The sequence below is a fragment of the Lepisosteus oculatus genome, chromosome 14, assembly GCF_040954835.1.
Source record: "Lepisosteus oculatus isolate fLepOcu1 chromosome 14, fLepOcu1.hap2, whole genome shotgun sequence".
NCBI lineage: Eukaryota > Metazoa > Chordata > Actinopteri > Semionotiformes > Lepisosteidae > Lepisosteus > Lepisosteus oculatus.
The window spans coordinates 6,944,651-7,233,008 of record NC_090709.1 but is presented as its reverse complement, the minus strand read 5'-3'; the positions used below and the strand labels follow the sequence as shown (position 1 = coordinate 7,233,008).

The following is a 288,358-nucleotide window of genomic DNA, read 5'->3' as shown; positions in this document are numbered from 1 at the left end:
TCTTAAGTATACTAGTTTGTCACTCTTCTCATCCCCTCTTTGCTAAATGGCTTTTGAATAGAGTCACATGAAGAGAGAGGTGAAACAGCCCTACACAGCCCTGTCACAGTACACGAATATAATTATATCTTATTAATTTCTTTAGATACGCGATTCTTTTAATACAGTCTTTGCTGTGCTCTAGAGGATTCTTGTGATATTTCGAGCTCTGGTTGAATGATAAGTGTTGTAGTTTAAATAATTTTCGTAGTTAGAAATTATGGAACGCTCTGTTAAAAGGGAGTTTTTATGTCCGTTGCAGTTTTTTTGCAACATGAATATAATTATATCGTTATTAATTTCTTTAGATACGCGATTCCATATTATATTCCCTTTTAATCAAATTCTAAAAGTATGCTTGTTGACTCTGGTATTACGTTAGTTAAAGACTTCGATGCTTCAAATGTTTAGGGAGAAATGGAATACAGGTGTGTTTTCTTTAAAGTACCGAGACCAGCCATATACTGTATGTTTAAGTTCCAAAATGTATATCATTTATGGCCTTCACACGCGTTACAGTATGGTCCTATTCTTTTTATGCTCAGGTACTAAGATTTCCCTTCAGTGGTAAAATCGTAAAGCGCACCGGAAAATAATGCGGTATCGCCCGCGCATTTTGAATGGCTGCATCTGTAGTGTCTGTTTTTGTGTCTGTGAATGTGTGTGAGTGTATATTTGTGAGTGTGTGAGTGTCTGATTTTGTGTATAAATTTGTGTGAGTCTGTAGGTGTATATCTGTCAGTGTGTGTGAATGTGTGTGATGGTGGGCTTGTGCTCCACTGGTGTCTTGATCATAAACCCCTCCTCTCAAGGGTGCTCCAGCCCTTTCTTGTTCTGCCTTATTCCCAGCATCTGTTCATTATTTCAGCCCCTTTTCAGTTCCCTCTTTATAAGCCAGATGCTGACTTCAATCGAGGCTCTGCCTTGGTTTCTATATCATGCGAGCCTGGGACCTGGTTGCGCCTGGCTACGTTATGCTTTTAAGTTTCTAAGCCTGTTCCTGTTCCCCTTGCCGGTTCCGACCCGGTTCTTGTTTTTAATCCAGCGTTTTGGATGGATCTCTTGGCCATGGACTTTTGCCCGTTTCCTGGATTCGCCTACAAATTTTTTTCTTTGGATTGTTTGCATCAGCCACACCTTCCCTGTACACCAGTGCACCAAGGACATGCCCCCGTCTCCTGCATTACTTTTTCCCCATGTTTTCTCACTTTTACCCGGATTGTGTCGTCCACATAGGGTCCGGAAAGAACTGTTGTGACAACAGGTGTGTCTGACAGATGTGACCCATCAACAGGTGTTGAGTTCCAGAGCCACTTGCAAATAGAAACACTTTTTAGAGTCCAGACCAACATCCAGAGAGCTGTGAGTCCTCTGTTTTTATCACAATTAGTAGTAATGACATTAGTAATTCCCACCCGAATGATTATTAACATCAGAAAATATTGCCTTTGCAATGATGTCACTTCTCTTCTTCACGAATTTTCTTTAATGACAAGACATTTCTGTGTCTGAGTCCCTGCTACGAATAGTGCGACAAGCCATTTCTCTCCAATATTTTCTGGTGTGGTTATTTATCGCAATATTATATTATTAATAAATATTATTCTCATTAAGAATATTTTACCTGCAAAGTCACAGTAAAACTGCTACAGCAAATGAACGTTTTATGTGTGGAAAACTTTCAGAAGATTTACTGGTTACAGGGGAGGCTTGAACACACAAAATCAGTATAACACCACTGTGTATAGCTGTGTGTATACCACACACTAACCAATTGCACCACTGAACATCTGTATGGTAGGCTCCTACACAGATAGTAAAACTGGCACAAACGTAGGATGAAACTGGATTTTGGCTGTGGATACATCTCCACATGGGGGAAAGGGACAGTAAAATAGTAAGGAAAATAAAAGAATAGAAACTGAAATATATGTGCTCACTGTAATGTAGGACGAGGTGGTCAGACGAGTAAAACAGCTTTGCGGATAATTGAAACAACATTGTTTTGAGTCAATCAGCTCACGGATTTCGCTTCATGTGCGTTAAGCTGTGGAATTTGTATGGTTGTTGAATAAGATTGGTTTCTTCACAAGCCCGGTCAATTGCCAGTGGAGAGCTAGCCGATGCACTCCTTCATGAAGACTTTCTTTAAGATGATTACACCTTTCATTGTCAAGTCCCCTCCTTTGCGTACAATAGTAGCGCCAGCACCAAGAGAAAGGATGAGAAATGGCTTTTATCAAGCGATTGCAGTGTTTGACTGAGGATCCTGTGCTGAACTGGCTCCTGGAAAAGTGCACAGCAGTAAGACAGAAGATTTATGTCACTCAAGACTGTAATAGAACAAAGCAATACAATTATAATGCTTTTATGAGAGTAAATATTACTGGTGCATCACAGTGCTTATAATAGTGAAAACAAGAGCACTTTCTCTACATTTTTGACTTAAGTATTTAAAAGGTGAGAAATACTATCACTGTGCAATCTAATGCAATTGAGATCCTACAAATTTAGTAGTCTGATGAAATGATATATAGAATAAGGTGACAATATCAGAAGATGAACACAACATTCAAATGCACGAGATCCATTTTCAACAACAAAAATGTAAAGAAAGAAACCTTACGTTCACATAAAACTACATTCACCCTCTACGTTAGCAGAGAACAGTAGGACAGATAGTTAGTGTCACTGGACACTGCGTCACAGAGGCCAATCTCTTCTCCCTCATTATGCAGGCTTACCCACTCATGATGAACTGTCCTCCAGCTATAGTCAGCTGCCATCAATGACTCAGACATGACGTCCATGTACATATTATGCCTTAATTGTACCTTGCACTGCATTACAATAATTTGATCAAAACAACTGTCTTTCCTTCTTTTAGTAGATAAAGTCTTTGTCCAAAAAAGAAGCATTTATTCCTTTCCTCTCCTACCAGCCTTTATAAGTCACTCAGTTTTCTCTGAGCCAGTGTGAGGTATGAGGCAGTCAAGGCTAATGCAGCCGAGCACTCTAAAGAGCTGGATTAGAGCTCCAGTCTCTTTGAGGATTTGTGTTGGAATCCCACTGCTGCCAAATATCTCCAACTACCTCTGTGTTAAGAAGCACTTGTTTTTTTGTTGGTATTTCCCTGCGGTTCAAACCAAATTCAGTCCAATTAATTAAACCACACTGTTCTTACAGCACGGCATTGTCTGGCAAAAAAATAACTTGACAGCTGTCAGGAAAGCGTTCTTTCCGGACCCTATACAGATGACATGATCCAGGGTAGAGTGAAGAATACAAGGGGAAAAAGGCATGCGGGAGATGGGAATGAAGACAGCAGGGCGTGTCCATGGTGCGCTGGCATTCGGGGGAGGTGTGGCTGAGGCACACAATCCAGAAGTGTCCAAACAGGAAATCCCAAACTGGCAATGTCCAAAGCCAGGCGGTCCACCTGAGACAAGACAGGATAAAAACTGGAACCGGGTCAGAACCGGCGGGGAACAGGAACAGAAATAAAACTTTAACAGGGCCAGGCGCTTCCAGGTCCTGGGCTCGCCTGGTACGGGAACCAGTGCAGAGCCAGAATTACCACCAGCGCCTGGCTTTTAAGGGGGAACTGAAAGGGGGAACAAGGAACAGGTGCGGGAAATGAGGCAAACAAGGAAGGGCTGGAGCATCCTTAAGGAGAGGGGTTTGCGATCGTGACACACCTCCTTTAAAACACACATTTTCTGCAGAGGGAACAGGAGAACTCGTGCCATTCAACTTTATAGCATGATGTCATTTTCTCATGCTCATTTTTAGATGCTTGTGATCAAATCATTGATCCTTATGATTGCGCTCACCCTCCATAAAGGTAGCACAGATATTACGTGCCACGTTTTCAGAGAATCGCATTAATACAGGTCAGAACAAGGCAACAAAATGTCCACTAGGCAGTTCAGCGATGTCAACAGTGTTCTCTGTTGTTTAGGTGTAGAGTGCCAGCCATTACAACCAGGAACCACACAGTTTCAGGCCTCTGTAGTGGCAATGCTTGTTAATAAGAATTAAGTGATGCTGTGCTTTCCCAAATGAGGCCCCATCTCTCTTCATCTCTGTGGTGCAGCCACAGAGAAGCTATTCATGCAGGCTGATTTAAAGATGTTTTCTTTTGATAAGGGACAGCTCCCAAAAGGGGATGCACTTAGCTAAGCCTGGCTATCATGATCAATGGTCATCCATTGGCGCCTATCTGTCTATGGAGTGAGAGATGGACATCTGGACTGCATTCCTGAGTGTCAGAAGTAAGTGACTCATATCTCACCTTGATCAACCAATCAGGGACTGGTAGGGCCGAGTAACCCACGTGGGACTCGTGGAACTTTCAACAACACGTGGAACTTTCAGCCAATGAACAAGCTGAAGTTCCTCCAGGTAAAAACAGGCAACACAGAGAGCCTGTAGTGGACTTTTCGGACTATTCCAGTAGGAGAATTCTAAGGAGAATTCCAGGGAGGCGAGACAATTCCAGGGCAGGACGGCCCAGGACCAGAAGGCTCCCAAGGGCAGGACATTCTCGCAGCGCGCCTCCTGACCATCCTGAGGCTCAGCCCAGACAACCACGGAACGGCCAGTGTGGCCGAGTGCCAGAACTTTCCTCTGTTCTAAGAGTCGAGAGCGGAGGTTGCCACGAGTAACCAGAGGTTAGCATCAGCAGCAGGCCTCGGGAACAGGTCAGAACTGTGGACAGCTGAATCACTATTCAGATCTAGCGCTTCATCAGGAACGAACCGGTCCTCTTCCGGACCTGCTGGGATCCACAGTCATCTTTTCTCCTGTGCACAAACTTTGCTAGTTAAAGCCAACACTAACTAGCCGGCCAGTGAGCATCAGCAGCGCACCTTCACAAGCAGCACAGCACAGCCTGGCACGGAGCACTTCAATGCATTACAGCTCGAGAATTCAATTGTTATCCCAACCAGTTGATATCAATTTAATTCCTAAGAGTTATGTACTTGTTTTGAGTATCTAATGTAGAAGTTATAACCAAGTTAATTTACGAAACGGTCTAAATGAATGATATACTGAACGTATGTCCTCTTGATATATGTAAATCTTTGTAACAGATTGAATATATACCTTTTGTATTCTGATAACCCTCTCGATAAGATCTGTTAGGTTTATATGCATATTATATGTATTAATAAATGTATCCTCATGTATTACTACCTGTATGTGTGCGCTGTTTGAGTAATATCACATGGTTGGATTCTTAACCCATTAAAAGAATCAATTTTGTGATTTACTGCTACAATTAATAATTGTCCCAGTAAATGCCCAAACCTTACAGAACTGGTGCCTTCAGAGAGCACACTACTCCTCAAAATGACTTCCCCAAAACCCTGATCCTCTCCTTACTCCGATGATGGCATTCAGTCATTTCCTGCAACAAAGCCAGGATATGGTCTTTAACAACACGAGTGAAAAGCTTGTTCCCTACCCTTACAATCCGTCTAAAAGAAGGACTGTGTATATTCAGTGTTAAATGCACTGTTCATTATTAATAATAATGATAAACTTTACTTAATATAGCACCTTTAAAGGTGGCTTCTCAAAGTGCTTTACAGAATGACAGAATTACAACAATAAAAAAATACACAAAATAAGCTGGATGAGAATACACAGTTAGAGGAGACAGTAGATGGTGGTACTAAATACAGTAGGAGCAAAGGGGTAAAGAATAGTTCATTAAAGGCTCTTCTAAAGAAGGAGGTTCTGAGTCTGGATTTGAAGGAGTTCAGAGAAAGTGACTCTTTGATATCCTTAGGGATAGAGATCCAGAGCTTGGGGGAATAACCGGAGAAGGCCCTGTCACCCATAGAGTGTAGACAGGCTTGGGGGACAGATAGCAGACCAGAATTAGAAGAGCCAAGGTTGCGAGGTGATGAGTAGGGCAATAATAGCTCAGACAGGTACTGAGGTGCCAAGCCATGGAGAGCCTTATAGGTGAGCATGAAGATTTTGAAGTCGACACAAAACTTGACAGGACGCCAGTGCAGGGACTCCAGGATATGAGTAATGTGATCACTGACCAGGTCCAGTGCTTATTTCTCCCTAGTGGCCGCTGGTTCATTTTCGACTGTCGACTCAGAAGAAGTCCTCTACTTGACTTGATCAACACCAATCCCTAGAGGATTTTGAAAGGCTGAATCAAAATGACATGTGACTCTGGTGGGACTTGACCCCACAACCTTTGAATGATTTTATTCAATCAACACCTAGCCATTGCACCACAGAGCCAATTGATATGATAAAACATAAAACACCTGCAGAAAGCTGTAACACATGTGTATATTTTCATCCTTAAATTGAGCTCCATAAATATTGGCAGTGAATGGCGTGGTGTCTATGAATAGATACCGCTGGGATTCACACCCAGTGAGGCACATTAACCAGCTAAGCCATGGTGCCTACCCTGTGAAATGTTATCCACAACTTCAAACACCTGTGAGAAACAGGCAACTTTGCAGTGTTAGGCCTGCTGGCTCAAAAGTTAACATTTTCAAAGATGGAGATCGGGAAAGGATTTCTTTGTCAATTCAATCAAACGTTTCAGAAATGCTGAAAGATTGGTGTAATTCATGCGCAGCACGCAGAATGAATTTCTTACTCCAATCTACTCAACTACAATTTTTGCTGATCATTTTGTTTAATTGCTTCCTACTGTATACTGCGCTGATTCCTGCACTGTTCAATTTCCCGGTTGATTTTCATTTCTTGTTTTGTAAGACAGGGAGACCGGCTGTTCAAAGCGTTACCTCACACTGGAGCCGCTCTTTTCTTTCCAAAGGCACAGAGAGAGATACTACAACAGGTAACACCCCGTGAGAAACATCATGAGCACCTGTAAACCTTTCTACCTGCCCGCACTCCACATCGAGGTGTGTGAGGAGGGTTTTAAAGGGACATTTTAAAGTGCAGAAACATTTTATCATTTTCTGTGCAGTTTTTCCCCTTCAATAACATCAGAGGTAGTTTTTAAGAACAAAGGCACACTGCACATCTGCAGAAGATCACATCCGAGTTTAGTTACAGCAACATCAGATTTGAAGGCATGTAGTTTCAGATCACTTTTTATTAAAGTTTCAAACAATCCTGAATACCTTTTCAAGAAAAAATTCAGAATCCCAGCCAAATCCAGAACGATTGCTGTACTGATCTACAGTATACAATTAGAATACTGTTTGTGATTTATGTAAAATACACTCCCCAGAGCACTTCTAAAACAGGAATTACACCCTTTATAAATAAAATAAAAGGTCTGAAGCCTGCTCCAAAGAAGAACTGTATTCAGAGCTGCCAAAGAAGTCGAGATTTCACCAAGTGACAGGATGCATTTCAGAAAGCGAAGGTACAGTCGTTTCCACGTGTTGGGTAAGAAGACCTGAAGCCACCCGGCGTTCTCCAAGCAAGTAATGTGAGGAAGGAAGGCATTGCCAAAGGTAGAGTCATCGAGCGGTCGTAGACGCTGGATTTATGCCTCAGACCTGGGTTCGAGCCAATGCAGTGAGGCATGAACTAGGTTGGAAGCAGCCAAAGCACAAGCCCTAGAACCCGAATCTGTTACAATAACAAAAGGACAGACAATGAAATATGGTTATTTTGAAGTCGCAAATGTGAGATATAAAGTCAGAATGCTGAGTTATAAGTCAGAATTCTGAGATCCCATAGCGTGTTTTTTTTACTCCCTGGTGGAAACGGGCTTCCACAGTTACATGTGCTCTTGTGTAGACTATCTATGTGGAGAACAGCGACAAGAACACCTTGAATTTTTCCCATATGTGAAGGAAAATGCAAAGAGCCTGAAAACCTTGAACATTTAAGTTCGCATGTTTTATATTCTTGATATACTTCATATTCCTTACAGGAGAGTTAACAAATCGTTACAACAAACAACAGCTAATGTCCACCAGTGGAATTAACATTAATATACTGTAAGGTGCTGTTACTTGTAGATTAATTGTGTTAACCTACAATTAAAACAAACACATGGCATTTATAACTCTAAAGAGGTTAACATAGATGTCTGTAACAGATCTTTTCAGTTCATTGCTGTTCCTCTGACTTGGTGAGCCTTTGGAATTTTAAAACAGCGTTTTGCTTGCCTCTCATGCGGTCTGTGTACCAGTCCATTAAGAGCCGCACCAGCACTGTGGCTTGTGTGGCCCTACACAACTACAGAGCTATCTACGTCTTCTGTCAATCGCAGTTGAGAACGAATTTATGGAGCTGCAGAGAACTTTCTGCGGCAAATATTGCTGCAGAACTTGCCCGTGCACAACACCGAAGATAAAAAGAAATACTACAGGGTTGCCTATAAGAGGGAAAAAATGAAATAAATTGTTCAAACAATTACAAAACTCCTCTTATAGTAGTCTCATGTTATTTTTCTCGCCATAAGAATAGTGGGAATTTTCAACTGTATCGTTCTCCAACTGGTTAAATAATAATAATAATAATAATAGTAATAGAATAATAATAATAATAATAATAACAGTAATGGTGGTAGCTGATCATTCTTGACCGTGGTCTAGTGTTTCTAGGTCTTCAAATAATTCACAATGTAGAAGTACAGTACAGCTGGTCTTCATCAAGAGCTGAGACAACAGAAACAGACTTCAAACTCAAATGAAATACTTCTTGAGTGTATATGACTGTCTTTAAAAAGATGAGAGCAGGTGAGGAAAAGAGGAAGTGGCCGCTGACAGTGAACAGAGCTCAAGCTCAGCTGCAGACAAGCGCTACTCATTAGTATAGTGCTGAGTACCCCCACTTGTTGCGCTGGAGACCGGTGTATGTTTCTGTGACAGGGCGCTGGTTTATTTTTTTTAAATTGTTGAATCATATTAAAATGTTAAACAACTGAAAAGTGTGTTGCTGTAGACCAGGATGGCCGAGTGGTTAAGGCATTGAATCTAAGATCTAATGGCCAAATATCCATGTGGGTTCAAACCCCACTCCTGGTAAACTCCTGTAATTTTTTTGAAGTGACAGATCACTTTGAAGATTTACACTCTATTAAAATGTCAATTTACTAAATTTCAGTTTTTAAATTTCTTTTCACTCCCTTTTCTTTTTTCCAGTGGATTGAACAGGGAGAGGCATTTCATGATGTACTTTTCACTGATGAAACAACAGTGGCTCTGGAACAGTTTTCAACCATGTCGTTTTATAAAAAGGAGAGATATGTACACGTTACTGAAGCTAAAAGTTTAGCCTTTGTCACTAATGTAACCACTAAATAAAGACATATAGAAATCCCTACGTTACAGACTATATGGCTGGTATTGGTAGTTTAAAGAAAAAATACACACCAGTATTCCACTTTCTCCCTAAACATTTTAAGCATCAGAGTCTTACATGAGGTTATTTTGGAAACGTTTGTACGTGCTCCTTCTGACCATGTTACTGTTTACTGTTACTGACCATATTAAGTTGGCAGCTGTGTGATGCAGTGGTGGCCGGGCACGGTGAGGTGCGCTGGCAGCTGTGTGGTGTGACGCAGTGGTGGCCTGGCACGGTGAAGTGCGCTGGAAGCTGTGTGGTGTGACACAGTGGTGGCCTGGTACGGTGAGGTGCGCTGGCAGCTGTGTGGTGTGACGCAGTGGTGGCCTGGCACGGTGAGGTGCGCTGGCAGCTGTGTGATGTGGTGGTCGGGTATGTAGAGGTGCACTGGCAGCTGTGTGTTGTGACGCAGTGGTGGCCTGGCACGGTGAGGTGCGCTGGCATATAATGAATATATTCATGTGCATCCAACACACAGTTCAACGCTAGCAACTACACAAAATCTAAAATATGAGCTCTACTTGCCACTTACAATACCAACAGTACCAGCTAACTTTAGTAGTGACATTTTCATGGATCTTTTTAACAATAAAATTTACAACATCAGACTTCAGACACAATTAAACAGGCCTCAAAAAAGTCTGGTACAAACATTTTCAGCATGGTGAAACATGGTGAACATTTCCACCACTGCGTCACACCACACAGCTGCCAGCGCACCTCACCATGCCAGGCCACCACTGCATCACACAGCTGCCAGCGCACCTCACCGTGCCAGGCCACCACTGCATCACACAGCTGTCAGTGCACCTCATCGTGCCAGGCCACCACTGCATCACACAGCTGCCAGCGCACCTCACCGTGCCAGGCCACCACTGCGTCACAACACACAGCTGCCAGTGCACCTCTACATACCCGACCACCACTGCATCACACAGCTGCCAGCGCACCTCACCGTGCCAGGCCACCACTGCATCATACAGCTTCCAGGGCACCTCACCGTGTCAGGCCACCACTGCGTCACACATATTTCAGCGCCATATATTTCATGGATATTATGGAATATAATGGATGGATATCTTAGTTATCTTTCTAGATCACAGGTTTGCATGCATAATTTAATTTTGAAAGCCACTGAGACATCAGGTACTACTGTTGTATTTATGAAAAAGAAACAAAACAAAAAACATACTAACAACTGTGCCATCCTACTCCTAAGTTAATACATTTTATTATTCATTAACAGTTAACATTGTTAGCAAAATATTTTGAATTATATTTAACCCTATTTTTTCTTTAGTTTTGTATTTAACTTATTATATGATAGTCAGACTTAATGTATATTTGAACAATGAAAATATATTTTTACAAGATTTTACATTAAGCACTTAAAATTAATATGGTTAATAATAGTAAACTGTAACATGCTGTAACAAGATCGGTTAAACTGCGAAGAAAATGCTTTCAGAGAAAATGTTTCAGGTGTGAAGAACATAGATCTCCAATGCAATTTCAACCAAACCTGTTCCCACACACCCTGCCCCCACTACCATTAGAATATACACAAACATTTTAGCGTTTCATTCTGAGCAGAAGACCCTCACACCTGAAGAGTGCTGGCTGTGACGAATTAAACCAGTTTTACAGGTTTCAATCACAGACCATGTGACATGGGAGTCAGGAAACTACAGTAACACACAACCAAAATCCGCAATATGGAAACAGAACCTGTGTAATTGTTGATAGATGATGTACTCGTGACATTTTTTCAAGACGAACTACAACATTTGCATACGGTGATATATTTATGTTACGCGATTAAAAAATAAATAAATAAAAATGAAAAGTCCAGCACCAGCTGGATTCAAACACACAACCTGCCAGTTGGTAGTCACGCACCTAGACCAGTAGGTTACAAGACAGTTCACATGAACAGGCAGCCGAAACAGCCCTACACAGCCCTGTCGCAGCACACGGATGTAATCACACCGTTATTAAATTCTTGAGATACGCGATTCCATATTATATTCCCTTTTAATCAAATTCTAAAAGTATGCTTGTTGACTCCGGTATCACATTAGTTAAAGACTTCGAAGCTTACAATGTTTAGGGAGAAATGGAATACTGGTGTGTATTTTTTTCTATAAAGTGCCGATTCCTGGAACACCCCTCTGAAGTGGTTCCATAAAATCTGGTATACGGAAAAGAAAGCGTTGATAAATACAAGTGTCTTTTAATATACTCTTTGCTGTGCTCTTGAGGATCCTTGTGACATTTTAAGCTCTAGTTGAATGATAGGTGTCGCATTTTAAATCATTTTCGTAGTTAGAAATTATGAAACGCCCTGTTAAAAGCAAGGAAGTTTTTATGCCCGTTGAAGTAAAACAAAATGCCTGACAAACTATGGCTTGGACAGATTCCAAGTGCTTGTACAAATGTGCTAAAGAAATTATACTTTGAGTATACAGCTTGTCCAAAGTCATCCATTGTTAATACTATTAGTAATATCTTCAGTAAAGGCTTTGATGCATAAATATTTCTGATAAAGGTAGGTTGTGTACTTTTGTCCAACTGAGCAATCTTGCTTTCATAAAATATACCAACATTTTAATGACTGATGATTAACATGCTGTAATACACAGTTCAAAATTAAAGGCTCAAATGCTGTACATGAGAGGTTAAGCTCCCCCTGGCGGTTTTACAAGGCGACGCTGGATAGTTAGTCACGTGACACACGTGAACTGCGTGATACCCCGGTGGGCGTGTCGCGGTATGCCGCGAAATACCTCACCCATTTTCAATGGCTGCATCTGTATGAAAAAAAAGCATTAGCTTTATCAGTTTTTACGTTAATCGATTTTGAATCAAAAATCACTTTTTTGATAGGTTCAATGTATATTTACATTGAAATATAGCGCGCATACCTAATCCACCAACGGGCAGAGCAATATTTACGTTGCCTTCCAGAAATTCCAGCGTGTGGTGGATTAGTATGGGTGTTTGTATGATACTACTACAGCAGTCACAGTATGAAGGATAGGGAAAAATTATGATTTCTTGGAAGAAAACTGTTTTTATTTGTATTCAAAATTAAGTGGCATTTTAGCGCAACACACAAACCCTTTGTCTTTTTTAAAGATATTATATTTTTAAACAGACAAAAATGTAGAAAACGTGATTTTTTTTTACTTCGAAATTTTTGACTGGGGGTGATGTATTACTAGTAGTAACGCTCAGTTCACTATGGTGCAATGGAGTCATAAAGCCAAGGCCAGTGGCGTAATGGATAACACATTTTCATCAGGAGATTGTAGGTTCAACTCCTGCTTCATTGATATACAGTATCTCACTTGTGCTCCATAGGAGAGAAGTGGTTCTTCCTGCTTCTCGTACAACCATATCAGAACAGAAGTGTCACCCAGCTCTGATTCAAGAGCGACTCGCATCTTCAGTCTTTTTGCTCGTGATAATTATTTTCTTTAGTTACAGTATGATCAATATTGAACTTTTTTAAAAACTAAAACGACAATAATCAAACGCAGGCAGATTTTCGAAAAGTATTAGGAGTTGACAGAGCGCTCCTTCGGAATAGTCGTCAGAAAATGTGAGAAAAGGAAAGTTACGTAAGCTCTCACACACGGCATTAGAGATTGGAATCTGATTGTAAAAAAAACTACTTGTGTCCCCAGTTTTTATCGGTGCTGTTGTTTTTACTTTATATATTGTTAGCATTTTAATGTTTTTTTTAAAGATTGATATACAAATCGCTAAATAAGAAAACGTAAAAACCCTAACTGTAAGCAATTGACCATTCATATTTCTGAATTTTAAATCCCTGGGTTTATCTTTGTCCAAGTGCCTGGTGCAGCTATTTTGAAAGCAGAGTCTATGATTTATTGCAAAAGCGTATTGTTGCCACCAAGGGAAAAAAATCCTGCGTTCTCGTAATTAAGAAATACCAAATTATATCCTAATTACAAGTTAGCAACGATATCATATGTGTGTATAAACAACCTGTTACATTTGCAATGTTCCTACAGGCTATCGATAGGTTTCTGTCACTGTGGGTTTTGTGTTCCTGACAATGTGTACGCTGAGAAATGCGCACAGACTGGCTTTCTTCTCGGAATGGAAATGTTACCGTTTGTACCTCATGTAAACACAGTTTTAACCATTAGCACACTCATACAGTATATATCCTGAATCAAGAACGAATGTGCCCTGGAATCCATTGTACCACTTCAATATGAAAGTAAGATATTTAGAGTCTCAAAACTACATAACCCAGGATTTTATTTTATTTTTCCTTGATAGCAGCATTGACTTCCGTAATTTAGATACTCAAACACGGAAAGACATGTGCTTTTAGATAATGTTCAGACGGACCTGGATTATCGAGTTGTGGTAGGTACCATTACATTGTAAAATAGTCAAGGATGAAGGGGGACTTTCTTTAACTCAGAAAATACACCTTGCCCAAGGTGAAGCTCCAACCCAGGACCCTGAGATGAAGAATTTCATCCTTTACAGCCTGAACAATTTCATAATCTACAGACTGAGCTAGTCGGATGCCGGTGGTGGGTTAGAAGGTTGAAAATTATGCCGGAAGTTAAGTTGATTAAGATTGACATCCATACATTTTTGTTTTCTCTTTTTTTACAAAATGAGTGAAATCAAATGGCTTTTGAAATAAAGTTGCATGAGAAAATGTATATCTAGCTTTGATAAATAAAACTGGGACATGTGTCTGTCTTAATTAGATCACAATTTGCAGGGACACTCACATTTGACTATTATTGTTACTCAAATTAATTGTTTTGAAATTGGTTGAAATCACAAGGAAATCACAAGGAAGCAACAACACAAAGTGATTCTTAAGGAGATATCAGGCAGCAGTGGGATTCCCCCCCACTAAAAGTGTGTTACAGATGTCAGAAGGAGTGATAAAGACCCTATGTGTAGCGGCGAGACGGGGGCTAGCCCGGGCTCAGCTGGTCAGGAAATGTATAGAAATCTATGCCCTCAGGTAGCGGACGTGGGGCAACATGTGGGGTGACAAAGTGATCAACATTTAGTGTATGACGCCTTTGTGATGATGTCACTCCTCTACTTCATGAATTTCCTTAATTAAAAAAAGGCCATTTCATTCCGATATTTGTCCGGTGTGATTGTTGATCGTGTACGAAAAAGTAGTATGGGGAAAGGTTTCGTAATAAGCCTTCTTTTAGAAAACAAGTATCGAGATTATTATATCTTTGCGCATAGCTTTCCATCAGAAATACTTTATCCATGTTCAAAAGAGATCAGGGGATTTACTTCATGCTTTCACAAAGCATACCTTACACAAAAGATTTAAATGGAGAATTGATTGTGCTTCTTGATATTGTTCCTGTGGTTGCCTTGGTTACAAAGGTGAATGTTCTTTGACGTTCTGCTAGAGTATCCTCTGGGTGAGCTTTATCACTTGGCTCGGATAGGTCATCAATGCTCCATCTTGGGAAAATAATCAGCACTGTCGTTTTTTCCTATTCGTATGGTTGTTTTTTAAAGCATATAAAATCTTGAGTTCACAGATTTCTCCAAATAACAACGATAAATTTTAACCACGCGGTAAGCATTCCTTCAATCCAATAGTTTTACACCAGGGTAAAAAGCAGCGCAATATATAGAGAGGCGAAATTAAAAGATTTCAACGTTCTTATTGGATCGTCTGTATGCAGATATCGCTTAGAATTACTAATATGATTTTGAACTCAGTTTTGCTCTACTACTTTCAGAGTCTTTTATAGACCTTGTTGAGGCAGAGAAGTGACATAATCACAAATGCAACCAGTTGTGCTGCTGTTCTGGTTAATAATGATTATTGCAAGGAAAACAAAAACATCTCCTTGCATTAAGAGCAAGAGCAACCAACGCGCTTGCTGGTTGAGTTGGGTATTTTCCGTGGTGCTCTTCCTCAGCTGTAAAGTTATTTGGTGAGCAAGGACCTCTGAGAAGGAGTCTGAATCCTTCAACAACAGAGGAATTCTCATATCACACTGCCGTCTTGTGTAAAGAGATCTGCTTCTTCCTTATTGAGTGTTTTGGTTTTTAAAACCATGCTTTCTAACTGGAATGCAAGTTCAAAAGATGTTTTACCGGACCACAGATTATCTTGAAAAGTTTTAGAGAGGCACTGTCCAGGATTCAAATCCGACTAAATTATTTGGAAGTCGCTTGTACCACCAACGTGCTTCTAAGAAGCACCCGCACATTTTCATAATCCTCTCTCTCGCCTACAAAGTTATCCTAGTCTCACCTACACAGGCTCAACTCTTTTGTTGTGATGTCATTTTAATTAATGTTAGCTGTAATAAGGAGTCGTTTCTGTCCCTTAAAGTTTAAGACTCTGTTTAATCTGCTCTGTCGGGGATGTAGCTCAGTGGTAGAGTATGTATGAGTCCCCGGCATCTCCAGGTGCTTTACTGTGCTCACATCGCAATCTTCTGTTGAGTGAAAGCTAAACTCAGGCACACTCGAAGAGCTACAGTGTTGCTCTGCTGTTTTAAATGTACCTCCAAAGCATTTAGTTCTGTTAACTACCAAATGATTTGAACTAATTTAATGTCATATTCAGGAAATCCAGAGAAGGTCATCAAACTTTTGTGGCTGTCAAGATTCAAACACCTGTTGAATCTCACCCAGGATTCTTGAGAGATCAGTCAGCAAGCAAGTCCTCCCTGTGGACTCCAAACATTTTGGGTTAAACTGTTATTCACATACTCTAACGAAGAGAAACGTTAGTGTCTTCCGGTGTGAGCCCATTTCTCAAAAAATAAAAAAATAAAAGTTATATAAATTGAATTGTTCTACTTTTTAGGCTTGCATAGTCTAATTAATATTTCAGTTAAATCTTTTCTTCTGTAGTAATTTCAGTTGATATTAATATTAGTCCTGATTTACAATTTTGGACATGGTTGATCTTAAATAATTTTGTAATTAGTTTCAGTTTTGAAAAATCGCGCAAAGAAGCTACCAAAACTGGTAATGTTCGCATAATGTGTAATGCAAAAGCAGCAGTTGGGTTGGAAAACAAAAAGTATTTCATGGTATGAATCCCAACACTTCATAAGCGGCGTTCGAGGACTTCTCGCTTCAGATAAAGCTGTCAATACATCATAGATTTTTACTCAATCAATATCAGCAGTGTTATCGCTACCGAACGCTAAATATAGATCCTGGCAATAATTCATGAGATCTTCGTAAGAAAATCCAAAATACTACGGAAGGAATCAAATTTATACGTTTCTTTGAATCGAGAAGAGGATCATTATGAGACTCAAAACATGCCTGTCTTTTCTTTTTTCGAGAACAAATGGATTATTGAGGTGTAAAGTTGGGTTCAAAACCAAAATCACCTGCTATCACTGCTGTTTCTTTGATAGTTTCTTCAAATCCTTCAAATGATCATCGACATAGAGAAATAATATTATACAAATTGTGCTTTTCTGTTAATTGCCCATTTTATTGCAATTACATCTTCGTTTACAGATGTCTTGCATGTATCACAAGGTATAATAGTCGCCGTGTGTCCTCAACTAAAATGTTTTAAAAAGTACGACAAATGTACAATATGCTTAACAACATTTATGGTTACATCTATATCAAAATGAAGATAGATATACCAAGATATTAAAATACACTTTTACAGTCCTAACCTAATAATGCTTGTGACGTTTTCCAATTAATCCGAACTGTAATTTTGTAATATTATAGCTGAGAATGCAAAGAGAGTACAAAGATTTAACTCAATGAGTGAAAATGCACCCGTAGTACACTAAACTGAGTTTCTTCCCTGAAATGATTTGCTTGCGAAACACCAAGCAGCCTTGAACGGATCGCGGAAATCAAATATACAGACGGATTCAGAGCGTGCTTTCCAACTTTTGGGTAACATTTTCCTTTGATAGGGCGCAGTTGTCTTCACAAGCTGGATTAAATTAAAAGGAGTGAAGTCAGTGTAAAACAGCTTTCCTTCTTGATGCACCATGGTTGTTTTCCTTCTTTCTCCTTCTGGTTTCAAGATAGCAATTTAGTGTGAAACATAAAAGCCAGCTGGATAAATCAGTTACACGTCATTTACAATGGTCTTTCAACTAATAAGCCGTGCAGGGATCAAACCCCAGCTGTTGTTACGAGTTGCGTAAGGCTCTGCAACATGCAGATGAGAAACTAACCTCTGCTTCTTCACTATATACACAGCTAGCAATATTTGAGAGCCTACTGCCCCCTACCGGCAGTAGGGGGCAGACCGGCCGTGGAGAAATGAAGTGAGGAGGGTGTGTTCATTAAAAGGCTCATAGCGTCCCTGGGAGGGCTCAAATCACCACCCTTTTGGTTAACAACCGAGCCACAAAGACTCATGTACAGCTTAACACTCCTCAGTCTCAGTGAAAGTGATACACTCCATAAAAGTTCCAGGGATTCATTTGTTTTTAAAGGAAAATCACCAACAGCGGCCGAGATCTATTGGAGTTTTTTTTTCATTCTATACTGAGATTTCTGAAGGGTACCCTGTGAAAATACGAGTTTTGACGAGAAGGGATGGACATATATGGTCAGCAGGCTTGGGGATTTGGACCTTATGGTGAAGGCTGCGGGCTCAGCAGCAGCAGAACCTGATCAGTATCGGTTGACTCCGATATACTTTGAAAACTTAACTTCTGGATTTAGAGACATTTACCGGTATCGGTATACTAAGATGTTTTGGTAACGAGGAAGGAGGGACAAAGCAAATTGGCAGAATGTGTGCTATTTTGTTGACTATAAATCCTCACATGCCATGTTCAGAGGGTCATTATTAAAAAAAACGTATCAGTAAAATCTCTTGTACGTCACGATTATGAGTTCCTGTTACATTGTGTCTCATACCTCAGTGTCAGAATTGTGAGACGATTTTATAATCAGGAGGGAGGGCCATAGCAATTCAGCAGAAATTGGATTCACCTTTTCCCAATGTATTCGCACATGTCATTTTCTCACATGCCATGTTCAGAGGGTCATATTTTTAAAATGGTACAGTAAAATGTCCTGAAGTTCAGGATTTTGATAGTCTTTTCCATTGTCTCTCACACATCTGTGTCAGAATTTTTAGACATTTTTATAACCAGGAGGTAGGTTCACAGCAATAAGCAGAAAGTGGGATCACCCTCTGCTCATCCTAAGTTAACCATATATTCTCAGGAACAAGTAATAGGTTTATTCCATGCTGAAAAAAAAGAAGAAAGAGAACACAACGTTTCGGCCGTGGAGCCTTCTTCAGGTGTGAGAGAGACAGGGCAGTAGGCAAAGGTAAAGCAGCGGGAGAACAAAGGTTGGGAAGGAGGAGGAGTGAGAGGCGGGAGCAGGGGACAGAAAGAGAGGCCAATCAAGAGGTGTGAAGTCAGAATGGGTGCAGAGAGGTGTGAAATGAAACTTCCAATGAATGGAGAAAATTTAAAAGAACAGTAATCTGTCGTTAAGGGAAGGGAGAATGTGTGATCCTAGCTGCAGAATAATTTTAGTTTCGGTGGTCTTTCTGATGTATGAGTTCGGAAAACCGTCTTTGAGAACACAGACGGAGAGATTAGAGTGGTTGTGGCCGTCAGAGGTGAAATGAGAAACAATGGGCTTGGAGAGATCTTTAATCTTCACAGCCCTGACATGTTCTCTGAAGCGGTCTCCGAGTCTCCTTCCTGTTTCTCCAATGTAGATGGCTGGGCATTTACTGCAAGAGATACAGTAAATAAGGTTGCTGGAGGTACAAGATGCTGTCTGGGCGATCCGGAATTGTCCTGAGGGGCCTTGAATGAGTGTGGTGGTGGTGTGTACTTGCAGGTGATACAGCGAGCTCTGTTGCAAAGGAAAGTGCCTGGTGTGGATGGTTGTTGAGGCCGGTCAAGGGAGCTGTGAACAAGGAGGTTACGCAGATTAGGTGGTCGGTGATATGAGATGATAGGGCGATCAGAAAAGAGGGCCCCAATGGAGGGATCATCCTGTAGGATGGAAAAGTTCTGGTTAATGGTCCTGGGGATAGGAAGTGTGTTAGGGTGGTAAGGAAGCACCAAAGGAATGCAGTTGTTACGGCAGGAGTTCCTGATCGGGTTGATGGTCCAGGGGGTGTTTTTGGCTCGGGCAAGGGCCCTGTCAATCACACTGCTGGGGTATCCTCTGTTGATGAAAAATGAGTACATTTCGAGGGCTTGGTTATCGAAGTCGATGTCGTCGCTGCATAATCGTCGTAACCTAAGGAACTGTGAAAAAGGAAGAGAGTTTTTAGTGTGGTTGGGGTGAAATGAGCTGTACAGGAGGTAGCTGTGTGAATCCGTGGGTTTGTAATAAACTGAAGTGGACAGTCAGGGGTAGTTGATAGACAAGTGGATGTCTAGAAACGGAAGAGTGGTGGAAGATATGTTAACCGTATATTTGAGGGATGGGTGGAAGTTGGTGAAATGGTGCAGGAAGAACTCAAGTTGATCGCTGGAGCATGTGGCGGCACCGACGCAGTCATCAATATATCGTTTGTAGAGGTCAGGGACATAGCCAGTGTAGAAAGCGAAGAAGCGTTCTTCTACCCAACCGACAAAAATGTTGGGTCCCATATATTCTCATATGCCATGTTCTAGATGTCCCTTTTAAAACTGCTATATTAAAATTTCTTGCAAAATGCAGGAGTTTGAGACTTTTTATGATCAGAAGGCAAGGTCGTGGAAAATATGCAGAAAGTGCCAGTGAACTTATGCTTTGCCTTTGTCTTATTTACTCGTTGTATAACATGCCAGTTTGTTTTATTGAGAGTTGTGTTTCTGAAATGTGTTTAATACAGAAATGCAATTTGGACAGTCTCTACTTACATATTCCCCTTTACTGAGGATATGTACAGTAATATATCTGGATACGTATTTTTAAAAATGACTGTAGAGAGCCATCTAAAGGCAAAAGGCGGCATAACATCACAGCAGCAGCATTTAAGATGGAACGAAAAACACGAAGAAGCTGGCGAATAAAAAGCCAATTTCAGCCTTGTTAATGCAATAGCATTAGGTGAGACGAGGTGGAAAAATATTTCTTGCTCTGAATCTATAACATTATAGGAGGTGTTCTAGGACTGCTTGCCTCAGAAAACAAACTGCCAATACATCACTTATTTCTAGTCCATCAATAGCAGCAGTGTTATCAGTACTGAGCCCTAAATGTAGGTCCTGTCATCATATAAAAAGGCGAAAGTATCGACTGCATTCAACTGATAAAATTTATCTTCTATGAGAGTTATAACTTTATTCAAAATACATGGGAAAAAATTTGCACGTTTTTTTCGGATCCTGAAGACTGAGACTCAAAACATGTTTTTTTTTCTTCTTTCCAGGAGGAAGGATTATTCAGATGCAAACATTATCCCAAAATCAATGTACTTTCCTATTGCTGTTGCTTCTCCAAATCCTTCATCTGAACATTGATATTGAATTATGATATCGTACAAATTGTGGTTTTCTTTTTAAAGCAAATTTTATGCTTTAAATTAAATACATTTTATTTATTATGAATGTGCCTGAAATTTTTCAGTACTTTAGGGGGTTCTGCCATTTTAGATGTTATGCTGTTCCTGTCTGATTTATCAAATGTGTCATTTAAATCTCCCGTCATTTCTATATCAGTCTGAAGGCCTTGCAGTAAAGATTGCAATTCATCCCAAAATACCAAGTTTTCCACTGGTGATACATACAAGGAAATTGATGTACATTTTCCCCCAAAATCAACACATTTAAAATCAAATACCTCCCTCTTCATCTGCAGGTGGAGAAAATAATATCAGAATACAGGTTTAAAAGTCAGGAGCATTGATAGTCCTATTTTAAAATGACACTTAAATGCTCACAACATATTAAAAAAGCTCTGTAAAATGCAAAAATAAAAAATATATTAAAACAAGGTAAAAAGAAATAATACACAGTTATAAAGCTCAGGAATTACCTATGGGAAGTTACAATGGGTTGATTGTGTTCCATATGATCTAAAAATAAAATGTTTGAAAAAAAATCCACTTACAATATGCTAAAAATATCAATAATACTTAAAAAAGAAAAGTACCTGAACGTCACTGGTTTATATTGAGTTATGTGCATTGGGAATGGAAGGGAGACTCACATTGATTTTATTAGGTTTTAGGAATCAGAAAATTTATTTTTTACACGTTGTTGCCTAAGAGCAGAAATAACTTCCTACTTTCATCGCTTTTTTGTTTCTGCTTGTAACCTCGAACAGAAAAACTCAATACTAATTTACAGAAACGCCACAGAGTTTCTGTATTTCTGGGATTTAAGAGGGATGTATGAAGACAGTAAAGGGGAGTTTTGTTCCCGCTGTGGAGTCTGGAGGGAGGAGAAGCGCATTCCACACAGGGAGAGCAGAGCAATGAGTTTCACCTGCAGCTCGCCGAGTCCTGTCCTATATAACCGCTGAGCCCGGACACACGTAGTCTCCAGCCAGTGTTGGAGACGCATAATTTCATTTTTTTTTTAAGCAGAAGCCGGGATTCTTTCGTTATTATTATTGTTATTATTATTGGAGTTGGTGATTACTGTGCTAGACAGTCGCGAATAGCGCTTTTATTTCTTCCTTCTATCCAAACACTCTGCTGGGCAAAGCTTCAATTAAAACTCTTTTTCTTAAACATTTGAGTGTGAGGGGTAACAGCTGGAGGTTAAAGCCCAAATAAAGTGATGTGATGTATCAAGATTACACATAACTATGGAAACTCATTCTCGCCAGGGAGTGAAACAAACCGCGCTATGGTATCTCATATTTACGACTTCGAAATTACCCCCGTTTAATTGTCTGTCATTTCGTTATTGTAATGGTTTGGGTTCTAGGGCTTGTGCCCTTGCCACTCCCACCCTAGTTCGTGCCTCACTGTATAGCCTCAAACCCAGGTCTTGCCAGCTGAGCTAAAGGTCTTCAAGTAAAAAAGGAATTGTACCAAAATTTGTTTTAGATAGATTTGTGAAATGTTAGTTAAATATGTAACTCATCAGAGCTGTTTTTTTAGGGCACTGCTGGAGTTAATAGACTGTGACGCAAATACAGGAATAACAAAGAGAGGAGGGACTAGTTCAGGAGCACAACTGGCCCTCCCCTGCCCAATCAACACTAGCATCTGTTTTACCCAAGTGTGAAATTCAGTATATTGCAGTTAAGCTGAGCTGTTCATCTTTTGATCACTCAGCTGAGAGACAAGCCCTGAGAGTATAGGGCAAATACAGGAGACATACCAGACTTGAGGGAGAGCATGCCACTGTTTGTTCATGGACAAAGTTATGCTGAGATTTCCTTAGATACGCGATTAAAAAATAAATAAATAAAAATTTGAATCTCCTGCGGAACACATCCATAAGAATCAGCGGTTTTACAGTATATATCGCCTTTAAAGGTGGCTTCTCAAAACACTTTACAGGATAAAAACAACCAGAACAGCAGCAACAACAATATTGTATTTCATTGCACTTTGAAAACCAAGTAATAACTTAACTATACAGTACGTGCAAAATACTGAGATTTCCTTAGATACGCGATTAAAAAATAAAACGTTTCATATGTTGCTGTTGTGAATGCCTGTGGAGTGTATCTTATTAAGCTCTAAATTGCATTTTGAGCCCGGACAGCACATACAAGGGTTAATGAACTGCGCCAAGAAATTTAAAATAGTGTTCTTTAGGTGTGAGGGTAGGAGTGGACCGCAGCAGGCATAATCAGCAAACCAGGAAAACAAAGAACAGGACAGGTGAGATGTGTATCCAGAAAGCGAGTGATCAGAAAAAGGAAATGGTGTTACGCCCAGGTTTTCGACCCAATTGTTTTAACTTGCTAATGCGTCAGACACATTTCCTGGCGTATTGTGTTTTAAATAAAATAGGAGTTTCTTTTCCTGGCATTAGCTCATCGGTATGGTGCATGTTTTATCAGTACCATACCATACAGTATATAGGTACAGAATTCAAGCTGCACCACTGTATCGCTTTGGTAAGGGGACGGACAATGACCAAAATCACGAAGACTCACATCAAATAATGAAGATGAAAAGAAATGGGAAGTCAACACGGGACATTGTACAGCAGTTGGTTTCAATGGACATCATCGTTTCTGAAAGCACAGTGAGAGGGCATTATAAAGGGGAGAGGAGGCAAAGAGAATCTAAACCGAGGACGATTCAAAGGTAAATAAATTTCTAAAAATACCTTTCTTGCATGTAAATACAACTATGTACATTATTTTTAAAACTAACTACTGATCTCTTTTTTTTCAAGTCCTATTGTGCGAGCTATTGACAAACTGACAGATGAAAATGATGAGCTACCGGCGATGCAAGTCCAAAGACGGCTATGGGCTGACCTCGGTGCGAATATTAGCCCGACATCGATAAGAAGAGTACGCAGGAGGCTTGGATGGAGATACAGAAAAACCAACACATGCCCCATGATAAGGCTAAAAAACAAAGAGGAAAGACTCAAGCAAGCGCTCCAATGGATTGAACAGGGGGAGGCATTTCAGGATGTTCTTTTTACTGACGAAACAACAGTGGCTCTGGAACAGTTTTCAACAATGGCATTTTGCAAGAAGGGGAGACGTGGACAAGCCAAAGCCCAAACATCCACTGAAGGTTCACGTCTGGGGGGGTATATCTTGAAGAGACCCGGGACCACTTCTTATTTTCGAAGGAATTATGGACCGTGTATTCTTCGAGGAAGTCGTGGTCACACAGCATGCTGCCCCATATATCAGGGAGCAGTTTGGAACTGATCGATGCGATCTATAAATTCTGGGAGGAAAAACTGACCAAACAAAATTGTAACAATTTTATTAACAGGCTGTTTCGTGTTCTTCCTAGGATTGTTGACCGGGGCGGGGGACATTCGGGAATGTAAGTCTGAGAAAGACAGTCTCGTGTTTGTGGACAGTCTGTCCACAAACAAAACATGTAAAAAAAAAAGTTAAAAAAAAACAATTACTTTTTGTCAATGAAAACGGGTGTGTGTGTCTCTCTCTGCTGGATGTCCCTCTCACTCTCTGCTGAATGAATAAAATAATTTTATTGAAAACGCATTTGCGATTGTCTGGTATTAAATTTGGTCCCTTTTAACTGTTTTTCGATCTACTGTATTGCTTTGAGATGCCACTTTTAAAGGCGATATGTAAAATAAAGTTTTTTATTATTGTTATAGAGAAACATGATCAGATTTTCAGAAACGTATCATCACGTATTTGACAAATAAAAATGATTACAATCTAATCCTTCCACGTTTGATCCCAAAATCTCAAGAAATATAAATCTTGACGGGTAGAAAGCTATGCTGAAAGTTTATTAAGATACTTAGAAGACAAAGATAATGTATCAATGTATGTTGCATTAGCCTGATTATGATTAAAAAACACATATAATTAAACATGCGTTTGCGATTTAAATCAGAACACGATTTAAATCAATATAAATGTTTATATTGTAACGCATACTGTCCAGCCTCCATTTCTCTATAAAAATTTACTCTGTTGCACACACACACACACAATAGAAGCAGAAAGCAGAAGCAGGGACCATTGTCAGAAGGGAAGAAGGTGACTATTCATTGTAATCAAAAATGACTTAGAATCAATCATGTTGCGATATTTTGAAATATAAAAATCAATTGATTGTCCATAATATCGCTATTCAATTTTTTTGAAGAAATGTTTGTTAAAAGAAAAGTCCAGCACCAGCTGGATTCAAACACACAACTTACCAGTTGTTAGTCAGGCACATAGACCAGTAGGCTACAAGACAACACACATGAACAGGGAGGCAAAACAGCCCTACACAGCCCTGTCGCAGTACACAAATATAATCATACCCTTATTAAATTCTTTAGATACGCGATTCCATATTATATTGGCAGAAAAGCATAAAACTACCACTTTTTCACACGCTATTTCACATGCTAGTTAAATACTTCGATGCTTAAAATCGTTAGGGAGAAATGGAATACTGGTGTGTATTTTTCCTTTAAAGTACCGATTCCTGGAACCTGACTGGCTGACACCCTTCTGAAGTGGTTCCATAAAATTTGGTATACGGAAAAGAAAGCGTTGATAAATACAAGTGTCTTTTAATACACTCTTTGCTGTGCTCTTGAGGATCCTTGTGATATTTTGAGCTGTAGTTGAATGATAAGTGTCGCATTTTAAATCATTTTCATAGTTAGAAATTATGAAACGCCCTGTTAAAAGCAAGGAAGTTTTTATGCCCGTTGAAGTAAAACAAAATGCCTGACAAAGTATGGCTTGGACAGATTCCAAGTGCTTGTACAAGTGTGCTCAAGAAATTATACTTTGAGTATACAGCTTGTCCAAAGTCATCCATTATTAATACTATTAGTAATATCTTCAGTAAAGGCTTTGATGCATAAATATTTCTATAAAGGTAGGTTGTGTACTTTTGTCCAACTGAGCAATCTTGCTTTCATAAAATATACCAACATTTTAATGACTGATGATTAACATGCTGTAATACACAGTTCAAAATTAAAGGCTCAAATGCTGTACATGAGAGGTTAAGCTCCCCCTGGCGGTTTTACAAGGTGACGCCGGATAGTTTCCGGCAGAGCGTCAAATGACGCGCGATTAACCACGTGACACTGCGTGATACCGCGTGATACCGCTACACGCCCACCGGGGTATGCCGCGAAATACCTTGCCCATTTTGAATGGCTGCATCTGTAGTTGCAATTATAGGAATGTTATATATCAGGTGAGTAGCTGTGTCAGCATGCGTAGGCTGCAAAGGAAAAAGAAAAGGATTATTCCATGCTGAAAAGAGAAGAAAGGAAACATAACGTGTTGGCCGTGGAGCCTTCTTCAGGTGTGAGAAAGACAGGGCAGTAAGCAAAGATAATTTTCTTTATCTTTGCTTGCTGCAGTTTATCTTTGATGACAACATCAAAGACGTTAGGAAGTTTTACGGCTAACAGCTCCACATCAACTTCCTTTTATAACTAACCTCATCAGATCCCTCAACTCCCAACTCTTCCAATTTCTCACTTCAAAGAAGGATAAAAAACTCAATCATCCTCTACAGAGAAAAACCATCAATACCCCTACCACCTCCACCAATCCTATCCTCGTTTTTACTATACCTTTCCCTTTCACCCCTTTGCATCCTCAGCTAATGTATTTTAAAATTACAATAGACTGTGTAGTATTTATGTTTAAAATTAAGGTAAATATGTCAAAATATCAAAATCCAACTGCACTGCACAATGCCATCGATACAATGCTTGTCAAGTTCTCAAACAAACCTGCATTGTATTTTTAAAATATTTCAGCAGAGGATTCAACTGGAGTATAAATGAAGATTCGACGATAATATTTTTGGGATGAATATGGTTTTCTGGGGAGTTGCAATGTTGGGCATTATTGGACATTTCCTGGTGACCCTGACACATGTTAAACACTCGTATTTCCTGCAAATATTAAAATGGTTATGGTTTGCTGAGAAATCCAATCGACTGAAGACAACGTTTACATCGCAAAAGAACCCCGTCCCTGTGTGAACTCGAACCACCAACCTTTCGGTTAACAGCCGGACGCGCTAACCGATTGCGCCACAGTGACTGACTAGTAGGGTCTTTTCTTGAATCACAAGTTTTCGGTTAAAAAAAAAATCTCTTACCGTTTATTTTGCCAGACGGTAATATTTCTTCTGCACTGATAACCAAGAATTGAATTTCATTTTTCGCAAGCTGTGTGAATTTAATCAAAAAAAAGTTTTCCAGAAAGGAAATGAACAGATGTATTTAACGAAATCAAGCCCTTTGTGATTGCCCAAAATGGTACATTCTGTACTCCAAGATAGGAAGAAAGACACGGCTGGGATTTGAATCTCGGTTCTTTTGTTTGATCGAGAAGCGCTTTAACCAACTAAGCGAAAAACCCATATATGACCATAGGAAGCAGAACAGCGCAGTCTCCAATTACCCAGACTGTAAGCACAGGAATAAAGCTATGTTTGATTTCTGAAACCCTTCAATTACGCCCTGTTTTCATTCAGGTAAGGGTCAACTATATTGACAATACTACTGACAGCAGGAAGATTAAAATATTCTTTACTCAGCAGCTTATTAAAAACAGCTCCCATGATGTTCAAACCGATTTTTTACACAGAACACTGACACAGCTTTGCGTTCTGAATCTCTTTTTCTCGTGCTTTTATTTAATATGGCACAATGCACTGGGATAGGGGTATTCTGTTCACAAACCAAAAGCATTTTAAATCACAGCACCCACAATGCTGCAAGTGTTTTGCACACTAAACAGGTCCTCTGACTTTTCCCAGCCTTGTTTTAGGTTGTGGAACCTTTATTTTTTTATGATTTTTTGAAGATAACACTACAGGTAATACACCAGGATAGGTGGGTCGTCTTCATGAATCAAAAGCATTTCAAATACAACAGCCACACTGCAGAAACCAAGTGTTTTACACACCAGATAGGCCCCCGAACCTCATCCAACCTTGCTGTGGCTGTGGCCCCTTTCTTTATTTTGTAATGATTTTCTGAAGATAACACTACAGGTAACACACTGGGATAGGTGGGTCATCTTCATGGCTCAATAGCATTTCAAATACAACAGCCACACTGCTAAAACCAAGTGTTTTACACACCAGACAGGCCCCCTAACTTTATATAACCTTGCTGTGGCTGTTGCCCCTTTCTTTATTTTTTTATGATTTTCTGATAATAACACTACAGGTAATATACTGGGACAGGTGGGTCATCTTCATGGCTCAATAGCATTTCAAATACAACAGCCACACTGCTGAAACCAAGTGTTTTACACACCAGACAGTGTTATCTTCAAAAAATCATAAAAAATAAAGGTTCCACAACCCAAAACAAAGCTGGGAAAAGTCAGAGGACCTGCGTAGTGTGCAAAACACTAACCTGCAGAATTGTGGGTGCTGTGGTTTAAACGCTATTGGTTTGTGAACAGAATACCCCCATCCCAGTGCATTGCGCCACATGAAATAAAAGCACGAGAAAAAGAGATTCAGAACATAAAGCTGTGTCAGTGTTCTGTGTAAAAAGTCGGTATGAACATCATGGAAGCTGTTTTTAATAAGCTTCTGAGTAAAGAATATTTTAATCTTCCTGCTGTCAGTAGTATTGTGAATATAGTTGACCCTTACCTGAATGAAAACAGGACGTAAAGGAAGGGTTTCAGAAATCAAACAAAGCTTTATTCCCGTGCTTACAGTCTGGGTAATTGGAGACTACGCTGTTCTGCTTCTTATGGTCATATACAGGTTTTTCGCACGAAGCCGTATTGAACAGTATTTCTCGCGTTGTGAACGTGTGAACACAGCGGTCCCCCGGGTTCGTGGTCTTTAAAATGCATTTGGTTTAAAGGCATTCTGTGCTTCCATTGCGGAGATATGAACAAAAGAATATTCGTGGTTGGTCAAAAAAATGTCATAAAAACGAGAAAGTAAAGGCTGAGAAAGCATTCACAATGTATTTTATACACAAAGCAAGTGTTTTTGTAACTCTAAGAGATTTTGTGAAAGCTCTACAGGCGTGCCAAAATCATTTTCGAACTTCAAGCTAACTTTACCCTGGTCCTTCAGCAATAGGATTTATACTCTCCAAGATGATATTTGCACTTTCTGGAGAGACGATTTTCTCCACTTCAGTAGCCCGATTTCGTCAATTGCGTGGAGAGGGCTGTAGAATGGGGCGCCGCCTTTCCTGCTCCGTCCATGACAGGCGTGCTGGTCTCTGGTGCACTCCAATAAAGGCACTGGAAGCAGCTGAATCGCATTGGCGAAGCTCAGCACTGGGCCGCTGGGCACATCTTACCACCGTTTCCGTAGTGTAGTGGTTATCACGTTCACCTCACACGCGAAGGGTCCCTGGTTCAAAACCGGGTGGAAACAGTCTTCTTTTGTCGCCACGCACAAAAGGGGATTGGGGATTCGCCTAGCGCTGTGATCGAACAGACCCACTCACCTCTTAGTGTGGCGGGATCTGCACAGTGCATGTCGCAGCGCATCCTGCTTTCACTTCAATGCGCGTCCTGATGTACCCCGGTCTCCCGCGTGACAGGTGGGGACAGGTGACAGGTCCTATACTAACGAGGAAGACATCGCTCTCTCCGACCCCCGGCATCGTGTCCCGACCCACTGTGCTGGAAGCCGACGCTTGCTGTGATTCCTTTACGGAGCAGAAATGACAACCGAGGAGCCGAGAGATCATTTCAGCATTTCGCGTCTGAACGGAAAACACAGACGACCAACTCGGAATGACTTGCCTTTGGCGCTTATCAAAGCGTTCTTTGTGCATCGAACAGACCCACTCACCTCTTAGTGTGGCGGGATCTGCACAGTGCATGTCGCAGCGCTTCCTGCTTTCACTTCAATGTGCTTCCTGATGTCGAGTCGTGTGCCGTGCGGAGGCTCTGAAAGCGAGAGCAATGAAAAGGTGCACGACGCTGTGAAAGAAAACAGAGAAGTGTAAGGCAGTCCTTTCTCTAAGGAGGTGAAAGAAAAGCTACTCCCCGTCGGGGAATCGAACCCTGGTCTCCCGCATGACAGGCGGGGATACTTGCCACTATACTAAGGAGGAAGACATTATACACTCCGACCCCCAGCATCGTGTCCCGACCCACCGTGCTGGAAGCCGACGCGTGCTCTGATTCCTTTACGGAGCAGAAATGACAACCGAGGAGCCGAGAGATCATTTCAGCATTTCGCGTCTGAACGGAAAACACAAACGACCAACTCGGAATGACTTGCCTTTGACGCTTTTCAAAGCGTTCTTTGTGCACGACGACTGCGCCGCCTAGCAGATACAAATGGGTTGTACAACTTTGAACTAGCAAATGGAAGAGGGCTGAAGTAAGAGACAAGATGTAAAAAGGGTTAACTTAAGTCAGTTTTGCCTGAAAACTAGACTTCTAAGCAACAGGGGTTTATGGCAGGAAAGGGGGTTAACTGATAAGGATTCCAGATGCGAGGGGGCATAATCTTAAACTGACCATTTGGCCAGGGTCTCTTAACTGTATATACCATGACCCTCCCCCTTACCATAACACCGAATGACGTCTGAAGTAGCAGACGTCTGGACAGGCACCTAAAAGTTTGTACCGGCACATCAAACAATACTTCGGTTTTGTTGTTTCTTGCGGGAAACAAGACTTCGGCTTTATTGTTCCTTGCATGCAATAAACTCATCTGTTTTACTTCATCTCGGGATCAAGAACCTTATTCCTTCTGTTACAACAAATTTGGCGTAGTCGGCGGATGCTCCAGAAGGCACAGAACTTCCCATCGGCAGGAGAGACGGTCAGCGCACACATTACTAAGAGGTTAGGACTCCTCTTTATTTGAAAGTCCCGACTCTCTCTGACCGATTGGGAAGTCTCTGCTCCCTGCTAGAATCGCCCGAGATGACGGAGTAAACGTGAGTTCCTGAATTCCTCTGGCCTGGGGAAGACACCGGTGTATGTAATGGGTTGTTTGCTGTAAGCCCAAAATTTGGTCTGGCAGGCGGCCCGCGGTATTGTGTACAGGCGTTCGAAGCTGGTGTATGCCTTAATTGCGTGTGGAGTTTTTGAACGGGTTTTGGACCTTTACCGTGAAGTTCAGGACTGGTGTGGGCCTTAATTGCGCCCGGAGTTCTGAAGTTCAGGACTGGTTTGGGCCTTAATTGCGCCCAGAGTTCTGAGGCTCAGGATCGGTGTGGGCCTTAATTGCGCCCGGGGTTCTGGAGCTGAGTGGTGCATTAAATGCACGTAATTCAGGACTGGTGTGGGCCTTAATTGCGCCCGGAGTTCTGAGGCTCAGGATCGGTGTGGGCCTTAATTGCGCCCGGGGTTCTGGAGCTGAGTGGTGCATTAAATGCACGTATAATCCAGGATTGGTGTGGGCCTTAATTGCACCCGGGGTCCTGAGAGCTACCCCTTGATCGTGCACGGATTGGCGTGGCGTGGTTTTTTGTTTTAAAGGAAAACAGAAGTAGAAGAGATATATATGTATGTATATTTTTGGTGTTTTCCTTGTTTGTGAAATACATATACACACGCACGACACTAACATAAACACACCTCATAATAAAAGAGCAAAGCATTAAGTAGCAGGATTTAAAGGACGTTGAGACCCGAGAATCACCCTGCTTGAGCTCAGTGTGTAAGTCCACCCCGGGGCAAAAGCATTGATGCTGGCGTTCTGGGGATGGTGAATTACTGATCAAGAAAGGGGGTTTTCGAGGTCTCGTTCCTTACCTGTGAACAGTGCGGTGTAAGTCCTCTCTATAAGTCTCTGAGAGGCATTTAGATCTGGAGGTAACAGACGCCCTTAGCTGAACGAGTGCAGTAATGCACAGGTTTTTCCAAGTGAAAACATCCCCCTACTGAATGAGCTGTTACCTCACACACGACAAAAGTAAATCTTAAAGAAACCAAACGTGTGCTAATCGGGTGTTTGAGAAAGTGGTAGAAGTATCTGATTACATATCGGAAAAGTGTAAGTTAACTGAAAGGGAAGAAAAATATAGGAAGAAGCTGAGTCTGTCAGAAGGAGTTTGGGGCGAAGATGCCTGTAAAAAAGCGTATGAACATTGGAGCAAAAACAAAGATTTAGCTGCAGCCCTGGTGATCGGCCGACACCTGAGGTGGCAGATTAGCATAAAGGAGAAATCAGAATGGGATAAAATAGAGAAGGAGTTCACAGAAAAAATAAAAGTGTTAAATGAGAGGAAAGATAATTTATTCACGGCAAAAGAGGAACTAGAAAAAAAGCTAAAGAGGCAGTACAGGAGAATGAGAAACTAAAGAAGGAATTAGTTCCTGGTCACGCTGCATGGTTAATGTGTTATAGCCGGCGACTAAGTTATATCCTGTTCTCCCACAGGGGAACAAACAGGCAGGAAACGAAAATAACTGGGATCAATTCCCACAGTGGCCATATGGAGATGGGGGGTCTGATTGGGATAACACTTGGTATGAGTGTGATAAAGACGGATCAGGGTCTCCCCTGTTAGAGGGAGGGCGCCCTCAGATCTGTACTCTCACTCGAAGTGGGAAAGGAGTTGATGTAGCAGGGGCTGGCGCCGTTGATGACATGGCCACTCTAACTCCGTCTCGCACCCCGCCGAGGGGGTCCGTTCTCGCACCTACCTTCCCTGAACCCCCAATACGATCAAATCCAAAACCGGAGGATATTGACCGGTGGGCTAGAGAAGTACCGCACCCAAAATTAGGGATGCAGCGAACCTGGAGTGCGCTTCAGGAATTAAAAGATACTTGTGGTATCTCCCCCCTGACTGCCGCTATGATCCTCAGAAGGACAGGGGAAAAGCGTGTCGGAGAACTTAAACAATTGTGTGAGGATAACGGCAGGGGAGGGCGATGGGAATGGGTTTGGCGACAAAATTATCCACCAAAGACAGATTGGAAAAAGATATCTGCGTTTCAGCAAAAAGAAAACGAGGATGTGGCTGACTTCACTGACCGCTTCATCACACTCTGGCTGGAATGCTCAGGACTAAGTGACGAAGATGATGTGAATAGCGACGCCTCTGCTGTGATTAAACAAATTTATTTGAGCGGTCTTAAGCCTGATATAGCCAAAGCCCTTCAGTTAAAAGAGCCCGAAATAGGGCAAGATACTGTTGTAACAGAAGGAATAAGGTTCTTGATCCCGAGATGAAGTAAAACAGATGAGTTTATTGCATGCAAGGAACAATAAAGCCGAAGTCTTGTTTCCCGCAAGAAACAACAAAACCGAAGTATTGTTCGATGTGCCGGTACAAACTTTTAGGTGCCTGTCCAGACGTCTGCTACTTCAGACGTCATTCGGTGTTATGGTAAGGGGGAGGGTCATGGTATTTGGCCAGTTAAGAGACCCTGGCCAAATGGTCAGTTTAAGATTATGCCCCCAGTGGGTTCCATGCTCTGGAATCCTTATCAGTTAACCCCCTTTCCTGCCATAAACCCCTGTTGCTTAGAAGTCTAATTTTCAGGCAGAACTGACTTAAGTTATTAACTCTTTTAACATCTTGTCTCTTACTTCAACATTTAGAGTAGATAGTATTTAGGTCAAAGCTAATTCGAAGTGTGTGTCGCAGGATGTGGGCCATTGAGGCAGTAACAGGCCGGGATTGATTGGGTTATGTTGATTAGTGTTGCAGGATGTGGGCCACGGAAGCAGAAACAGGCTGTGATTGATTAGGTTATGTTGATTTCCGGGATGGTGTCAATGTTGCCTCTCACACAAGGGGGGCGACTGCAGTTGTCCCAATGAATACTGTCTAGCAGGAACAGTCAGTAAAAAAATTCACACCCAAGCAATTAGGTATCAAGACTTGGAGGTGTGAGGAGTCGATGAGCCAGTTTTAGCCAGACCAAGGGGTGAACTGATAAGGTCCCATGACACCTAGCTTGGCACTCCCACACCCCTCAAACAACACAAGCTTCCTCCTGGAAAAATACTAAGCAAACCCGATTCTGACAGGGACAGCAGAAAACTCCCTGAAAGGGATTGGATAGGAGTGGGATAAAAAGACCTGAGACAGAACAGAGGGGGCTCCTGATTCCCACTGGACCCTGGACACGACACAGGCAGCACAAGGGAAACTGCATGGAGGTACTGTGCAGAGACTTCTAATACCGGAAGGCAAGGAACAAGGAAACTGACACAGCTAGCTGATTCAAACTGAGGGGAATGTAATACAGTCTGCAGAGAATTTCTACTGATACCTGAACGGAGACTAGGGGAAATAGGACTGGGTGATACCCCTCTCTTCCAAGTGGGCCATCAGAGACTACAGGTACTAAGTAGAAACATTCGAGTGGCCTCTGTTCAGTATTTTACAGAAAAGACTGCTGCCCCTCTGTGTTCATTATGACCCTGGGAAGGACCTTTTGCTGCTGCTGCTGTTTTCGTTGTGCTTTTGGTTGATAGTGAATGTGAATGTAGTTGGAAAATAAAAAGGGCACTTATACAATACAAATGCTTGTCACTGGTCTTTGTGTGCATTGGTGATTCTGGGAGATAAACAGAACCTGTGGTAATGTAGAGGGGCCCTAACACCCCGTTTGTATTGCTAGGTGGCGTAGTCGTACACGAGGCAGGAACATTACTCGCCCATAGGGTTCACCTTACTGTGAATAAACATTAAAATAAGCCCCTGTAGGACCAGCAGTAGTGAGATACAACATCAAAATAATACATCAATTAAATAAACTGAGGGGATCTCTTTAATTCAAGACTGCAGCCCAGCCTACACTCAGGGAGCAATCCTAGGGGTGTCAACTTCACTCCTGTCTTCCCTTGGGAATGATGAAGGACCGGTTCCCCTCGGACAGGAGCTGGGCGCCCTGCATGTGTGGTTCTGCAGGCTGGACGGCTGTTAGGAAACATGGAGAGACACCACAGCCAGTCTCGTTTCCCCTGGACTCTGCCTTCTTCTGAAGCGCAAGTCTGCAGGACGCTGCTGTGGCCAGTCCGCCGAGCTCCAAGCAGCAGGACTGGGAGTCTGGAAAAGAAAACCACGCCCACTCTCTTCATGGAGATCAAAACCACCGAGATCTCAGGGAAAGCGTGTTTGGCCCCTGTGGGCCAGGGTTCGAACAGTTAGCGGGCTCTGAGGCCCAGGTATTCCAGGGGAACTGTAACGCTGTAGAGCTTACGACAAGTTAACTCAATACCGAGCAATGGAAAGCAGGTTAGAATGGTAGAAATAACCCAGCGTGCTGCACGGTAGAGCAATTGAAGGTGTGTTAACTCGTGCGGTGGTGCTTATTAATAATAACCCGCTGCTGGCGCTGATTAGCTCGCTTAAGAGTTAATCTCTGCTGGTTGGCGGTTGTGACAGAACCCCCCCCTCACGGGCGGCTCTCGACGGCCGAGACGGTGAAAGTCTCTGATTAGTGTAGTGTCCAAAATATCCTTCTCCGGAACCTAAGATCTCTCATCGGGGCCAAAACCCTCCCAGTCGGTACTGAAGGGTACCGAGGTTCCATCTGGAGTCGATGATCTTGTGGACCATATAAGTCGGGCGCCCCTTTATGCGACGAGGAGCTGGCAAAAGGGTTTCAGGAGGGAGACACGGAATGAGGGGTTGATTCTGAGGGTAGGGGGAGAGCAAGGCGGAAGGTAACCGGGATGATCCGGGAGAGAATCAGGAAGGGGCTGATATACCTAGGCCCAAGCTTCTTGGAAAGCTGATGTAGAGGTAGATTCCGTGTAGATAACCAAACAAACTGTCCTCTCCGAAAATGAGGGGCTTGTCTGCGGTGTCGGTTGGCGAATTTGGCGTGGCGCTGGGCCGACTTGGTGAGAGCTGTCCTCACTATTCTCCAGGTCCTTCGCAGCTTGGAAATATATTGTTGCACTGATGGCACTGCTGTGTCCGGAGGTGTGACAGGGATGACAGTGGGCTGATAACCTAATGAGCAGAGGAAGGGAGAGAGACCTGTGGAGGAGAAGGTAAGAGAATTGTGGGCATATTCTGCCCAGGGAAGCAGCGATGACCAATCATCCTGTGAGTTGGAGGTGAAGGTTCTCAAAAAGGTCAGGAGGCTTTGGTTTGTCCTTTCCACCTGACCATTTGCCTCAGGATGATAACCTGAAGTCAAAGATACATGTGTCCCTAGAGCTTGACAGAAAGCCTTCCAAAAGGCCGAGACAAATTGAGGTCCCCTGTCCGAGACCACATCGTCAGGCAAACCATGTAACCTAAAGACTTGTTGCACAAACATTGACACCATTTCCTGGGCTGTTGGCAATGCTGGGAGGGGGACAAAATGGGCTGCTTTGGAAAAACGATCGGAGACCACCATGATTACCGTATGACCTTGACTGTTAGGAAGGTCCGTAATGAAGTCAACAGCTATGTGGGACCAAGGGCGGTGTGGGATCGGTAAGGGGTGAAAAAGACCAGCCTGCCTAGCGCACAGAGTCTTGCTCCTTGCACAGACCGGGCAAGCCCGGACGTACTCTGCTGCATCAGATCGCATGGAAGGCCAACAGAAGTCCCTTGTGAGGAGGTCCAGAGTGCGTCTGCATCCAGGATGGCCCAGAAAGTGAATCTTAGAAGCATGAAAAACGCATTTCTCGAGATTGGCGTAGAGCTGGTTGTCGATGAGTCTGGACAAGAACTCCTGGATGTAATGGACATGTTCCTGAGGGTCGTCGGAAGAAATGAGGATGTCGTCCAAGTATACCAAAACAAACTTTCCAATAATGTCCCTAAAGGTCATTCATGAAGGACTGGAAGACTGCCGGGGCATTAGTGAGTCCAAAAGGCATAACCGGATATTCATAGTGGCTGTGCGTGGTCATTAAGGCCGTCTTCCACTCATCCCCTTCACGGATCCTGATTAAATTATAAGCCCCTTGTAGATCTAGTTTTGAGAAGATGGACGCTCCACGTTCGGACTCCAGAGCGGCCGGGATTAAAGGCAAGGGGTAGCGATCTTTGACTGTAATGGAGTTCAGCCCTCTGTAGTCAATACAGTCAATACAGGGCCTCAAGAAGCCGTCCTTCTTCCCTATGAAGAAAAACCCTGCACAGGCTGGGGACGAGGAGGGATGAATAAAACCCGAATCCAGGGTCTCCTTGATATAATCTTGCAGGGCTTCATTCTCTGCCTGTGAGGGGGTAGATCCGTCCTTTGGGTGGGAGGGTTCCTGGAAGCAAATCTATTGCACAGTCGCAGATGCAGTGAGGGGGGAGCGATAGAGATTTCTGTTTGTCAAAGGCTTGCTTCAAATGTGCATATTGGGGGGGGGGTAATAGACTGCTCTTCCAAGGGGTTTACTGCAGCAGCAACCTTGAGTGGAGGACGACAACAGTTGTCACGACAGGCATGGCTCTGGGCGATGATCTCATTCTTGGCCCAGGAGATGTGGGGATCATGCTTCTTGAGCCAGGGAAGGCCCAGGATCACAGGGTAAGCAGGGGAATCCAGGAGAAGAAGTGAAATGTTCTCCACGTGAGTGGCACCAACAGTAAGGGATAGAAAAAATAGCCTGCCAGGTAATTTGTCCAGGAGCAATCGGTGACCCATCCAAAGTTTGAATGCAGACAGGGGGTGAAACCGGAGCAAGAGGAATATCCCACTTCTTAGCAAAAGAGGCATCCACAAAGTTCCACACTGCCCCTGAATCCACCAAAACCGAAAGGGGAAGGGGCGTGTCCATCCATGAAATCTCAGCTGGGAATAAAGGCCCCAAAGAGGATTGTGAAAAAACAGCACTACTGACTCTAAGAGTAGGCAGTGGGAGAGCTCGAGATGGATGTGGGAGTCTCGAAGGACAAGTAGGCGAGCAGGTGACCCGACGCAGAGCAGTACAGACACAGCCCCTCCTGACGGCGCCTTTCCTTTTCCTCCAAGGACAGGGGTGCATGTGGCAGGGTGGGTGCCAAAAGGGGAGGATCCATGGGGTGCACAGGTCTGCTTCCTGGGTGTCTCTCTGCTCTCCGAAGCTGGTTGCGGGTGTCCAATTCAACCACCTGAGCGATAGGTGGGTAGAGGCCTGAGCATCAGGTGGTCCTTTAAATCCGAGAGACCCTTAGAGAAGAGGCAAACCAAAGTTTCAGGGTTCCAGGCAGACTCTGTGGCGAGGGCTTGGAATTCAGCTACATAATCTTGCAGTGGTCAGTCGCCCTGGCGAAGAGAGGAAAGCCGAAGGCAAGTCAAATCCGGGTTGCTTTGAGAAAAACGTGCCTGGAGATGGTCAGCAAAAAGCTGAAAGTCAGAGAACAGCTGATCTCCCCTAGCAAGCAATACTGCTGCCCAATCCAATGCTTTGCCTGTGAGCAAGGAAAGGGCGAATCCGATCTGCTCCCGAGGAGTAGCAAAACGCTCATGCTGCAGCTGAAAAGCCAGGGAGCACTGAGCAATAAAGCCCATGCAGCCTGCAAGTTTGCCATCATACTTCTCCGGGAGGACTAATGGTAAGGTTGAGGGAGTGGTGGGCGGGGCCGCGGGGGTTGGAGCAGGTGCTTGTGCAAAATGCGTTACAGGAATTAGTGCAGGAGCCGGCGAAACAGGGGAAGAAAAAAGCCAGGTGACCTGGTTAGTGCGCTGTTGGAGTGAAGATTGAAGCTGGGTGATAGTTTGGGAATGCTGCGGGAGAAGGGAACGAAGTGTCTGTGCGTCTGCGTGATCCATAATAAGGCTCGGTATTCTATAATGCTGCTCTGAAGAGGTGAAATGGATCCAATGCAGATGCCGGAGTCGTAGGGAGGTAAGTAAGCGAACAAACCGAAACTAGGAGCTGAATCGTAGTCAGAAGGTGTAAGGTAGGTCGAAATCCGGTAAAGACACTGGTGGCAAACAATCCAAAACGTGAGACAGAATCGAAGTCGAAAAGAGAGCAGTAGTAAATCCGGTATAGACACTGATAGCAAACAATCCGAGGGGCAAGGCGAGATCCGTAGTCTGAAGGCAAAAAGGTGTAGTCCAAAATTCCAGGAAGGCAAAAAGGTAGAGAAATGCTAGGTAGAGTTTACAAGAAGTTAACTCAATACTGAGCAACAGGAAGCGGGTTAGAATGGTATGTATAACCCGGCGTGCCGCACGGTAGAGCAATTGCAGGTGTGTTAACTCGTGAGGCGGCGCTTGTTAATAATAACCCGATGCTGGTGCTGATTAGCTTGCTTACAAGTTGATCTCTGCTGGCTGGCGGTCGTGACAGGAACGAATCTTCTCAACTCAGGACCGAGGAACAGCAGCTGTGCGGATCTGAAGGGACAGATTCTGAACTGCTGACTATGACCTTGTGCGGTCAAGTCCTGCCAGAGAACTGTTCTTTTTCTTCCCAATCACATTTTTCCTGAGAGTAACACGTTGATGAGTAAAGAGACTCAGTCACAAGGCTTGTGTCCCTGTCGAGCAGGACTCTCAGCCTGAGGGTAAGGAGTTCAAGTCCTGGCTGTGTCCTCATGTTAACTTTCAATTTAGTTCCTAGTGACAGTAACACGGTGATTAGTACAGAGATTGGCTTGTCAGGAGCTCTAATGTAGAGGTGAAGTATGGAGTCATGGCTCTCAGTGGGAAGGAGAGCAGAGTGATCAAGCCAATTCATAGATGGGGATTATTAGGAGGCCATGGTAAGGGCCAATGGGAAACTTGTCCAGGACACTGGGGTAACACCCCTACTCTTTTCCAGAAATGCCCTGGGATTTTTAATGACCACAGAGTCAGGACCTTGGTTTTACGTCTCATCTGAAGAACAGCGCTTGTTTATAGTATAGTGTCCCCCATCACTATACTGGGGCATTAGGACCCACATAGACCACAGGGTGAGCACCCTCTGCTTGCCCCACTAACACCTCTTCCAGCAGCAACCTTAGTTTATCCCAGGAGGTCTCTCATCCAGGTACCGACCAGGCTCACACCTGCTGAGCTTCAGTGGGGCTGCCAGCTGGGAGTTATACGGCTGTTGCCCAAAATAAGGAAAACTACTAGGGCACCTGATACTCGTATTTCATGCGACGAACAGCATGCCATGTTCTTTTAATATGTGTGATCTACTGAATTATTAATGTGATGGCTGCTTATTTCCGTAAACAGACTGGACCCCGATCCCCATCCCCAAATCCAGTCAAACCCCCCATGAATCACTCCAGACGAAAGAGAACCAGCCTCTTTCCTCCTCCTGTGTTTTACACGCAGCTGGGGGGGGGGGAGAGTCATGGTCATGCCCTGAGCATCGGGATGGTGGGGTGTCTAATTAGCAGACAGAGGTCTGAATTAAAGCCGATCGTAAGAATTAACTTCATGGTTTCTACCGCTACTGTGCAAGCAGGAAAACACTGTGAGATTTAGAAATGTAGAAAACATCTAAGGTGACACACCTGGGCCAATTTTCCTAGATGCCAATGAACCCACTAGCATGTCTCTGGACTGTGGGAGGAAACCCACATGGACACAGAGAGAACATACATATTCTACACAGATAGAGCACTCCAGGAGTCAGAACTGGGGCCGCAGCGCTGTAAGGCACTATGCTGTTCTATATATCTGAAGTACAACCAGCAGGAAGAAAGCAGACCTAGAGTCCTCAGCTTCCTGTCTTGAAGCAGTCACCTAACCAATGGTCTGCTTCCAAATCAGTCAGGTGAAGGAGGATGGCACAGGTCAACCCCCCACCCCCCCACCCCACCCCCCAATGCATTCTGGGAAATGTAGTTTCAGACACGAGCTGCCATCTTTGTCAGACCTTTGTCCCTTCTTGCACCACACGATTGAGACAGCAGAGGACCCGCTGATGGGCAGGGGATTGAAAGCAGGGGCCCCTCGAGGCCCATCTGCCTTCACCATACAGAGGTTCGACGAAAGGCACATCATTCCTCGCCCCCCCAGAAATAAGGGGTCAAGCCTCTGGTACAGACAATCACTGCAAAAAAAGCCACTATGCAAGAGGTGCTGATCGACTTTTTATTGCGTGTGAAGAGCATCGCCGGAGCCCCAAGAACCCCACGATGGGGGCGAAGGGAGAAGTCGACCCCCTTCAGAGCAGTCGATATCCTAGCAGCCTCCCCAACTTGAAGCACCGCCCTACTTCGGCCCCTCAACAGCCTTCCCAGCATCTTGGTCCGGCAGCTCCCGGAGGGTGGGGGGGTTCAGCTTGTCCAGCTGCGCCACCACGCTGTCGTACTCATGCTGCCACTGCTCCCGGCTCAGGGCCGAGGGGCTGACCTCCAGGAACCTGTAGGCCTCCTTGGGCTGCAGGATGAACATCCCGCGGACGTGCATGCAGACGTTGCAGAAGCTCTTCCAGATCTGCGGGGAAGGGGAGGAGAAGCACAGACGTGAGGCTGAGCCGAGTGGTGCGGGGAAAAGTGAGATCTCACTGCCGCGGGGCAGAGAAGAAACGCTCCTGCTGCTGGCGATCCTTCTGCTGTGGGAAAAGGGGGCGCTGATGTCTGAACCACGTGACTCCATTTCCACAATCAGACCCACGCGGTCGGGATAAATAGCAGCAGATCTTATAATAAAAATTAATAATTGCTTACACTTATATAACACTTTTCTGGACACCGCACTCAAAGTGCTTTACAGGTAATGGGGAATCCCACTACCACCACCAATGTGCAGCCTTCACCTGGATGACGCGACGGCAGCCATAGTGCGCCAGAACGCTCACCACACATCAGCTCTCAGTGGGGAGGAGAACAGAGTGATGAAGCCAGTTCAGAGATGGGGATTATTAGGAGGCCATGATTGGTAAGGGCCAATGGGAAATTTGGCCAGGACACCGGGGTTACACCCTTACTCTTTTCGAGAAACATCCTGGGACTGTTAATGAGCACAGAGAGTCAGGAACTCCGTTTTATGTCTCATCAGAAGGACGGCACCTGTTTACAGTACAGTGTCCCCGTCACTATACTGGGGCATTAGGACCCACACAAACTGCAGGGTGAGTGCCCCCTGGTGGCCCCACTACCACTTCTTCCAGCAGCAGCCTTAGTTTTTCCCAGAAGTCTCCCCTCCAGGTACTGACCAGGCTCACACATGCATAGCTTCAGTGGGTTGCCAGTTGCCATCTTGGGTGCGAGAGGGGTTTTGAGTCCGTTCAGTGAAGCGCAGTTGAGAGCAACAGGATTTATCCCTGCCACACCGAGGCCTGGAGATAACGTGGACCAATCGGAATCAAAACGCACCCATCAGCCCGCCAGGAATCATCTGCTCGCTCGGGGGGGGGGGGGGCTATCCCAGAAGGCATTGGGGGGTGGTCCACATGTCTCGCAAACCCTTGAAGCGATAATCCACCCGCAGGATTATCCCTGACCCATGAAGGATCTGACCGAATTCTACCCCAGAAGGCAATGGGAGCCGTCTGGATGTTTAGCAAATGACTACTCTCTGATCCACAGCTACAGCTCATGATCACCTGCGTCCCCTGCTAAACCTCCCACCTTGCTCTTCAATCTCGTAGCCTTTGGTCTCCATCGCCTTAGGCTACACTTTTGCCTCCCCACGACACCACCCGTGCCTATACTGGACAAGCACGGCACCCATCAGAAGCCACAGTAACCACTGCATCAGCAGCTCAGGGGCTGCCTGTAGGATTGTTGGTGCTGCAGCACAATGTCTGGACAAGTCAGAGTGTCTGGGGAGTGCAGGACAAAGATCTGGGCCAACAGGTACCAGATCAGAGAAGCTCAACCCGACAGAGAGAGACGCTAGGCAGGACAGCTCTGTCCACCCCCGCTCTGAGATTGATCTACCAGAATCGCTCTGGGAAAAAAAACAACACTGATCGGCTCGGCCTTATCCAGGCTGGACAGGAAGTCCATCTCGCAGTCCTCCAGGAAGTCCAGCATGTCCTCTCCGGTGAAGGTCCTCTGCTTGAGGTTGTCCAGCGCCATGCCGGTCGTCTCCCAGAACTTCTTCATCTGCAGCAGGATCTCCTGGATCTTGGTCAGGCACTTCTGGACCTCCGCCAGCATCTTGGGATCGCCAATGGATCCTGGGAGGCAGAGAAGGAAAACAGGAATTGCTGGAGGGGCTGGATCAAGAGGCAGATGTCATTTTTAGATGGAAAAAAACGGCAGATTTCGAGAATGAAGCTGTTTAACTCTGGTGACACTTCAGGTCTGTTATAAGCAACTCATTAACATGTTATCACAGTATTAATTACACATTATTACAAACATTACTGCATTTCTCCAAGTCTCTGGTTAGCTACAGATGCAGCCATTCAAAGTGTGCGGTACAGACACGTACCGGAGGTAATTGGCTACGGCGTCGTGCATCGTGACGCAAGATGACGCAGGGTACCACGGTACGTGATTGGTTGACCGACAGGGGCACTCGTGGTCCGTTGGTCTGTCCGAGAAAGACTTACTGTAAACATCTTTACAGTGCCCGTTGTAGATATTGAATTTTACCACTGAAGGGAAATCTTAGTAGCTGAGCATAAAAAGAATAGGAGCATACTGTAACGCGTGTGAAGGCCATAAACGATATTAATTTTGGAACATAAACATACAGTATATAGCTGGTCTTGGTACTTTAAAGAATAAAATACACACCAGTATTCCATTTCTCCCTAAACATTGTAAGCTTCAAAGTCTTTAACTAACGTGATACTGGAGTCAACAAGCATACTTTTAGAATTTGATTAAAAGGGAATATAATATGGAATCGCATATCTAAAGAATTTAATAACGGTATGATTATATCCGTGTACTGCGACAGGGCTGTGTAGGGCTGTTTCGCCTGCCTGTTCATGCGAGCTGTCTTGTAGCCGACTGGTCTAGGTGCGTGACTACCAACTAGCAGGTTGTGTGTTCGAATCCAGGTGGTGCTGGACTTTTCTTTTAACAAACATTTCTTCGAAAAAATAGAATAGCGATATTATGGACAATCAATTGACTTTTATATTTCAAAATATCGCAACATGATCGATATTTGCGATATTTTGAACATATCTTCCCTTCTGACAGCGGTTCCTGCTTCTAGTGTGTGTGTGCAACAGAGTAAATTTTTATAGAGAAATGGAGGCTGGACAGTATGCGTTACAATATAAACATTTATATTGATTTAAATCGTGTTCTGATTTAAATCGCAAACGCGTGTTTAATTATGTGTTTTTTAATCATAATCAGGCTAATGCATTTCTACCTTTTTCTGTATGAACCAGCTTAGAGGTTCATACAGAAAGACAGCTTGTGTTTAAATTGAGTGTAAGGTAATTTATGCTTCTAAAGTCATGGTCAGCATTTATTATTGTACTGTGCTGTAAACTTTTTCTGTGCCTAGTCACATTATTTTATAGCGTTTTAATTGCGTTATTAAATCCAGTGGTGCTGTGTGTTAGTTTCCTGACTCCCATGTCACATGGTCTGTGATTGAATCCCATGGAACTATGACTTTATTTTTTAACAAACATTTCTTTGAAAAAATGAAACGTTTCCCTTGGTCAGAGATTAAATAAAACCTCACTCGCACCAAACAAATTTATATTTCTAAATATCACAAAATGCGTTCATTGTCTTCCAATCGAGTCGAGTTGACATTGGAAGCCTGCCACACCCGGACTGTTAAACCAACGCATTAGCACGTCAAAGCCCATTGAGGGTATTGAGCCAGTATTGGCTTTAGTATTCCCCCCCTCTCCCCTCAATTCAATTCAATTCAAGGTGTTTTATTTGCATGACAGATGGGTACAAGCAGTGTTGGGTATGTATATTGTAACGCTTACGGCAGACAGGCACTGTGTAAGAGCCGGCGCACCAGAGCAGCGCACCGAGGGAGCGTCTGCATTTTTAACTTAGTTTTTAAAATTAGTCAAGCAATATGAAGCATCTCCTTTTAATTTTAAGTCCCTTAAATACATTGAGCACAGCTTTCTCACCACTTAAGATTGCTTTTGATACCATCCTTACACAAAGCAGAAGGGAGATCTTAGTGCCTGTGCATAAAAAGAATAGGAGCATACTGCAACGCGTGTGAAGTCCATAAATGATATTAATTTTGGAACTTAAACATACAGTATATGGCTGGTCTCGGTACTTTAAAGAAAACATACACACCAGTATTCCATTTCTCCCTAAACATTTTAAGCATCGAAGTCTTTAACTAACGAGATACCGGAGTCAACAAGCATACTTTTAGAATTTGATTAAAAGGGAATATAATATGGAATCGCGTATCTCAAGAAATTAATAACGATATAATTATATTCATGTTGCAAAAGAACTGCAACGGACATAAAAACTCCCTTGCTTTTAACAGAGCGTTCCATAATTTCTAACTACGAAAATCGCAGGTGAAAGGATTTGTAAACATATTTTGTTAAAGCAAGTCAGTTTTTTCCGCAACACATAAAAGACATTTTCCCAAGAAAGTTTAGCCTTTGTCACTAATGAAACCACTAAATAAAGACATAAATATAGAAATCTTAAGATTTGTTTTATTTAATGTTGGTAGCAGGATGAACTGTCAGAGTGTATATTTTGTGGCAGAGTTGCTGCAAGATGTTAACAGTGAAAAAGGTATTTAGAAATGAGTTATTTCAAGATGAAAATTTTCAGAATAATTGCAAATCTAGCAGGATAGAGAATGCACAGAAAACTGGCAGTTAGATTGATCAGATTAGTATGAAAAGTCATTTAGCAAAGGGAATGAGAAGAGTGGCAAACTAGTATACTTTAGATCTTTTTTTCTGAACCAGGGAAAATCTGATCATGTTTCCCTATACCAATAATAAAAAAACTTTTTTTGATATATCACCATTAAAGGTGGCATCTCAAAGCAATACAGTAGATGTAAAAACAGATAAAAGGACCACAGATTACAAAGTAAATGCATATAAGAAAGACAAGCAGTTAGAGGTGCTACCAAAATTAGAAAATGAAGCAGATACAGACACAAAGTCTTCTGAAAAGAAAGGTTCTGAGGTTAGATTTAAACTGGCCCTGGTGTGTGTGTGTTTGTGTCTGTCTGTCCTGTGATGGACTGGCGCTATGTCCAGGGTGTATTCTGCCTTGTGTCCGTTGCTTACTGGGATAGGCTCCAAATCCTCTGTACTGGATAAAGAGATTAGAAATGGATGGAAGTAAAGGCACTGTGTGGATGGAACTATACACAGTGGTAGAAACCCATTATGAAATGGCAGCATCTCACTGAGAATAAAACATTTTATAGTGCTGGCTTAAGGAAACAGCCTTTCCACCTCTCTTGCACATCAGTATCCATACCTAGTTATTTAAACAAATTGCCTCTAATTATAAACATCTTAATATGCTGGCTCTGTGGATCCGCATCAGCTATGTTTGCCCATTCCTTCAATTCATTTGCATCCAACACACAGTTCAACGCTAGCAACTACACAAAATCTAAAATATGAGCTCTACTTGCCACTTACAATACCAACAGAACCAGCTAACTTTAGTAGTGACATTTTCATGGATCTTTTTAACAATAAAATTTACAACATCAGACTTCAGACACAATTAAACAGGCCTCAAAAAAGTCTGGAACAAACATTTTCAGCATGGAATAAACCGTTACTTTAATGGTATAAACCTTAAATGGATTCATATTCTCAATAAGATTTGGTGCTCAGTAACATGACTTAGAAAATGACAGAAGACATACGTATCATGCTTATCCTTCTATTTTTCATAATCGTAAACTCCTTAAGGCAGTTACATTTTCTCTGTTCTGACCTGGAGTTACAGAGAAATTTAAATTCTAATAAGAGATTTGTAATGAGGAAAGTCATACCAATATCTCATACAGTACCAGGATTTGCAATTACAATACAAATACTTTCTTTCTGTATGTGTTTATTTTGCAGTTTGAGTCTATGGCATTCCTTTGGGGGTCTATACTCCAAGGCATGACCTTTTTATGGGAACATGACATTTTTTTAAAGTCTTTTAATGCAAGCTTCATATAAACCCTTAGCAGTGGTTACTGTCTGGAGCAGGTACTTGAATGGCACAGATTTATTGAAATGATTCAATTTCTTTTGAAAATATTTGGGATAATACATATTCCAGAAATCACAGCCGTTGAATTATCCAGAAATTAATTTCTCTCAGGGTGTATTTAACCCCTCATGGATGGCATTGTATGAAATGAGTTTGTAGTTCCCCATTTGCCTCTATTATGAGATGCTGTGGACACTATTTTATACATTTTAGGAGTGTCCATAGGAAGGTATGTTCTAGAAAGAGTGAACTTCTGTTTTGCCATTATTTTTAATAGGGACGTTACATGTTTACACTTGGTGCTCCTACTAGAGGAGAGGATATGATTAATCTAGGCTTATCACAGAAACTGAAACACATCTGGTTGGTGAGTCTACTGTGGGTAAAATGTTACTGGTACCGCATGTTGTAAAGCTCGGTATTTTCTCTCTTGGCCTGACTTTTTTAATGTCTGAGTGTTAGAATCCATGTTGTTGCTGGTAAGGGAATGGTAGGTGCTGTGATTGACACAGTCAAAGCCTTGTACAGAGATACCATTGTAGCTGTTTGACAGTATTTTAGATGCCCTTAGTTAAAAGCATGGGAGGAAGTACTGCCAAGGTGAGGGGGGGGGGGAGCAAGGATTTTTTCTTTGAGTTTGTGAGGTTATTTTTTGTTATATTGTGTTTCAGAAAGCAAGAAAATAAAATGTACTGTATGATAAAAAGAGAAAGAGCTGGAGTAGATCCTCAGATCAGTTTGCTTCCAGCAATCAAACAAAAAAAATGGAAGAATTGTCTCCTCCTGATTGAAACCTTTCTTACTGTCTTATAATTTATCAGGCTACCTTTTAAATTCCACTGAGAGAAGGAAGTCACTTGTCATGCAGCTATTTTATTCTTCATTGCACAATATGCTCTAAGCTAACAAATGAAACATGAACACTTATTGAAATAAATCAAGAATATGATTAACATGAATGTATAAACATCCAAACTATACTTTATCACATTTAATTATTGGGTTAGCTTTTTATTGAGCCAAAATGTTATAAATGTGTGAACGTCTGTAAAATGGAAATATTTATATTTTTCTCTTCTCTGTTACCTGCCTGACAGCATTTTGTATCCCATTCTGTATATTACTGGAAAATATTAGACCCAACCTAAAGAATTCACGGGGGTAGTGGGACACAGTACTGCAAAGAGTCTCCTAAAGGGACAGAGCTATTAGTACTTATGTGTTTGAGTCTGGAGAATATAGTAAACTCTAAACATTAAGGGAATGCATGGAATCGGAAAATATAAATTGCATAGTACACAAGACTTAACTGGTTTTATTCTAGGAAAGCAGACAAGACTGAGTCATGGGACTCAGAGGATCCAAGGCTAGACTGAGTATAATAGGCTTCGGGCTTCTATTGTGACATCTACTGTAAATTATAGAAATGTTAAAAGTAAACAAAATAAAGTAACTAAAATGTGGTCTGAAATCACCCCTTTAGACACCCCTTTTACTTCACTGGTGTCAGATATGAAAGGCAATAGTCTCCCGTTCTGTCTGCTGTGTGTTGCAGCAGAGGGACTCCCTGCAGCTGAAAGGGGCAGAGTAACTTGCATGCCCTCTAGTACAGTTTACACATGCACGACTTTAAAAGCTAGCAAGACAGGTTTCGATTCACATTAGCTGGCGAGCATTGTTAAAAAAACGAATGATAATGTAACATGCCACTGTTCATGAACAAAGTTATACTGAGATTTCCTAAGATACGCGATTAAAAAATAAATAAATAAAAATTTGAATCTCCTGCGGAACACATTCCATAAGAATCAGCGGTTTTACAGTATATATCGCCTTTAAAGGTGGCTTCTCAAAACGCTTTACGGGATAAAAACAACCAGAACAGCAGCAACAACAATATTGTATTTCGTTGCACTTTGAAAACCAAGTAATAACTTAACTATACAGTACGTGCAAACGTTTCGTATGTTGCTGTCGTGAATGCCTGCGTACCCATAAGTATCTTATTTGCCTTGAGTCTGTCTACAGTATATCTGTCCCACTACCCCCCTCTCTCCCTCAATTCAATTCAATTCAAGGTGTTTTATTTGCATGACTAATAAAATTATTATTATTAAATTATTAAACACGATTTAAATCAATATAAATGTTTATATTGTAACGCATACTGTCCAGCCTCCATTTCTCTATAAAAATTTACTCTGTTGCACACATACACACAATAGAAGCAGGAACCGCTGTCAGAAGGGAAGATATGTTCAAAATATCTTCAAAATATTAAATTCTTTAGATACGCCATTCCATATTATATTAGCAGAAAAGCTTAAAACTACCACTTTTTCACACGCTATTTCACATGCTAGTTAAATACTTCGATGCTTAAAATCGTTAAAGAGAAATGGAATACCGGTGTGTATTTTTCCTTTAAAGTGCCGATTCCTGGAATCTGACTGGCTGACACCACTCTGAAGTGGTTCCATAAAATCTGGTATACGGAAAAGAAAGCGTTGATAAATACAAGTGTCTTTTAATACACTCTTTGCTGTGCTCTTGAGGATCCTTGTGATATTTTAAGCTCTAGTTGAATGATAGGTGTCGCATTTTAAATCATTTTCATTATGAAACGCCCTGTTAAAAGCAAGGAAGTTTTTATGCCCGTTGAAGTAAAACAAAATGCCTGACAAAGTATGGCTTGGACAGATTCCAAGTGCTTGTACAAATGTGCTAAAGAAATTATACTTTGAGTATACAGATTGTCCAAAGTCCTCACCCATTTTGAATGGCTGCATCTGTACAACTTGCAAATGGAAGAGGGCTAAGCCCCCTCTCTTTTAGCCCAAGTTCGATCTGTCTCCCAGGATCACCAGGGCGCACGCACACACACACACCCGTGCCGTTGAATTGCTCTGCTTCATTTCAACAACAGCTCAGGTCTCTGCACAGGAGCTAAGCTGCCCCCATCTCCTCTGCTCTGCGGCTCCTGCGGAGTGGAGTCCTGCCTGGAGCCATGTTTGCAGGCGGCAGCTCCCCGCACCCTGTCTGTGCGTCGTGTCCAAGAGCTCCTGGGAGGAAGAGAGAGCCCTCCCACTCGGGGGCTTTCCCACGGTCTGTGTGAGGAGGGGCGGGTGTGTCCAGTAGCTTATCGAGCGGAAGCCTGGGGCGGCGGAGAGCTGTAATCGTGCAGACCTTGAGTCTGCTTTCCCGCCCCCCCTCTGCCTAAGCTCTGCTCCAAAGTAGCCCGGCAACCCCTCACACCTGCACGTGTCACAACCTAAGGTGTGATCATGAGACACCCATGGGGTGTCGTTCTGTTCTTGCTAATTGTTTCCTGCCCGTCGCAGGCAGGAGTCCATGCGAGGAAGATGCGCTGGACAGAGCTCAGAGGGCGCAGCTGGGTGGCTTTCCTTCTGAGTGACGTTCCTGCAACACTCTCCCGGGCTTTTAGCCCAGATTCGATCTGTCTCCCAGAATTACCTGGGCACACACACACACTGTCTTGTTTCTCCTACACGTATAGTGTATAAATTAAGAACCCAGGACGAAGATGTGACACTCGAACAAACTCTTTATTATTTAACCTGTAACTCCGAACCAGTTAGCTCCTAAATTCACTATGACCTGTGACCCTGAGCAACCGTTATTCCCCGCTCAGCCCTCCATCAATCAACATGCAGTTTCACTGCTGACGCACACAAATATTACACCTTCTCCAGCTGTTATGAATCGCCTCTCAAAGCCCGGTGTGTTTTTTTTTTGGAGATGTTATACAGATGCAGCCATTCAAAGTGCCGGAGGTAATTGATGCAAAACACCGCGGTACGTGATTGGTTGACCGACAGGGGCACTCGTGGTCCGTTGGTCGGTCGTAGAAAGATTTACAGTAAATGTCTTTACTGTGCCCATTTTAGCATTGAATATTTATATGGAATTTTACCACTACCACTAGGTGACTATTCATTGTTATTAAAATGAATTAAATTCGATCATATTGTGATATTTTGAAATATTTATATTTAGAAATATAAATTTGTTTGGTGCGAGTGAGGTTTTATTTAATCTCTGACCCAGGGAAACGTTTCATTTTTTCAAAGAAATGTTTGTTATAAGGGGAGAGTCATGGCTTCAGTGGGATTTGATCACAGACTTTGTGATAAGGAAGTCAGGAGCCTAACCCACAGCGCCACCAGCAAGGTCACATGGAGATTGCTGAAAAAGCACTACAGAAACATTATCAACAGACAATGTACAGCGTGTACTATTCTTGTGTTGCGGTACATGAATATAATTATATCGTTATTAATTTCTTTAGATACGCGATTCCATATTATATTCCCTTTTAATCAAATTTTAAAAGTATGCTTGTTGACTCCGGTATCACGTTAGTTAAAGACTTCGATGCTTAAAATGTTTAGGGAGAAATGGAATACTGGTGTGTATGTTTTCTTTAAAGTACAGAGACCAGCCATATACTGTATGTTTAAGTTCCAAAATTAATATCGTTTATGGCCTTCACACGTGTTACAGTATGCTCCTATTCTTTTTATGCTCAGGTACTAAGATTTCCCTTCAGTGGTAAAATTCCATATAAATATTCAATACTTAAACGGGCACAGTTAAGACATTAAATATACATATACATACTGTATACAGTACAGTTTGCATACAGTAATATGTTATGTTCCTAAATCAATCTCTTTTATGAGCATGTGAAAGGTATGGTGAATCGATTCTCAAAAATAACTGTACTTTGCATGATTGGAAACAAATGTGTGATTGCGAAATGCTGTGGTGTTACTTTTACAAAAACGGTCAATGAAAAAAAGAATGTGGACCAGGGCAATACTTTGAGTTTACAGCTTGTCCAAGGTCATTCATTATTAATACTATTAGTAATATCTTCGTTAAAGACTTTGATGGCGACAGCTCAAACATGAGAGGTTGAGCTTCATTAGCTCCACCTTGCGGAAATTCCGGATACTATTATTTTTTTGCGGTATTATAGGAGAATTTACGGTAACTCGCGGTGGACTGTGTAAAGCCCACCGCAAAATAATGTGGTACCGCCCACTTGTTTTGAATGGCTGCATCTGCATATGTCAGAAAGAGCACTGTGACGTCAGAGACACCAGCCAGAGCGCCGGGATCAGCGAGCGAGACCGCGGGAGGTGCGCTGAACGCACTGCGAAGAGTTATTGATCACTTATCTATCGACAACCAATTAATTCAACTGAAGAACCGTAGAATAAACGATTAACTTAATCGAATGGTGAGTACTGATTCTTTTCCCGTTCTTGACCCTGTTTTAAATATCTAGAAAACGGTCAATACCGCCTGTATCGATCAATTACAGTACCATAGTGCGTTTAGTGTTAATAATGTTCAATCCGAAATTAAAGAATGGTTATTCAAATTATTATTTAGGAATTTAATCCTAGAACTAGAGAATTATATTCCAAGTTGATAAATTTGTTTAAGTAACAGTTAAAATGCATTTTCTATTTGTTTACAAATCATAAGTATGGTAACCACGGCGACACGCGCCGAGTCACTGTGCCCGGCTAGGTGTCTCGCCTTCGTCACAAACAGCGGTGTGACGTCACGGACAGCTACTAATACTAATACTAGTGTATTCATGTTAATATTAGTGAGAGTACAACTGGTAGTTTTAATGTTAATGCTAGTATTCATGTTAATATTAGTGCTTATTATGGATATACTGTTAGACTATTTACACTAGTAGTCATGTTAGTTTTAGTGATATTATTACTGTTATGGAACAAGTAATAGGTTTTATTCCATGCTGAAAAAAAGAAGAAAGAGAACACAACGTTTCGGCCATGGAGCCTTATTCAGGTATCACACTCTCTCTTTCTCTCTTTCTTCTTTTTTTCAGCATGGAATAAAACCTATTACTTGTTCCTTTGCAGCCTACGCATGCTGACGCAGCTACCCACCTGAATTATTACTGTTATTATTAGTATTAGTAGTGTAGTAGTAACTTTGTGTTATAGTTAGTAATAATAATAGTGTTAGTCATAGTGATAGTGTTACTGTTGTAATATTAGTGGTATTTTTGTTAGTGTTTGTTATAGTGTAACTGTAGGTAAGAGTGTATGTGATGTCCATCAGTGTGTGAGTTTGTGTCTGTGAGTATGTGTACTGTCTATGTGTGCATATCAGTGTGTGGGTGTGTATCTCTGAGTGTAGTGTCTACAGTATGTGTGTGTCTGTGAATGTGTGCTAGTTTGTATTTGTGCATGTATGTGTCTGATTGTGTGTATAAATGTGTATGGTGTTAGTCAGTATGTGTAGTGTCTGTGTGTGTGAATGTGTGTGAGTGTGTAGGTGTATACTGTATCTCTCAGTGTGTGTGAATGTGTTTGTAAGTCGGCTTGGGCTCAAATGTTGTGTCTGATAGAAGTGACCCATCAACAGGTGTTGAGGTCCAGAGCTGCTTGCAAATGGAATCACTTTCTAGAGTCCAGACCAATGTCTACAGAGCTGTGAGTGCTCTGTTTTTATCACTATTAGTAGTAATGACAGCAGTAATAGTAGCAGGAGTATTAGTATCAGAATTAGTATTAGAATCTGAAGTCATGGTCGTAGTAGTAATGGTAGTAGTGTTATTAGCAGTTGTGTCAGTGACAGCAGTATTAGTAGCAGTAACAGTACTACTAGTAGCTTTAGTAACATTAGTAGTAGCAGTAGGAGTAGCTGTAAAATTTTATTAGTTGCAGTTGTGTCAGTGGCAGCAGCAGTAGTAGCTGTAGTAGCAGTATTACACTAGAACCATGTGTTACGATCCCTGCCTCTCGGCAACGAAAGAGGCAGAAGAAGGCGTAGTCTTAGATCATTAGTCTACCTATCAGTGTACCACCCTTTCACCACCACACCTCCGTCTCATCTTGTATTTAAGCACCTTAAGCATCTTGTATTTCTTTCCCTACCTCCTCGCTCAGTATTGGTTTTCCTTTCGAGCTACTTAGTTGCGCTACGCCTTCTACCTCTTCGTACTGTTCTGGTTCTGACTTTGGTTTCTCCACTTTTACTACATTTTTTGGATTACGGCTCGGCTTTTCAGTTTGGAACTGCTCTTTCTCAGTTTGGATCTCTGGCTTCCCCTGGACTCTCGGCTCTCTCCTTCGTCTCATCTATCCGCCAGGGCCGCAGGTCTGCCCAGGATTATGCCATAAACTTTCGAGTAGCAGCAGCAGAGACTCACTGGGAGGATGAGGTCCTAATTTTTCTTTTTCCGCAAGGGTTATGTGAAGAAATAAAGGATCACCTGGTAACTATACCACAGTTGGGCAGAACTTTGGAGGAAGTAATTTCCCAGGTGTTGGAATTAGAGTTTAGAATTTGTCAGAGGAATAGAGAAAGATCTCAGACACAGATACTAGAGGTTCCTTGGCCACCACCTACCAACACTCTAAACTCGGAATAATCTATGGAAATTGCCCGCACCCGGTTAACTCCAGAAGAAAGAGAGAGACGCAGACGAGAGGGCCGCTGTATGTTCTGTGGAAAATTAGGACACTTTAAAGCTGACTGCCCTGCTTTGCATTCGTCTTTGAGGCGCCTCCCTACTACTCAAGATCCTGTGGTGAGTGAGTTAACTCAATCCTCTAAGTTTTCCTCAGGATTTTCTATTATGTCTACACTGTTTTGGGGTAATAAACAGACACCACTTCTTGCTTTTATTGACTCGGGGGCAGCAGGGAACTTCATCGACGCCTCCTTAGCTCAAGCTTGGAAATTACCCCTGACCCAGGTGACTCCTCCTCTTCATGGACAATCTATTGATGGTTCCCCAGTGTCTCCAGGACTTATAAGATGGCAAACTGAATTAATAAGATTGCAAATTGGCGCCACACATGTGGAAGATATCTGGTTTTATCTCCTCGAGACCCCATCACATCCCCTTGTACAACGCTTTCCCTGGCTCCAACAGAATGACCCTAACATTTCATGGTCCCGTAGAGAAATTTTAACCTGGGGACCCCAATATATTGGTAGTTGCCGTCGTCTGCAAGGTTGTAAGAGTTGCACTCATGGAAATGCCCCCTTCTGGTGTTCCTACGATACCCCCCCCAATATTCTGATCTACAGGAAGCCTTCAATGAGCAAGAGGCCTTGGCTCTCCCACCCCACCGACATTATGACTGTGCAATCGACCTTTTGCCAGGAACTATTCCTCCTAAAGGTCGTATATTCCACTCTCCAATATGGAATCCGAGGCCCTGAAAATATATATACAAGATTCTCTGAAGGCTGGAATTATACGCCCATCCACTTCTCCTGCTTGTGCCAGTTTTTTTTTTGTGGAAAAGAAGGATGGTGGGCTCCATCCCTGTATTGATTATAGTGGCCTTAAGAACCGGTACCCTTTGCCCCTAATTCCTACAGCGCTTGAGTCCGTGCATGGGGCCAAGATCTTCATCAAACTGGATCTACGAGGGGCTTATAATTTAATTCGTATTTGGGAAGGGGACGAGTGGAGGACGGCATTCATGACAACCCATGGACATTATGAATATTTGGTCATGCCTTTTGGTTTGGTAAATGCCCCGGCAGTGTTTCAAACCTTTATTAATGATATTTTTTGTGATCTGCTACAAAGGTTTGTCTTGGTATACCTTGATGACATTCTAATTTTCTCTAATACCTTCCAGGATCATGTTCTCCATGTCAGAGAAGTACTCTCCCGGCTCTTAAAGAATAAACTTTATGTCAAACTGGAGAAGTGCACTTTTAATGCTTCTAGGATTCACTTTTTAGGTTACATCATCTCTCCAGAATTGGTGGAAATGGACTCAAGTAAAGTCTCCGCAATTACTGATTGGCCCACACCCAGGAACCTTAAACACATACATCGGTGTTTCTTGGTTTTGCCAACTTCTATAGGAGGTTTATTTGAAACTTCAGCTCGGTGGTTGCTCCCATAACCTGTTTAACTCGCAAAGGACCCAGACAAGGTAAATGGACCCCTCAAGCAGAAGAGGCATTTCAGCACCTGAAACACCTTTTCACTACTGCCCTCATCCTGAAACACCCTGATCCTTCTTTGCCTTTTGTTGTTGAGGTGGACGCTTCTGGCCATGGTGTGGGCGCTGTTCTCTCTCAACGTCATGGAGAAAAACAGATTCTTCACCCTTGCGCCTTCCTTTCTAAGAAGTTATCTCCTGCACAGATGAACTATGATGTTGGTTACCGTGAGCTTCTGGCTATTAAGTTAGCATTGGAGGAATGGAAGCACTGGCTGGAGGGAGCTCATCATCTATCCTTGATATACACAGATCACAAAAACTTGGAGTATTTACTATCGGCCAAACTTCTATGTCCTCGCCAGGCCAGATGGTCCCTCTTTTTCTCCAGATTTAATTTCCTTATCACCTACACTACAGGCTCTAAGAACATCAAAGCTGATGCTCTCTCACGGATCCACGACCCCCCTGAGGCTGAACTGCTTCCTGAACCCATCATCCCTTCTGGTAGATTCCTGGCAGCTGTCAGATGGGACATAGAAGTCATAGTTAGACGCGCCTTGGCTGGACAAACTGTACCTCCTCAGTGCCCTCAGGACAAGTTATTTGTCTCAACCCCAGTCAGATCTTCTGTCTTACAATGGGGATATGATTCCCGCTTCGCCGGACACCCTGGATTCCGACGTACCTTGGATTTAATCTCTAGAGATTTCTGGTGGCCAACCATGGTTAAGGATGTCAAGGAGTATGTCCAAGCCTGCTCTATATGTTCCCGAATTAAGTGTTCTCGGATGAGGGCGGCAGGCCCTCTTCAACCCTTACCTATCCCCGACTGTCCTTGGACCCACCTCTCAGTTGATTTCATTACTGACCTTCCACCAAGCCAAGGATACATGACAGTCATGGTAGTAGTAGATCGTTTCTCTAAATCCGCCCATTTTATTCCCCTACCTTCCTTGCCTTCAGCTAGGGAACTAGCAGACCTGTTCATACTGCATATCTTCCGTCTTCATGGCATCCCTAAAGACATTGTTTCCGATAGGGGCCCCCAGTATATTTCACGATTTTGGAAGGCCTTCTGTAAGTCACTGGGAGCCTCAGTTTCGCTTACTTCAGCTTACCACCCGCAGGTCAATGGTCAAACTGAGCGTATGAATCAAGAACTGCTAACCTACTTAAGGGCATATATCTCATCGACCCAAGATAACTGGGTGTCTTTGCTTCCATGGGCAAAATATGCTCATAATTCTTTGTATACTTCTTCGACCGCCATGTCACCATTCAAGCGTGCCTTAGGTTATCAGCCTCCTCTTTTCCCGGACTCCCCGCCGGACACAGAAGTTCCTTCTGTTCAGGAGTATATCACTAACCTGCAGGACTTCTGGAAGAAGGCTAAAGCCGCCCTTCTTCACACTGCAGCTTGGCAGAAGACCGTGGCGGATCGGCACCGTCGAACCATACCCAGATTTCGACGTGGACAATTTGTCTGGTTGTCTACCCACAACCTTCCTCTAAAGCAACCTTCTGGCAAGCTTACTCCCAGGTTCATCGGTCCTTTTCGTGTCCTCACCCAGGTTACCCCTGTAACTTATCGGCTGGCCTTGCCTCCTATCCTCAGGATTCACCCTACATTCCATGTTTCCCTCCTTAAGCCCTTTCGCAGATCCACTCTGTCTAAACCGCAACAAAAACCCCCACCACCTCGAGTAATTGACGGACTTCCTGCCTACACCGTAAATAAGATCTTAGATTCCCGATGGTCTCGTGGATCCCTGCAATACCTAGTGGATTGGGAAGGCTACGGTCCAGAGGAGCGGACGTGGGTAGCGGAAAGAGATATACTGGATTCAAACCTGATCCGGGATTTCCATCAGAGTTTCCCTAATCGTCCAGCTAGGGCGTCGGGAGCCGCTCATAGAGAGGGGGGTAATGTTACGATCCCTGCCTCTTAGCAACGAAAGAGGCAGAAGAATGCGTAGCCTTAGTTCATAAGTCCACCTATCAGTGTGCGCTTTCACCACCACACCTCCGTCTCATCTGGTATTTAAGCATTAGTCTTTCCCTACCCCCTCGCTCAGTATTGTTTCCCTTTCGAGGTACTTAGTTGCGCTACGCCTTCTACCTCCTCGTACTGTTCTGGTTCCGACTTTGGTTTATCCCCTTTTACTATGTCTTTTGGATTACGGCTCGGCTTCGGTTGCTTTCTCCTAGTTTGGTTCTCTGGCTTCCCCTGGACTCTCGACTCTCTCCTTCGGCTACGGTATTTGGATCACAACTTGTCTCTGTCGGCTCCCGCAAGTGGGTTCACTACTTAGTTTCGGTTTCACTGGCCGAATCCGTAACATTACAAGGAGGACAAACTGGAGTTTTCAAATCAAGACCGAGAATAAATTTGTTTATACAGATCTATCGGTCACAAATTGTAAATGTATTTGTAGATTTACAGCCTTATGATCAAACACTGTCCTTTGGCCTCTTTATTGGTCAATTGTAAAACCTAACAGGAATCATACAGGTGGGGTTGGGGGTTTCAGACAGTTTTCAATATGTTTTCTACACACTGCAGGAAATACAATTCAGAAGGAGAAAAGACACACAGTGACAGGGAGGAGTGATGTCACAGCTCTCAGCAGGACAGGAGCAGCAGCAATGGGAGGATGGAGAAATGACGAAGGATTGGTGCAGGAGTTTTAATTCTCCTCAGTGCTGGAGACTGGAGACTGAAAAATTCAATTTGTTCAACTCAGATCCATTGGTGACATAGTTATATTACCTTATATATCAATGTATATTATACATAACTGGAAGGTCGAGTGTAAACCTGACAGACAGCAGCCAGGAGGGGTTTGTCCTGCAGTTGCTCTCAGACAGTGTCTCCTGTCTGTGTTTCTACATCTGGTCTCCACACAGTTAGAAAGACATAGTGACAGTGAGGAGTGTTGACGGGGCTCTCGATCAATGGAGGAGTTTCAATTCTCCTCAGTGCTGGAGACTGGAGAGAGTCTGTTTCTCTTACCTGAACACCTCACTCCAGCATCATAGACATGAGGAATGCTATACTGTTTCACTACAGTTTTACCACAGTCCCTCAGCGCAGACTCTGACCCGCTGCAGGAAACAGCACCCAACAGGACTGATCCAGACCCTGGTCCAAATTGAGCTCATCCTGGTGCTGAAACAGCAGATCCACAGCCCAGCTGTCTGCACACCACTGCAGCATCATCCAGATCCCAGCCAGAGTGACGTACTGTCCCCCACTCTCCACCATGATACACCTCCACTGTCCCCTCACAGGGACTGGCTCCATTCACCAGCCTCACATCAGAACTGCCTGGAGAGAGATAAATACACATGACTATGACTACAGAGGACTGAGACTTTTTCTTCCTGGGTATTGGGAGCTATAGTCCCTATAGTGGACAGGGGACATAAAAACCGTAGTGACTATGGCTCTCAGAACACAGACATTAACCACTGTGCTCTGAGAGCTGTGATCAGTACATTGGACAGGGATGTGTGATGCCAGAGTTCTAGGACTTTTGTTCCTGGGTTTCTAGAAGCTGTGGTCACTGCAGTGGACAGTGACTGTGGAGTCAGAAGCCTACATCACTGACACATGGTCTGTTGTATCTGTGTCTCAGGTCCTATATGTAAAAACTGTATGATACCACTGGCTGCTGCCTGTTTGTCCATATAAGGTAAGAGATTTAAAGTGAGATTTAATGATGTGTCTCTTTACTCAATGTGTTGTATTTGAAAGTGAGACCTTAGAAAACACAAAATAGAAACAGTACAAAAATGTTCACAAACAGATAAGTGCTTTATAGATTGTGCTTAAATATACCATTAATGAACCATTATCTAGTTAAAATATAACTAGATATTTTTTAGATTAAACATTCATTCACTTTCAGTTTGCAGTATGTACTGTAATGTTGTACCCTTATATAGTACAAATCATTTTTAATACTGATTTTTTACATTCTGATTTTTTTCCACTTAACAAAGTCTTTTCAGCTTATAAATGTCAAGATCTATGTTAATATATGACTCACAGAATGAATTCCATTTAAAACACAGCATATTCCAAATGTATAAGATAAGTTTATTGTATGTTTAAAATATGTTTACCAACCATGTTCTTGTGTTTTTGTCCTGAGACATTCTGGTCCTGATTCTCAACTGATGGTGACAGGCAAATTAAATATTTCACTTGTATAATATTAATTAAATATTCAATTTTCATTATCCGGCTTAAAAACTCGCAATATAATAAAAAATAATACCCAGCATAAAATAACCTCAAAACACAAAATTATTTAGCTATCAGTGAATCATCAGTCAGATACTGTATAAACATTAGTTTCTACATAGTATCCTTTACCTTTACTACAGTACAGCCTCTACGTGTTAAATTATTGTTGTAACACCTCAGTGACTAATAAGACTCCACTTTCTAAAAATAATTGATATTCTGCTTTTTCTGAAGGAGTAAAGAATGCCACCTTTACTATAGTACAGCCTGTCCCTTTTAATGTCTAAACACAGCAAACCTGGTGTACATGGTGTACATCAGACGTTGCGTTTCTTTTCTTTAAACCACATGAGACAAAACCACACAAAACAATTTTCCTGTGAGTCTGGTGTTGAGAGGAAATGGGGCTCCTCTGTGTAAGCTCCTCAGGGCTATAAACCGGCAACCATTAACACATTTCAGAAGAGACAGACGACCCCAGTGATGGAGCTGCAGGAAGAGGCTGTCCTGACGTCTGCTGTCTCTAACATACTAGAGATGAGGAGGTCAGAGCCCCCAGATACACCAGGAGGCTGCTGCAGTGGTGGGGGTGTTAGTGTGAGGAACTGGGACTTTCTGAACTTTCTGACTTTCCGGTCCCCCTGTCTCTCTTAATCAGCTACTGTCTTAAAGTGTTAATGTTCAAAATAAGCTGCTCTCTACACTGTAAAAAAACTGTACTGTATCTCTTTCATAACCCTCGATCACAAACAATTGTCTTCCTATGTAATATAGCTTCCTCTAAAAAAATACTACAGGTTGAACAAATCCCATAATCCCAAAGGAAATACCTGCAATTAAATCTCACACAGACACAAGACAGGAACCCCAGACTGTCTGAACACACAAAGAGGAATAATGGCAGCAAAATAAATGGTTCTGAAAAACAAGAAGCTGTAAGACCAAACTAGGGGCTCCTGTTTCAGAAATTACTGTATATAACTTAAACTACAATGGTGCTGACTGTGTTTCACTGACAAGACTTTCACTAACAATCTACTTTTCTAGGAGAGTCAGTGCTGTGTAGCAGGACTTGCGTTCTGTACTGGACAGTATTATCACTCTGCCCTGGTGGTATCTGTGTCCAGTAACACCCCATAATACAGACAGGCTTCCTCAGTAATTAATTTGACAAGTTTCTGTGATAAAACTATCCCAGTCTCTAGAAATGCTGCAACAATTATCTAAATATGTCAAATAACCCCTGGCACAAACACACTACTTAATAAAAAAGGTAATTAATAGTCTTCTTATTAACACGGTATGCACAGAAAAGTTCCTACAATTAAATTACTCCACTCTACAAAATGACATAACTACTGTATTATCCAACCTTAAAATGTCCTTGGCTCAAAATACTCCAGTCTTTTACAACACATTTACCTCCAGTAATGTCCCAGTCTCTGATAATTCTCTATTTAACAAACATGATATCAATGATACTACACCTGTCTGACATAATTATTCAGGCTAAAGATCTCACCTTAAGTAGAAATACTTTTCTCTTTCATAAGAGTTCTATCTCTAATTAAGCCACAGTCTGTAATAATAAAATGGAATCTCAATAATACCTCAGTCTTTAACACACTTAGCTCTTTACATACTGTACATCTGACAGTAATAATAAAATGGCTGAGTCCCACTTACTGGCTGAGCTGTGCAGCACCAGGACAGCGAGAGAGAAGATGGACAGGCAGCTCTCCATTGTCATCAGGACAGAGCGCAGCTGAGACCCCTGTCTTCACCCCTGAGCCCACAGGGCAACTGAGCTGCTGCTCCGCACCCCAGACCCCCAGTAACAACACAGCCCCCCGCCCCGCCAATCACACACAGCACTGCCTTTTCAGACTGACAGCAGGAACTTCTCACACAGCCGGGACGGCCAATCAGACAGGGTCCTTTCAGTCTTCTCCATATATATCAGAGACACATCACTGTTTCCTCTCCCTGAAGACACTCCCAGCAGTGATCCCTGAAGATCAAATATCCATACATGCAAATATGTTGAAAAACACACCTTTTCATGGGGTATACTTACTTTTTCTACAGCACTGTAAATCGGGTTTCCCTTAGTCTACTGCATGTGAAAATTGATCTGACAGAATTTACAACCTCTAGCCTTATTCTCAATATATTCTCTTCCGAGATCCCTTTCTTCTTCAAAAGTTTATTTAGCTATGCTATCTCTGGCAAGTAAGTATAACACTGAGTAGATAGAAGAAACAAAATGAGCAAAGACTTTTATTGCCCTAATTAAATTTTGTACATCACTATGTAGCGGAGAGCTTCCTCTGCGTTGTGTCAAATGAACACCCAGGGACACCAGGTAGAGGTCTGCGATTTTATTTCCTTATAGAACATAAAACACGTGGATGTTCCACACGTTAAATGTCTCTCTTTCTCTCCGCATCGACGTCCACAATGCATCAGAGATTCTCATTATAATTTTATTACATAAAATATCTAAATAATAATAGATTATATATATAAAAATGTAATTAATACCATATATCATATCAATGTCAAATAAATTACAATGATTATAATAAATGCATAAATCGCCCCTTTCTTTTTCCATGTTTAATCTATCATCACAGTATACGTACTCTCCAAGATATAAACCAATATCCCGTTACCTTACTCTACAATGCAACTTTTTGTACGTTAACATTTGGTTGATAAAATCGCACACCTAAGATATCAAAGTAAAAAAGAAGAGAGAAAAAAGTTATAACAAAATGGACGAAATACCTTATAGAACATAAACCATGTGGGTGTTACACACGCTAAATGTCTCTTAATCTCCTGCTTAGCAAAATATAACACGTGGTTAAATACCGTATACTGCATTACACATTCCACTTATACAATACCACTATTAATTTAACACACAACTGTAACATTCTCAGAAATAATATCACCACATGAATATGTAATAAAGAAAATAAAATAACGCTGGCATACTAACCTGAATGACCACGTGTCGCTAGCACCACACTACACCCCGTTATGGTACGTTAGCATGGCGCAACAGGCCCTCCAGATCAGACATCCTAACTTTTTAATCAAATAAAACATTACTTGCAACCTAACAATGCGGCACATTCTTCATCACGTGGTCACCAATATATTACGCACTACCAGTTATAATTTAAAACAGAAAATCCATTGATTAAAAAAAAGTTGTGGCATCCACAATGCGTCTGAGAAATCACCAGAAAAACGTCACACCTATGACGCCCAGGGTGCATCTTAATTGACGCCCCTCCAACAACAAATCCCAAAGTATGTTGTAAAGCCTATACATAAAACTGGAACTAATTTTGGGGAAGTTCACAAAAACAAAATAAAAAACAACATAAATGATTACATTATATAACCATGGCTCAACACACCTGGCTACAACTGTAATGATGGAGACAGTCATCTACATAACGATAAACATTCTTATGTAAGATTGAATTGTGCTTGCCTTTGCCAAAAGAACATTAAGGTGTTTTTCTTAAATAAAATCCCCAATCACCTGTGTACCATGTTTATACCACATCTTAAAGATTCCCAAGGTTAGTTAATATATGTTCTTTCTTTAATATGAGAATGAAATGAAACCCACAATGACCCACAGTGACTGAGAGGGACAAGCCCAGTTGTAAAAGACCACCGCTCTCTACAGGCAGCTGGAAGGATTTCAGCTTTATCACTGATCAAATACACCTGGCAAGTGCCCATCAGTGATAACCCTCCTGGTCAGGCATACGGAGAGCAATGCAGAGGGTATAAAAGACTCAATAATAATAATAAACTTTATTTTATTTAGTGCCTTCAAAGGTGGATTCTCAAAGTGCTTTACAAAATGACAACAACATAACAAATACACAAGACACACACAATGAAAACACACAATGAGAGGAGATGGGGACACTGAAGGTACAGCAGGACTTTCAGCTGAACTGAACTGATTTGGCCCAGAAGGGAAAGAGGGAGAATATGCAAGAGTTCCAAGTCTATTTGGACATTTAGAATTATTGCTGCAATGTTTAGTTTCCACAATTCTCTAAGATTCAGTGAGACATTTAGCCCATGGTAAACGGAATTTAGACCGTTTAACTGGGACATTTGGAAGGGACCCCGTATAATTGAAGCCACCTAGAGAAATGGCCTTAGATTTATGGTAATTCATTTTAACATCTGAAATGGAGCTAAACTCATTCATGACCACTAGGACAGCTTAGACAGGTAAAGACAGAAACAAGAAAACACTGTCCACACAAAGGGAGAAGTTATGTGTCATGTCACCAAGTTTTAAACTTTTTATATCCTCAAGTATTCTAATAGTTTCTGCTGCTAGCTTGGCTGATGTTTCTGGGCAAAATGTAATGGTATTTGTCCATGAGTGCTTGTAATTTAAATTACAATTAAATACCAATTACCATGTAATTTAAATTAAATAAATAGAAATGAATCTTCTTACATAAATGGATATAAATTTTCCAAAAATCTTTATTTTTTAACAGGTTTCAGTGCTGTAAAAAAAAAGGTTAGATTTAGAAAATACTGGAGTCATTAGCGTGAGCAATACTTTGTGTATCATTTACAAAGATATATATACATATATAAGATATATAAAGATATATATATATACAAAAATATATTGCTTTGATGATGCAGGTTTAACTTGGGAGTTTTCTGAATCTGAAATGCTGTTCAGAACCTGTACAGATTCAGGTGCCAGGGAGTTCTGCTAAGGGGTTAAAGACCTTCATGATCAAGTCATGCCACAATAGACTAAAAATAAATCATCATTCAACTCTAAACTTCTGTGTATTGTACTATCCAGTGTTACTCTCCTGTGTGAATAAGCTGGTGTCTTTTTAAATGGCTTGGCTGACTAAAACTCTTCCCACAGTGACTGCACTTAAAACGTCTCCCTCCTGTGTGAATAAGCTGGTGGGTTTTTAAGTTGTCTACTGTACTAAAACTCTTCCCACACTGACTACAGCTGAGCAGTTTCTCTCCTGTGTGAATTAGTTGGTGTTTTTTTAAGCTGCTTGCCACACTAAAACTCTTCCCACACTCACTACAGGTGAATGGTTTCCCTCCCGTGTGAACAAGCTGGTGGGTTTTTAAATTTCCTGCCTGAATAAAGCTCTTCCCACACTGACTACAGGTGAAAGGTTTTTCTCCTGTGTGAACAAGCTGGTGGGTTTTTAAATTGCCTGCCTGAATAAAGCTTTTCCCACACTGACTGCAGGTGAAACATTTCTCTCCTTTGTGAATAAGCTGGTGGGTTTTTAAATTGCCTGCCTGAATAAAACTCTTCCCACACTGACTGCAGGTGAAACATTTCTCTCCTTTGTGAACAAGCTGGTGGGTTTTTAAATTGCCTGCCTGAATAAAACTCTTCCCACACTGACTGCAGGTGAAAGGTTTCTCTCCTTTGTGAATAAGCTGGTGTGTTTTTAAATTGGCTGCCTGAATAAAACCCTTCCCACACTGGCTGCAGAAGAAAGGTTTCTCTCGTGTGTGAACAAGCTGGTGGGTTTTTAAATTGCCTGCCTGAATAAAGCTCTTCCCACACTGACTGCAGGTGAATGGCTTCTCTCCTGTGTGAATTAGTTGGTGTTTTTTTACACTGCCTGCCTCTGTAAAGCTCTTCCCACAGTGATGGCAGGTGAATGGTTTCTCTCCTGTGTGAATTCGTAAGTGGGTTTTTAAATGACTTGCCTGATTAAATCTTTTCCCACACTGTTTGCAGGTGAATGGTTTCTCACCAGTATGGGTGCGCTGGTGACATTTTAATTTACTTGATTGTCGAAAACATTGCTGCTGTCTGGGCTGTACTGACATTTTCTCTACATTATCCAAACAAGGTGCTGGATGAGTCTTCCTAATCCTCTGGCCTGCAGTGAGCTGGTGATTTTTAACGTTGCTTGAATGATTAATCCACTGCTGCACTGACAGTCTCTGCATGTTTGCAGAAGAAGAACTCATTCCTATCAAGTCCTGTAGGCCTCCCTGTTGTTCCTCTCTTTCCTCTCTGTACTGACTCTCCTCTGAGTACAGTAATTCAGTACTGTTCTCTTTGCCAGGTACATGCGTCTGCTGCTCTGAAGGCTGAATCAACTGGGAACTGAAAACTTTCAATTCTTTTTCTTCCTCTTCCTTTCTTCCTTGAACAGAGACCAACTCCAGTTCATTCACATGCTTTGCTATACTCTTAGTGTCCAAATTATTATACATCTCTGTAAAGTTCTTAGATACTAAAGAATGATTCATTTGTTTAAAACACTTCTGCAATGACAGTCTCTCCACTCTAACAGAACAAGGCCTTATTATCATCAAGCCCTGTAGGACCTGTTGTTGTTCCTCCCTGTCCTCACTCTTCACTGTGTGCTGTAATTTAGTACTGTTCTCTTCACCAGGTACATCAGTCTGCTGCTCTGCAGGGTCAATCAACTGAGGATCCACATCCTGCTTTTTAAGATTAAATGCATACAGTTGTTTTTTGTGATTTTGTACAGAGTCACAGTCCAGTTCGTTACAACCTTGTCTAATATTGTTAGTATCTAGATTATTAATCTTCTTTGTAAAGTCCTCAGATACTAAGAGCCCAGGTGTCTCACTCTCAGACTCCATTTTCATCATGGGCACAGAGTCCAGAACCTCAACAATCTGTCTGCTCTCTGTGTGCTGCTCACTGAGTTTCTCTTTCCCTTCTGCAGCAGTGAGCTCTGTCTGCATCAGACAGGAGCCCCACTCCTCACTGTGCTGCTGTTCAAGAGGAGCCCTTTCCCCAGCGTCAGGGAGACCACTGGCCTCTGAGCCTGAAAACACAGGAGAAGAGAATAAAACCTTTAACGTGATCTTAGAGGAGAATTCAAAAGGAAATAATATTCATGCATAAGAGGCAAAAAATAATAATTTTTAGATAGCAAGGAAATATCATCAATAACCTTATCTAAATGAAATTGTCAAAGCTCATTTTCAAACTAGATATACACCAAATAGTCAAACACACTCGAGTTGCCTGAACACAGATAACGTGAAAAGGAACTGAAAATAATAAAATCATGACACTCAAAAGAAATAAATTTAATCCTAGTCTCTGTCCAAGTGAGGTTCTGAATCCAACTATAACAAAAGGAAATGTTCAGCCACAGAGATCAGAAAAGCATGAACTGCAGATGCAGAACAAGACTTGTTCTCCTAAAAATGAAAGGGATTTTATAGCATCTATATAGACCAGCACAGAGCACTTGTCACACCAATATTCACAAACTGACTGGATGCTACAGTTCACTGACACTGCACTGAGACACAGACACACTGACTGCACACTACAGTACATTAACACTATAATCAGAGAGAGGGGTTAACACAGACAGACTGACTGGACACTCCAATACATTAACAGTGCACTGAGAGAGAGAGGGATTAATACAGACACACTGACTGAACACTCCAGTACATTAACACTGCACTGAGAGAGAGGGGGGTTAATACAGACACACTGACTGAACACTCCAGTACATTGACATTGCGCAGAAAGAGGAGAATATAGACACAGTGATCCTGAAAATGTTAATATGGCCACTTACATTTATATTATTATATATGTTCAAGAAGTTAGCTGCATCAGCATGTGCAGGTTGCAAAGCAACAAGTAAAGGTTTATTCGTTGATGAAAAGAGAAGAAAAGAAACACAATAGAAACATTTTCTTCTGTTTCTTCTCTTTCTTCTCTTTTCACCATGTAATAAACCTTTACTTGTTCTTATAATTATATATTACATATATAAATAATACATGAGATGTGTGTATTTATATGTACAGACATATAATACAAATACAATAATTTTGGTAATGACGCTTAATTATAGAAAGTGATTCAGTTATACAATTATTGTGTCTTTACTTACTTTAACCTTCAGATTTACAGCAGACCAAAGAACTAAAAATATTGCTTTACATTATATTTTCACTAAATTTACAAATACAAACTAACTGTGTCTAAATGACGTGATTGTAGCCCTGTTACTATATCAAGGATGTTTTAAGCACCATAACCAAACAACAACAATTCAGTTTGCAGTAAAGAATCTCGTTGCTACTGTACATCACACAGTATTTTCCACTTCACTCTGCATCTCTCCACTATACTCTCACCAGTGAGGAAGTTAAAGACACTGTTTTTAAACACACAGACACTGACTTCATACAAGTCATCACACTGACCTGACAGCTCCAGTTTCGTGTCCATTTCTTCTTTTATTTCTGCAGGGACTTCACAGGGAAGCGTGTGTCCAACACGATCTGTCTGTCCCTGATCTCCTCCTCCTCCCGACTCCTTCTCCCACAGCTGCAGTCTCCACTTCAGGCTCTCGTTTTCCTTCTTCAGCTGCGCCATTTCACTCCCGAAACTCTCTTCCACAAACTGTGTGATTTTAACCATCCTGTTTCGAAAAACTTCAGAAACTTCGTCCACGATCGATTTAAGCGAAACCTCCATGAAGGAGTGAAGCTCTGTCTCCAGTGTGAAGAACACATTAGCCATCTTTCTAAAGATTCGATCCGAAACAGAGGCAGAAGTTATACGTTCGGGGTCTCTACAAATCTACAGATAAACAGGGTCGTTTCTTCAGGAGATGAAAAGTTATTTTTAAATAAAATAACCGTCTTTATTATTCATCCAAACTAACCGATTAAATTACTGCCACGTGGGTTAAATATCTGCACAGCCGCGATTCGTGATGACGTCATACACTAGCGCTGCAGCGGCTTCAAAACAGCCGAGGAGCGGAGAAAGGAGATTCGGCAATTTGATATAAACTTCACTGCAGCTGCTACCACCAGCTACTCGGGAGGTCTGAATCGCCATCGAGCTGCACTCTTCGTGTTGAACCGTGCGATTGCAAATTTATTTCAGCTTTATACAGTACCTTCAAGGACATATGTACAATATTTTCACTGTAGCTGTTTAATGTAGGTAAGTAATATGTTTATTTTGAATATGCCTTTTTTCTGCAAGCTTTTGTTCAAAACATGTTTAATACGTTTAAAATATTTTTAAATCGAAGTATCGAAGAGTATATGTAAGAGTTTCAGATATACGCATCAGCTAATCCTTTTTGTTTTGTGTTACACAATCAACACAGAAATGCAAATATTAATGTAGCCCGGGAAAGCACGCACTGTACTACAATAAACTTAAATGGGGATTCTTTTTATTCTGGATCTGCATGAAATCATAAAAATGATTGGTTGTATTATTTTCTGTTACAGAATTTAGATTGGATGCAGTATAACCTTTAACCCGAAAAATTCACATAGATATACATGGAGATATACACACACCAGGATGCACAAAGTGCTACTAAAATAACAAAGACAAAAAAAAAATACGGTAGTGGCAATTTCCCTAAGGAAAGAAATACTCCACATTAGTCTGAATGCCACATTCTTCATTGGTCCCATTACATCACAGAGATATAAAAACAAAACTACTCACTCTAATCTCGTCTAATCCAAGACACACAGAATATCACAGTCTTCTTTTAACACGCTCTCTGCATTCACATCACACGGAGCCACACACCAAGCTCAGCTTTACTATGTTTATTTTTAAAGATTTTTTTATTAAATGTATAAAAAGTTTACAAATACAATCAGAGGATCAAATTATGTACAAGATAACAAACACAAACAGAAAAATAAGCAGTTAACCGCCAGAGGTAATAAGTAAGTTATATGATTAAATTGTATTTTTAACATATATCATATGTTTTCCGTGCTTTATTATTTCTCACATTTTTAGTAGAATTTAAATAGAACTTTACGATGTTCACTTCCACAATTACTGGCGCACTGACGTCACTCATACGTGCGTGTCTTGAAGCAACAGCTACCAATTTCAGTGTCAGATTTCAAATATCCACTCCGTAACCACCCGGTTACATTAAAAATAATTGTCTCCTGAAGAAATAGAACAACTATTTATAAAATAGCAAGAACATTAAGTACAAAATTAAAAGTATACTTTTCAGATATGCTATTATAAATTTGGTTAGTGGCACCATTGCTAAACAAAGAGGGTAGGTTGTTGAATTGCCCTGAGTTCTTGGACAGATTCCAGATTCCAGTTACCCCTTGGGAATATGCCATAGTCCCTGATGTTATCCATGAGAAAGTGACTCTGTCAGTACTGCCTTTCCTGATTTTACTGTAAATCTGGTCATGGATGGTATGGAAATAAAAGACAGAAAATGCAATAACAACCACATCTGTCTACCTTCTGCTTCATTCCTTCCTGTATATCCTTCTGGAGTTCAGTATGTGAAAATATTCATTTCAGATAGTTTTATACCAACCTTGATAGATATTGCCTAAGAAACAAGATTAAAGAAATAACTTTTTAATACTGTGGGTCCTGTCCTTCACTTTGTTTCCACTGAAGAGGTTGGTCTGGTCTCCAGGTTACCAATAATAAGCTCATGCAGTGCTCCTCAGTAAAGCAGTGTTTGTTTGTATCGCTTATGTGGGGCAGCACGCCAGTTTGATGACACACACTTGGCTTTTTTTCTTCATTTAAGCAAATATCAAAATCTCCAGTCTAGTGTTGCTGTAAGCCATGTTCATTGCAGGGTTGTTGCAATCAAAACATAAATTTACTAACCATATACCTGTATGATCATGGCAAGATGCTGAGACATACATGTGGCTTGGCATACCTGCATGGACATGTCTGTGATCTCAACGTGTGCCAGGGATCTGAAAAGTCCTGATGTTGTACATCAAGTAAGTCACAGTAAATAGACTCTGCAGTGCTCTGGGTGCCAGCTAGCTCTCTAACAAGCAAACAATAAAGACTATGCTTACTTTATGTAGAGTGTGGCTATACTCCCTTAGGGTCTAGTGATTAGCAATCAGATGTTTTTATCCAAGTAGCCCGGGTTCAATTCCCAATATGGGAATGTGGCTATATAAACTTTTTGTTTACAAAATATGAGCTCAATACAGAAACAAGGTTCATAAAATAAGAATGGCAAACATGTGATTAAATATTTTTCTAATTATTTTATTACGAAGTAGTGCAGTCCTGCAATAGAATATTAATAAAGGGTTTGATGCATTATGACAAATTATTCTGAATGGCGAGATTTGCTCCCATATGGCCTAGTGATTAGCAAACTGTAGTGTACCATGGAACTGAACATTATCTGTACCTCCCCATTTCCAGGGGATATGTGTTTGGGGGGGGGGGTTACGTTATGTGGCTCCTAGGAAAGTAGTTTAAGTTAGTTCAGTTAGATGTTCATTGGAAGCTACACTATGCTGTTCAATAATGCTAGCGTTCAACATAATCCTTGAGTGGCTCTGCGTTTTGAGGTAGATATAATAATTGTGATGATATATCAATCTAATAGAATTTAATAAATGTATAACAATTATTATACCAATAAAACAATCTAGTAACTTCTGCCATAGGTTGTCAGATAAGTATTTTATTTTCTATTTATATTTAATTGACTGAGTTCATATAGTTATATATTAAAAAAGCATAATGCGTCATACCATGAATCCGCTCACTATAACACCAACTAAGCAAACCAACTTTTGCAATCCTCTTTCTCACCATCAACCGTTACACCTCTCTGTAGAGGGAAAAGTCCACTGAAAATGCAATTCAGTCACTCAGAGCTACTAATTCCAACCTCTCATTTTAATTAACATTGAAAGAAATATCAAGCAGATGATTTTGGGAAAAGAGAAGGAGATCTTCGGGCCCATACAGGGAACAGACCCATACATTGGTGTTACCAACTGAGCTAACCAGCCACATGGAAGAAGTTCTCTTTTTGCGGCCTAAAATTTAATTTAGAGAAGTTTCTTTTTTCTAACTTGAATAAAAAAGCCTCGCAATTAAGTGTCCTGGCTTTCTGGGAGTGGACAAAAGAGTCTGAGTCGCTGATTTTCTGTCTCAGTCCTCCTTGGAAGAGGAAGGGAGTATGAACATCATGCCCGAGTCAGTTATTGCAGCTGACTATCGCAGGAGAACAGTTCATCACAAGCATGTCAGTCTACATAATGAGGGGGAATAGAGCAGCCTCTGTGATGTAGTATTGAGTGACACTGTTGGAAAATAAACCTTGTGGATTTCCATGTTGTCTTCCTCTTGTGTTAGTGTCCCCCAATTCCCTAAATTGTGCTTTGGTGATTATTCAGGCTATAGAATACAGTACAATATTCTGTCAGTATTATAGAATTCACATCATTAGAGAAGCTAAGACACATTTTATTGTTATTTTGCTTATATGTAGAAATGTGTCCTGTACATAATTACTTGTTAGTTTTAGAAAATTCCCTTTTTCCCTAAAAGCAGGCTTCCTAACATCTTCAGCAGACAAAAGGTTAAATTAACTCTTAAAGGTCCAGAGTAAAAGTATATAGAATATTGTTTTACACACCCTCTTCCTGTTTTGGAAGTATACTTATTTTACAGGTGGCCCAGTGGTTAACACTGCTACCATGCAGTGATGGAGTTCTGTGATTATTTTCTGATATGCTGTGCTATCCTTGTGGAGCTTGTATGTTGTCCCCATGTTTGCATGAGTTTCCTCCAGGTGCTCCAGTTTCCTCCTACACTCCAAAAACATTCTGATGGCATTTTAGGAAACAAGTTTAAAAAGGCCTTTTCTTTCATGATCATGAGTTTTGTAATGTCAGTTTGTCACACCTCTTTAAGTTTCCTTTTCTGCTGGGGTGATATTATCATTGTGAGTGGCCAGGAGCTACTTAATTTGTGATAGTCTTAATATGAAACATTAGAAAGCACATACCAAAAATGGTTCTAAAAAGTTTATTGCAAAACAAAACTTTAATGTATAAACATTTGCTCAGAGCTGCTCTAAGGCTGTGTGACTCTGTTGGTGAAACTCTTCTGTGTCTAGACCTGCAGGAGGAGCTTCTCCCAGACAGCCCTGTCAGTCTCACATCACCCATCCTCTCCCTGAGACTCATCCCCAACATCATCATAGTCAGTCTTGTCAGGGGCAGGAGCTCCTTCTTCAGAGGGCAATGTGGGCAGGACCCTGTCTACTCCAGGTCCAGTGTGGGGGACACCTGACAGAAAGAGACAGGCTCAGAGACGGGCAGTGGACAGCTGAGGGACAGGGATAACTGTTAGCTGATATTTTTGGTTTAGGAGGTCATTAAAATTAGACCCATACATTTGTAATCATGGGTACAGTATGTATTTTTGAAATTGTATATGTGTGATTTTAAAATCTATAAGAAGTAATTGTTTATTAACTGTGTGGAAATAGATAGTGTCATAAAATTAATGTTTTAATTAAATCAGGCCTTGACTAACATGGTTTTTCAAATGAGTCAGCTATTAAAATAATATTGTTACAAATTGGAGTTATGAAAATGGTGAATATCAGAAGTGACTAGATAAAATAATAATTAAAATAATCATAACCCCAAACTTGTAAAGATTTTGCCAAGAATATGCCCAAGCTTTTGGTAGTGTTAGAGAAAGATGAGTTATTTGATCTTTTGCACAGCTATGGGGGAAAAAAAGGAATAGTTCAGACACAATTCGTTAAACAAATGTTTACTAACAATGACAATATACACACTAAACAACACATGGCATAAACATACAGCACACATGTACAAATTTACTTTAGAGTGCTTTAGAGACCTACATCCTAACCACACAGAAAAACCCAAACTGCCACCAAGTATTCAACATTTACAAAATACCTACACAGGCCAAAAGGAGAGACATAGCTGCTGTTTTAAACCAAACAGAATATGACCTACACCTACATACACCTCTCCATGAACCCGGATGCTATAAAACGAATGGCAGCCTATCTTCTAAAAATACTCTCACATGCCAGGAGAGGCTGTTTTTTTGCCAAGGGAGTCTCTAAACAAGACATTAAAGTTTCTAAAAACAACAGAATGGCAAGCTCTCTTAATGCGGTTCAAATACTAAACTCTGTTGAGGTCTTTCTGCTTGATCTGGACAAGGAGTTTTCATGTACCAGGAACTTCACTAAGGTAAACATTATGTTTGCTTTAATCACTGAGTCTTACACCCCTACATGTCAGCTAACATCTCCTTGCATTGAAGCCCATGAGAATTGGAAATGTTGACTCTAGCCAGTTGTATCTACATTTTTTAAAAACACTTCCATAGTCACAACAGTATAGTGAATGGGGGTTTTAATTTGCTGGAACAATCTGAAATTGTAAGAGCAAATTGTTACTGTACTTGATGATCACAGTCTGACACACATGCATTCTAAATAAACAATATACATTTTATTGATATAACCATAGCATGCATGAGAAACTACAAGTGTAATAGAACATATCTGAGAGATCTGCTTTGATATAAATGGCTGTTAGTGTTAGTTATTGTATATAGAATAGTTTTTTTTTATAATATTGTAGTCCAAAAACATTAATTAGGCATTTTTTCAAATAAAATTGTATCTAGGATGAATTCCTGATTCAGTGCAGATTTTACTTCTGTTCATGACACACAAATTCTCTAAAACTTCAGTATTTTCAGAACATAGGAATTCTCTCCACAGTCAGAGAACACAATTCCTGGTGTTGGGGAATATAAAGCTTTGCTCTGCCCAGACCTCACTCTCTCCGAATCTCAATCATCTGATTGGCTGGGTGTGACAGTAGGTGGGTTTCAATGAAACTCTGATCTATGAGATCTAACCTTGTACGAGTACAGTCTCTTAGCCTGTATTGGCTGTTATTTATCCCTGCAGGACACTACTACTGCAAAATGCCTGATGTCCCTTTGTCTTGGATGAGAGTGGCACAGAGATTGATTACTGGGGGTCAACTTTCCCATACCTGAACTACTTCACCCACACTGAGCCCCCTGGCTGTAGCCCCCTTTACCTAAAGTGGGATCTTCCTCACTGTCCCCCACATCACTGTATTCAGAGTGTGTCTCATCAGAGAGGAGTCTCTCTGTGAACAGAAGAGCAGGTCAGTAATGTCTCTGTCATTCTGACACAGGCTGGCCTGTAAGAGAGCACTTCTTTTCAAGTTAGTGTTTATTTGCTGGGGTGAAATTAGGTTGAAACTCATTTCTAATGACAAAGGCTACTGTGGGCTGGTACAGAGGGTACTCCTGAGTCTTATTTATAATAACTCACCTGACACTGTGTCTGGGCTCTGGGGCACAGCGATGACATCATCATAATGCTCAGGAGCCTCTTCTTTCACAGAGGACATCAGCTCTCCTGATCCACACAGAGCACAGTTTCACTGTCACACATCAGATTTTAAATACAACAACAAACTTAACTAACCCTTTAAACAAAAGTTCACGCAAATACACAAGTGACCTACGAATTCAGATAAGGGAAAACGAGTGTAGACACAAGGAACGGGGTACAAAAGAGCACAGAGGTTGATATAACATGTTTGGGCAAGGTAATGGTGAAATAAAGGATAATACAAATAAACTAAAGTACAAGGAGGAGAAGAACACAAACTAACAAAGCCGAAGCCATATGGAAACACAAACACAAAGCAAAACAAATGAAAACAGAGGAACAAGAAGCTGAAGCTGAGCCGAGCAGAACCGAAGTTGAGCAAAACGTCCCCTACGTTCTGAAAACCTCCAAGTTAAATACAGTTGAATTCTGATCGGTCAAGAAGCTGATCACGAATGATGTAATACGGCAAGGTGGATGAATTAATGAACCAATGAGGAGGGAGAATAACCAAACGGACCACACTGGGATGTAACATCATATTAGAACTAAAACACCGGACTTTAAATACAGGAGATCAGGGAACCTTTTTTCCACTCCTATTCACTTCCGTTATAAATTTAAAACTAGATTTGAACAGTGAATGATGGCTGTATTTGGACAGAAAAAGTAGTGATGTGCACACTTTGAGATATTGGAAGGGGAACCAAACAGCACAATAATACAGACGGATTGGTGCAGGGTTTCTCCATGTGACTGGACTGAAATAACCCACCTGACAAGGCATCTGGGCTCTGAGGTACAGTTACAGCATTGTCATAGTACTCTGGGGCCTCTTCTTTCAGAGAGGGTATCGATTCTTCTGAACCACACAGAGAGACAGACAGTTTACACTTCAGGACTCTGACTTACTTCACATAGCTACAATAACTTTAGTCTTTCATAACACTTTGATGTCTGTGGGTACTGTCTGTATGAAACAGAAAGTAAATTAAGTAAGTCACATTTTCTATTTGGTTATTGTGAAGTGCATTTTTAAATGCTTTGTGGTGTATAATTAAGGCACGACTCTAGGGTCAGTGATTTAACATTTGATCTGAAAGAGAGTTTCTACAGCATACTGTTCCCCAGTCATCACACTGGGAAACTTGTATTGAATTCTGGACCTGAGGCACCATCTCCTACTCAATCAACACCAATTAGTCAGCATCCTGACTTTTCTTTAAAGGTCTCCCATCCCAGTATTGACCAGGTCTTGTTTTGCTCAGCCTCTGTGATCTGTTGAGATCAGGCTAGCAATGAGCAGAGTTTATAAGGTATCACAAACACATGTGGTCATATTTGTAAGACCCAGGAATATCTACTCAAGTTCTCTAAATGTCAGCCTGGTTTGAGGTGAGAGTGAGTACTGGACTGAAGATCCCCCACTACCACACTGAGTCCCGTGACTCCACCTCCCCTCACCTGGCACTGGGTCTCCCTCACTGTCCTCCACATCATCGTATCCAGAGGGCAGCTCGTCAGAGAGGAATCTCCCTGTGAACAGGAGGACAGATCACTAATACCTGCAGTCAGACAGCAGTCTCACTGTCCTCTACTGGGAGATAAGCCAGGGTGTGAACAGTAACACAGAGTTTGTGTTTATAAGTCAGATCAGGGACAGCGCTGTGCTGATTTTCTTTACTCACTTTGACGTTCCTCTTGAGAAAGAAAATTACTGTCTGAAACCAGCTGAGTAACATTTTCTACAAGTGTACATCCTCAGATTGTCCTCAGAGGGTGGAGATCAATCACACCTGAACACTCTCTCCACTCACCTCTCCTGGGGGCGCTGTAGGTTCCCTCTCTGGCCAGTTTGTACTCTATTTCCTCGTAGACGGCATCATGATAGGGGGCAAGTGCTCCTTCAGATAGGGCTGTGTAGGGAAACAGACACTCAGGGTTACAAGGGGTACAAGCAAATCAATTCACTGCTAAATATTTTTGAATATTTGTGCATATCAATGTTATAATTCTACACATCTGCAAATTTCTTCAGATTTTGTAATTACTTACACTCTTTCCTAAATTTTCTCTACCCTACTAAATTGTTCACATCCAAAATCCACATTAAATTAGACAGAATGTAATTGATCATTTAGAGAAGATTGTTTTCCTGAAGTCCAATTTAGATCAGTTCTGTGTGACAGTAATGGCCACTAGGGGTCAGTATGTGGATGGTAAGTTCCCCTCTCTACCTTTCCTTAGCTTCCTGTTCTGGATCAGCTGCCCCACTAACAGGGCCAGCACCACGAAGAGAAGAGCCCCCATCAGCAGGAGGGCCAGGGGTGAGACGGACAGACCTCCCAGCGGCTGTGTCTGGGGTGTTGTCCTGGTGCTGCCTGAGGGAGAAGAGACAGGGGATGAACAGGGATGAGGAGTTGTGCTAGTGGGCTCATACAGGCTTTAACACATTAAATTCCCTGAGTTTCCCATCAGGAGGTGTTAGGACCTCGGGGTTAATCCAATATCAACATAGAATTGTAAAGGATGCTACATCAACACTGTCAGAAAATCACTGAGAGAGGAGAGGAGACACTACAGCTACACTGGGAATTTGGTGAGACAGAAAGACAGGAGATATCAATGACCAGGAGGATTTCTGTTCACCTGTAGCTGTTGTTGGAGTGGCTCTTCTCTCTGAAAAACCTGTGAAAGAGATAGGAGATTTGTCATTATTTTTCCTTTGCTTTTACAGCAAGTTGAATCCACAGTGGAGCTGATAAAAAATATATTTATTTCTTGAGGTAAAACGTAAGATTGCAGAGATGAAAGAAGTCAGGTTCTGAATTGAAGAGTAGTGTTGTTCACACACACAGAGCTACACAACATCCTAGTTTTATGACTGATGATCCTAGTTGGTTCAATTAGATATTAAACAGTTATAGAATATGTGTAACTTCAGTGTATCTTCTCCATCAATCTGCTACCTTGTTCATCTACAGTGCTAAGACTCCCCTCACCTGTACAGGTAACCCCTGCATCCTCCTTGTGTCGACAGTCACTCTGATTCAGTCCAGAGTGACAGCAGTCCCACAGGTGAAGTTCACTGCCTGTGCAGTTCACCTCGTCCAGCCAGATGGTGCCACTCCCTGGTCCAAATGAGGCCTCTATTGCTGCACTCACTGCGTCCCCACAGCCCAGCTGTCTGCAGACCACCTGGGCATCCTGCAGGTCCCAGGAGTCGTCACAGACTGTCCCCCAGGAGCCCTCGTCCTGCAGCTCCACCCGCCCAGAGCAGTTAGTGCCTCCAGCCAGGCGCAGAGCCAGTGGGACTGAAAGAGAACAGTGAGGTTACTGAGCATCCTCAGCTCTGTGACTCTAGAAGAGAGCAGAGAAGTTACTGAGTGACTGTAGTAGAGATCAGTGAGGTATTGAGTGGCTCTAGAAGAGAGCTATATGGTTACTGTTCCTCAGATCAGGGCTGCACTGTCTCTGATTGTTTTACACACTGAACTCACCTGGGCAGTACAGGTGAGGCTGCTCTTCCTGAGGGGCTGGAGTGCTTCTGTCAGCTTCTTTTCTAGGACCTTCAAAGATTAATGATCATATACAAAATCAAACTCACAGAAAAAAGTGAAGAACAACAATAGTATTTCCTTTATTTTTATACTTGTTTGGATATACATTGCTAAGAATTCTGTTGAAAGCTCATGACGAGACAATCACTGTAGAGCTGCTCAAGAGGAAGATAGCATCACTCTTCACTCTGTACCTGAGCAGGTGATCTCAGCCACTTCCCGGTCTTCACAATCATTCTGACCCCAGGCGGGGGAGGGACACTGCCACAGGGTGGAGTCGTGTTTGCGACAGGAGACAAAGTCCAGCCATTTGGGGTCTGGGCTCAGCCTGGAGTTTGTCTCTCTGATGGTGCCCTTGTTTCCACAGCCCAGCTGTTTACAGATCACTGCAGCTGTGGAGTCAGTCATGCCATTCTGACACACACTGCCCCAGGTGCCATTGTAGTAAACCTCTGCTTGTCCTGAACAGCCTGCAGACAGCCTCAGTATAGTGTGATCTGCCAAGAGAACATGAAAAGCCAAAGGAAACAAACCTTGATAAGAGAGCTAGGCGTATGAACTGGTAAGAAACAGGTGGATAACATTGAGATGTTATCAGCACAAGTTGAAATGAGACTGATCACTACCAACTGAAAAAGTTGAAAATTGATTAAATGTTCCACCGGACCTCTGAGAATTTAAATCCCATTAGAGGATTTAGATCTGATTCAGATCATCAACACCATTCAGATCAGCTTGATTGTTCATCAGCAGCACTCAGGGTGACTGAACTAGCAATATGAAAGAAGAACATGCAGCTCTGGTTGACAATCAACACCAAGTGATCCCACAGGATCTGGCCAGAAGAGACTCTTCGATCAAATCAAGATGAAAATATTGAGTCAGAAAGTCATGAAAGACAATGGCCAAGACAAATACAGCCTATTAGGCAACAGGCAACATTGATATTGGGAGCTTACAATTTACAGATTAGATACTAAACTTCACTGGAGGGCTGAAACTCAATAAAACACATCTAGGCACTCTACATGCAAGCCATATTCACAATGTGGGAGTAATTGGTATTAGCTCCCCAACCTGAGCACAGGATTCTCACATCCTCCTTGTGTCCACAGTCATGCTGTCCCCACCACGCTGAAGGACACTCCCCAAGTGACGACTCGTTTCCCAGACAGCCCACCTCATCCAGCCAGATGGGTCCAGTTCCCTGGCTGAAGGAGGCCGGCACTGTGGCACTGAGGGCCGTCCCACACTGGAGCTGCCTGCACACCACCTGAGAGTCTGCCAGGTCCCAGGAGTCATCGCAGACTGTCCCCCAGGAGCCACTGTGATAAACCTCCAGCCTCCCAGCACAGTCGCTTCCTGCCCCAACCAGCCTGAGGGATAGCTGATCTAGGAGCAGAGAGGCAAAGGTCAGGGGTCAGGGGTCAGTGAAGTACTCTAGAGGCAGACAATTTGCTGTAACAACATAAACATCAGCTCAGGCCACTGGGCGCAGCAGATGCATTACAAGCATCTCATGTGTCTCCTGGGGCTCCAGTCTGAGTGAATAGCAGCAGCTCAGTTACTGAAAACCCAGAGTCAAGACTGTCCACCCACCACAGGATCAGCAGTATACACACAACAGTTTGCTGTGGGTCTTACAGGAAATGGGAGGATTCCTCAATCTCATCCATTTGAACACTGTGGAACTACTTCACATATTAGAAGAAAGAAAACATTTCATAGATTTAAATATTCAGTTAGGAGAAGTGATGACTGTCAAAATCTTCTCCACACAGCAGGGTAAGAGAATTTGGAAATAACATTAAAAACTGGAATGGGATTTAAAGATTTCAGAATTGGGCATTTTGATTAATTTCATATATTCTTTTAGCAGACTGTGACAATCATCACTACTGTACCAACTATGATAAAGCACAGAAACAGTACCTCTCAGGTGACAAACTGAAGTGTTCATATATTGTAGATGCATTTGTTGCAGATCCCACAAACACTGTATGAGAGAGGTTAAGGAGGATGGTGTTGAAAACCCACACACACACCTGCTGCCAAATAGACTAATCTGGGATTGAACTGATTAACAGAGAGCTCAACACACACAGAGCCCTGGAGATTCAGAATGAGAGCCAGTTCATACCTGGTGTTTCTGAAGAAGGAACAGCTGAAGACGGGAAACCTGTCAAACACAGAGAGAGAAATCAGAGTGTGAAGCAATTTAACACAATTTATGAAACTACAATTAAAACAGCACTGATGTGATAAAAACAGTCCTCATTCTCTCTTTGCCTGCTCCAGGTGAATCACTGGTGATATTTGAGTGGAGTGGAGTGTCAGCTGTGTTCAACCTTTACTATCCATAAACCTTCACTATCTGACTCTTGCTTTCTCTTCAGCCCCTTGGTTTATTATTTGTTGGATTAAAGAACAAATTAAACTGGACAGGTTTTAGTTACTAGGTACTGACACCATGTTTTTTTAAAGTTCATATAACTATGAATATGAATTGAAAAATCTGAATATAAATATAAAACTCATTTTTACTCCTCACTGTATCTGTGTAGCAATCTGAAAGAAAATTACACAGTAATGTAACAGTGTGCTTCTGTGTGTAAGCAGAGGGAGTGTTATTGTGTTTTAAACACATAATTCTCACCAGAGCAGATGACTCCTGCGTCCTGTCCATGAGAGCACCCTGCTCTCCCCCATGAAGACACAACGCAGTGTGAGAGATGGCTCTCATTGCCCCAGCACTCAAACACATCAGCCCTTACTGGTCCACTGCCCTGTCCAAACCAGGCCTGTCCTGGTGCTGCTACAGCCTCCCCACAGCCCAGCTGCTGGCAGAGAACACTGGCATCTCTCAGGTCCCAGTAGAGATCACACACTGTCCCCCAGTCCCTGAAGAGCCACTGTAACTCCACTCGGCCAGAGCAGGAGTCCAAGCCATTCACCAGTCTAAACCCTGTGTATCCTGCACACAGGACAGGGGAGAGAGCAGAGAGACAGCTTCATAACACAATAACAGGCAATAACTCTGAACTTCACCTTCAAATCCATTGTGATGATGCACTTGTGTTTTTTAATCAAAGTGATGACTTTTTTCATTTTCAAGTGTAAACAAAAAAACAATACAAAAACAAAGCAGATCAATCTCTTTGATCATGGCTCTCTTGCAGAGAGCTGGTGTGCTCCTTCTCTTCAGATACCTCACGCACTTGCTAACAAGCTGGAATTTAAATGGAGAGGAGCTCACCAGTCAATCATCTGGGACTGTAATAACTGCTTGCTGACTCCCCTCGATTAGATATTCATGAGGACTACCTGTCACATATTTTTAAAATCTTGTCCTTTTAATTATTGAAGTAGCTTATCAAGATGTTATTGTGAATCAGAAGGCTGATTTTATGAGGCATCATGGCCAAACCATGGTAGCATGACCAAACCAATGTATCATCATTGAAGTCAGTGGAACACCACTACAGCAAAGACTGCTGGGAACGACAGTCTGATGACCGCAGTGAGCAGATGACTGATTGGAGTTGGGGTCTGTTTCTCACCCAGACTCTGTATTATGAAATACATGATCCTGCTCTTACCAAAACACTTCAGTCCCACGAAGTTCTCATGGGTGCATCCCTGTGTTTTTGTGGACTTTGGACAGAAGAAAATCTGAGATTCATTGCCATGGCAGTGGAGCACCTCGGAATGGAAGTTTGCTTCCCCCTTCCCGAACAGATTCCCTTTCAGGACTTGTGAAGAAGCCCCACAATCTAGCTGTCGACAGACAACTTCTGCATCCTGCCTCTCAAAGTCAGAGTCACACACTGAACCCCAGGTCTCTCCGTGCTGCAGTTCCACTCTTCCAGAGCAGAGATCACTGCCTCCAACAAGCCTGACCCCTCGATGAGCTGGAATATTAGAACAATAACAGAGATCACTCTCCCTGACCAGTCTGACCTGTCAATGAGCAGTGCGAATGGGAGGATGGACAGATGGATCATGATAATGGACTCTAGATCACCGATGGAGCTTCAATATCCCTCCCTGCTGGAGACTGGAGAGAGTCTGTACCTTCTCCCTGAACACCTCAGTTGACCATCATGGACATGACTGAAACCCCATTCTTACCTACCTGTACAGATCACTCCAGAGTCCTCATGAGCATAGTAGTACTGTTTCACTTCATCTTTACTACAATCTCTCAAAGCAGACTCTGATCCCCTGCAGTCGACCCAGCCCAGCAAGACTGATCCAGACCCTGGTCCAAAGTGAGCTCCTATTGGTGCTGAAATAGCAGATCCACAGCTCAGCTGTCTGCACACCACTGCAGCATCTTCCAGATCCCATTCTCTGTCATAAACTGTCCCCCACTCTCCTTTATACTGAATCTCCACTGTCCCCTCACAGGGACTGGCTCCATTCACCAGCCTCACGTCAGCACTGCCTGGAGAAAGAGAGAGACAATACTTGTCTACAGGATGTTTTTATATTTATACATATTTGAAAGATACCTGATATTGTCTTATTTGTCTTATTAATGTATTTTACCTGCTTGATTAGATTGGTAGTCCCTTTTATTGGGAAGAGGAGACAGTACAGTGACAGGAAGATACTGACAGTGTGTGAGATATTGGAGCGGCTATCTGTGTGACTTCAGAAGGCTGGGACTTCTGGTCCTGTGTTTCTGGGAGCTGTGGTCACTTCAGAGTTCACTACAGTTCTCTGTTCACATTAGAGTAACTACATTGCTACTGATTGTATATAACAGGTAAGAGATTTAAACACTGATGTGTCACTCTGTGTGCTGTACTTTGAAAGCATTAGTTAAGAAAACAAAACAGAAACAGTGAAAGATTTTTCACAGTTCACATCATATTGTGCTGAAATATATACGAGATGTACAGTATATGTTGTGATGGAGATTTCTGTCTGAACTACATCCCCAGGCTGCCATAAGACACCTGACCAATTTTAAGAAGATGATTGATTAGTTGTCAGTCTAAAACCAGTAAGCCAAGTCTTTCAAGGGTTCAGTCTACCTGCTGTCTGGGGACAGAGTTCAGATCCTACAGAATGTGTTGTAAATTCACCCAGGATTTTCATCTAGCTAAAACATTTGTGGCTTTTGAGGCTTTCATAGCGTTTGTGGTGGTCAAAGAGAAAAACCTGTTTGGTAAAAATGTTTGTAAAGAGTCTCAGAGGTTGTAAAGATAGACTGAGCTTTTTGAGGAGTCTGGTCGAGGCAATAGGTCTTGTAAGATTTGCGGACTGAAACCTGATGTTGTAGCATAACTGTGCAGCTCTGTTTATGAGGGAGTGAGCATGTTCAGTAGTTCAAAAATGGGGCACTTGCTTTAATGGGAAAATAAAACCAAAAACACCTGCACTGTAAATAAAAACACTTCTGTTCCATATGGCTCTGCCTGTTTTCTAGACTGTGAACTCAATCACCAGTTACTACACCTGAACGTTTCCCATTCTATAGGTAATAATTAATTAGATCTGTTTTGCTTTTTTGCGGAAATTTACATTCACCTTCAATTTGCATTTTGTGACATATTTCTGGATGTATAATGCCCATTTATTTTTTAGCATTTATAAAATTTGTACACCAGGGGAAACTTGTTAATGATATGCCCACTGTGTTTCTACCCCTCATCTTCCAAGATCTCATCTAAATACATGATTTGCAGATTAAACTGTATTTCCTAAGCAACATATTCCACACCTGCCAGATATGTAAACTGCAGGGTGATGCGGTGACTCTGTGGCTAAGGATCTGCGCCTGTGGCTAGAAAGTTACAGGTTCGTATCCTGTGGCTGGCAAAGGAATCCTACTCTGTTGGGCCCCCGAGCAAGGTCCTTAACCCTAACTGCTCCAGGTGTGCTGTATAAATGGCTGACCCTGTGCTCTGACCCCAAGCTTCTCTCCCTGTCTGTGGGTCTCATGGAGAGCAAGTTGGGGGATGTGAAAAGACAAATTCCTAATACAAGAAATTGTGTATGGCCAATAAAGTGATCTCTTATTTCACCCAATGGAAAGACACTGATAGCAACACCCGCTGTGTTACTGTGATGTTGTCCTGAGTGTCTGCTCAAAACCTTGACATGAGGGCAAGAGTCAACAAGAAGACTCTTCCACAGTGGCAGACAGGTGATTCATGTGTTGTGCTGAAATGTATATGAGGTTTATATTATTCTTTGTGTGAAATATGTGAACAACAGATTTTAGCATTTACCTGTCAAGACCTATATATAACAAATCATGGATCGATTAACTTATGTTAAAGCACAACATATTCCAAACGTAGAAAAAAGTTAAATACACAGACATTGATTCTGAGACCCATTATATTTTATTCCAAATATACCAGTTTTAATGTATTTTGCTGAACAGTCATTCCTTAACCCCAGAGTTCACAGTTCAGTTTATTGGTCATATCCACAAATGCAATGAAATGCTTCTTTGCATGTGTGCTCCAATACAAAGACATTGAGGAAACATCAACCTAAACACACAACAATAGCAGCAACATCTAAAGTAAAATAGCACTCAAATCAAATTAAAGTGTCTCAACTCAGATCAAATTAAACTCAGCACAAGCAGTATGAAACAAAAACACCAGTGGAGGTCAACAAGACGATTTGCTAAGTTGCAGAAAGGTGTTTCACATGTTGAGCTGAAATATAAATGAGGTACAGTGCCTTGCGAAAGTATTCGGCCCCCTTGAACTTTTCAACCTTTTGCCACATTTCAGGCTTCAAACATAAAGATATAATTTTTTTATTTTATGTGAAGAATCACCAACAAGTGGGACACAATTGTGAAGTGGAACGAAATCTATTGGATTTTTGAAACTTTTTTAACTAATAAAAAAATGAAAAGTGGGGCGTGCAAAATTATTCGGCCCCCTTGCGTTAATACTTTGTAGAGCCACCTTTTGCTGCGATTACAGCTGCAAGTCGCTTGGGGTATGTCTCTATCAGTTTTGCACATCGAGAGTCTGAAATTCTTGCCCATTCTTCCTTGCAAAACAGCTCGAGCTCAGTGAGGTTGGATGGAGAGCGTTTGTGAACAGCAGTTTTCAGCTCTTTCCACAGATTCTCGATTGGATTCAGGTCTGGACTTTGACTTGGCCATTCAAACACCTGGATACGTTTATTTGTGAACCATTCCTTTGTAGATTTTGCTGTCTGTTTGGGATCATTGTCTTGTTGGAAGATAAATCTCCGTCCCAGTTTCAGGTCTTTTGCAGACTCCAACAGGTTTTCATCCAGAATGGTCCTGTATTTGGCTGCATCCATCTTCCCCTCAATTTTAACCATCTTCCCTGTCCCTGCTGAAGAAAAGCAGGCCCAAACCATGATGCTGCCACCACCATGTTTGACAGTGGGGATGGTGTGTTGAGGGTGATGAGCTGTGTTGCTTTTACGCCAAACATATCGTTTTGCATTGTGGCCAAAAAGTTCGATTTTGGTTTCATCTGACCAGAGCACCTTCTTCCACATGTTTGGGGTGTCTCCCAGGTGGCTTGTGGCAAACTTTAGACGAGACTTTTTATGGATATCTTTGAGAAATGGCTTTCTTCTTGCCACTCTTCCATAAAGGCCAGATTTGTGCAGTGTAAGACTGATTGTTGTCCTATGGACAGACTCTCCCACCTCAGCTGTAGTTCTCTGCAGTTCATCCAGAGTGATCATGGGCCTCTTGGCTGCATCTCTGATCAGTCTTCTCCTTGTCTGAGCTGAAAGTTTAGAGGGACGGCCAGGTCTTGGTAGATTTGCAGTGGTCTGATACTCCTTCCATTTCAAGATGATCGCTTGCACAGTGCTCCTTGGGATGTTTGAAGCTTGGGAAATCTTTTTGTATCCAAATCCGGCTTTAAACTTCTCCACAACAGTATTACGGACCTGCCTGGTGTGTTCCTTGGTCTTCATGATGCTCTCTGCGCTTTCAACAGAACCTTGAGACTATCACAGAGCAGGTGCATTTATACAGAGACTTGATTACACACAGGTGGATTCTATTTATCACCATCAGTCATTTAGGACAACATTGGATCATTCAGAGATCCTCGCTGAACTTCTGGAGTGAGTTTGCTGCACTGAAAGTAAAGGGGCCGAATAATTTTGCACGCCCCACTTTTCATTTTTTTATTAGTTAAAAAAGTTTCAAAAATCCAATAGATTTCGTTCCACTTCACAATTGTGTCCCACTTGTTGGTGATTCTTCACATAAAATAAAAAATTTATATCTTTATGTTTGAAGCCTGAAATATGGCAAAAGGTTGAAAAGTTCAAGGGGGCCGAATACTTTCGCAAGGCACTGTATATATCCTCATTCTCTGTATGTAACAATATGTAAACAATGGATTTCTACATTTACCTGTCAAGATCTAAATTTCACACACGATTCACAGATTTGATTATGTATAAAAGACAACGTATTACAAACACAACTGATAAGTTTATTGTACAGGCACAGATACAGATACAGATATACTTGTTTATTTGACTTAATTAATTCAACTTTTAATTAATTAATTTTACTTAATTAAAATTATTAATTTATATGAACATGAATTTAGATGAATTATTGAATGGCATTAGCCTTACTCAATAACATACCATTGATTGTGCTTTTCTAATATATGTATCACATAACAGAGTTTCTAAAACTTGTTTATGGAAAGTTCCCAATTCCCGAACAATATATTTCCTCTCATTATACAACTAAGTCTTATAACATACATCAGTATCCTGTGGCAGTTAAACTATTGTTGTCATATACAGATGCAGCCATTCAAAACGAGCTGTGGTACAAAGCGGTGGGCGTATTGCATCATAAAGCGTTGTAACACGTAAATTGCATCATACCGCATAATACCACAGCTATGATAATAGTATCCAGAATCACTGCCAGGTGGAGCTATTAAGCTTAACCTCTCATGTATAGCATTTGAGATGTCACCAGAAAACACCTGGTTTCAAATCCTGATCACTGCTGAGGGACATTCTTTATTCAATTAAGAATTTAAGTTGTATACTCTTTAGACTTTTAATTTTACACTGTGTATTACAGCATGTTAATCATTAAACATTAAAAAGTTGGTATATTTTATAAAAGCAAGATTGCTCAGTTGGACAAAAGTACACAACCTTCCACCTTCACCATAAATGTTTTAATTATGCATAAATATTTTATGTACCAAAGTCTTTAACTGAGTAATTTACATGGGTTCTGGCTTTAATGTACTCTCGGGTTCACATGGGTATGCACCCTCACCACTGCTGCCTCAGGTTGGCCCCCCAACGCTGGGAACTCAAACTCTGGTCTCCAGCTTCACTCAACAGGGTGCCAGCGAGCTGAGCTAAAGGGAGATCTCCCCTCAGCCTGGAGGCTGAGGACTCTGTTATCCACAGGGAAGGGCGGTGACGTCACCGCGCTGGTAAGCCGGCTCGCACAACCAGCAATGCTGGCCGTATGCATTACATTAAGCTTATATTCTGTACTGAAAGTTATAACGTTTTATCCTTTTCCAAGAATACGTACAGTACAGCAGTAAGAACACCACTTGCTGTTATTGTAAAAAGATAAATGTTGTAGCGATTTAACATCACTTGATAGCTATATTAATATGGAATTGTGTAAATAAGCAGCTAAAGTATCACAAGTGGACTTTCTGGAAACATTTTGACATTTGTTTCCTTTTAAAAAAAAATTATATTGTTCTTGTAGTGGTAATGGGCACTGCAATGTAGCGAGCTGCACCCAGACAGTTCAAAGCACGATGGGAGCATTACTTTCGGTTTGGTTCTCATATAGCTGAATGTATAAAAATAGTCCACTATTATAGCTTGTTGTTGACTCTGGCATGAATTTGTGTATCTTGATAAATTAAGTGATGATATTGTGATTAAGGATTTCTTCGCTAAATTCTTTAAGTTAAACAAAGGAGGAAAGAACGGTTAATTTTAGAATTGGCACTCCAAGATTCTGACTGATTTAATTTCCCTCATTTAGCTGAAATGGATAAAGAAATCATGCAGTAGTTATATGTACTGGAAGGCACTCTGTTTTATTAACAGACACGCCGACTCCTGTGTTGTACAGAGATATACAGTAGACGTAGGTAATGTCATCCCCATTAAACAATGTACTTGTTGCACAAATCCTGCTAAACTAGAGGCATTGCAGAAGGTGATAAACTGTACATTATTTACTGAAGCACAGTTGAGTTCAAAGAAGGAAGTCTGTAAAGATCGGGGTAAAGTTAGCTTGAAGTTCGAAAATGATTTTGGCACGCCTGTAGCTTTTTCATGAAACCTCCTAGAGTTACGAGAACACTTGCTGTGTGGACAAAGTACATTGTGAAAAATTTCACAGCCTTCACTATGTTGTTTTTATGCCATTGTTTTGACCACGCATGAATATTCTTATGTCCATATCTTCGCAAGGGAAACACAGAAAGCCTTTAAACCAAACGCATATTAAAGACCTCTACTTTTTCACAACCTCTACATAAAACTATCAGTGAGCTAATTCTCTTTTGTAAACTTCCGGTTTTTCATCAATGCATGATTACGCACTAACTGGAACCCTATAAGAACAGGAATAAAGCTTTTTTTATTTCTGAAACCATTTCTTCATGTCCTGTTTTCATTCAGGTAAAGGTCAACTATATACACAATACTTACAAGTAATAGGTTTATTCCATTCTGAAAAAAAAGAAGAAAGAAAACACAACGTTTCAGCCGTGGAGCCTTCTTCAGGTGTCACCCACCTGAACTATACACACAATACTACTGACAGTAGGAAAATTCTTATTCTTTACTCAGCAGCATATTAAAAACAGCACCCATGATGTTCAAACTGAATTGTACACAGAAGACTGACACAGCTTTGCATTGTGAATCTCTTTTTCTTGTGATTTTAATGTAGCACTATGCACTGGGATAGGGATATGCTGTTCACAAGCCAACAGCATTTAAACCACAGCACCCAAAATGCTGTAAGTAGGTGTTTTACACACTAAGCAGATCCTCTGATCTTTCCAAGCCTTGCTTTGGGCTGTTAAACCTCTTTTAGCTTTTTAATGTTTTTTTTCAATATGGCATCACTAGAATTGATATACTGGGATAATGGGGTCTTCTTCATGACTCAATAGCTTTTTAAGCACAACACCCACAGGGCTGCAACTAAGTGTTTCACACTCTAGACAGGTCCTCTGACCTTTCCCAGCTTTGTTCTGTGTTTTGAAACTTCTTTATTTTTTTATGATTTTCTGAAGATAACACTACAGGTAATACACTGAAATAGGGGGGTCTTCTTAATGACTCAATAGCGTTTTAAGCATAAGATTCACAATGCTGCAACCAAGTGTTTTACACGCCAGACAGCCCCTTCACCATATACAACATTGCTTTGGGTTGTGAATCTTTTCCTTATTTTTTAATGATTTTTTCAATATGGCACCATTAGAGAGGCATTACATGGGGATAGGGGGGTGCTATTCACGAATCAATACCTTTTCAAGCACAACATTCAAAATGCTGCAACCAAGTGTTTTACACTCCAAACAGGCTCTCGGACCTTTCACAACCTTGTGTTGGTTTGTGAATCTTTTCTGATCCTTTTCTTTTAGATCCTTAAATTAATATTGTTATTCATTTCTTTAGATAATCGATTCCATATTATATTCTCTATTTAGCGGATTCTAAAAAAATATTTCTGTATTTCTGCGAATACGCTCGTTATCGTAGTAAACAAAAGCATACTTTTAGAATTTGATTAATAGGGAATATAATATGGAATTGCATATCTGAAGAAAAGTATCTAAAAAGAGTATCTATCTTGCCAGCGCGGTGACGTCACCGACTTTCCCTCTGCCTATGACCTCTTTTCTGCCTGATCTTTGGCGGATCTAAAGAAATTAATAAAGATATAATTATATTCATATACTGTTTCTAAAAGAATACTGTAGGCTGTGAAAACATTTGTCAGTATGTCCATGGGGGGAAGGGAGACTATTCTACTCTGAGAATGAAGAGGGGGAGGAAAAGTGCCCGCGGTCATTTCTTTCACTGACAAAGCTGTGTTGTGTTAACAAAAACTACAGTATGCTTAAGAGTTTTTAAACTGGTTTAATTCCAAACACCTTATCCAGTGGGGCAATTTAACGGATGCCTCAAGCCTTTGAAAGGCTTCTTTGAAAAACTAAAATAGCAAATATTATGGACATTATATTGACATTTTTTAAATTTGATTAATACGGAATATAATATGGAATCGCGTATCTAAAGAAATTAATAATGATATAACTATATTCATATACTGTAGTTTAAATCCTGCTAAACTAAGAATTAGACACAAGAAAAGGATTATTGGACAATGTTCTGGGGCTCTGGTGGAATTTCTCTGTAAATTGAAGAGTTAAAGAGAAGACACGTTCGCCTCTTTTTACACTTGTAAATAAGGAACATTCCAATGTTAATGCGACACAGAAGATATTATTAATAAGACACTATTCTTCTTGTGTCTAATTTTTAGATTAGCAGGATGTGCGCGATAAGCACTTTGCTTAATGGGGATGACATTACCCACATCTATAATCACTGTACAATACTAACTACTTTCAGGCTGTGCCGAAAAATAAAGCGCCGTTTTTCATTCAACGTGTTTCTGAGTCACTGTGTCCGTCCTCGCCGAACCCGAAAATTCCACAATATTATGAATGCCCTTAGGCTGGGTAAATTATTTTTTTAATTTTTAAAAAAGAATTCAATAATGAGATATAATTGTGTTTCTGCTTAGACATTGCATGATTTTAAAAGCTATAAAAACAGGTTTCGATAGTTAATAACCACTTTTTGTGCATGAAAAATGGGTGATCTTTCTTCCTTGTGGTCAGCCTAGAATCTTTGTGTAAACTGTAAGTTTCACTTTTTTCTCTTTTCTCACCCGCTGTGATTCGGGCACAGAAGGGTTAAAAAGAAGTCAGACAGGCAGAGGGAATGGGGAGGGATGAAACTGTTACCTGTCCTGGATAAAGTGATTAGAAAATAGGTGGATTTACATCTGTGAAAAGTGTTCCAATTTTAATGCGATATAGACAATATTCATAATAAATGATCTTGTACGGTCTGTAAACTGAAAAAGTATAGAGGACACACGTTGAGTATTGCCTCTTTTTACACTTGAAAGAACATTCCAATGTTAATGTGACACTGAAGATATTATTAATAACCTTTTCAATCTGAAGCTGATAACTCTACTTTAGACCTGCACAACTCCACACCTGCATGTCAAGATCATTGTCCATCATGCATGAATGAGTCAAATTAAAAATAAAACATGTTTACAAAGAAAGTAGAATACAGTAATCAGCTGGGAAACTCGAACGCAGGCCTTCGGCATCACTGCTAGCTATGTCAGGCAGCTGAGCTAAAGGGAGATCTCTCCTCTGAGGTCCCTGCTACAGATGCAGCCATTCAAAATGCGCGGGCGATACCGCATTATGTTCCGGTACGCTGTACGCAGTCTACCGCAAGCTACCGGTAAATACCACGAGTTACCAGTAAATACCGCTAGTTACCGTAAATTCTCCTATAATACGACAAGCAAAATAATAGTATCTGGAATTTCCGCAAGGTGGAGCTAATAAAGCTCAACCTCTCATGTTCGAGCTGTGGCCATCAGTCTTTAACGAAGATATTACTAATAGTATTAATAATGAATGACCTTGGACAAGCTGTAAGTCTAAACTCAAAGTATTGCCCTGGTCAACATTCTTTTTTTCATTGACCGTCTTTGTAAAAGTAACACCACAGCATTTCGCAATCACGCATTTGTTTCCAATCATGCAAAGTACAGTGATTCACCATGCCTTTCACATGCTCATAAAAGAGATTGATTTAGGAATACAAACATATTACCATATGCAAACTGTACTGTATACAGTATGTATATGTATATTTAATGTATTAACTGTGCCCGTTTAAGTATTGAATATTCATATCTAATTTTATCACTGAAGGGAAATCTTAGTAGCTCAGCATAAAAAGAATAGGAGCATACTGCAACGCGTGTGAAGGCCATAAACAATATTAATTTTGGAACATAACATACAGTATATAGCTGGTCTTGGTACTTTAAAGAAAAAAATACACACCAGTATTCAATTTCTCCCTAAACATTTTAAGCTTCGAAGTCTTTAACTAACGTGATACCGGAGTCAACAAGCATACTTTTAGAATTTGATTAATAGGGAATATAATATGGAATCGCGTATCTAAAGAATTTAATAACGGTATGATTATATTCGTGTACTGCGACAGGGCTGTGTAGGGCTGTTTCGCCTCCCTGTTTGTGCAAGTTGTCTTGTAGCCTACTGGTCTAGGTGCGTGACTAACAACGCACAGGTTGTGTGTTTGAATCCAGCTGGTGCTGGACTTTTCTTTTGACAAACATTTCTTCGAAAAAATAGAATAGCGATATTATGGACAATTATGGCAACATGATCGATTCTAAGTCATTTTTGATAACAATGAATAGTCACCTTCTTCCCTTCTGACAGCGGTTCCTGCTTCTATTGTGTGTGTGTGTGCAACAGAGTAAATTTCTATAGAGAAATGGAGGCTGGACAGTATGCGTTACAATATAAACATTTATATTGATTTAAATCGTGTTCTGATTTAAATCGCAAACACATGTTTAATTATGTGTTTTTTAATCATAATCAGGCTAATGCATTTCTACATTTTCTGTATGAACCAGCTTAGAGGTTCCGCCGGGGATTCAAAAAAAATATTTTAAATAGGCTGATAAAGCTTAGACTACTGTAACTGTATTCTAGCCTGTATTACAACAGAACATTGGACAATGCAACGTAAAGTGCAAAAATGCACTTGGAATCTGTCCAAGCCCTCCTACAAAAATTATTTAAACTGCGACACTGATCATTCATCTCTAAATAAACTTTATTTTATATAGCGTTTTAAGCGAATTGGTAATTAGATTGCTCATTAACCTAATCGCTTTTTCTACATAAACACAGTGTGATTGCTCTCTGAAAATGCTTTTTCTTTATATTTACAGTAGGCTCAGATTTCAACTATAGATCGTATTATTATAAACTTTCTTGGAAAAATGTATTTTATGTAAACCATGTTTGCTATTAATTCATTTAGGGCTAAAAAAAGTTCATTCTCTTCCAATCGAGTCGAGTTGACATTGGAAGCTTGCCACACCCGGACTGTTAAACCAACGCATTAATTAGAGCAACAGCGAAGGTCGGACAATCGGACCCCTCCCACACCCTCCCAACTGCCTTCCTTCCATAGACTGACCTCTGAGGAAAGAGATTGCCGACTTCGTGAGGGGCGTTGCCTTTACTGCGGTTCCCCTGATCACCTCCGAGCCGCCTGCCCAGGTCGCCCTCCTCGCTCCTATCCACCTGCTGTTATGGCCAGTGTCACTTCTTCCTCTCCCAGATCTGGACTCTTTCTCCCAGCCACCCTGTCATGGACTACTGGACAGACCTCTCTCTCTGCTTTTGTTGATTCGGGCTCCGAAGAGAACTTCCTAGACTCTGGACTCGCTTCGTCCTGGAATATTCCCTGGTCAGTCACCCAGCCCATTCGGCTCCTCACTCTTGATGGCTCCCCCCTCTCCCCTGGTCTGGTGAAGTGGCAGACCCCTCCCCTCACTCTTCGCATCGGCGCCACCACCAGGAAGTAATTCGGTTCTTTCTCATTCAATCCCCTTCTCACCCATTGGTTCTTATTTTCCCTTGGTTACGGATTCACAACCCACACATCTCCTGGTCACAAAGGGAACTCACAGCCTGGGGTTCCCATTGCCTTTCACATTGTTGTCAGCTTCCTCAGAAAGTTTCCGTCTCCTGCATATCTCAAGATAACCTCCCCAGTATCCCTTCCCAGTACTCGGAGCTACACCTAGCCTTCAGTAAACAGAAGGCCCTATCCCTCCCGCCTCATCGCCCATCTGACTGTCCTATAGATCTAATTCCAGGGGTTCTACCCCCTAAGGGCCATGTCTATTCACTCTCCAACGAAGAGACTCAGGCTATGGAAGATTATATCCAGGAGTCCTTGGAATCTGGTTTCATCCGCCCCTCTTCCTCACCTGCCTGCGCCGGTTTCTTCTTTGTTAAAAAGAAAGACGGCTCTCTCAGACCCTGCATTGATTATCGCGGTCTGAATAACATAACTATCAAGAACAGTTATCCCCTTCCTCTGATTTCATCGGCTTTGGAATCACTCCGGGACGCCACTATTTTTTCTAAACTGGATCTCCGCGGTGCGTATAATTTGATCCGCATTCGGGAGGGTGACGAATGGAAGACGGCATTCATTACTACCCACGGTCATTATGAATACCAAGTAATGCTGTTTGGACTGATTAATGCTCCTGCTGTCTTTCAGGGGTTCATGAATGACATCTTTAGGGATATCTTGCACAAATATGTCCTGGTATACCTGGATGATATTCTAATCTTTTCCCGAAGTCCCCAGGAGCATGTCTCTCATGTGCGTGAGGTTCTTCATCGTTTGATTCAGAACAAACTCTACGCCAAATTGGAAAAGTGTACTTTCCATGTTACCAGAATCCACTTCCTTGGCTACATCCTCTCACCCCTGGGCATTGAAATTGACCCTGCCAAGACTGAATCCATACAAAACTGGCCAACCCCCCAGAATTTAAAACAAATTCAACGCTTCCTGGGATTTTCCAATTTTTACCGCCGTTTTATTAGGAATTTCAGCTCTGTCATCTCCCCCATTACAGCCCTGACCCGAAAAGGTCCTGATCAAGGGAAATGGACTCCTGAGGCAGACCAAGCTTTCCTTCATCTCAAGAGACTGTTCACCACAGCCCCCCTCCTCTGTCACCCAGACCCCAACCTTCCATTCATTCTCGAGGTGGATGCCTCAGCCAACGGAGTCGGTGCCATATTATCTCAACGTCATGGAGAGAAGGGTATCCTCCACCCCTGCGCCTTTTTCTCTAAAAAATTGTCCCGGGCCGAGACTAATTATGATGTTGGAGACCGAGAACTACTGGCTATCAAGCTCGCCCTGGAGGAATGGAGACACTGGTTGGAGGGGGCCCTACACCCTTTTACTATTCTTACGGATCATAAGAATCTCTCTTACCTACAAACTGCCAAACGTTTGAATCCACGCCAGGCCCGCTGGTCACTTTTCTTTTCTAGGTTCCATTTTTTTATTACTTATACACCGGGATCCAAGAACATAAAGGCTGACGCCCTATCTCGCCTCCATGATCCTCCTGGCTTTTTGGACCCTCCTGAACCTATTATACCCCCTGAGAGAATTGTGGCTGCTATTAGATGGGACCTGGAGAACCAAATCAAACGTGCACTTCACAACCAAACTGTTCCCCCCCAGTGTCCTCCAGACAGACTCTTTGTTCCTGATACCATACGCTCCACTGTTCTTCGCTGGGGTCATGACTCACTATTTGCAGGTCACCCCGGTGTCAAACGTTCCTTGGAATTCATCTCTAGACATTTCTGGTGGCCTTCTATGAGGACTGATGTTACTGAGTTCGTGCAGGCCTGTCCCATCTGTGCCATGTCCAAATCCTCCCGTCTTAAGAAGCCCGGTTTACTCCAACCACTCCCAACCCCTAGAAGACCTTGGTCCCACATCTCAGTGGATTTTCTTACAGATCTTCCTGAGAGTCAAGGCAAAACTACCATTATGGTCGTGGTAGATAGATTCTCGAAGTCGGCTCATTTCATTCCTCTTCCTGCCCTTCCATCTGCTCAAGACATGGCTGACCTCTTCATTCTTCATGTCTTCAGACTTCACGGCATTCCTGAGGATATTGTATCAGATCGAGGACCTCAATTCATTTCAAGATTCTGGAGAACTTTTTGCAAATCTCTCGGGACTTCCACATCTCTCACGTCTGGCTATCATCCTGAATCCAATGGACTGACGGAAAGAACCAACCAGGACCTTCTTACTTACCTTCGATCTTACGTCTCTGCTTCTCAAGATGACTGGGTCTCTCTCCTCCCCTGGGCTGAGTATGCCCATAACTCTCTCTCTTCCTCCACCACTGGGATGTCTCCCTTCTATTGCTCTCTGGGATACCAACCCTCTCTTCTCCCGGACTCTATCCCTGATTCGGATATTCCCTGCCTCCAGACGCACCTCACTTTCTTCAAGAGGATTTGGAGACAAGCCAGATCCGCCCTCCTGAAGACCTCCTTGCGGCAGAAGACCACCGCTGACCGTCATCGACGACCTGTGCCCAGACTACGACGAGGACAGTTTGTCTGGCTGTCTACTAAAAACTTACCCCTTAGACAGCCTTCACATAAGTTGGGACCCCGTTTTATTGGACCTTTTCGCATCCTCTCCCAGCTCACCCCTGTAACCTATCGTCTTGCTCTTCCTCCAACTCTCAGGGTGCACCCCTCCTTCCACGTCTCTCTCCTGAAACCCTACCACAGATCCCCCCTCTCCCGGCCTCGGCCACCTCCACCCCCACCACGACTCATTGACGGTCTGCCTTCCTACATGGTCAATAAGATCATGGATGCCCGATGGCTCCTAGGTCGCCAACAATTTCTAGTCGACTGGGAGGGCTATGGTCCTGAGGAATGTTCCTGGGTCTGGGAGAAAGATATTTTGGATCGCAGCCTCATTGATGACTTTGTTCGTACTCGCTCTATGAGGTCGTCAGGAGCCGACCCTAAAGGGGGGGGTACTGTCACGCCCCACACTCTCCCTCGCAAACGACGTTACATTCCCAGAACCTCTGCTTCCCAATCTCATCCCTGATTGAACCCAGCACATTCTCACATGCATCAGATTCCTCAAATTCTCACTCCCTAACCAATCATCCAATCACACCCCTTTCCTTTCAGTATTTAAACCCCCTTCGCACACCTTCCCACGCTCACTATTGAGAAGCCTATCTTAGTATTCTCCAGTGTGCGTTTCCTAACCTTTTGACTGATCTCCCGTTACGAATCTTCTGCTTCCGCCTCTTGACCTTGCCTTCTGGATTTTGCCTTTGAATTGTTTTGACTATCTCTTGTTACCGGACCCTTTGCCTCCCTTATCGACCCTGCCTTTGGATTTTGTCTTTTGTCTTTTGGATTGTCCCTTTGCTACTCTGTGTCCTGTGGGATTCCGGTCATGCATAAGGATCCTCCTATTCCACGTATTGGTTCCCTGACAATTAGCACGTCAAAGCCCATTGAGGGCCCATTGAGCATGTTAAAGCGATTCTATTGAGGGAGTAGCCCAGCTACCACTTAACACTGTACTTTCTACTTTGAATACCTGTGAAACCGGTTTAATTCGTCACAGCCAGCACTCCGGCAGAGAGGTGGTTGAGTAGTGGAAGCAGGCGAGATTTCCAGCGAAAGACACCTCCCCCTCAAAAACCCAGTAAGCAGTAATGCTTTAAGTTGAAAATCAAGGTAGATTTTGAGGATGATAAAGAGGGTAAACTGGGATGGGAGGAGGGTTTGGTTTTGCATAAGGGGCAGAAGATTTCCCTTCTGCTTTGTGTAAGGATGGTATCAAAAGCAATCTTAAGTGGTGAGAAAGCTGTGCTCAATGTATTTAAGGGACTTAAAAGTAAAAGGAGATGCTTCATATTGCTTGACTAATTTTAAAAACTAAGTTATAAATGCAGACGCTCCCTCGGTGCGCTGCTCTGGTACGCCGGCTCTTACACAGTGCCTGTCGGCCGTAAGCGTTACAATATACATACCCAACACTGCTTGTACCCATCTGTCATGCAAATAAAACAGCTTGAATTGAATTGAATTGAGGGGAGAGGGGGGGAATACTAAAGCCAATACTGGCTCAATACCCTCAATGGGCTTTGACGTGCTAATGCATTGGTTTAACAGTCCGGGAGTGGCAAGCTTCCAATGTCAACTCGACTCGATTGGAAGACAATGAACGTATTTTAGCCCTAAATGAATTAATAGCAAACATGGTTTACATAAAATACAGTTTTCCAAGAAAGTTTATAATAATACGATCTATAGTTGAAATCTTAGCCTACTGTAAATATAAAGGAAAAGCATTTTCAGAGAGCAATCACACTGTGTTTATGTAGAAAAAGCGATTAGGTTTATGAGCAATCTAATTACCTATTCGCTTAAAACGCTATATAAAATAAAGTTTATTTAGAGATGAATGATCAGTGTGCCAGTTTAAATAATTTTTGTAGGAGGGCTTGGACAGATTCCAAGTGCATTTTTGCAATTTACGTTGCATTGTCCAATGTTCTGTTGTAATACAGGCTAGAATACAGTTACAGTAGTCTAAGCTTTATCAGCCTATTTAAAATATTTTTTTTGAATCCCCGGCGGAACACACTCCATAGGAATCAGCGCTTTTATACAGTATATCGCCTTTAAACACATATATTTAAACACGCGTTTACGATTTAAATCAAAACACAATTCAAATCAATATAAATGTATATTTTGTAACGCATAGGTGACTATTCATTGTTATTAAAAAGACTTAAATTCAATCATGTCATGATATTTAGGAATATAAATTTGTTTGGTGTGAGTGAGGTTTTATTTAATCTCTGACCAAGGGAAACGTTTCATTTTTTTCAAAGAAATGTTTGTTAAAAAATAAAGTCATAGTTCCATGGGATTCAATCACAGACTATGTGACATGGGAGTCAGGAAACTAACACACAGCGCCACCGGATTTAATAACACAGTAAAAACACTATAAAATAATGTGACTAAGCACAGAAAAAGTTTACAGCACAGTACAATAATAAATGCTGACCATGACTTTAGAAGCATAAATTACCTTACACTCAATTTAAACACAAGCTGTCTTTCTGTATGAACCTCTAAGCTGGTTCATACAGAAAATGTAGAAATGCATTAGCCTGATTATGATTAAAAAACACATAATTAAACACGCATTTGCGATTTAAATCAATATAAATGTTTATATTGTAACGCATACTGTCCAGCCTCCATTTCTCTATAAAAATTTACTCTGTTGCACACACACACACAATAGAAGCAGGAACCGCTGTCAGAAGGGAAGAAGGTGACTATTCATTGTTATCAAAAATGACTTAGAATCGATCATGTTGCGATATTTTGAAATATAAAAGTCAATTGATTGTCCATAATATCGCTATTCTATTTTTTCGAAGAAATGTTTGTCAAAAGAAAAGTCCAGCACCAGCTGGATTCAAACACACAACCTGCCAGTTGTTAGTCACGCACCTAGACCAGTAGGCTACAAGACAACTTGCATGAACAGGGAGGCGAAACAGCCCTACACAGCCCTGTCGCAGTACACGAATATAATCATACCGTTATTAAATTCTTTAGATACACGATTCCATATTATATTCCCTATTAATCAAATTCTAAAAGTATGCTTGTTGACTCCGGTATCACGTTAGTTAAAGACTTCGAAGTTTAGGGAGAAATGGAATACTGGTGTGTATTTTTTTCTTTAAAGTACCAAGACCAGCTATATACTGTATGTTTATGTTCCAAAATTAATATCGTTTATGGCCTTCACATGCGTTGCAGTATGCTCCTATTCTTTTTATGCTCAGCTACTAAGATTTCCCTTCAGTGGTAAAATTCAATATCTACAACGGCCACAGTAAAGACGTTTACAGTAAGTCTTTCTACGACAGACCAACGGACCACGAGTGCCCCTGTCGGTCAACCAATCACGTACCGCGTCATCTTGCGTCATGATACGCGATACCGCAGCCAATTACCTGCGGTACGTGTCTGTACCGCGCACTTTGAATAGCTGCATCTGTAGCTATTCAGAGGGAAAGGCTGTGATGTCACCGAGCTGGTGAGCAGACACACCCTCTAATTTCAGGCGTATGCATTAAATATATTTAGATCTTTGAATTAATATCACAACGTTGTCTTGTTGTCTCTAATTTTTAGTTAAGCAGGATTTGAGCTACAGACTATAAAAAACAGGATTCACTTTTTTCACATATTAAATGTTCACATATTAAACTTAATATGGTCAGACGGAGCACGTAAAAACATTTCCAAAATAACCACATGTAAGACTTTGATGCTTAAAAGGTTTAGGAAGAAAGTGAGATACTGGTGTGTATTTTTTCTTTAAACTACCAATACCAACCATATACATATCATATATATAACATATCATATGTTTTTGTTCCTAAATTAATATAGTTTATGATCATCAGATGCGTTATGCTCCTTTTCTTTTTATGCTCAGCTATTAAAATTTCCCTTTAGTTGTAAAATTCTATTTGAATATTCAATACTAAGCAGATTAAAACATGCACAACCAAGATATTAAATGATTAAATCTTTTCACTAATGACCAATGCACCACGAGTGTACCATTTTGGCCTGCCAATCATGTACCGCGGTATGTCACAGTGGGTTGTTGTGTGCCTTATGGGTTTGTACCGTGCATTTTGAATGGCTGCACATGTATGTTTCTCTTAAGATTCCAGTAATGATTATTATTATTATCATCATCATCATCCTTTAATCCTTTTCTGTGAGTTTTAAGGTATAATGATAATTTTCCTTTGTTGGGCTCGGTAAGGTTGCTGTTTTTATTCCTGCTGCTTTACAAAACAAGAGCTGTATGTGCAAAAATTAGATTAGTTTTACATTACTTCCTTTTTCATCTAACGCTTTTACAAAAATAAAATTGTTCTAGGCAATTAAATATTTTCCCGACTCCCAGTTGTAGGATTAGTTTTATAAGTAACCACAAATCAGAATTAAAAAAAAATATTACAATCTCTCAAACCTGTTTTTACTTTTTTGCTTAAGTACATTCATGGTATAATTATGCTGAATAGCATCTGTACAATTATTATTAATCCCACTGCTTTTAAAAACAAACTTAAAAAGAAGTAGGCAATTAATTTACAGCAACACCAAACAATCTCTTAAGTAATGTCAGATAAATTACCACAAAGCTGTATTTAAAATAAAATAGTAACGTCTCTCAACCATGGTTCATTTTTGCTAAATATTGTGCACCTTTAACATTTATAGATTTACGCTTTAATTACAGTTTTTAGACGGATAAGACAGATAAATATTATTATTATTATTATTATTATTATTATTACTGCTTTTGAAACCTAAAATTAACTTACTTAATTAGAAAATGATTATAATGTTGATACACAGCCACTACGCTCAATTAAAGTAAAAAACACTATAATTGTGTACATTACTTTGTGCAAATGTGCCACCTAGACATATATGACTGATGAATCTCTAAGTAATAGGATTCTGATCTTTTAACTAAAATATTTCTAGGTAATTCATTTCCTTATGAACAGATCCAGAAAAAGTCAATAATAAAAACCACACAAAACCAAGGTTAAAAGAAAACAGTCAAATCTCTCACCCTGGGCTTTTCATGTTCCTTTTTACTCTTTTTCATCTACAGATTAATTACAGGTGTAATACTAACTGTATTACACCTGTAATTAATCTGTAGATGAAAAAGAGTAAAAAGGAACATCAAGCCAACTGATGAGTTTCTCAACACCCTGGGCAGGTGCAACATTGACAGTGACCTGTTTCTGGACTGAACGCATCTACACATCTACTGCTACATCTGTTCTCTTTCTTTTCTTTTCCCATTTACAACCGTTTTTGTGCAATATATGCCAGGGACCTGTGCAATACATTTACATCTATATTTATATCTATATCTATATTTACATCTATATTTGTATTCATATGTTTGATACGATTTTTCTGTCTACTGTTCTGTTCTAGTTTGTTCTTTGTGTGTCCGGACTGTGAGTAACTCTTTTAGTGCACCCCTCACTGTACTGATTGTATTGTATGTATTGTACTATTATTATATCATTTGTTACACTGTGGCTGTGTTGTCTGTGTTAAGCTGCTGTTGCACTGCAATTTCCCTCACGGGATCAATAAAGTATCTATCTATCTGATCTAGACTCACAGTCTCTCAGCAGAGTCCGGTTGTTATCACTGCTGTGGTTTTACAAATAGATTTAAATTGTTCTAGGGAATGAAATATTTTCTTTACTAACAGACACAGAAAACGATAAATAATTGATAAATAACCTGTACAATCTCTGCATTTGAATCTGCAATCATTTTTACATTAATTTTTACTCCATCTCATCTACAGATTAATCCTGAGCTCCAGTCTCTCAGCAGAGAGACAGTTATTATTACTGCATTAAAAAAGACTGAAATTGTTCTAAGCAGTTAATTATTTTCTCTTGTAGCGGCGAGGCTTAATAATAAGGCAGAATTAAGTGTTTCTGAGCTTTCCCAAATTAGGCCTCATTTCTCTGTTCATCTCTGTGGTGCAGCCACAGAGAAACCATTCATGCAAGGTGATTTAAGGTCCAAGGACAGCTCCCAAAGGGGGATGCACTTAGCTAAGCCTGGCTATCATGATCAATGGTCACCCATTGGCGCCTATCTGTCTAGGGAGTGCGAGTTGGACATCTGGATTGCATTCCTAAGTGTCAGGACTAAGTGACTCATATCTCACCTTGATCAACCAATCAGAGACCGGTAGGGCCGAGTAACCCACGTGGGACTCTGATGCCCATGGAACTTTCAGCCAATCAATGAGCTGAAGTTCCTCCAGGTAAAAACAGGCAACACAGAGAGCCTGTGAGATTCAGATTCAGATTCAGATTCAGATTCAACAAGATTCTGTGAGAATTCCAGGGCAGGACGGCCCAGGAGCAGAAGGCTCCCAAGGGCAGGACATTCTCGCAGCGCGACTCCTTACCATCCTGAGACTCAGCCCGGACAACCACGGAACGGCCAGTGTGTCCGAGTGCCAGAACTTTCCTTTGTTCTAAGAGTCTAGAGTGGAGGTTGCCAGAGAGTAACCAGCAGCAGGCCTCGTGAACAGGTCGGAACTGTGGACAGCTGAATTACTATTCAGAACTAGCTCTTCATCATAAACGAACTGGTCCTCTTCCTGACTTGCTGGGACCCACAGTCATCTTTTCTCCTGTGCACAAACTTTGCTAGTTAAAGCCAACAGTGAGCATCAGCAGCGCACCGTCGCAAGCCGCACAGCACAGCCTGGCACCGAGCCAGAGAGCGCGGATTGGACAGCAACAGCCTGCAACTGTTCCTTTGTGCCCGCAGGAGATCTGAATCCCCAAAGATTGGATGAGTATTCAACTTCAATGCATTACAGCTCGAGAATTCAATTGTTATCCCAACCTGTTGATATCAATTTAATTCCTAAGAGTTATGTACTTGTGTGAGTATCTAATGTAGAAGTTGTAACCAAGTTCACTTTACGAAACGGTCTTAATGAATGATATACTGAACGTATGTCCTCTTGATATGTGTAACTCTTTGTAACTGATTGAATATATATCTTTTGTATTCTGATAACCCTCTCGATAAGATCTGTTAGGTTTATATGCATATTCTATGTATTAATAAATGTATCCTCGTGTATTAGTACCTGTGTGTGCGCGTTGTTTGAGTTATGTCGCATGGTTGGATTCTAAAGCCACCAAAATAATCAACTTTGTGATTTACTGCTACAATTAATAATTGTCTCAGTAAATGCCCAAACCCTACAGAACTGGTGCCTTCAGAGAGCCACTTTTCTTACATTATTTGGCGTCCCTGAACCGGTTTTCTCTACACTCTACTAACAGACACAGAAAACAATCTGTGATACATAACCAATTACATTTCTGGTTTTGATTTTGGGCTCACTGTAACTGTAAAACTATAAAAAATCTAATTACTCTGTAGATGAAATGGAGTAAAAAGTAATGTTAAAACATCAGATGAATTTTAATCTACATATTACAGTTTCAAAACAGTTAATCAAGCTGACAAATAGGTCTCTAAATTCCCTGGTCTTGAGCTCCAGTCTCTCAGCAGAGATCCAATTATCATCACTTCTGTTTAAGAATAAATGACTAAACAGTGCTTAAAATGAAACCATCAAAATCTCTGCTTTGGAATTATCATCCATGCCATTTTATCCTAAAGACTAAAATTGTTCAAAGCAAATAAATATGTTCTTTACTCAGAAAACAATCAGTGATAAATAACCAGCACAATCTCTGCTTTTGAGCCTGCATGCATTTTCACATAATTTCTACTAATTTTAGTTTATCAAGCCAAATTTCTCTACACCCTGATCCTGACTCCTAGTCTCTCAGCAGAGTGCAGTTATTATCACTGCCATGCTTTTACAAAAAGTCTGAAATTGCCCTAAGCAATTCATTATTTTATTTTACCACAATCTGTGATAAACAGCCAGTATAAACTCTGCTTTTGAATCTGGGTTCATTTTCACATTACCCCTTACATTGTAAAACTAAAACTGTAGAAAAACTGTACTTGCAGATTAAATAGAGTAAAAAGTAATATGAAATTCTCAGATGAATTTTCATCTGCAATTTTTACACAGTTAATCAAGCTGACTGATAAATCTCTTAATTCCCTAATCTTGAGCCCCAGACTCTCATCAGAGATCCAGTTATCTTCCCTTCTATTTAAAAAAAAAATTAGAAACAGTGTTTAAAATAAAAAAAAAACATTATAATCTCTGCTTTTTAATTATCATTCCTGCTGCTTTTTTAAGACTAAATTGTTGGAGGCAATTTAATATGTTCTTTACTAACAGACCCAGAAAAAGATCAGTGATAAATAACAGTACAATTTCTGCTTTTGAGCCTGGGCTCATTTTCACAGTAGTTTATACTCCTTTTCATCTAAAGGTTAATTATACTTTCTGTACAGTTTATTAAGCAGACTGATGAGTCTCTGAATTCCCTGATATTGAACCCCAATCTCTCAGTAGAGATGTGATGATCATCAATTCTATTATATATTTTTTAAAAGCAGAACTAATCTATGCTAAATAAACAGTACAATCTCTGCTTTGAAATCTGGTCTCATTTTCACATTATTTTCTTACTTCTTTTCATCTACAGATTAATTACAGATTTCATACAGTTTATTAAGCACACTGATTATCCTAACTCCAGTCTTTCAGCAAAGTGAGGTAATCACTGCTGTTGTTTTACAAAAATACTGAAAGTGTTTTTAGCATTTAACTATTTTCTTTACAAAGAGAAAAATAATCTGTGATAAATGACCACTAAAATCTCTGCTTTTGAATCTTGGCTCATTTTCACATTACTTTGTTCTCCTTTTCATTTACAGATTATTAAAAGATTTTATACCATTTATAAAGCAGACTGATGAGTCTTTACACCCTGATCCTAAGTCCCAGTTGCTTAGCAGAGGTGCTTATTGCTGTTTTTTAATTTAAAAAGCACTAAAATTGATCTAGGCAATGAAATACCTTCTTGACTAATTACTGACCAGAAAATCAGCAATAAATACCGCATAAGGCTCAGTTTAAAATAAAAGTAGTAAACTCTCTCACCCTGAGCTTATTTTCACATTACATTTAACCCTTTTCATCTAAAAATTAATTACAGGTTTTCTGCACATTATGACACTGATTGCTGAATCCCTGACTCTGCCATTTATAAGTGCTGCTTTTGAAAACTAAAATTATTATGGAAAATGAAATATATTCCTGATTTAATCACCAAAAAATAAAGAGCAACTAATCTTACAAAACAAAATCCAGCATTGCAAGTTTTTATTTTAGTTTAAGTTTGTACTCCTTTTCCACCTAGAGATTTATGGTTAAATTATGGTTTCTCTGTTTATTTAGCTGATTGCTGAGTATCTAAAGAGACTGATCCTGACTCCCAGTATCCCATGACTCAGTTAAGCAGCTGGACAAGACTCTGAAGAAGACTGGACACTTACTGGCTGAGGTGTGTAGCACCAGGACAGCGAGAAAGAAGATGGACAGGCAGCTCTCCATTGTTGTCAGGACAGAGCGCAGCTGAGATCCCTGTCTTCACCCCTGAGCAAACAGGGCAAATGAGCTGCTGCTCAACACCCAGGACCCCCAGTAACAACACAGCCCCCCGCCCCGCCAATCACACACAGCACTGCCTTTTCAGACTGAGAGCAGGAACCTCTCGCACAGGTGGGACGCCAATCAGAGAGGGCCTTTTCAGTCTTCTCCAAATATATCAGAGCCACATCACTGTTTCCTCTCCCTGAAGACACTCCCAGGAGTGCAGAGGAGAGGAGAGACAGGAGCAGCTCTGTGTCTCACTGAAGGAAACACACACACACACACACACACACACACACACACACAGAAACAGCAGGGCTGCAGGTGCTCCAGGGGAAGGAAGAGAACAGATATTAACACAACATAAAATCTGTTCAGTTCTAGACAAGTAACATAATAGTAGGTCAGTACTAAGTTAACTAATTTATATATAAGACAAAACAAATTTTGAATATATCCTAAAATCATTTTAAATATTACAAGGTTTTAAATTGAAAGACATTTCACTTAACACCAGATTAAATGCTGAAGAAAACAGCTGGTTTTTATTAACTTCATTGATTAAGCCAGAGATTCAGTGTTCTTGATATGGTCCTGTGTCTCTTGCTGTCTGTGTCAGGCGGTGTCCAGTGACTGGTATGCTGCCACGAGTCACAAAGAGGTTGTCTCCCCAGACAGCAGTGTCTTCTTGTCCTGTCAAGGACAGTGTGAGGAGAGCCTGTCCTCAAGGTGGCAGTGAGGTCACTCAGGTCAGCAAAGGAATACAGAGACAAGGTGGACTGAATAAGATCTGGCTGTCCTGTGGCTGTGAACAGATAATTTATAACCAAAAATTTAAATGAAAAGAGAAAAAAAAGCCCAGCAGTGACTGTGTGCCCCTGTGTACTGAGCCTGGTGGACAGCAGCTCTTCCAGTTGAGTCCCCTAGACCCCATGTCTGTCCCTGTGCAGCTCCAGTCCAAATAGATGTTCCAGCCCCTCCAGCTGTGACCCCAGTGTCTTTCTGTGTGGAGCCAACTGTGTGACTGAGATTCTCTAACAGCACAGTGGAGCTGAACTGATACTGATAGACTGATGCACCACCAGTCTGAACAGTGTGAGGGCACATCCTCTTCCTTATTATTATAGGTAGTAGTAGCAGTAGAAGCAGTAGTAGCAGTAGAAGCAGCAGTAAAGTATTAGTAGTAGCAGTAGTAGCAGTGGCAGCAGCAGTTGTGATAGCAGTAGTAGTATTAGCAGTTATGCTGTATTTAAACTTTCCTGTTCAATATAGCAGAGTTCTTGTGTTACAGCTTCACCATAAAAGCTGCAGCAGCAGGAGCTGCAGAGCAGGAGTCCGTTTCAAATTTGAAAAAGCAACAAAATTCTGAAAAAAAAAGATCAGTCCTTGTTAATACAGCGGTGATTTAAGTCAGAGCTTCACTGGAGCTACACGTCAGGCTCTGCAGTGAGTCTGCGGTTTGTGCTCCTCCGAGCTCCTCCAGCACAGGAAGCCAGGCTGTACTGTGAGGCTGTGGGTGTCAGGGTGATGAGGCAGCTGAGAGCTGAGTTGTACAGAGAGACACACGGGGAGCCCAGTATTCAGAGCTCCAGTGCTGCACAGGGAGACACAGGAGAGACCAGTGTTCAGAGCTCTACTGCTGTACAGGGAGACACAGGAGAGCCCAGTGTTCAGAGCTCCAGTGCTGCACAGGGAGACACAGGAGAGACCAGTGTTCAGACCACTACAGGGTGACAGGTCCTCTCCCCACACAGCTCTCTCAGTGTGTCTCTCAGGGATGAACTGGAGGGCTGTTCCTGTCAGAATGGAGGCTGACTCTCAGTGAGGCACACAGGGGAGCCCAGTGCAGAGCTCTACAGGGTGACAGGTCTTCTACCCACACAGCTGTCTCAGGGCTCTAACAGCTCTCTCAGTGTGTCTTTCAGGGCTGAACAGGAGGGGCTATTCCTGTCTGAATGGAGGCTGACTCTTAGAGCTCCAGTGTCAGTATGAGGAGAAGCTCCCAGACCTGACTGCTGCCAGACCCACTGAGCCTGAGATGCCATGAGCCCTGAGCTCCTTAGCAGCTGAGAAAAGCCTCCTGTCTCCTGTGGTCACAGTGTGGTTGAACACCTGCACTGTCTTCCTGCTCTTTCTCCTCTCTGTATCTGTATCTCTCACTGTGTGTGCTCTTATCTGCCCATCTCACTCTCCTCTTCTCTCACTCTGACAGTCTGTGCAGAGTATCTGAAGGGGATGTAACATTGCTTGGCAAAGGAAAAGACTTCTCAGAGGCAGAATAAAAAAAAAAGAAATTCTCCTCTCAGTCAGATTCACAGCTCAGACTCACACACAGAGCTCTGGGACCCTCAGTACTTTACACAAACTCCTACCTCCTGAACAGACAAAAGCTCATCTACATCCTTCTCTTTATCCTGACAATTCAGAACCAGAGGACATTCAGACAATCAGTGCTGCTACATGAATAATATCACACAGAACAGCCTGGACTCAGGTCACATCTCCCCCTTTTCTCCTTCCTCACAGCCTCTTAGAGACAGAGAGGAGCTCCTGGTTCTCCTCTCTGTGAACTGGGCTCAGGGGTCACTGATCTGGCAGCTGTGGGCTCTGTTCCAGGTCAGAAGCGAGAAGTTTCTATTAACCCTTTCCAGGACCTCCAGCCCCTCAGTATTACTGCCCTGATTCATTGTCTTTACTGTAAGTCACTCCTCCAACCCTCTGTCAGAAGTGTTTTACTTTAAAATTGAGCAATATGTGATTATCTCTTCTTATTATTTTTACTGATTTATTGAACATCAGTATTGCTACTCTTATAAGTGTAATATGATTATCAGCAGCAGCAGACTGATGGTCTTGTCTACAATAGTGACCAGTTGATCAGTCTGTACCTCTGAGCAGTGAGAGTCAGATCACACAGAAGACCTGTCTGTGTGTGATTCCACACCAGCCCTGGGATACAGCATCTCTCACACATCTCTCTTATAAATATACAGTTAAACAGGGTCTGATAACAGTTATATAGTTAATTAAATCATCAAACTGGCTGAGGAACTGAGCGCTCGAGTGGAAATAAAACTAGGAGATATTCTTCAACCTTCAGGATCAGGTGTCTGATCCTCCTGGCTTCTATTCTGTGGAGATTAGTGTAAAACGCTTAAAAACGCTTTTTACAGGGACTTGTGCCCCTTCTCTTCTGCTCTACGGGAGTATGCTATACAACGCATTAGTCTGTTAAGTAAACTATTTTTTTGGTTTAATAAATTTTATTCCTCGGTTTGTCGCTCTCCATTTCCAGCTGTGAATCGCCTTTATTTTTGGAGATGTCATATCTGTAAGAAAAGCCCCCCGGGCTCCGGACAGGAGTCTCCTCCAGCGGAGACGCGCTCCGCTCTGTCAGAAAGAGCGCTGTGACGTCACAGACACGAGCCAGAGCCCCGGGATCAGAGAGCGAGACCGCGGGAGGCGCGCAGAGCGCACGGAGGAGAGTTATTGATCACTTATCTATCGACAACCAATTAATTCAACTGAAGAACCGTAGAATAATCGATTAACTTCACTGATTGGTGAGTACTGATTCCTTTCCCGTTTTGATCCTGTTTTAAATATCTAGAAAACAGTCAATACAGCCTGTATCGATCAATTACAATAGCGCCTTTAGTGTTAATAATGTTCAATCCGAAATTAAAGAATTATTATTCAAATGATTGTTTAGGAATTGTATGCTAGAGCTTAAAAAATATATTCCAAGTTGATAAATTATTAAAAACTATATTCCAAGTTGATAAATTTGTGTAAGTATAAGCTTAAATGCATTTTTCCATTGTTTACAAATCATCAGTGTGGTAAAACCACGGCAACAGGCCCCACGTCACTGTGCACTGCTACTGTAGGTGTCTTGCCTTCGTCACAAAGAGCGGTGTGACGTCACGGATAGCAACTAATACTCATATTGTCTTTATGTTTCGAGTACAATCGGTAGTTTTAATATTAATGCTAGTGTTCATGTGAGTATTAATGATGATAGTGCTACTGAATGTTTTAATGCTAGTATTCCTGTTAATATTAGTGATAATTACAGAGATAAGGTTAGATTATTTACACTAGTAGTCATGTTAGATTTTAGTGATAGCATTACTGTTATTATTAGTATTATTAGTATAGTAGTATTTTGTGTCAGTGTTAGAGAGGATGATAGTGTAAGTCTTAGTTATAGTGTTACTGTTGCAATATAATTGGTATTTGTATTAGTGTTATTTATAGTGTATTTGTTGTTATGAGCGTATGTGTGTGGTGTTTGTGAGGAGTGTGTGGTGTCTCTCAGTGTGTGAATTTGTGTTTGTGAGTGTGTGGATGTGTGTCTATAAGTATTCATAGTGTCTATGTGTGTGTCTGTGAGTGTGTGTGGTGTCTGTGTGTGAGTGTTTGGATGTTTGTCTGTCAGTGTGTGATAATGTGTGTGAGTGTGTGGGCGTATATCTGTCATTGTGTGTGAGTGTGTGTATAGGTGGGCTTGGGCTCCACTGCTGTGTCTGACAAAGGTGACCCATCAACAGGTGTTGAGGTCCAGAGTCGCTTCTGAAAGAAACCACTTTCTAGAGTCCAGACCCACGTCCAGAGATCTGTGAGTACCCTGTTTTTATCACTATTAGTAGTAATGACAGCAGTTGTAGTATCAGGAGTATTAGTATCAGAATAAGGATAAGAATCTGATGTAATGCTTGTAGTAGTTGTTATAGAAGCAGAAGCAGCAGTAACAACAGTGGCAGTTGGATTATTCAAGCAGTTACTTCCAAAACTACAGAATTACACATTTTTTCTATGCATGTTTTGTAAAGTGCCTTGATGCTCTGGATTAAGTCATTTAAATTAAATTCAATTTATTTTTATATAGTGCCTTTCACAATAACTAGGTTGCCCCAAGGCACTTAACAAAGGAAGTGACCATACAGTGGATATAAAAAGTCTACACACCCTTATCGAAACTGCAGGTTTTTGTAATGTAAAGGCAGAAATCAAGATAAATCATGTCAGACATCATTCCATCCTTTTGCATTTATTACAGCAGTAAGTCTTTGTGAATAAGTCTCCAAGAACTTTGCACACCTGGACTTTGCAATTTACTCTGTAGACAAGCAAATCAGTTCAAGGAAGAAACTCAGTTTAGTGATCTACTGGTGAATTCAGCACACCTTCTGTTTTCGCTTGTCAGGATGGCTGAGTGGTCTAAGGTGTCATGTTCAAGTCCTGGTGTCTTTCATCTTGGTTGGGTGTTCTGGTCTTTTACTTATTTTTTTCAGCTACTTTTTTATTTTTTGTGCATTGTTCCTGTCTTATTCTGCTAACTGACAATGACAATAGGAGGAAAACAGAGAAACCGCTTATCAAGAACATGATGGGCAGGAGAATGCTTCGTCAACACTTAAATGTGATTAGCAGAAAGGAACATTTAGATGGGCTCCGATTTCTACATTAAGAACTTTTTGAGCTTTCTATAAGTGAAGAAAGATTTCCGGTAAGGTATGCATTCAAAAGTCAAAGACCAAAATATAAAAGCAGCAGAAGAAAGCAGCAACACTACAATTTGTGAGTGTTCTGTACTGTTAAAATCCACAGGTTTCCATGCTTCTTGGATTTCTTAGCCCAAGAAGTGATTCCTGTTTCATTTTCTATTCACCATCTCAATTTGCATTATGCCCCTCAAAGCTCAAAACCGAATAACAAACGCTAATCAAAGTTGTACAAGGACTATACTACTTTTCCCCGTCTAAATACCATAATGTGAAATTAACAAAAAGCAGTATTTTGACAAAGTGCGGTCTTCAAGCAGTAAACGCTCATGTGTTTATACTTACTCAGGAGCAGATCACCCTCGATTTAGAAAAGCCTTTGCTCGCCCCTTGCTTTCGCCCCTTGCTTTCACATCACGTTTCTCTATCTAGGTCTTCAAATTACTTGGCAAAACATCGGTTTTTGTTACTCTTTCTCTTATGCGGAAGATTGGTAGTTCAAGCCCCCCTAGGGGCGCACTTCTATGATTCCCATGTAAGCATAATCTCTGCTAAAATTCAATTATTTTTCTCAGTGACACCTAAAACATCTTCATATTTGAAAGAAATGTGAGTGTTTTGCACATTTCAAGCTACAACAAGTAAACATTTGAGGACCTAAGTCAATATCACCTGGAATGATCAATAATGACCAACATCGGCAACTTCCAAGAAAATCATTTTCACTCATTGAATTTGGTCTTCATAGTCGCCTTGCATTCTCAGCTATCATACTTCAAAATTACAGTGCAGATTTGGTGGAAAACTTCACAAACATTATTAAGTTAGGACTGTACAATTGTATTTTAATATCTTGGTATATTTACCTTCATTTTAATATACATGTAACCATAAATGCTGTTCAGTATATTGTAATTTTGTTGTACCTTTTACCTGAGGACGCAAGGGGACTGTTATATCTTGTGATGCATGCAAGACATCTGTAAAAGGTCAAATTTTAATAAAATTGGTGATTGAAAGAAAACCACAATTTGTATGATATTATCCCTCAATATTGACGATCAATTGAATGATTTGAAGAAACAACAGCTATAGCAGACGATTTTGGTTTTGAACCAATGATTACACCTCAATAATCCATTCATCCTTGAAAAAAGAAGAGACAGGCATGTTTTGAGTCTCATAATGATCCTCTTCTGGATCCACAAGAAACGTGTTTTGGATGTACATATAACTTCCATCGAAGAGAGATCTCATCAGTTGCATGCAATTGAAACTTTGACTTTTTGGATGGTATTGAAAATATTTTAAAAAAATAAAATAAACAATTTTCTAACAAAGATCTCGTGAAGTATTGCCAGGATCTATACTTAGCGCTCGGTAGTGATAACACTGCTGATATTGATGGAGTAGAAATGTACAATGCATTTACAGCTTTTCTGACCCGAGAAGTCCTAGAATGCCGCCTATAAAAGAGTTAGGATTCATACCAAGAAATACTTTTTGTTTTCCACCAAGAAGGCTGCTATTGCATTACACATCTTGTGAACATTACCAGTTTTGGTAGCTTCTGGGCACGATTTTTCAAAACTGAAACTAATAACAAAATTATTTAAGATGCACCTTGTCCAAAAATTGAAAATCAGGACTAGTATTACTACAGAAGAAAAGATTTAACCGAAATATTAATAAGACTACGTAAGTATAAAAAGTAGAACTATTCAATTCATATAACGTATTTTTTATTCTTATCAGAAATGGGCTCACACAGCAGAAAACACTAATTTCCCTAAGGGATTAATAAAGTATTATCTATCTAATGTTTATCTTCATTTGAGTATGTGAATAACAGTTTAACCTAAAATGTTTGTAATTGTGATTTTATTAAAATTCAATAAATAACCCATCAACAGTAAGAAATTTTTAAGAAAGTAGAACATTATTTTATATTTTATAAGAGAGTTTACAGGTCATATCCTTCGCTTTGTCTTTTAACTTAAGTGTTCAAGATCAAAGCCCGTGTGTGGATGGTTGTGTTTCTTGAATCTCTTGTAATCATCAAAAGTTGTTGTTTAGTCCTGTTGTTTAGTTCAGTTTTTCTCGAGTTGTAGCTTGGATATTTCATACGATGAATGCTTTTCATGCTCTTTTGCATTTTCCTTCACATACGGAAAAAGTTCAAAGTCTCCTTATGGCTGTGATCAACATCTACACTAGAGCACTTGTAACAGTACAGGACACGCAGTGAGGAGCTTGTGCAGCTTTCTGCTGACTGCTGAGTCCAGAGGGAGGACTAGCTCTGAGAATGATGTCTCAAGAAATCCCGGGTGAGATTCAACAGCTGGCTTCTTCAACACCCGCGACATATCTGAAGGATTTCCTGAATATGATTTTAAATTAACTCAAATCATTTGGCAGTTAACATGCTTTGGAGGTACATTTAAAACAGCAGAGCAACACTGTAGCACTTTGAGTGTGCCTGAGTTTAATTGTGTGGACGTGGTTCTCTATGAACACAAGCAAAGAGTTCTCACTCAACAGATGATTGCAATATGAGCACAGAATGTAAATCAGATAGAGATGCCAGGAATTGAACCTAGGACTTCATCCATGCAAAGCATGCACCCTGCCACTGAACTACATGCCCAACAGAGGTGTTTATGGAACTGACTTAAAGACGTGCTGATGCTCTTTGAACATAATCCGCCACTCACGAATAATTCATGCAGTTTCATGCAGTTTCCCGCTTTCGCATTTCCTCTACTACAGAGCAAATTCATGGGAATGAAGAAATAAGGAAGGAAAAATAATCGCATCGAAGGTTCCAGAGACTGGGCACAAATGAACCAGTTATTTTTATATCCAGTCACACTGGCGACGGTGGTTGATTCCTTGATGGGGGAGAGCTTTTTTTACCTCCTTGCTCGACTGTCTTTCAATTTTGTTTTCTTTGAAAGCTTTTTGCATCTTTTAAGTGCTCTTGGTTAAACTATGCATATAAAAACAGCAGTACTGATGTTTTTCATGGACCGATGCACACTTGTTCTGTACAATTCCAGTGATAAAACCCTGTCTGTAAATATTGTAGAAGAACGTAAAAGGGAGAAACAACACTCCAACCACAGGAATGGTAACAGGAAAGATTGTGTTCTTATTTAATATGTCCTTTTCAGATACCTTGTCAATGCACACAGGCGTTAGAGCTGAATATTTTTTTTAGTGGTGTTTGTAAACAAAGATGGAACATGTTATACCGATACCAGGAAGAAAGAAGCAGACTCTTAAACTTTAAGAGACAGAAACAACACCTAATCACAGCTAACACTGATTAAAATGACATCACAACAAAAGAGTGGAGCCTTGAGTGAATCAAATTAGTTTTCATTGGTCGTCTGTGTCTTCATAACTTTGTAGGTGAGAGAGAGGATTGTGAAAATGTGCAGGGGCTTCTTAGAAGTGCCTTGGTGGTACAGGCGACTTCCAAATTATAGAGCCGGATTTGAATCCCGGTCAGTGCATCCCCAAAGCTTTTCAAGATAATATGTGGACTGTTAACACATCTTTTGAAACTAGCATTTGAGGTAGGAAGTGTGTTCTTAAACACCAAAACACTCAATAAGGAAGAAGCAGATCTCTGTACACAAGATGGCAGTGCGATATTAGAATTCCTGTGTTCTTGATGGATTCAGACTCCTTCTCAGAGGTCCTTGCTCACCACATAACTTTTCAGTTGAGGAATAGCACCACAGAAAATACCCACTCAACAAGCGAGTGTGCTGGTTGCTCTTGCCCTTTATGCAAGGAGCTGTTTTTCTTTTTTACTCGCAAAAGTCATTATTAACCAGAAACAGCAGCACAACTGGTCACATTTGTGATTATGTCTCCTCTCTGCTTCAGCAAGGTCAATAAAAGACTCTGAAAGTAGTAAGGCAAAACTGAATTCAAAATCATTTTAGGAATTCTGAGCGATATCTGCATACAGGCAATCCAATAAGAACGTTGAAATCTTTGAATATCATCTCTCTACATATTGTGCTGTTTTTTGCTCGGAGTAAAACTATTGAATTGAAGGAATACTTACCGCAGGGTTAAAATGTATCGTTATTTGGAGAAATTTTATATGCTTTAAAAGACAGCCATGCGAACAGGAAAAACGACAGTGCTGATTATTTTCCCGAGACGGAGCACTGATGACCTATCCGAGCCTGATGATAAAGCCCACCCAGAGGATACTCTAGCATAAAACATAAAAGAACGTTTACTTTTGTAACCAAGGCAACCATAGGAACAGCATCAAAACGCGCAATCAATTCCCCAGTTAAGTCTTTCGTGTAAGGTGTGCTTTGTGAAAGCATGAAGTGAATCCCCTGATCAGTTTTGAACATGGACAACGTTTTTATGAATGAGCGCTATGCGCAAAGATTTAATAAACAAACAAAAGCAGCCACCACAGCCAATATTAAATGTACCTGCCGGAACACTACCATGCGCACTGGCTCATAAGTTATCTCGGCAGACGTTGTTCCCTACGTAAAGCTGAAAGTGCCAAAAAGCATTAATGTTGAGAAAACAAAACATTTTTTCTGCCTTGATAGCTGACAGCCTGTCTTTTAGAAAGTTTATCTCTAAACTCCTTGCACAGCCTCTCCAGAGACTAACAAAAAGCACTTTTACTGATCATATTACAAATCAGAGGAAACAACTTCTTAAAACCAGGACATACAGGAGTGCTGGGATTTGAACCCAAGACCCCGGAAAGAGTGGTCCAGCTCCTTACAACACTCAGCCACATTCACCTTGTCACTCTCCTTCACATTTCTGCCTTGGACAATGCCAGGGGGGCTTCAGCTCTTGTCGTCAGTTCTAGTGGTATCATGACGCGTGGAAGTGACCGCACCTATGCAGCACGAACGCTATTTTCAGCAGCATACCCCAGCACTTACGAAGGGGGTGTGTTTCATTCTTTGTGCTCCTTGGGCATAAAAAGTGCCAGATAAAAGCCAAACCATGACTGCGGAACTGACTTAAGGACGTGCAGAAACTCCGTGCACACAAGCTATCCACCACAATCGAAGAATGCCCGCAGTTTCTCACTCATGCGATTTCTTTACTACAGAGTTAATTCATGGGAATGAAGAAATAAGGATTGTGTTTCTGCACCATTTCATGCACAGTACACCATTTTTATCTAACAATAAAACAACAGCCACAGCAAGGGCTTTACATGCAGTATGGGTAATTTCCCCCTTTTATATTTCTGCCACTTTATATCGAACCTGTTATACTCATAAAAGTGCGCAGTAGCTTGCACTTAACAAAACTGAAAAGTTCACCGCTGGTATAAACATACAGTATGTGTGCCTTGTTTGCCTTTGTAAGCATTTGTTTAAAAAATAAGTTCACAATACGTTAAAACACAAAAAGCACAAACTTAATAATACAACGATACAAAATTAAAACCAAATCCTAAAGCCAATTAAGTACCTGTCCTTTGAAAACAGAGAACACCTTTATATCTACAATAAAAATGTGACATTTGTATCTATGTTTGAATTACTGTACAAAGCAGACAGAGCAGTCCCTGAATTCAAAGATCAGATATTGGCGAAAACAAGACAATCAGATGTGAGCTGAATTCGGAATTTTAAAATTTATATTTGAATCGAAATGTGGGTTTGAGTTAAATATTAGCGAGTTCATGTAATTAGTTTGTGTTTGTCATTACTATATATATATATTGCCATGTTACTAGAATTTGTAACTGAAGTTTACTAGTTGTGGTTTTTATGATGATTACATTTGTTTATTACAATATTGTATATAATGTATAATTTGAACTACATATTTTTCAGGTGTGAATAATTGTTTATTTTCAGAATAAAACAAATCATTGGCTTGATTTACTCGTTTCTACACCTATAACATCTATCTTTGATGTATAATATACAGTATGTATAATAACTCCAACCATATATGTATAATGAACATATAATCATAGATCTAATTGACGTATAACGATATATGCATATTAGAATTTAATTGTAGCCAAATTACGGACCACATTTATAAGTCTAAGATATGAGTTTAATAGACGTATATTCTACATCTTTTGCCCACTGGGATGTCCCAATTTTAATTGAACAAAGCTAGATACACATTTTCTAATGCAGCCTTAATTACAAGACAGTTTATTTCTCGAAAGTGTGCTATGTAAAAAAGAGAAAAACGAAAATATATGAATGACAATCCTTCAAAGCTTAAGATTTTACTTTTGAAAAATTGACATTTTATGTATGCAGTGGCATTCACTGGTTTTAGACCTTTGCTGTGCTTCCTGAATCATTTTCAGTGTTATAAACTGGGTGTAGAGGGAGCGATCTCTTTGTAGAGCAGTTGATCGGCTGGAGCTGTTCAGACTGCTCTTGTTATTTCTCAAATGCTTCCATCATTTTTCTTTCACGCTACGACGCGAGTGTGTACATGGGTTTGGTTTTCGTTTCATTGATTCTCATTGAAGATTTGGGAATTAACGACGAAAGAATCAGTTGCCTCGGAAAGCTTTGGTTCACAATGATCTTGAAGACGCCCATGTAGAGCAGTGTGTGATATTTGTACTATAAAAGATGAAGTGCTCAAAGTGACGTCTGCGTTTACCGTTTAGACTTTTCATCTCGGGCACTTTTAGAAAGCAAAGATAGAGCAGTTGTGTTGAATCACACTATGCCAGCTGTCAGCAGAGTGGCGCAGCGGAAGTGTGCTGGGCCCATAACCCAGATATCAATGGATTGAAACCATCCTCTGCTATACACCTTTTACACACGATTGTTCAGCACACCATCAGTTTAATGAAGTGAATTAAAACTGATTTTTTTCTCTCGTGTGTGTGCAAGCTTCACACTTACTGTATTCGTTAATCTTTACCAATAGCAGATGCCAAAATGCATCTTTGGTTGTTCTGAGATCCTTGATAGTTTCCTCAAATCCTTCAAATGAACATCCATATCAAAGCAATTATGTTTAGATTTATTACAATTAAGGTACATATACAAAATATCAACGCACATTTGTATAATGCTCATTTAATAATGATTGTCAAGTCAAATTCTCCAACAAATCTGTGTTCTAATTATAAAATATTTTTGCTAAGGATACAACGGGTTTATAAATAAATTCTCCCGACAGCCAGTTGAAGATTTAATTCCACACGTGAAAATGGTTTTCTTGGACATTGACTTAGGTACTTAATTGTTTACTTGTAGTTCCACACGAGTAAAATGCAAATTTCAAGAGGGTTTGCAAAGAAATCCCATCAGGTTTTAGCAGAGATTATGGTTACAGTGGAACAATCTGAAGCTCATCCCTGAGTGGGTTTGAACCACCAGCTCTTTGTTTAACAGCTGCACAGAGACACACTCCCATTGCTTTTCGTCATTCACACGTTTGTAGTTAAAGAAAATAAAATACTGACATTTTCCTGCCAGCCGGCAGTATTTCTCCTGCACTGACCATGAATAACCAATAACTTTATTTCATCTTTCGCTGGCTGTAATCTACAGAAAAGGAAGTGAATACTTGTATTAAGCTAAATCAAGCCGATGGAAATGCACTGCCGTTGTTTTTCTCCACTTTTCATTAAAAGGAGAAAAATCACTGGCATTTTCTTGCGGTATTTCTTCTGTCCTGATAAGCAAGATTTGTATTTTATCTTTCAGAATATGAATTTCTTGAATTTCAGAAACAACTTGTTCCAGAAAGGAAATTAACACTTGCTTCAAAGTAAATCAAGACGTATATGTCTCTCTCGCTGCGTGTGCTCTTATCTGTCCATCTCTCTCTCCTCTTCTCTCTGACAGTCTGTGCAGAGTATCTGAAGGGGATGTAACACCACTTGGCAAAGAAGAAAAATTCTGAGGCAGAATAAAAAAACAACAACATTATTTTCTTCTCAGTCAGATTCACAGCTTAGACTCACACTCAGACAGAAGCTCAACTCGGTACTGCTCTCTATCCTCACAATCCAGAACCAGAAGATATTCAGACGATCAGTGCTGCTACATGAACAATATCAGACAGAACAGCCTGGAATCAGGTCACATCTCCCCCTTTTCTCCTTTCTCCACCCCTCTTAGAGACATAAAAGAGCTCCTGGTTCTCCTCTCTGTGAACTGGGCTCAGGGGTCACTGATCTGGCAGCTGTGGGCTCTGTTCCAGGGCAGAAGCAAGAAGCTTCTATTAACCCTTTCCAGGACTTCCAGCCCTTCAGTATTACTTTCTTTACTGTATATCAGCCTCCAAACATGTTATTTAAGTGTTTTATAACACAAGTGAGTGTGGAATTATCTTAGTATTTATGTAATAAACACTAGTATTGACACTCTGATCAGTATATTGATTATTAGTAGCCGATGGTCTGATGGTCATGACTAAAATAGTGACCAGTTGACCAGTCTGTGGCTCTGAGCAGTGCTCTGGTGATTCTACACCAGCCCTGGGATTCAGCTGCTCTCACAAGTGTCTCACAGACAATCTTATAAATGTACAATTAGATGAAGTCTTGTAACAGTTATATAGTTAATTTAAATCATCAGACTACCTATAGAGCTGAGAGCTGGGTGGAAATAAAACCAGGATACACATTTTAACCTCCAGGAACATGAGTCTGATCCTCCTGGCTTCTATACTCTGATGATTCGTGTAAAACCCTTAAAAGCGCTTATTTCAGGGACTCGTGCTCATTACGCATTAATCTGTGAAGTAAACTATTTTTTTTTCTGTTTAATGAATTTCATTCCTCGGTTTGTCAATCTCCTCCCCCAACTGTTATAAATCGCCTCTCTTCACAGCCCAGTTTTTTTTTTTTGGAGATGTTATATTTGTATGAAAAGCCCTCCAGGCTAAGGACAGGAGTCTCCTCCAGCAGAGATGCGCTTTTTTTTTTATTAAACGTATAGAATTTACAAATACAACTACAACCAGAGGATCAGAAACAGGTACAAGAGAAAAAAACACAACAGAAAAAAAACATTTAACCACCAGAGGTAATGAAGTAAATTATGTGATCAAATTGTATTTTTACATATATGTTTTCCTGGCTTTATTATTTCTCAATTATTTATAGAATTTAGTGTTTCAAAATGCATGCGTTTCCTGTATAAAATAAAAATCAGCACTCACTTTTTTACAAAACAAAAAAAACGCTTTTCTTTTTGCAACATTTCGAGTACCTCTGGCATTTCTGAAAAAGACACACAAAAGCAGCAGAGACGCGCTATGTTCTGTCAGAATAAGCGCTGTGACGTCACAGACACCAGCCAGAGAGCCGGGATCAAAGAGAGAAAGAGCGCGGGAGGCGCACAGAGTGCACGGAGAAGAGTTATAGATCACTTATCTATCGACAACCAATTATTTCAACTGAAGAACCGTAGAAAAATCGATTAACTTCACCGATTGGTGAGTACTGATTCTTTTCTTGATCCTGTTTAAATATCTAGAAAACAGTTAATAAATAATAATAATAATAATAATAATAATAATAATAATTGCTTACACTTATATAGCGCTTTTCTGGACACTCCACTCAAAGAGCCTTACAGGTAATGGGGACTCCCCTCCACCACCACCAATGTGCAGCATCCACTTGGATGATGCGACGGCAGCCATAGTGTGCCAGAACACTCACCACACATCAGCTATCAGTGGGGAGGAGAGCAGAGTATTGAAGTCAGTTCATATAGGGGGGATTATTAGGAGGCCATGATTGGTAAGGGCCAATGGGAAATTTGGCCAGGATGATAATGACTGTATCAACCAATTACCATAGTGCGTTTAGGGTTAATAATAATAATAATTGCTTACACTTATATAGCGCTTTTCTGGATACTCCACTCAAAGCGCTTTACAGTAATGGGGACTCCCCTCCACCACCACCAATGTGCAGCATCCACCTGGATGATGTGATGGCAGCCATAGTGTGCCAGAACGCTCACCACACATCAGCTATCAGTGGGGAGGAGAGCAGAGTAATGAAGCCAATTTATAGATAGATAGGGTTAATAATGTTCAATCCAAAATTAAACAATGATTATTCATATTATTATTTAGGTAGCTGTATCCTGTTACGGGTTCGGTAATAGGGACCGAACCGGTGAGTGAACCCACTTGCAGGAGCGAACAAAGCCAAGTCGTAATCCGAAAGCAAGCCGTTATCGTAGGAACGAGCCGAGAGACCAGGGGAAGCAAGATATCCGAAAGGGAACGAGTACCGAAGCCGAAGCGTGATCCGAAGTCGTAGTCCGTAGAGCAATCCGAGAATCCAGAGGTAGCCAGTGAACCAAAACAGAGCGAAAGTACCAATCCAAGCCGAGATCCGAAAAGCCGAATTCCAAAGGGAAAAACCGCAAACCGAAAACCAAGACGAACACAGAGTAGAAGTAGCGCAACCAGGAAGCTCGAAAGGAAAACCAATACTGAGCAAAGAGGTAGGGAAGGACAGGTGTTTAAGTAGGATGAGACGGGGGTGTGGTGGTGAATGGGAAAACTGATAGGTGAACTGATGGATAGGGGCTACGCCTCCTCCGTCTGCCTCCTCCGTTGCCGGGAGGCAGGGATCGTAACATATCGTAGAGCTAGAAAATGATATTTCAAGTTTATAAATGTATGTAAGTAACAGTTAAAATGCATTTTTCCAGTGTTTATAAATCATAAGAATGGTAACCACGGCGACAGGCGCTCCATCATCACACGCGTTTAAGTGTCTCGCATTTGTCATAGAGAGCGGTGTGACGTCACGAGCAGCAACTAAAACTAATACCAGTGTCTTCATGTTAATATTAGTGAGAGTACAACTGGTAGTTTTAATGCTAGTGTTCATGTGAGTATTAATGACAGTGGCACTACTGATTGTTTTAGTTTTAATGTTCATATTCATGTTAATATTAATTATAATTATAGTGTTACTGTTAGAGTATTAACACTAGTAGTAATGTTAGTTTTAGTAACAGCATTACTGTTATTATTAGTAGTTTGTGTCAGTGTTAGTGATAGTGTTACTTTTGTAGTATTAGCAGTATTTATATTTGTGTTAGTTATTGTGTATCTGTGGATAAGTGTGTTTGTGGTATCTGTGCGTGTGTGGGTGCATGTCTGTGCATGTGTGGTGTCTGTGCGTGTGTGGGCTGTTAGTGTGTGAGCGTGTGAGGTCTCTGAGTGTTTGGTGTCTATAAGTGTGTGTCTGTGTGTCTGTGAGTATGCGTAGTGTCTGTTTCTGTGAATGCATGCCTGTGAATGTGTGTGTATGGTGTGTGTCTGTGAGTGGGTGGTGTCTGTCAGTGGGTAGTTTTATATTTGTAAGTGTATGTGTTGGTATGTCTGTTAGTGTGTGAAGTGCCTGCGTCTATGTGAGTATTAATGATGATAGCATGTGTGAGTGTATATATGTGAGTGTGTAAGTGTCTGATTGTGTGTATAAATGTGTGATGTGTCTGTGAGTGTAAATGTGTGTGAGAGTGTAGGTGTACAGTATATCTATCAGTGTGTGTGAATGTGTGTGTAGGTGGGCTTGGGTTCCACTGATGTGTCTGACAGAAGTGACCCATCAACAGGTGTTGAGTTCCAGAGCCGCTTGCAAATAAAAACACTTTCTAGAGTCCAGACCAACATCCAGAGAGCTGTGAGTTCTGTCTTTATCAGTATTAGTAATACTGATAATTCCCTTGGGAGAAGTAATTCCCAAGCAAATGATTATTAACCAAGACAAACATCAGAAAATATCGCCTTTGTAGTGATGTCACACCTCTTCTTCATAAATTTTCTTTAATGACAGGACATTTCTGTGTCTGAGTGTCTGCTGCAAATAGTGCAACAAGCCATTTCTCTCCAATATTTTCTGGTGCGGTTATTTATCGCATACAAAATATTATTCTCATTAAAAATATTTTACCTGCAAAGTCACAGTGAAACTGCTACGGCGAATGAACTTTTTATGAGTGAAAAACATTCAGAAGACTTAATGGCTCCAGGGGAGGCTTGAACTTATAACCTCAGCATGACTCCACTGTACACAGATATATAAGTAACACAGACTGACTGATTGTACCACTAGACCTGTGTAAGGCAGGCTTTTACACAGATTGTAAAACTGGCACAAATGCAGGGTGAAACATGGGGTTTTGGATGTGGATTCATCTCCACATGGGGGAAAGGGATAGTAAAATATCAAGGAAAATATAAGAGAAGAAAATAAAATATATGTGCTCACTGCAAAGTAGGAAGAGGTGGTTAGACAAGCAAGCCATTAACACCTTCATGAAGACTCCTTTAATTGTCAAGGCACCTCCTTTGCATAGAATAGTAGCACCAACACTAAGAGAAAGGATGAGAAGTGTCTTTTATCAAGCTATTGCAGTGTTTGTTTGACTGAGGATCCTTGTGTGCTGAACTGGCTCCTGGAGAAGTGTAGTGCAGTAAAAGAGAAGGATTGTGTCACTCAAGACTGTCACAGAACAATACAATTACAATACTTTTATGAGAGTAAATATTACTGGTGAAACAGTTTTTATAATGGTGAAAACAGGAGCACCTTCTCTACATTTTTGAAATATTTAAACAACAAGAAATACTATCACTATGCAATTCATGAATGCAATTGAGCTCCTCTAAATGTTCTAGTCTGATGAAACAATGTATAGAATTAGGTGACAATATTGGAATTAATTCAAATGCACAAGATAAAGTTTCAGCAACAAAAATGTGCTCGAAAATATTTTACAAAAAAGAAACCTTACATTCACCTTAAACAACATTCACCCTCTACGTTAGCAGAGAACAGTAGGACAGATACTTAGTGTCACTGGACACTGCGTCACAGAGGCCAATCTCTTCTCCCTCATTATGCAGGCTTACCCACTCATGATGAACTGTCCTCCAGTGATAGTCAGTTGCCATCACCGACTCAGATTTCAGACTCAGTTCATGTACATATTATACCTTAATTGTACCTGCCACTGCATTACAATAATTTGATCAAAACAACTGCTAGACAATTATCAAATATTTCCTTTCTTCTTTTAGCAGATTAAAAATAAGTATTTATTCCTTTCCTCTCCTACCAGTCTTTGCAAGCCACCCAGTTTTCTCTGAGCCAGTGTGAGGTATGAGGCAGTCAGGGCTAATGCAGCCGAGCACTCTAAAGAGCTGGATTAAAGGTCCAGACTCTTTGGGGACGTAAGTTGGAATCCCACTGCTGCCAAATATCTCCAACTATCTCTGTGTTAAGAAGCACTTAATTTTTTGTTGTTACATCCCTTTGATTTAAACCAATTTCATACCAATACATTTAAATAACCACACTGTTCTTACGGCATGGCTTTGTCTGGCAAAAAAATAACATGACATCTCCTTTAAAACACACATTTTCTACAGAGGGAAAAGGAGAACTCGTGCCATTCAACCTTATAGCGTGATGTCATTTTCTCACGCTAATTTTTGGATGCTTGTGATCGAATCTATGATCCTTATGAGTGCGCTCACCCTCCATAAAGGTACCACAGATATAATGTGCCACGTTTTTAGAGAATTGCTTTAAATACAGGTCAGAAGAAGGCGACAAAATATCCGCTAGGCAGTTCAGCGATGTCAACTGTGTTCTCTGTTGTTTAGGTGTAGAGTGCCAGCCGTTACAACCAGGAACCACACAGTTTCAGGCATCAAAAAGACTTCCCCAAACCCTGATCCTCTCCTTACTCCGATGATGGCATTCAGACATTTCCTGCAACAAAGCGATGATATGGTCTTCAACAACACACGTGAAAAGCTTGTTCCCTACCCCTGCAGTCCTTCTCAAAGAAGGACCAAGTGTGCTCAGTGTTAAATGCACTGTTCATTATTAATAATAATAATAATAAACTTTACTTTATATACAGATGCAGCTATTCAAAGTGCGAGGTACAGACACCGCAGTACAGATACCGCAGGTATGATGACACGTGATACCGCGGTGCGTGATTGGTTGACCGACAGGGGCACTCGTGGTCCGTTGGTCTGTCGTAGAAAGACTTACTGTAAACGTCTTTACTGTGCCCGTTGTAGATATTGAATTTTACCACTGAAGGGAAATCTTAGTAGCTGAGCATAAAAAGAATAGGAGCATACTGTAACGCGTGTGAAGGCCATAAACGATATTAATTTTGGAACGTAAACATACAGTATATGGCTGGTCTTGGTACTTTAAAGAAAAAAATACACACCAGTATTCCATTTCTCCCTAAACATTGTAAGCTTCGAAGTCTTTAACTAACGTGATACCGGAGTCAACAAGCATACTTTTAGAATTTGATTAAAAGGGAATATAATATGGAATCGCGTATCTAAAGAATTTAATAACGGTATGATTATATCCGTGTACTGCGGCAGGGCTGTGTAGGGCTGTTTCGCCTACCTGATCATGCGAGCTGTCTTATAGCCTACTAGTCTAGGTGCGTGACTACCAGCTGGCAGGTTGTGTGTTCGAATCCAGCTGGTGTTGGACTTTTCATTTTTATTTATTTATTTTTTAATCGCGTAACATAAACATATTACCGTATGCAAACTGTACTGTATACAGTATGTATATGTATATTTGATGTCTTAACTGTGCCCGTTTAATTGAATTAAAAAAAAAATATTTAACACGAACATTAAGCTGTTTACATCTTCCGCCTGAGAACAGTCACCCGTTGCTACCCAACGCAGAATGGTGATTGGCTGACACTATCTGACACCCCTCTGATTGGAGAAAAAAGACGTGCTGGCGTGCTATACACACTACCAGGAAGAGGATTTCTTTCTATTCAAAACGTGTATTTTAAAAGTTTAAGAAGTAAAAACCTTACAGCGTACACAGATTTCTAAACTGATCAGGATCGTTATCTTTGTCTTATGCATAATAATGTTCACCGCTCTGTCCAGCAAATTAATAATAAACTTTATTTTATATAGCGTTTTAAACGAATAAGTAATTAGATTGCTCATAAACCTAATCACTTGCTTTTTCTTTTTATTTAGGCTCAGATTTCAACTATAGATCGTATTATTAATAACCATAATAACAACCAACCAACAAAAACAACCATATAAACATAATGGTGGTGCTGGACCTTCCAGTTTTATTTATTTATTTTTTAATCGCGTAACATAAACATATTACCGTATGCAAACTGTACTGTATACAATATGTATATGAATATTTAATGTCTTAACTGTGCCCGTTTAAGTATTGAATATTCATATCTAATTTTACCACTGAAGGGAAATCTTAACATAAACATACAGTATATGGCTGGTCTCGGTACTTTAAAGAAAAAAATACACACCGGTATTCCATTTCTCCCTAAACATTGTAAGCTTCGAAGTCTTTAACTAACGTGATACCGGAGTCAACAAGCATACTTTTAGAATTTGATTAAAAGGGAATATAATATGGAATCGCGTATCTCAAGAAATTAATAACGATATAATTATATTCATGTTGCAAAAGAACTGCAACGGACATAAAAACTTCCTTGCATGGTTTCATTACGACCAGAATCGGTCTTGAGATATTTTTAACTTGACTTACAGTATTTGAGAGGTATGTCTTAACACCGATACTACAGTGCTTAAGTACTGCTCACGTATATGTTTCTAGGTTTATATTATGCATTTCATACGGTCAAATTACTTTTGAGCAACTAATAAGAAGCGCGAAACGGTATGCGTTTTACTTTCGTTTTGTGCTGGGACCCGTGGATTGATTAGAGATATCAAGTACATACAAGTCATTTTTTAAATGTTGTAGTTCGTCTTGAAAAAATGTTACGAGTACATCATCTATCAACAATTACACAGGTTCTGTTTCCATATTGCGGATTTTGGTTACGTAATATTATTTTCTAGATTTCACGTTGTGAATATGATGGGATGTCTGATGGGATGTTTCTAAAAACCCATCCTCTGTAAAACGTCTTCTCTAGTTGTCCTGCATATGTATTCGCTAATGAAGCTGTGTGTTCTGAGCCTGGATCTCTACATTTCTGTATGAACCAGCTTAGAGGGCTAAAGACAGCTTGTGTTTAAATTGAGTGTAAGGCAATTTATGCTTCTAAAGTCATGGTCAGCATTTATCTTTGTACTGTGCTGTAAACTTGTTCTGTGCCAAGTCACATTATTTTATAGCGTTTTTATAGCGTTATCAAATACGGTGTTACTGTAGTTTACTGAGTCCATTGTCACATGGTCTGTGATTGAAACCTGTAAAACCGGTTTAATTCGTCACAGCCAGCACTCTTCAGGTGTGAGGGTCTTCTGCTCAGAATGAAACGCTAAAATGTTTGTGTATATTCTAATGGTAGTGGGGGCAGGGTGTGTGGGAACAGGTTTGGTTGAAATTGCATTGGAGATCTATGTTCTTCACACCTGAAACATTTTCTCTGAAAGCATTTTCTTCGCAGTTTAACCGATCTTGTTACAGCATGTTACAGTTTACTATTATTAACCATATTAATTTTAAGTGCTTAATGTAAAATCTTGTAAAAATATATTTTCATTGTTAAAATATACATTAAGTCTGACTATCATATAATAAGTTAAATACAAAACTAAAGAAAAAATAGGGTTAAATATAATTCAAAATATTTTGCTAACAATGTTAACTGTTTATGAATAATAAAATGTATTAACTAAGGAGTAGGATGGCACAGTTGTTAGTATGTTTGTTTTGTTTCTTTTTCATAAATGCAACAGTAGTACCTGATGTCTCAGTGGCTTTCAAAATTAAATTATGCATGCAAACCTGTGAACTAGAAAGATAACTAAGATATCCATCCATTATATTCCATAATATCCATGAAATATATGGCGCTGAAATACAGTATGTGTGACGCATAAAAGACACCAAGGGATTGGGTGAGCTCCCATCACAAAAAAAAAACGCGAACCTGCACTACAGCGACCATAGTACAGTATGGAGACCAAGGCGTTTTACGGGAAGAGACGGGGTGCTTCTGCCGCCCCAGCTTCCAAAGAGCGAAGGGTAAGCAAATACAGCAGACTTCATCTGAAATACGCGATTACAGCGCATATTACAAGGTATAATGCCGTTTTGAATTTTAAATTCAATTATAATTATTTCTTCGTAGCCTGTTCTTCAAGAAAACACCGCACGGGCGAAACGATCTACCACCAGGACAGTAAAAAAGAAAGCGGTAAGACGGAAAAAAAAGAAAAGTTTATTTTGACTTCTGTTCCACGACTGATGAATACTACTGTGTGACTTTATTTCTTACATGAATTATGTTATTTTGCCACAGGCCGTGGGTCTCTGCTCTCGGCCACTGGCCAGGGTGCCAACCTGTAGAAGCAGCACCTGTATGGAGACATTTCGGCAGCAGCGGGAGCATTACGATGCATTACTGGGGAGGATTGGGAGGCTAGAGTTCCAGCAGTCAAACAGTTGAGCAGCCGTCTCCCGAAAAGTGCCTCTCCCCGCTGCGCAGGCTGCAATGCCTGGCGGAAGCTCTGCCCCCCGCAGAGCGCACACCGCCTCAGGACACTCCATCCCGGCCTCTCAGTTCACCACCGCGCAGGAATCTGTTGATGCTGTCCCCGCCGGCTATCTCCCCCCAGGAAGCACAGCGGAATTCACAGATGCCAGTGGGACGAATAATTCTCCCAGATGTCCAACTGCTACCCATCACCCAGGAGATGGAGGGGGGGTTGTACTTGCAGTGCATCGGCATAGACGGGAAAGCAAGAGCCGACCGCTACGCCGCCCTCGTGTTTCGAAATCTTGTGACTTTTGAAATTTACTGGGGGTGGACCACGTCTGTAAATTTCGATGGGTCCAGAGGCAAAAGTGCCTTGCCTTGCAATCTCCGGGAAACCATTAGTACGATGGTGAATCGGAGATTCTCAACCCTTGCTGCGTACGATTGGAAAAGAATTCGTGATCGGATCAACGAAATGCTTCGTAGGAGGAGGCGGTCTTTTCCTCTTGTCTAACAGTCTGTCCACAAACAAAACATTCCTGTTAGACAAGAGGAATTGAAAAAAAAACAATTTTGTCAATGAAAACCGGTGTGTGTGTGTCTCCCTGCTGGATGTCCCTCTCACAAACTGCTGAATGAATAAAATAATTTTATTGAAAACGAGTTTGCGATTGTCTGGTCTTTAAATTCTTGAGATACGTGATTCCATATTATATTCCCTTTTAATCAAATTCTAAAAGTATGCTTGTTGACTCCGGTATCGCGTTAGTTAAAGACTTCGATGCTTAAAATGTTTAGGGAGAAATGGAATACTGGTGTGTATGTTTTCTTTAAAGTACCGAGACCAGCCATATACTGTATGTTTAAGTTCCAAAATTAATATCGTTTATGGGCTTCACACGCGTTGCAGTATGCTCAGGCACTAAGTAAAAGGAGATGCTTCGTATTGCTTGACTAATTTTAAAAACTAAGTTATAAATGCAGACACTCCCTCGATGCGCTGCTCTGGTGCGTCGGCTCCTACACAGTGCCTGTCTGCTGTAAGCGTTACAATATACTAAATACTAAATACTAAAGCCAATACTGGCTCAATGGGCTTTGACGTGCTAATGCGTTGGTTTAACAGTCCGGGTGTGGCAGGCTTCCAATGTCAACTCGACTCGATTGGAAGACAATGAACGTATTTTAGCCCTAAATGAATTAATAGCAAACATGGTTTACATAAAATACATTTTTCCAAGAAAGTTTATAATAATACGATCTATAGTTGAAATCTGAGCCTACTTTAAAAATAAAGGAAAAGCATTTTCAGAGAGCAATCACGCTGTGTTTATGTAGAAAAAGTGATTAGGTTTATGAGCAATCTAATTACCTATTCGCTTAAAACGCTATATAAAATAAAGTTTATTTAGAGATGAATGATCAGTGTCGCAGTTTAAATAATGTGAGTCAGGAAACTAACACAGCGCCACCGGATTTAATAACGCAATAAAAACGCTATAAAATAATGTGACACAGTACAGCACAGTACAATAATACTGACCATGACTTTAGAAGCATAAATTACCTTACACTCAATTTAAACACAAGCTGTCTTTCTGTATGAACCTCTAAGCTGGTTCATACAGAAAATGTAGAAATGCATTAGCCTGATTATGATTAAAAAACACATAATTAAACACGCGTTTGCGATTTAAATCAGAACACGATTTAAATCAATATAAATGTTTATATTGTAACGCATACTGTCCAGCCTCCATTTCTCTATAAAAATTTACTGTTGCACACACACACACACAATTGAAGCAGGAACCGCTGTCAGAAGGGAAGATATGTTCAAAATATCGCAAATATCGATCATGTTGCGATATTTTGAAATATAAAAGTCAATTGATTGTCCATTATATCGCTTACCTATTTTTTCGAAGAAATGTTTGTTAAAAGAAAAGTCCAGCACCAGCTGGATTCGAACACACAACCTGCCAGTTGGTAGTCACGCAACTAGACCCGTAGGCTACAAGACAGCTCGCATGATCAGGCAGGCGAAACAGCCCTACACAGCCCTGCCGCAGTACACGGATATAATCATACCGTTATTAAATTCTTTAGATATGCGATTCCATATTATATTCCCTTTTAATCAAATTCTAAAAGTATGCTTGTTGACTCCGGTATCACGTTAGTTAAAGACTTCGAAGCTTACAATGTTTAGGGAGAAATGGAATACTGGTGTGTATTTTTTTCTTTAAAGTACCAAGACCAGCTATATACTGTATGTTTACGTTCCAAAATTAATATCGTTTATGGCCTTCACACGCATTACAGTATGCTCCTATTCTTTTTATGCTCAGCTACTAAGATTTCCCTTCAGTGGTAAAATTCAATATCTACAACGGGCACAGTAAAGACGTTTACAGTAAGTCTTTCTACGACAGACCAACGGACCACGAGTGCCCCTGTCAGTCAACCAATCACGCACCGCGGTACCCCGTGTCATCATACCTGCGGTACGTGTCTGTACCGCTCACTTTGAATGGCTGCATCTGTATGCAGCACAAACGCTACTTTCGACAGCACACCCCAGCACTAACGGAGGGGGTGTGTTTCATTCTTTGTGCTGTTTGTAGGGTGGCACCTTCACGGAAATCCAATTAGTTCTTTTAGTGCAAAGATCAAAATCCCCTGCTATCAATGTAGCTTTTTTCACAGTTTCTTCATTTGAACTTCATTTGGACGTCGATTTCGAAGGATATTGATGATAATACCACAAGAATTGTGGTTTTCTTTTGATCATCAATTTTATTTCAAATACTGGCCACTTTTGCAGTTGTCTTGCATGTTTCACAACGTGTCATAGCCCCCCTCGCATCCTCAGCTAACATATTTTTACAAAATTACATTAGCTTTTACAGCGTTTATGTTTACATTTACAGTACATTTAAACTATGGTAAATACTCCAAAATATCAACGTATGTACAATGCTAAACTTAGAATACTTGTGAAGTTCTCCAACAAATCTGCATTGTAATTTTAAAATATTTCAACTGAGGGTGCAACGGGAGTAAAAATTATTTCTCCAGCCAGCCATTCAAAGACCAAATTCAATGGATAAACATGATTTTCTCGGACATACCAGTTATGTTCAATAGCTAAAAACACAAAACTAACTTCTTCGGGTGAAAAGTAGCTGTTACAGGAGGCGTTTTAGGACTTTTAGCTCATAAATTCATCTTACATTTCTACTCCATCAATATTAGCAATGTTATCTTTACCTAGAACTAAATGTAGCTCTAAATAAATGCAAATTGTAAAATACATTTAAAATAAATCCTATTCCATATATTGTAACTTTGTGGTATTTAGAATTTTTATCTGAATTTTTATTTAGAATTTTTATGCAGGGGAAAGTATTATACAACTGTGAAAGAGGCTCGAATTTTAATACAATTTCGATCAAAAGAAAACCAAAATCCGTATGATTTTACCGTCAGTATCCCTCGATATTGACGTTCAGTTGAAAGATTTGAAGAAACTCTCAAAGAAGCAACTGCAGTAGTGGAGAGATTTGATTTTAACCGATGTTCCGATGTTTGCAGCTCAATAATCCATTCGTGTTCGAAAAAAGCAAAGGCAGGTATGTTTTGAATGTCACCATGATCCTCTTCTCAATCCAAAAGGTTTTATGTGATCCTGATCCCACTAGAAAATAGTCAATTTCCGCCTGCACTGATGTCCCTTCAGATGTTTTATAAGAACCCTGGACGTTTATAGAGTAGAAGCCTGGTCCATTTCTTCTACTAAACGAGACTATGGGAGTGAGTATTTTGATATCGAACTGGGATTTAAATAAAGAGGAACACTACACTACATTGGGCTATGTGTGTGACAAAACATATACTTTCCGATCTCTCCATAGCTCAGTTGCTAGCTCTTAAGACTAGAAAAAGCAGCGAGTGTTTCTTATGTCCCTGGTTTGAATCCAGTTCAAAGGATGGTGTTTTCTTGTTCCTTAATCAAAAAGTGAAAATTGCGAATTTGTTTTTCATTTTGACGTTCATCCGAAAGCTCAGTATACAAAGAAGTAGAGACTCCTTTTCTGAATAATCCTCACGTCTGATTGTTTTGCTTAGACCTTTAAAATGTACACTGTTGACTGTTTGCTCTTCCTAACACAATTAAAAAGCCGCCGACAAACTTACCGATCGGGAGTTTAGTTCAGTGATAGCGCGCACTTAAGACGCTCCGTTTTCTATCGCCGGCGTCTCTGGATTCTTTTTAAACGTGATATCTTTTATTCTTTGTGTGTGAATTTCGGGGAGACTCATAAACCCTTTGTCAATTTAAAAGAGACATTATTTTAATCCAGACATAATGAAAGACATAGTAATTAGACACACGTACAAAAACACATTAATCTAATTGAGAAAATGTTGACCGGGGCGATGTATTGCCAATAGCGGCTCTGAGCTCAATGTGGTGCTCTATAGGAATGCAATACAAACGCCAATGGCACAATGGATAACGTGTCTGATTACGGATCAGAAGACCTCAGGTTTCTACTCTTTCCTGGTATAAACCAGGCTACTTAACACTGGCACCGTAGTGTGTGCGGTCCTACATAACCTTACTATCGACTGGATGAGTCTTCTGTTCCATCTCCGATTCTTTCCGCACATTCCTGCTGTTTCACCACCGTTATTGTAGGACAACAGCCAAAGACACGAGAAGATATACTATTCCGAACAAATGTCTTAACTAATCATGTTGAAAAAGGTGACAATAAGTTTTTGTTTCTTTAACATAACCTTACATTTGCCTGTAAAGTTCACACAATTTTCTGTAGGCACAAATCCCCAATATTTCTGCTGTCTCCTGAGAAACACAAGCGTAGAGTCAAATCATATTAAATAACACAACACATCTATTAATTTAACACCCAGATGTGACAAGGCGATACACACAGACTACACACAGCTTTTTATATGCGATAGTGAGTTTGCAGGTATCCTGGGGAGGGAAGAGAACTGATATTAAAGAAATACATATTTAAAGGGGATGCAAGTCTTAAATGTGTTTTGTCACATCTGGGTCTTAACTGAATAGTTTTTTTTAGTATTATTTATTATGTTTTGACTCTATACTTGTGTTTCTCAGGAGACAGCAGAAATATTGATGTTTACATTTATATTCACATTCCCGGTGATATTGACTTAGGTACTCAACTATTTACTTGTAGTTTGACTCGTGTCAAAAGTTGAAAATCTCTGCAAACATCAAGATGACTAAGGACGTGCAAAGAAACTCAATCACATTTAGAGATGTAATGTTTAGATCGGATTAATTCAGTGTGTCTCTGGGTGCGTTTGATCTACCAACGTTGTGTTTAACAGAAGGACACCCTGACTGAGTGTGCCATAGAAACTGACACGTCGTATTTTGTCTACATTCACAGATTTTTGGCTAAAGTAAAAAACAATTGTTGTCATTTTCTTGCCAGCTGGCAGTAATTCTTTTGGATTGATAAGAAAGATGAGCATTTTATCTTTCGCAATGTGTGGATTTCTTGAAAAACAAGTTGTGCCAAAAACGAAATGAACACCTCCATTGCAGAAGCATGTTGTCTATAACAATAAACAGTGCACAAAGACAGGCACCAGTGGGATTTGAACCCAGGATCTCCTGTTCACTAGACAGGCGCTTTAACCATCTAAGCCATGGCACCAGCAAAGCACTGCCCTTTTACAGCCACTTGGACACACCGCTCTGTCACATCTTCCTTCGGTGTGCGGTGAGCCTGCTCGCTGAGCAAGTTGAGAAAGGATGAGAAATGGCTTTTATCCGGCAATTTCATTACCAAGGAGCTCGATGTGCTTTTGATGATTTACAGGGTGTCCAGTGCAACACAGGCGATGGGCTGCTGGGATTTGGAGCCAGGATTTCCGTTAACTAGACAGGTACTTTAACCAACTAAGCCACGGAGCCGGCAGAATTCTCCTCTTTTACTGCCGCTTGGACACACCGCTCTGAGACACCTGCGTTCAGTAAGCGCTGAGTCGGCTGGCTGAGCACGTTGCCTCCTTTACATTCAATAGGAGCCCCGACACTAAGAGAAACGTACAGACATGGCTTTTATCGGGCACTTTTCATGTCCAATGCGCTTGACATCTCCCATGGGCGACAGAGTTCATTTATGACGCTTTTCCTTTCTTTCTTCTTTCTGTACACTTTGATGAAAAAAAAGAGAAATCATGTCGAGAAAATGTCTTTTTTACATGGAGAAAACGTGCACCAGGAAATGTGGTGTTTAGAAGAAGTGAGTTAACGTGAAAATGACCTAATTTACCAGAGCAAATGCTCACCTAGCAAGGTCAAGATGATTCCCTGCATAAGCTCCTGACTGGGTGTTCTGTACTGCGCTGTTACTTCGTGATTACCTATGTGGTGTACAGATAAAATTCAATTGCATGGTGTAATTTCCAGGTTTGGTACCAGCAGAACCTGCAGACAAATGAGCTGACCTCGACGTGATTTGAACGTGCAAGCTCCTAATTTGGAGTCAGACGCCCTACCGTTGCGCCACGAAGTCACATGCTAAACATGCTTTTAATTTTCCCAAAAAGAAAAATCAGCGTCCCTGAAAAAGATTTATTTTTCATTCTCTCCTGTGAGGAGCGCCACTCTTCCAACGAGGGTCTCTTCTTCCCAGACCATAGATTATTCTTCCTGCCCAGCTCTCACACAGATAGCAGACACACCATCTCCACTTATGTCTTCACTACATCTATAGATTTGACCCCCTACAGCCCCGATATTCCTGGGCAGGATATTTACCACCAGCCTCGTGAACTTCTCATCTTGACCTCTCCCAGGAGGAGAACAATTAGCACAGAATCCTCTCTCTATTTATCAAATAACACAAACCACAGTTTACCTGTCAAGACAGAAAACCAGGCTGCTCCAAGTGAGGCTTAAACTCACAACCTCGGCATGACTCCACTGATTATGTCATTTACATGGCTTGAACCAGGAAAGAGATTGGAAGTCAAGAAGTTATGGTGTTGTTTTAATACTTGCCTACACTTTTAATTTTTCTGTCAAATCTTTTATTTTGGAGTACTTTTAATTGATGTTAATCCTAGTCCCGATTAACGATTCTGGGCCATGGTGCGTCTTGAATAATGTTCTTATAGGCTTCAGTTTGGAAAAGTGCGCTCTTCAGAAGCTACCGAAACCGCTAATGGTTACATAACACTAAATGCAAAAGCAACGTTCGGTTTTGAAAAAGAATATTACTTGCTATGAATACAAACACTGTTACAGGAGGCGTGTTAGGGCTATTTTAGCTTAGATCATCAATTCATCTTACATTTCTTCTCCATCTATATCAACAGCGTCATCGCTACTGAGCGCTAAAGGCAGGTCCTGGCAATACAATCTTCTTTAGAAAACATTTTTAAAACTATTTCCACTACCATACATAAAGTAAAAGATACCGATTGCACGCACCTAATAAAATCTCTTATCCAGGGACGTTGTAGCTAGATGCAAATTCCAATCGAAAATGTATCAGCTTTAACATTTTCTTTTGGATCCACAGGACGATCAGCATGAGACTCAAAATATACCTGTGTTTGATTGTACAGCATAGATTGTACAGCATGTATGTTTACATTTATGTTAAAATTAAGGTAAATATATCAAAATATCAACATCCAACTTCACAGTGCTATCGTACTGTAACAGTGCTTGTCAAATTCTCAAACAAATCTGCGTTGTATTTCTAAACTCTTTTAGCAGAGGACGCAACAGGAGTATAAATGATATCTCCCGCCAGCCATTCAAAGATACTTTTCCAAGGGTGAATATGGATTTCTGGGGAGTTGCGGTGTTGATCACTATTGGACTTCCCCGGTCTCAACTGTTGTTGTTGGACACGGGCAAAAGACTCGCATTTTCTGCAAATATAAAGAGGGTTAAGGTTTCGGCTTTAGCGGAGACAGTGTTTACATTGACAATAATAAGAAGATCGTCCCTGGGTGGGTTTGAACCACCAACCTTTCAGTTAACAGCCGAACGCGCTCGCCGATTGCGCCACAGAGACTGATGAGAGAAGCTTTTCTCCATTCGCACCTTTCCGGTCAAAAAATAAACATTGCTTGCATTTTCTTGCCAGTCGGCAATATTCCTACTGCTCTGATAGCCAAGAATTACATTTCATTTTTCACAAGCTGTATGAATTTCTTGAAAAACAAGTTGTTGCAGAAAGGAAATGCATTCATGCTTTAAACTAAATCAAGCCCTATGCGGTTGTCCAAGATGGTAGTTTCTGCACAAAAAGACAGGAACAGCTGGGATGTGGAGCCCGGATCTCCAGTTAACGAGACAGGTACTTAAACCGACTCAGCTACTGTGCCGGCAGAATTCTCCTCTTTTATAGCCGCTTGGACACACCGCTCTGAGCCATCTGCGTTCACGAAGCCCTGAGTCTGCCGGCTGAGCAAGCTGCCTCCTTTACACGGAACAGGAGCCCTGACCGTAAGAGAAATGAAGAGAAATGGCTTTTATTGGGCACTTTTCATGTCCAATGCGCTTGACATCTCCCAAGGGGGACAGAGTTCATTAACGACACTTTTCCTTTCTTTCTTCTTTCTGTACACTTTGATGAAACAAAACGAGAAATCATGTAAGGGAAAACATGCACATGCACATGTCTTTTTTTCATGGAGAAAACATGCACCGGGAAATGTTGTGTTTAGAAGAAGTGAGTTAACATGAAAAGTGACCTAATTTACCGGAGCAAATGCTCACCAAGCAAGGTCTGCTTTACTACTAGAGAGAAGTAGAGTGAAAGACGTGATCATTTCACGCCGCTGTGGAACGAAACGCTTTTGTCTTGGAATTCTAAATCAATTAGAAATTCAGAGCGACACATAAAGGCTTTGTCTGCTTAAAAGTGATGATTTTTTAAAACTAAAAAAAATGTAGAAAACACGTTTCTCACTTAGAAATTTAAGATGGGGGTGGGGTATTACTAGTAGCGGTACTGAACTCACCATGGTGCAATTAATTTACGTGACGGGCTAGTGGTTTAATGGATAACGCGTCTGATTTCGGTTTATAAGATTGTCGATTCGACTTCTACCGGGGTTGTGTGATTCAAATCAGGCTCCTCAGAAATAGATGTCTGTTATGTAAATGAACCCCACCTGAAAGCAAACGTTGGGTCTGGGTTCCTTTCTTTCCTGCATGAAATAGCAAATCGTTACAAAAAAAAAAACACCAACTAATGTCCAATAGTCCAATAGTTAGTCATTTAAGTAAACATGAATATACTGTAAGGTCTTGGTACATGGGAGTGGATTTCAACCACAATTAAAAGAAGGGCAAATTATAATTACAGGCTTCAGACACTTTTTCATACAAAAGTGACCAAACACTCCCTAACTTTCAGGTTTGCTTGAACCTGTAACAGAAAAGCGGTTTGAAACTTCCATTCTCTGATGTCACTGTCTCTAAAGTCGGACGCGATGTTTCGCGGATGTGCAGTGTGCCTTTTCTCTTGTCGTGTTCAAGATGAAATGCTGCATAAGATCCTGACTGGGTGTTCTGTAACTTCATTCGGATTACCTAGGTGGTGTACAGCTAAAACCCGACTGCATGGTGTAAATTCCGGGTTCGGCACCAGCAGCACCTGCAAACACATCAGCTGACCTTGACGTGATTTGAACACGCAACCTTCTGATCTGGAGTCAGACGCGCTACCGTTGCGCCACGAAAATGCTTTTAATTCACCCAAAGAGAAAAATCAGCGTCCCTGAAAAAGATTGTTTTCATTCTCTCCTGTGAGGAGCGCCGCTCTTCCAACGAGGGTCTCTTCTTCCCAGACCACAGATTATTCTTCCCGCCCGGCTCTCTCATGGAGAGCAGACACACCGTCTCCACTAATGTGTTTACTACATCTATAGATCTGACCCCCTACAACCCCGATATTCCTGAACAGGATATTTACCACCAGCCTCATGAACTTCTCATCTTTACCACTCCCAGGAGGAGCACAATTAATCCAGAATCCTCTTTAGCAAATAACACAAACCACTGTTTACCTGTCAAGACAGAAAAACAGGCTGCTCCAGGCGAGGCTTAAACTCACAACCTCGGCATGACTCCAATGATTATGTCATTTTACATGGCCTGAACCAGGAAGAAGATTGGAAGTCAAGATGTTATTGTGTTGTTTTATTACTTTCCTACTCTTTTAATATTCAGGTTAAATCTTTTATTCTGGAGTACTTTCAATTGATATTAATCCTAGTCCCAATGAACGATTCTGGGCCATGGTGCATCTTGAATAATGTTCTTATAGGTTTCAGTTTGGAAAACAACTCAGTAGCAGACTATGCAGAACAAGCAAACACATTAGAACTGTTGTGAATGCAGTGGAAATAATTTAGTGTCTAAATAACGAGCTTATGCACCACTTGCCTGAAAATTGTTATATTTAACTAAAATTGCTTTCCAGACACCACAATTATTCACAATAATTTTATCAATACATGCCTTCATGAAAAGTGTAATTTATTAATAATTTACTTTAATGTCCATCTTTATTAGTAGATGTATTACATGTACAGCCTTTAATATGTGATAGTGAATTTTCAGGTATCCTGGGGAGGGAAGAAAACTGAAATAAAGGAAATACATATTTAAAGGGGTGTGTTCTGTCATATCTGGGCGTTTGAATAGATTTGTTTTATAAGTTATTGTGATTTCACTCTATACTTGTGTTTCTCACGAGAAAGTCGTTACATTGATGATTTGAGGGTATAGAAAATATGTTGTGCTGTATGAGTAAATGTAAGGATATGTTGAAAAAAACGTATTGTCACCTTTGTGAACGTCATTATTAGATACCTGTTGATTGTTTAGCAACCTAGGCTTCCCTCTGGACTCTGCACTGAGTTGAAAGCTACGGGATATCCTCACTGCTTGTCCTGTATTGTTACCTGTGCTCTCGTCTACATTATCTACGTGCAGCACAGCACCAAGAACACCAGAAACTTTGTGACAGAAAGTGCTTAAGAGCATGAAAAATATTGAATATTTTAAACATTCATAGAACAACTTGAAAAACTGAGGGACAAAAGACCATCTATTTTGCAGGTTCACAGTAGTTGCAAGAAAATCAGTCGCCTGACTAGAGACCTACAGATAAAAAGTTTGATATTCTACTGACTGGGCTATTCCTGTCTACTCAGTTTCTCTCTGAAACAACATTTTTCAAGAAATTTGCAAAATTTGAAATACAATACTTGCTTTAAAGTGCAGATTATTTTTTACCCAAAACTGCAAATGGAGAAAACCAACTTGTTGGAGTCTCTGTGGTACAATTGCTTAGTGCGGTCAGGTTGGGACTCAAATGATAGTAAGGTGATGGTTCAAGCGCATCCAGGCACGCCTTTCTCACTGTTCCAACGTGAACATCATCTATGGGAAAAATGGCATAAAATGTTTAACAGATTATTGACCTTATTGATACCGACGCCTTACCACTTGGCCACCACGCCTGCGGTGCCGCTTACTTTCCCATCAAGGCTAGCACGTTTTTTAAAATACAAAAAAGTTAAATCTTTGAGCACAAATTGCCATGGTAGGAGGAATAAAACAAATATGACTGTTCAAATTAATTCTAATGAAACTGATTTAATCACGCAGAATCTACAACAACAAAACCATGATTCTTAACAAGGAGATACTGGGCAGCAGTGGGATTCCAACTCACGCCCTCGAAGAGATGGAGCTCCTTTTTCTGAGATGCTTTCTCTCACTTGGTGAAATATTCAATTCTTTGGCCGTCTGAACATAGTTCTTCTGTTAAGCAGGCTTCAGACTCTGCTTATAGCACCCGTGTAGAGATTTTATTTTTACAGGAAGACGCATTCCGAAACGTATCTCTGTAGTTTTAGAAAAGCTTTGAACAGCGTATTTTATACAACGCACAAACAGTATTCTAATTTCACATGGCAGATCTGTGCAGCAATCGTACTCGAGTTGACTGTGATTCTTAAATACTTCTAGCAAACATATTCAGGTTTCCTTGAACCTTTAATAAAAAAAAAATTACTTTGCGATGTTCCGCAGATGTGCAGTGTGCCTTTCCTCTTGTCGTATTCAAGAGCACTCACTGCGGGAGCTCCTCACTGCGTGTCCTTTACTCTACTGTGATTTCTTTTAATTTATCTACATGGAGTGTGGTGAGAAGATCACCTTGAACATTTTCGGTTTGTGAAAGGAAACACTAAAGAAAATACAAGTGATGAACATTTAAAATAACCACAGTACAGCTAGAAGAGGGAAAGATAAAAGACAATTTAGAATGACATTCACAATAGATTGAAGAAAAGCACAACCGCCCAAACAAGGACTTGAACCCTGGACCCTCACATTAAAATTCTTATGCGCTACCAACTGAGCTATCCGGGCTCTAGAAAAAAAGAAAACACTGCCGGGATACTCGCAAGTCACATGTCTCTTCTTGTGCCGAAGTGCATTCATACCTGACCCATCTGCAATGACCACTGACAGACTTTATCCAGAAGTGACGGCGCCACTCCCAGCAGAATGAGAGAGAAATACAGAACGACACGAGGAGTCAAGCGGCTCCCACAATTCATCTTTCCTCACATTACTGAATTTTTCACTAAGAATTTGACCTTTTCACAATCAGATTTTTTCACACTTAATAAGATCTTTTAATCAACAACATTTAAGAAAGAAAACAAATGGAACATTTTTTGGAACAATAATAAAAAAAAAACTTTCAATGTCTTGGTTGTATAAGTGTGCACACCCTTTATAAAGGGGGTAGCAACTGTGCTGAAATTTAACCAGTCACATTCCAGATCATGTACAAAGGTTATTTGCCTTTGCCAGACATCAATTGTATTGATTCTTATTAGTCCTATTTAATATCAGCTGATCACATATAACTAACCAATCTCGGAGAATGTACGTTCATACTGCAGAGCTGAACCTGAAGAGAAATCCGACCGCTGATTGTCACCAAAGAATGTCGTTACAAATTATCTGCGGAGCTGTTTTACGTATCCGGCCACCTCTTTCCTTCCTTCTTTGCAGTGAGCACAATTCTTTCAGTTTCTTCTCTTGTATTTTCCTTGCTATTTTACTGTCCCTTTCCCCCCATGTGGAGATGAATCCACAACCGAAACCCTGTTTGTAGCCTGTGTTTCTGCAGCGGCAGTCTGTATGAGGAGAGGGTGTTAAACAGCTCCAGTGGCGCAGTCGGTCAGCGTGCGGTGCTTATACAGCAATGCACAGCAGAGTCATGCTGAGGTTGTGAGTTTGAGCCTCAACTGGAGCAGTGTGACCTGTGTATTTAGCTACTTGTTAAGGATTCGGCCAGTGAAACCGAAACCAAGTAATGAACCCACTTGCAGGAGCCGATAGAGACAAGTCGTGATCCAAATACCGTAGACGAAGGAGAGAGCCGAGAGTCCAGGGGAAGCCAGAGATCCAAACTGAGAGGGAGCAACCGAAGCCGAGCCGTAATCCAAAAAACGTAGTAAAAGGGGAGAAAGCAAAGTCGGAACCTGAACAGTACGAAGAGGTAGAAGGCGTAGCGCAACTAAGTAGCTCGAAAGGAAAACCAATACTGAGCGAGGAGGTAGGGAAAGACTAGTGCTTAAATACAAGATGAGACGGAGGTGTTACCAGGTGATTATTTCTTCACATAACCTTTGCAGAAAAAGAAAAATTAGGACCTCATCCTCCCAGTGAGTCTCTGCTGCTGCTACTCGAACGTCTATGGCATAATCCTGTGCAGACCTGCGGCCCTGGCGGATAGATGAGAGGCGGTAGGCGGAGTCTTGTCCAGCTGAGGAACGACAAAAAACCCCCTTAAATTTCTCTAAAAAGAGATCATAGTCCTGTACCTCAGGAGCCCTGCGATCTAGTAGGGCAGTTGCCCAATCCAGAGCACGGCCAGTTAACAGAGAAACTACGAAGGCAATCTTGTCTTGAGGAGAAAAAAAAGTTTCCGGATGGAGCCTGAAAACCAGCGCACACTGTGCTAATAAGCCCCGACATCTCGTAGGGTTGCCGTCAAACCTGTCAGGTGGTGTAAGTGGAAGAGGTCGAGGAGCGGGTGTAGAAGCTGGCGGGGGCGGAGCCGAAGCGGCAGCTCCAGCGTTACTTTCACTATTACTGGTAGGCGGCATTGCCGACAGGTGCTGAAATCTGTTGGACGGAAGCCTGTAACTGGAGTAAGGCTTGCCAGTGCTGATCCAAAACCGAGCAAAATTCCTCTTGCTCCGCTGGGTCCATGTTAAGTGGCTCAGTATTCTGTTAAGGATTCGGCCAGTGAAACCGAAACCAACTAATGAACCCACTTGCAGGAGCCGATAGAGACAAGTCGTGATCCAAATACCGTAGTCGAAGGAGAGAGCTGAGAGTCCAGGGGAAGCCAGTGATCCAAACAGGGAGAGAGAAGCGAAAGCCAGACCGTAATCCAAAAAACGTAGTAAAAGGGGAGAAAACAAAGTCGGAACCTGAACAGTACGAAGAGGTAGAAGGCGTAGCGCAACTAAGTAGCTCGAAAGGAAAACCAATACTGTGCGAGGAGGTAGGGAAAGACTAGTGCTTAAATACAAGATGAGACATAGGTGTGGTGGTGAAAGCGTACAATGATAGGTAGACTAATGAACTAAGACTACGCCTTCGTTGCTGGGAGGCAGGGATCATAAGACAGGGCTGCACAGCTGTGACGCTGGCTGTGATCTGCTCCTGCTGCACCTACTGCCTCTCCCACCGACCAGGTCAGAGCACCTCTCGATCAGACCGGAGTACTGTGCCCACGTTCTGAAATAGATATTGTTCTTCATTCTTAAGGGAAAGAACTATACAGTACTGCCAGGCTGGAGGAACTGAGTCTCTTTAGTCTGAAGGGAGTGTCCCACACTGCCAGGCCAGAGGAACTGAGTCTCTTTAGTCTGAAGGGAGTGTCCCATACTGCCAGGCTGGAGGAACTGAGTCTCTTCAGTCCAAAGGGACTGTCCCACACTGACAGGCTGGAGGAACTGAGTCTTTTTAGTCTGAAGGAACTGAACCTCTTTAGTCTGAATGCGATCCACCGATCGGGACAGGAGACCCTTCACTTCCTCCACCTCCTGTCCCTGTAGGACACTCCCCAGAGCTCAGTCAGTGCACTGAAAGCAGGCTTCTCATCATAATGCTTCTTCATTTCTGTCCCTCCATCTGTCCTTGTGGCCGCCACCGAAGAGCCGCGGGAAACAGGCGGAGCAAAAGGGACGGGAACAGTCTCAACGATGACCCGGTAACCACACGCAAATAAAACAACCGCCGATATTTGGCCTGGCCAGGCCAGCAGTGAAATCCGAGACATACTGTAGGAGTCTGTAAGACAGTTTCATTCAAGATACACTTCCTTATGTAGAGTAAACTCACAGTATACAGACACAGTAAAGACCACACACACACAGAGACACACACACTGAGACTCAGCTGGAGTCAGATGAGCTGTTGACAAACATACTTTCTCTCAGATACCCCTCCAGCTTCCTGTATACCAGCACCCACAGTCGTCTTGCAGTTTACAGACAGAGCCAAGCAAAATGAGACTCCACACAGACACAGCAAGACTCAGCTTGAGTGAGGCTGGAGTCAGACGAGCTGTTAATAAACTTGCTTTCATTTCAAAACACCTTCTTATGGACCAGCACACATACTAAACTCACATTATGCACACCTGGTAATCTAACAGTTTGCACACGGACCTAACACCCGAGATTACACACAGACACACACACACACACATACAGAGGATAGCACACTGTTATTCTACGCAGAGCTTGTTTTCTTTGTCAGTATGCAGACAGAGCAAAGACCACAGACTCCACACACACACACACACACACACACACACACACACACACACACACACACACACACACACACAGATACAAAGGATAACTGACTGTTATTCTACGCAGAGCTTGTCTTCTTTGTCAGTATGCAGACAGAGCAAAGACCACAGACTCCACACACACACGCAGATACAAAGGATAACTAACTGTTATTCTACGCAGAGCTTGTCTTCTTTGTCAGTATGCAGACAGAACAAGACAGCAGATTCCACACACACACGCTGACCCACAACTTCAGCTCCGACCAGAACACAAGCTCAGACACGTGGGAGGAAACCGCGACTCATTCTGGCTCAGCAAAGACAAGCTCTGCGTAGAATAAGCCTGGGCGTGTTATCCTCTGTGAGTGTGTGAGTGTGTGTGTGTGTGTGTAATCTTGTGTCCTTGCTCCGCGTGCAAACTGTTAGATTACTATGTGTGCTGGTCCATAAGTAAGTGTATCTGCTGCGTCTGTACACAGTGAGATTCCTGTGGGTGCTGGTATACAGGAAGGTGGAGGGGTATCTGAGAAAAAGTATGTTTCTCAACAGCTCATCTGACTCCAGCCTCACTCAAGCTGAGTCTCAGTGTGTGTGGGTGTTGAATCTCTGGTCTTTAGTGTGTCTTTACACTGAGAGTTTACTCTATGTGCTGCTACATCAGAAGGTGTTTTGAAATTAAAGCAAGTTTATTAACAGCTCGTCTGACTCCAGCCTCACTCAAGCTGAGTCTTGCTGTGTCTGTGTGGAGTCTCATTTTGCTTGGCTCTGTCTGTAAACTGCAAGACGACTGTGGGTGCTGGTATACAGGAAGCTGGAGGGGTATCTGAGTGAAAATGAGTTTGTTGACAGCTCATCTGACTCCAGCGTCACTCAAGCTGAGTCTCAGTGTGTGTGTGTGTAATCTCGGGTCTTTGCTCCGCGTGCAAACTGTTAGATTACTAAGTGTGCTGGTCCATAAGTAAGTGTATCTGAGAGAAAATGAGTTTGTCAACAGCTCATCTGACTCCAGCCTCACTCAAGCTGAAGTGTGTTGAATCTCTGGTCTTTAGTGTGTCTGTACACTGAGAGTTTACTCTATGTGCTGCTACATAAGAAGGTGTTTTTAAATGAAAGTTGATTAACAGCTCATCTGACTCCAGCTGAGTCTCAGTGTGTCTGTGTGTGGAACCTCAGCTGTCCTTGCTCTGTGTGCGTACTGTGAGTTTCCTGGAGGCATATACAAGAATAGACAAGATCAAGAGCTCTTGAGCTGAGCTCAGCACACCTCTGTGTGTGTGTGTCTGTCTCTCTGCGAGCAGGAAGAAGAGACCACAGTGCTCTACTCCTCCATTTACCTCAGCTCCCACCCCCAGCAGAGACTGCCCAGCAGCAGAGCAGAGGCCACCACCTATCCCCCGACAGCGCACCTTTGCTGACGGCGACAGACCCAGGGATCTGCGCTTGGCTTGCCTGCCCCGGGGGTAAGAGGTGAGCCGCAGACCGGGTGACCCACAACCCCTCAAAATAAAAAAATACAGCAGCAGCAGCTGCACGAAAACAAATAAAGTTATTTATTTGTTTTCGAATAAAGGGGAGTTTTGCATGTCAGATTATGCTCTTAATTTTTTTTCCCATTTCTGGAGCAAAATAATCCTGCAGGCACCTATGTGCCTGGCTTCTGGTGCCTGGAAAAGTAAGCATGGACATAAGCGTGGGGACGTTTTCCGGGAGTGCGAAGCCACGTGTGGACAGCCAATGTGAAAATGTAGTCCTGAGGGGCGTTTCCCCAATTGGCAGGAACTACAACTCCCATAGTGCACTGCCCCCCACACTGTCCTGATTCAGGGTGTAGTTCCATTGCAAGTGCTGAGCTGCATTGCAAGAGCTGCAGATACACATCGCTCAGCCATTGGAGAGGGTTCAGGCCAGGCACAAGCTACACTCCACGTTTTCCAGCCTCATTCTGTAAAAAGCTCTCGGATACCAGAATTCATTCTCCTCCCACAGTGATGATCACAGTGCTGATAGTGCTTCCCTTAAGGTCCCTCACTGTGTAGCTCCCCTGATCAGCTGGAGTGAGGGAGCGGAGTATCAGAGAGCTGTTCTGCACTGACACTCACTGTTCGTACCTGGGGCCAGGGAGCCCTGCGCTGCTCAGTAAGACTATGTGAGACTGGACAGATCCTGCAGGATCAAACAGCACCTCCACTGGACCAGAGAGGCTGCAGGCTGTGGACTTCTGAGTGAGCTGAAAAGGGACAGGTAGAAACATGTTGAATATTTAGTTTTACAACAATACCTTGAGTTTGGACTGCGATCAGCTTCATTTTGTATTTCAGCTGTGAAAATGCAATTTCAAAAATGCACCACCCAGTCATGTTAGGTTCAAGTTACAGTTGCATCACAACTCAATATATTTGCAATTCACTTCAAATGTTGTTTTCGTTTGATCCAGTCTGTCCTCACCTAAAGGAGATACTTACTTTTAACACCTTTTATTTCTTCTGGGAGGTTAACTGGCTTCTGAGATAATTGTTCCTGGTGTTTGTGTTGTGTATGCCTTGCAATGGAGTGGACAATGGACTTACTACATTATAATTAATAATAATTGCTTACACTTATATAGTGCTTTTCTGGACACTCCACTCAAAGCGCTTTGCAGGACATGGGGACTCCCCTCCACCACCACCAATGTGCAGCCCCCACCTGGATGATGCGATGGCAGCCATAGTGCGCCAGAACGCTCCCAACACACCAGCTATCAGTGGGGAGGAGAGCAGAGTTATGAAGCCAATTCATAAATGGGGGTTACTAGGAGGCCATAATTGGTAAGGGTCAATGGGAAATTTGGCCAGGACACTGGGGTAAAACCCCTACTCTTTTCGAGAAACACCCTGGGATTTTTAATGACCACAGAGAGTCAGGACCTCGGTTTTACGTCTCATCCGAAGGACGGCGCCTGTTTACAGTCCAGTGTCCCCATCACTATACTGGGGCATTAGGACCCACACAGACCGCAGGGTGAGCACCCCCTGCTGGCCCCACTAACACCTCTTCCAGCAGCCACCTTAGTTCTTATGGTCAAGAAGGAAAGAATATTAGGAACATGAAAAGGCTGAATGTCTTAAATGCATTTTTTATACTGAAACAGAGAGGCACACACACCTCATTACAAATGCACACCCGCACAGAGACGTCCTCAAGCGCCTTGTTCACAATTATGGGCTCCAACAGGAACAAAAAACGCCAGCCTGACAACTCGAGCATTCAAACCAAGAACCCAACACGTACTCACGTTGGCAGCCTGTGCAGAAAAGCATAAAGAACCACAAGCCTTCTCTACTGGGAGGAAAAACACACACTCCCTCTCTCACACTCCTGATTTCCTTAAATAGCTCATTCTTCATCTCTGGCTCCTACATACAGTATAGCAGCGCTCAGTCTGCTTTGAATAAGCCATAAATCCAAGATTTGTTTTATCTGTTCCTCTTGTCTAGGCCTAGAGCTGCTTTTCATAAAAGAGCTGTTTGCATAAATAGCTAGGGTTACAGCTGAAGACACCAGCTTCATCCCCCAGTGTGTTATACGTCGGGAGCAAGAGAAGAGGGCCAGGCCGTGCCTTTTCATAGATTTTTCTTCTGAAAAGTCGGGTTCTCGGAGGCAGATTTAGCCCCTCATGCATTGTAGAGAGATAGACAGGCCCGCGCGCGCACAGTTAGAGCTGCACCCTCACACAGAGTCAGACCCGCACAGACATGTCCTCTTGTTTAAACAAATACACAAACCTGACGGCGCTCACAATGATCCAGACACACACACACACACACACACACACACACGACATCAGCAGTCACTCTCGCACACTGGACCCCAGCTCAGTCCTCACCTCCAGCTCCTGCAAACCGCTTCGAACAAACTGCATTAAGAAAATTAGGTTGCGATCCGGTAGCAGGCCATCCTGGGCACCAGTGTGAGTTACACACTCATTTGTAAAAGCCCTTCCGCATCGTCGGGCATGCTTCACAGTGCTGGACCTGGGCTGTGGGTGCTGTCTGTGTGGAGTTTGCATGTTCTCTCCCTGGTCTGTGGGGGTTTCCTCCAGGTGCTCCAGTTTCCACCCACAGTCCAGGGACAGGCTGCCACTTTCACTGGGCAGTGCACCGTCGCCATGGCAGCATGGTGGGTCGGATCTGATTTCAGTCTTTATTTCCTTTTTTAGTGATCCTGTAACCAGGACCTGTTCACTGCCACGACGGACAGGGAAGCCCGTCATCACTGGACATCCTCTTACCTCCTGTGGCAAAGGGCAGCTGATGAAGCTTTGTGCTCGCCGGATCATGGCAATCGCCACTCCACCCTGATCCTGGCTCAGCACAGGGCACCTGGGTTCACTCCCTTCAGACTAAAGAGACTCAGTTTCTTCAATCTGTCAGTGTGAGACACTCCTTTCAGACTAAAGAGACTCAGTTCCTCCGGCCTGTCAGTGTGAGACACTCCCTTCAGACTAAAGAGACTCAGTTTCTTCAATCTGTCAGTGTGAGACACTCCCTTCAGACTAAAGAGACTCAGTTCCTCCGGCCTGTCAGTGTGAGACACTCCCTTCAGACTAAAGAGACTCAGTTTCTTCATCTGTCAGTGTGGGATGCCTACACCAGCTTCGAACGCCTGTACACAATACCGCAGACTGCCTGCCACACCAAATTCTGGGCTTACAGCAAACCACCCATTACATACACCGGTGTCTTCCCCGGGCCAGAGGAATTCAGGAACTCACGTTTACTCCGTCATCTCAGGCGATTCTCGCAGGGAGCAGAGATTTCCCAATCGATCAGAGAGAGTCGGGACTTTTTTCCCACAAGAAACAACAAAACCGAAGTATTCTTCGATGTGCCGGTACAAACTTTCAGGTTATATAGTCCTTCCTTGCTGCTTCAGACATCATTCGGTGTTATGGTAAGGGGGGGGGGGGGGTCATGGTATTTGGCCAGTTAAGAGACCCTGGCCAAATGGTCAGTTTAAGATTATGCCCCCTCGCATCTGGAATCCTTATCAGTTAACCCCCTTTCCTGCCATAAACCCCTGTTGCTTAGAAGTCTAATTTTCAGGCAGAATTGACTTAAGTTAACCCTTTTTACATCTTGTCTCTTACTTCAGCCCTCTTCCATTTGCTAGTTCAAAGTTGTACAACCCATTTGTATCTGCTAGGCGGCGCAGTCATCGTGCACAAAGAACGCTTTGAAAAGCGTCAAAGGCAAGTCATTCCGAGTTGGTCGTTTGTGTTTTCCGTTCAGACGCGAAATGCTGAAATGATCTCTCGGCTCCTCGGTTGTCATTTCTGCTCCGTAAAGGAATCACAGCACGCGTCGGCTTCCAGCACGGTGGGTCGGGACACGATGCCGGGGGTCGGAGAGAGCGATGTCTTCCTCGTTAGTATAGGACCTGTCACCTGTCCCCACCTGTCACGCGGGAGACCGGGGTACATCAGGACGCGCATTGAAGTGAAAGCAGGATGCGCTGCGACCTGCACTGTGCAGATCCCGCCACACTAAGAGGTGAGTGGGTCTGTTCGATCACAGCGTGGCGACAAAAGAAGTCTGTTTCCGCCTGGTTTCGAACAGGGGACTTTTCGCGTGGGAGGCGAACGTGATAACCACTACACTATGGAAACGGTGGTAAACCATGCCCAGCGGCCCAGCGCTGAGCTTCGCCAATGCGATTCAGCTGGTTCCAGTGCCTTTATTGGAGTGCGCTGATGGACCGTGCTCTCTCTCCAGAGACCAGCACGCCTGTCATGGACGGAGCAGGAAAGGCGGCGCCACATTCTACAGCCCTCTCCACGCAATCGACGAAATCGGGCTACTGAAGTGGAGAAAATCGCCTCTCCAGAAAGTGCAAATATCATCTTGGAGAGTATAAATCCTATTGCCGAAGGTCAGCCCTGTCTACCAGAGTAACCCTCCCACAGCGATGATCAGCTCGTCTCACACGCGAGAAGTTTCGGTTGGAAACAAGCGCCCCCTCTTCTCGCACGTTTTGCACGTTCGAGTAGTTTTAATGCGGCTCTTTCGTACACGGTGCTGATCTTTTGGAAAGCAGGAGGCAAAACGGACACGTTCCCATACCGGGAGTCGAACCCGGGCCGCCTGGGTGAAAACCAGGAATCCTAACCGCTAGACCATATGGGAGCACACAACCCCGCTGTTCCGGGCATCATGCAAGCAAACTACATAAATATGAGAAAACACGCAAGAGAGTTGTCACTCAGAGTGTCGAAGGGTCGATGTATACTGGGGCTCAGTTGAAATGCAACGTCAGTACTTTTCCGAATTATGTCACACGAAGAGAGCACAGCCTTTTCCGCCCTGCCACGTGTGTCTCGGTAACTCGCCGTGATCGTATAGTGGTCAGTACTTTGCGTTGTAGCCGCAACCGAGTCACGGCAGAATAGGGGCGTCTGCTTTTACTACTTGTACGAATGAAGGCAAAAAAAAGCCAATCGATGTGAACGAACGGCGCTTTACAGAGGAGTACTGCCTGACTGGATCGTTGATGAACGACAGAGGCCACTCCGACCTCTTCTCGGTTTTCTTCAATGACTTACTAAGGATCTTCTACACATTCGCCCATGCAGGGGAAGCCAGTTACACCAAAGCAAACGCAGGAAAGTGCAATTCAAGCAGAGACCAGGAGGGACTTGTTTACACCGAGAGTGGTCAGAGAATGGAACAATGCGCCCAGCCCTGTTGCTGGAGCCGATTCTTGATGAGATCTTGGGCTCACTAAGAAGCCCCCGCTGGATGCTAATCTTTCTGTTGTTCTTGCAGGTCCTGCGCTGCTTTTGAGCCGACAGAGCTCGTCCTGGTCTGTCGGCACAGCCCAATTGCAAATGATCGGCTCTGCGTCCAGTGTGTGATCTCCTGTTCAAGCCCAAGCGAAGACACAGTGAGCCTATCTGTCAATAATAGTAATACAGTGTGGGATGTCCTGTCCCAGTCTGAGGAACAAACAGTGAGCATGTCTCTCAATAATAATAATATTGTGTGGGATCTCCTGTCCCAGCCTGGGGAACAGTGAGCCAGACTCTCAATAATAATAATAATACAGTGTGATCTTCTCTCCCAGCCCGGGAAAAAAAACCGTGAGCCTGTTTCACAATAATAATAATACAGTGTGTGATCTCTTGTCCCAGCCTGAGGAACAGACAGAGAGCCTGTCTCTCAATACTAATAATACAGTGTGTGATCTCCTGTCCCAGCCTGAGGAACAGACAGTGAGCCTCTCTCTCAGTAATAATAATACAGTGTGTGATCTCCTGTCCCAGCCCAAACGACGACACAGTGTGCCTATCTGTCAATAATAATAATACAGGGTGCAATCTCCTGTCCCAGCCTGAGGAACAGTGTGCCTGTCAATCAATAATAATATTACAGTATGTGATCTCCTGCTCCAGCCTGGGGAACAGACAGTGAGCCTGTCTCTCAATAATAATAATAATCCAGTGTGTGATCTCCTGTTCAAGCCCAAGCGAAGACACAGTGAGCCTATCTGTCAATAATAGTAATACAATGTGTGATCTCCTGTCCCATTCTGAGGAACAGACAGTCAGCCTATCTGTCAATAATAATAATACAGTGTGTGATCTCCTGCCCCAGCCTGAGGAACAGAGAGTGAGCCTGTCTCTCAATAATAATACAGTGTGTGATCCTCTGTCCCAGCCTGAGGAACAGACAGTGAGCCTGTCTCTCAATAAAAATAATACAGTGTGTGATCCCCTGTCCCAGCCAGAGGAACAGACAGTGAGCCCGTCTCTCAATAATAATAATACAGTGTGTTATCTCCTGACCCAGCCTGAGGAACAGTGAGCCTGTCAATCAATAATAATAATACAATATGTGATGTCCTGTCTCAGCCTGTGGAACAGCGAGTAAGCCTGTCTCTCAATAATAATAATACAGTGTGTGATCTCCTGTCCCAGCCAGGGGAACAGTGAGCCAGACTCTTAGTAATAATAATACAGTGTGATCTACTGTCCCAGCATGAGGAACAGTGAGACTGTCTCTCAATAATAATAATACAGTATGTGACCAACTGTCCCAGACTGAGGAAAAGATAGTGAGTCTGTCTCTCAATAATAATAATACAGTGTGAATTCCTGTCTCAGCTTGTGGAACATACAGTGAGCCTGTCTCTCTATAATAATAATATAATATATGACCTCCTGTCCCAGCCTGGGGAATATACAGTGAGCCTGTCTCACTATAATAATAATAATAATACAGTGTCTGATCTCCTGTCCCAGCCTGAGGAACAAACAGTGAGCCTGTCTCAAAATAATAATAATACAGTGTGGGATCTCCTGTCCCAGCCTGGGGAACAGTGTGCCAGACTCTCAATAATATTAATAATAATAATACAATGTGATCTACTGTCCCAGCCTGAGGAACAGACAGTGAGCCTGTCTCAATAATAATACAGTGTGTGACCATCTGTCCCAGACCGAGGAAAAGACAGTGAGTCTGTCTCGAAATAATAATAATACAGTGTGGGATCTCCTGTCCCAGCCTGGGGAACAGTGAGCCAGACTCTCAATAATAATAATACAGTGTAACCTACTGTCCCAGCCTGAGGAACAGACAGTGAGTTTGTCTCTCAATAATAATACAGTGTTATCTCCTGTCCCAGCCTGGGGAACAGACAGTGAGCCTGTCTCTCAATAATAATAATACAGTGTGTAATCTCCTGTCCCAGACTGAGGAACAGACAGTGAGACTGTCTCTCAATAATTATAATAATACTGTGTGAGCTCCTGACCCAGCCTGGGGAACATACAGTGAGCCTGTCTCTCGATAATAATAATTCAGTGTGGGATCTCCTGTCCAACTCTGAGGAACAGACAGTGAGCCTCTCTCTAAATAATAATAATACAGTGTGTGATCCTCTGTCCCAGCCTGAGGAACAGACAGTGAGCCTGTCTCTCAATAATAATAATACAGTGTGTGATCTCCTGTCCCAGCCTGAGGAACAGTGAGCCTGTCAATCAATAATAATATAGTATGTGATGTCCTGTCTCAGCTTGAGGAACAGAGAGTAAGCCTGTCTCTCAATAATAATAATACAATGTGGGATCCTCTGTCCCAGCCTGAGGAACAGACAGTGAGCCTGTCTCTCAATAATAATACAGTGTGTGATCTCCTGTCCCAGCCTGAGGAACAGTGAGCCTGTCAATCAATAATAATACAGTATGTGATCTCCTGTCCCAGCCTGGGGAACAGTGAGCCAGACTCTCAATAATATTAATAATAATAATACAGTGTGATTTACTGTCCCAGCCTGAGATACAGACAGTGAGCCTGTCTCTAAATAATAATATAGTGTGTGACCACCTTCTGTGGTCTGTTTCAAATCCGCCCGCGATGAGACACCGAGGAGAAATGAAGAGCCCCAGTCGTGCTAGAAAATCACCCGGGAAAGTGACTTTCAATGTAGGAAAAAAAAGTCGTTAGTAACAGACATAATATGTTTGTTTTGTTTTTTTAATCGCTGCGATGTGTGACTAAGCTCATACGACTAAGAGTTGCTCCCTTTGTCTAGATCTTGTAACCTGCTCGTCGCTGGTGGGCCAGATCGTGTCCCCCGTCTCTACACTGGGGCATTAAGACCCACACAGACCGCAGGGTGAGTGCCCCCTGCTGGCCCCACTGAGAGGTCGTATCCCACCTCCTCCGCTCTCTGAGAAAAGCAGTATCTTCAGGCCCTGACATCCCACCCCTGCCACTCTCTGCGTAAATAAGTATCGTCAGGCCCTGACATCCCACCCCTGCCACTCCCTGCGTAAAGAAGTGTCGTATGGCTCTGACATCACACCCCCACCACTCTCTGCGGAAAGCACTGTCGTATAGCCCTGACACCCAACCCTCCACTCTCTGCATTAAGCACTGTCGTATAGCCCTGACACCCACCCCTCCACTCTTTGAATAAAGCAGTGTCGTCAGGCCCTGACATCCCACTCCCACCACTCTCTGTGTAAAGTAGTGTCATATGGCCCTGACACCAATCCCTCCACTCTCTGCATAAAGCAGTGTTGTCAAGCCCTGACATCCCTCCCCCGCCACTCTCTGTGTAAAGCACTGTCGTATGGCCCTGACATCACACCCCCACCACTCTCTGTGTAAAGCACTGCTGTATGGCCCTGACATCACACCCCCACCACTCTCTGCGGAAAGCACTGTCATATAGCCCTGACACCCACCCCTCCATTTTTTGCATAAAGCAGTGTCGTCAGGCCCTGCCACTCTCTGCGTAAAGAAGTGTCGTATGGCCCTGACATCCCATCCCCACCACTAACTGTGTAAAGTAGTATCGTCAGGCCCTGACATCCCACCCCTGCCACTCCCTGCGTAAAGAAGTGTCGTATGGCCCTGACATCACACCCCCACCACTCTCTGCCGAAAGCACTGTCGTATAGCCCTGACATCCCACCCCTCCACTCTCTGCATAAAGCAGTGTCGTCAAGCCCTGACATCCCACCCCCACCACTCTCTGTGTAAAGCAGTGTCATATGGCCCTGACATCCTAGCCCCGCCACTCTCTGTGTAAAGCACTGTCCTATGGCCCTGACATCACACCCCCACCACTCTCTGCGGAAAGCACTGTCGTATAGCCTTGACACCCACCTCTCCACTCTCTGTGTAAAGCAGTGTCATCTAGCCCTGACATCCCACCCCCTCCACTCTCTGAATAAAGAAGTGTCGTATGGCCCTGACACCCACCCCTCCATTCTCTGCATAAAGCAGTGTCGTCAGGCCCTGACATCCCACCCCTCCACTCTCTGCGTAATGCGGTATCGTCAGGCCTTGACATCCAACCGCCGCCACTCTCTGCGTAAAGCAGAGATGTTACAGACATTTACAACAAAGACATATTATAAAATATTGACATATACTGTAGGCGGCTGGAGCATTATTGGGAGACAGACTCACTGTTCCTCAGGCTGTGACAGGAGATCACATACTGGGCTGCCAGATCAACTGAGTTCCCTCCTCCCTCTCCCAGTAGGATTGGGACCCGTTGTGATTCTGGCAGGTGTGGGAACTCTGGGATTAGATTTCTGAATTTCGGGAAGAATGTTTCTCTAATCCCAGAGTATCTGTCACAGTGCAGTAGGAAGTGCACCTCTGTCTCTATTTCTCCCCGCTGGCAGTGGGAGCACAGCCTGTCCTCTCTGGGCAGCCAGGTCTGCCTGTGTCGCCCAGTTTCTATGGCCAGGTTGTGGTCACTGAGCCTGTACTTCGTCAGGGTCTGTTTCTGTTTGTTATTTTTTATTTTGGTCAAATATTCAGCTAGTGTGTATTGTCTGTTTAAGGTTCTGTAGCATTCCAGTTTATGTTGTGTTTGTGTGTGTGTGTCCCAATGTGTGAGATATTGCTGTTTGATCTGTGCTGTGATGTGGTTGAGTCTGGGTTGTGGTGCTCTAGCAGTGCTGTCCTGAGGCTGGTTAGTGTCGGTGTCACTCACTGCGAGTGTGATCTCAGCAGAGTCTCTGTACTCTTGGGACACTTGACTCACCTGTCTCTCTCTTTCTCTCCCTGTGCTGTCCCTCTCCTGCCCCCTCTCTCCCTCCTCGGACTCCAGCTGGAGGAGGTCCAATCACCACCTCCTGTGAGACAGAAGAAAAAGAAGGTGATCCTCTGATCCTCTCTTTACTCCTGTCCAGTGTCCAGTCAGTGTGTCTGTATGAACCCCTCTCTCTCTCAGTGTAGTGTTCATGTACTGGAGTGTCCAGTCAGTGTGTCTGTATGAACCCCTCTCTCTCTCAGTGCAGTGTTCATGTACTGGAGTGTCCAGTCAGTGTGTGTGTATGAACCCCTCTCTCTCTCAGTGCAGTGTTCATGTCCTGGAGTGTCCAGTCAGTGTGTCTGTATCAACCCCTCTCTCCCAGTGTAGTGTTCATGTACTGGAGTGTCCAGTCCGACTCTTAACGTGACTCTCCTGTCTCTGCTTCAGAAGCGCTGGTGCGTCTTTTTAAACTCCCTGAGCTGCGTGTCGGTGGAGACAGATGATCAGGACGAGCCGATGGAGGCGGCGGAGACCGTGGGTCAGGAGAGGAAGAGGGAGGGAGAGGAGGAGCAGGCTGCCGGGAAGGACAAGAAGAGGAAGAGGAGGTGCAGGTGAGCAGACAGGGGGGCGCCGCCCGGTCGTGTCTGTGATTCAAGGAGGAGTCTCCTCTTGCTGTTTGATGTCATGGTGACGTCTGTGTCTGTGTCCCTCACACCTGCAATAACAATATTCTTTCCAGGTTCCTTTCCTGGTTCTGTGCCTGCTAAGATCTGGACTGGACTGGACTGGACTGAATTGGACTGGATCGGAGCTGAGGGACACCAGACGACTGGACTGCAGCCTAGGGACACCAGACTGGACTGGACCGGAGCTGAGAGACACCAGACTGGACCGAAGCTGAGGGACCCCAGACTGTGCTGGACCGAAGCTGAGGGACCCCAGACTGGACTGGACAGGAGCTGAGGGACACCAGACTGTGCTGGACCGAAGCTGAGGGACCCCAGTCTGGACTGAAGCTGAGGGACCCCAGACTGTGCTGGACCGAAGCTGAGGGACCCCAGACTGTGCTGGTCTGAAGCTGAGGGACCCCAGACTGGACAGCACTGGAGCTGAGGGACACCAGACTGGACTGGACTGGAGCTGAGGGGCCCCAGACTGGACTAGACTGGAGCTGAGAGGCCCCAGACTGGACTGGACCAAAGCTGAGGGACCTCAGGCTGTGCTGTACCGAAGCTGAGGGACCCCAGACTGTGCTGGACTGAAGCTTAGGGACCCCAATCTGGACCGAAGCTGAGGGACCCCAGACTGGACCGAAGCTGAGGGACCCCAGTCTGTGCTGGACCGAAGCTGAGGGACCCCAGACTGGACCGAAGCTGAGGGACCCCAGTCTGTGCTGGACCGAAGCTGAGGGACCCCAGACTGTGCTGGACCGATGCTGAGGGGCCCCAGACTGGACTGAAGCTGAGGGGCCCCAGACTGGTCTGGACTGAAGCTGAGGGGCCCCAGACTGGACTGATGACCTTTTGTTAAGCATCAATAAACATTTTTTTAAAAAAATCTGTTTAGCTTTTGGTTTTTTCCCTCCCCCCCCCCCTAAGGTTGCTGCTGGGAGAGGTGTGAGTAGGGCCAGCAGGGGGCGCTCTCACCCTGCAGTCTGTGTGGGTCCTGATGCCCCAGTATAGTGACGGGGGACACTGGACTGTAAATAGGCGCCGTCCTTCGGATGAGACGTAAAACCGAGGTCCTGACTCTCTGTGCTCGTTAACAATCCCGGGGTGTTTCTGGAGAAGAGTAGGGGTGTTATCCCAGTGTCCTGGACTGATTCCCCCCCTGGTCTTGACCCATCATGGCCTCCGTATCACCCCCCTCTCTGAACTGGCTCCATCCCTCTGCTCTCCTCCCCACTGAGAGCTGCTGTGTGCTGAGCGGACTGGAGCATCATCCAGGTGGGGCTGCACACTGGGGGGGCTGGAGGGGATCCCCCTGACCTGGGAGGAGCTCTGAGTGGAGAGTCCAGACTTATTAATTATTATTATTATTCGTTCTGCACTGGGCTTCAGTCCTGGCAGTGAGAGGGGGACTCTGTGATCAGTACAGATACTTATGACTGTCTAATAATACACGATACAAATGGAAAACAGGGTAGCGCTGTAGTCCCTTCGAAACGTTTTGAACTGCCAGAAGAAGTTTTCACAACCCGGACTCGTGAAGGTACAGGTCTTCTCCCTTCGTCCGGAGTAAGGTGAGAGGTCACCCCCTTGGGGCGCAGTATCCCCGATGCACCCCCCCACCACCACCCAAAACGACACACACTTCTGTGACGATTGGGAGACCCCGGTTCGACCAGCCCCTGCGGTGGAGGAAACGACCCGCTGGAGAGAACACGCAGACTCCACACAGAAGGGTCACCTCGGCATTTATTCCAACAGCAAAACAACACCAGAGAGAAACGGTCTCCGAAAGATAAGCGCACACCGGGAAAAACACAACGGGGTCATTACAAATGGGAATAGGAGTTCTTTTTTTCTTTTCCGGACGTCAGTTGTATCGTGTCCTGGTGATTTCTCCCGTTTCGAACGGAGTTTAATGTCGCGTTTCTACTTTATTAGAGAGAGGCACTGAACTTTGGGGAACGTGACATCCACCCAGTATTACTAGTAGGTTGATAAATATAAATGTTCTTTTTCCCCCCGTATGATACCTCGCGAAATATAACGATGGCCAACTCCTTAAGTCGAAATTTAAACCCTTCTCACGCTACAAGACAGTCCGTCAACATCGCCGCGGCCCGAAGCGCGACCTTCGGTATGACGTTGGCGGAAAAGGGGGTAGGGTAAGTACGTCACAGCCGGGGGAAGCCCCTATCACGTGAGAGGGGTGCGGCGGGCGACGAGCCCCCGGGGGCGAAGAGAAGTTGATTTGCGTGGGGTGTGGAAACACTACACGACCGGGCAAGCGAGCCGTTTTTTTTTTGTTTTGTTTTTTCCAGAACATCAGAACAACCGCAGAGATGACCATCGATCCACCTCCAGACGTTTCCTTTTTTGTCCTCTTTGGCCCCCAAAATAAAAAAAAAAACTGGGATCCATCGTGGCATTGCCAAATTAAAACGTCAACCACTTTTCGGGCTTTCGTGTTGTCCATGATGAAACCGTCATGGTTGTGTAAGCATACGTTACGTCACAGACCGGCGGCGCTCGGACGTGAGGAGTGTCGTTACGTTTTTGAAATGGCACGTCAGACAAGATCTCTGACAAGATCTCCGAAAAACCCAAACCTGTAAGATTCAATTTCAATTCAGTTTTTTTTATATAGCGCCTTTCACAACAAGAATGCCCCAAGGCCCCGAACAAAGGAGTTGTTCCACACCCCCGCCACCCTCTGTGTACAGTAGAGCCCCCTGTACTGACTGGAGGAGCTCACCCAGCTGTGTCTGGAGAGAAGCCGGGGTATCGGCTTCAATCACAGGGCTGGGCGGCTTGTTCCCCACCCCCACCCCCTTCTGTGTACAGAAGAGCCTCCTGTCCTGACTCCAGTAGGAAATGTCACCTGGAGGCAACACACCGGCTTCTTTTAACAGATCACCTCGGGAATCGGGAACAATGGAGCTGTGTGCGGCCGTCTGTACGGAGGGGTTCAGCGCGGGGGGGCTCCGGGCTCGGGTCTGGACCCGGGGGGGGGGACTGTCTGTGTGGAGTCTGCATGTTCTCCCTGTGTTCTCCGGGTCCAAAGACAGGCTTTTGGGCTAATTGGCTTCTGGGAAAACTGGCCCTGGTGTGTGTGTGTCCTGTGATGGAGTGCTGTCCTGTCCAGGGTGTGTGAGTGAGTGTGTGTTTGTCATGTGATGGACTGGTTCCTGTCCAGGGTGTGTGAGTGTGTGTGTCTGAGTGTCCTGTGAGGGACTGGTGTCCTATCCAGGTTGTGTGTGTGTGTCCTGTGAGGGACTGGTGTCCTGTTCAGGGTGTGTGAGTGTGTGTGTGTGTCCTGTGAGTGACTGGTGTCCTGTCCAGGGTGTGTGAGTGTGTGTGTGTGTGTCCTGTGATGGACTGGTGTCCTATCTAGGGTGTGTGTATGTTCTGTGATGGACTGGTGTCCTGTCCAGGGTGTGTGAGTGAGTGTGTGTGTGTGTCCTGTGATGGACTGGTGTCCTATCCAGGGTGTGTGAGTGTGTGTGTCTGTGTGTCCTGTGATGGACAGATGGTACCAAGCCTGGACACCCATGAGACACTGGCTTCCTCAGAAGACTCTCACGGAGGGCACACTGTCCCTAACCCGGGTCCAGAAGAAACTACAGTGATCTATAATTCCTGCGCCTCGGAAGGGTTTATGACGTCTATGTCCGGCGCCCGCGCCCGTGGACCGGCGGTTTGGCGTCGCGCTCCGCAGCTCGAGCTTCGGTGCGAGGCAGAGCGGGAGGGAGTCGATGTGGCTTCGGCGCCATCTTTGCTGGTGAGTCAATTGTGACCGTTGCGGTACAATAAACCATCAATAAACCTTTTCCCACCCCGTCCAGTATTTCTGTCGCGGCCCACGTCCCTTACAATCGACAAACTATAAAAAAAAAACAGTAGCCCTTCGCAACATTACACGCCATTTTTTTTATTTTAAACGTCCGCTAGATACGCAGGTGGCTCGATACCTGTCTTATCCTCGCCGGCGTCTTTATACCGGCAAGTGAATTTTATTTGGGGTCCCTCAGAATTGTGACAGAAATGTCAGTGAACCACAATAAAAAACGAAACTTTTTTTTAAAGGCGGTGAATGGATTTTTTGAGTAACCGTGTAGCGACTAACGTAAGGAAAAAAAAAGTTGTCTTTCCCTACGAAGACGTTTTGGTACAGGACTTTCTTTAAATATCAGTTGTCCATAGCGTTTTACAAAAAGTTGATGATGATCTTGGAGATAATTGCAAAGGAAAATTGAGATAACTACCAAAACATTACGTGTGAAACGACAGGACAGATTTGAACCCACAAAGAAACAAAGGTATGAAATATTGCCTCGTCATGGGGGGTTGATAATTGTAGTAAGTGTTCCTAATTTTCGTAAAGAAATGTATATTATGGGAGTCACACGTGAGATTTAGTGTATATACGTTTCATATTGTGCATATATACGGGGTTAAAAAGTGGAATGAGTATGATTATAAACTCGTGTGTTCTATAATAAGATAATTTTTGAACAAGCTTTGATTAGACAGGTGAAAAACAACATCAGATCCTTTTTTTTAATATATTCTCACGTCTGAATATCAGCTTCTCCCCTCTGGCCAACATTTCAGGGCTCCCAGGTGTAGATCCCAAATTGAAACAAATATTAATTTGTTACCCAGTTAAACAGTTAATAGAAGTGAGTGACCAGGGTAAATAAAGGTGGGTCAGTGTAAACTGTTTATTCTGGACCAGACTTCGTCATGTGTGATATGTCATGACTTCTTATATTAAGTTTTATCTTTATATTTAGTTCTACATGTGTAATAGATGCGATGTGTGTCCATAAAAAGGTTTCTCCAGGGGAAAATCAAGTTCGTTTTAAAACCGTGTTTCCTTTTTAGGGTACGTTTCCATTCCAAGTGTGGGGTTTTTGCCTTTTTATCATATTTTGGATGTGAATCCGTGGTATTTTTGCTGAGACAAGTTGCCTTTCTTATACGCAGAGGGATCTGCTCGTGAGATGTCCGCTTGGTCCATTTCTGAGCTCAGTATAAGGTGTAGAAAGCATGACTGTCATCATAACTCGCATCTCACCCAGGTGTGGAATAATGTTGTGACTATTGCTTCAGCAATAACATGCTGATTGCATGTTTCTAGATGGGTATAACAGAGATCTCAACTACTGAGGGGCCTTATTAATAAAGTCTCCACAGCCGAAGCGCTGTGTCTCTTTTCAGCTGGCGATAAACCTTTCCTCGATCCTGTGCGGACTTGTAACACTGTTGCTGATCAGAATAAAAAACGCTCACGCTAATACACAAGCACCCGTGTCTCGCCAAAGCTGACAAATAAACAGACGGACAAGCCGCACTGCACGTGTGAACAGGGGAATGAGCGAGCGAGCGGGGATAGGGCGTCTCCTGCGCTTAAAAGCTTACAGCACCTGGCATTCCCAGGCGGTCTCCCATCCAAGTACTAACCAGGCCCATCCCTGTTTAGCTTCCGAGATCAGACGAGATCAGGCGTGCTCAAGGGGGTGTGGCCATAAGCAAGAGCAAGGCTCGCTGGCACCCTTCTTATTGAGAGGACAGCTCCGTCACCTCTTATGACGCTGCTTGTTTTCCCTTGCGTTTTTCTCTTCTTCCCACGTTCTCTCTCTTCACTGCCTTCGTCCCCGCTCTATTTCACTTCTGCCTTTCACTCTTCCTTCCTTCCAATGAGGACGGAGCTGCGGGAGAAAGGGCGCTATAGAGGATCGCTGTGGAGAGCTGCTGCTGTGCTTTGACATCTGAGCTCTGTGGAAAACGATCTCAATACAATTCTGAAAAACGCGACTCTCTGAACGCCGAACAAGCCGAACAAGTCTCCACAGCCGAAGCGCTGTGTCTCTTTTCAGCTGGCGATAAACCTTTCCTCGATCCTTTGCGGACTTGTTAAACTGTTCCTGATCAGAATAAAAAACGCTCACGCTAATACACAAGCACCCGTGTCTCGCCAAAGCTGAAAAATAAACAGACGGACAAGCCGCACTGCACGTGTGAACAGGGGAATGAGCGAGCGAGCGGGGATAGGGCGCCTCCTGTGCTTAAAAGCTTACAGCACCTGGTATTCCCAGGCGGTCTCCCATCCAAGTACTAACCAGGCCCATCCCTGTTTAGCTTTCGAGATCAGACAAGATCAGGTGTGCTCAAGGGGGTGTGGCCGTAAGCGAGAGCAAGGCTCGCTGGCACCCTTCTTATTGAGAGGACAGCTCCGTCACCTCTTTTACGACGCTGCTTTTTTTCCCTTGCGTTTTTCTCTTCTTCCCACCTTCTCTCTCTCTTCACAGCCTTCGTCCCCGCTCTATTTCACTTCAGCCTTTCACTCTTGCTTCCTTCCAATGAGGACGGAGCTGCGGGAGAAAGGGCGCTATAGAGGATCGCTGTGGAGAGCTGCTGCTGTGCTTTGACATCTGAGCTCTGTGGAAAACGATCTCAATACAATTCTGAAAATCGCGACTCTCCGAACGCCAGCCGAACAAGTCTCCACAGCCGAAGCGCTGTGTCTCTTTTCAGCTGGCGATAAACCTTTCCTCGATCCTTTGCGGACTTGTAAAACTGTTCCTGATCAGAATAAAAAACGCTCACGCTAATACACAAGCACCCGTGTCTCGCCAAAGCTGACAAATAAACAGACGGACAAGCCGCACTGCACGTGTGAACAGGGGAATGAGCGAGCGAGCGGGGATAGGGCGCCTCCTGCGCTTAAAAGCTTACAGCACCTGGTATTCCCAGGCGGTCTCCCATCCAAGTACTAACCAGGCCCATCCCTGTTTAGCTTCCGAGATCAGGCGTGCTCAAGGGGGTGTGGCCGTAAGTGAGAGCAAGGCTCGCTGGCACCCTTCTTATTGAGAGGACAGCTCCGTCACCTCTTTTACGACGCTGCTTTTTTTCCCTTGCGTTTTTCTCTTCTTCCCACGTTCTCTCTCTTCACTGCCTTCGTCCCGCTCTATTTCACTTCAGCCTTTCACTCTTGCTTCCTTCCAATGAGGACGGAGCTGTGGGAGAAAGGGCGCTATAGAGGATCGCTGTGGAGAGCTGCTGCTGTGCTTTGACATCTGAGCTCTGTGGAAAACGATCTCAATACAATTCTGAAAAACGCGACTCTCCGAACGCCAGCCGAACAAGTCTCCACAGCCGAAGCGCTGTGTCTCTTTTCAGCTGGCGATAAACCTTTCCTCGATCCTTTGCGGACTTGTAAAACTGTTCCTGATCAGAATAAAAAACGCTCACGCTAATACACAAGCACCCGTGTCTCGCCAAAGCTGACAAATAAACAGACGGACAAGCCGCACTGCACGTGTGAACAGGGGAATGAGCGAGCGAGCGGGGATAGGGCGACTCCTGCGCTTAAAAGCTTACAGCACCTGGTATTCCCAGGCGGTCTCCCATCCAAGTACTAACCAGGCCCATCCCTGTTTAGCTTCCGAGATCAGACAAGATCAGGCGTGCTCAAGGGGGTGTGGCCGTAAGCGAGAGCAAGGCTCGCTAGCACCCTTCTTATTGAGAGGACAGCTCCGTCACCTCTTTTACGACGCTGCTTTTTTTCCCTTGCGTTTTTCTCTTCTTCCCACGTTCTCTCTCTTCACTGCCTTCGTCCCCGCTCTATTTCACTTCACCCTTTCACTCTTGCTTCCTTCCAATGAGGACGGAGCTGCGGGAGAAAGGGCGCTATAGAGGATCGCTGTGGAGAGCTGCTGCTGTGCTTTGACATCTGAGCTCTGTGGAAAACGATCTCAATACAATTCTGAAAAACGCGACTCTCCGAACGCCAGCCGAACAAGTCTCCACAGCCGAAGCACTGTGTCTCTTTTCAGCTGGCGATAAACCTTTCCTCGATCCTTTGCGGACTTGTAAAACTGTTCCTGATCAGAATAAAAAACGCTCACGCTAATACACAAGCACCCGTGTCTCGCCAAAGCTGACAAATAAACAGACGGACAAGCCACACTGCACGTGTGAACAGTAGAACGAGCGAGCGAGCGGGGATAGGGCGCCTCCTGCGCTTAAAAGCTTGCAGCACCTGGTATTCCCAGGCAGTCTCCCATCGAAGTACTAACCAGGCCCATCCCTGTTTAGCTTCCGAGATCAGACGAGATCAGGCGTGCTCAAGGGGGTGTGGCCGTAAGCGAGAGCAAGGCTCCCTGGCACCCTTCTTATTGAGAGGACAGCTCCGTCACCTCTTTTACGACGCTGCTTTTTTTCCCTTGCGTTTTTCTCTTCTTCCCACGTTCTCTCTCTTCACTGCCTTCGTTCCCGCTCTATTTCACTTCAGCCTTTCACTCTTGCTTCCTTCCAATGAGGACGGAGCTGCGGGAGAAAGGGCGCTATAGAGGATCGCTGTGGAGAGCTGCTGCTGTGCTTTGACATCTGAGCTCTGTGGAAAACGATCTCAATACAATTCTGAAAAACGCGACTCTCCGAACGCCAGCCGAACAAGTCTCCACAGCCGAAGCGCTGTGTCTCTTTTCAGCTGGCGATAAACCTTTCCTCGATCCTTTGCGGACTTGTAAAACTGTTCATGATCAGAATAAAAAACGCTCACGCTAATACACAAGCACCCGTGTCTCGCCAAAGCTGACAAATAAACAGAAGGACAAGCCGCACTGCACGTGTGAACAGGGGAATGAGCGAGCGAGCGGGGATAGGGCGCTTCCTGTGCTTAAAAGCTTACAGCACCTGGTATTCCCAGGCGGTCTCCCATCCAAGTACTAACCAGGCCCATCCCTGTTTAGCTTCCGAGATCAGGTGTGCTCAAGGGGGTGTGGCCGTAAGCGAGAGCAAGGTTCGCTGGCACCCTTCTTATTGAGAGGACAGCTCCGTCACCTCTTTTACGACGCTGCTTTTTTTCCCTTGCGTTTTTCTCTTCTTCCCACGTTCTCTCTCTTCACTGCCTTCGTCCCCGCTCTATTTCACTTCAGCCTTTCACTCTTGCTTCCTTCCAATGAGGACGGAGCTGCGGGAGAAAGGGCGCTATAGAGGATCGCTGTGGAGAGCTGCTGCTGTGCTTTGACATCTGAGCTCTGTGGAAAACGATCTCAATACAATTCTGAAAAACGTGACTCTCCGAACGCCAGCCGAACAAGTCTCCACAGCCGAAGCGCTGTGTCTCTTTTCAGCTGGCGATAAACCTTTCCTCGATCCTTTGCGGACTTGTAAAACTGTTCCTGATCAGAATAAAAAACGCTCACGCTAATACACAAGCACCCGTGTCTCGCCAAAGCTGACAAATAAACAGACGGACAAGCCGCAATGCACGTGTGAACAGGGGAATGAGCGAGCGAGCGGGGATAGGGCGCCTCCTGCGCTTAAAAGCTTAAAGCACCTGGTATTCCCAGGCGGTCTCCCATCCAAGTACTAACCAGGCCCATCCCTGTTTAGCTTCCAAGATCAGACGAGATCAGGCGTGCTCAAGGGGGTGTGGCCGTAAGCGAGAGCAAGGCTCGCTGGCACCCTTCTTATTGAGAGGACAGCTCCGTCACCTCTTTTACGACGCTGCTTTTTTTCCCTTGCGTTTTTCTCTTCTTCCCACGTTCTCTCTCTTCACTGCCTTCGTCCCCGCTCTATTTCACTTCAGCCTTTCACTCTTGCATCCTTCCAATGAGGACGGAGCTGCGGGAGAAAGGGCGCTATAGAGGATCGCTGTGGAGAGCTGCTGCTGTGCTTTGACATCTGAGCTCTGTGGAAAACGATCTCAATACAATTCTGAAAAACGCGACTCTCCGAACGCCAGCCGAACAAGTCTCCACAGCCGAAGCGCTGTGTCTCTTTTCAGCTGGCGATAAACCTTTCCTCAATCCTTTGCGGACTTGTAAAACTGTTCCTGATCAGAATAAAAAACGCTCACGCTAATACACAAGCACCCGTGTCTCGCCAAAGCTGACAAATAAACAGACGGACAAGCCGCACTGCACGTGTGAACAGGGGAATGAGCGAGCGAGCGGGGATAGGGCGCCTCCTGCACTTAAAAGCTTACAGCACCTGGTATTCCCAGGCGGTCTCCCATCCAAGTACTAACCAGGCCCAGCCCTGTTTAGCTTCCGAGATCAGACGAGATCAGGCGTGCTCAAGGGGGTGTGGCCATAAGCGAGAGCAAGGCTCGCTGGCACCCTTCTTATTGAGAGGACAGCTCCGTCACCTCTTTTACGACGCTGCTTTTTTTCCCTTGCGTTTTTCTCTTCTTCCCACGTTCTCTCTCTTCACTGCCTTCGTCCCCGCTCTATTTCACTTCAGCCTTTCACTCTTGCTTCCTTCCAATGAGGACGGAGCTGCGGGAGAAAGGGCGCTATAGAGGATCGCTGTGGAGAGCTGCTTCTGTGCTTTGACATCTGAGCTCTGTGGAAAACGATCTCAATACAATTCTGAAAAACGCGACTCTCCGAACGCCAGCCGAACAAGTCTCCACAGCCGAAGCGCTGTGTCTCTTTTCAGCTGGCGATAAACCTTTCCTCGATCCTTTGCGGACTTGTAAAACTGTTCCTGATCAGAATAAAAAACGCTCACGCTAATACACAAGCACCCGTGTCTCGCCAAAGTGCTATTACTTTCTATTACTTTCGCCTGCGGCCACACCACCCTGAACGTGTCTGATCTCTGAAGCTAAGTAGGGTCAGGCCTGGTTAGTGCTTGCATGGGAGACTGCCTGGGAATACCAGGTGCTGCAAGCTTTTGCTCTCTCGGCCAGCAGGGGTCTCCGAATATCGAAGATGCCTCTAAATCTGCAAATGAAGATGAGTCGATAAACCACTTGTTTTTCGTATAACTATACATATATTCATTTATTACTGATTTCATTCATTGAGCACGGATACAATAGAGGTACAGCCATTCACTGTTTGACATGTCTGCACTGGTACAGAACCGAGCAATCAGAAAACGGGTGAAATTGTCTTGAGAATTAGCATACAGTACCGAGGCCCCCATGACCAAATAAAGGCTAACCTCGATAATCAGCCTAAATAATGCAGACTACAGCAAAACGACTGACTTTGAAAAAGGAATGAATGTCCGGAAGGAGTAGTGCAACAAGCTTGAAATGCTTCTCCGGACCTCTAACTAAAAGAAACCGAGAACCAGCAGTGGAATCGACTCCCTTCGAACTGGGATTGTATCGCAGCTCATGGTGTCGTAACTCTTCCGTATCCGATATTGGACCAAGCACATCAGGGGAGAGCGCGAACGCAGTCCCCCACTACCAGAAATTATGCAGTCGAGATTCCCACATTTGGGGAATTCGCAGGGGTCAGCACAGCCGGAGTGCAATGGCCGAGCCTCGCCCTGGGTGAACCGATTTCGATTTTTATGAACTTTATTTTCTTTTCACAAAAAAAATACAGGACATCACAAATTAGAAAGCTTTACATTAATATACATACTTAAAACAGTATATATGATCACATCTCATTACATTTTGACACGGTACCAGTTAAATAGCAACAATTTCTTTTTTTCTGGTTCAAATCACATTCTTTACTTAAACATGATAATGTTTTTCACAGTTTCTTGAGATATTGACCTATGCTCTCTATTTCCCACAGATTTTCTGCTTCGTAGCTTCGTAGCAATATCTGGGACAGACTTCCCCCCTGAGGGTAGCGGCCTGTACATTATTTCCCTTCTGAGTCTTTCCTGCTTCCCACCCCATAGAAATTGAAACATCAATCTCCTCAGCGCCGCCGCAACACGGTGTTGGATTGGGAAGGTAGAAGCCAGAAAATTCAAGACAGGCAAGAGCTCGGCTTTGATGACCAGCACCTTCCCTGTCATGGTGAGGTCTCGGTCCTTCCATTGCATCAGTTTTTTGTTTAAGATTGGCAAATTGTTCTGCCAATTTACTGTTCCTATCTCTTCTCCAAAATACACCCCCAGGACCTTAATTCTCTTCTCTTGCAGCCTGAGATCATGTCCTTCTTTTGTCTCCCTCCAGTTCTGATAAAAAATCTCACTCTTAGATTTGTTAATTTTTGCAGAGGAAGCCAAAGAGAACTGATCACAACACTGCAGTGCTCTGCTAATTGAGGCATTGTCAGAGAGGAGGAGGGTGACGTCATCCATGTATAGAGACGTCTTTACCTCCGTTTCTTTCACAGCGCCGTGCACCTTTTCATTGCTCTCGCTTTCAGAGCCTCCGCACGGCACACGAAAAAAAATCAATATCAGGACGCGCATTGAAGTGAAAGCAGGAAACATGCACTGTGCAGATCCCTCCACATTAAGAGGTGAGTGGGTCTGTTTGATGCACAAAGAATGCTTTGAAAAGCGTCAAAAGCAAGTCATTCCAAGTTGGTCGTTTGTGTTTTCCATTCACATGCGAAATGCTGAAATGATCTCTCGGCTCCTCGGTTTTCATTTCTGCTCCATAAAGGAATCACAGCACGCGTCGGCTTCCAGCATGGTGGGTCGGGATATGATGCCGGGGGTCGGAGAGAGCGATGTCTTCCTCGTTAGTATAGTGGTGATTATCCCCACCTGTCACGCGGGAGACCGGGGTACATCAGGACGCGTATTGAAGTGAAAGCAGGAAGCGCTGTGACATGCACTGTGCACACTAAGAGGTGAGTGGGTCTGTTCATTGGTGTATTGGAGTAATTTTTTTACAGCAGCTGCATCCGGAAAATTGTGCTTTTTACTTTTTATTTGTACAACAAAAATACATACAATACAAACAAGAGCACATATAACGTATCAAGAAAATCGCCAGGGGTTCATGCTATAATACAATTACATTTTATGAAACACGATTGCACAAGGTAAATAAGAAAAGGTCCGCACACCCAGTGGGCAGTGATTCGTCGAATTTACTATATATCACATCTTTGAAAAAATAAAACATTTCCCTGGGTCAGAGATTAAATAAAACTTCACTCGCACCAAACAAATTTATATTTCTAAATATCACAACTTGATCGAATTTAAGTCATTTTAATAACAATGAATAGTCACCTATGCATTGCAATATAAACATTTATATTGATTTAAATCACGTTTAAATCGCCTTTATTTAAAACCCATAAATAAAGCTGATAGTGTTTAGACTTTTAATTATTTAAAACTGTATTATAGCAGCACAATGCACAATGCAACGTAAATCGCTATCTTTGTCTTCTGCGTAATAATGTTCACCTCTCTGTCCAGCAAATTAACAATAGTAATAATAATGAACTTTATTGTATATGGCGCCTTTAAAGGTGGCTCCTCAAAGCGCTTTACAGGATAAAAACAATAACAACATTACTGTTAGGCTGGGCAAACGATTTTTTTTTTAAAGAAATACAAAATGAGATATAATGATGTGTTCCGGCTTAGACATTAACGAAGAGCATAACAAACGTCATAAAGGTCATAAACTATATTAATTTTGGAACATCAACATATTATGTAAACTGTATGTTGCTGTTATTGGTATTTTAAAGAAAAAAATACTGTAAAATCCTGGGTTCGGTACAATGATTCAGGCATTCATGTGAAGGACAACAGAGCTTTCACTGGCTCAAAAAGACAAAAAGAATAACGGACACAGCGTGAGCCTGCATTCTCTCCTCAGCCGTCCACACCACACTTTTCCCTGGGTCAGATTTTAAATAAAACTTCACTTGCACCAAACAAATTACCACACACTGAACACTGAACATGTTAACCCAAATATGTCTCACAATACTTTTATGGTACATTACTTTGCTAAAATGTATTTAAAAATAAAAACGATTACAAACGCCAGCAGAGAGAGAGACACACACAGTTCTTCATTGTCAAAAAGTAATTGTTTTTTACTTTTTCAGCACCCAGACAAACGCAAACGCGTTATTAATGAAATGTTTTTATTCATTCTTAATCAAACTCACAAGTTGTCATCTGCTGTTGAAGCTCTGTGAGACTAGACTCACACATGGCTAGACTTGACTCGGCTCTGGCTTTCCCATCTATACCGATGCACTGCAAGTACAACCCCCCTCTCTGCGGGAGTGCTGGCTGTGACAAATTAAACCTGTTTCACAGGTATTTTCAAAGTAGAAGGGGTCGAGATTTCCAGCAAAAGACACCTCCCCCCCTTCAAAACCCAGTAAGTACAGTACTTACTAGTTAAGAAAGCTAGGCTCCTCAATGAAATCGCTTTAACATGCTAATGCATTGGTGTATTGGAGTAAGTAAAAAGACAAGGGACATTCTTCCTCCCCCTACATTCTCAGAGTAGAATAGAATTTTCCTTTGACAAAACAAGGCTCGCCAGATAATGTGAATCGAAACCTGTTTTTCTAGCTTTTAAAGTCGTGCAATGTGTAAGCAGGAACACATCATTATTTCTTACATATGAAAAATACATAATATAGCTCCCAAACAAACACAAACGTGTTTTTAATAAAATGCTTTTGTTCACTCATAATCTGACAATTTCAGGAAGACTAAGGAAGGACTAAGGAAATTGTCATCTGTTGTTGAAGCTCTGTGAGCTCGGTGACTTTGAGACCACTTGTTATCCCAGGTTGTTTGAATCGCCACAATTCAGATAGAGAAAAAAGAGCTGACTGACAAGATTTAAGATGTGGCTGTCAATGTTGGATTAAAAAAAACACGTTGCCCAATGTTAGTTGCATTGATTGAAAAATAATTTTAGTTCGAGAGACTGGATAAGTAATTCAAGTGTTTTTTTTTTAACTTCCTGAAAAACAAGTAATAAAACTAAATTCAATTTAAAGGTCTTTATTAACATGACAGATGGGTGCAATCAGTGTTGGGTATTTACTTTGTAATCTGTATTGCTTGGTGATGCCACTTTTAAAGGTGATATATAAAATCAAGGCTTTAACTTGCTTTAACTCTGCAAGTCTGAGTTCTTGTGTCCGTCCTATCTGAGACCGAAAGTATTACAATATGTATCTTTATAGCAGGTGGTGTACAGCTTTTTAGTATAGATTACACTTTTCTAAAATGTATTTAAAAAATAAAAACGATTACAATCTAATCTTTCCACGTTTGATCCCAAGATCCCAAGAAAAATAAATCTAAACGGGGAGAAAGCTATGCTGAAAGTTTATTAAGATACTTAGAAGACTACACAGCCCAATTTATGTTGCATTTGTCTGATTGTGAGGCGAAACAGCCCTACACAGCCCTGTCGCAGTACACAAATATAATCATATCGTTATTAATTTCTTTAGATACGCAATTCCATATTATATTAGCAGAAAAGCTTAAAACTGCCACTATTTCACATGTTAGTTAAAGACTTCGATGCTTAAAATGTTTAGGGAGAAATCGAATTTTCTTTAAAGTACTGATTCCTGGAATCTGACTGGCTGACAGCCTTCTGAAGTAGTTCCATAATATCTGGTATACGGAAAAGAAAGTGTTGAGAAAAAAAGCCTGGATTCTCATGTATCGGATACAAGTATCTTTTAATACAGTCTTTGATGTGCTCTTGAGGATCCTTGTGATATTTTGAGCCCTGGTTGAATGATAAGTGTTGCAGTTTAAATAATTTTTGTAGTTAGAAATTATGAAACGCTCTGTTAAAAGCAAGGGAGTTTTTATGTCCGTTGCAGTAAAAGAAAATGCCTGACAAAGTAGGGCTTGGACAGATTCCAAGTGCTTGTACAAATGTGCTTAAGAAATTATCCACGAAATGCTGTGGTGTTTGTCAAAGAAAAAACTAAAAGTATTTTCGTTTAAAATGACGGTTAGAAAGAATGTGGACCAGCATAATACTTTGAGTTTACAGCTTGTCCAAAGTCATTCATTATTAATACTATTAGTAATATCTTCGGTAAAGGCTTTGATGCATAAATATTTCTGATAAAGGTAGGTTGTGTACTTTTGTCCAACTTTTGTCCAAGCTCAAATGCTGTACATGAGAGGTTCCAGCATGACCTCAAATGACGCGATACACTGCGTGATACTGCATGATACTGCGTTTTAATGTGACACGCCCACCGGGGTATACCACGAAATACCCCACCCATTTTGAATGGCTGCATCTGTGTATACGTCGCTGCGACGTATTATCAACATCTAATTGCAACCGTAAAATCGACAACATTAATAAACGCATATATAACGTCGAAAACAAATCTAACACAGTGCCTGAGGCTTTTTACTGTATATATCGTGGGTGCTGCAACTAGGAGTATACAGCCATCTGCACAGTGTACGAAGTAAATTATTTACGTAGTAATTAATTAATTTACTATATTTATTACTGTATTTTCTATATTTATTACTATATGTACTATATTTATTTTACACGTGTAAATAAATTAATGTTTGGCCATTGACAAAGTACAACTATTTTTTTATTACAAGTTAAGTAAATCCTTTTGCCCAAAACTGAAGGGGCGACACTCCTCCCTCCCCCCGTGGCACCAGGCCTGTCCCCATCCTATTCCATAATGTCATTATATATAATACCTTACAACAGTGACCGTTTCCTTACTAACTGCATGCGTTAAAATTGCACATCAGCTCATAGTAGGGGGCACATAGCTGCGATGTATTATCAATGTTAAATTTCAACCATAATATCGACAACATTAATAAACGCATACGTTGTGGTATATTTTCCGGTTATATACCACAATGCATTGCTAGTATTCGTTGGTCACCATTTTGGACACGTTTTTCAATCGTAGAAGAAATCCGCAAATATCTCAGCAATCCTCTTTTGACGAGTAAGTATAAATAATAATAATAATAATAATACTATCTGAATACATACAGATCTTACTTAATATTATTTTGATTAAAATAGTACGTTAATAAGCAAAAAATGGCACATAAAAATAGTGTGAAGGGGAAGATGACACAAAATCGTTTTGCCGTTTCTCTAATTATTCTTATTCTATGTTGTACTTTCAAACTTTGGGTACTCTTTAATTAGGACAGACTTTATTGCTCAACTGCTATGATGCAAGCCAAATTTTATACGTTTATTATAGCTTTGAGCTTAGTAAACCTTAATGGTTCATTTTTTAGATTATACTAAAGAAGATATTAATCATCATTTATTTGGGTAGTATTATTATATAATTTTCTCCTAGCTGCGGTACTGAAGTCCCACCCTACCTTTAAAGAAATAAAGGAACACACAATGTGTTACTTGAAGAATGCATATGCAAGGCAGGGGGCCAGGAGATCTGGACACTGAAAATAATAGGTTTTTGGTTCTAACTGTTAGGACAATTAGACAGGGTTTGCAAATAGTGGACAAAAATCGTCTTAACTTCCATTGTAATATTTTTTTTCTTGGAAATATAGAAGTTGTACATTTTAAAATCTGTATTGTAATGTATAATAGGCCTCTACCCATATACGTATAATAGTCCTCTAAAATTATCCGTATAATAGACTTCTAACCATATACGTATAATAGACCTCTAAAGTTATCCGTATAATAGACCTCTAACCATATATGTATAATAGTCCTCTAAAGTTATCCTGAACTCCAATCATATATGTATAATAGTGCTCTAAATTTATCCGTATAATAGAACTCCAACCATTTATGTATAATGAACACCTTATCATAGACGTATAACAATAGACATATATTAGAATTTCATTCTAGACGAATTGCGGACCACATTTAGACGTCTAAGGTATGCGTTTAATAGACGTATATTATATGTCTTTTGCCCACTGGGCCGTCGTCCATGTGACTGGATATAAAAATAACTGATTCATTTTTAACCGGTCTCTGGAAGCTTAGATGTGACTATTTTTCCTTCCTTATTTCTTCATTCCCATGAATTTACTCTGTATTAGAGGAAACGCGAAAGTGGGAAACTGCAGACATTCTTCGTGAGTGGTGGATTGTGGTCAGTGAGCATCTGCACATCTCTAAGTCAGTTCCACAAGCTGTTCTGTTGGGGATGTAGCTCAATGGTAGAGTGCATGCTTTGCATGTATGAGGTCCTGTGTTCAATCCCTGGCATCTCCAAGTGTTTCATATTACTGTGCTCACATCGCAATCTTCTGTTGTGTGAGAACTCCTTGTCTGTGTTTATAGACAGCTAGGTTTACACAATTAAATTTAGACACACTCGAAGTGCTACAGTGTTCTCTCCTGTTTTAAATGTAACTCCAAAACATTTCGTTCTGTTCTTCACACTTGTCATGGCTTTTGCAGAAAACACCCTTTGAATTTCTTGAGAGATCATTCAGCGAGTGAGTCCTTCCTCTGGACTCCGCACTAAGCTGAAAGCTGCACAAACTCCTCATTGCATGTCCTGTACTCTTACAAGCGCTCTCGTGTAGATGTGGAGCACAGTTATAAGGACACTTTGAACTTTTTCCGTTTGAAACGGAAAATGCAAATGATCATGAAAAGTATTGATCGTATAAAATATCCATGGTACAACTCGAGAAAGAACTGAAGGACTACACAACAACTTTTGATGATTACAAGTTACTTTAAGAAATACAACCATCCGCACATGGGCTTGGATCCTGAACGCTTAAGTTGAAAGAGCAAAAGCGAAGGATGACCTGTAAACTCTCTTCATTGTCTTAAAGTTTATAAAATAAAACAATATCTTACTTTCTTAATAATTTCTTACTGTTTATAGACGATTTATTGAATTTTTGCAAAATCTCATTTACAAACTTTTTTCTGTTAAATTGTTATTCACATACTCGAATGTAGATAAACGTTATTGTCTTCCGGGTGTGTGCCCATTTCTCAAAAAAAATATTTGTTAGTCTGTTGGGAGGCTGCACAAGGTGTTTAGAGATAGAACGTCTAAAAGACAGGCTTTCTAAGCTTAACATCAAGGCAGTTTTCTCAACAGAAATGCTCTTTGGCACTTTCAGCTTTACTTTGGGAACATTGCCGAGATCACTTCTGAGCCAATGCACGTGATAGTGTGCCGGCAAGTACATTTAATATTGGCTGTGTTAGCGAGCTGCTTTTCCCTTTGAAACTTTTACTTCTTCATGCTGAATCATTGGCAGGGGTAAAGCTAATTAAATCTTTTCGCATAGCGCTCCATCAGAAAATACTTTCTCCTTGGTCAAAACGGGCACAGAAAGTTTTATAAGGGCAGCCTGTTTTGCACCGTCTAAATAACCGACAGTATGCGAATAAGCTTTTTAATAACAGTATTTACAATATAACCCATGTTCAAAAATGCTTTTAGCTTCTTTTAGTCTAAGAAACAGGGGTGTTTTAGCGGATTGTGGTCTTCAATTAGTAAACGCTGAAGTGTTTCCCCGCTTGTGAACAGATCTGGCTCCATTTAAACAGAATCCTGCTCAGCTCCTGCTTTCACTGCAACTTTTGAATTGAGCCCAAAGCGATAAGCAAGCTGAATTATCAAAGCTCATTAGGTACTAGAGATCATGGTATGTTATCAGGTAAATGCAGTCCCATGTATCCTCCGTAATTTCGAGTAAATACCAAAACACACCATCCACGACCCACAGCGGGAATAAGCAGGACTTGGTTGTTCAGAGCGTGAGGCAACTATCGCCAAGAGGGGGGTTTGATCCTCGCTCTCGCTACTATTTGAAATGCCAAAGACGCGTAATAGAGATTTTTGCAGATGTTTTTTTATGCTCCACTATACATTACAATAATGAAAACAAATCAATTAGAAATATGCAATACAACGTCGGTTCCCGAAAATAAAATCTGTTTTACACAGACATCATTGCTTTTGAGATAATCCAGATTGTGAAGACAACTGCGCCCTAGCTCTGGAAAATATTACTCAAAGGTTGGAAAGTACAACACGTTTGTACGTTTGACGTTTACAACATGTAACATGGCACTTCTCCAGCAAAGCAACTCAGGTTGGTGAACTACTGGTGTATTCAATACACCTCCATTCATCCATCACTTGTCAGGATGGTTGAGTGTTCTAAAGCACCATTCAAAGCGCTTTACAGGTAATGGGGACTCCCCTCCACCACCACCAAAGCACCATGATCAAAGACTTGTGTTTTTCTAGCACTCACGGGTATTCTTGTCTCCAGATCGAGGTGTGGGTTCAAATCCCACTCCTACCAGTTGCTTGTCAGGATGGTTGAGTGTTCTAACGCACCCTGATTAAGGACTTCTGTTTTTCTAGCTCTCATGGGTATTCTTGTCTCTAGATCGAGGTTTTGGTTCAAATCCCACTCCTACCAGCTACTCTTTTTCCCTGTTACATTTTCCCATCTTGATGTGCTTGCTGACAATGACAGGAGGAGGAAAATGGAGAAACTGCTTAGCAGACACATGATGGGCAGGAAGATTCATGAACTATTAGATGTGATTAGCAGAAAGTCAACTATAAATAGACTTTGTGCATTAAGAACTGTTTGTGTTGCCTGTAATCTAGGTAAGATTTTCGGTAAGGTATGCATTCAAATGTGAAAGACTATAATAATATAAAACCAGGAGAAGACTTATTAAAACATACTGTTTTCCTTGCGGTTTCTAATGTATTTTATTAAATGGGGGCTTTGTGAAATCAACTTTTAGCCTCTTGGAATGCAGTCACTCTCCCCGGTCTAAATACCATTATGTAAAATTAGGAAGCAGCAGTATTTTGATAAAGTGCGGTCTTCCTTTATTACAGTAACACAACAGTAAACAGTAAACGCTCAGGTGTTTATAATTACTCGGGAGCAGATCACCCTCAATCTAGAAAAAACCTTTCACAGCGATATTTGAATCGAGCCCCATAGCGTTAAGAAAGCTAAATTACACAAAGCTCATATGACATTGGGAGTCACTGTACCCTATCACGTCCTGCTTGCACTGTCCTACTAAAAGATTAGAGGGATCAGAAAGGACACAAACAACCCATGAATCAACGATTTTGAACTTAAGGGTCGCAAGCTCTACCGACTGCGCCTCTTGTTCCTCTATTACAACAGTAAAATTACTAGGGTTGATTCAACATATAGTAAGCTGACCCCGCTCACAGCGACGGCACGGTGGCCAAGTGGTAAGGCGTCGGTCTCGTAAACCGAAGATCGCGGGTCCGAATCCCGTCTGTGCCTATTTCATTCACCGCCACGTTCCTTTATCTAAGTCTACAAGTAACATGGAAACGTCTCCTCTTGTTACTCTTTCTGTGGAAGCGCACAGTTTCCTGTTAAAGCCAGAACGTATTGCGGAAGTCTAATATATGAAATTTGTTAAGAACTTGATTGTCTTTTCACAGAGAAAAACGAGAAAACCTTTTTTTCAGAAGTGGGATTCGAACAAAAAACCCGAGGGGAAACTGTGACCTGAACGCAACGCCTTAGACCCCCAGCCAACTCGCCTGTGGCTTTTATATTGAATTATATGTAATTTATTTATTTCTACTCGTTGATAAGAAAAAAAGTGAAATCATGTAATTGGGAAATCTCTTTTTTTTTCATGTGGAAAACTAGCACAAGCAAATGTAAAGTTCAGAGCAGCGCTCAATAAAAACGATCAGAAACCGAAAGCGCGAATTATGCAGATCAGTACATTCCCATACCAGTTGTTCTGCAGAAGAAATAAAAATAGCCGAACTCAAAGACGTTGTATTGCATATTTCTAATTGGTTTATTTTCCTGATTGCAATGTATTGTGAAGCATAAAAGCCAGCTGCATCAATCTCTATTACGCGTCATTTCTAAAGGCGTTTCAAATAGCAGCCAGTGCAGTATTAACGCTTTTGGAGCATGTATTACATTGTAAATAATCTTATTTAAATAAGTTTAAATTCGCACACTGTTATTTAGACAGCGCAAATCTGTCTGACCTCATACAACTTTCTGTGCCCGCTGAGTAGATCTTAAAGCAGCTGCAGCCAAAGTACCCGTAATGGCAACACAGTGCTTTGAGTTCGGCTTTTCTTATTTCTTCTGCAGAACCACCGGCATCGGAATATACTGATCCGCATAAGAAGCGCTTTCGGCTTTGATGGTTTTTATTGAGCGCTGCTCTTAACTTTACATTTGCTCAGGCTAGTTTTCCCCATGAAAAAAAATACATTTCCCAAATTACACGATTTCACTTTTTTTCCTATCAACAAGTAGAAATAAATAAAACATATAATGCAATATAAGAGCCACAGACAGGATGCCTGGTGGTCTAAGGCGTTGCATTGAGGTCGCAGTTTCCCCTGGAGACGTTTGTTCAAATCGTACTTCCGACAAAGAGCCTCTCTCGTTAGAGTAGAAACGACAGAATCTCTAAGTAGAAAACATTTCCACAACATCTCGCATTTCACGTGTTTAATGTTATTTGTCTTAGTGGCTGTTTCGGTGAATGATGGCTCTCTTTTCTTGCAGGGTGACGGCAAACTTCTTCAGAGAGGGAGTCTCCCACGCACGGCTTTTCTTTATCAGGACCGAAGGTAACAGAGACAGACTTCTAACTCAAATGAATTACTTCTTGAGCATTTATGACCGGTAAAAAGCTGAGAGCAGAATAAAACGTCATTGGAAATGAAGAAATGTCTGCTGACAGTAATCAGAGCTCACGCTCAACTGCGGACAACCGCTCCTTGTTAGTACAGTGTTGAGTACCCCCGCTTGTCGCGCGGAAGACCGGGGTAAGTTTCGGTGACAGGGTGCTGGTTTAATTTTTTAACAACCTGACTTCAGTTAAAAACTGTGTACTATTTACTAAGTTTCAGACTACTTATTGCGGTAGAATATGGAGATCATATCTAGCTCTGAGCTCAACTGCAACAAGAAGTCGTCCTTAACAAAGTCAGAGCCCAGCTGAACGTGTGCTCAGTGTAGTGCCCAGGACTCAGGAGCATTGTTGTGGTTCTAATTAGCACGAACTGCAGGGGCTCTGAATTAGAGCATTTCAATTTATCTGTTCAGTAAATTAAAATGCAAGACACCTTAAAATGGGATTATTACTTTGTCTCTGTCCCGTTTGTATATAATCGAATGTTTAAAAGATACCAGTAAGGACACACAACTACTAATGGGATACTTTTTGGAAATAATCCCAAAACAAGCACGTGCGGCAGCTGGTAAACCCCTGTAATAATATTTGCAGTGACAAAACACTTTGAAGATTTGCAATCTATTTAAATATGGATTTACTAAATTTCAGTTCTCCGGCATAACTGAACTCTCACTGTCGCATACTAAAGGCTTTACATGCATTAGCTGTGATACAGATTCTAATAAACACAGAATGAAACTTAGTTTTGTTCCTCATGGTGATCCTCTTGTAGATCCAAATGAAATGTTTAATATGATCCCCCAAGAAAAAAAAGGAGTCCATTTCTGAATAATTGATACCCCATCAAACATTTTTTAATATCCCTGCAAGTTTATACAGAGAATGCTGGTTCGCGGCTTAAATTCAAATTAAAAAAAAGGAAACGAGTTGGAAACTATGTCAATCTGGGATTTAAATCACCCAGAACATTTCACTACATTGGGCAGTATGTGACAGAGAGCAGCTCCTGACATCCTGACATCCCTTTGATAGATCAGTTAGTAAAGTGTAGGACTGTAGTGGGTAATAGCAGGGAATCCTTAGGTTGCTGGTTCAATTCCGGCTCAAAGGATGGCACCTTTTGTGTACTTTGTTTAATCAAAGAGTTAAAATAGTGAATCTGTTTCATTCATGCGTTGAACAAAAGCTCAATAAACGACGAAGCAGAGGCTCCTGTTCTGAATTCACCTCACGTCTGATTGTCTTGTTTTGGTCAAGATCTGATCTTTGAATTAAGGGACTACACTGTCTGCTTTTTAATTAAAAAATACATACAAATGTCAAGTTTTTTGTAGATATAAAGGTGTTCTCTGTTTTCAAAGGATAGCTACTTAATTGGCTTTATGATTTGGTATTGATTTTGTATTGTTGTATTATTAAGTTTGTGCTTTCTGTGTTTTTATCGTATTGTGAACTACTTTTTTAAACAAATGCTTACAAAGGCAGACACGGCACACATCTGTTTATACCAGCGGTGAATTGTACATTTTTATTAAGTACAATCTACTGTGCACTTTTGGGAGTATAACAGGTTCGATATAAAGTGGCAAAAATATAAAAGGGAAAAATACCCCAGACTGCGTGTAAAGGCTTCGTTGTGACTGTTGTTTTATTTTTAGATAAAGATGGCGTACTGTGCACAAAATGTTGCAGAAACACAATCTGATATTTTAATAACTATTATTTTAATAATTTGATAAGTATGAGGTCCCGGATACAAATCTTCAGTCCTGATATTTTTAAAAATGATATCTTCCCTTCCTCTCGTTGAAGTCACACGATGTGAACAATTGTTTTTTTTTTCACGTTGCGATCCAAAGAGCCTCAGATGCACAGTCTAACAGTAACCAAACCAGGATGGATTCTGCTGGGAGCCGGACTGAGCTCATTCTCACTCCCTGTGCTGAAAACAGAATTATCTCTTCTCCGAACATCGTCTACAGCTGTTAGATACTGTTCTGTGTCCTACTGCTCCAGCAATTCCTTTGACCAAAGACAGATCACTTGTGCGCTTTTAACCTTCTTGCAGCTACAGGCGAGACTGAAGCTGGAGATGTGAAGGCACCCGCTGGTGCATGTTCTCCAAATTTCACAATCGCGACAGACTTCTCTTTTTTTTAAAAAGTAGATATAGCCCTGAAAAAAGCATTAGCTTTATCAGTTTTTACATTATTCAAACATGATATTTTTATTGCATTTTACATAATAATAATAATAATTATAATTATTATTGTTTAAACTTATATAGCGCTTTTCTGGACACTCCACTCAAAGCCCTTTACAGGTAATGGGGACTCCCCTCCACCACCACCAATGTGTAGCCCCACCTGGATGATGCAACTGCAGCCATAGTGCGCCAGAACGCTCACCACACATCAGCTATTAGTGGGGAGGAGAACAGAGGGATGAAGTCAGTTCAGAGATGGGGATTATTAGGAGGCCATGACTGGTAAGGGTCAATGGGAAATTTGGCCAGGATGCCGGGGTTACACCCCTACTCTTTCAAGAGACGACCTGGGATTATTAATGACCACAGAGTCAGGACCTCGGTTTTACGTCTCAGCCGAAGGACGGCACCTGTTTACAGTTTAGTGTCCCCGTCATAATACTGGGGCATTAGAACCAACACAGACCCGCCCAGTGACAGAAACCAGACAGTATCGTGTGTCGGGCTCGGCTGCGAGCAGGACAATGACGTCACGGGGACAAAGTAGAGAAAATCAAAACGGTTCTATAAAAGACCTGTGTCAGCTGTCGGTTCGCAGTCTGGACTCTAAATCCACCGATCCGATTTCAAATCTCTCTAACACCTGAGCTACGGCTTCTTTCGAGTAGTTATTCAGGAGAACATTATGTTAATCATATAGATGAAGCGTTTAATATATTCAGGTGGGTAGCTACGTCAGCATTCGTATCTGCAAAGGAACAAGTAATACTGTAGGTTTATTCCACGCTGAAAAGAGAAGAGAGAAAACAAACCTGAAGAAGGTTTCACAGCTATGTTTTCTCTCTTCTCTTTTCAGCATGGAATAAACCTATTCCCAGTGGGCAGTGATTCGTCGAATATACGTATGTATATATATATATCGTCGAATATACGTATATTCATGGCGAAATACGGCTATACGTATATATACGTCACCGCGACATATAATCAATGTCGAATTGCAACTGTAAAATCGACGACATTAATAAACGCATATATAATGTTGAAAACACATCTAACACAGTGCCTGAGGCTTTTTACTGTATATATCGTGTGTGCCGAAACTAGGAGTATACGGCACTCTGCACAGTGTACGAAGTAAATTATTTTCGCAGTAATTAATTTATTATATTTATTACTATATTTAGTATACACGTGTAAATAAATTAATTACTGCGAAAATAATTTACTTCGTACACTGTGCAGAGTGCCGTATACTCCTAGTTTTAAAACTGACAAAAATGTAGAAAACACGTTTCTCACTTAGAAATTTAAGATGGGGGTGGGGTATTACTAGTAGCGGCACTGAACTCACCATGGTGCAATTCATTTACGTGACAGGCTAGTGGTTTAATGGATAACGCGTCTTATTTCGGTTTACAAGATTATCGATTCGACTTCTTCCGGGGTTGTGTGATTTAAATCAGGCTCCACAGAAATAGATGTCCGGTATGTAAATGAACTGCACCTGAAAGCAAACGTTGGGTCTGGGTTCCTTTCTTTCCTGCATGAAATAGCAAATCATTACAAAAAAAGACACCAACTAATGTCCAATAGCGTTAGTCATTTAAGTAAACATGAATATACTGTAAGGTCTTGGTACATAGGAGTGGATTTCAACCACAATTAAAAAAGGGCGAATTATAATTACAGGCTTCAGACACGTTTTCATACAAAAGTGACCAAACACTCCCTAACTTTCAGGTTTGCTTGAACCTGTAACAAAAACATGGTCTGAAACTTCCATTCTCTGATGTTACTGTCTCTAAAGTCGGACATGATGTTACGCAGATGGACAGTTTTCTCTCGTCGTGTTCAAGATTATTCGCTGCATAAGCTCCTTATTGCGTGTTCTGTACTGCTCTGTTATTTTGTTCAGATTACCTAAGTGGTGTACAGATAAAACCCAACCGCGTGGTGTAATTTCCGGGTTCGGCACCAGCAGCACCTGCAAACACATCAGCTGACCTCAACATGACTTGAACTCACAATTTTCTGATCTGAAGTTAGACATGCTACCATTGCGCCACGAGGTCACACATTAATTCCCCCAAAGAGAAAAATCAGCGTCCCTGAAAAATATTTTTTTCATTCTCTTCCGTGAGGAGCGCCGCTCTTCAAAAGAGGGTCTCTTCTTCCCAGACCACAGATTATTCTTTCCGCCCGTCTCTCTCACAGAGAGCAGACACACCGTCTCCACTGATGTGTTTACTACATCTATAGATCTGACCCCCTACAGCCCCTTTATACAGCCCCGATATTCGATATTCCCCGATAAAGAACAAAAAATATTCCTGGATAGGATATTTACCACCAGCCTCGTGAACATCTCATCTTGACCTCTTCCAGGAGGAGCACAATTAACACAGAATCCTCTCTCCATTTAGCAAATAACACAAAACACTGTTTACCTGTCAAGACAGAAAACCAGGCTGCTCCAGGTGAGGCTTAAACTCACAACCTCGGCATGACTCCACTGATGATGTCATTTTACATGGCCTGAACCAGGAAAGAGTTTGGAAGTCAAGAAGTTATGGTGTTGTTTTAATACTTGCCTACTCATTTAATTTTTCGGTCAAATCTTTTATTTGCGAGTTCTTTCAATTGATGTTAATCCTTGTCCCGATGCACGATTCTGGGCCATGGTGCATCTTGAATAATGTTCTTATAGGCTTCAGTTTGGAAAAGTGCGCTCTTCAGAAGCTACCGAAACCGGTAATTGTTATGTAACACTTAATGCAAAAGCAACGTTCGGGTTTGAAAAAGAATATTACTTGCTATGAATACAAACACTGTTACAGGAGGCGTGATAGGGCTATTTTAACTTAGATCATCAATTCATCTTACATTTCTTCTCCATCTATATCAACAGTGTAATCGCAAGGCAGGTCCTGGCAATACAATCTTCTTTAGAAAACATTTTAAAAACTATTTCCACTACCATCTGTAAAGTAAAAGATACCGATTGCACACAACTAATAAAATATTTTTTCCAGGGACGTTGTAGCTAGATGCAAATTACAATCGAAAATGCATCAGCTTTAAAATTTTCTTTTGGATCCAGAGGACGATCAGCATGAGCCATCAAAGAGCCTGTAGCTACAAGAAGGTTAAAAGCACACAAGTGATCTGTCTTTGGTCAAAGGAATTGCTGGAGCAGTAGGACGCAGAGCAATATCTAGCAGCTGTAGACGGTGTTCGGAGAAGAGATAATTCTGTTTTCAGCACAGGGAGTGAGAATGAGCTCAGTCCGGCCTGCAGCAGAATCCATTCTGGTTTGGTTTCTGTCAGACTGTGTGTCTGAGGCTCTTTGGATCGCAACGTGAAAAAAAAAGAACAAAAAACATTTGCTCACATCTTGTGATTTCCAAAAGAGGAAGAGAAGATATCACTTTAAAAAAAAATCAGAACTGAAGATTTGGATCCTGGACCTCATACTTGTCAAATGATTAAAATAATAATTATGAAAATATCAGGTTGTGTTTCTGCAACATATCGTGCACAGTACGCCATTTTTTTCTAAAAATACAGTAGATTGTACTTAATAAAAATGTACAATTCACCGCTGGTATAAACAGATGTGTGCTGTGTTTGCCTTTGTAAGCATTTGTTTAAAAAAGTAGTTCACAATACGATGGAAAACACAGAAAGCACAAACTTAATAATATAACGATACAAAATCAATACCAAATCATAAAGCCAATTAAGTACCTATCCTTTGAAAACAGTGACATTTGTATCTACTTTTGAATTACAAATCAGACAGAGTAGTCCCTTAATTCAAAGATCAGATCTTGGCCTAAACAAGACAATCAGATGTTAGCTGAATTCGGAACAAGAGCCTCTGCTTCATCGTTTATTGAGCTTTTGATCAACGTCTGAGTGAAAAAGATTCGCTATTTTAACTCTTTGATTAAAGTTCACAAAAAGCACCTTCCTTCCAGCTGGAGTCAAAACAGCGACTTAAGGATTCCTTACTGTTCCCACTACAGTTTTCCGCTCTACCAACTGAGCTGTCAAACGGATCTAAAGAACGCCACTCTGGCACATACTACCCAAAGTAGTGAAATATTCTGGGTGATTAAATTCCAGTTCGACATCAAGTTTCCAACTTGTTTCCTTAGTCTTGGTTACCTTGAATTTAAGCCACAAACCAGGATTCTACTTTATAAACTTCCGGGGATGTTACAAAATGTTTGATGGGGCATCAATCATTACAGGCGGAAATTCACTCCTTTTTTTTTCTTGAGGCATCATATTAAACATTTCATTTGGATCGAGAAGAGGATCACCATGAGAAACAGAACAAACTGTTTGATTCCGTCTTTATTGGGGAGCTGTATCACAGCTAATGCATGTAAAGCCTTCAGTATGCGATAGTGAGAGTTCAGTTATGCCAGGGAGTGGGAGTGAAGAGAACTGAACTGAAATTTAGTAAATTCATATTTAAATAGAGTGCAAATCATCAAAGTGTTCTGTCACTTAAAACTTTTTACAACACTACCAAGAGTGGGGATTGAACCCACGTGGACACTGTGCCCTGTCACAGAAACATACCCTGGTCTCCCGCACAACAAGCAGGGGTACTCAGCACTACACTAACGAGGAGCACTTGTCTGGTGCTCTGTTTACGGTCAGCAGTCATTTCCTCTTTTCCAAAGACATTTTCGCCTGCTCTCAGTAATTAATGTCGGTTTGAAGTCTGTTCCTTTTGTCTCCGCTCTTGACGAAGAGCAGCCTTACGTAGGAGACTCCCTTTCTCAAGAAGTTTGCCATCACCCTGCAAGAGAGAAGAGCCATCAACCACCGAGGCAACCACTAAGACACTTAACATTAAACACATGAAATGTGAGATGTTTTCTACTTAGGGATGTTATCGTTTCTACTCTAACTTCTTTGTCAGAAGTGGGATTTGAACAAACATCTCTAGGGGAAACTACAACCTGAACGCAACGCCTTGGACCACCAGCCATCCTGCATGTGGCTCTTAAATGGAACGATATGTTTTATTTATTTCTACTTGATGATAAGGGAAAAAAAAGTTAAATGTAATTAAGGAAATGTCTTTTTTCATGGGGAAAACAAGCCTGAGCAAATGTAAAGTTTAGAGCAGCGCTCAATAAAAACTATCTGAAACAGGTAGCGCTTCTTATGCGGATCAGTATATTCCGATACCAGTGGTTCTGCAGAAGAAATAAGAAAAGCTGAACTCCAAGCACTGTGTTGCCATTACTGCTACTCTGGCTGAAGCTGCTTTAAGATCTACTCAGCGGGCACAGAATGTTGTATGAGGTCAGACTGGTTTGCAATGTCTAAATAACAGTATGCGAATTTAAGCTTATTTAAATAAGAGTATTTAGAACATAATACATGTTCCAAAAGCGTTAATCCTTCACTGGCTGCTATTTGAAACGCCTTCATAAATGACACGTAATAGAGATTTATGCAGCTAGATTTTATGCTTCACCATACATTGCAGTCAGGAAAATAAATCAATTTTCTTTAACACCTCTGGATAAAGTTCTTCTGTGGAATACAGCGCCCTTGATGTCATTTTATTTTTACAGCAGCAACCATCCTGAAAGTTTTTTTAAAATATTTCTTATTTGAACAACAAAAATACATATAATACAAAAAAGAGCACATATGACGTATCAACAACATCGTCAGGGGCACGTGCTATAATCCAATTACACTTTCTGAAAAATCTACTGTCCATGCAAATGTACATGCTAATCTACAGGGTTCTTTTCTGCACTGAGCTGCTCATTTGAAATCCAGAAGGCAACACAGACGCGCTCCTATACCAAGAGTCTTATCTGGACCACCTGGATAAAAAAACAGGAAACCTAAGCACTAATCTATACTGACAGCTTTTGAAAAGGAGCTCTGTAATATGCACAAATACAAAGACAAGGTATAAATACTCCATAGGTTTAAAATTCAGGAATATGAATGGTCAATTGTTTACAATTGGAGTTTTTATGTTTCGTATGATTTAGCGACTTTTTTACAACATGTAAAAAAAACAGCACACCTAAATGACAAAGCCTTAGAGCTACAGAGAAAAACAAATTGCATTTAAAGTAATTTTAAAGGCTCGAGATAACATTGCACTATAAACGCAAATGTTTGTCTTCTTTGTCGCACTTACATTTTGTTGCTTTAGCAAATTTCATGCAGTTTATTTCTGACACAAGACATAACAAGCTTGTGTATTTATGACAAAAAAGCAGGGAAACAATTTTCATTGACCTTGAAACTAAAATTGTTAAAAAGTAAGTTAAATGCACATATAGTAAATATATTTTCTCATATAACGGTGTGTTTTTTTGTCTAAGAATCCTTCATGAATGGTTTAACAGACACTTTGCATGATTAAAAAAAATATTTACGAATTTTTACGTTTTATACAATAAAGTTTTATTGTGAACATGAGCCCTGTTTATCGATATCACCAATACAGTTCTGGATTTTATTCTGCCTTCCTACGCACATATGAATTTTCTTTCACACAACAGCTCGCATGTGTGGTAGCGTATTTGCGCCAGTGAGAAAAAGAATGATGTTGGCTTTTAAATGATGAACCGTTTGCGTTTATACAAAATGACAAAACGTTGTCGCAGACATTGGGACATACTCTGTTTAAACACCTGTCGTTTTCTCTAATATTGGCTCCTGTGCTTCGGTCCATTTGAGAGGAGAAGACACTGAAAAAGTCCTGTGAAAGTCGATTTTGCACCTGCGCCAGTGCTGTAGTGGTATCATACAGACGCTCATCCAAATCCATCACACGCTGGAAGCTCTGGAAGGCAACGTAAAATATTGCTCTGTCCGTTGGTGGATTAGGTATGCACGTTTTTTTTTTTCAATGTAAAATGCAATGTAAAAAGATCAAATTACATTCAAAATCGATTAATGTAAAAACCGATAAAGCTAATGTTTTTATCTAGTTATATATTTCTATATCTAGTTCTTCAAAGGTCTTTTTTAAAAAAAAAATGTTTATCGCGATTGTGAAAGTTAGAGAAGGTGTACCAGCGGTTGCCTTCATATCGCCAGCTTCGGTATCGTCTGTAGCTGCGAGAAAGTTAAAAGCGCACAAGTGATCTGTCTTTCGTCAAAATATTTGCTGGAGCAGCAGGACGCAGAGTACCATCCAGCAGCTGTAGATGGTGCTCGGGGAAGAGCCGATTCTCTTTTCAGCACAGGGAGTGAGAATGAGCTCAGTCCGACTCCCAACAGAATCCATTCTGGTTCGGTTACTGTCAGACTGTGCGTCTCAGGCTCTTTGGATCACAACGTGAAAAAAAAAACAAAAAAAATTGCTCACATCGTGTGATTTCCACTAGAGGAAGAGAAGATATCACCTTTAAAAAAATTAGAACTTAATATTTGGATCCGAGAGCACTTGGTGGTGGTAGAGGGGAGACCCCATTACCTGTAAAGCGCTTTGAGTGGAGTGTCCAGAAAAGCGCTATATAAGTGTAAGAAATTATTATTATTATTATTATAAATTATTAAAATATCAGATTGTGTTTCTGTAACATTTTGTGCACAGTACGCCATATTTAACAAGAGAACAACAGTCTCAACGAGGCCTTTACACACAGTCTGGGGTATTTTCCCCCTTTATATTTTTGCCACTTTATATCGAACCTACAGTATTATACTCCCAAAAGTGCACAGTAGATTTTACTTAAAAAATGCACAATCCAGCGCTGGTATAAACAGATGTGTGCCATGTTTGCCTTTGTCAGCATTTGTTTCAAAAATAAGTTCACGATACGTTAAAAACACAAAAAGCACAAACTTAATAACACAACGATACAAAATCAAAACCAAATCATAAAGCCAATTAAGTACCTATCCTTTGAAAACAGAGAACACCTTTATATCTACAAAAAAAACGTGACATTTGTATCTACATTTGAATTACAAAGCAGACCAAGTAGTCGCTGAATTCAAAGTTCAGATCTTGGCCAAAACAAGAAAATCAGACGTGAGCCGTTTACTGAGCTTTTGATCAACGTCTGAGTGAAAAAGCCACTCTCTGGCACATACTGCCCAATGTAGCGTAATGTTTCGGGTGATCTAAATCCCAGTTCGACATCAAGTTTCCAACTCGTTTCCTTAGTCTTGTTTACCCACGAACCAGGATTCTACTGTATGAACTTCCGGGGATATTACAAAATGTTTGATGGGGCATCAATCATTCCAGGCGGAAATTGACCCTTTTTTTTTCTCGAGGGATCATATTAAACATTTCATTCATATCGAGAGGAGGATCACCATGAGACACAAAACAAACAGTTTAATTCTGTCTTTTTTAGAAAGTAGCGTTTGTGATACATTAATAATATTTTCGTGGAAATATAGAAGTTGTAAATTTTTAAATTTATATTTGAATCGAAATGTGGTTTTGAGTCAAATATTAGCGTGTTCATGTAATTAGTTTGTGTTTGTCATTACTATATATATATTGCCATGTTACTAGAATTTGTAACTAAAGTTTACTAGTTGTGTTTTTTTTATGATGATTAGCCATTTGTTGATTACAATTTAAAAGGTATGGGTTTAATAGTCGTATATTCTACATCTTTTGCCCACTGGGATGTGCCAGTTTTATTTGAACAAAGCTAGATACACATTTTCTAATGCAGCCTTCATTACAAGACTGTCACGCCCGACATCCCTCCCTAGAGGGCGCTCCACTGCTCTCATTATTGTTCGTGTCATTTAGCTCTCCAGGTGTACCCTTTTAGTGTTATTATTTAAAGACCAGCTCCTCCAGTACTCGGGGCTCATCATTAGGGTAAGATGTCGCGAGGCCCGCCTAGTACCAGGAAACCCTACGTCCGTCTCCTGAGGGCATAGGCCTCATCCCCGACACCTCCCGCTTCCTGAGCCCGGGGTCTGGAGGATCTCGCCCCGTCACCCTTGGACCTCCATGTTTCGTTCGTCTGTGTGTTCCCCTCTCCCGGGGATTTTAACTTTGTCGCGTTCTAGGATGGATTTCCAGTTGATGGACTTTCGGACTGTGTTTTGACCTGCCCTTGGACCCGTTTGGATTTGGATGCCGTTTTGTCTTCCCCGTACACTGTCTCACGGACTGTCACTATTATTTTGTGCACTATTAAACCCCTGTGTGTTCCTTTTTACCATGCCTCCTGTTTTCTCCAGCTCTTACCGCATCGCACAGGGTCTTCTACAATATCTGACACGGATCCCAGTCCGTGTCCGTTACAAAGACAGTTTATTTCTCGAAAGCGTGATATGTAAAAAAGAGAAAAACGAAAATATATGGATGACAATATTTCAAAGATGAAGATATTACTTTTGAGAAATTGTCATTTTATGTATCAAGACGCTTTTCAACCACTGGTTTTAGACCTTTGCTATGCTTCCTGAATCATTTTCAGTGTTATAAACTGGGTGTGGAGGTAGCGATCACTTTGAAGAGCAGTTGACAGGCTGGAGCTGTTCAGACTACTCGTTATTTCTCAAATGCTTCCATCTTTTTTCTTTCACGCTAGGACGCGAGTGTGTACATGTGTTTGGTTTTCATTTCACTGATTCTCATTGAAGATTTGGGAATTAACGACGAAAGAATCAGTTGCCTTGGAAAGCAGAAGCTTTGGTTCACAACGATCTTGAAGACACGCCCATGTAGTGCAGCGTGTGATATTTGTACTATAAAAGACCAAGTGCTCAAAGTGACGTCTGCGTTTACCGTTTAGACTTTTCATCTCGGGCGCACTTTTAGAAAGCAAAGATAGAGCAGTTGTGTTGAATCACGCTACAGCAGCTGTCAGCAGAGTGGCGCAGCGGAAGCGTGCTGGGCCCATAACCCAGAGGTCGATGGATCGAAACCTTCCTCTGCTATACACACCGTCAGCTTAATGAAGTGAATTAAAACTGATTTTTTTCTCTCGTGTGTGTGCAAACTTCACACTTACTGTATTCGTTAATCTTTACCAATAGCAGATGCCCAAATGTATCTTTGGTTGTTCTGAGATCCTTGATAGTTTCCTCAAATCCTTCCAATGAACATCCATATCAAAGCACAGTGTATGAAGTTAATTTATTATATTTATTACTATATTTATTATACACGTGTAAATTAATTACTTTTTCGCAGTAATTAATTTATTATATTTATTACTATATTTATTATACACGTGTAAATTAATTACTGCGAAAATAATTTACTTCGTACACTGTGCAGAGTGCCGTATACTCCTAGTTGCGGCACACACGATACATACTGTAAAAAGCCTCAGGCACTGTGTTAGATGTGTTTTCGACGTTATATATGCGTTTATTAATGTCGTCGATTTTACGGTTGCAATTCGACGTTGATTATACGTCGAGGCGACATATATATACGTATAGCCGTATTTTCGCCGTGAATATACGTATATTCGACGAATCAATGCCCACAGCTTGGCATACAAGGGTTTTGCTGAGGGGGTCTTGCCACCTGCCTGAAAAAAAACAGTAAAATGTTTGAGTGCCTATAGAGTTTCTATTTTTATTTTCTTGACAAAAGTTGATACCATTTCCTGGACACCCCGTCCCCCATCAGTGCGCGGTGCCCGGGGAAAAATCTTTAGGGGGGCGTCTGAAATTCTGAGGGGGGGTGATATTTCGGTTGAAACGGAGCTGTATGGTGCAGCTACCCAAATGAAATCTCGCAGCTATGCCATGATAGAAGATTACGACTAGCAATCTGGTATTTGCGATGAAGTTCAGTTTCACATTTTTCGTCACTCTCACGGTTTGTATTGCCTGGAGCGAAAAGTACCATAAGCGTTCATTTTTGCAGCTACATGGACGTTCTGAATCGTTAAGAAAAAAATGTTGTAAAACCAACAGAAAGCACAGACTGCTATAACTAGTCCTAGTTATATAACGATTTTAAGTATAATGATAAACTACTGCAAGGAATCGGTCCACCTGAGCAAACAGGATCGTAATGTTGACACTCAATAACGACACTGATATGTGCAGTTCCTGGACGGATAGCCCTCCTGCCCATCAAACAGACTGAGTGACTGTTCGTGTCATTTAGTGTTGTCTGACCATTGACATAGTACAACTATTTTTTTAGGGTGCAAATTAAATCTTTTTGCCCAAAACTGAAGGGGCGACATTTCTCCCTCCCCCCGTGATGCCAGGCCTGTCCCCATCCTATTCCATAATGTCATTATATATAATACCATACAACAGTGACCGATCCTTACTAACTGTATGCGTTATAATTGCACATCAGCTCATAGCAGGGGGCACATAGCCGCGATGTATTATCAATGTTAAATTCCAACCATAATATCGACAGCATTAATAAACGCATACGTTGAGAAAATATCGAACCCAGCATATTTTCCGGTTATATACCGCAATGCGTTGCTAGTATTCGTTGGTCACCATTTTGGACACGTTTTTCAAACGTAGAAGTATATCCGCAAATATCTCAGCAATCCTCTTTTGATGAGTAAGTATGAACAATAATAATACTATCTGAATACATACAGATCTTTCTTAATATTATTTTGATTAAAATAGTACGTGAATAAGCAGAAAATGGCACATAAAAATAGTGTGAATGGGGAAGATGACACAAAATCGTTTTGCTTTCAAACTTTGGGTACTCTTTGATTAGGACAGACTTTATTGCTCAACTGCTATGATGCAAGCCAAATTTTATACATTTATTTCAGCTTTGAGCTTAGTAAACCGTTCATTTTTTAGATTATACTAAAGAAGATATTAATCATCATTTATTTGGGAAGTAATATTATATAATTTTCTCCTAGCTGCGGTGCTGAAGTCCCACCCTACATCAACGGAAAAAGAAATAAAGGAGCACGCAATGTGTTACGTGAAGAATGTATATGCAAGGCAGGGGGCCAGGAGATCTGGACACTGAAAATAATAGGTTTTTGGTTCTAACTGTTAGGACAATTAGACAGGGTTTGCAAATAGTGGACAAAAATCGTCTTAACTTCCATTGTAATATTTTTTTTTCTTGGAAATATAGAAGTTGTACATTTTAAAATGTATATTTGAATCAAAATGTGGTTTTGAGTTAGTGTGTTAATGTAATTAGTTTTGTGTTTGTCATTACTATACTGTATATTGCCATGTTGCCAGAATTTGTAGCTGAAGTTTAAGACTAGTTGTGTTTTTTATGATTATTGCCCATATGTTGATTGTTGATTGTTGATTGTTATATAATTTGAAATACATATGTTTCAGGTGTGAATGTGTATTTTCAGAATAAATTTCTAAACCTAATCATTGGCTTGGTTTACTTGTTTCTACACCTATAAAACCTAACTTTGATGTATAATAGACCTCTACCCATATACGTATAATAGACCTCTAATGTTATCCGTATAATAGACCTCTAACCATATACATATAATAGACCTCTAACCATATACGTATAATAGACCTCTAATGTTATCCGTATAATAGACCTCTAACCATATACATATAATAGACCTCTAACCATATACGTATAATAGACGTCTAAAGTTATCCGTATAATAGACCTCTAACCATATACGTATAATAGACCTCTAAAGTTATACGTATAATAGACCTCTAACCATATACATATAATAGTCCTCTAAAGTTATCCGGAACTCCAACCATATATGTACAGTATAATAGTCCTCTAAATTTATCCGTATAATAGAACTCCAACCATTTATGTATAATGAACGTCTAAACATAGACGTATAATTGACGTATAACTTTAGACGTATATTAGAATTTCATTCTAGACGAATTGTAGACCACATTTAGACGTCTAAGGTATGCGTTTAATAGACGTATATTATACGTCTTTTGCCCACTGTGTTGGTTCACAACGATCTTGAAGACACGGCCATGTAGAGCACAGTGTGATATTTGTACTATAAAAGACCAAGTGCTCAAAGTGACGTCTGCGTTTACCTTTGAAACTTGCTTCAAAGTAAATCAAGACGTATGTCTGTCTCGCTGTGTGTGCTCTTATCTGTCCATCTCTCTCTCCTCTTCTCTCACTCTGTGCAGTCTGTGCAGAGTATCTGAAGGGGATGCAACACCACTTGGCAAAGAAGAAAAATTTTCAGAGGCAGAATAAAAAATCATTATTCTCTTCTCAGTCAGATTCACAGCTCAGACTCACACTCAGACAGAAGCTCAATGCTGTACTGCTCTCTATCCTCACAATCCAGAACCAGAAGATATTCAGACAATCAGTGCTGCTACATGAACAATATCAGACAGAACAGCCTGGACTCAAGTCACATTTCCCCCTTTTCCCCTTTCTCCCAGCCCTCTTAGAGACATAAAAGAGCTCCTGATTCTCCTCTCTGTGAACTGGGCTCAGGGGTCACTGATCTGGCAGCTGTGGGCTCTGTTCCAGGGCAGAAGCAAGAAACTTCAATAAACCCTTTCCAGGACTTCCAGCCCTTCAGTATTACTTTCTTTAATGTATATCAGCCTCCAAACATGTTTTTTAAGTGTTTTATAACACAAGTGAGTGTGGAATTATTTTTGTATTTATGTAATAAACACCAGTATTGACACTCTGATCAGTATATTGATTATTAGTAGCCAAAGGCCGATGGTCGTGACTAAAATAGTGACCAGTTGACCAGTCTGTAGCTCTGAGCAGTGGGACTCAGATCACACAGAAGAAGATCTGTCTGTGTGTGATTCCACACCAGCCCTGGGATTCAGCTGCTCTCACAGACAGTCTTATAAATGTACAATTAGTTGAAGTCTAGTTACAATTATAAAGTTAAGTGAAATCATCAGACTACCTATAGAAGTGAGAGCTTGGTGGAAATAAAACCAGTATACACCTCCAGGATCAGGAGTCTGATCCTCCTGGCTCTTTTACTCTGAAGATTCGTGTAAAACCCTTAAAAGCGCTTATTTCAGGGACTCGTGCTCGTTCTCTACTGCTCCACACGGGTACGCTTTGTAACGCATTAATCTGTGAAGTAAACTATTTTTTTTCTGTTTAATGATTTTCATTCCTCGGTTTGTCACTCTCCTTCTCCAACTGTTATAAATCTCCTCTCTTCACAGCCCGGTTTAGTTTTTTGGAGATGTTATATTTGTATGAAAACCAGGAGTCTCCTCCAGCAGAGATGCACTACTTTTTAAAACTTTTTTTATTAAACGTATAGAATTTACAAATTTAACTACAACCAGAAGATTAAGAAACATGTACAAGAGAAAAAAACACAACAGAAAAAAAACATATAACCACCAGAGGTAATGAAGTAAATTATGTGATCAAATTGTATTTTTACATATATCATGTTTTCCTTGCTTTATTATTTCTCAGTTATTTATAGAATTTAAATAGTGTTTCAACATGCATGCGTTTCCTGTATAAAATAAAAATCAGCACTCACTTTTTTACAAAACAAAAAAAAACGCTTTTCTTTTTGCAACATTGTACCTCTGGCATTCATGAAAAAGACACACAAAAGCAGCAGAGACGCGCTCTGCTCTGTCAGAATAAGCGCTGTGATGTCACAGACACCAGCCAGAGCACCGGGATCAGAGAGAGAAAGAGCGTGGGAGGCGCACGGAGCGCACGGAGAAGAACCGTAGAAAAATCGATTAACTTCACCGATTGGTGAGTACTGATTCTTTTCTTGACCCTGTTTAAGTATCTAGAGAACAGTTAATAAAGACTGTATCGACCAATTACCATAGTGCGTTTAGGGTTAATAATGTTCAATCCGAAATTAAACAATGATTATTCATATTATTATTTAGGTAACTGTATCCTAGAGCTAGAAAATGATATTTCAAGTTCATAAATGTATGTAACAGTTTAAATGCATTTTTCCAGTGTTTATAAATCATAAGAATGGTAACCACGGCGACAGGCGCCTCGTCACTGCACGCGTCTAAGTGTCTCGCATTTGTCACAGAGAGCGGTGTGACGTCACGAGCAACGAGCAGCAACTAATACTAATATCAGTGTCTTCATGTTAATATTACTGAGTATTATTACATGTGAGTATTAATGACAGTGGCACTACTGATTGTTTTAGTTTTAATGTTCATATTCATGTTAATATTAATTATAATTATAGTGTTACTGTTGTAGTATTAGTAGTATTTATATTTGTGTTATAGTGTATCTGTAGGTAAGTGAGTTTGTAGTATCTGTGCGTGTGTGGGTGCGTGTCTGGAAGTGTGTGGTGTCTGTGTGTGTGGGCTGTGTGTCTGTGAGTGTGTAGGTATGTGTCTGTGAGCTTGTTGTGTCTGTTAGTGTGTGAGCGTGTGGGGTCTCTGAGTGTTTGGTGTCTATAAGTGTGTGTCTATGAGTATGCATAGTGTCTATTTGTTTCTGTGAATGCATGCCTGAGAATGTGTGTGTATGGTTTGTGTCTGTGAGTGTGTAGTGTTTGTCAGTGTGTAGTTTTATATTTGTAAGTGTATGTGTGGGCATGTCTGTCAGTGTGTGTAGTGTCTATGTGAGTATTAATGATGATAGCATTACTGATAGTTTTAGTTTTAATGCTAGTATTTATGTAATATTAGTGATACTTATAGTGTTAGTGTCAGAGTATTAACACTCATCATCATCATGTTAGTTTTCATGAGAGTATTACTGTTATTATAAGTATTATTAGTCTAGTAGTAGTTTTTGTCAGTGTTAGTAACAATGATAGTGTAAGTTTTGGTGATTGTGTTACTGTTGTAATATTAGCAGTATCTGCATTAGTGTTAGTTATAGTGTGTCTGTACCTAAGAGTGTATGTAGGTGTCTTTGTGCGTATATAGTGTCTATTTGTGTATCTGTGAGTCTGTGAGTGTATATATGTGAGTGTGTGAGTGTCTTATTGTGTGTATAAATGTGTGATGTGTCTGTGAGTGTAAATGTGTGTGAGAGTGTAGGTGTACAGTATATCTGTTAGTGTGTGTGAATGTGTGTGTAGGTGGGCTTGGGTTCCACTGATGTGTCTGACAGAAGTGACCCATCAACAGGTGTTGAGTTCCAGAGCCGCTTGCAAATAAAAACACTTTCTAGAGTCCAGGCCAACTTCCAGAGAGCTGTGAGTTTTCTGTTTTTATCAGTATTAGTAATAATGACAGAAGTAATTCCCACGCAAATGATTATTAACCAAGACAGACATCAGAAAATATCGCCTTTGCAATGATGTCACTCCTCTTCTTCATGAATTTTCTTTAATGACAGGACATTTCTCTCTCTGAGTGCCTGCTGCAAATAGTGTGACTAGCCATTTCTCTCCAATATTTTCTAGTTCAGTTATTTATCGCATATGAAATATTATTCTCATTAAGAATATTTTACCTGCAAAGTCACAGTGAAACTACTACAGCGAATGAACGTTTTTTGGGTGGAAAACGTTCAAAAGACTTAATGCTCCAGGGAAGGCTTGAACACACAACCTCATTATAACTCCACTGTGCACAGCTACATGCATACCACACACTGACCAACTGTGCTACTGGACTTCTGTAAGGCAGGCTCCTACACCGATTGTAAAACTGGCACAAACGTAGGGCGAAACACGGGGTTTTCGCTGTGGATACATCTCCACATGGGTGAAAGGGACAGTAAAATAGTAAGGTAAATAAAAGATACTGAAATATACAGTATGTGCTCACTGTAATGTAGGAAGAGGTGGTCAGACAAGCAAAACAGCTTTGTGGATAAGGTGAAGTGACATTGTTTTGTGTCAATTAGCCCACGAATTGTGCTTCATGTGCCTTAAGCTGTGCAATTTGTATGGTTGTTGAATGAGATTGGTTTCTTCACAAGCCCGGTCAATTGCCAGAGGAGAGCTTGCCGACACACTCCTTCATGAAGACTCTCTTTAAGATGATTACACCTTTCATTGTCAAGTCGCCTCCTTTGCATACAGTAGTAGCACCAACACTAAGAGAAAGGATGAGAAATGGCATTTATCAAATGATTGCAGTGTTTGTTTGAATGAGGATCCTTGTGTGCTGAACTGGCCTCTGGAGAAGTGTAGTGCAGTAAAGGAGAAGATTTGTGTCACTCAAGGCTGTAACGGAACAGAACAATACAATTACAATACTTTTATGAGAGTAAATAATACTGGTGAATCACAGTTCTTATAATGGTGAAAACAGGAGCAACTTCTCTACAGTTTTGACTGAAGTATTTAAACGGCAAGAAATAATATCACTATGCAATTAATTAATGCAATTGAGCTCCTCTAAATGTTCTAGTCTGATGAAACAATGTATAGAATTAGGTGACAATATCAGAATTCATTCAAATACACAAGATTAATTTTCAGCAGCAAAAATACGCTCGAAAATATTTTACAAGAAAGAAACCTTACATTCACCTAAATCAACATTCACCCTCTACGTTAGCAGAGAACAGTAGGACAGTTAGTTAGTGTCACTGGACACTCTGTCACAGAGGCTGATCTCTTCAGACTTCAATGAGTCTTCCAACTTGTCATAGCTGTTGAAGAAGCACCTGTTGAATCTCAACCGAAATTTCCTGAGAAATCGTTCAGCGAGCGATTCCTCCCTCTGGACTCTGCACTGAGCTGAAAGCTGCGCGAATTCCTCACTGTATGTCCTTTACTGTTACATGCGCTCTTGTGTAGATTATCTACTTGGAGAAATGTGACAAGAACACATCAAACTTTTTCCATATGTGAAGGAAAATGCTAAAGAGCCTGAAAACTTTGAACATTTAGGTTTGCGTGCTTTATATACTGTATATTCTTTACTATACTTTACTTTCCATATTTAGGGTGGAGCAGTGGCTCTGTGGCTAAGGATCTGCGCCTGTGGTTGTAAGGTTGCTCGTTTAAATCCCTCTGCCAGCAGAGGAATCCTACTCCACTGGGCTCCTGAGCAAGGCCCTTAACCCCAACTGCTCCAGGGCACCATACAATGGCAGATCCTGTGCTCTGACCCCAGGCTCTCTCCTTATCTGTGTGTCTCATGGAGAGCAAGCTGGGGTATGCAAAAAGATCATTCCTAATGCAATAAATTGTAAAGGGTTAATAAAGTGATGTTATTATTATTATTCCTTACAGCAGAGCAAACAAATTGTTACAAAAAACACCAGCTAATGTCCACCAGCGGAATTAACATTAATATACTGTAAAGTGCTGTTACTTGGGAGTGTTAATCTACAGATAAATTAAACAAATGGCATTTATAGCTCTAAAGAGGTTGACATAGACGTCTGTAACAGATCTTTTCAGTTCATTGCTGTTCCTCTGACTTGGTGAGCCTGTGGAATTTTAAAAGCGTTTTGCTTGCCTCTCATGTGGTCTGTGTACCAGTCCATTAAGAGCCGCACTATCACAGTGTCGTGTGTGGTCCTACAGAACTACACAGCTATCTACTGGAGTCGTCTTCTGTCCATTGCAGTTGAGAACAGATTTAATACGGAGCTGCGCAGAAATTTCTGCGGCAAATATCGCTGCAGAACTAGCCCGTGCACAACAACGAAGAGAAAAAGAAATACCACAGGGTCGCCCATAAGAGGGAAAAATAGAAATCAATTGTTAAAACAATTACAACACTCGACCTCTTACAGTGGTCTCGTGTTATTTTTCTTGCCATAAGAACAGTGGGATTCTTCAACTGTATTGTTCCCCATATGGTTGAATAATAATAATAATGATGATAATAATAGTGGTGGTAGCTGATCGTTCTTGTCTGTGGCCGAGTGACCTGTGTGAATACAGTATGTTGATTTATTCTCCTCAAGGCATCGCTTTAGCAATTCAAAGAGCGTGGGTTTTAACCCATTCAGTGCTTATTTCAACTAACGCCATGTTCCTTTTTCTAGGTCTTCAAATAGTTTACAATGTAGAGGTATCTTTAGTAATAAGAAAAAAGCTGCACCTCGGAGATCCATCTCACAAAAGCAGACTTCTTAAAGTGCACTTATGAGCTGTAGAACCTGAAGGAGTTCTCTCTCCTGGATATTAAACATGCAGATAATGAAATCAGTGATTTATGATATCTGCAACCTTCCAATAAATACATCTAAGACATGTAACAATCCCATTGTGCAGCTTCAGTGGCACAGTTGGTCGGTGCATTGTCCTTATATAGCAGTACATAATGGAGTCATGCTGAGGTTGTGAGTTCAAGCCTGCAGTGGTTTTGCCTGTGATTTCAGCTGCAGAAACTTTCTGTTGGATTTAGGTTGGTTCTTCTGTTACTTTTTCCGCTCGATGGAGCTTTATTAATGCAGGCACACCTGCTTCCTCGGCATTTTATTTTATCGCTGCTCACAAACCAACATACTGCAGACACCTCTGATACTGTCACTGCTTGTGGGCCACGTGTTCCTGCTGTCAGCCTGTATACCATGCTCATGCACGTCTAGAAACATTACTGCTCTAGTACAAGAGCGAAAGACTAAACGAAATCGCACCCACTTTGAAAAAATCACGTTTGACAAACCATAGGATGACAAGAATGGGATTCTTTGGTTGTTTGAGTACATAAATCAAAGACACTGCGTTCAGCATATTCACATCAGGCACTCGGACAGAGATAAACCCAGAGAAATTCTTCTCACATTTTAATCTGTAACTGCAGGATTCAACAAATTGTTAATTATCTCAACTTCACTTACGATTTTTAAACAATTTACAAAGCCCACAGTGGATGACATTTGGTTCCGGCACACATCAGTTGCTTGGAATATCATTGTAATATTTAATTTGCTTTCCCGTCACACCACTTTTATTAATAATGAAGTTTATCAATACACGTTTGTTTAAAACATGTCATTTATTATTGATACAGTTTCATTCTGTCTTTATTAGGAGCTGTATCACAGCTAATGCATGTAAAGCCTTAAGTACGTGATAGTGTGAGTTCAGTTATCCCAGGGTGTGAGGAGAACTGAAATTTAGTAAATACATATTTTAATAGAGTGTAAATCTTCAAAGTGTTCTGTCACTTCAAAAGCAAATTACAGGAGCAGGGATTGAACCCACATAGACATTTGCTTATTGAGCTTAAGTCCAACACCTTAACCACTCAGCCATCCCTAAAAACAGTTCCAGCGCTCTGTTACACAGTTCATTGAATATATTTATTCATTGAATATATTAATTTAATATATTTGTTATATTTTTGAATGGAATGGGACTGTACACTGGTGGTTCCCAGGGGAAAACAGGGTTATTGAGCCATTGGGTATTCTGAGAATAAATTGGGTGGGTGAATGTAACCGTGTGGTAAAGTAAAACAGTCTCCTTAGATGAAGCCCTACAGATGCAGCCCCTGAAAGTGTATAAGACTTAAAATTTATAGTACTGCTGACACACATGGAGCCTCTACATCAGACCGAAATAGCGATGTGTTCGCTTAATTGTGCTGAGGATCTCCTCATGAATCTGTCTCATTCATCAATGGAAATAGAAGCTGTCACTGTAAACTTGGAAGTGATGTTCCACAGTGTGCCTTTCCCCTTGTTGTATTCAAGAGTACTCACTGTGTGAGCTCCTCACTGCGTTTCCTTTTCTTTTCCTGTGATTATCTACATGGAGTGTTGTGACAAAATAGTCTTGAACATTTTCAGTTTGTGAAAGGAAACACTAAAGAAAATACAAGTGATTAACTTTTAAAATATCGACAGTACAGCTAGAAGAGTGGAAGATAAAATACGATTTATAATTAAATTCACAATACACTTAAGGAAAACACAAACGCCCGAACAGGGACTTGAACCCTGGACCCTCAGATTAAAAGTCTGATGCTCTACCGGCTGAGCTACCCGGGCTCTACATGGTGAATGACACTGTTGTGATCCTCGCAAGTCACATGTCTCTTCTTGTGCCGAAGCGCAGTCATACAGTACCTGACCCGTCTGGAATGTCTACTGACAGACTTTATCCAGAAGTGACGGCACCACTCCCAGCAGAATGAGTGAGAAATACAGCATGACATAGGTAGTTAAGGGGCTCCCACAATTCATCTTTCCTCACATTACTGATTTTTTCAATAGCATTTTGACCTTTTTTCACTGTCAGATTTTTTCGCATTTAATAAGATCTTAAAATCAACAACATTAAGAACGCAAACAAATGGAACATTTTTTGGAACAACAGTTAAAAAAAAACGTTTCAATGCCTTGGTTCTATAAGTGTGCACACCCTTTATAAACGGAGTTGTAACTATGCTGAAATTTAAAGAGCATTTCTGTAGAGAAAAAAACATTTTTTCTGCCTTGATGTTAAGCTCAGGGAGCCTGCCTTTTAGAAATTATATCTCTAAACACCTTGCGCAGCCTCCCGAGAGACTAACAAATATTGTTTTGAGAAATTGGCTAACACACCGGAAGGCACTAACGTTTCTCTTCGTTAAAGTATGTCAGTAACTGTTTAACCCAAAATGTTTGTAATTGTGAATTTGTTAAAATTCAATAAATAGTCTATCAGCAGCAAGAAATTATTATGAAAGTAAGGTGTTTTTTATATCATAAACTGTAAGACATGAAGAGAGTTTACAGGTCGTATCCTTCGCTTTGTCTTTTAAATTAAGCGTTCGGGATTCAAACCTGTGTTCGGACTGTTGTGTTTCTTGAATTTCTTGCAATCATCAAATGTCGTTGTTTGGTCCATCAGTTTTTTTCTCGGTTGTACAATGGAATTCGCGCAGTTTTCAGCTCAGTGTGGAGTCCAGAGGGAGGACTCGCTCGCTGAATGATCTCTCAAGAAATCCCGGGTGAGATTCAAAAGGTGTCTTCTTCAACAGCCACGACACGTCTGAAGACCTCTGGATTTCCTGAATATGACATAAAATTAGTTCAAATCATTTGGTAGTTAACAGAACTAAATGCTTTAGAGGTGCATTTAAAACAGCAGAGCAACACCGTAGCACTTCGAGTGTGCCCGAGTTTAATTGTGTGAACTTGGCTCTCTATGAACATGAGCATTCAACAGAAGATTGCAATGTGAGCACAGAAATATAAAGCACCTGGAGATGCTGGGACCTCATACATGCAAAGCATGCGCTCTACCACTGGGGTATATCCCCAACAGACTTATTAACAGAACTGAGATGTGCTGATGCTCTCTGAACACAATCCACCACTAACGAAGGATGCCTGCAGTTTCCCACTTTTGTGTTTCCTCTACTACAGAGTAAATTCATAGGAATGAAGAAATAAGGAAGGAAAAATAACCGCATCGAAGCTTCCAGAGATTGGTTAAAATGAATCCGTTATTTTTATATCCAGTCACACGGGCGACGATTATTGATTTATCGACGGGGAGTGCTTTTTTACCTCCTCACTCGACTACCTTGATTAAACTACGCATAGAACAACAGCAGTACAGATGATTTTCATGGACCGACTTGTTTTGTACAACTCGAGTGATAAAGTCCTGTCTGCAAATATTGTAGAAGAACGAAAAAGGGCGAAACAACGCTCCAACCACAGGAATGGTAACAGGAAGGATCATGTTATTTAATATGTCCTTTGGAGATACCTTGTCAACGCACACAGGCGTTAGAGCTGGACAAATAATTGATAGTGGTGTTTGTAAACAATCATTAAACATGTTATTTCTAAACCAGGAAGAAAGGAGCAGACTTAAACTTTAAGAGACAGAAACAACACCTTATCACAGCTAACATTAATTAAAATGACATCACAATAAAAGAGCGGAGCCTTGAGTGAATCAAATTAGTTTTCATTGGACGTCTGTCTCTTCATAACTTTGTAGGTGAGAGGGAGGATTGCGGAAATGTGCCGGTGTTTCTCAGAAGTGCGTTGGTGGTATAGGTGCCTTCTAAATAATTGAGCCGGGTTTGAATCCTGGTAGGTGCATCCCCAAATCTTTTCAAGAAAATCTGTGATCCGGTAACATATCTTTTGAAACTAGCATTCAAGGTAGGATACGTGTTCTTATATACCAAAAAACTCTATAAGGAAAAGGCAGATCTCTGTACACAAGACGGCAGTGCGATCTTAGAATTCCTGTGTTGTTGACGGATTCAGACTCCTTCTCAGAGGTCTTTGCTCACCAAATAACTTTGCAGCTGAGGAAGAGCACCCCGGAAAATACCAAACACAACAAGCGAGCGTGTTGGTTGCTCTTGCTCTTAATGCAAGGAGCTGTTTTTTTTTAATCATTATTAACCAAAAACAGCAGCACAGGTAGGTCGCATTTGTGATTATGTCACTTCTCTGCTTCAGCAAGGTCAATAAAAGACTCTGAAAGTAGTAAAGCAAAGCTGAACCCAAAATCATATTAGGAATTCTGAGCGATATATCCATACAGGTAATCCAATAAGAATGTTGAAATATTTGAATATCATCTCTCTATATATTTCGCTGCTTTTTACCAGGAGTAAAACTATTGGATTGAAGGAATGCTAACCGCTGGGTTAAAATGTATAGTTGTTATTTGGAGAAATCTGTAAACTCGTGATCTTATATGTTTTAAAAGACAGCACAGGAAAAAACGACAGTGCTGATTATTTTCCGGAGACAGAGCACTGATGACCTATCCGAGCTGATTGATAAAGCCCACCCAGTGGATACTCTAGCAGAACTTCAAAGAACATTCACCTCTGTATCCAAAGAAACCACAGGAACAACATCAGGAAGCACAATTAATTCCCCTTTTAATTTTTTCCTGTAAGGTATGCTATGTGAATTCATGAAGTTAATCCTCTGATCTCTTTTGAGCACGAACAAAGTATTTCTGATGGAGCGCTCTGTTCAAAGATAAGCTATTACCCCTGCCAACGATTCGGCGTGAAGAATTAAAAGTTTCACAGACAAAAGCAGCTCACCACCAACGCCAATATTAAATTTACTTGCCGGTACACTATCATGTGCACTGCCTCAAAAGTGATCTCGGCAGATGTTGTTCCCTACATAAAGCTGAACGTGCCAAAGAGAATTTCTGTTGAGAAAACAAAATATTTTTTCTGCCTTGATGTTAAGCCTGTCTTTTAGAAAGTCTATCTCTAAACACCTCCCGCAGCCTAACAAAAAGCGCTTTTACTGATCGTATTGCAGGTCTTAAAACACTAACATTTGGCAGCAGTGGGATTCGAACCCACGCCCCCAGAGAGACTGGAGCCTAAAATCCAGCACCTTAGACCGCTCAGCCACACTACCTTCCTCCATGTCCATCTTCCTCACATTGCTGGCTTGGAAAATGCCGGGGGCTTCAGCTCTTGTCGTCGGATCTAATGATATCATGACATGTGGAAGTGACTGCACCTTCATCTTCTGAGATGCTTTCAATAGCACAAATGCTACTTTCACCGGCACAAACATAGCAATAACGAAAGAGGTGGGTTTCATCCTTTGTGCTGTTTGTAGGGGCGCAACTCTATGTCGATCTACTGACTTGAAGAGCAAAAATCAAAATCCTCTGCTATTACTGTTGGTTTTTTCATAGTTTCTTTAAATCCTTCATTTGAACATAGATTTTGAAGGATATTGATGATAATACCACATAAATTGTGGTTTTCTTGTGATCGCCAATTTTTTTCAAATACCAGCCTTTTTTACAGTTCCTTGCGTGTATCACAAGGTATAATAGCCCCCCTCGCATCCTCAGCTAACATATTTTAAAATTACAATAGATTATACAGCATGCATGTTTACATTTATATTAAAATTAAAGTAAATATACCAGAATACATACAGTGCTAACCCAATAATTCTTGTCAGGTTCTCCAACAAATCTGCGTTGTTATTTTAACATGTTTCAGCTGAGGGTGCAACAGGAGTATAAATGAATTTTCCCGCCAGCCGTTCAAAGACCAAATTCCATGAGTGAACATTATTTTCTCAGAAGTTGCCGGTATTGGACTTTGCCGGTGGTAATGAATTATGTCCACAACTGTTGTAGTAGTTCCTTCTTGAAATTCGACACGTGCAAAGCACTCGTAATATCATAGGTGTTAAAGTTTGCTGAGTCTATTCGAGTCATGGTGTGTATCCCTGCCTATCATTGGGAGACGGGTAGCTTTTTTACACTCAGATTCCAATCTTCAATGCTTTGTGTGAGAGCTTACATAACTTTCATTTTCTCACATTTTCTGATGACTGTTCCAAAGGGGCACCCTGTCAATTCCGAATACTTTTCAAAAATCTGCCTGCATGTTTGATTATTGTCATTTAATTTAGAAAAAGTTCAATATTGATCATAACTAAAGAAAATAATGATCACGAACAAAAAAGGGATAAAGATGCGAGTCGATCTTGAATCACAGCTGGGTGACACGGTCTTCTGTTCTGATATGGTTGTATGAGAAACAGGAGGAATCGCCAATCTCCTATAGAACATGAGTTGAATCAGGAGTGAGACATTTCGTATACTCGTGCATATGTCAACGCCTGACCTACATCGTAAAACTAACATTAAGTTGTCAGAGACATTCATTTATATACAAACAAGAGACAGACCAAGTAATAATTCTACATTAGTTCAGGTGGGTAAACCTGAACTAACTAACTAATAAACCTATTAATAATTCTACATTAACGTGTCCTACACTGATCAGACTAATTGACATGGTCTGATTCAGAGCCTGTGCAGTTCGTGCTAATTACAACAAGGACAGTTCTGAACCCTCATCACCGAACTGAGCACAAGTTCAGCTGTTCTCCAGTTTTGTTACGCATGGTTTTTCATTGCAATTGAGTTCAGAGCTGGAGCTGAACTCCGGACAGTACAGTGTTTTGGGTAAGTTGTCGAAATTCGCATGAGGCTGCAGACAACTTACCTAAAGTGTGTTCTATAGCTTTCAGGTGGAGTTCATTTATATAAAAGAATGTAAGTGGTATAAACGAAACAAGCCAGACGGCAGTCCAACCTACAGTATAATTTTCTGATGGAAGTCCTGACGCGTTATTCATTACGCCACTGATCCTGCTATTGTAGTGCTAAAATAAAACACGTTTTCTACATTTATATCTGTTTAAAAATCACTATCTAAAAAAGACAAAGGGTTTGTGTGTTGCGCTAAAATTCCGCTTCATTTCGAATGCAAATAAAAACCATTTTGTTCCAAGAAATCATAAATTTGTCACATCCTTCATACTACTAATAAGTATACGAATAAATACTCGGAAGAAGCCGCTCAGGTATTAGAGAGATTTAAAATCGGATCGGAGGATTTAGAGTCCAGACTGCAAACCAACAGCTGACACAGGTCTTTTATAGAACCGTTTTGATTTCCTCTACTTTGTCCCCGTGACGTCATTGTCCTGCTCACAGCCGAGCCCGACACACATCTGGTTTCTGTCGCTGGGCGCACACACTGCGGTCCATGCGGGTCCTAATACCCCAGTACAATGATGGGGACACTAAACTGTAAACAGGTGCCGTCCTTCGGCTGAGACGTAAAACCAAGGTTTTGTAATCATTCAGGAGAATGGTGGTGGTGGAGGGGAGTCCCCATTACCTGTAAAGCGCATTGAGTGGAGTATCCAGAACAGCGCTATATAAGTGTAAGCAATAATGATGATGATGATTATTATTATTATAATGTAAAATGCAATAAAAAAAATCAAACTTTGATTCAAAATAGATTAATGTAAAAACTGATAAAACTTATGCTTTTTTCAGGACTATATCTACTTTTTTTTTTAAAGCGAAATCTGTTGCGATTGTGAGAGTTAGAGAATGTGTTCCAGCGGGTGCCTTCATATCATGAGCGTCAGTCTCGCCCGTAGCTGCGAGAAGGTTAAAAGCGCACAAGTGATCTGTAGATGATGTTCGGGGAAGAAATAATTCTGTTTTCAGCACAGGGAGTGAGAATGAGCTCAGCCCGGCTCCCAGCAGAATCCATTCTGGTTTGGTTATTGTTAGACTGTGCGTCTGAGGCTCTTTGGATCGCAACGTAAAAAAAACAATTGCTCACATCGTGTGACTTCCACGACATGAAGGAAAGATATCACTTTAAAAAATCAGAACTGAAGATTTGGATCCTGGGCCTCAACTTAAAAATAAACAGAGTTTAACGACAGGAAATTGATTCCAGTTGTCAGATCACGTATACGCATACCTTAGCTTTGTGCAACAACCTGAAACTTTCAGGTACCATAAATAATATTATTGCTAAACATATGCCATTCTAATCTGCAATCGACCAGAATATAGAATACAAATTTTTTGTATAAAAATGCATTAAGTCCTGTTCTACACCTGCATGCTTTGGAAGCACTGGCCTACCTGTATCAAAATATCAGATTGTTTCTGCAACATTTCGTGCATAGTACGCCATTTTATCTAAAACAGTCACAACGAGGGCTTTACATGCAGTCTGGGGTATTTTCCCCTTTTATATTTTTGCCACTTTATATCGAACCTGTTATACTCCCAGAAGTGCACAGTAGCTTGTACTTAATAAAAATGTACAATTCACCACTGGTATAAACAGATGTGTGCCGTATTTGCCTTTGTAAGCATTTGTTTAAAAAATAAGTTCACAATACGATAAAAACACAGCAAGCACAAACTTTATAATACAACGATACAAAATCAATACCAAATCATTATGCCAATTAAGTAACTATCCTTTGAAAACAGAGAACACCTTCATATCTACAAAAAACTTGACATTTGTATGTATTTTTGAATTAAAAAGCAGACAGTGTAGTCCCTTAATTCAAAGATCAGATCTTGGCCAAAACAAGACAATCAGACGTGGGCTGAATTGGGAACAGGAACCTTTGCTTAGTCGATTATTGAGCTTGTGATCAATGTCTGAATAAAACAGATTCGCTTTTTTAACTCTTAAAAGCACCTTCTTTCAAGCCAGAATCAAACCACGACCTAAGGATTCCCTGCTGACTCCACTACTCCACTCTATCAACTGAGCTATCGAAGGGACCTTGTGGCATTGCTCTCTGGCACATACTGCCCAATGAAGTAAAATGTGAAATGGGTGATTTAAATCCCACTTCGACATCAAGTTTCCAACTCATTTCCTTAGTCTCATTTACCTTGAATTTAAGCCACGAACCAGGATTCTACTAGTATAAACTTCCAGGGATATTACAAAATGTTTGATGGGGCATCAATCATTCCAGGCGGAAATTGATTCCTTTTTTTTCTCGAGGGATCATATTAAACATTTCATTAGTATCGAGAGGAGGATCACCGTGAGACACCGTAAGACACCGTAAGACAGTTTCTTTCTGTCTTTATTAGAAAGTAGTGTTTGTGCTACATTAATAATATTTTTGTGGAAATAAAGAAGTTGTAAATTTTAAAAATTTATATTTGAATCGAAATGTGGTTTTGAGTTAAATATTAGCTTGTTCATGTAATTAGTTTGTGTTTGTCATTACTATATATATTGCCATGCTACTAGAATTTGTAACTGAAGTTTACTAGTTGTGTTTTTATGATGATTAGCCATTTGTTGATTACAATATTGTATATAATGTATAATTTGAACTACATATTGTTCAGGTGTGAATAATTGTATATTTTAAGAATACATTTCTAAAACAAGTCATTGGCTTTATTTACTAGTTTCTACACCTATAAAAATCAAATAAAGATGTCTATTATACATCAAAGATGAGCAGTGTATGTCGTGTTCACAGCTGATAACTAGAAGATGTCTGGAAGAGGCAAAGGCGGAAAGGGACTAGGGAAAGGAGGCGCTAAGCGTCACCGTAAGGTTCTCTGCGACAACATCCAGGGAATCACCAAGCTCGCCATCTGCCGCCTGGCTCGCCGTGGGGGAGTGAAGCGGATCTCCGGGCTGAACTACGAGGAGACCCGCGGGGTGCTGAAGGTGTTCCTGGAGAACGTCACCTGCACCGAGCACGCCAAGCACGCCAAGAGGAAGACCGTCACTGCCATGGACGTGGTGTACGCGCTGAAGCGCCAGGGCCGCACCCTGTACGGCTTCGGAGGCTAAACAGGAGCGGAGCTTCACTACCGGACCCCGACGTATAAACCCAAGTGACCCAGTGACATTTGTCACTGCTGAGGTTGCTTTATGGGTCTATTTTCTATACTGTGCTAATCAATTTGAAATCAAATGGCAAAAAAGACCCGTTCCCACACCTAAGGTCAAATATTAGGAATCAAAACTGCTCGAGTTTATGGAAGCACACAGCTTTATCAAGATTTCCAAGTGCAAGATCTTTTTATTCATAAAAGACCCTATTTATGTTGTATGAGAAATATTAATATTAATACAGAATCTTTTTTCACCAAATAAATGGGCTTCCTGACTTCAGAAAGCCTTCTAGAAAAATACTAAAAGAGCAAAAATTCAATTTGGTAAATGAAATGAAAACACATACCCGACCAAACCTTGAGTACAGGCCATTCAGGATGATAATACAAAACCATTTATAATTCAACAAAAAAAAACCTGTCAACTGGTAATCACCACTTATCATAAAAAAATAAGTAGTAATACACAGTAGGGGACTCTTGGGTGCAAGTTAAATCCATGCAAGAAGGGGTTTAGTGTTATATTTCCAAATCAGATATGCAAATGAGAGATCTGGCCCAGCCAATCTCAAAGCTCCCTTGGTCTGGAATGGAGCTGCTCCCCTCTTCTAGTTATTCACACTGGAGTTAGGTTACATATTAGCACATTTCATCTAACAGTTGCTCCAGAAACAAAAAACGTAAACAAATGACCTGGAATGTGACCACACCTATGAGAATGTAGTTCAACAGATAACTTGTAAATCTTGTCATAAGATTTTTTTTGTTCTACAAAATATACTTTATTCCGCAAAAAAAACATCTCAAAAGGAACATCTCACACATATTAACACTCCATGTAATAAAAAACAACGGCGGAACGGAGATTGATTGTCCGTTATCAATCTTTGCAAGTGGGGGCGGATTTGTGCAATTAAGAGAGTCCCTCCAAACCTACCACTCGCTATTGTCCTTTAATCCCTGTATAGGGCCCAAAGTCCTTTCCAGTGCTCCCTCGCCGTGGGGAAACCCCATTTGGTGACGTGGCGCTTCGTCCTCCTCCTGAGGTCCACCAGGATCCTCTCCTGCATCTCCCTCTCTCCCCACTTTATGTTGTGCCGGATGAGAGTGTTCCTCGCCTTCCACAGTCCTTGTTTTGTGAGGGACAGCAGCAGCCCCCGCAGGTCCTGTGTCCCCTTGTCCAGTCCGGTGGGTACCACCCCCCAGCAGAATGTACTGGTAACTGAGCACCGCACCCGTTCCCAGGAGTTGCATAATGTTGTCCATTCTGCCCCACACCGCCTTGGCGAAGAGGCAGCTCCAGAACACGTGTTCCTGAGTCTCCTCGACAAAACACGTGTCCCGGGGGCAATGTGGATTCCTGGAGATCGAGTGTCTGTAGAGGACCTTTCTGGTAGCCAGTCTCTTGTGTACAGCCATCCAGTTGAGGTCCTTCAGTTGGTTGTCAAGTTCTTTGGGCTGTGTCTTTTCCCAGAGTTGTCTGGGAACCTGCAGCCTTTCGTCAGCGACCAAATGCCCCCTCACCTCTTTGTACAGGGCTCTGTGGTTGGTGCAGAGCTCTGGCTGTCTCGTGGCCTCGTACCTCCTGCTCCACTTGACAGCGTGGATGTAGAACTCCGGTTGCATCTCTGCCTTGGGCCCAGTGTTTGACCACTGGACCAAGTGCCTCATTGGGACGGAGAGCTACAGCCTGACAAAGTACTGGTACTTGTGGCCGATGGGCTCCCGCAGCGCCCGACAGAGCTTGCAGTAGACGATGCAGTCGAGTTTCAGGGGGAAATGTGGGACATCTCGACCCCCTTCCTCGACCGGCTGACACATCCGGTTTCTCGTGATGTACTCGTACTTGCCGCCCCAGACGAAGCCAAAGATCATCCCTTGCAGCGCTCGTCTGAGTCTGGCCGGCAGCGGGTAAACAACCGCCAGGTAAACCAAAGCGGGCAGGATGTCTGCTTTCAACACCATCACTTTCCCTGTGTAGGACAGCGACCGCGTTTTCCATAGACCCAGCTTCGCGTTCACCTTGGCGATCCTCTCAGTCCAGTTGTTGGTCTCGTTGTCCTGGCTCTGGAAGGAAACCCCCAGTATTTTGAGGGGCTCCGTGCAGAGCTCAAGACCTTCCGGCGCCGTCGTCCTGTGCTTCCAGGGCCCGAAGAACTTCAGTTTGCTCTTTCGGCGGTTGAGTTTCGACCCCGAGGCTCTGGAGTATTGCTCCATGACCTGCAGGGCCCTCCTCAACCCCCTGTCCGACCTCAGGAACAGCGTTGTGTCGTCGGCGTACTGGGAGATCTTCAGGGTTTCCCCCGTGCCTCCCGGTATCTCCAGGGTCCCGTCTCACCGTCTCTGCTAAGGGCTCTTGAAGAGCAGGGAGATGATACCCTCCCTCATGGTGTCTCCGAGTTTCCCCCGGCGGAAGATCTCCTGCGCCACTTCCACCAGATCTGCCGCCAGGGTGTCCCAGAAGCAGGTGTAGAATTCCTTGGGGAGTCCGTCAGGCCCTGGCACCTTGCCATTCTCCATGGACAAGAGTGCCGCCTTCAGCTCCTCGGCTGCGATCGGACCCTCCAAGTCCTCCCTCACCTCCTCCGGTACTCGTGCCTTCAGCTCCTCCAGAAAAGCATCGCCTGCCTCCACCTCCATCTGCTTTTCTGAAAAGAGCTCTGTGTAGAAAGCTGTGGCCGCTTCTACCTTGTCGCTGTCATCCAGCACTTCCTCTCCATCTCCCCGTCTCAGGCCGTGGATCACCCTCTTTTTCTGGGCTCCTCGGACCTGATTGAGTTTGTGGAGCCTCTCCTTCAGGTCCCGTGCCCGGGCTGAATTGAAGGCTCCTCCCCCGTTAGCCGAGCTGTACTCCTCCTCTAGTTGTCTCTGGAGTCGTGTAGCTTCCTTCCTCTCCCTGGCCGCCTTCCGTCTGCAGTACGTCTGCACCAGGGTTCGGGTCCTGTCTTTCACCGACTCCCACCATTCCACCATGGAGCTGTAGCCATCTCTCAGATCAACCCAGCTCGCGTAGTCTTTACGGAACAGTGCCTTGAAGTCGTCTTCCTCCAGTATCTCCCGGTTCAGCTTCCAGTACCCACGACCAAATGCCGGCAGGTTGGTGTTAGTCACCACCGTCAAGCGCTCGTGGTTGGAATAACACTCCGGGGACACCGTCGCCGACTCCAGGGAGCAGGTTGTGTGCAGAAAGATGTAGTCCAGGCGGCTGCACACTCCCCAGGAGTTCTTCCATGTCGTTCCGGCGTCGTTAGGGTGGCACCGTCTGAAACCGTCTACCAGGGAGAACTGCTTGAGTAGCGACTCCTGCTTGAGTAGCATCGCTCCCCTTCTCCCGGTCGACGTTGAAGTCCCTGCCAAGCACCACCTGTCTGTTGGTGGTGCAGCAGCTGGCCAGGTCAGCAAACACTTCCTTCAGGATAGAGGGTTCTGTTGGAGCATAGACGTTAATTGCTCTCAACTTCTGCCCCCTCCAGTCGATGTCTGCGACCAGGATCCGGCTCTGCACCACCGAGAAGGAGGAAACCAGCGTCATCTCTGGGTTTCCGAGGAGGATTCCCACTCCGGAAGAGTGGACCCCTCCTACACTCCAGCATGATTCTCCCTTCGTCCATTCCCTGGTGAATGTCAGCTTGTCGCTTTCATCCTTCAGGTGGACCTCCTGTAAGAAACAAACTGAGAAAAACTTTGAGGACAGATCATGAAAGACTCCCTGTCTTTTTAACGGGTCTATTAGCCCTCTCACGTTAGTTGTTAGAAAGGTAAGTTTCACAATCATTATTAAACATGTGAAAGTTGAACCTCCTCTCTTTGTGCTCACAGTGGAAAACTTGGGAGTCTACATCTGGGTACTGTTTAGCCTAGATGTAACTCCTCTCGTTCGGGTCCTGGGGGGAATATGCTGGGCTCCCTCCAGGTCTTGCTGGGGACTGAAAGGTAAACATGCTGGACAGGTCCAGCCCTACCATCAGTCCCGGCTCCAGGGCAGCTTCAAAGTAATCCTCGTCTTCCTTCAGGATACTCTCCACCACCGCTTCGGGAAGGCTTTTTTCTTCCCTTTCTCCAGGAGTTTCGGGGACCTCCAGTTGTTCCTGGGCCTCGGGGGAAGAAAGTTCCGTTTCCTCTAGGACTAGGAAACGGTTCTCCCTTACCACTCTTTTCTTTTGTCCTTCCGAAGGTGGATCCGCCCTGCATCTCTTCTCCCGCTTTCTCTTTCCCTTCTTGCTGGGAGTTATTAGGGCCCTTTCTCCGGTCAGCCATTTTGTCCGTCGTCCTGGCAGCCATCTTGTGGCACTGGTGCAGCTGGGGGTGTGGCCTCTGCAGTTTCGGTTCTCTGCGGGGGAGGTGCGGGTTCTTTGTTCTCACCTCTCTCCCTTTGTCTTGAGACCGGTTTCTGCCCGCCGGCTTCCACCACCTGCGCAAACGAAGGTTTGCTTACCTTGCATTGGTGAAGGAGGTGTCCCTCGGCGCCGCATCCGTCGCACTTTTTGGCTGCCCGGCAGGTTTTTGCCAGGTGCCCCTCTTTGTTACAGTTGTGACATCTGACGATGTCAAACGTGTTCTCCTTGTGGCATCCTGGGGTAGTAAAGGTACCCCCTGTCGGCTCCGATGTTGAAGCGGGCGGGGGGGTGCTGGAAACCGTCGACGCCCTCTGGGTCCTCTTTCAGGAGGACTCGGTACTGGCGTTTGCCGTACCAGACGCCGCAACTGTCCCTGATCTCCGTCGGTTTGCCCACCACAGTTACATACCTCCCTAGGTACGCTGTTACCAGTTCCATTGGTTCGTAGGGGTTGTATGTGAGGACTGTGATGGTCCTCTGGTTTGTCTTCCTCATAGGCTCTGGCCTGAAATCAGAGAAACCGGGGTGCTTACCTTTTTCTCTGATCATTTTCGTTGCCTTTTCATATGAGGCGTCTGTGGCCATGTTGGCCTCCATGTATCTCTCTGCCTTGTTGTCTTGCAGGCAGTAGAGATCTCCGGCCATCTCCGGCAGGATCCCTCTCAGGAAGGTAATGAAAAAGGATTTCGCAGTTGGCATCGTCTCTGTTTTCTTGGTCCAGTGGAACCGGATCAGTGTCTTCTTGTCTGCCATCTGGAAAGGAGAAAAAAGAAAAAAGGAGAGAAAGAGAGAGAGCAAGGTCCTGTGGAGAGGAGGCGCAAGAGGAGAGAGAGAGAGGGAGCGGATAGTGCTTCCGAGTCTCGAGGAAGAAAGTAAGCACTGCGGGCAGGCCACGAGTACCTACTCCCAGCCAAGAGGCCAAGGAGGCGGAGCAAGAGAAAGGGGGAGGGGAGAGGAGAGAGCAGACAGAGAGAACGTTGCTGCCGGATCCCACCCAGCTCAGCTGCTGCTTGGCCTTAACTCCGTAGGCTCAACCTAGGGCGATACCAGCTCAAGCACTCTTCAGGATCTTCGATCGCCTTCTAGAACTTTGGAAAGACAGGAACTGCGGGCATGCCACTTGAACTTGATCTTAGCCAAAAGGCCGATAAAATTGGATTCCAGCTCACTGGCCCTGCAAAACTTAGTTCAAGACTTTAAACTCTCAGACACATATAGATGTATATATCCCACAACAGCAGGATATACATGGTCAGGGAGGAATAGCAGCTCCAGAATTGACTATTGCTTTGTCTCAGAGAGCGTGAAAGTTGTTGGGGTCACTCTTCAGCCTGTCTTCTTCTCAGATCATCAGGCTTTAGGGTGTAGAGTGGAACTCCAGGGCGGGACTGTCTTTGGCCCAGGCCTCTGGAAACTCAACACAAAGCTGCTAGAGAACGAGGGGGTAGTATCCCGCTACAAGGAGAAACTATCACAGTGGCTGTCCTTGCAGTGTCTGTACGGGTCAGTAGGAGAGTGGTGGGAGGAGGTGAAGGTGAGGACAAAGGCCTTTTTCATGGCTGAGGGAAGGAAGGCTGCTGCCAGACGGAGAGGAGTGCTAGCCAGGAAACAGAGGCAGCTGCAGCGTCTCTACACGATGCTGCACAGTGACTTCAATGTGCTCGAGGATATCACCCTTTTAAAAAAGGACATCCGGTGCATAGTGGAAGAAAGTAGTCGAGGAGTGCTGTTAAGAAGGTGAGTGCAGTTCTTGGAAGAAAATGAGAAGTGTACTCGCTTCTTTTTCAGGAAAGTGGTAGGCTCCAAGTCTGTCATGGAAAGTGTAGTTGATGAGGAGGGAAGAGAGAGAACAGAGCCGAGTGCTATCCTCTCCTGCATCGAGGCCTTCTACTCAAGACTGTACAGAGGTAAAGGATGAAGAAATTCATTTTTTTACCTCAAAGCTAGAAAACGTTTTGAGTGAAGAAGATAGGGAAGTACTTGAGAGGGATTTGACAGTAGAAGAGCTGAGACAGGCTATGGAGAGCTTACAGAAGGGGAAAACTCCAGGTGCTGACGGGCTCCCTAAGGAATTTTATTGCACCTTTTGGGATCTGCTTCAGGATCCGCTAATGCTCCTTTTCGAGGAAAGCTATAAGACAGAATTGCTGCCTGACTCCTTAAGAAAAGGCACTATCTCTCTCTTGTTTAAGAAAGGAGCAAAGAATGACAAAGAACTGGAGACCCCTCAGCCTGTTAGGCGTGGACACTAAGATCCTGTCCAAAGCCCTTTTCCTGTGCCTACAAAATGTAGTGACCTCACTGGTAGGGAAAGAACAGACTTGTGGGATAGCAGGACGCCTGATGAGCGACAACCTGGCCTTGTTGAGGGATGTCTGTCTGTACTCAGAGGACCGCTCCCTCCCTCTGTGCATTTTAGGTGTAGACCTAGAAAAGGTCTTTGACTGCCTAAACCGGCAGTACTTAACATCGGTACTTGAGCACATGAAGTTTGGCCCCATCATGAGAAAGTGGATTAACCTGGTGTACACAGGTAGCAACAGCAGAGAAATGGTTAATGGCAATAGATCACGCCCTTTGAAGTCTGTTCAGGGGTGTGGCAGGGCTGCCCATTATCTTCCTTTTTATTTGTTTTGGCTATGGAGCCCTTAGCCTGTGCCTTGCGCCAGGATCAGGCCATTAATGGGATACCAGTGCCTGGAAGTGGGGGGGGGAGAGGTAAAGACATCTCTATAAATGGATGACGTCACCCTGCTCCTCTCTGACAATGTCTCAATTAGCAGAGCTCTGCAGTGCTGTGATCGTTACTCTTTGGCTTCCTCTGCAAAAATTAACAAATCTAAGAGTGAGATTTTTTATCAGAACTGGAGGGAGCCAAAAGAAGGGCATGATCTCAGGCTGCAAGAGAAGAGAATTAAGGTCCTGGGGGTGTATTTTGGAGAAGAGATGGGAACAGTAAATTGGCAGAACAAATTGCAAAAAAACAAAAACTGATGCAATGGAAGGACCGAGACCTCACCATGACAGGGAAGGTGCTGGTCATCAAAGCCCAGCTCTTGCCTATCTTGAATTTTCTGGCTTCTACCTTCCCAATCCCACACCGTGTTGCGGCGGTGCTGAGTAGATGGATGTTTCATTTTCTATGGGGTGGGAAGCAGGAAAGACTCAGAAGGGAAATAATGTACAGGCCCCTACTCTCAGGGGGGAAACCGTCCCAGATATTGCTACGAAGCTGCTGTGCATTTTCCTGGCCTTTGTGCTGAGAGGCTTTGCAACAGCACCTGAAGCGCGTACCTGGACTTATTTTTCCAGGCTCTGGGTAGGTAGGGAGGTGTTCAGAGTGTGGGGTGTCAGACCCAAGCTGGATGTCCCACTCTCTGACACATGCCCTGCAATTTATGGGACAGTTAAAAGTTTTCTAAGATCTCACCCAATTGGCCATATTCCCCTCCGAGATGTCAGCGTCCAAAAACTGGAAGATTTTGTTGCACCGCAGAACAATAGGCAGACCCCTGTGGGCATTTTAACATCAGCCCAAACAAGGAAGGTGTGGAAACACGCATCCTCTAAGTTTCTGTGCAACATTCACAGAGATTTAGCCTGGAGTGTCGTCCACCAGTGCTTACCGGTCCGAACTTTCTTGTACCGTAGGGGCCTCACCCCCAGCCCTTGCTGCATTAGGGTGGGCTGCGGCGAGGAGGAGACTGTGACCCATCTCCTGTGGTCCTGCTTTTTTGCTAAGGCCTTCTGGGCACAGTTTGAAGATTGGTCGCAATCTCTCTCGCTCCAATTTACCCTGACCGCTGCTTTCGTTATATACGGCATCTCTCCTGTCAAACTTCCTCCTGACGTGTTTGACAGGATCTTTGCCGTGGTGAACAGTGGGAAAGACGCCCTGTGGAGAGTGAGGAACATGGGGCTGTTCAAAGGCATCGAGGTCCCAGTCAAGGCAGCAGGTAGCCTGGCCCTGTTCATCACCCGAGAGAACTATTACCTCAGAGATCTGTGGAGAGAAGGGAGGGAGGAAGCAGAATATCTGTGGGAAATAGAGAGCATAGGTCAATATCTCAAGAAACTGAGAAAAACATTATCATGTTTAAGTAAAGAATGTGATTTGCACCAGAAAAAAAGAAAATTGTTGCTATGTAACTGGTACCGTGTCAAAATGTAATGAGATGTGATGATATATACTGTTTTAAGTATGTATATTAATGTAAACCTTTCTAATTTGTGATGTCCTGTATTTTTTTGTGAAAAGAAAATAAAGTTCTTAAAAATCGAATCGGTTCACCCAGAGCGAGGCTCGGCCATTGCACTCCGGCTGTCCTGACCCCTGCGAATTCCCCAAATGTGGGAATCTCGACTGCATAATTTCTGGTAGTGGGGGACTGCGTTCGCGCTCTCCCCTGATGTGCTTGGTCCAATATCGGATAAGGAAAAGTTACGACACCACGAGCTGCGATAGGATCCCAGTTCGAAAGGAGTCGATGCCACTGTTGGTTCCCGGTTTCTTTTAGTTAGAGGTCCGGAGAAGCATTTCAAGCTGGTTACACTACTCCTTCCGGACATTCATTCCCTTTTCAAAGTCAGTCGTTTTGCTGTAGTCTGCATTATTTAGGCTGATTATCGAGGTTAGCCTTTATTTGGTCATGGGGGCCTCGGTACTGTATACTAATTCTCAAGACAGTTTCACCCGTTTTCTGATTGCTCGGTTCTGTACCAGTGCAGACATGTCAAACAGTGAATGGCTGTACCTCTATTGTATCCGTGCTCAATGAATGAAATCAGTAATAAATGAATATATGTATAGTTATACGAAAAACAAGTGGTTTATCGACTCATCTTCATTTGCAGATTTAGAGGCAGCTTCGATATTCATTTTACAAACGTTTTTTTTTTTTATATGGGTCACACACATGCCATAGCAACAAAACATCTCTAGAGATGAGGCTATAGATCACCTTTCCATCCTCCAGGTTTTCCTCCCAAAGCCTACGATAACAACGGCGACCCCTGCTGGCCGAGAGAGCAAAAGCTTGCAGCACCTGGTATTCCCAGGCGGTCTCCCATCCAAGTACTAACCAGGCCCAACGTGTGCAACTCTTTGGAAAGGAGCTACTTTCCAAATCGCATTGCGTACCTGGATGTTGACCAATGTGCTCCCTTGTGTTGGCTTGTCCCGCACTGGAGGAGAACAAACAAACTGCTCGGAGGAGCACAAGGCAAGTCTTCACAAGACAAAAACCTCCAGTGCACAGCACTCAAAACATTTCTGGGCTGTCCCGTGTTTATTTCAGCACATAAACTGCACCAGTCCAACACGTCGGCCGGGCACGGCACCTCCGCCCTCTTGTGGCCTTGCGGCGTCAGAGGAAGAGGCTCCTTCTCGCTGCCTTTCCGCTGTGTTGCAGAGCCCCGAGAGGGAACCTGGAGTGCACATTTTGTCGGGGGCGGGGGACCACGTTCGCACTCTGCCCCCGGTCTCTTGCGCGTCTCTCTTTTTGAGAGACGCCCTGGGATTTCTTAATGGCCAAGGAGGGTCGGGACCTCGGTTTTACGCTTCCCCCGAAGGACGGCACCTGTTTGTGCAGCAGAGTGTCGCCATCAGGATGCTGGAGCATAAGAAAGCCACACAGACTGCAGGGTGAGCGCTCCCTACTGGTCCCAGTCACACCTCTTGCAGGAGCAGCAGCAACCTGAGCTTTTCCGGGGGGAATCTCCCATCCAGGTGCCGGCTAGGCTCACACCTGCTGGGCTGCCCTGGGTGAGCCCAGTCGAGAGTCGCAGGGTGAGATCTAGTCACCGGGGAGAAACGATACAAGCGAAGGATTACTCGGCTCCCAGCACTTGAAAAGACCGACAAATGACTCGTTCCCGCCGGAGCTGAATGTACCTGCATGTGTCGTGTCGTCTACTTCCCCCGCCCCGCTGTGTTTGCTGTATTGTCTTTGAAGCCGGCCCCCGAGACGAGACGGGCTGTTCCTGTGCCCCAATTAACACTTTACAGGTGCCATTCCCCGGCATTGTGGCCATTGTCGGTGGTCACACGTGATTGTAGCCTACTGGTCTACGTGTGTGACTAACAACTGGCAGGTTGTGTGTTTGAATCCAGCTGGTGCTGGACTTTTCTTTTAACAAACATTTCTTCGAAAAAATAGAATAGCGATATTATGGACAATCAATTGACTTTAATATTTCAAAATATCGCAACATGATCGATTCTAAGTCATTTTTGATAACAATGAATAGTCACCTTCTTCCCTTCTGGCAGCGGTTCCTGCTTCTATTGTGTGTGTGTGTGCAACAGAGTAAATTTTTATAGAGAAATGGAGGCTGGACAGTATGCGTTACAATATAAACATTTATATTGATTTAAATCGTGTTCTGATTTAAATCAAAAACGCGTGTTTAATTATATGTGTTTTTTAATCATAATCAGGCTAATGCAACATAAATTGATACAGTATCTTTGTCTTCTAAGTATCTTAATAAACTTTCAGCATAGCTTTCTACCCGTCAAGATTTATATTTCTTGGGATTTTGGGATCAAACGTGGAAGGATTAGATTGTAATCGTTTTTATTTGTCAAATACATGATTGTATTTCTGAATGTTATGTGACACCTACAGTAGTTTACATATCGCCTTTAAAAGTGGCATCTCAAAGCAATACAGTAGATCGAAAAACAGTTAAAAGGGACCAAATTAAATACCAGACAATCGCAAACGCGTTTTCAATAAAATTATTTTATTCATTCAGCAGAGAGTGAGAGGGACATCCAGCAGAGAGAGACACACACACCGGTTTTCATTGACAAAAAGTAATTGTTTTTTTTTACATTTTTTTTACATGTTTTGTTTGTGGACAGACGTGAGTCTTTCTCAGACTTACATTCCCGAATGTCCCCCACCCCGGTCAACAATCCTAGGAAGAACACGAAACAGCCTGTTAATAAAATTGTTACAATTTTGTACGGTCAGTTTTTCCTCCCAGAATTTATAGATCGCATCGATCAGTTCCTGCTTTGTGACGGGCTTAGCGGTTTTCCGAACGTAGTCTTTCAACGAATGCCAAACCATCTCTATCGGATTTAGATCTGGGGATTCGGCTGGAGTTTTCTCCCAGTTCACTCCTTCTGCTATAAGCCTCGCTCTTGCTGCTGTGTGTTTCGGATCGTTGTCTTGAAAGAGACGGTGCCTTGATCCAAACTGCTCCCTGATATATGGGGCAGCATGCTGTTTGACCACGACTTCCTCGAAGAATATACGGTCCATAATTCCTTTGAAAATAAGAAGTGGTCCCGGGCCTCTTCTAGATATACCCCCCCAGACGTGAACCTTCAGTGGATGTTTGGGCTTTGGCTTGTCCACATGTCTCCCCTTTTTGCAAAATGCCATTGTTGAAAACTGTTCCAGAGCCACTGTTGTTTCGTCGGTAAAAAGTACATCCTGAAATGCCTCCCCCTGTTCAATCCATTGGAGCGCTTGCTTGAGTCTTTCCTCTTTGTTTTTTAGTCTTATCATGGGGCATGTGTTGGTTTTTCTGTATCTCCATCCAAGCCTCCTGCGTACTCTTCTTATCGATGTCGGGCTAATATTCGCACTGAGGTCAGCCCATAGCCGTCTTTGGACTTGCATCGCCGGTAGCTCATCGTTTTCATCGGTCAGTTTGTCGATAGCTCGCACAATAAGACTTGAAAAAAAAGAGATCAGCAGTTAGTTTTAAAAATAATGTGCGTAGTTGTATTTACATGCAAGAAAGGTATTTTTAGAAATGTATTTACCTTTGAATCGTCCTCGGTTTAGATTCTCTTTGCCTCCTCTCCCCTTTATAATGCCGTCTCACTGTGCTTTCAGAAACGAAGATGTCCATCGAAGCCAACTGCTGTACAATGTCCCGTGTTGACTTCCCGTTTCTTTTCATCTTCATTATTTGATATGAGAGAGTCTTCGTGATTTTGGTCATTGTCCGTCCCCTTACCAAAGCGATACAGTGGTGCAGCTTGAATTCTGTACCTATATACTGTATGGTATGGTACAGATAAAACTTACACCATACCGATGAGCTAATGCCAGGGATAATGCCATTAGCTAATGCCAGGGATATATATATGTTTATAAAATATAAATGTTTATATTGTAACGCATACTGTCCAGCCTCCATTTCTCTATAAAAATTTACTCTGTTGCACACACACACACAATAGAAGCAGGAACCGCTGCCAGAAGGGAAGAAGGTGACTATTCATTGTTATCAAAAATGACTTAGAATCGATCATGTTGCGATATTTTGAAATATAAAAATCAATTGATTGTCCATAATATCGCTATTCTATTTTTTCGAAGAAATGTTTGTTAAAAGAAAAGTCCAGCACCAGCTGGATTCAAACACACAACCTGCCAGTTGTTAGTCACACACGTAGACCAGTAGGCTACAAGACAGCTTGCATGAACAGGCAGGCGAAACAGCCCTGTCGCAGCACACGAATATAATCATACCGTTATTAAATTCTTTAGATACGCGATTCCATATTATATTCCCTTTTAATCAAATTCTAAAAGTATGCTTGTTGACTCTGGTATCACGTTAGTTAAAGACTTCAAAGCTTAAAATGTTTAGGGAGAAATGGAATACTGGTGTGTATTTTTTTCTTTAAAGTACCAAGACCAGCTATATACTGTATGTTTATGTTCCAAAATTAATATCGTTTATGGCCTTCACACGCGTTGCAGTATGCTCCTATTCTTTTTATGCTCAGCTACTAAGATTTCCCTTCAGTGGTAAAATTAGATATGAATATTCAATACTTAAACGGGCACAGTTAAGACATTAAATATACATATACATACTGTATACAGTACAGTTTGCATACAGTAATATGTTTATGTTCCTAAATCAATCTCTTTTATGAGCATGTGAAAGGCATGGTGAATCACTGTACTTTGCATGATTGGAAACAAATGCGTGATTGCGAAATGCTGTGGTGTTACTTTTACAAAGACGGTCAATGAAAAAAAGAATGTTGACCAGGGCAATACTTTGAGTTTACACTTACAGCTTGTCCAAGGTCATTTATTATTAATACTATTAGTAATATCTTCGTTAAAGACTGATGGCCACAGCTCAAACATGAGAGGTTGAGCTTTATTAGCTCCACCTTGCGGAAATGCCAGATACTATTATTTTGCTTGCGGTATTATAGGAGAATTTACGGTAACTAGCGGTATTTACCGGTAACTCACGGTATTTACCGGTAGCTTGCAGTAGACTGCGTACAGCGTACCGGAAAATAATGCGGTATCGCCCACGCATTTTGAATGGCTGCATCTGTAGTTCTCAGCAGTGGGACTCAGATCACACAGAAGAAGACCTGTCTGTGTGTGATTCCACACCAGCCCAGGGAATCACCAGCTCTCATATGTCTCTCACAGGTGTCTCACAGTCTTATAAATTTACAATTAGATGAATTATTGTAACAGTTATACAGTTAATTTAAATAATCAGACTACCTATGGAATTGAGAGCAGGCTGGAAGTAAAACCAGGATACACATTTTAACCTCCAAGATCAGGTTCCTGATCCTCCTGGCTTCTATACTCTGATGATTCGTTTAAAACATTTAAAAGCACTTATTACAGGGACTTGTGCTCGTTCTCTACTGCTCCACACGGGTACGCCTTGTAACACATTAATCTCAAAGTAAACTATTTTTTTTCCTGTTTAATGAATTTCATTCCTTGGTTTGTCGCTCTCCTTTTACAACTGTTATGATTCGCTTCTCTTCACAGCCCGGTGTGTTCTTTTTGGGGGGGATGTTCTATCTGTAAGAAAAGCCCCAGGCTGCGGACAGGAGTCTCCTCCAGCGGAGACGCGCTCTGCTCTGTTAGAAAGAGTGCTGTGACGTCACAGACACCAGCCTGAGTGCCTGGATCAGAGAGCAAGACTGCGGGAGGTGCAGGGAGCGCACGGAGGAGAGTTATTGATCACTTATCTATCGAAAAACAATTAATTCAATTGAAAAAACGTAGAATAAACGATTAACTTCACCGATTGGTGAGTACTGATTCTTTTTCTGTTTTTGATCCTGTTTTAAATATCTAGAAAACAGTCAATAAAGACTGTATCGATCAATTACCATAGTGCGTTTAGTGTAAAAAATGTTCAAACCGAAATTAAACAATGATTATTCTTATTATTATTTAGGTAACTGTATCCTAGAGCTAAAAAATATATTCCAAGTTGATAAATGTATGTAAGTAACAGTTTACATGTATTTTTTCCCGTGTTTATAAATCATAAGTATGGTAACCACGGGGACAGGCGCCATGTCCTGTGTGCGTCTAGGTGTATCGCGTTCGTCACAAAGAGTGATGTGACGTCATGGGTAGCAACAAATACTAATACTAGTGTATTCATATTAATATTAATGAGAGTACAACTGGTTGTTTTAATGCTAGTGTTCATGTGAGTATTAATGATGATAGCGCTACTGATAGTTTTAGTTTCAATGTTCATATTCATGTTAATATTAAATATAATTATAGTGTTACTGTTAGAGAATTGACAGTAGTAGTAGTAGTTTTAATACTACTGTTATTCTAGTATTACTGTTATTCTCTTTGGGGGAATTAAAAGCACACGTGGCGAGTGACCTCGTGGTGCAACCGTAGCGTGTCTGACTCCGGATCAGAAGGTTGCGTATTCAAATCATGTTGAGGTCAGCTGATGTGTTTGCAGGTGCTGCAGGTGCTGCTGGTGCTGAACCTGGAAATTACACCATGCAGTTGGGTTTTAGCTGTACACCACATAAGTAATCTGAACGAAATAACAGCGCAGTACAGAACTACCAGTCAGGAGCTTATGCAGCGAATCATCTTGAACACGGCAAGAGAAAAGGCATACTGCACATCTGCGAAACATCACGTCCGACTTTAGAGACAGTGATATCAGAGAATGGAAGTTTCAGACCTTGTTTTTTTTTACAGGTTCAAGCAAACCTGAAAGTTAGAAAGTGTTTGGTCACTTTTGTATGAAAAAGTGTCTGAAGCCTGTAATTATAATTTGGCCTTTTTTAATTGTGGTTGAAATCCACTCCCATGTACCAAGACCTTACAGTATATTCATGTTTACTTAAATGACTAACTATTGGACTATTGGACATTAGTTGGTGTTTTTTTTTTGTAACGATTTGCTATTTCATGCAGGAAAGAAAGGAACCCAGACCCAACGTTTGCTTTCACGTGGGGTTCATTTACATAACGGACATCTATTTCTGAGGAGCCTGATTTGAATCACACAACCCCGGTAGAAGTCGAATCGACAATCTTATAAACCGAAATCAGACGCGTTATCCATTAAACCACTAGCCCGTCATGCAAATTAATTGCACCATGGTGAGTTCAGTGCCGCTACTAGTAATACCCCACCCCCCATCTTAAATTTCTAATTGAGAAACGTGTTTTCTAGATTTTTTTTTAGTTTTAAAAAATCATCACTTTTAAGCAGACAAAGCCTTTATGTGTCGCTCTGAATTGCTAATTGATTTAGAATTCCAAGACAAAAGCGTTTCGTTCCACAGCGGCGTGAAATGATCACGTCTTTAGTGATCTAGTAGTAAAGCAGATCTTGCTTGGTGAGCATTTGCTCCGGTAAATTAGGTCACTTTTCATGTTAACTCACTTCTTCTAAACAACATTTCCCGGTGCATGTTTTCTCCATGAAAAAAAGACATGTGCATGAGTTCTCGTTTTGTTTCATCAAAGTGTACAGAAAGAAAAAAAGAAAGGAAAAGTGTAGTTAATGAACTCTGTCCCCCTTGGGAGATGTCAAGCGCATTGGACATGAAAAGTGCCCAATAAAAGCCATTTCTCTTCATTTCTTTTACGGTCAGGGCTCCTGTTCCGTGTAAAGGAGGCAGCTTGCTCAGCCGGCAGACTCAGGGCTTCGTGAACGCAGATGGCTCAAAGCGGTGTGTCCAAGTGGCTATAAAAGAGGAGAATTCTGCCGGCACCGTAGCTGAGTCGGTTTAAGTACCTGTCTCGTTAACTGGAGATCCGGGCTCCACATCCCCGCTGTGCCTTTCTTCCTGTCTTTTTGTGCAGAAACTACCATCTTGGACAACCGCATAGGGCTTGATTTAGTTTAAAGCATGAATGAATACATTTCCTTTCTGCAACAACTTGTTTTTCAAGAAATTCATACAGCTTGTGAAAAATGAAATGTAATTCTTGGTTATCAGAGCAGTAGGAATATTGCCGACTGGCAAGAAAATGCAAGCAATGTTTATTTTTTGACCGGAAAGGTGCGAATGGAGAAAAGCCTCTCTCATCAGTCTCTGTGGCGCAATCGGCGAGCGCGTTCGGCTGTTAACTGAAAGGTTGGTGGTTCAACCCCACCCAGGGACGGTAATCTTATTATTGTCAATGTAAACACTGCCTCTGCTAAAGCTGAAACCTTAACCCTCTTTATATTTGCCGAAAATGCGAGTCTTTTGCCCGTGTCCAACAACAACACTTGAGACCGGGAAAGTACAGTAGTGATCAACACCGCAACTCCCTAGACAACCATATTCACCCATGGAAAAGTATGTTTGAAGGGCTGGCGGGAGATATCATTTATACTCCTGTTGCATCCTCTTCTAAAATCGTTTAGAAATACAACGCAGATTTGTTTGAGAATTTGACAAGCATTGTTACGTTAGCACTGTGAAGTTGGATGTTGATATTTTGAGATATTTACCTTCATTTTAACATAAATGCTGTTCAATCTATGCTGTACAATCAAACACGGGTATATTTTGAGTCTCGTGCTGATCGTCCTGTGGATCCAAAAGAAAATTTTAAAGCTGATACATTTTCGGTTGTAATTTGCATCTAGCTACAACGTCCCTGGAAAAGAGATTTTATTAGTTGCGTGCAATCGGTATCTTTTACTTTACGTATGGTAGTGGCAATAGTTAGAAAAATGTTTTCTAAAGAAGATTGTATTGCCAGGACCTGCCTTTAGCGCTCAGTAGCGATGACGCTGTTGATATAGATGGAGAAGAAATGTAAGTCTATTAAACTCTTAGCTAGACTGGGATCCTCCACTTGCAGGTTAGTGTTTTTTAGGATGAAGAGCAGGAATCTGATGATATTAATGATATAACCTGCAATGGTCTGGTGAGACAGCCCAGTCATCTTCAACTGGGAAACAAATGTCTGCATTTTGGGAATGTCCTTCAGAAAACTTAAGGAAACTTGCGATGGATCCATAAAAAACAGGAACCTGGAGACATTTTCAACCTGAAAAACATATATAGAGAAAGTCATTATTTTTATGACCAACATCCATGGTATGTGAAGTTTAAGCCGAGTAAAACCCATGTACCAAATACCTACCTCCTTGGAGCAGTTTACCATTCCCAGGCCCTGGATCAGGTATTGTTTAAAGCCAGCCAGGAGAGGAGAATCAAGAGAGTGTTTTCTGTAAAGTCCAGCCAGGGCAACTCTTTTTTCGGAGAGCTTTTAGATTACCTTTAACTGACACCCTGTAGATATAAGACACATGGACAATTACATGTATTATAAGTGTTTCCGTTTTCTTAGTTGGCTTCTGGGAGAAAATAGCTTTAATTGTGGCCCTGTGTGACTATGTATATCTACCAATTCACTGACATCCCAATTAAGGCTACATTTTTTCTTGCCTCTGTGAAACAAAATCAATTTTTATACATACAACACGCAAATAAAAAATAAAGCACTAGAAACCCTATTGAGCAGAGAGTCTTACTGTTCCCCATCTTCCCCTTCCTCCTCCGCTTCTGCTTCAGTTTCTGGAGCAGCCTCTGGCATCTCTTCCTCCTGGACAGCGGCCTCTTGTTCAGGGCCACTGGAATACAGGTAGATGCTTTTACATAATATGTTGTAACAATGATTTCAAAAAGAAACTACAGAAGCCTTAAAAATTAAAAATCTCTCACCTTCCAATGTGTCTTCAGGCTTCCCATGTACAAAAAGGCCCAAGGACTCCAGCAGTCTTACAACCACTGTCCTGTTTGCCTCACCAGACACGATCTCTATTCTGTTGTAATCCACGATGACCCCGTTCTTCAGGTGATTCATCATGTCCTTCCTCGCCTGTTGAGAGGCCATCGTGATCTCCTCTGCCAAGGTGTGCTTCATACACGCCCTCTTCAAGTGAGCAGGAAGCTGATCAAAAGTATTCAGGCACATCTTGCACACCAAGGGAATCCTTGCGGGTTTCCTTTTAAAATAAAGGATATAATTTGTGTATAGAAACAAGCTAAGACTGATTTCTTAAATTATCCTTAATTTTCTCTCTCATAGTTTGAGCATAATGATTTTATTGTATTGCTCCAAAATAATGGTTTCATAAAAAAGTGATCATTCTCATCTATATTCATTTGCAGTTACACTATTGCAATTAATCTGTATCCATTCTGCATTCATATCTACTAGAAAGAGCTCTCAATTAATTAAATGCCCCATTGAACTGGCCCCGATTATACAATGCAAGGAGAAGTCTAAGCCAATACTTGTAACCAGAAAGAGGCTGTATTTCAATTATACAATATACAAAACAACACCATTTAACACAAACATATATTCCACACCTCAGCATGCACATGAGATTCTTGATATTAGATTAGTAAAAACAATATCAATGCACTGAGAGACGCTTAAGAATAAAGATGCATCTGCCTGACTGCATATTAGTTTTAAAAGGTTATCAGCAAATGCATTTAAAAGTAAAAATGTAAAGTCTTACCTCTTGATCGTATTGGTGATTCAATATCCAGGACCTTAGTCAAGTCTCAGAGTTACTGTATCTCCTGTCTCGATTGCAGGTGAAAAGTGAAAAGTATATTGCACTCAGCAGAAAGTTACCCCGAGCAAAGACTCCACCCCTCCCAGAAAACAGGACTCCCGTTTGGCAAAGCAGTGGGTGGAGGAAGCCTTTGCTACCATTATCAAACACATAAATCGTTATAATTTAATTTTAAAAACATGGCTAAGCATGGGTTTAAAGTATATTCAACAGGGCAGGTGCATCCAAAGAAATCGAGTTTCTCAAGCCCTCGGAAAGAATTACCATTTCCAAAGATGTCTAGTTTCAAGCATTAACATCCAAAGTACCTGTCTTAGCTGGGGCAGGTAGTTTGCCTAGCCATCTGAAAGAATTACCATTTCCAAAGATGTCTGGTGTAAGCCAGGTTCAATCATTACCATCTAAAGTATCGGTCTTCCTGTCAGGGAACCAATACGTGGAATAGGAGGATCCTTATGCATGACAGGAATCCCACAGGACACAGAGTAGCAAAGGGACAATCCAAAGGCAGGGTCGATAAGGGAGGCAAAGGGTCCGGTAACGAGAGATAGTCAAAACAATTCAAAGGCAAAATCCAGAAGGCGAGGTCAAGAGGCGGAAGCAGAAGATTCGTAACAGGAGATCAGTCAAAAGGTTAGGAAACACACACTGGAGAATACTAAGATAGGCTTCTCAATAGTGAGCGTGGGAAGGTGTGCGAAGGGGGTTTAAATACTGAAAGGAAAGGGGTGTGATTGGATGATTGGTTAGGGAGTGAGAATTTGAGGAATCTGATGCATGTGAGAATGTGCTGGGTTCAATCAGGGATGAGATTGGGAAGCAGAGGTTCCGGGAATGTAACGTCATTTGCGAGGGAGAGTGTGGGGCGTGACACTTCCCTTGGGGCAAGGGAGTTTCCTGTGTGTCTAGGATGTGTACTTCCCTTAAATAAAGGATGAATATGGGTACCATAGGTAGTAAATCTCTCAAAGCTCAGAGTTAAACTAAAAAACCCTGGGTGAGTGTGTTATAACATGGATGGGTATTTATAGTCCAGTGCCTCCTATTTGGTGTCCCCCGAAGGCATTTTGAACCCAGCAGGTGACACTGATTTAGTTTTATTTGGCCCTGATTATGCAATAAATTATAAGTAACCAGAAAGAGGTGGTATTTCGATTTTACAGTATATAAAACAATACATATATTCCACAGCTCAGCATGCACATGGTGAGATTCTTGATATTAGATTAGTAAAAAATACCAAGGCACTGAGGCTTATTAATAAAGATGCTTTTGACTGACTGGACCTTGGGGCAAGGTGTGTAAATTACAACAGACATCTTTGGAAATGGTAATTCTTTCAGGTGGCTTGGTAAACTTCCTGCCCCAGCTAAGACAGGTACTTTGGATGTTAATGCTTTTCTGCAATTTTAATGCAATTTCTGTGTTTGATAATGGTAGCAAAGGCTTCCTCCACCCACTGCTTTGCCAAAGGGGAGTCCTGTTTTCTGGGAGGGGTGGAGTCTTTGCTCGGGGTAACTTTCTGCTGAGTGCAATATACCTTTCACTTTTCACCTGCAATCGAGACAGGAGGTACAGTAACTCTGAGACTTGACTAAGGTCCTGGATATTGAATCACCACTACGATCAAGAGGTAAGACTTTACATCTGATAACCTTTTAAAACTAATATGCAGTCAGGCAGATGCATCTTTATTAATAAGCCTCTCTCAGTGCATTGATATTTGTTTTCTAATCTAATATCAAGAATCTCATCATGTGCATGCTGAGGTGTGGAATATATCTTTGTGTTAAATGGTATTGTTTTGTATATTGTACAATTGAAATAAAGCCTCTTTCTGGTTACAAGTATTGGCTTAGAAGACTTCTCCTTGCATTGTATAATCAGGGCCAGTTCAATGGGGCATTTAATTTATTGAGAGCTCTTTCTAGTATTTAAGAATGCATATTAAATTTATGGCGTATTAAATAAAGGGTGAATATGGGTACCATAGGTATTACACCTCTATAATCTCAGGGTTAAAATAAAAAAACAAGGTGAATGAGGTGTAACATGGCTTACATGGATTATTTAGTAGAACTTTAACTTTAGTAGAAAGTGGGTTTCAACAGCCATCTCTGGAAATGGTCAGTCTTTTAGACAGCTGGGGAGAAGGTACAGAGTAATTTACACACCTTCCTGCTACCATGATCAGAGCAGTATTAGATTAAACTTGTCATTTATTGAAAGCCCAGTTTTTAACAATCATTTTCATTTTAACTTACTTTTTTCAAAGAAGGATCTGAGGTTCACTTCTTGAATTAAATCTTTTGACAAGAGGTAAGACTTCTATTTTACATTTAAACCCATGTTTAGCTGTGTTTTTTAGATTCAACTGAACCAATTTCTGTGTGTGATAATGTCCTTTAATTCTGACAACATCACACTAAATTACATGATATAAAACAGCTAATGTTTCTAGAGATAAAGTTTCTGGGATGCTTCTCATTACTTTGCATTACCAGGGACAGTTTAATTCACCTTGTACAGCATTGAAAGACCATGCTTTTTTAAAGTTATTTAACATTTTATAGAACTTTGTCTACTATGGCAACACGATGAGCTTGGTGAAATTTGGAAAAATACTGCTTGGCCACTTATCTTAAGATAAAGATAGGATAAAGGTTTATTTTTTGCACCTACCTGCCCCCCAGGGAAGGCCGATGCTTTCTAAGTTGATGGTTCCCTACAGTAGACTGTACCTTATCTTCTAAGGTAATGTATATTGACCCAAATCAGTTTTGGAATCCAATCTACTGACGAGATGGAGCACATCTTTTTTTGGATACAGATTCATTGCAATAATGTAACTGCAAATGAATATGAGCATTTATGTTTGTTCATATACAGTGGCAGGAGCAGTCTCTCATTGCAGTGAATTTTCAGGGCCAATTCATCTCTCCATCTTATACTGAATATGAAAGGTAGCTGTGTCTATATGGACTCCTCACTAGTTGGAATTTGTATATATTCCAGTGTTCCCTCAGCCAGTCCTTCTGTTGTAATTCAATTTATCTCATAAAATTCCTTCCCCACTTCTAGGACCAGCAGTTTTTGAACTCCACAATGGCTCCTATTGGAAAGTCTGTGACTGAGACCAAGTAAGAGTTCACTTTTTTATATTAAGCCATTATTTCATTTGGAGCAATGAGCAATTCTGATATAAATACAATAAAATCATTATGCTCAAACTATGAGAGAGAAAATTAAGGATAATTTAAGAAATCAGTCTTAGCTTGTTTCTATACACAAATTATATTATTTATTTTCAAAGGAAACCTGCTAGGATTCCCCTGGTGTGCAAGATGTGCCTGAATACTTTTGATCAGCTTCCTGCTCACTTGAAGAGGGCGTGTATGAAGCACACCACGGCAGAGGAGATCAGGATGGCCTCTCAACAGGCGAGGAAGGACATGATAAATCACCTGAAGAATGGGGTCATCGTGGATTACAACAGAATAGAGATCGTGTCTGGTGAGGCAAACAGGACAGTGGTTGTAAGACTGCTGGAGTCCTTGGGCCTTTTTGTACGTGGGAAGCCTGGCTAATGATTTGAACTAATTTAACGTCATATTCATGAAATCCAGAGAACGTCTTCACACTTGTCGTGGCTGTTGCAGGAAACACCTGTTGAATCTCACTCGGGATTTCTTGAGAGATCATTCAGCGAGCGAGTCGCAATTAGGAGATAATTTGGTATTTCTTAAGAGAACTCAGAGAACAACAGCACCGATAAATGCTGGGGAGACAGGTAGTTTTTTTGTAATCAGATTCCAATGTTGAATACTGTGTATGAGAGCTTATTGTACGTAACTTTCCTTTTCTCACATTTTCTGACGACTATTCCGAAGGGGCACCCTGTCAACTCCTAATACTTTCAAAAAATCTGTCTGCGTGTTTGATTATTGTCGTTTAATTTTTAAAAAAGTTCAATGTTGATTATAACTAAAGAAATTAATGATCACAAACAAAAAAAGGGCTGAAGATGCGAGTCGCTTTTGTATTAGAGCTGGATGACATGAGCTTATAAATAAAAAACGTTTCCTTCCAATAAATCATACATTTTGCTCCATCCTTCTTACTATACTTCTCTCTTGTAGTAGTAAAGCATTTTGATTGAAACCGAACAATACATTAAAGGTTTCATCTATACACTTATACTTACGCTGCTGTGCAGCGGAGCCTGATACACCCCAGTGGGCAAAAGACGTATAATATATGTCTTAAACGCATACCTTAGACGTATAAATGTGGTCTGCAATTCGTCTAGAATGAAATTCTAATATACGTCTATTGTTATACGTCAATTATACGTCTATGATTAGATGTTCATTATACATAAATGGTTGGAGTTCTATTATATGGATAAATTTAGAGGTCTATTATACGGATAACTTTAGAGGACTATTATACATATATGGTTAGAGGTCTATTATACGGATAACTTTAGAGGTCTATTATACGTTTATGAGTAGAGGTCTATTATACATCAAAGATAGGTTTTACTGGTGTAGAAACTAGTAAATCAAGCCAATGATTTGGTTTAGAAATTTATTCAGAAAATACACATTCACACCTGAAAAATATGTATTTCAAATTATACATTGTATACAATCGATCAACAATCAACATATGGGCAATAATCATAAAAAACACAACTAGTCTTAAACTTCAGCTACAAATTCTGGTAACATGGCAATATACTGTATAGTAATGACAAACACTAATTACATTAACTAATTACATTAACGCACTAAAACAAAAACACATTTTGATTCAAATATAAATTTTAAAATGCACAACTTCTACATTTCCAAGAAAAAAAATATTACAATGGAAATTAAGACGATTTTTGTCCACCATTTGCAAACCCTGTCTAATTGTCCTAACAATTAGAACCAGAAACCTATTATTTTCAGTGTCCAGATCTCCTGGCCCCCTGCCTTGCATATGCATTCTTCAATTAATGCATTTTGTGCTCCTTAATTTCTTTTAATGTCGATGTAGGGTGGGACTATATTTATTACTATATTTAGTATACACGTGTAAATAAAGTAATTACTGCAAAAATAATTTACTTCGTGCATGATGCAGATTGCTGTATACTCCTAGTTGCGGCACACAAGACATTAACAGTAAAAAGCCTCAGGGGCTGTGTAAGATGTGTTTTCGACGTTATATATGCATTTATTAACGTTGTCGATTTTACGGTTGCAATTCAACGTTGATTATACGTCGCGGCAACGTATATATAAGTATAGCCGTATTTTCGCCGTGATATATACGTATATTCGACGAATGACTGCCCACTGGGACGGTGCCGTCCGGTTTCAGCCGCACAGACACATCCGGACCCCCACTGAACGATCAGCAATCAATAACATTTGAACGATATAAGCTCCTGCGCTCCGGATCATGTGAGAGAGAAGACACTGAAAAGGTTGTGTGAAAGTGGATTTTGCACCTGCGCCAGTGCTGTAGTGGTATCATACAGATGCCCATACAAATCCACCATAAAATATTGCTCTGCCCGTTGGTGGATTAGGTATGCACGCTATATTTCAATTTAAATATAAATTGAACCTTTTAAAAATTCGATCTTAGATTCAAAATCGATTAATGTAAAAACTGATAAAGCTAAGGCTTTTTTTCAGGGCTATATCTACTTTTTTTTAAAGAAGTCTATCGCAGTTGTGAAAATTAGATAAGGTGTACCAGCACAGGGAGTGAGAATGACCTCAGTCCGGCTCCCAGCAGAATCCGTCCTGGTTTGGTCACTGTCAGACTGTTTGGATCGCAACGTGGAAAAAAAAAATAGCTCTCATCGTGTGACTTCAACTAGAGGAAGGGAAGATCTCATGTTTAAAAAAAATTAGGACTGAAGATAACGTGAACTGAATCCGGGGCCTCACACTTATCAAATTATAAAATAATAATTATTAAAATATCAGGTTGTTTTATGCAGCATTTTGTGCACAGTACATTGTATTTTTCTAACAATAGAACAACAGCCTACCTCAAGGAGGGATTCACACGCAGTCTGGGATATTTTCCCCTTTACATTTTTGCGATTTTATATCGAACCTGTTATACTCCCAAAAGTGCAGAGTAGCTTGTACTGTGTGCCCTGTTTGCCTTTGTAAGCATTTGATTCAAAAATAAGTTCACAATACAATAAAAACAGAGAAAGCACAAATGTAATAATATAACTATACAAAATCAATACCAAATCATAAAGCCAATTAAGTGCCTAACTTTTGAAAAGACAACACTTTATCTACAAAAAACTTGACATTGGTATCTATTTTTGAATTACAAAGCAGATAGAGCAGTCCCTGAATTCAAAGACCAGATTAGTTAAAATCCCTTCCACCAATTTAGATTGATCTCGGTCAGAACAAGACCATCAGACGTGAGGGGAATTCGGAACAGGAGCCTCTGCTTCGTCATTTATTGAGCTTCTGATCAACATGTGAGTGATAGTTATTTATTGTTTTGATTAAAGTACACAAAAGTCGCCTTCCTTCGAGCCGGAGTCGAATCAGCAACCTAAAGATTCCCAGGTGTTCCTACTACAGTCCTCCGCTCTACCATCTGAGCTATCAAAGGGATAACAGGAGCTGTTTCCTCGCACACACTGCACAATGTAGTGAAATGTTCCAGGTTATTTAAATCCCAGTAAGACATCAAGTTTCCAACTCTTTTCCTTAGTCTTGGTTACCTTGAATTTAAGCTACGAACCAGGATTCTACTGTATACACTGTACTATACTGTATACATATTACAAATTGTTTGGTGTGCCATCAATCATTACAGGTGGAAATTGACTCTTTTCTTTCTCGAGGGATCATATTAAACCTTTCATTTGGATCGAGAAGAGGATCGGCATGAGACACAAAACATACCTGTCTTTTTTCTTAAAATCGAAGAATTCTTTAACTTAAGACTACAACGAACTCGGCCGCAGAAATCAGTCCACAGCTCCTTAATTAACCTGTTCTTCACTTCAAGGAACCCAATCCTGCGCCCTCTAGAGGTTACTGAAATAGAGGACAGACTGAAATGAAGACATTCAGAAGCAGACTAAGCGGAACACTGGATCTACATTAGAATATTACCCTTTATAGTGGGAATAAAATTGTCGCGACATAATGAATTTACGCATCCATCAGTTGCTTGGAATATCATTGTAATATTTAATTTGCTTTCCTGTCACACCACTTTTATTAATTATGAAGTTTATCAATACACATTTATTTAAAACAATGTCATTTATTATTACACTTTCATTCCGTTCTTATTAGAAGCTGTATCACAGATAATGCATGTAAAGCCTTCAGTATGCGATTGTGAGTTCAGTTATCCCAGGGAGTGAAGAGAACTAAAATTAAGTGAAATGACATTTAAATAGAGTGTAAATCTTCAAAGGTATCTCTCACTTCAGAATATTTACAAGAATTTACGAGGCGTGGGGTTTAAACCCACATGGACATTTGTTTATTAGATCTTAAATCCCACGCCTTAACCACTCGGCCATCCTAGTCAATAGCAATTTTCTCTCCGTTCTTTAACATTTCAATATGATTCAACAAGTTAAAAAAATAAACCACGGCCCTTTCACAGAAACGTACCCCGTTCTGCCGCGCACCAAACAGGGGTACTTAGCACTGTACTAAAGAGGAGCTGTTTACTGTCAGCAGACATTTCCTCATTTCGAAAGACATTTTCGCCTGCTCTCAGCTTTTTAAAGACGGTCATAAACGCTCAAGAAGTAATTAATTTCAGTTTGAAGTCTGTTTCTTTTGTCTCCGCTCTTGATGAAGAAAAGCCGTGCGTGGGAGACTCCCTCTCTGAAGAAGTTTGCCGTCACCCTGCAAGACAGAAGATCCATCATTCACCGAGGCAACCACTGAGACAATTAACATTAAACACGTGAAATGCGAGATGCTTTCTACCTAGGGATTTTATCGTTTCTCCTTTGTCAGAAGTGGGATGTAAACAATGGTCTCCAGGAAAAGCTGCAACCTAAACGCAACGCCTTAGACCACCAATACGGAATTATATTTTATTCTTTCTACTTGTTGAAAAGAAAAAAAGTGAAATCATGTAATGAGGGAAATGTCTTTTTTCATGGGAAAAACTAGTACGAGGAAAGTTTATTGAGCAGCGCTCAATAAAAACGATCAGAAACCGAAAGCGCTTCTTATGCGGATCAGTATATTCCGATGAGGGTGATTCTGCAGAAGAAATAAGAAAAGCTGAACTCAAAGCACTGTGCTGCCATTACGGCTACTCTGGCTGCAGCTGTTTTAAGATCTACTCAGCGGGCACAGAAAGTTGTTGGAGGTCAGACTGGTTTGCGCTGTCTGAAAAACAGTATGCGAATTTAAGCTTATTTAAATAAGATTATTTACAATATAATACATGCTCCAAAAGCGTTAATCCTGCACAGGCTGATATTTGAAACGCCTTCATAAATGACGCGTAATAGAGATTTATGCAGCTGGCTTTTATGATTCACAATATATTGCAATCAGGAAAATAAACCTATAAGAAATGTGCAATACAAGGTCTGTTCCCAAAAGTGAAAGCTGTTTTACACTGATGTCAGTTTTTTTTAGATAATCCAGATTGTAAAAATGACCGCACCCTGGCCGATCAAAATATTACAAGAAGGCTGTAAAGCACACTCTGAATCGATCCGAATATTTAATTTCCCGGTCCGTTTATGCTACAACAGGCAACTTTTGCTTATCCAGCAAAGCATTTATCTGTTTAGTTAACTGCTGGTGCTTCTAAGACATCCATGATGGCCGACCACAGAACACTGACACAGCTTTGTGTTCTGAATCTCTTTTTCTCATGCGTTTATTTAATGTGGCACAATGCACTGGGATAGGGGTATTCTGTTCACAAACCAATAGCATTTAAACCACAGCACCCACAATGCTGCAAGTAAGTGTTTTGCACACTAAGCAGAGAGCGATGTCTTCCTCGTTAGTATAGTGGCGAGTATCCCCACCTGTCAGGCGGGAGACCAGGGTACATCAGGACACGAAATGAAGTGAAATCAGGAAGCGCTGCGACATGCACTGTGCAGATCCCGCCACACTAAGAGGTGAGTGGGTCTATTCGATCACAGCACTAGGCGAATTCCCAAACAGTGTGTGTGGCGACAAACGAAACAAGCCTGTTTCCGCCCGGTTTCGAACTCGGGCCCAGTAGAATGTGGCGCTGCCTTGTAGAATTCTCCACTTCAGTAGCCCAATTTCGTCGATTGCGTGGAATGTGGCGCCGCCATTCCTGCTCCGTCCATGACAGGCGTGCTGGTCTCTGGAGAGAGAGCACGGTCCATCAGCGCACTCCAATAAAGGAACTGGAAGCAGCTGAATCGCATTGACTAAGCTCAGTGCTGGGCTGCTGGGTACGGTTTACCACCGTTTACGTAGTGTAGTGGTTATCACGTTCGCCTCACACGTGAAAGGTCCCTGGGTGGAAACAGACCGGCTTCTTTTGGGCTGTGCGCACTGCCGAAATAGTTCAGTTGGGAGAGCGTAAAGTTGGGAATGTAAAGGTCCCTGGTTCGATCCTGGGTTTCGGTGTTTTGTTTCATCGCGCCCTTTGTTCCTCTCTCCAGCGCCCCCTGCCTAAAGTGACGCTTCCCTTTCTCAGCCCGAAACGCAAGCGAGACACCAGCAGCAGTCCCTGCAGGTTTCCGTAGTGTAGTGGTTATTGCATTTGCCTCACATGCGATAGGTCCTCAGTTTGAAACCAGGTAGGAACAGCCTCTTTTTGCACGCTCCCGTACTTCACAGAGCACTTGAGCCACCGGTCATTTGTTCCCAATGTATTTCCGGTGCCTTCGTGCACTCTTGTACCAAACACATGTTCCTTCTGTACGCGGAGCCTGTCATTTACTATTGGGCTGTGCCGACAGACCAGAACGAGCTCTGTCGGCTCAAAAGCAGCTCAGCACTCTTAGTGAGCCGAAAATCTCATTAATCTCAAGAATCGGCTCCAGCAACAGGGCTGGGTGCATTGTTACATTCTCCGACCACTCTCGCTGTAAACAAGTCCCTCCTGGTCTCTGCTTGAAATGCACTTTCCTGCGTTTGCTTTGGTGTAACTGGCTTCCCCTGCATGGGCGAATGTGAAGAAGATCCTTAGTAAGTCATTGAAGAAAACCGAGAAGAGGTCGGAGTGGCCTCTGTCGTTCAGCAACCATCCAGGCAGGCAGTACTCCTCCTATTCTGCCAGGACGCGGATTCGAACCGGGGTTGTTGCGGCCACAACACAAAATGCTAACCACTATATGATCACAGCGAGTTACCGAGACAGACGCAGTGGGGTGCGAAGGATGTACTCTCTTCGTGTGACACTAGTCGGAAAAGTCCTGACGTTGTATTTCAACTGAGCCCTAGTATACTTCGACACTCTGAGTGCCATCTCTCTTGTGTGTTTTCTCCACCAAGCAGGTCATGAAGGCAGCAATTACAGTTTGCTTACATAACGCACGGAACAGCTCCCATATGGTCTAGCGGTTACGATTCCTGATTTTCACCCAGGCGGCCTGGGTTCGACTCCCGGTATGAGAACGTGTCGGTTTTGCCTCCTGCTTTCCAAAAGATCAGCACCATGTACGAAGGAGCCGCATTTAAACCACTCGATCATGTGCAAAACGTATGAGAAGAGGGGGCGCATGTTTTCAACCGAGGACCTCTCACGTGTGAGACGAGCTGATCATCGCTGTGGGAGGGTTACTCTGGTAGACAGTGTTGACCTTCGGCAATAGGATTTATACTCTCTAAGATGATATTTGCACTTTCTGGAGAGGAGATTTTCCTCAGTTCAGTAGCCCGATTTTGTCGATTGTGTGGAGAGGGCTGTAGAATGTGGGGCCGCCTTTCCTGCTCGGTCCATGACAGGCATGCTGGGCTCTGGTGTGAGAGCGCGGTCAATCAGCGCACTCCAACAAAAATACTGGAAGCAGCTGAATAGCTTTGGCGAAGCTCAGCGCTTGGCCACTGGGCACGAGTTCACATCATTCCCTTTCTCAGCCCGAAACGCAAGCAAGACACCAGCAGCAGCCCCTGCAGGTTTCCGTAGTGTAGCGGTTATCACGTTCGCTGTGTGACTCTGTTGGTGAAGCTCTTCTGTGCTTAGACCTGTAGGAGGAGCTTCTCCCAGACAGCCCTGTCAGTCTCACAGTGCCCATCCTCTCCCTGAGACACTGACACAAGGAGGGTCGGGACCTCGGTTTTACGCCTCCCCCGAAGGACGGCGCCTGTTTGTGCAGCAGAGTGTCGCCATCAGGATGCTGGGCATAAGAAAGCCACACAGACTGCAGGGTGAGCGCTCCCTACTGGTCCCAGTCACACCTCTTGCAGGAGCAGCAGCAACCTGAGCTTTTCCGGGGGGGAATCTCCCATCCGGGTGCCGGCTAGGCTCACACCTGCTGGGCTGCCGTGGGTGAGCCCAGTCGAGAGTCGCAGGGTGAGATCTAGTCACCGGGTAGAAACGATACAAGCGAAGGATTACTCGGCTCCCAGCACTTGAAAAGACCGACAAATGACTCGTTCTCGCCGGAGCTGAATGTACCTGCATGTGTCGTGTCGTCTTCTTCCCCCGTCCCCCTGTGTTTTCTGCATTGTCTTTGAAGCCGGCACCCGAGACGAGACGGGCTGTTCCTGTGCCCCAATTAACACTTTACAGGTGCTATTCCCCGGCATTGTGGCCATTGTCGGTGGTCACACGCGATAAGATAAGGTGGAGGAGAGCGGGGCACGCCCAGCGCCAGACATTCAAGGAGGGGGCTGTGCGAGGTGAGGTGAGGTGCGACATGCCGGAGCCCCGACGCTGCTAATGCGGAGCACTTGTTGAACTGGCATTGAAAGGACGTGTGCGCACGGAGCGAGCCTTCCTGCGGCGGAGCGTGGAAACTTTCTCCCCCCACTGCAGGAGTTGTGTGCGCTGCAGCGGTGACGAGAGAACAGCACAGAAGGCAGCAGGCTCTGGAGAGCAGGTAAGAGACCGAGCCTTGTGGGCAGGGGACAGGCCCGTTTTTTGGAAATTGCTGAAAAGGCTCCGGTGTTTGTTCGGTGTGTGGCAGGAGCACGACTCGAGCTTGTGTAGCGATCTGCCGGTCTGGTGTAATGCAAATGAGGCTGAATTGCATCCTGGGACATGTCGGAATGCGCATTGGCGACTGCAGATGTGTAGGAAACGGCGCGCTCATTTTCTCGTTTTGCCCACACTTTTGAGTGTTAGTGTGGCGTGTGAGTGTGCGAAAGAGTGGGCCCAGCAGGAGGCGGTGGCGTGCGGGGCGAGGAGCTGGCCTAGGCTGCGCGATTTGTGCTGTGGGTGCGAGGCACTTGCAGGGGCTTGTACATCTCATACTTACCTGGCAGGGGAGATACCTTGATCATCCTGTAGGTGGAGTAGTTTGATTGTTTTCTTGTTTTGTGGAAGCAGTGTTTGTTTTGCAGTTTATGAGATGGCAACCTTTGGATCCCGCAAGAATGCTGTACGTTTTGAGCTTTTGGATGACCTCTTCATGGATCGTATGCAGTTCAGCAGAAAAGTGTTGCAGAAGGAACTTGGCTTTGAACCTCGGCACTTGGATTTCATCTTCGCTCTCCCAGGATAGAAAGCATTTGAGGTTGTTTTTGCTACCTATTCTCTGTTTGAACAATGTGTGGATGTGTTTGAGCCAAAAAGAGGGAAAGTTCCTGCCCTTGAGAAGATCAACTTGCAGCCTCTGACACAGAGTGAGAGGAAAACGGTGCACGTTGTTATGTTCTCAGAACTGGCAAAGACGGAGGACATTCACACCTGGCTTAACCAGTACTGCACCATCCACCATGGAACTGAGGTTAGAGATGTTGACGGTATAAAAACATGAGCAAGGAAATTCGAGGTTCGCTTGCTACCGGACAATGTAAATGTAGGCTTAAGGCTCCTGCCCTCTACAATCCGGCTGGGCGCCTGCAATGGCTGTTTTTTATGTGGGACAACCAAAGGTGTGTCGGCGCTGTGGTGCTGTGGGACACCTGGCATCGTCCTGCACTGTGAAATGCTGCAAGACCTGTGGCAAACAGGGACATTTAGCCTCTGACTGTTCAATGCTGCCAAAGTGCAATTTATGTGGCTAAGAAGGACACATTTTTAAGAACTGCCCTCACGCTTACGCCAATAAACTCAAAATGAGAAAGGATGAGGCAGTGCTTGTTTCAGCCAAATCGGCCCGAAAATCCAAAGCAAACAACAAGTCAAACAAAGAACCCTTGTTGGACAAAGACTCTCAGCCTCCAGCCAGGATCAGTCCTGCTGTGGCTCCGGGGCCGGTGGAAGAGAAATCCACTACGCCCCCACAACCACAGACTGCACCAGAAAAGTACGAGGGTTTGAAAACCCCCTAAAACAGCGAGGACCCCTCCCCTACTCCTGCTCCTCAGAACGAGGGCCATTGTGGTGTCCCCCGGTGGAGCAGGTCCAGCGAGTATACCCAGGATTCAGCGGAGCTGCTGTTCTCAGACTCTGCAAGTGCTACAGATGTCCTCCTCTCCTACATCCAGTCCATCACGGAGGATGTGCAGTAGATGGTGGGTGAGGGGGAAGAGAAGACTGGTGCATCGGCTGCACCCCATTACCCTCAGTGCTCCCAGGAGCTGGACTTGAGGAAAAGGAAAAATGACTCTGTTTTCTCCCCAAGTGAGGAGGAAGGAGAGCATGGCAATGGGGACAGCTGGAACCCCTGCACCCCTCCCTCTACCCCCTTCCTTGAGATGGACTCCGTGAAAGCTTTTACTGCTGCCACCCTGATGAAGGCTCATTCAGAGGATGGCTGGCAGGACATTGGTAAGAAAAAAAAGAAAAAGAAGAAGGTAACAGGTGAGACAGAAGAGAAATGTGTTTTGTAAAGACTGGTTCCACTTTCTTATGTAATATGGCTCTAAACATAATTTCTCTTAACACCAGAGGTATCAATGACAGAGTTAAATGCCAGTCTGTCTTTGATTACCTCCAGCAGAGAGAGGGAGATGTGTTGATGTGGCAGGAGTGTGCTTTAGCCTATCAAGAGAGGTATAAAAGCTTTGAAGATAGGTGGGATAAAGGGCCTTCTGTTTGGTCAGGGGACAATAACAACAGAGCCTCTGGCGTGGCCATTCTTTTCAAAGGACGGGCATTCAAACTGAAAAGTATTCAGAGGGTCATAGATGGCAGGTTGCTGTGTGTGGATGTGGAATGGGGGACCGTTAACCTGCGGCTAATCAATGTGTATTGCCCTACTGACGTGGGAGGAAGGGTTGAGCTACTCAAGGCACTCTCTCCCCTATTGTTATGTAGCACAGACGTGATAGTGGGAGGGGATTTTAATTGTATCTTAGAGCACACAGACAGGCAGTCTAGCTCTCCGATAAAATTGGATTCCAGCTCACTGGCCCTGCAAAACTTAGTTCAAGACTTTAAACTCTCAGACACATATAGATTTATATATCCCACAACAGCAGGATATACATGGTCAGGGAGGAATAGCAGCTCCAGAATTGACTATTGCTTTGTCTCAGAGAGAGTGAAAGTTGTTGGGGTCACTCTTCAGCCTGTCTTCTTCTCAGATCATCAGGCTTTAGGGTGTAGAGTGGAACTCCAGGGCGGGACTGTCTTTGGCCCAGGCCTCTGGAAACTCAACACAAAGCTGCTAGAGAACGAGGGGGTAGTATCCCGCTACAAGGAGAAACTATCACAGTGGCTGTCCTTGCAGTGTCTGTACGGGTCAGTAGGAGAGTGGTGGGAGGAGGTGAAGGTGAGGACAAAGGCCTTTTTCATGGCTGAGGGAAGGAAGGCTGCTGCTAGACGGAGAGGAGTGCTAGCCAGGAAACAGAGGCAGCTGCAGCGTCTCTACACGACGCTGCACAGTGGCTTCGATGTGCTTGAGGATATCACCCTTTTAAAAAAGGACATCCGGAGCATAGCCGAAGAAAGTAGTCGAGGAGTGCTGTTAAGAAGCAGAGTGCAGTTCTTGGAAGAAAATGAGAAGTGTACTCGCTTCTTTTTCAGGAAAGTGGTAGGCTCCAAGTCTGTCATGGAAAGTGTAGTTGATGAGGAGGGACGAGAGAGAACAGAGCCGAGTGCTATCCTCTCCTGCACCGAGGCCTTCTACTCAAGACTGTACAGCTCTACAGAGGTAAAGGATGAAGAAATTCATTTTTTTACCTCAAAGCTAGAAAACGTTTTGAGTGAAGAAGATAGGGAAGTACTTGAGAGGGATTTCTTGTTTAAGAAAGGAGCAAAGAATGACATAAAGAACTGGAGAGCCCTCATTCTGTTAGGCGTGGACACTAAGATCCTGTCCAAAGCCCTTTTCCTGCGCCTACAAAATGTAGTGGCCTCACTGGTAGGGAAAGAACAGACTTGTGGGATAGCAGGACGCCTGATGAGCGACAACCTGGCCTTGTTGAGGGACGTCTGTCTGTACTCAGAGGATCGCTCCCTCCCTCTGTGCATTTTAGGTGTAGACCTAGAAAAGGCCTTTGACCGCCTAAACCGGCAGTACTTAACATCGGTACTTGAGCACATGAAGTTTGGCCCCATCATGAGAAAGTGGATTAACCTGCTGTACACAGGTAGCAACAGCAGAGTAATGGTTAATGGCAATAGATCACGCCCCTTTGAAGTCTGTTCAGGGGTGAGGCAGGGCTGCCCATTATCCCCCTTGTTATTCGTTTTGGCTATGGAGCCCTTAGCCTGTGCCAGGATCAGGCCATTAATGGGATACCAGTGCCTGGAAGTGGGGGAGGAGAGGTAAAGACATCTCTATACATGGATGACGTCACCCTGCTCCTCTCTGACAATGCCTCAATTAGCAGAGCTCTGCAGTGCTGTGATCGTTTCTCTTTGGCTTCCTCCGCAAAAATTAACAAATCGAAGAGTGAGATTTTTTATCAGAACTGGAGGGAGCCAAAAGAAGGGCATGATCTCAGGCTGCAAGAGAAGAGAATTAAGGTCCTGGGGGTGTATTTTGGAGAAGAGATGGGAACAGTAAATTGGCAGAACAAATTGCCAATCTTAAACAAAAAACTGATGGTTACACTACTGCCAGCAGGGGTCGCCGTTGGTACCGTAGGCTTTGGGAGGAAAACCTGGAGGATGGAAAGGTGATCTATAGCCTCATCTCTAGAGATGTTTTGTTGCTATGGCATGTGTGTGACCCATATAAAACCCGTTTGTAAAACGAATATTGAAGCTGCCTCTAAATCTGCAAATGAAGATGAGTCGATAAACCACTTGTTTTTCGTATAACTATACATATATTCATTTATTACTGATTTCATTCATTGAGCACGGATACAATAGAGGTAAAGCCATTCACTGTTTGACATGTCTGCACTGGTACAGAACCTAGCAATCAGAAAACGGGTGAAACTGTCTTGAGAATTAGAATACAGTACCGAGGCCCCCATGACCAAATAAAGGCTAACCTCGATAATCAGCCTAAATAATGCAGACAACAGCAAAACGACTGACTTTGAAAAGGGAATGAATGTCCGGAAGGAGTAGTGTAACCAGCTTGAAATGCTTCTCCGGACCTCTAACTAAAAGAAACCGGGAACCAGCAGTGGCATCGAATCCTTTCGAACTGGGATCCTATCGCACCTCGTGGTGTCGTAACTCTTCCGTATCTGATATTGGACCAAGCACATCAGGGGAGAGCATGAACGCAGTCCCCCACTACCAGAAAGTATGCAGTCGAGATTCCCACATTTGGGGTCAGCACAGCCGGAGTGCAATGGCCGAGCCTCGTTCTGGGTGAACCGATTTCGATTTTTAAGAACTTTTATTTCCTTTTCACAATAAAATGCAGGGCATCACAAATGCTTTACATTAATATACATACTTAAAACAGTATATATGATCACATCTTATTACATTTTGACACGGTACCAGTTACATAGCAACAATTTCTTTTTTCTGGTGCAAATCACATTCTTAGTTAAACATGATAAATTTTCTCACAGTTTCTTGAGATATTGACCTATGCCCTCTATTTCCCGAAGATTTTCTGCTTCCTCCCTCCCTCCGCTCTGGGTGAACCTCCTTCTTGATCAAGGTATTGAAGTGGAAATCTAATAAGTAAATTGATTCTTAAAAATGTTGAGAAATATATTGGTGCTTTTAGATAATATATTTCAAGGATGTAACTGCTGTACTACAGTGCGTGCAGAATTTTAGAAAACAGTTTGTCAACAGAGTACACTGTTTAGGTTAGTTTAGAAGACAATGTACATAAACAATATATGCTGTCTGGGTCATTAGAATTAGCTGAAAGTAACTGATAAGCTTTGAATAACAAATCTAGTTTTTATTCTCTCGCTCTATGATGTAAACTGTTCTCTCTTAGAGAAAGGGGAAGTTTTAGAAGGGACCAAGTGCTGAACTTTTTTACAGCGCAACGTCTTATAAAAACCCTGTACTGCTTGTAACAAATTGAGTCTCTGGTTGCACTTTGCGAAGTGGCAGCAGGGCTCCCAATATTGAAATAAAGACCTTACTCAGGTGAGAACTCTCTCTTGTGGCTTCCTTGATAGTTATATTTCCATGACACCCCGCTCGCTTGCTCATTCCCCTGTTCACACGTGCAGTGCGGCTTGTCCGTCTGTTTATTTGTCAGCTTTGGCGAGACACGGGTGCTTGTGTATTAGCGTGAGCGTTTTTTATTCTGATCAGGAACAGTTTTACAAGTCCGCAAAGGATCGAGGAAAGGTTTATCGCCAGCTGAAAAGAGACACAGCGCTTCGGCTGTGGAGACTTGTTCGGCTGGCGTTCGGAGAGTCGCGTTTTTCAGAATTGTATTGAGATCGTTTTCCACAGAGCTCAGATGTCAAAGCACAGCAGCAGCTCTCCACAGCGATCCTCTATAGCGCCCTTTCTCCCGCAGCTCCGTCCTCATTGGAAGGAAGCAAGAGTGAAAGGCTGAAGTGAAATAGAGCGGGGACGAAGGCAGTGAAGAGAGAGAACGTGGGAAGAAGAGAAAAACGCAAGGGAAAAAAAGCAGCGTCGTAAAAGAGGTGACGGAGCTGTCCTCTCAATAAGAAGGGTGCCAGCGAGCTTTGCTCTCGCTTACGGCCACACCCCCTTGAGTACGCCTGATCTCGTCTGATCTTGGAAGCTAGACAGGGATGGGCCTGGTTAGTACTTGGATGGGAGACCGCCTGGGAATACCAGGTGCTGTAAGCTTTTAAGCGCAGGAGGCGCCCTATCCCCGCTCGCTCGCTCATTCCCCTGTTCACACGTGCAGTGCGGCTTGTCCGTCTATTTATTTGTCAGCTTTGGCGAGACACGGGTGCTTGTGTATTAGCGTGAGCGTTTTTTATTCTGATCAGGAACAGTTTTACAAGTCCGCAAAGGATCGAGGAAAGGTTTATCGCCAGCTGAAAAGAGACACAGCGCTTCGGCTGTGGAGACTTTATTAATAAGGCCCCTCAGTAGTTGAGATCTCTGTTATACCCATCTAGAAACATGCAATCAGCATGTTATTGCTGAAGCAATAGTCACAACATTATTCCACACCTGGGTGAGAGGCGGGTTATGATGACAGTCAAGCTTTCTACACCTTATACTGAGCGCAGAAATGGACCAAGCGGACATCTCACGAGCAGATCCCTCCGCGTATAAGAAAGGCAACTTGTCTCAGCAAAAATACCACGGATTCACATCCAAAATATGATAAAAAGGCAAAAACCCCACACTTGGAATGCAAACGTACCCTGAAAAGGAAACACGGTTTTAAAACGAACTTGATTTTCCCCTGGAGAAACCTTTTTATGGACACACATCGCATCTATTACACATGTAGAACTAAATATAAAGATAAAACTTAATATAAGAAGTCATGACATATCACACATGACGAAGTCTGGTCCAGAATAAACAGTTTACACTGACCCACCTTTATTTACCCTGGTCACTCACTTCTATTAACTGTTTAACTGGGTAACAAATTAAAATTTGTTTCAATTTGGGATCTACACCTGGGAGCCCTGAAATGTTGGCCAGAGGGGAGAAGCTGATATTCAGACGTGAGAATATATTAAAAAAAAGGATCTGATGTTGTTTTTCACCTGTCTAATCAAAGCTTGTTCAATAATTATGATTATAGGACACACGAGTTTATAATCATACTCATTCCACTTTTTAACCCCGTATATATGCACAATATGAAACGTATATACACTAAATCTCACGTGTGACTCCCATAATATACATTTCTTTACGAAAATTAGGAACACTTACTACAATTATCAACCCCCCATGACGAGGCAATATTTCATACCTTTCTTTGTGGGTTCAAAGTTCTGTCCTGTCGTCTCACACGTAATGTTTTGGTAGTTATCTCAATTTTCCTTTGCAATTATCTCCAAGATCATCATCAACTTTTTGTAAAACGCTATGCACAACTGATATTTAAAGAAAGTCCTGTACCAAAACGTCTTCGTAGGGAAAGTCGCTACACGGTTACTCAGAAAATCCATTCACCGCCTTTAAAAAAAAAGTTTCGTTTTTTATTGTGGTTCACTGACATTTCTGTCACAATTCTGAGGGACCCCAAATAAAATTCACTTGCCGGTATAAAGACGCCGGCGAGGATAAGACAGGTATCGAGCCACCTGCGTATCTAGCGGACGTTTAAAATAAAAAAAATGGCGTGTAATGTTGCGAAGGGCTACTGTTTTTTTTATAGTTTGTCGATTGTAAGGGACGTGGGTCGCGACAGAAATACTGGACGGGGTGGGAAAAGGTTTATTGATGGTTTATTGTACCGCAACGGTCACAATTGACTCACCAGCAAAGATGGCGCCGAGGCCACATCGACTCCCTCCCGCCCTGCCTCGCACCGAAGCTCGAGCTGCAGAGCACGACGCCAAACCGCCGGTCCACGGGCGCGGGCGCCGGACATAGATGTCATAAACCCTTCCGAGGCGCAGGAATTATAGATCACTGTAGTTTCTTCTGGACCCGGGTTAGGGACAGTGTGCCCTCCGTGAGAGCCAGTGTCTCATGGGTGTCCAGGCTTGGTACCATCTGTCCATCACAGGACACACAGACACACACACTCACGCACCCTGGACAGGACACCAGTCCATCACAGGACCCCGTCTCTACTGTCACTCCAGTCAGGACAGGAGGCTCTTCTGTACACAGAGGGTGGTGGAGGTGGGGAACAAGCCGCCCAGCCCTGTGGTTGAAGCAGATACCCCGGCTTCTCTCCAGACACAGCTGGGTGAGCTCTTCCAGTCAGGACAGGGGGCTCTACTGTACACAGAGGGTGGCAGGGGTGTGGAACAACTCCTTTGTTCGGGGCCTTGGGGCATTCTTGTTGTGAAAGGCGCTATATAAAAAACTGAATTGAAATTGAATCTTACAGGTTTGGGTTTTTCGGAGATCTTGTCAGAGATCTTGTCTGACATGCCCGTTTCAAAAACGTAACGACACTCCTCACGTCCGAGCGCTGCCGGTCTGTGACGTAACGTATGCTTACACAACCATGACGGTTTCATCATGGACAGCACGAAAGCCCGAAAAGTGGTTGACGTTTTAATTTGGCAACGCCACGGTGGATCCCAGTTTTTTTTTTTTATTTTGGAGGCCAAAGAGGACAAAAAAGGAAACGTCCGGAGGTGGATCGATGGTCATCTCTGCGGTTGTTCTGATGTTCTGGAAAAAACAAAACAAAAAAAAAAACGGCTCGCTTGCCCGGTCGTGTAGTGTTTCCACACCCCACGCAAATCAACTTCTCTTTGCCCCCGGGGGCTCGTCGCCCACCACACCCCTCTCACGTGATAGGGGCTTCCCCCGGCTGTGACGTACTTACCCCACCCCCTTCGGCCAACGTCATACCGAAGGTCGCGCTTCGGTCCGCGGCGATGTTGACGGACTGTCTTGTAGCGTGAGAAGGGTTTAAATTTCGACTTAAGGAGTTGGCCATCGTTATATTTCGCGAGGTATAATACGGGGGGGGGAAAGAACATTTATATTTATCAACCTATTAGTAATACTGGGTGGATGTCATGTTCCCCAAAGTTCAGTGCCTCTCTCTAATAAAGTAGAAACGCGACATTAAACTCCGTTCGAAACGGGAGAAATCACCAGGACACGATCCAACTGACGGCCGGAAAAGAAAAAAAGAACTCCTATTCCCATTTGTAATGACCCCGTCGTGTTTTTCCCGGTGTGCGCTTCTCTTTCAGAGACCGTTTCTCTCTGGTGTTGTTTTGCTGTTGGAATAAATGCCGAGGTGACCCTTCTGTGTGGAGTCTGCGTGTTCTCTCCAGCCGGTTGTTTCCTCCACCGCAGGGGCTGGTCAAACCGGGGTCTCCCAATCGACACAGAAGTGTGTGTTGTTTTGGGTGGTGGGGGGGGTGCATCGGGGATACTGCGCCCCGAGGGGGTGGCCTCTCACCTTACTCCGGATGAAGGGAGAAGACCTGTACCTTCACGAGTCCGGGTTGTGAAAACTTCTTCTGGCAGTTCAAAACGTTTCGAAGGGACTACAGCGCTACCCTGTGTTCCATTTCTATCGTGTATTATTATACAGTCATAAGTATCTGTACTGATCACAGAGTCCCCCTCTCACTGCCAGGACAGGAGCCCAGTGCAGCACGAATAATAATAATAATTAATAAGTCTGGACCCTCCCCTCAGAGCTCTTCCCAGGTCAGGGTGATCCCCTCCAGCCCCCACCTGGATGATGCTCCAGTCCGCTCAGCACACAGCAGCTCTCAGTGGGGAGGAGAGCAGAGGGATGGAGCCAGTTCAGAGAGGGGGGTGATAAGGAGGCCATGATGGGTCAAGACCAGGGGGGGAATCAGGCCAGGACACTGGGGTAACACCCCTACTCTTCTCCAGAGACACCCCGGGATTGTTAATGAGCACAGAGAATCAGGACCTCGGTTTGACGTCTCATCCGAAGGACAGCGCCTGTTTACAGTCCAGTGTCCCCCTTCACTAAACTGGGGCATCAGGACCCACACAGACCGCAGGGTGAGAGCGCCCCCTGCTGGCCCCACTCACACCTCTCCCATCAGCAACCCTGGGGGGGGGGGGGAGGGAAAAAACCAAAAGCTAAACAATTTTTTTTTTAAAAAAATTTATTGATGCTTTACAAAAGTCCAGTCCAGTCCAGTCTGGTGTCCCTCAGCTCCAGTCCAATCCAGTTTGGTGTCCCTCAGCTCCAGTCCAGTCCAGTCTGGGGCCCCTCAGCTCCAGTCCAGTCCAGTCTGGTGTCCCTCAGCTCCAGTCCAGTCCAGTCTGGGGTCCCTCAGCTCCAATCCAGTCTGATGTCCCTCAGCTCCAGTCCAGTCCAGTCTGGGGCCCCTCAGCTCCAGTGCAGTCCAGACTGGGGTCCCTCAGCTTCGGTCCAGCACAGTCTCGGGTCCCTCAGGTTTGGTCCAGCACAGACTGGGGTCCCTCAGCTTCGGTCCAGCACAGTCTGGGGTCCCTCAGCTTCAGTCCAGTCCAGACTGGGGCCCCTCAGCTCCAGTCCAGTCCAGTCTGGGGCACCTCAGCTCCAGTCCAGTCCAGTCTGGTGTCCCTCAGCTTCGGTCCAGCACAGACTGGGGTCCCTCAGCTTCGGTACAGCACAGTCTGGTGTCCCTCAGCTTCGGTCCAGCACAGTCTGTTGTCCCTCAGCTTCGGCGCAGGGGTTTGGTTCAGTGAAATTAGCACCCCCCCCCCGACCCCAAAATCAAAGAAAGACCAACATCCACCCCCCTCTAGCGCCCAAGGGCGTAAATTTCGGGCCACGCCATGTCCAAAAAACACGGGTTCCCCCCCCCCCCCCCGTCCTGCGGGGAAAAGAAACGCCATTTTCTTTTCCGAGCGCTGCGTGGGACCTCACGACCCACCCCCCCCCCAAAAAAAACCGGGCTTCGCAGACGAGGAAAACCAGGCACGTCGACCTCTCTACAACACCACCCGGCTGTTTCTGTTTCAAACCGTGGGAAAAAAATAAATAAAATTTCACCCCTCACCGACCGCCGCCCAAAAAAACACAACTTCACGCTACAGAAACGGCCTGTGTGAGGGGGGGCACGGGAAAAAAATAAAACCTGCGTGTTTTCGGCAGAGTAAGCTCAGCGGGGAAACTCCCTGAATCTCGGGGTTGCTTCTTGAACCCCGAAAACGACCTTTTATCTCTCTCTCGTTTTCTTGGTGTCTGGGACGTTCACGAACTCCGCCGCGTCGGTGCGATTCCCAGCGGGACGTGAACATAACCCCCCCCCGTGGGGCCGAGAGGACCACCACCCGCAGGGCTGAGCTTTTACTGCCGTGTCCCGCTTTCACTCTGGCGATGAAGGAGGGAATCAAGGAGGAGAATTAATATTGTGATCCACCAGTCCATCACAGGACACACACACACCCTAGACAGGACACCAGTCCATCACAGTACACACACACACCCTGGACAGGACACCAGTCCATCACAGGACACACACACACCCTGGACAGGACACCAGTACTTCACAGGATACCAGTCCATCACAGCCAGTGTCTCATGGGTGTCCAGGCTGGGTACCATCTGTCCATCACAGGACACACAGACACACACACTCACACACCCTGGACAGGACACCAGTCCATCACAGGACACACACACATATTATATTTCGCGAGGTATAATACGGGGGGAAAAAAACATTTATATTTATCAACCTACTAGTAATACTGGGTGGATGTCACGTTCCCCAAAGTTCAGTGCCTCTCTCTAATAAAGTAGAAACGCGACATTAAACTCCATTTGAAACGGGAGAAATCACCAGGACACGATACACCTTGCTCCGGACGATGGGAGAAGACCTGTACCTTCACGAGTCCGGGTTGTGAAAACTTCTTCTGGCAGTTCAAAACGTTTCGAAGGGACTACAGCGCTACCCTGTTTTCCATTTGTATCGTGTATTATTAGACAGTCATAAGTGTCTGTACTGATCACAGAGTCCCCCTCTCACTGCCAGGACAGGAGCCCAGTGCAGCACGAATAATAATAATAATTAATAAGTCTGGACTCTCCACTCAGAGCTCTTCCCAGGTCAGGGGGATCCCCTCCAGCCCCCCCAGTGTGCAGCCCCCACCTGGATGATGCTCCAGTCTGCTCAGCACACAGCAGCTCTCATTGGGGAGGAGAGCAGAGGGATGGAGCCAGTTCAGAGAGGGGGGGTGATAAGGAGGCCATGATGGGTAAAGACCAGGGGGGGAATCAGGCCAGGACACTGGGGTAACACCCCTTCTCTTCTCCAGAGACACCCCGGGATTGTAAATGAGCACAGAGAGTCAGGACCTCGGTTTGACGTCTCATCCAAAGGACGGCGCCTGTGTCCCCCGTCACTATACTGGGGCATCAGGACCCACACAGACCGCAGGGTGAGAGCGCCCCCTGCTGGCCCCACTAACACCTCTCCCAGCAGCAACCTTAGTTTTTCCCATGAGTCTCCCCTCCAGGTACTGACCAGGCTCCCACCTGCTGGGCTCCAGTGGGGAGGGGGCTGCCAGCTGGGAGCTGCAGGGTGAGATGGCTGCTGGGCAAACGATGGCTAAAGAGCTTCCTAGGACACCCTGGACTTCGTGGTCGACTTCCTTCTCTTCAGACGGAGGTGGCTTGAAATCTGTCTCGTTTCAAGGAGTATTGGACACGATGCCCCCCTGCTATATCCCCGCCAACTGGTGGCACGCCGACAACGAGGGCTCTCGGCCTCAATCCGTCAACCACAAACTCTCCGGGATGAAAGAGAAGGACAGACTCTGTTCGTTCGTTTCGGTGGGGGGGGTGGAGGGAAAAAACCAAAAGCTAAACAGATTTAAAAAAAAAAAAATTTATTGATGCTTAACAAAAGAACAAAAATTACAATACAGATTAATGTCAAGGGTTTATTTAGTGACCCCCCCCCCCATCTTACGATCATCACAGGACCTTAAAATAATACTTAATGATACAAGGTCATGCAGACGATCTGAGGACTCAGGTGGAGATAATGTGAAAGTTTTCCACAGTCCAGTCTGGGGTCCCTTAGCTTTAGTCCAGACTGGGGTCTGGGGTCCCTCAGCTTCAGTCCAGACTGGGGTCCGGGGTCCCTCAGCTTCAGTCCAGTCCAGTCTGGGACCCCTCAGCTTCTGTCCAGTACAGAATGGGTCCCCTCAGCTTCAGTCCAGTCTGGGGCCCCTCAGCTTCAGTCCAGTATGAGACCCCTCAGCTTCAGTCCAGTCCAGTCTGGTGTCCCTCAGCTCCAGTCCAGTCCAGTCTGGGGCCCCTCAGCTCCAGTCCAGTCCAGTCTGGGGCCCCTCAGCTCCAGTCCAGTCTGGTGTCCCTCAGCTCCAGTGCAGTCCAGACTGGGGTCCCTCAGCTTCGGTCCAGCACAGACTGGAGTCCCTCAGCTTCGGTCCAGTCCAGTCTGGGGCCCCTCAGCTCCGGTCCAGTCCAGTCTGGGGTCCCTCAGCTTCAGTCCAGCACAGTCTGGGGTCCCTCAGCTTCAGTCCAGCACAGAATGGGGTCCCTCAGCTTCGGTCCAGCACAGTCTGGGGTCCCTCAGCTTCGGTCCAGCACAGACTGGGGTCCCTCAGCTTCGGTCCAGCACAGTCTGGGGTCCCTCAGCTTCAGTCCAGACTGGTGTCCCTCAGCTCCAGTCCAGTCCAGTCTGGTGTCCCTCAGCTCCGGTCCAGTGCAGTCTGGGGTCTCTCAGCTTCGGTCCAGCACAGTCTGGTGTGCTTCTGAAGCAGAGACAGGAGAGTCACGTTAAGAGTCGGACTGGACACTCCAGGACATGAACACTGCACTGAGAGAGAGAGAGGGGTTCATACAGACACACTGACTGGACACTCCAGTACATGAACACTGCACTGAGAGAGAGAGAGAGAGAGGGGTTCACACAGACACACTGACTGGACACTCCAGTACATGAACACTGCACTGAGAGAGAGGGGTTCATACAGACACACTGACTGGACACTCCAGTACATGAACACTGCACTGAGAGAGAGGGTTTCATACAGATACACTGACTGGACACTCCAGTACATGAACACTGCACTGAGAGAGAGAGGGGTTCATACAGACACACTGACTGGACACTGACTGGACACTGGACAGGAGTAAAGAGAGGATCAGAGCATTACCCACCTTCTTTTTCTTCTGTCTCACAGGAGGTGGTGATTGGACCTCCTCCAGCTGGAGTCCGAGGAGGGAGAGAGGGGGCAGGAGAGGGACAGCACAGGGAGAGGAAGAGGGAGACAGGTGAGTCAAGTGTCCCAAGAGCACAGAGACTCTGCTGAGATCACACTCGCGGTGAGTGAGCCTGGGTGTAGCCCACTAATACTGACCCACTGGACACCACAGGACAGAGATGAGGAGGAGTAGAGAGACACACTGCCTGGACACCACAGGACAGAGAGGAGGAGGAGAGAGACACACTGCCTGGACACCACAGGACAGAGAGGAGGAGGAGAGAGACATACTGACTGGACACCACAGGACAGAGAGGAGGAGGAGAGAGACACACTCACTGGACACCACAGGACAGAGAGGAGGAGGAGAGAGACACACTGAGGACAGAGAGGAGGAGGAGAGAGACACTGACAGACAGGGCTGAAAGAGAGAGAGACACTGAGACCCAGGGACAGACAAGACGGCGAAATTCCACCACAGACAGGACAGGAGGCAGGGTGGGACCAGCACTGACCTCCTTCCTCTCTCCTGCCGGAGGAGCTGTCTCCACCTCCTCTTCCTCCTGCAAGTCAAGAGACAGGCTGAGTGAGAGACGGGCTGGTGGGACATCGGCGAACAGAGCTGAAGGCAGAGAGCCGGGGAGACAGGCCCAGCTGGGACAACGCAGGACAGACAGAGTGACAGACAGAAAGGAAGGAGAGAGAGAGACAAAGATGAAGGCACAGAAAGACAGCGGGCAAAGAGAAAGATTGAGATTGAGGGACAAACAAACCGAGAGAGAGAGAGGAAGGAGAGAGAGAGAGACAGAGATCGAGGGACAGACAGACTGACAGACGGGGCTGAAAGAGAGAGACAGAGAGGCAGGGACAGACAGACAGCAGGGTGAGAGAGAGACAGAGATCGAGGGACAATAATTTGGTTTCGAAATTTATTCTGAAAATATACAATCATTCACTCCTGAAAAATATCGGGTTCAAATTATACATTATGTACAATATTGTAATCAACATATGGCTAATCATCAAAAATAAAAAAAAAAACTGTACTGGGGGACACAGCTGGCTGTGCTGTTCTTGACAGAACACACTGAGGTCCAGTTTCCACCTCCTGCAGGATCAAACAGCACCTCCACTGGCTCTCCAGTGAACAGAGGGACAGACAGAGAGGCTTCAGGCTGCAGGGTGACAGTGTCTCTGTGAGCTGAAAGACAATCAGGACAGAGGATGATAGAAGAACACACTCTGTCAAGAATATAGAGCCCTCTAGTGACCCTACTGTAGACCTGCTTACCACCCACAGTGACGATCACAGTGCTGATACTGCTTCCCTCAAGGTCCCTCACTGTGTAGTTGCCCTGATCAGCTGGAGTGAGGGAGCGGAGTGTCAGAGAGCTGTTCTGCACTGACACTCACTGTTCGTACCTGGGGCCAGGGAGCCCTGCGCTGCTCAGTAAGACTATACGAGATTGGACAGATCCTGCAGGATCAAACAGCACCTCCACTGGACCAGCAGTGTGGAGGGAGAGAGACAGAGAGGCACCAGGCTGCAGGCTATGGACTTCTGAGTGAGCTGAAAAGGTACAGGTAGAAACATGTTGAATATTTAGTTTTACAACAATACCTTGAGTTTGGACTGCGATCAGCTTCATTTTGTATTTCAGCTGTGAAAATGCAATTTCAAAAATGCACGCCCCAGTCATGTTAGGTTCAAGTTACAGTTGCATCACAACTCAATACATTTGCAATTCACTTCAAATGTTGTTTTTGTTTGATCCAGTCTGTCATCACCTAAAGGAGATACTTACTTTTAACACCTTTTATTTCTTCTGGGAGGTTAACTGGCTTCTGAGATAATTGTTCCTGGTGTTTGTGTTGTGTATGCCTTGCAATGGAGGGGTGAGAAGTAATGGACTTATTACATTATAATGAATAATAATTGCTTACACTTATATAGTGCTTTTCTGGACACTCCACTCAAAGCGCTTTGCAGGACATCGGGACTCCCCTCCACCACCACCAATGTGCAGCATCCACCTGGATGATGCGACGGCAGCCATAGTGCACCAGTAACGCTCCCCACACACCAGCTATCAGTGGGGAGGAGAGCAGAGTAATGAAGCCAATTCATAAATGGGGGTTATTAGGAGGCCATGATTGGTAAGGGTCAATGGGAAATTTGGCCAGGACACTGGGGTAAAACCCCTACTCTTTTCGAGAAACACCCTGGGATTTTTAATGACCACAGAGAGTCAGGACCTCGGTTTTACGTCTCATCCGAAGGACGGCGCCAGTTTACAGTCCAGTGTCCCCATCACTAGACTGGGGCATTAGGACCCACACAGACCGCAGGGTGAGCACCCCCTGCTGGCCCCATTAACACCTCTTCCAGCAGCCACCTTAGTTATTATTGTCGAGAAGGAAAGAATATTAGGAACATGAAAAGGCTGAATGTCTTAAATGCATTTTTTATACTGAAACAGAGAGGCACACACACGTTATTACAAACACACACCCGCATAGAGACGTCCTCAAGCGGCTTGTTCACAATTATGGGCTCCAACAGGAACAAAAAACGCCAGCCTGACAACTCGAGCATTCAAACCAAGAGCCCAACATGTACTCACGTTGGCAGCCTGTGCAGAAAAGCATAAAGAACCACAAGCCTTCTCTTTTGGGAGGAAAAGCACACAGTCCCTCTCTCACACTCCTGATTTCCTTAAATAGCTCATTCTTCATCTCTGGCTCCTACATACAGTAAAGCAGCGCTCAGTCTGCTTTGAATAAGCCATAAATCCAAGATTTGTTTTATCTGTTCCTCTTGTCTAGGCCTAGAGCTGCTTTTCATAAAAGAGCTGTTTGCATAAATAGCTAGGGTTACAGCTGAAGACACCAGCTTCATCCCCCAGTGTGTTATACGTCGGGAGCAAGAGAAGAGGGCCAGGCCGTGCCTTTTCATAGATTTTTCTTCTGAAAAGTCGGGTTCTCGGAGGCAGATTTAGCCCCTCATGCAGTGTAGAGAGATAGACACGCCCGCGCGCACAGTTAGAGCTGCACCCTCACACAGAGTCAGACCCGCACAGACACGTCCTCTTGTTTAAACAAATACACAAACCTGACGGCGCTCACAATGATCCAGACACACACACACACACACACACACACACACACACGTGACATCAGCAGTCACTCTCGCACACTGGACCCCAGCTCAGTCCTCACCTCCAGCTCCTGCGAACCGCTTCGAACAAACTGTATTAAGAAAATTAGGTTGCGTTCCGGTAGCAGGCCATCCTGGGCACCAGTGTGAGTTACACACTCATTTGTAAAAGCCCTTCCGCATCGTCGGGCATGCTTCACAGTTCTGGACCTGGGGTGTGGGTGCTGTCTGTGTGGAGTTTGCATGTTCTCTCCCTTGTCTGTGGGGGTTTCCTCCAGGTGCTCCAGTTTCCACCCACAGTCCAGGGACAGGCTGCCACTTTCACTGGGCAGTGCACCGTCGCCGTGGCAGCATGGTGGGTCGGATCTGATTTCAGTCTTTATTTCCTTTTTTAGAGATCCTGTAACCAGGACCTGTTCACTGCCACGACGGACAGGGAAGCACGTCATCACTGGACATCCTCTTACCTCCTGTGGCAAAGGGCAGCTGATGAAGCTTTGAGCTCGCCAGATCATGGCAATCGCCACTCCACCCTGATCCTGGCTCAGCACAGGGCACCTGGGTTCACTCCCTTCAGACTAAAGAGACTCAGTTCCTCCGGCCTGTCAGTGTGAGACACTCCCTTCAGACTAAAGAGACTCAGTTTCTTCAATCTGTCAGTGTGGGACGCCTACACCAGCTTCGAACGCCTGTACACAATACCGCGGACCGCCTGCCAGACCAAATTCTGGGCTTACAGCAAACCACCCATTACATACACCGGTGTCTTCCCCGGGCCAGAGGAATTCAGGAACTCACGTTTACTCCGTCATCTCAGGCGATTCTCGTCCTGGTCTGTCGGCACAGCCCAATTGCAAATGATCGGCTCCGCGTACAGAAGGAACGTGCGTTTGGTACAAGAGTGCACGAAGGCACCGGAAATACATTGGGAACAAATGACCGTCGCTCAAGACCTCTGTGAAGTACAGGAGCGTGCAAAACGAGGCTGTTTCTGCCCGGTCTCGAACCGGGGACCTCTCGCGTGTTAGGCGAACGTGATAGCCGCTACACTAAGGAAACCTGCAAGGACCGCTGCTGGTGTCTCGCTTGCGTTTCGGGCTGAGAAAGGGACGCGTCACTTTAGGCAGGGGGCGCTGGAGAGAGGAACAAAGGGCGCGATGAAACAAAATGCCGAAACCCGCGATCGAACCAGGGACCTTTAGATCTTCAGTCTAACGCTCTCCCAACTGAGCTATTTCGGCAGTACGGAGAGCCCACAGCCACCTGCTCCAGCCTTCCTGTGTTGCGGCATGAGCGCACCAAGAGGAGCGGGAGAGTGTTGCAGGAATGTCACTCAGAAGGAAAGGAACATGTGACCGGTCGCTCAAGACCTCTGTGAAGTACAGGAGCGTACAAAAGGAGGCTGTTCCCATCCGGTTTCGAACCGGGGATTTTTCGCGTGTGAGGCAAACGTGATAACCGCTGCACTACGGAAACGGTGAGAAAAGGGGCCCACCAGCAGTGAGTATTCAAGCTTATTGCATTACTGCTCCCAACCAGTTGATATCAATTTAATTCCTAAGGGTTATGTACTTGTTTTGAGTATCTCATGTAGAAGTTGTAAACAAGTTCAATTACGAAACGGTCTAAACGAATGATATACCGAACTTATGTCCTCTTGATATGTGTAACTCTTTGTAACTGAATGAATTCTGATAACCCTTACGATAAGATCTGTTAGGTTTGCATGCATATTCTATATATTAACAAATGTATCCTCGTGTATTAGTACCTGTGTGTGCATTGTTTGAGTTATGTCGCATGGTTGGATTCTAAGACCATTAAAATAATCAATTTTGTGATTTACTGCCACAAAAATAATTGTCCCAGTAAATGCCCAAACCCCTACAGAACTGGTGCTTCGTGAGAGAACACTACAACAGTGTGTGATATCCTGTCCCAGATTGAGGAGCAGACAGCGAGCCTGTCTCTTAATAATACTAATAATACAGTGTGTGATTCCCTGCCCCAGCCAGAGGAACAGACAGTGAGCCTGTCTCTCAATAATAATACAGTGTGTGATCTCCTGTCCCAGCCTGGGAAACAGTGAGTCAGCCTCTCAATAATTATAATACAGTGTGATCTACTGTCCCAGCCAGAGGAACACACAGTGAGCCTGTATCTAAATAATAATAATACAGTGCGTGATCTCCTGTACTAGCCTGAGGAACAGACAGCGAGCCTGTCTCTCAATAATGATAACCTAGTGTGGAATGTCCTCTCCCAGTCTGAAGGACAAACAGTGAGCATGTCCCTCAGTAATAATAAAACGGTGTGTGATCTCCAGTCCCAGCAGGAGGAACAGACAGTGAGTCTGTATCTCAATACTAATAATACAGTGTGTGATCTCCTGTCCAAGCCTGGGGAACACTGAGGCTCTCTCTCAATACTAATAATACAGTGTGTGATATCCTGCCCCAGCCTGAGGAACAGACAGTGAGCCTGTCTCTCAATAATAATAATACAGTGTGTGATTTCCTGTCCCAGCCTGGGGAACAGTGAACCAGATACTCAATAATAATAATACAGTGTGTGATTTCCTGTGTCAGCCTGGGGAACACTGAGCCTGTCTCTCAATACTAATTATACAGTGTGTCATTTCCTGCCCCAACCTGAGGAACAGACAGGAGTGAGCCAGTCTCTCAATAATAATAAAGCAGATTATGATCTGCTGTCCCAGCCTAAGGAACAGTCAGGAAAGAGCAGGTCTCTCTATAATAATAATACAGTTTGTGATCTACTGTCCCAGATTGAGGAACAGACAGTGAGCCTGTCTCAATAATAATACAGTGTGTGACCATCTGTCCCAGACCGAGGAAAAGACAGTGAGTCTGTCTCTAAATAATAATAATACAGTGTGGGATCTCCTGTCCCAGCCTGGGGAACAGTGAGCCAGACTCTCAATAATAATAATACAGTGTGATCTACTGTCCCAGCCTGAAGAACAGACAGTGAGTTTGTCTCTCAATAATAATACAGTGTTATCTCCTGTCCCAGCCTGGGGAACAGACAGTGAGCCTGTCTCTCAATAATAATAATACAGTGTGTGATCTCCTGTCCCAGACTGAGGAACAGACAGTGAGACTGTCTCTCAATAATTATAATAATACTGTGTGAGCTCCTGACCCAGCCTGGGGAACATACAGTGAGCCTGTCTCTCTATAATAATAATTCAGTGTGGGATCTCCTGTCCAACTCTGAGGAACAGACAGTGAGCCTGTCTCTAAATAATAATAATACAGTGTGTGATCCTCTGTCCCAGCCTGAGGAACAGACAGTGAGCTTGTCTCTCAATAATAATAATACAGTGTGTGATCTCCTGTCCCAGCCTGAGGAACAGTGAGCCTGTCAATCAATAATAATACAGTATGTGATGTCTGGTCTCAGCTTGAGGAACAGAGAGTAAGCCTGTCTCTCAATAATAATAATACAGTGTGGGATCTCCTGTCCCAGCCTGGGGAACAGTGAGCCAGACTCTCAATAATATTAATAATAATAATAATACAGTGTGATCTACTGTCCTAGCCTGAGGTACAGTGAGCCTGTCTCTCAATAATAATATAGTGTGTGACCACCTTCTGTGGTCTGTTTCAAATCCACCCGCGATGAGACACAGAGGATAAATGAAGAGCCCCAGTCGCGCTAGAAAATCACCCGGGAAAGAGACTTTCAATGTAGGAAAAAAAAGTCGTTAGTAACAGACATAATATGTTTGTTTTGTTTTTTTAATCGCTTTGATGTGTGACTAAGCTCATACGACTAAGAGTTGCCCCCTTTGTCTAGATCTGGTAACCTGCTCGTCGCTGGTGGGCCAGATCGTGTCCCCCGTCACTACACTGGGGCATTAAGACCCACACAGACCGCAGGGTGAGTGCCCCCTGCTGGCCCCACTGAGAGGTCGTATCCCACCTCCTCCGCTCTCTGCGAAAAGCAGTATCTTCAGGCCCTCACATCCCACCCCTGCCACTCTCTGCGTAAATAAGTATCGTCAGGCCCTGACATCACACCCCCACCACTCTCTGCGGAAAGCACTGTCGTATAGCCCTGACACCCAACCCTCCACTCTCTGCATTAAGCACTGTCGTATAGCCCTGACATCCCACCCCCTCCACTCTCTGAATAAAAAAGTGTCGTATGGCCCTGACACCCACCCCTCCATTCTCTGCATAAAGCAGTGTCGTCAGGCCCTGACATCCCACCCCTCCACTCTCTGCGTAATGCGGTATCGTCAGGCCTTGACATCCAACCCCCGCCACTCTCTGCGTAAAGCAGAGATGTTACAGACATTTACAACAAAGACATATTATAAAATATTGACATATACTGTAGGCGGCTGGAGCATTATTGGGAGACAGACTCACTGTTCCTCAGGCTGTGACAGGAGATCACATACTGGGCTCCCAGATCAACTGAGTTCCCTCCTCCCTCTCCCAGTAGGATTGGGACCCGTTGTGATTCTGGCAGGTGTGGGAACTCTGGGATTAGATTTCTGAATTTCGGGAAGAATGTTTCTCTAATCCCAGAGTATCTGTCACAGTGCAGTAGGAAGTGCACCTCTGTCTCTATTTCTCCCCGCTGGCAGTGGGAGCACAGCCTGTCCTCTCTGGGCAGCCAGGTCTGCCTGTGTCGCCCAGTTTCTATGGCCAGGTTGTGGTCACTGAGCCTGTACTTCGTCAGGGTCTGTTTCTGTTTGTTATTTTTTATTTTGGTCAAATATTCAGCTAGTGTGTATTGTCTGTTTAAGGTTCTGTAGCATTCCAGTTTATGTTGTGTTTGTGTGTGTGTGTCCCAATGTGTGAGATATTGCTGTTTGATCTGTGCTGTGATGTGGTTGAGTCTGGGTTGTGGTGCTCTAGCAGTGCTGTCCTGAGGCTGGTTAGTGTCGGTGTCACTCACTGCGAGTGTGATCTCAGCAGAGTCTCTGTACTCTTGGGACACTTGACTCACCTGTCTCTCTCTTTCTCTCCCTGTGCTGTCCCTCTCCTGCCCCCTCTCTCCCTCCTTGGACTCCAGCTGGAGGAGGTCCAATCACCACCTCCTGTGAGACAGAAAAAAAATAAGGTGGGTAATGCTCTGATCCTCTCTTTATGAGACGTAAAACCGAGGTCCTGACTCTCTGTGGTCATTAAAAATCCCAGGGCGCTTCTCGAAAAGAGTAGGGGTGTAACCCCGGTGTCCTGGCCAAATTTCCAATTGGCCCTTACCAATCATGGCCTCCTAATAATCCCCTTCTATGAATTGGCTACATTACTCTGCTCTCCTCCCCACTGATAGCTGATGCGTGGTGAGCGTTCTGGCGCACTATGGCTGCCGTCGCATCATCCAGGTGGATGCTGCACATTGGTGGTGGTGGAGAGGAGTCCCCATTACCTGTAAAGCGCTTTGAGTGGAGTGTCCAGAAAAGCGCTATATAAGTGTAAGCAATTATTATTATTATATTAATTATTTACTCCTGTCCAGTGTCCAGTCAGTGTCCAGTCAGGGTGTCTGTATGAACCCCTCTCTCTCTCAGTGCAGTGTTCATGTCCTGGAGTGTCCAGTCATGTGTCTGTATGAACCCCTCTCTCTCTCTCAGTGCAGTGTTCATGTCCTGGAGTGTGCAGTCCGACTCTTAACGTGACTCTCCTGTCTCTGGTTCAGAAGCGCTGGTGCGTCTTTTTAAACTCCCTGAGCTGCGTGTCGGTGGAGACAGATGATCAGGACGAGCCGATGGAGGCGGCGGAGACCGTGGGTCAGGAGAGGAAGAGCGAGGGAGAGGAGGAGCAGGCTGCCGGGAAGGACAAGAAGAGGAAGAGGAGGTGCAGGTGAGCAGACAGGGGGGCGCCGCCCGGTCGTGTCTGTGATTCAAGGAGGAGTCTCCTCTTGCTGTTTGATGTCATGGTGACGTCTATGTCTGTGTCCCTCACACCTGCAATAACAATATTCTTTCCAGGTTCCTTTCCTGGTTCTGTGCCAGCTAAGATCTGGACTGGACTGGACTGGACTGGAGCTGAGGGACGCCAGACTGGACTGCACTGAAGCTGAGGGGCCCCAGACTGGACTGGACAGGAGCTGAGGGACACCAGACTGGACTGGACTGGAGCCTAGGGACACCAGACTGGACTGGACCGGAGCTGAGAGGCACCAGACTGGACTGGACTGGAGCTGAGGGGCCCCAGACTGGACTGGACAGGAGCTGAGAGACACCAGACTGGACTGGACTGGAGCTGAGGGACCCCAGACTGTGCTGGACCGAAGCTGAGGGACCCCAGTCTGGACTGAAGCTGAGGGACCCCAGACTGTGCTGGACCGAAGCTGAGGGACCCCAGTCTGTGCTGGGCCGAAGCTGAGGGACACCAAACTGTGCTGGACCGAAGCTGAGGGACCCCAGTCTGTGCTGGACCGAAGCTGAGGGACCCCAGTCTGGACTGCACTGGAGCTGAGGGACACCAGGTTGGACTGGAGCTGAGGGGTCCCAGACTGGACTGGACTGAAGCTGAGGGGCCCCAAACTGGACTGGACTGAAGCTGAGGGGCCCCAGACTGGACTGGACTGAAGCTGAGGGGCCCCAAACTGGACTGGACTGAAGCTGAGGGACCCCAGACCCCAGTCTGGACTGAAGCTTGTAATTTTTGTTCTTTTGTTAAGCATCAATAAAAAAATTAAAAAAAAATCTGTTTAGCTTTTGGTTTCCCCCCTCCAAAGTTGCTGCTGGGAGAGGTGTGAGTGGGGCCAGCAGGGGGCGCTCTCACCCTGCGGTCTGTGTGGGTCCTGTTGCCCCAGTATAGTGACGGGGGACACTGGACTGTAAACAGGCGCCGTCCTTCAGATGAGACGTCAAACCAAGGTCCTGACTCTCTGTGCTCATTAACAATCCCGGGGTGTTTCTGGAGAAGAGTAGGGGTGTTACCCCACTATCCTGGCCTGATTCCCCCCCTGGTCTTGACCCATCATGGCCTCCTAATCACCCCCCTCTCTGAACTGGCTCCATCCCTCTGCTCTCCTCCCCACTGGATCCCCCTGACCTGGGAAGAGCTCTGAGCGGAGAGTCCAGACGAATTAATTATTATTATTATTCGTGCTGCACTGGGCTTCAGTTCTGGCAGTGAGAGGGGGACTCTGTGATCAGTACAGATACTTATTACTGTATAATAATACACGATAGAAATGGAAAACAGGGTAGCGCTGTAGTCTCTTCGAAACATTTTGAACTGCCAGAAGAAGTTTTCACAACCCGGACTCGTGAAGGTACAGGTCTCCCATCGTCCGGAGCAAAGTGTATGGTGTCCTGGTGATTTCTCCCGTTTTGAACGGAGTTTAATGTCGCGTTTCTACTTTATTAGAGAGTGGCACTGAACATCCTGTGATGGACTGGTGTCCTGTCCAGGGTGTGTGAGTGTGTGTGTGTCCTGTGATGGACTGCTGTCCTGTCCAGGGTGTGTGAGTGTGTGTGTGTCCTGTGATGGACTGGTGTCCTGTCCAGGGTGTGTGTGTGTACTGTGATGGACTGGTATCCTGTGAAGGACTGGTGTCCTGTCCAGGGTGTGTGCGTGTCCTGTGATGGACTGGTGGATCACAATATTAATTCTCCTCCTTGATTCCCTCCTTTATCGCCAGAGTGAAAGCGGGACACGGCAGTAAAAGCTCAACCCTGCGGGTGGTGGTCCTCTCGGCCACACTGGGGCGCTGTGGCTGCACGGGGGGGGGGGGGTTATGTTCAAGTCCCGCTGGGAATCGCACCGACGCGGCGGAGTTCGTGAACGTCCCAGACACCAAGAAAACGAGAGAGAGAAAAAAGGTCGTTTTCGGGGTTCAAGAAGCAACCCCGAGATTCAGGGAGTTTCCCCGCTGAGCTTACTCTGCCGAAAACACGCAGGTTTTATTTTTTTCCCGTGCCCCTCCTCACACAGGCCGTTTCTGTAGCGTGAAGTTGTGTTTTTTTGCGCGGTGGTCGGTGAGGGGTGAAATTTTCTTTTTTCCCACGGTCTGAAACAGAAACGGCCGGGTGGTGTTGTAGAGAGGTTGACGTGCCTGGTTTTCCTCGTCTACGAAGTCCGATTTTTTGGGGGGGGTCGTGAGGTCCCACGCAGCGCTCGGAAAAGAAAATGCCATCTCTTTTCCCCGCAGGACGGGGGCGGGGGGAACCCGTGGTTTTTGGACGTGGCGTGGCCCGAAATTTCCGCCCTTGGCCGCTAGAGGGGGGTTGAGGTTGGTCTTTCTTTGACTTGGGGGTAGGGGGGGTGCTAATTTCACTGAACCAAACCCCACGGAAACCCGTGTTGGACGTGGGGGTGCTGAATGCGCCCTCGACGTGATTTTGTTTTTAAATTCAAGTGCAGCTTTTGTAACCCTTGGGCCGGAAACACCTGGACCCGTTTCCCCTGCCTGTCCGAGGTGGCGACTACCGGGGTCGTACAGGGACACCCGGCTGGCCGCTGAGAGTTGGAAAAATAAAATGTCCACCTAAAAAAAAAACAACCGCGAAAAATGTCGGCCATTTTTGTTTCGCGGCCGAGCCGTGAGCGCGTCGGGGGCGACATCACGGGGGCGTCACAATGAGCCGCCTGACGTCACAGAGCGGCGGAATCTAGCGGGGGGCGGCGCTGGAGCCCCGTGAGCTCAGAGGAGTGAAGAGAGAGGAGGAGGAAAGCGCTTTCTAAACACGTGTTTCTTCCAAAAAAGATTCGTGGGTTACTTCGACTTCAATCAAATAATAGTTCCAGCTTCAGATTCACTCTGAAGTATCCCCGTGAAATCGGTAAGTCAGTTAAAAATGCCGCTGTCGAGAAATAACAAAATAAGTTGAGAAATAAGTTGTTTTTTTTTCCCATTACTCCACTCTTATGGGTGTGATCGTGCTGTAAAAAGATATTGAGAGGAGGTGCACCTCTACACAGAGAGTGGTGGGGGTGGGGAACAAGCTGCCCAGCCCTGTGGTTGAAGCCGATACCCTGGCTTCTCTCCAGACACAGCTGGGTGAGCTCCTCCAGTCAGGACAGGAGGCTCTACTATACACAGAGAGTGGCGGGGGTGGGGAACAAGCTGCCCAGCTGTGTGGCTCCGCCCCCTCCCCTCCCCTCTGTGACTCTGCTTGTCTCGGCAGGACGATGGACCGACAGAGATGCCGCACGGCCGTGCACGGTCGCAGCAGGACCCGGGCCCGGCGAGGCGTCGTAAGTCCACCCCTCCCGCCCGCCGACCAGCGTCCAGCGTCCAGCCCTCCTCCGACTGGCCTCTCCGCCCCCAGCAGCGCTCGCTGTATTATAATAATAATAATAAACTTCACTGATAGAGCACCTTTCACACACATAGCAGCGCAAAGCGCTTGACAGACCAGGTCTCAAGGTAACACCTCCAGACGAGGAGAGACACTTCCAGTGGTGATCTTGACTGAGGACACGCCTCGGCTCAAGAGACAGGGTCGCGGATCCGAGGAAAACCAAGCTGCAGGTCCATTATGGCCTTCTGAGAGCACAGATTGCCTCTGGACGTCCTACACTCTTCCTGGACACACTGTAGAGACTCACCTGTCCGGACTCTCACTGGACACACTGTAGAGACTCACCTGTCCAGACTCTTACTGGACACACTGGTCAGACTCACCTGTCCAGACTCTCACTGGACACACTGTACACACTCACCTGTCCACACTCTCACTGGACACACTGTAGAGACTCACCTGTCCACACTCTCACTGGACACACTGTAGAGACTGCCCAAGGCCCCTAGTCTCGACACGACTGGGCTGGGCTATTTGGTCAGAGCTGTCTCGGAGATGGGCTGTTTGGCGTCTTCACAGGTCACACCGGTCAGGCCGAACCCGGACTGGCAGCGGGAGAGGTCCTGGCCCAAGTCCCGGTGCTTTTCCGTAAGTCTGACCCGGTCGCCTTCCGCGAGACTGGACCGGCCGCCCTGTGGTGGGCCCGGTGCCCCACATCTACCCTACAGCTCCCCCACTGACCCCGAACTCCCAATACCCTACAGCTCCCCCCACTGACCCCTAAACTCCCGATACCCTACAGACTCCACTCTGACCCCTAAACTCCCGATACCCTACAGCTCCCCACACTGACCCCTAAACTCCCGATACCCTACAGCTCCCCACACTGACCCCTAAACTCCCGATACCCTACAGCTCCCCCCACTGACCCCTAAACTCCCGATACCCTACAGCTCCCCCCACTGACCCCTAAACTCCCGATACCCTACAGACTCCACTCTGACCCCTAAATTCCCGATACCCTACAGCTCCCCACACTGACCCCTAAACTCCCGATACCCTACAGCTCCCCACACTGACCCCTAAACTCCCGATACCCTACAGCTCCCCACTCTGACCCCCACAGTCCTGATGGCCGAGAGGTCTCTGCTTGCTGTAGTGATTGAGTGAGCTCTGTGGACCTAACCTCTGTCTTGTGTCCTCGTTTCAAGCGTCTCCTAGTGGTCCGTCATTTCACCAGAGCTGAAGGTGAGATCTGGGGAGGAGACAGAGCACCCCCTAACACCCCTGAGCTAGGTTACAGGGTAAGACAGCTTCTTACTGTTGGACACACCTGTCCACACTCTTTCTGGACACACTGGACACACTCGCCTGTCCGGACTCTTACTGGACACACTGGACACACTCGCCTGTCCGGACTCTTACTGGACACACTGTACACACCCACCTGTCCAGACTCTTACTGGACACACTGTACACAACCACCTGTCCAGACTCTCACTGGACACACTGTCCACACTCACCTGTCTGGGCTCTTATTGGACACACTGTACACACCCACCTGTCCAGACTCTCACTGGACACACTGTCCACACTCACCTGTCTGGGCTCTTGTTGGACACACTGTCCACACTCACCTGTCCATACTCTTACTGGACACACTGTACACACTCACCTGTCCACACTCTCACTGGACACACTGGACACACTCACCTGTCCAGACTCTTACTGGACACACTGTACACACTCACCTGTCCAGACTCTTACTGGACACACTGTACACACTCACCTGTCCAGGCGTAGTCTCTGCTCCTCATCCCCCCTGCGTTGTGTCTCCCCCTCTCCCCGCTGGACAGAATCCCGTGGTGTCTTCATGTTTCCCCGAGCTCGTCCAGAAGCTTGAGAGGGCGGCCGAACTGCAGCTGGAGCTCCCGGGGTCGTCCGGCTCGTCCTGCTCGGGCTCGCCCAGCTCGTTCGGCTCGGTGTCCCCCCCCCCTCGCCCAAGAGCCCCCTCCGCTCCCCGGCCCCGGACCCCCCTCCGGCCCCCTCACGCCCCTGACCGCCCCGCCCCACCGCCCCCCCTTCCTCCCCGCCATGCCCCTCGAGCCCCCCCTGCTGCCCGGGGCGGTGCCCCTGCCCCTGCCCCCGCCCGTCCTGCCCCCCATCGCCCGCCTGGCCCCGCCAGGCCCCGCCTGGGGCTCCCCAGTGCGGAGGGCAAGGAGAGAGGCTGAGATGTCTGACGAGGCAAGTGGGGCAGAGTCTGTCTGTCTGTCCATCTGTCCTTCTGTCCGTCTATCCTTCAGTCCATCTGTCCCTCTGTCCATCTGTCCCTCTGTCCTTCTGTTCTTTTCTCTGTCCATCTGTCTTTCTGTCCTTTTCTCTGCCTTTCTGTCCATCAGTCCATCTGTCCTTTTCTCTGTCTTTTTGTCCATCTGTACTTCTCTCTTTCTGTCTTTCTGTCCTTCTGTCTGAGTCTCTCCATGTCTCCCTGCTCTCTGTCTGTCCTGCGTTGTCCCAGCTGGGTCTCTCTCCCTGTGTCTCTCTGTGTGTCTCCCTGCTCTCTGTCTGTCCTGCGTTGTCCCAGCTGGGCCTGTCTCCCTGTGTCTCTCCATGTGTCTCCCTGCTCTCTGTCTGTCCTGCATTGTCCCAGCTGGGCCTGTCTCCCTGTGTCTCTCCGTGTGTCTCCCTGCTCTCTGTCTGTCCTGCGTTGTCCCAGCTGGGTCTCTCTCCCTGTGTCTCTCCGTGTGTCTCCCTGCCTGTCTCTCTGTCTGTCCTGCGTTGTCCCAGCTGTGTCTCCCTCCCTCCTCTCTCTCTCCATGTGTCTCCCTGCTCTCTGTCTGTCCTGCGTTATCCCAAATGGGTCTCTCTCCCTGTGTCTCTCCTTGTGTCTCCCTGCTCTCTGTCTGTCCTGCGTTGTCCCAGCTGGGCCTGTCTCCCTGTGTCTCTCCGTGTTTCTCCCTGCTCTCTGTCTGTCCTGCGTTGTCCCAGCTGGGTCTCTCTCCCTGTGTCTCTCCGTGTGTCTCCCTGTCTGTCTCTCTGTCTGTCCTGCATTGTCCCAGCTGGGCCTGTCTCCTCTGCTCTCTGCCTTCAGCTCTGTTCGCCGATGTCTCATTGTCTCTCTCTCTTTCAGCCCTGTCTCTCAGTGTCTCTCTCGGCCTGCTGTCTGCCTGTCCCTGCCTCTCTGTCTCTCTCTCTTTCAGCCCTGTCTGTCAGTGTCTCTCTCCTCCTCCTCTCTGTCCTCAGTGTGTCTCTCTCCTCCTCTCTGTCCTGTGGTGTCCAGGCAGTGTGTCTCTCTCCTCCTCCTCCTCTCTGTCCTGTGGTGTCCAGTGGGTCAGTATTAGTGGGCTACACCCAGGCTCACTCACTGCGAGTGTGATCTCAGCAGAGTCTCTGTGCTCTTGGGACACTTGACTCACCTGTCTCTCTCTTTCTCTCCCTGAGCTGTCCCTCTCCTGCCCCCTCTCTCCCTCCACGGACTCCAGCTGGAGGAGGTCCAATCACCACCTCCTGTGAGACAGAAGAAAAAGAAGGTGGGTAATGCTCTGATCCTCTCTTTACTCCTGTCCAGTGTCCAGTCAGTGTGTCTGTATGAACCCCTCTCTCTCTCAGTGCAGTGTTCATGTACTGGAGTGTCCAGTCAGTGTGTCTGTATGAACCCCTCTCTCTCTCAGTGCAGTGTTCATGTCCTGGAGTGTCCAGTCAGTGTGTCTGTATCAACCCCTCTCTCTCTCAGTGCAGTGTTCATGTACTGGAGTGTCCAGTCCGACTCTTAACGTGACTCTCCTGTCTCTGCTTCAGAAGCGCCGATGCGTCTTTTTGAAGTCCCTGAGCTGCGTGTCAGTGGAGACAGAAGATCAGGACGAGCCGATGGAGGCGGCGGAGACCGTAGCTCAGGAGAGCGGTTTGGCGTCGCGCTCCGCAGCTCGAACTTCGGTGCGAGGCAGGGCGGGAGGGAGTCGATGTGGCCTCGGCGCCATCTTTGCTGGTGAGTCAATTGTGACCGTTGCGGTACAATAAACCATCAATAAACCTTTTCCCACCCCGTCCAGTATTTCTGTCGCGGCCCACGTCCCTTACAATCGACAAACTATAAAAAAAACAGTAGCCCTTCGTAACATTACACGCCATTTTTTTTATTTTAAACGTCCGCTAGATACGCAGGTGGCTCGATACCTGTCTTATCCTCGCCGGCGTCTTTATACCGGCAAGTGAAATTTATTTGGGGTCCCTCAGAATTGTGACAGAAATGTCAGTGAACCACAATAAAAAACGAAACTTTTTTTTTAAAGGCGGTGAATGGATTTTCTGAGTAACCGTGTAGCGACTAACGTAAGGGAAAAAAAGTTGTCTTTCCCTACGAAGACGTTTTGGTACAGGACTTTCTTTAAATATCAGTTGTGCATAACGTTTTACAAAAAGTTGATGATGATCTTGGAGATAATTGCAAAGGAAAATTGAGATAACTACCAAAACATTACGTGTGAAACGACAGGACAGAACTTTGAACCCACAAAGAAACAAAGGTATGAAATATTGCCTCGTCATGGGGGGTTGATAATTGTAGTAAGTGTTCCTAATTTTCGTAAAGAAATGTATATTATGGGAGTCACACGTGAGATTTAGTGTATATACGTTTCATATTGTGCATATATACGGGGTTAAAAAGTGGAATGAGTATGATTATAAACTCGTGTGTCCTATAATCATAATTATTGAACAAGCTTTGATTAGACAGGTGAAAAACAACATCAGATCCTTTTTTTTAATATATTCTCACGTCTGAATATCAGCTTCTCCCCTCTGGCCAACATTTCAGGGCTCCCAGGTGTAGATCCCAAATTGAAACAAATTTTAATTTGTTACCCAGTTAAACAGTTAATAGAAGTGAGTGACCAGGGTAAATAAAGGTGGGTCAGTGTAAACTGTTTATTCTGGACCAGACTTCGTCATGTGTGATATGTCATGACTTCTTATATTAAGTTTTATCTTTATATTTAGTTCTACATGTGTAATAGATGCGATGTGTGTCCATAAAAAGGTTTCTCCAGGGGAAAATCAAGTTCGTTTTAAAACCGTGTTTCCTTTTTAGGGTACGTTTGCATTCCAAGTGTGGGGTTTTTGCCTTTTTATCATATTTTGGATGTGAATCCGTGGTATTTTTGCTGAGACAAGTTGCCTTTCTTATACGCGGAGGGATCTGCTCGTGAGATGTCCGCTTGGTCCATTTCTGAGCTCAGTATAAGGTGTAGAAAGCATGACTGTCATCATAACCCGCCTCTCACCCAGGTGTGGAATAATGTTGTGACTATTGCTTCAGCAATAACATGCTGATTGCATGTTTCTAGATGGGTATAACAGAGATCTCAACTACTGAGGGGCCTTATTAATAAAGTCTCCACAGCCGAATCGCTGTGTCTCTTTTCAGCTGGCGATAAACCTTTCCTCGATCCTTTGCGGACTTGTAAAACTGTTCCTGATCAGAATAAAAAACGCTCACGCTAATACACAAGCACCCGTGTCTCGCCAAAGCTGACAAATAAATAGACGGACAAGCCGCACTGCACGTGTGAACAGGGGAATGAGCGAGCGAGCGGGGATAGGGCGCCTCCTGCGCTTAAAAGCTTACAGCACCTGGTATTCCCAGGCGGTCTCCCATCCAAGTACTAACCAGACCCATCCCTGTTTAGCTTCCAAGATCAGACGAGATCAGGCAAGCTCAAGAGGGTGTGGCCGTAAGCGAGAGCAAGGCTCGCTGGCACCCTTCTTATTGAGAGGACAGCTCCGTCACCTCTTTTACGACGCTGCTTTTTTTCCCTTGCGTTTTTCTCTTCTTCCCACGTTCTCTCTCTTCACTGCCTTCGTCCCCGCTCTATTTCACTTCAGCCTTTCACTCTTGCTTCCTTCCAATGAGGACGGAGCTGCGGGAGAAAGGGCGCTATAGAGGATCGCTGTGGAGAGCTGCTGCTGTGCTTTGACATCTGAGCTCTGTGGAAAACGATCTCAATACAATTCTGAAAAACGCGACTCTCCGAATGCCAGCCGAACAAGTCTCTACAGCCAAAGCGCTGTGTCTCTTTTCAGCTGGCGATAAACCTTTCCTCGATCCTTTGCGGACTTGTAAAACTGTTCATGATCAGAATAAAAAACGCTCACGCTAATACACAAGCACCTGTGTCTCGCCAAAGCTGACAAATAAACAGATGGACAAGCCGCACTGCACGTGTGAACAGGGGAATGAGCGAGCGAGCGGGGATAGGGCACCTCCTGCGCTTAAAAGCTTAAAGCACCTGGTATTCCCAGGCAGTCTACCATCCAAGTACTAACCAGGCCCATCCCTGTTTAGCTTCCAAGATCAGACGAGATCAGGCGTGCTCAAGGGGGTGTGGCCGCAAGCGAGAGCAAGGCTCGCTGGCACCCTTCTTATTGAGAGGACAGCTCCGTCACCTCTTTTACGACGCTGCTTTTTTTCCCTTGCGTTTTTCTCTTCTTCCCACGTTTTCTCTCTCCACTGCCTTCGTCCCCGCTCTATTTCACTTCAGCCTTTCACTCTTGCTTCCTTCCAATGAGGACGGAGCTGCGGGAGAAAGGGCGCTATAGAGGATCGCTGTGGAGAGCTGCTGCTGTGCTTTGACATCTGAGCTCTGTGGAAAACGATCTCAATACAATTCTGAAAAACGCGACTCTCCGAACGCCAGCCGAACAAGTCTCCACAGCCGAAGCGCTGTGTCTCTTTTCAGCTGGCGATAAACCTTTCCTCGATCCTTTGCGGACTTGTAAAACTGTTCCTGATCAGAATAAAAAACGCTCACGCTAATACACAAGCACCCGTGTCTCGCCAAAGCTGACAAATAAACAGACGGACAAGCCACACTGCACGTGTGAACAGGGGAATGAGCGAGCGAGCGGGGATAGGGCGCCTCCTGCGCTTAAAAGCTTACAGCACCTGGTATTCTCAGGCGGTCTCCCATCCAAGTACTAACCACTACATCCTTCGGATGAGACGTAAAACCGAGGTCCTGACTCTCTGTGGTCATTAAAAATCCCAGGGCGCTTCTCGAAAAGAGTAGGGGTGTAACCCCGGTGTCCTGGCCAAATTTCCAATTGGCCCTTACTAATCATGGCCTCCTAATAATCCCCCTCTATGAATTGGCTACATTACTCTTCTCCTCCCCACTGATAGCTGATGTGTGGTGAGCGTTCTGGCGCACTATGGCTGCCGTCGCATCATCCAGGTGGATGCTGCACATTGGTGGTGGTGGAGGGGAGTCCCCATTACCTGTAAAGCGCTTTGAGTGGAGTGTCCAGAAAAGCGCTATATAAGTGTAAGCAATTATTATTATTATTATAACCAGGCCCATCCCTGTTTAGCTTCCGAGATCAGACGAGATCAGGCGTGCTCAAGGGGGTGTGGCCGTAAGTGAGAGCAAGGCTCGCTGGCACCCATCTTATTGAGAGGACAGCTCCGTCACCTCTTTTACGACGCTGCTTTTTTTCCCTTGCGTTTTTCTCTTCTTCCCACGTTCTCTCTCTTCACTGCCTTCGTCCCCGCTCTATTTCACTTCAGCCTTTCACTCTTGCCTCCTTCCAATGAGGACGGAGCTGCGGGAGAAAGGGCGCTATAGAGGATCGCTGTGGAGAGCTGCTGCTGTGCTTTGACTTCTGAGCTCTGTGGAAAACGTTCTCAATACAATTCTGAAAAACGCGACTCCCCGAACGCCAGCCGAACAAGTCTTGAAGTGGAAATCTAATAAGTAAATTGATTCTTAAAATGTAGAGAGCTTTGCAAAGAAATATATTGGGGCTTTTAGATAATATATTTCAAGGATGTAATTGCTGTGCTACAGTACGTGCAGAATTTTAGAAAACAGTGCGTCAACAAAGTACACTGTTTAGGTTACGTTAGAAGACAATGTACCAAAACAATATATGCTGTCTGAGTCATTAGAATTAGCTGAAAGTAACTGATAAGCTTTGAATAACATATCTAGTGCTTCTTCTTTCGCTTTTTGATGTCATCTGTTTTCTCTTAGGGAAAGTGGAAGTTTTAGAAGGGACAAAGCGCTGAGCTTTTTTCCAGCGCAACGTCTTATGAAAACCCTGTACTGCTTGGAACAAATTGAGTCTCTGGTTGCTCCCAATATTGAAATAAAGACCTTACTCAGGTGAGAACTCTTGTGGCTTCCTTGATAGTTATATTTCCATGACACCGGTTTTAATGTCTGTAGATTGTATCTTATTTTTATTTTTTGTTTTGTTTCATGTTCATATTATGTGTTTTCACCCAGTTGACTCCAGTTAATAACAGTTCACCCAGTTAATAGCCACTTTTTATGCGCGAAAAACGGGTGATCTTTCTATCTCGTGATCAGCTTAGTATCTTTCTGTAAGTTTTTTTCTTCTTAATTAAACGTTTAAAATACATGAATTTCATAAAGACAACACACGTTTCGAACAGAAAAAAATCATATTCTGTTCTCTTCCTGGTATGTATAACAGATCAGCAGGTCTTATTTTCCCAATTGCTTTTTTCCACTGTATTTATCATAATGGCTAGCCAATGTCCTCTCTTAGCTAGGTAATGTTACTTGTGGATGTGCTTCTGCGTTGCGTAGAAGCACATGTATCCATAGAAAGTGTATTATACTACTATTTGAGCTACAGTACATAAAAATAATTATATCGTTATTAATTTCTTTAGGTACGTGATTCCATATTATATTCCCCATTAATCAAATTCTAAAAGTATGCTTTTGTTTACTCCGATAACGAGCACATTCACAGAAAATGTTAATATCTTATGACTTTTCACAAAGTATATAAAGTTAAGATGGTCAGAAGGAGCATGTAAAAACGTTTCCGAAACGTGGTAAAATCTTACTACATGTAAGACTTTGATGCTTAAAATGTTTAGGAAGAAAGTGGAATACTGGTGTGTTTTTTTTCTTTAAACTACCAATACCAGCCATATACAGTTTACACTATATGTTTATGTTCCTAAATTAATATAGTTTATGGTGGTGTATCGTGGTTGTAGAGGTTTGATGGGTTTACTGAGACAATTATTAATTGTAGCAGTAATCACGAGGTTGTTCGTTGTGGCTTTTAGAAAATCAATCGTCAGAACAACTAACAACGCACACACACGGGTTCAATACACGAGATACATTTATTCATATAAATTGTGCACCAAACATATACTAGTCTGCCTGGATACGAGCGGCAGACCTTACTGTGAGGGTTATCAATATACAAGGTATATAATCTCGAAGAGATGCCAACACAAAGAGATACACAACAGAGAATATATGTCAATATATATAGTTCGGTTACCAAATCGCTAATCAGTGTTATTACCCACTGTTACTCTAAACTCGGAAGTAAATACATTACTCATGAATTAAATTGATAACAACTTGTGTTGAGGTACAATTGAATTCTCGAGACACAATGTAGAACATGGGGTTTACTTATCCGCTGTGTATGGATTTGGAATCTCCCGGCACGAACACCAAACCAGCTGACAGGCTCTGTTGCAGCCTCTGTTGCAGCGGTTGTCCAATGGGCGTTGTGTCGGCGTTCTCTGGCTACCGGCCAACCAGTCAAGGTGCAGCTCGGAGTAGGACGGGCGGAGGAATCTGACTGCGGCGCGCAGGGCAGTCGTTGCTCCGAGGAGATCTACCAGCAGTCCAGCTGGCTAGTAGAAAGTCTCTATGCACAGAGTGTGACCACGAGTCCTCACAAGTCACTCTTTTGCCTGGGAAGAAGCTGGTTCGTTCCTGGTCCAGCGCTGCTTCTGAATAAGCTATTCAGGTTGTCGACGAGGGTCCAACTGTAGGCTGCCGTTGATCAAGCGGATCATTCACGTTGGTAGAATTCTGAGTACGTATGGGATCCTCGGCCTCGCGCTTAGAACAAAGTCCAAGTCCCTTTGCAGACAACAGCAGTTGTCACGTGATTGTCTCTGAGGATGCGCGAAAATGGCCAAGGAGAGCCCCGATCTGAGCTTGCGCTCCCTTTTTGACCAAGACATAGATGTGTGCTGATTGGTTGAGAGTTTGGCGGGCATTAGAGACCCACGTGGTATTACCACGCCCTGCCAGTCCCTGATTGGTTGGTCAAGGTGAGATATGAGTCACTTACTCTTGACACTTAGGAATGCAGTCCAGATGTCCATTCGGCACTCCCTAGACAGATAGGCACCAATGGATGACCATTGATCATGATAGCCAGGCTAAGCTAAGTGCATCCCCATCTGGGAGCTGTCCATTATCAAAAGAAAACATCTTAAATCAACCTGCATGAATACTTTCTCTGTGGCTGCACCACAAAGATGGAGGGTGAGATGGGGCCTCATTTAGGACAGAATACCACCGCTTAATTCTGTCTTATTAACAAGCATTGCCGCTACAACGGCATCTCTCCTGTCAAACTTCCTCCTGACGTGTTTGACAGGATCTGGGCCGTGGTGAACAGTGGGAATGACGCCCTGTGGAGAGTGAGGAACATGGGGCTGTTCAAAGGCATCGAGGTCCCAGTCAAGGCAGCAGGTAGCCTGGCCCTGTTCATCACCCGAGAGAACTATTACCTCAGAGATCTGTGGAGAGAAGGGAGGGAGGAAGCAGAAAATCTGTGGGAAATTGAGAGCATAGGTCAATATCTCAAGAAACTGTGAAAAACATTATCATGTTTAAGTAAAGAATGTGATTTGCACCAGAAAAAAATAAATTGTTGCTATATAACTGGTACCGTGTCAAAATGTAATGAGATGTGATTATATATACTGTTTTAAGTATGTATATTAATGTAAAGCTTTCTAATTTGTGATGTCCTGTATTTTTTTGTGAAAAGAAAATAAAGTTCTTAAAAAATTGATTCACCCAGGGCGAGGCTCGGCCATTGCACTCCGGCTGTGCTGACCCCTGCGAATTCCCCAAATGTGGGAATCTCGACTGCATAATTTCTGGTAGTGGGGGACTGCGTTCGCGCTCTCCCCTGATGTGCTTGGTCCAATATCAGATACGGGAGAGTTAGGACACCACGAGCTGCGATAGGATCCCAGTTCGAAAGGATTCGATGCCACTGCTGGTTCCCGGTTTCTTTTAGTTAGAGGTCCGGAGAAGCATTTCAAGCTGGTTACACTACTCCTTCCGGACATTCATTCCCTTTTCAAAGTCAGTCGTTTTGCTGTTGTCTGCATTATTTAGGCTGATTATCGAGGTTAGCCTTTATTTGGTCATGGGGGCCTCGGTACTGTATGCTAATTCTCAAGACAGTTTCACCCGTTTTCTGATTGCTAGGTTCTGTACCAGTGCAGACATGTCAAACAGTGAATGGCTGTACCTCTATTGTATCCGTGCTCAATGAATGAAATCAGTAATAAATGAATATATGTATAGTTATACGAAAAACAAGTGGTTTATCGACTCATCTTCATTTGCAGATTTAGAGGCAGCTTCGATATTCGGGGGAGGCGTAAAACATGGTGCTGATCTTTGGAAAGCAGGAGGCAAAACTGACACGTTCTCATACAAGGAGCTGAAACCAGGCCACCTGGGTGAAGATCAGGTATCGTAACCGCTAGACCATATGGGAGCATACAGCCATGTTGTGCGTGCGTCATGTAAGCAAACTGTAATTGCTGCCTTCATGACCTGCTTGATGGAGAAAACACACAAGAGAGTTGGCACTCAGAGTGTCGAAGGGTTGATGTATACTAGGGCTCAGTTGAAATGCAGTGTCAGGACTTTTCCGACTAGTGTCACACAAAGAGAGTACATCCTTTCCTACTGGCTGTGTATGTCTCGGTAACTCGCTGTGATCATATAGTGCTCAGAATTTGTGTTGTGGCCGCAACAACCCCGGTTCGAATCTGCATACTGGCAGAATAGGAGGAGTACTGCCTGACTGGATCGTTGATGAACGACAGAGGCCACTCCGACCTCCTCTTGGTTTTCTTCAATGACTTACTAAGGATCTTCTTCACATTCGCCCATGCAGGAGAAGCCAGTTACACCAAAGCAAACGCAGGAAAGTGCATTTCAAGCAGAGACCAGGAGGGACTTGTTTACACCGAGAGTGGTCGGAGAATGGAACAATGCGCCCAGCCCTGTTGCTGGAGCCGATTCTTGATGAGATCTTGGGCTCACTAAGAGGCCCCCGCTGGATGCTAATCTTTCTGTTGTTCTTGCAGGTCCTGCGCTGCTTTTGAGCCGACAGAGCTCGTCCTGGTCTGTCGGCACAGCCCAATTGCAAATGATCGGCTCCACGTACAGAAGGAACGTGCGTTTGGTACAAGAGTGCACGAAGGCACCGGAAATACATTGGGAACAAATGACCGGTCGTTCAAGACCTCTGTGAAGTACAGGAGCGTGCAAAACGAGAAACAATTAGCAAGAACAGAACGATACCCCATGGGTGTCTCATGACCGCACCTTAGGTTGTGACACGTGCAGGTGTGAGGGGTTGCCAGGCTACTTTGGAGCAGAGCTTGGGCGGAGGGGGGGCGGGAAAGCAGACAAAGAGGTGACACCTCAAGGTCTGCACGATCACAGCTCTCTGCTGCCCCAGGCTTCCGCTCGATAAGCTACTGGACACACCCGCCCCTCCTCACACAGACCGTGGAAAAGCCCCCGAGTGGGAGGGCTCTCTCTTCCTCCCAGGAGCTCTTGGACACGACGCACAGACAGGGCGCGGGGAGCTGCCGCCTGCAAACACGGCTCCAGGCAGGACTCCACTCCGCAGGAGCCGCAGAGCAGAGGAGATGGGGGCAGCTTAGCTCCTGTGCAGAGACCTGAGCTGTTGTTGCTGCGGACGCCGTCTTTTCTGCACTCGGGGTAGGAGTGAATGTTGAGTTGCCCTTAGAAATGAAACAGAGCACTTCAACGGCACGGGTGTGTGTGTGTGCGTGCGCCCTGGTGATTCTGGGAGACAGATCGAACCTGGGCTAAAAGAGAGGGGGCTTAGCCCTCTTCCATTTGCTAGTTCAAAGTTGTACAACCCATTTGTATCTGCTAGGTGGCGCAGTCGCCGTGCACAAAGAACGCTTTGAAAAGCGTCAAAGGCAAGTCATTCCGAGTTGGTCGTTTGTGTTTTCCGTTCAGACGCGAAATGCTGAAATGATCTCTCGGCTCCTCGGTTGTCATCCCTGACATCCCAACCCCGCCACTCACTGTGTAAAGCAGTGTCGTATGGCCCTGACATCACACCCCCACCACTCTCTACGGAAAGCACTGTCGTATAGCCCTGACACCCACCCCTCCACTCATTGAATAAAGCAGTGTCATCAAGCCCCGACATCCCACCCCCGCCACTCTCTACATAAAGAAGTGTCGTATGGCCCTGATATCCCACCCCCACCACTAACTGCGTAAAGTAGTATCTTCAGGCCCTGACATCCCAATCCCGCAACTCTCTGCGCAAAGAAGTGTCGTATGGACCTGACACCCACCCGTCCACTCTGTGCTTAAAGCAGTGACATCAAGCCCTGACATTCCACCCCCTTCACTCCCTGCGTAAGGCACTGTCATATGGCCCTGACACCCACCCCTCCACTCTCTGTGTAAAACAGTGTCATATGGCCCTGACATCACACCCCCACCACTCTCTGCGTAAAGCAGTATCGTCAGGCCCTGACATCACACCCCTGCGACTCCCTGCGTAAAGCACTGTCGTATAGCCCTGACAACCACCCCTCCACTCTCTGTGTAAAACAGTGTCGTTTAGCCCTGACATCCCAACCCTGCCACTCTCTGTGTAAAGCAGTATCGTCGGGCCCTGACATCCCACCCCTGTCACTCTCTGCGTAAAGCAGTCTCGTCAGGCCCTGACATCCAACCCCCGCCACTCTCTTCGTAAAGGAGTATGGTCAGGCCCTGACATCCCACCCACGCCACTCTCTGCCTAAAGCACTGTCATATGGCCCTGACACTCACCCCTCCACTCTCTACGTTAAGCAGTGTTGTCAGGCCATGACATCCCACCCCCTACACTCTCTGCGTAAAGCACTATCGTATGGCCCTGACACCCAACCCTCCACTCTCTGCATAAAGCAGTATGGTCAGGCCCTGACATCCCAGCCTCGTCGCTCACTGCGTTAAGCACTGTCGTATGGCCCTGACATCCCACCCCTGCCACTCTCTGCGTAAAGATGTGTCGCATGGCCCTGACACCCACCCCTCAACTCTCTGCATAATGCAGTCTCGTGAGGCCCTGACATCCCAACCCCGCCACTCTCTGTGTAAAGCACTGTCGTATGGCCTGACATCACACCCCTCCACTCTTTGCGTTAACCCCTGTCGTATGGCCCTGACACCCACCCCTCCACTCTCTGCATAAAGCAGTGTCGTATGGCCCTGATACCAACCCCTCCACTCTCTGCATTAAGCAGTGCTGTCAGGCTCTGACATCCCAACCCCGCCACTCTCTGCATAAAGAATTGTCGTATGGCCCTGACACCCACCCCTCCACTCTCTGCATAAAGCAGTGTCCTCAAGCCCTGACATCCCACCCCCGCCACTATCTGTGTAAAGCAGTATTGTCAGGCCCTGACATCCCACCTCTGCCACTCTCTGCGAAAAGAAGTGTCATATGGCCCTGATACCCACCCCTCCATTCTCTGCATAAACCAGTGTCTTCATGCCCTGACATCCCACCCCCGCCGCTCTCTGCGTAAAGCAGTATCGTCAGGCCCTGACTTCCCACCCCCGCCACTCTCTGCGTTAACCCCTGTCGTATAGCCCCGACACCCACCCCTGCACACTCTGCATAAAGCACTGTTGTCAAACCCTGACATCCCACACCCTCCACTATCTGCGTAATGCACTGTCGTATGGCCCTGACATCCAACCCCCACCACTCTCTGCGTAAAGCAGTATGGTCAGGCCCTGACATCCCACCCCCGCCACTATCTGCGTAAAGCAGTATCGTCAGGCCCTGACACTCACCCCTCCACTCTCTGCATTAAGCAGTGCTGTCAGGCTCTGACATCCCAACCCCGTCACTCTCTGCGTAAGGAATTGTCGTATGGCCCTGACACCCACCCCTCCACACTCTACATTAAGCAGTGCTGTCAGGCTCTGACATCCCAACCCCGCCACTCTCTGCCTAAAGAATTGTCGTATGGCCCTGACACCCACCCCTCCATTTTCTACAAAAAGCATTGTCTTCATGCCCTGACATCCCAAACTCACCACTGTCTGCGTAAAGAAATGTCGTATGGCCCTGACACCCACCCCTCAACTCTCTGCATAATGCAGTCTCGTGAGGCCCTGACATCCCAACCCCGCCACTCTCTGTGTAAAGCAGTATCATCAGGCCCTGACATCCCACCCCTGCCACTCTCTGCGTAAAGTAGTATGGTCAGGCTCTGACATCCCACCCACGACACTCTCTGCCTAAAGCACTGTCATATGGCCCTGACACTCACCCCTCCACTCTCTGAGTTAAGCAGTGTTGTCAGGCCCTGACACCCACCCCTCCACTCTCTGCATGAAGCAGTGTCTTCATGCACTGACATCCCACCCCCGCCAATCTCTGCGTAAAGCAGTATCGTCAGGCCCTGACATCCCACCCCCGACACTCTCTGCGTAAAGCACTGTCATATGGCCCTGACACTCACCCCTCCACTCTCTGGGTTAAGCACGGTCGTATGGCCCTGACATCCCAGCCTCGCCGCTCACTGCGTTAAGCACTGTCGTATGGCCCTGACACCCACCCCTCCACTCTCTGCATAAAGCAGTGTCGTCAAGCCCTGACATCCCACCCCCGCCACTATCTGCGTAAAGCAGTATCGTCAGGCCCTGACATCCCACCCCTGCCACTATCTGCGTAAAGCAGTATCGTCAGGCCCTGACATCCCACCCCTGCCACTCTCTGCGAAAAGAAATGTCGTATGGCCTTGATACCCACCCCTCCACTCTCTGCGTTAAGCAGTGCTGTCAGGATCTGACATCCCAAACCCGCGACTCTCTCCGTAAAGAATTGTCGTATGGCCCTGACACCCACCCCTCCATTCTCTGCATAAACCAGTGTCTTCATGCCCTGACATCCCACCCCCGCCACTCTCTGCGTTAAGCAGTGCTGTCAGGCCCTGACACCCACCCCTCCACTCTCTGCATGAAGCAGTGTATTTATGCCCTGACATCCCACCCCTCCACTCTCTGCATAAACCAGTGTCTTCATGCACTGACATCCCACCCCCGCCAATCTCTGCGTAAAGCAGTATCGTCAGGCCCTGACATCCCACCCCCGACACTCTCTGCGTAAAGCACTGTCATATGGCCCTGACACTCACCCCTCCACTCTCTGCGTTAAGCACGGTCGTATGGCCCTGACATCCCAGCCTCGCCGCTCACTGCGTTAAGCACTGTCGTATGGCCCTGACACCCACCCCTCCACTCTCTGCATAAAGCAGTGTCGTCAAGCCCTGACATCCCACCCCCGCCACTATCTGCGTAAAGCAGTATCGTCAGGCCCTGACATCCCACCCCTGCCACTATCTGCGTAAAGCAGTATCGTCAGGCCCTGACATCCCAACCCTGCCACTCTCTGTGTAAAGCAGTATCGTCAGGCCCTGACATCCCACCCCCTCCACTCTCTGCGTTAACCCCTGTCGTATGGCCCTGACACCCACCCTTCCACTCTGCATAAAGAAGTCTCATCAGGCCCTGACATCCCACCCCTGCCACTCTCTGCGTAAAGCACTGTCGTATGGCCCTGACATCCAACCCCTTCCACTCTCTGCGTATAGCAGTATCGTCAGGCCCTGACATCCCACCCCTGCCACTCTGTGCTTAAAGAAGTGTCTTATGGCCATGACACCCACCCCTCCACTCTCTGCGTTAAGCAGTGTTGTCAGGCCCTGACATCCCACCCCCACCACTCTCTGCATAAAGCAGTGTCGTCAAGCCCTGATATCCCACCCCCACCACTCTCTGCATAAAGCAGTGTTGTCAGGCCCTGACATCCTACCCCCGCCACCTTCTGCCTAAAGCACTGTCATATGGCCCTGACACCCACCCCTCCACTCTCTGCGTTAAGCAGTGTTGTCAGGCCCTGACATCCCGCCCCCTCCACTCTGCGTAAAGCACTGTCGTATAGTCCTGACATCCCAGCCTCGCCACTCACTGCGTTAAGCACTGTCATATGGCCCTGAGACCCACCCCTCCACTCTCTGCGTTAAGCAGTGTTGTCAGGCCCTGAGATTGCACGCCTGCCACTCTCTACGTAAAGAAGTGTCGTATGGCCCTGACATCCCTCCCCCGCTACTCTCTGCATAAATCAGTGTCAAGTAATAGGTTTATTCCATGCTGAAAAAAAGAAGAAAGAGAACACAACGTTTCGGCCGTGGAGCCTTCTTCAGGTGTGAGAGAGACAGGGCAGTAGGCAAAGGTAAAGTAGCGGGAGAACAAAGGCTGGGAGAGAGGAGGAGTGAGAGGCGGGAGCAGGGGACAGAAAGATAGGCCAATCAAGAGGTTTGAAGTCAGATTGGGTGCAGAGAGGTGTGAAATGAAACTTCCAATGAATGGAGAAAATTTAAAAGAACAGTAGTCTGTCGTTAAGGGAAGGGAGAATGTGTTATCCTAGCTGCAGAATAATTTTAGTTTTGGTGGTCTTTCTGATGTATGAGTTTCTGAAAACTGTCTTTGAGAACACATACAGAGAGATTAGAGTGGTTGTGGCCGTCAGAGGTGAAATGAGAAACAATGGGCTTGGAGAGATCTTTAATCTTCACAGCCCTGACGTGTTCTCTGAAGCGGTCTTCGAGTCTCCTTCCAGTTTCTCCAATGTAGATGGCTGGGCATTTACTGCAAGAGATACAGTAAATAAGGTTGCTGGAGGTACAAGATGCTGTCTGGGTGATCCGGAATTGTCCTGAGGGGCCGTGAATGAGTGTGGTGGTGGCTGTGTATTTGCAGGTGATACAGCGAGCTCTGTTGCAAGGGAAAGTGCCTGGTGTGGATGGTTGTTGAGGGCGGTCAAGGGAGCTGTGAACAAGGAGGTTATGCAGATTAGGTGGTCGGCGATATGCGATGATAGGGCGATCAGAAAAGAGGGCCCCAATGGAGGGATCATCCTGTAGGATGGAAAAGTTGTGGTTAATGGTCCTGGGGATAGGAAGTGTGTTAGGGTGGTAAGGAAGCACCAAAGGAATGCGGTTGTTACGGCGGGAGTTCCTGATCGGGTTGATGGTCCGGGGGGTGTTTTTGGCTCGGGCAAGGGCCCTGTCAATCACACTGCTGGGGTATCCTATGTTGATGAAAAATGAGTACATTTCGAGGACTTGGTTCTCGAAGACGATGTCGTCGCTGCATAATCGTCGTAACCTAAAGAACTGTGAAAAAAAAAAGTTAACTGTGAAAACGTTTTTAGTGTGGTTGGGGTGAAATGAGCTGTACAGGAAGTAGCTGTGTGAATCCATGGGTTTGTAATAAACTGAAGTGGACAGTCGGGGGTAGATGATAGACAAGTGGATGTCTAGAAACGGAAGAGTGGTGGAAGATATGTTAACTGTATATTTGAGGGATGGGTGGAACTTGGTGAAATGGTGCAGGAAGAACTCAAGCTGATCGTTGGAGCATGTGGCGGCACCGACACAGTCATCAATATATGGTTTGTAGAGTTCAGGGACATAGCCAGTGTAGGAAGCGAAGAAGAGTACATATTGACAGTTCTCCTATCTCTTTTACAGGTTTGTCAAAGACAACAGCCAGTCCAACAACAGCTACAGGTGAACAGAAATCCTCCTTGTCATTGATAACTCCTGTCTTTCTGTCTCTTCAGATTCCCAGTGTAGCTGTAGTGTCACCTCTCCTCCCTCAGTGTGAAGCTCAGTCTCTTCAGATTCCCAGTGTAGCTGTAGTGTCACCTCTCCTC

The 288,358-nt window shown here is 43.3% G+C and overlaps 1 protein-coding gene, 15 non-coding genes and 8 pseudogenes across 16 annotated transcripts; 7 read left to right on the top strand and 17 right to left on the bottom strand.

Moving 5' to 3' along the window:
* Positions 1-135,571: 135,571 nt before the first annotated feature.
* On the bottom strand, positions 135,572-135,645 carry trnat-agu (transfer RNA threonine (anticodon AGU)). Its single transcript has one exon. It is a non-coding gene; the product is annotated as a tRNA-Thr (tRNA).
* Positions 135,646-137,950: 2,305 nt separating this feature from the next.
* Positions 137,951-138,024, bottom strand: trnan-guu (transfer RNA asparagine (anticodon GUU)). The gene has a single exon. It is a non-coding gene; the product is annotated as a tRNA-Asn (tRNA).
* A 13,931-nt stretch (positions 138,025-151,955) lies between these two features.
* Positions 151,956-152,027, bottom strand: trnae-uuc (transfer RNA glutamic acid (anticodon UUC)). The gene has a single exon. It is a non-coding gene; the product is annotated as a tRNA-Glu (tRNA).
* An 11,456-nt stretch (positions 152,028-163,483) lies between these two features.
* LOC138216522 (5S ribosomal RNA) lies at positions 163,484-163,602 on the bottom strand. Its single transcript, XR_011180234.1, has one exon. It is a non-coding gene; the product is annotated as a 5S ribosomal RNA (ribosomal RNA).
* A 540-nt stretch (positions 163,603-164,142) lies between these two features.
* On the bottom strand, positions 164,143-164,261 carry LOC138217381 (5S ribosomal RNA). Its single transcript, XR_011181093.1, has one exon. It is a non-coding gene; the product is annotated as a 5S ribosomal RNA (ribosomal RNA).
* Positions 164,262-164,800: 539 nt separating this feature from the next.
* Positions 164,801-164,909, bottom strand: LOC138219006 (5S ribosomal RNA; annotated as a pseudogene).
* Positions 164,910-165,445: 536 nt separating this feature from the next.
* Positions 165,446-165,564, bottom strand: LOC138216842 (5S ribosomal RNA). Its single transcript, XR_011180554.1, has one exon. It is a non-coding gene; the product is annotated as a 5S ribosomal RNA (ribosomal RNA).
* Positions 165,565-166,101: 537 nt separating this feature from the next.
* Positions 166,102-166,220, bottom strand: LOC138218047 (5S ribosomal RNA; annotated as a pseudogene).
* A 537-nt stretch (positions 166,221-166,757) lies between these two features.
* On the bottom strand, positions 166,758-166,866 carry LOC138218759 (5S ribosomal RNA; annotated as a pseudogene).
* A 537-nt stretch (positions 166,867-167,403) lies between these two features.
* On the bottom strand, positions 167,404-167,522 carry LOC138218214 (5S ribosomal RNA; annotated as a pseudogene).
* Positions 167,523-168,059: 537 nt separating this feature from the next.
* Positions 168,060-168,178, bottom strand: LOC138244837 (5S ribosomal RNA). The gene has a single exon (XR_011193452.1). It is a non-coding gene; the product is annotated as a 5S ribosomal RNA (ribosomal RNA).
* Positions 168,179-169,253: 1,075 nt separating this feature from the next.
* LOC138243552 (U1 spliceosomal RNA) lies at positions 169,254-169,424 on the bottom strand. Its single transcript, XR_011192207.1, has one exon. It is a non-coding gene; the product is annotated as a U1 spliceosomal RNA (small nuclear RNA).
* A 6,523-nt stretch (positions 169,425-175,947) lies between these two features.
* On the top strand, positions 175,948-176,019 carry trnaa-ugc (transfer RNA alanine (anticodon UGC)). The gene has a single exon. It is a non-coding gene; the product is annotated as a tRNA-Ala (tRNA).
* Positions 176,020-178,997: 2,978 nt separating this feature from the next.
* On the top strand, positions 178,998-179,069 carry trnat-cgu (transfer RNA threonine (anticodon CGU)). Its single transcript has one exon. It is a non-coding gene; the product is annotated as a tRNA-Thr (tRNA).
* A 24,365-nt stretch (positions 179,070-203,434) lies between these two features.
* On the bottom strand, positions 203,435-203,507 carry trnak-uuu (transfer RNA lysine (anticodon UUU)). The gene has a single exon. It is a non-coding gene; the product is annotated as a tRNA-Lys (tRNA).
* A 7,820-nt stretch (positions 203,508-211,327) lies between these two features.
* LOC138242846 (histone H4-like) lies at positions 211,328-211,633 on the top strand. The gene has a single exon (XM_069198425.1). It carries the CDS (start codon positions 211,328-211,330, stop codon positions 211,631-211,633), a length of 306 nt encoding a protein of 101 aa, XP_069054526.1.
* Positions 211,634-211,939: 306 nt separating this feature from the next.
* LOC138243838 (U7 small nuclear RNA) lies at positions 211,940-211,995 on the bottom strand. The gene has a single exon (XR_011192456.1). It is a non-coding gene; the product is annotated as a U7 small nuclear RNA (small nuclear RNA).
* Positions 211,996-220,287: 8,292 nt separating this feature from the next.
* Positions 220,288-220,423, top strand: LOC138243683 (U1 spliceosomal RNA; annotated as a pseudogene).
* A 7,921-nt stretch (positions 220,424-228,344) lies between these two features.
* On the top strand, positions 228,345-228,418 carry trnan-guu (transfer RNA asparagine (anticodon GUU)). The gene has a single exon. It is a non-coding gene; the product is annotated as a tRNA-Asn (tRNA).
* A 20,579-nt stretch (positions 228,419-248,997) lies between these two features.
* Positions 248,998-249,116, top strand: LOC138218070 (5S ribosomal RNA; annotated as a pseudogene).
* A 12,299-nt stretch (positions 249,117-261,415) lies between these two features.
* trnaf-gaa (transfer RNA phenylalanine (anticodon GAA)) lies at positions 261,416-261,488 on the bottom strand. The gene has a single exon. It is a non-coding gene; the product is annotated as a tRNA-Phe (tRNA).
* Positions 261,489-275,104: 13,616 nt separating this feature from the next.
* LOC138218670 (5S ribosomal RNA) lies at positions 275,105-275,223 on the bottom strand (annotated as a pseudogene).
* Positions 275,224-275,760: 537 nt separating this feature from the next.
* LOC138218930 (5S ribosomal RNA) lies at positions 275,761-275,879 on the bottom strand (annotated as a pseudogene).
* Positions 275,880-280,315: 4,436 nt separating this feature from the next.
* LOC138243528 (U1 spliceosomal RNA) lies at positions 280,316-280,480 on the top strand. Its single transcript, XR_011192183.1, has one exon. It is a non-coding gene; the product is annotated as a U1 spliceosomal RNA (small nuclear RNA).
* Positions 280,481-288,358: the final 7,878 nt, after the last annotated feature.

Bases quoted from the DNA above. Each gene is read 5' to 3' on its own strand.
- LOC138242846 (XM_069198425.1), top strand. From the start codon at position 211,328: ATGTCTGGAAGAGGCAAAGGCGGAAAGGGACTAGGGAAAGGAGGCGCT.